The 265,747-nt window shown below is 42.6% G+C and overlaps 2 protein-coding genes across 3 annotated transcripts; both read right to left on the minus strand.

Annotated features, from left to right (window-relative positions):
- Positions 1–15,692: 15,692 nt before the first annotated feature.
- MYOZ2 (myozenin 2) lies at positions 15,693–46,569 on the minus strand. The gene is made up of 6 exons (XM_084757828.1): positions 46,414–46,569; positions 45,808–45,910; positions 37,782–37,951; positions 27,077–27,206; positions 25,819–26,002; positions 15,693–16,094 (listed from the first exon to the last, which is right to left on the minus strand). Exons 2-6 carry the CDS (start codon positions 45,881–45,883, stop codon positions 15,860–15,862), a joined length of 795 nt encoding a protein of 264 aa, XP_084613954.1. The 5' UTR covers positions 45,884–45,910; positions 46,414–46,569; the 3' UTR covers positions 15,693–15,859.
- A 41,899-nt stretch (positions 46,570–88,468) lies between these two features.
- SYNPO2 (synaptopodin 2) lies at positions 88,469–237,281 on the minus strand. 2 transcript variants are annotated; one of them, XM_084757808.1, is made up of 5 exons: positions 237,022–237,274; positions 129,950–130,101; positions 125,695–126,488; positions 121,083–123,325; positions 88,469–92,442 (listed from the first exon to the last, which is right to left on the minus strand). In XM_084757808.1, the coding sequence occupies exons 1-5, from the start codon at positions 237,124–237,126 to the stop codon at positions 91,903–91,905; spliced, it is 3,834 nt and encodes a 1,277-aa protein (XP_084613934.1). In that variant the 5' UTR covers positions 237,127–237,274; the 3' UTR covers positions 88,469–91,902. The 2 variants fall into 2 exon arrangements, with proteins under 2 accessions (XP_084613934.1, XP_084613935.1); XM_084757809.1 differs by lacking the exons at positions 121,083–123,325; positions 125,695–126,488 and having other exon boundaries at positions 92,116–92,442; positions 237,022–237,281.
- Positions 237,282–265,747: the final 28,466 nt, after the last annotated feature.

A 265,747-nucleotide genomic window follows, 5' to 3' on the forward strand; every position in this document is an offset into this window, starting at 1 on the left:
TGGTGTCTATTTGGATTTCTCATGAGTGCCTTAAATGTGTCCTAAAATAGATGTCTTTATCTTATCCTCATTCCCTGTTTCTCCCCATCCATCTGTCCTCTGTTTCCATTCTTTTCTTCATGATTCTATGCATTACTATAGTATATACTATATGCCATTACCATCTGTACTATACCAAGTCATGTGGACTCTTACCTCCCTAGTATCTCTCAGAACCATCTGTTACAATTCTCCGTTCATCCTTCAACTGGCTGTTTCATCTCTTGAATCATTTCCTGTTCCAACCTTCATCGTACTAACAGCTTTTCTAACATAAAAATGACGAGGATAACCCCGTTAAGAACTTTTCCAGAACCTTCCTTCCGATACCACCTGCATCGCCCTTCATGATCTTACTCCACACTGTTAACCTCGCCTGATATTTCCTCATTTTCTCCGTGCTAGCTATTCTAATCCCCACTGTTCTGTCATCCTGCCAGGCTTCCATGATCACTCCAGTGTCAACTTCCTTAGACCTTTAAATTTTTTTCTTTTTTCTTTTTTTTTTCCGAGACAGGGTTTCTCTGTGTAGCCTTGCTGTCCTGGATTCGCTTTGTAGACCAGGCTGGCCTCGAACTCACAGGGATCCACATGCCTCTTTCTCTGGGGTGCTGGGATTAAAGGGGTGGGCCACCACGCCCAGCTTTCTTCTTCTTCTTCTTCTTCTTCTTCTTCTTCTTCTTCTTCTTCTTCTTCTTCTTCTTCTTATTATTATTATTATTATTATTATTATTATTATTTTTTTTTTTTTTTTTTTTCCAATGGCTAAGCAGTTAAGAGCACTGATTGCACTTCCAGAGGTCCTGAGTTCAGTTCCCAGCAATCACATGGTGGCTCACAACCATCTATAATGTGATCTGATGCCCTCTTCTGGCCTGCAGGTGTACATGCAGACAGAGTAATGTATACATAATAATAAATAAATCTAACAAAACAAACAAAATAAAACAAAACCACAGACCGAGCATGGTGGCGCATGCCTTTAATCCCAGCACTCCGGAGGCAGAGGCAGGGGATCACTGAGTTCAAAGCCAGCCTGGTCTACAAAGTGAGTCCAGGACAGCCAAGGGTACACAGAGAGACCCTGTCTCAAAAAAATAAAACAAAAAACAAACAAACAAAAAACAAAAACAGATATTCTCATACCTTCCTGAGACAAAATTGGTCCCTCGTTTGCCTTTTTTTTTTTTTTTTAATTCTCTTAAGTATTAACTGGCAAAACAATTGTGACATTTGCTCGTGGGAAACGGAATATGAGTTGTGGAAAACAAGCAGTCTGCTCCTGCTTCTAATTTAGATATTACACAGAATGCCCTTCAGTTTGCTCTGCTTAAACTTTAGAAAAGTTTTTAGTATACTCAAATGCTGACCTTTAAGTCATAGTGCTGCAGCAGTGCGCCATTTAAGCATCCAGAGAAAAGAGTCTGAGGCAAAAAGACTGGGACGTTGATATTACAACAAGATCATGACTACTTGCTCCCAGGAAAGTCTGTCGTTAGGAATGTCACAGTGTGGGGTACAGGGGTACTGACCCTCAGAATCACTGTTCCAAGTTAGGAGGTATGTGTGGTGGGGATTAGATTCAAATAGCCCCTGTGTGAGCAGCCCTAAATGAAGAAGAACCATCTTCTCCTCATTTTGTTAAAGGTTCATAGAAGGGAGCAGCTTTGGTGTGTCAGAGAACACACTAGATCATTCAGGTGAAGTCCTGGTGAGCTTCACAGCACTTGCATACATACCTCTTTCTGTTAGGATGGGTTGATTATAACTCTGAGGAATGTACTGCCCTGTGGCTAGATTCCTGCCGCTGTTGGCTCGTAGGAGTAGCAACATTCTGTCCCGAGGAGCGGGGATCAGGAGTTCTTGGAAGTAATTAATATCTATTGGTGTGGTAAGTCAAGTCTCAACTGGGTGGAGTAGAGTGAAATGCGGCATGGAGAAATAACAGCTGAATGACTCAAAATTAGACTAGACACAGTCTTTTTTTTTCTTTTCTGTAAATACATTCACAAGGAGGTCTGGCAAATAATTGCATATTTACTAAACCCTAGAGACCACGAACTATATATTTTGATTGTAGCTTTAGGGAATAACTAAGAACCTGGCACCAGGGTCTCACAAATACATATTTAGTGAATGGAATGAAAGTTTTAGTCAATTTTTTTGTTGTTGTTTCTCAGAGTAGAGACAGCTGTCCGGGTGAAAATGAGAACTACTGGGATGTGTGAAGGAAGAGATGTGTCTGTTCAGAAAGCCAAGGTTTAGAAACAAAACCAGGCTAGGGTGGGGTTATGTAATGGGAAGTCCTTGTAAGCTCTTGAGGGGTCTGATTCGTTCGGAGTGTGACCAAGAATTAGAGGGGGAAACTGAAGCTACGTAAGAAGAGCTTTTCAGACCATGAGTCAGGGATGGAATTCCTAGGAACGTCTAGTCAAAACCATTTCCTCCACATAGTGATTATTTTTCTTCCATCTTAGTTTCTGTGGCATAAGCCTTCCATGGCTTTCCTTCTCACTTCAGCGGGCTTTAGAGCAGTTACTGCCATTTATTTGTGTGTGTGTGTGTGTGTGTGTGTGTGTGTGTGTGTGTGTGTATGTGTGTGTGTGTGTGAGTGTGTGTGTGTATGTGTGTGTGCGCATGTGTGCACACGCACATGCTATATCACGTGTGTGGATGTCAGAGGACAGCTTGTCCAAGTTGCCTTTTCTCCTGCCACCGTGTGGATCCCAGGGATGGGACCTGGGTTACCAGGCTTGGCAGCAAGTGTCTTAACCTCCTGAGCGGCACCCTCTCAATCTACTTGACGTGATGATGTGCCTTAGTGCATGACCACAAGGTCTCACTCTCATGGCTTTAAATTCATTTCTCAATAAGCCATCGAAGTAGCCTAGTTAGGGTATATTCATGTCAGTCCCCAACTTAAAACTGCTAAATGGCTTACCATTTATATAATATAAAATTTGACATTTTTCCAATGCCTACAAACCCCTGGGTTATCTCTTTCCTTCCCTAACAGTGTCTCTGTATTTTCTCCTCGCCAATACGGTCCGTTCTTCACTTCCTATGTCCATCTCAACTAGGGTATTTGGCTTTTACTTCCTAAGTACTTCTCTCCCGTGGGACACTCAGAGATGGATGGAGCAGGTTTGCTTGTGATGTCTGGAGACAAGGATGCTACTAAACTACATAGACAAGACAGGTTCTCACAGCAAAGCACCATCTAACGCCAAATAAAATCCCTCTGCCTTTTGTAACAGACTCTTCCCACTCAGTCACAGGATGGACATACTCCTAGGTGGGATATGTTTACCCCTTTCTATTAGGCAATTAGTGTGGGGGTGGTTCTTCTTCTTTTCCAGCAGTTTTCATAGAATTTGACGTAGGAAAAGGCCTTTTCCGTCTTCTTTGGTTAAAGCATTATTGGCTCTGTACCGTACTCCTAAGAGTCTGCTACTGCAAGAACACCTGCCAGTGAGATCCCGGGTGATCTGAACTGGGGCCTCCTTAAGTCTTGCTGACTAGTTAGCCTGTTTCATACTTTCATGTTATTTTACTTTGACACATTCTGATTTTCTTCTCTGTAAAAACTGGGGTGGGAAATAATATATGATGTCATTTGATAATGCTCCAGATAAAAGCAACTCCTCAGCCCTACACCGTGTGATTATGGCCGCCGGTGCAGCTGCTCTGATTACCAACACTGTGTCACCTGATCGTGTGATGCTACAAGGAGCTACGCGCTGTTTTCCTGGAGGAAGCCCTTGGTCCAGACCCTCATTCACGTAGGGATCTTCCCCTCTGCCTGAGGGAAGAAAACCCATTATTTCCTTTTTATCACTTTCTAACTGTTAAGATGTGTCTATCACAATGAATTGAAATCCACCTCCCAGTAATTTGTACCCACTGCCCCTGTTTTCGTCTTTTACGGCCCTGGAAGTTTATCTTCAGTTTCTCTTAAGACACTACTTAATGTTGAAAATGCCTCTTGTGTTCTCAAGCTAAAAATAACCTTTTCTCAGTTTTCGAAGGCCAAGTAAGGATTAAACTAATTCATTTTTTAATCTGTTATATTTCACCTTATTTTACAAAGTCCATGAAGCGCATTCTAGCGTAGCATATAAAATAGTGACTAGATATAAGCAAAGGATAAAAGAAATACTAAGAACGTAAAGGATGAGAACAAAGAAAACAACGACATAATAACAGCGCGCTAGCTGGGACCTTAAACCAGTTTGGGCTTTGATAACCAAAAGCGAATAAGATATTTAAATGATCAGCACTGGGAAACATTTTTCTGTCTCTATCTGAAATGTGCGGCCCACAAGTGGGTCTTCATCTAAGGAGACTGGTGCATTCTGAGGCTCTTATCTGTATTTACTGATAGTCGCCTTATCAACGTGTTCCTGGCAAATGTCCTCCCCCATGGGACTGAATTCATAATGTACTTTTGTTGTCAACTTCTGAAAAGAAAAAAAGTGCCACCCAAAAAATAGAACTAGATTTTGCAGCAAGTCTGATTGCAGTTTGGGACAGGCATTACTTTCATTGTTCCACACAACCAGGGTTGTTTAAAAAATATTTTGTACCTATGGTTTGCTAGGCAATGTAAGTTTCTATTCAAACTAATTTTTATTTCCTTTTTAAATAAAATTATATGAAACTAAGTTTCTCAGATCATTATACCCTCAGGTTCTTTATAGAACGTAGGTGTTTATGAGGCTCCAGAGCACAGTGTCTTATTAGGTTTTTAAGTTTTGTCCCCAAGCCGATAAAAAGGATTCACTATTTTGTCTAGATCAGTTTTAGGGTGTCTTTGTATGTTTATTTGATTTTTTTTTTTTGTTTTGAGACACTGTGGTATGTAGCTTACTGTCTCTGAAGCTATAGAGCTGAGGATGGACCTGAACCCTGATCCTCCTGCCTCCACCTACAAATGCTGGGGCTTCCGGTGAACATCCCTATGGCCAGCTTCTTCCTAGGTTTTTGTATTGCCTAAATTAGTAGTCTCTTCTTTATCTTAAGCAGTGTCCAGGAGGAAGATGCTGAAGAGGGCTGGATTCTGGCACTCCCAATGGCACCTTAAAGGGAGTTAGAAAGCATAGCCCTGTTCAGAAGTAGACTTAATTTTAAATCCTGATTGTTACCATTTATTTGTCTGATACTGACCTTTTTTTGAACTTCTCTGAGTCTCAGTTTCCCTTCTCTGTGTAGCAGTCTACCAGTAACCCTTAATTTGCATTGCAGTTTATAGGATTAGTGGATTACCAGTAGTTTGTGGGGTTTTACAAAAGATTTTGGAGTGTTTTGTTTTGTGCAGTTTATTAGAACTATGGAATGACCCTAAATATTACTATTTAGGTAGTACTTACATACAGTAATTAGCCTATGACCACTCAGTAAACCTGTTGAATAATTTAAACAAACAAGAGAAAGTTTCAGTTAAGCGTTGGTCTGTTTGTAGCCACGGTAATAGAGCATAGTAAATAGAAATGAGCAAAGACACCTTACGCTGAACCAACCAATCTAGAAGCAATGGCTATTACCGTCTGGAGGGGCAGTGGGAAGAACCTCAGATGCCAATCTGTTAAGATCCCTCACTGTTCAGATGAGGATGCTTAAGCTCAGGGAATAAGTTCTCCAGGCTCATGCCACATCCTGGTAGGACTAAACCCTGGGAATGTGCCCATGATGACACACTTGCCTGAAATGGTCTGAAGTCTCAGAAGACATGGGTCTCTTTTGTTCCTTAAAGTGAATTGAAGTGTCTGCTGTGTCCAAATACTGATGGCAAACATACTTGGAACTTTGGTGACACTTTGAAAAGAACATGAGATCGAGGACAATTTTTTTTTGACAAGGTTTCTCTGTGTAGCATTGTCTGTCTGGATTAACTTTGTACATAGACCAGCCTGGCTTTGAACTCACAGAGATCCATCCATCTCTGAGTGCTGAGATTACAGGTGTGCACCATCACACCTGGCTGAAGTCAAGCATTTTTTCAAAAGCTGATATCTTCTTTTTCTGCATTATGGCATCCAAGGTGGTATTCTCACTATAAAAACTACCATGGGGCCTAGAGAGATGGCTCACCAGTTAAAAGCAAGTGGCTGTCCTTGCAGGGGAACCCCCAGGCAATTCACAACCATTCGTAACTCCAGTTCCCAGAACTGCAAAGCCCTCTTTGGACTTGTGTGGGCACCAGGCACACACATGGTACACGTACATGTAGGCAAAATTCTGATACACATAAGAATAAATAAAAATTGGGGGGCTGAAGAGAGGGCTCCGGGGTTAAGAACACTTGTTCCTGCAGAGGACCTGGATTTGGTTTCCCAGGACCCAGATGTTGCTTCACAACCATCCATAGAGGATTTGACACCCTCTTTTAGCTCTGGGGACACCAGGAGTGCACATTGTGTACATCCACACATGAAGGCAAAACACTCATAAAATAAATACACTTTCCCAAAATTTACTAATAGAACTGGTCAGTGTAGTTCCAAAAGACTCCCAAACAATGTAGGCTATTGCTGTCAGGCAAGTCCCTGTTGCTGAAGACAGCATACACATGGACCTCAGAAGATTCAGGCTGGGTCCTACCTGAAGGCCTCCTTTCTGGATTCCAGCTTTCATAGCACCCAAAAATGCTAAGGGAGGGATGCAGTCAGTATTCCTACCTAGCTGACTTCTGTGAACCCCAACATTGCCACCCTGGTGGTGAGATATCGCTAAAAGTGCAGTAGAGACATTCTTATCTTGGCAATAACTAGCAGTGCTCTAATGGAACGTAAGGCCTGCTCGGCCAGGGGAACTCATGCTTGGCACCGGAAACCTCGCCATGTACATGGAGCTAGTGCTGCCGTGAATCGTGGAGGAGAACTTACTGCTGCCGGTTTGCTAGGCCAGCATAGTTCCTAACTGCACGCTAAGTACTTATGCTTACACGCTTAGATAAGTGTAGCTCTCACGCCTCATCAAGAAGCCTCTGTTTTTGCCTGGAGAGATGGCCCAGCAGGTAAGAGCACTGACTGCTCTTCCAGAGGTCCTGAGTTCAATTCCCAGCAACCACATGGTGGCTCATAACTATCTATAATGTGATCTGATACCGTCTTTTGGCCTGCAGGTATACATGCAGGCAGAGCACTGTATACATAATAATGAATAAATCAATCTTAAAAAGAAGAAGAAGAAGAAGAAGAAGAAGAAGAAGAAGAAGAAGAAGAAGAAGAAGAAGAAGCCTCCCTGTACAGCAAACAGTGACCATTACAGAAACCCACAATTTATCAAAATACAGACATCAGCTGGTCACAGGGTGCTCAGCCCATGTTACATCTCCATCACAGCTCCTGCGCCTGGCTTAGAGAACATCAAAGAAGACAGGGCAGGAAAAGTATAAGATCAGGAGGACCAACTCATCTGCTGAGATTGTGTCTCCCAGAAATGACAGGGAAGCCAGGCTCATGACACCTTAACAACATCACTGCCTAAACAAGACCTGAGCAGGAATCCCACCAATCGACCTGCTGACATGAGAGAGGGAACTTTCACAGGACCCAACTGTTAGACAAAGAGCTACAGGCAACTAATGACTGCTGGGGGGGGGGGGGAATCAGTTTTTCCAGGGTAGAGCTCTGTAACTGGTTATTCTTTACAAAGAGGTCATAATTAAAATCAGATACACACAAGCAATATTAAACAGACTTAGCAGGCTGCATTTGCATGTGTGTCTGTGTGTGTGTGTGTGTGTGTGTGTTTAACAACAATAAAAAAAAGAAGCCATTGATATGGGTAGGGCTGGAGAGTGGTAAGAGAAGGGGTAAATGACGTAATTATATTTTAGTTAAATTTTTTAATTTATAAAAATAAGCTTCAAAATTAAAATTTAAAATACTATGACATTTGGAGATTTGCCAAACACTTTCCCACTTCTTGGTAACCTATAAAAAGGCACATAGAAGGTACACATATAGCTACATGCATGTGTATGCATGCGTGTACAAACACACACACACACATATGATGCAAATCTTGAACTGACTTATTTTAAAAGTTCCTGAAGAAATAAAATAGAAAAATAACACAGCGTATTTTGCTCAGAGCACACTGGCTGGAATACCAGCTACAAAGGAAGTTGCCCTGGAGAGTGTAGTTCTTTGTAAAGATGACAAAAATATTCAGGGCGCCGCTGTTTCCAAGTTGAACTTCCTTGTTGAAATTCAAGACACAAGGAGGAAAAAAATTCTTAGTTTTTAGCGAAGTAATAAAATCATTGGAAAATATTCAGTAATAGGTATTTCAGAGAGTTATAAATATGTCTAATGGAAGAAATTTACTAGAGGGCTGAGTTTATCATGATTTATATATATATATGTGTATATATATATATATATATATATATATATATATATATATATATGTACTTATGTATGCATGTATGTATTTATTGAGACACAGTTTATCTCCTGGAACTCACTATATACACTATGGTGGCCTCAAAAACACAGAGACCTGCTTCTTTGTGCTGGGATTAAAGGCATGCACTTTCTCACTCAGCTATCTGTAAATTCTTTCTGTTGTTGTTTGCTTTTCTAGACAGGGTTTCTCTGTGCAGCCTTGACTGTCCCGGAACTAGCTCTGTAGACCAGGCTGGCCTTGAACTCAGAGACCTGCCTGCCTCTGCTCCCCAAGTGCTGGGATCAAAGGCCTGTGCCGCCATTGCCTGGCAACTTTCGGTAATTCTTAATTGCTTATAATTCTTAATTGCTTGTGTTCCTGAATCTCTGGTATTCCTGTGAAACAGCCGGAAACTTGAATTCTAAACCCGAGAAGAAGCATGAACCGGCTGCTCACCCTGCATTCTTCTGTACATTTCAAAATGTATGTTTTCTGATTAAAAAGCTTTCTATAGATTTTTGTTTCCAATTACATTCTGACATTTCTGGGTCAAATTCCCTTATGTTATTAATTATCAAATTAGTATAATGTTAATGAACTAGACACTAAGTTACTAAAAACAAAATTGGCATCCAAAACTCGAAGAGCTTCTTACTAAAAGACTTCAGACATTTTACACTACAACCTAGGATGTACAGACTTCTTCATTTGTCATTCATTATACACAAACATGCTGAAAAATGAGCCCAGAATTTTGTAGATTAATATCTTGACTATTAGAGATTTATCCTAATATTCAACTCCATTTTAAAAAGATGTCATTATAACCAACCAAACTGAGATGCAGACTCCTTTACAAAACATTAATAGTTTGAAAGGCACAGATCAACAGATTTTTATTAACCAAAGCAATGTTACATTTAAAAAATAATATAGAATAGAAATTTATTCCTATCCAGCTTGAAAAATACTCACTGAGGTTCACGTGTTGATCCATCTTCTACATTTGCAGAACAAAATATTTGAGGTTAGGTATTTTATAGGGGGAATGTTTGTTTATCTTATAGTCTTGGAATCCAAAGGTAAACATCAGGCAGCACCCAGTGTTCATGCCCTGGATTCATGGACAATAATTGTGGGAACAGGCTACAGGAGATCACATGGTCGAGGACCATAAAGCTTCAGGCCCCAGGCTTGCTCCTTTCTCTGGAACTAACTGACATCATATGAAAACTACATTAGTCCCATTTCAGGGAGGAACTCCTAAAGTCCTATTCACCCTTCCCTTGGCACCATCTCTTAAAGTTCTGCCACCTTAACACAGACACAGTGGGGACCAAGACTCTAGCATGGTGCCTATGTGGGACACGCTAAAGTCACATGCACACCACAGCAGTTTGATATCATCCTGTTACTGATTTTACTGATAAAACTGAAACTTCCTAGCATTACAATAACGGACTTAACCTTCTGGGTCCATATTTTACTAACATTAAACTTTCGGTTTGGTTTTTCTATGGTTTCCAAGTTTGCTGTGGATAAGCTGATACCTGTTCAATACTCACACATAGTCATTTGCAGCACGTCGGTAGGAGACATGGATTGTAACTGGGTGATGATTGTGTTCACTGGTGAAACAGGAAAGAGAGTATGACAGTGGAAGGACCGTTACTTCCAAAGTCAGAGGCTTCAGGCCTAGTTTGAAACTCATGAGTAGATTCTTAACTTACCTTGTTTCCATCCTAGAAGTAAGATTGCTGTAGACTATTTCAAGGTAGCATCTAATTCTAGACTTCCATGATTCTATTAAACCAGGAATGGTCCAATATTATGGCTACACGTGGCAAAATAATAGCCTAGTTGTGTACGTTACCTTTCTCATCGCTGTGACAAAAGAGCTGACAAAAAGTGATTGATGGAAGGAAGGGTTTCTCTTTGCTCATCGGGGGACATGGTTCCTCCTCATAGTGGCGGGACCATGAGGAGGATGGTCACATGACATCCACAATCAGGAAGCAGAGAGAGTTGAATGTTGGCGCTCAGCTGTCGTTCCCCTTACTTCCTAGATAAGTCTAGGTCCTCAGCCCCTAGAATGGTGCTTCTGAAATCTGGGTAGGTCTTCCGACCCAGCTAAACCAGTGTGGAAAGTTTATCTCAGACATGTCCAGGGGCTTGCCTCCTAGGTGGTTATAGAGCCCATCAAGATGACGACATTAACCCATCAGCATAGTTTTTTTTTTATTTCTGCATTAAATTATTTGTATCCTTTTGCTGTGCTAACAAGAGAGCACTTAAATGTCAGGCTATGACATTGTGCTTACAGCACTGTGTAATAGAGTCTTATTGTGACGGATCAGCATGTAAACTTACCCTAGATATGATGGTTTTAAGCACAACCACGCATGTGTTATTTGTGATAATGAGAACAGGATGATAGTGTCTAATTATGTGGCAGTGCACATCAAGCCAATGTGTGTGTGGAATACAGTTATATCAAAAAGGATGAGGGAAAAGCTCCAGATACTATAAGAGTGCAGGAATTTCTGTTTACAGATAAAATTGTATTTCTTTTCATCATACTTCATTGTGGCTCAACTTTCCACTTCTTTCATGTTTAATTTGCTAGTAAGGTGTGGTTTCTATGCTAATTCTTTAATCAGTAGTTTTAAAATATTGACTGAGGCATCGATATGGCTCAGCGGGGACCGGAGTCATTCATCAGAACTCATATGATGGGAAGAGAGAACTCTCTCTCTCTCTCTCTCTCTCTCTCTCTCTCTCTCTCTCTCTCTCTCTCTCTCTCACACACACACACACACACACACACAGACACATATACTTAGAAATATAGAATGGAATTGAATTGATCTTTTCTTCCCCCTGGTTTTTCCAGTGCTATTTCCTAGAACTTCTGCCAAGTTACTAATGAAATGGTCTTGAATTTCAAACTACAGAATGGTCACTATTCTTATTTGGGTCTGAGCTGTGAACTCACTTGTTTGTTGTTTTGTTTACTGAACGAGGGTCTCCTGTAGCTTAAGCTGGCCTCAAATTCATTGTCGCCAAAGATGACCTTGAACTTCTGATCTTCTTGCCTCAGCCTCTACAGTGCTAGGATTACAGGTGTGAGCCACCTTGACAGCTTTATAAACTCTTAACAATAATTTTCTCATCAACCTTTGTCTCCATGTACTGAATTTTACTTTTAAAGTTATATTGGATTGAGAGGTCAGGATATCTCACTTAACATAAGAATCCAAATAGAAACGCACACTTTAGAAATCTAGGAACATTTCATTTTAGTGAGTGAAAACACTACACCATTTTAAATTTCTAAATCTGTCGCGTAGGTTTTGAAGAAGCTTTATAGTTCTAAAACAGTTCTTTTGAATTCTTGCCAAGTGTTTTGGTCACTTAGATTGGAATGGATTCTTCTTGCTTGTTCTATTGCCAGAAGCCTACATTCCACCTCTCAAGGAAAGCAAACTGTCTTTTTGTCCTGCAGAAGGACAAAGACCAACAAAAGCATTTTTTTTTAAATAAGAAAAGGCTTATTTAACGCTGTGTTTTCCCAGGCGTCAGACACAAGAGTTACAGATGAGGACCTGCGATGATGTCATGCAGTTCCTATCTTACATAAGCAGAGGAGGGGTAGGGGGCGAATCCCAGACTAATACAGCTGTACAGCTGTGCCCTGGCTGAAAAGCCCTCCGCGTCCTTTGCATATTCACGACTGGACCTTCCGCTCCGAGTTAGACTTTTAATTGGCTCCCTGTTTCCAGGCTACCGAAAATATTTCTCAATGGATTTACGTAGAAAAATTAAACCTTAACTAGATCCAATAAATGGTCATTTTGACCAACATATTTAATTGCCGTGTCCTTTCACGTGTTGCATCAGAGACGGAAAGTACTAACTCCGTGAGTGCTGCAGGGAGTGCAAACTGGAGCAACCACTATGGAAATCAGCGTGGAGGTTCCTCAAAGAGAGGGGAAATAGATCTGCAAGGACAAGTTATAGCACTCTGGGTATATAACCAGCGGACCTTACTACAGACTTTGCTCATACATGTTCAGATGCCATCTCGTCACAATTAGCCAGGGAGTAGAAACATCCTCGGTGTCCACCAACTGAAGAGTGGGTAGCGAAGATGTGGTGTTTTCATACAATAGATTATTATTCAGCTTTTAAGAAAAAATGAAATTTGTAGGCAAATGGGTAGAAGTGGAAGCAATCATCCTGAGTATGGTTGCCGTGAGCCAGAAAGACAAGCATCAAATGTTTTCTCTCGTATGTGGATGTTAGCTTTTAAACTTGGTATACCCATAGACCAGTGCATCCTTCAACCCTCATCAGAGAAGCTTCTTCTTGCAGTAGATGGCAATTAGCATAGAGATTGGTCTATGCACGATTGATCATCATGCAGAGGATAAAAGACTTCAGACTGGTGAGCCCTCCTGGGACAACTATTATCGTCGCCCTCCTCTCAAGGCTCAGGGATCATTGTGGATGAGGTGGTAAAAGATTGTAACAGCCAAATGTTAGTGGATGGCTTCAAGGAACCAGTATTTTCCATACACGGCAGGGCAGATGCATATATAAACTCACAGTACTTGTGATAGCTTGTACAAGACCTGAGCAGACCTGTCCTAGACAAAACCCCAGCATGGGAGAGGGGAGATAAGCAGGAAATCCCACTCCTAGCTAAGGAGGTCTTGGCATTTGGATATTAATGAGAAAGAAAAAGTCAGTTTTCTTTAATGGTGTGACATCTGGTCGACCATACTCCTGGGCAAGCCCCACACCCAGGAGTAGTTGGCCAACACAAAACTGGACAAGTGTGTGTGTGTGTGTGTGTGTGTGTGTGTGTGTGTGTGTATGTGTATAAAGTTGTGTGGATAGGAAGGTGAGTGAAGAGGATCTGGGAAGATGAATATAAGCAAAGTACATTGTATGGAATTCTCAAGGAATTAAATACTAACTTAGAGAAATAATTAGCTAAAATTTGGAATTAAAAGCTAAGAATAATCTTTTGATTGACTAGACAGTTATTAGTCAGTTCTGGTTATTGTCTAAGATCAGGTGACCAGCTGATCAGCTCTACCAAGGAAAGGAAATTGACCTAAATAAAACAGGTACCATTTAATAGCACCAAATTCAATTGAACAATGTAATGAAAATTGGAAGAGTTTCATCTAAACATTTCCTTTCGAAAGAATAGTTCCGATGCATCGCTACAATAGATGATTTCTTTTTGGCTGTTTCACATTCCTTTCCTCATTTATTCATCTTTTCCATAGCGTAGGATGAAAAGGGAGATCATGCAGATCCAGAGGGAGTAAAGTGCACTGGCCAGAGAGGAGCAGGTTTAAACTGGTAAACCTCTGTGTTTCTCCTATTTCAAATGTAATATGCATGCTGCATGTTGTAATAGTCCAGCTTCTAACACACTTGGAAAGTTCAACTCCTTATAATATGTCTTTGGACACAAAATTTACTCATTTTATCAGTATAATTGACCAAAATTAAAATAATGGAAGTTAAAAAAGACATCTAAATGGAATGATACAAAATGACCTCAATATCATAGTTGGCTAAATATAATGAAATGATAAAGATGAAATAGTAACGGCTTAACTCTAACAGAACAGTTAATTATTTAAATATAATAAGGTCGTTTGCTCTTTTATCTGAGACAAATGACAAATGTTCTCTTAGAGTGTATCTTTTAGGGCTAGTGTCACCCAGTTCTGTCTCTTATGAGTACGGTTCACTAAGAGGCCATATTAGCTATCCGAGGATGTGTCTTTCATAAAGTTGAGATCATTTATAATATCTGTCATACGGGGTAATTACTAAAACACACAGTTGTTTTTATGAAGCCATGCATATAGCCTGATATTCAATAGTTCATAAAAAATGTTATTTTTGTCTTTTTGTTTTTATTTTGATAGGTTTTTTCTCTATATTTCACATTTATAAATTCTGTGGAAAATACCACAGTCTTTCTGCTCTTCTAAAGAGACTATCATTATTCTCTAGACTCTGAAAGATTCAGCTGTTTTTCTGGTCAGTGAAAAACCCATTCAAAATTCCTTTTGAGTTTTAAATTGCGTAGCAACCAGAGTGAAATTTTGGCATTTCCGAAGGTGTCAGCTGAGCATTAACTCATAGACATTTCCAGGAATGGAAGAGACATAATGGTGAACAGAGGGTTGTTTCTTCATTTTCTACATGATATTAAGAAAAGAAATCATGTAAGATCCTCCTATTTGAAAGATGCTTATAGATTAGGGAATAGCGCTTTATAATTGACACAGCTAATTGCTGTACTTTCAGGGTGGACAGAAAAATGTCTATGATCATATGAATTAGAAAATGGGACATTATTAGAGTAATATGATAATTTCTCAGTTCCATTAAAATCTGACTAAATAATTATAAGAAAACACAAAGTGCTTAAGAGAACATGACTCGATTTTTATGACTAAGCTGAACAAGAATAGGATATGGTAGAAGCCTGATAATTTATCATGGATGCCAATGTAGTTATTTTCAAATGAATAAACATAAAAACTTATAAATAAAATGAGTAAATATAAGATATGACTTAAATTGTTTGTATTCTATGCAATGATTATATGTATAAACATAATAGTTTGGCATTACTTCTGGAGAGTCTATTTTTATTAACATCTAAATTTTTCTCCACTGTCTGTGGTGGTGCACACCTCAAATCCCAGCACTTGGGAGGCAGAGGCAGCTGGATCTCTTGAGTTTAGGGCCAGCTCGGTCTATATGGTAACACAGATTATTTTTCTTTTTCTCTGTGGGTGCAATTGCCAGTTCCTACACTATCTGACCATGGGAGTTTGTAAATATGTGAAGTAACAAATAAAAAAATACATAGGCATTTATAATTCTACTAACAGTTAAGGAGGAGACATAAACAGACGTGCTGTGTTGCCATGATACCAGGCAGTAAGTATCTAGTCTCATTTTCAGCAATAACATATCTAGGTCACCTCACGTAATTCTCATCCCTCAGAATAAAATTCTGAATGACCCTACACATCTTCCTGTAAACTTTGATTCTAGAGTTGATGCAAATATTCTGGAATAACTCACTGAGACAAAGAAAACTTTTGTCAGTTACTTTTCCGTCTGAACCTCACAACGAAAAGGCCAGATTGTTTAGAACTGGAAATTGAATTTGGAAAATAAAGCTATGAATGAATACAAGTTCCTTAAAAGTTTTTTAAAATAAGAATTTAATTGTTCAACTCAAATTAAGTGCCATAAAATTAAATTTACTTAATAGCTATTAAGTGATTACAGTAATGAAGAACCTAAATGGCTTTGCCAGTAAGTAGAATTCCAGCAGCTTCTATATGCAGAGCATTCTATGGCATGCCCAGCTTTCTTTTTACAGGTCATCTGACTCGGGTACAGTGGTGTCTTCTGTAGGTTCAGTTGTTATCACTACAGGAATATTCTCAGATATCCATCCCTTTGGAGTTCTATTAAAGGACCGTCTGCCCGAGAGAGGATTGGTAAAGGCCAGGAACCTGGGATCTGTTAGCAGTAGTAGTTCAAAATCCGGAACTTTGAATTTAACCATTTTTGATGCTTTTTCAAAACCTCCAAATGGAGTGGCAACTCTGTGGAATTCAAAAGAGAGGAAAATAATAATTAACATTCAGTTTTATTTGTCATAAAGTGCAAACAATCTCATAATTTTATGGACCTGTTGTTATGGTCTTCAACTAATGTTTTTCAGTTTGGGGAGTCTCTGAATCGAGCATTTTCATTGAAGGTCCAGGCATTGATAGTAACACAAAGGACGCATTGCTGTAAAGCCACTTAGCGTGTAATTGTATTTTGACAAATCGGATTCATGAATCATTACAAACAAGTCTTGCCTCTGTGCTTTTGCTGTTTTGTTGTGTCTAATGCCTGTGGCATTTCAGTTTTATCTTGTCTCCAACTATGCCAGCCCACATCCTTCATCAAATTCCTGTGGTATGGGTCGTTTCTATTAACCATTTGTATGTAGGATATGGTAATTTTTACTGTTCTTGTCTATTTTTAAGATTATCGTTTATATGAGGTCATCTGTGGATTCCAAACTCTTTGAAGTTAAGAAAGAGTATCTTGTGCATATTTCTATCTGCATCTTAAAATCTTCAAAATTTACTAAAACAACAACAACAAAACAACAACAAGAAAAGACCATGCATCTGAAGGACAGTAGGAAGGAGTATATGGGAGCATTTGAAAAGAGGAAAAGGAAGGAAGAAATTGTAAACAAAACATAATCCCCAAATAAACAATTTTTTTTTCAAAATTTCCCCATTTATTTCTGGATAAAAATCCAACCCCTGCTATTGCATTCAGGATCTCACAGGAATTTCTAGTTTGTTTAATCTTAGCCACCATTTTCTCATTTAGCGTCAGGCACAGTCCTAAAGGAAGGTGGTATACGTTCAGTTCTCATGTAGTAAAAAAAAATGAACACGAGAAAACAGCTAATGGTGATGAGCTCTGCAGTAGATTTAAATAGGATGATATTGTGAGTAACTCAGTGTTTAGTTACTTTAGTTTGAATCATCATGAGTATTTCTCTGGGAGAAAGATGCCATTTAAACTGCCTTCTGAAGGTGAGAGGTTAGCTAGCCATGAGAATTTGGCTAAGGAGCAACAGCATGTTCACTAGAAAGACTAATCAAAGGCAGATAAGATTATGCTGGGCACGGTGGCGCATGCCTTTAATCCCAGCACTTGGGAGGCAGAGGCAGGTGGATCTTTGTGAGTTCGAGGCCAGCCTGGTCTACAAAGGGACTCCAAGACAGCCAAGGCTACAGAGAGAAACCCTGTCTCGAAAAACCAAAAAAAAAAAAAAAAAAAAAAAAAAAAAAAAAAAAAAAAAGGTTTTGGAAAGTTCAGGAAAGGAAGAAGACCTGTTTCTCTAGATCAGCACATAGAGGCAAGAAAGGCTGCAGGCAGATTGTGTGGGGCTTTGTCTAAGGAGAAAGAGAGGCCCCAGTGGTTAAGAGTGCTTACTGTTCCTTCAGAAGACTAGAGTTTAGTTCCTAGCCCCTGTATCCTGTAGCACACAGCCACTTGTAACATCAGGTCCAGGGGATACAAAGGCCTCTTCTGGCTTCTGCATGTCATACACACACACACACACACACACACACACACACACACACACACACACACACACACGCACAGAGAGAGAGAGAGAGAGAGAGAGAGAGAGAGAGAGACAGACAGACAGACAGACAGACAGACAGACAGAGACAGAGACAGAGAGACAGAGACACACACAGAGAGACAGAGACAGAGAGAGAGAGAGAGAGAGAGAGAGAGAGAGAGAGAGAGAGAGAGAGAGAGAGAGAGAAACTTTCTTAAAAGTGGATTTCCTGTGAGAATGAAGGGAAACAATTGGAGGGGAGTGCTGTGACCTGATTAAACTATGTAAAGGGAATTCTAGTTGCCATGTGAACAGACTATAAGAGGTCAAGATAGGTAACTGGCAAAAAATTATGGTTTGGATTCCAGGTGTTGCCTGTGAATATGGAAGACCCAGTGGACTGAAGGTCTGTTGTGGAGGCAGAGTGCTAGTGTTTTCTCACAAATCAGATAAAGATGATGAACAATGGATGATTAGCATGTGTGCAAGGGCGTGGCTGGACATCCTAGTATGAAGACAGTCACGCTGTGTTTGTCCTGTACACCTTCAGGTACATTCTGTTCTTGCCAAGTGGGACACTGCTTGCCCTTCCTGTTTATTCTCAATGTCACGTTGCTTCTACTCAGATCCTTCCGTCTTTCTCTGGAGTTCTCTTGCTCAAACTAGTACATTCTAAAGACTCTTTGAGTTTAAAGTCATAGCTTCTTGAAGATTTCCCTGCCTTGGGAATGTGTTTTCACAGACTGTGCAATCCACCTTATATTTATGTATTGGTTTGTTTGTCTTATGTTACCTTACCGAATTCCAGAAGGGTCGAAGTTCTCTTGATGTGTGTTGTAACCTATTACAATACGCTTGCATAGTTCATCCTGCCGGAAGATCCCCGCAAACATCTGGACAATAGGAGTGAGCAAACCTTTCATGTTTTCCAGTGCAATGGGGGAGCGTTGCTGAAATAGACCTGAATGGGGTTTGTTTTTCTTTGTAGCTCTCTCGCTCTGCTCCCTTCCCTGGGTATTTTAAGTACAGTATGTTTGCCTTCTATTAGTGAAATGACAGAGCAGTAGTATTCCTGTGGACGTTACAAACTTAACTCACTAATTTTGAGTTGTTTCACTAATTGTGGCAGTCTGCTGGAAGGAATGCTACAGCCAGGGTTCTTCCTGTCGTCTCACTGCATGCACTGTAGTGTCCAGGAAGCTGTTTTGTCAGGAGCGGCTGTTGGCCACTTGTCACTCGTCTGACTTCACAGGATCTCGTCTTCTACTACGTTGGCCATTTAGATGGACATTCAACTCAGAAACACTCTGGAAACAGCACTCACCTGCTGGAGGTGGCATGCGACCTGCAGCATTTCACGCTTGGGTCAATGCTAATGCAGCCTCCGAAGTTAGGAAATGAAAGGGTTTCATGGCCACATTTTGGGCTAAAATATCTTTAGTGGTATGAGAAAACTTTTATTTTTTTATTTTTTATTTTTTTCTTGGAGAGGGGTTTAGGTTTTAATCCAAGGTCACACACATGCTTCACAAATACACAGCCACTTAAACATAACCCCAGACTAAGGAATATTTTGTTGTTTTAAATTTTCCCTATACTTATCCTATTCTTTTAAAACTATTATATAGAGTATATAAAATATTTTTAAAATATTTCTTAGTTCAGAAACACTTGAAGTTTTATATATTGATTTGAAAACACTGTGTCAAACTTCTAAAATAAAATCTTGCTCTAAAATATTCACTGGACACTCTGTTCACCATGTTTTGTTAGGTAGTTTGTTTTTTTACCATAAGTTTTGTAAGTCTTCAATATTTGTTGTTTTATAATAATCTAATAACAGTGAGTTCCTAACACTGAGCCTGTATTAATTAAGTAGAGCCCCGATTTATTAATCTGTTATCTTTATTCACATATGTGACTTGGGTTTTTCCTTATGTGTGGATTCAAGATTTTGTGGTTTTTAATTTTGTTGTGTTTAGGGTCAAGCTCAGGATTTTATGTAATCTGACAGATGCCTTGCCTCCAAGCTACATTCCCATCACTGGGTTATTTCCCAACTGCTTAATATGTGTATATTCATAGAGATAATATCAATGTTCCACTTTTAAAGTTCTCTGCTATATTTTTTCTAGTAAAACCAGGTGCCTCCATTATCACATATTATCTTAATCGACCAATAAGAATACCAAATAGCAATTATGAAAAATCTCAGGATGTGCTAGAAGAATGTAAATAGAAACCAATGCCATGATCATTACTCTCAAAGAAGCTGTAATCTCTTCAGAAGTTAGTTAACTTTTTTTCCTTGTAGCAAAGGCATACTATACTGAATTATGTGAGAAGACTCTCCCAGAATGTACAGGATGTAGACAATACATCAGGTAAAATAAATGTGAGTCAGTACTGAGGATATTCAAGCTTCCGGCGGAATAAAACAGCATTGAGATCATTATCAGAGCCAATGACTGATAGACTGTAACCTTCCTGAAGTAAGAAGAGGCTGTAAGCCAAAAAGAGTCACTCCACTGAGGAGGGCTGTAGATGAGTTGGCTTGCATAAGAGGAGGAGGAGGAGGAGGAGGGGAGAGAGGGGAAGAGGGAGAGAGAGAGAGAGAGAGAGAGAGAGAGAGAGAGAGAGAGAGAGAGAGAGAGAGAGAGAGATTTTCTAACATTCTTGTTAGAATTTTAATTTCCTTAAATGTAAAGATCAGTGTAGAAGAGTGAGGGGAGAAGGAGAAAGGAGAGTAAGCTGAATTATTCTAGCTTTAATCTTGTTTTCAAAACACTGGATAACAAGATAGTAAGTGAAACAATGATTATTGAAGAGGAAAAGCTAAGCTAAAACACCAATCATAGACAGCTTGGGATTGGATTAGTGTCTCCTTTCTAAGAGAGTTACTTAAGCACACTCCAGCAAACTAGTGGGTAAATAATCAACCGAAGTTATGCAGTAGCATGGAAAAGCACAGGCTGTAATGATAAAGAGCAATTTAAAATATGATCATGTGGGTTAATGACCAAGAGAAGATACTATTCTTCAAAACAAAACAAAACAAAACAACCTTATCTACCTTAAAATACTAATACTCTAGAGAAGTAAACATTTGATATGGAGGCTAAATTAACCAACATTCCCTGAGAGCAAGTTATAAGCATGAGAAATAAAAAGGGCATATTTTTATCCTCCTGTGTATAGGTGACAGTCAGGACTTATGGTTTTGTTCTGGAACTTAATAATTAATAATAATGTGAATATATGCATGTGACAAAACCAAAAACAAAAGAAAAAAGTTAAAGTAGTATGTCTCCTTCCCAGACCACCACATAAACTAAAAGTAAACACAAAAATTATAGAGCAGCAGACAAGAACTAAAATAGAGCTATGGGATAGGTGCAGTTCTTGAGTTGGACTGGCTAGCGTAAAACTCCATCTTCCTCTGAGACAGTGGTTCTCAACCTTCCTAATTCTGAGACCCTTTAATACAGTTCCTCATGTTGTGGTGACCTCCAACCATAACATTACCTTCATTGTTGCTTCATAACTGTAATTTTGCTACTGTTACAAGTCATAATGTAAATATCTGAGTTTGCCGATGCTCTTTGGCAACCCCTGGCTTGACCCTCCCGAAAGAGTTATGACTCACACACTGAGGCTCATTTCTCCAAGATAAATTACTTAACATTCAAGACTTCCCAAAAATTGATTATATAAGATCAATTCATTATTCAACATAGATGTTTAGTGAATGTCTACTAGGTTCCAGGTACCATTATAAATGCTGAAGTCATGGTGAAAATTAGGAGAAGGTCACATAACTTTGCACTGGTGTCTGCATTATCGAGAGGGAGACTCACAGGAAAAGAATGGACTGACCATAGTGGACATAATGAGAAGAGCCATGAAGAAAATAAAGCACAGTACTTATAGCATTGTAGAACTTAGCTCAGGAGAAGAGCACCATTTAAACACACACATCAAGAAGTCTTGGTATGGAGACAGAGCTCAGCAGTGGTGCCCATGCCTTGTGTGTGCAAGGCTAGGGACACATACACACACACACACACACACACACACACACACACACACACACACACACACACACACAGGGAGAGGGAGAGGGAGAGGGAGAGGGAGAGGGAGAGAGAGAGAGAGAGAGAGAGCACAAACAAGAGAGCTGAATTTGTTCAAGTGATCTCATAATTATTCCAGGAATAAAATTTGCCATTTAAAATGCCTTTTTTATTTCTGAAAAAAAAAAAGTGCTGTTTTCTTTCCTTTTAACCAGTTGCATTTTATTTTTTCCCATGAAACTGTGAGTAGTTTTCTTGCCTTGTAAAGGATAATATCCGTTCTGTTCCTGCATCCATCTCTTAGCTCCCACTGCAGGTCCAGGGGAGGCTGCTGCCTGGAAAACAGTTTTGTTCTCTCTGGCACCTCTGAGACCACATCCTGTTGACTTGGCCTCTATTGCCCTCTTGGCATAAATGAAGGTGGGAAACCTCCTGTGAGGTGTTGTAGGTCCACGGAGATACTTTCAAGCTTTGATCCAAGTTAGTGGAGCAAAAATTTGCAGTGGAAAAACTTGAAGTCTTCTCTTGAATGTAATCAGATCTCTACAATGTCCATAATACTAACTTTGCAGAAATATGTCTGAGTTAAAATGGCTTTCATATTCTGTCACCTCTCTGGTGAATAATAAGCCTGCACCTTTCAGATTCGTGGGTTGGTGCTTTTTTTGTTTACTCTCATGGATTACATTTGTAAAAGTAAATAGCACTGGCTGTATAATATACTCATAATAATTGTTAATTTCTTCTGCAAAGTAAAATCCTTGCATAAGATTAAAGATAAATTATTCTACGAAGTAGAAATCAATGTTCTATGTTTAACTGCCCTCTAATCATAAAATATGTCTTACAGATGAGAAAATTAAGTTAAATGTTGTGCACAAGATCATGCAGCAATTTGAAGTAAAACCAGGAAATTCCTTGCCCTCGGTTTATTTCTCATGTGTTCCTCGGATGTAGCATGAAGTTTGAGTGCATAGCAAAGGAATATAAGAACAAAAGGTTGTGTTCAGATCTTGGTCATTTGGGGATTGTAGTTATCCTTGGGAGTCAAGTTTCCTTCAAGCATTATCAGCACCGAGAGTTATCAGCCTGCGTCTTCCCCTTGTTACTATCTAATGACTATGCTCAAGAACATGGGGTCGCTAAACTGTAGTAGTTTACTTCTTGTGAGAACATGAGATACATGGAAAGAAATCTCTCTCTCTCTCTCTCCCTCTCTGCTCTCTCTTCTCTCTCTCCTTTCTCTCTCTCCCTCTCTCTCTCCCTCCCTCTCTCCTCTCTCTTTTCTCTCTCTCCTCTCTCTTCTCTCTCTCTCTCTCTCTCTCTCTCTCTCCCACCCTCCCTCCCTCTCCCTCACTCTCCATGCGCCTTTCCCATTTGTTTTACAATAATGAGAAAGTTATACCAGAATAACACCTCAATGTAATAACACGTTGAATAATTTAGTAAATGTAAGAGAAAAGCAACACTTACTGCATTTTGCTTTTGAAACATGTGCGCATGATAGTCGAGGAACTAAATTTTTTGTTGAATTATATTCTTAAGATCATTAATAGTTTGAAAAAATAAATTGGGTTGGCCTACAATGGTGAAAGAACCCATTTTATACTTGAAAATTATTTGAACTTCTCTTTTGAATGACTGGACTATATTCTGACTGATTTAATAAAGGGGTTTTGCCCCATTGAATTTATACAGGTAGAGATAATTATTGAGGTTACTTTGTCCATCTGAGAATTTTAAAATAAAAATTAAAAATAAAAATATACACATATACAAAGAAGCACATCCAAACTATAGGTTGCAGGCCATAAATATTATTAGCATTCTTTATTTTTTAGTGTTTTGTTCCTGGTGTCTTTTATGCTGACTTTGTAGTCTGTACTTCTGCCACATTCACTTTTTAATTCTGGTGATCTGTCCTTTTGAATGTTTGTGGGTGCAATCAAACCCTCGGTGAATAATAACAACTCTATTCTTCCTGTCGCATTGTCTAATAGGGGTCAACAAATATCCGTGTCCGGAAAATTGTCTATTTAACTTTGACGTTTAAAGAATAGTCTCAGAGGATGTAGAATTATAGTTCGGTGGTTATACCATGATTTCAGGTGTTCTTTCATGATTTCTATTGTTTCACTTCAGAAATGAGCTTGCTTTTACTTCTTTGAAGGGAATCTTTAATCCTGGGCCTCCAAACCACGCTCCTGTGTTGCTCACTCTTCTCAGCTTGTGCAGTGTTTCTTGAGGCTTCTGCCATGTGTGAAAAGGGCTTGCCCATTAGTCTGTCCATGTGGATTCTCTCTCTGTCCTCCCAGGTCCTGTCCCCATAGACTGGCATGGCTGCTGCACGTGTGTCCTCTGCTTTCTTTGCTATTTGGTTCTTTTCTTTGTCTTCTGTGTTTCAGCTAGAACATTGCCCTGTGTCATATCACAGTGCTCTCTTCAGTTCTACCTAATGTCACTAAGTTCATCTATTAAGCTAAACACATCTCTGTTTCTCAGTATGATACATGTGCAGAAAAACAGGTTAAACTTCCATAACACAGATACAACAAACTACCATGGAATAGCCATGCACATTAGGAATACTTTACAGCACTATGTGTATCGTTGCCCAGTCATAAACCATCTTGCCCCTGGAAGTAGTCAATAATTTGAGTTTTGTAGCAAAATTTAGGCTAGAGGACATTATATTAAGCTGGTCTAAAAAGCCAAAACACTATATGATTTCACTTACAAAAATATTTAGAGTAGTAAAAATTGTAATGACAGAAAGTGCAGTGGAGGTTGTAAGAAACTAGGGAAGAGGAGCAAAAAAAGAAAAAAGAAAAAAATCATTGACTAATATGGATACAAGAATGTTGGTCTTGGAGAAGGTGGGGATTGTTACAGATGCTGTGAATGTAGTTAACACTATTGGCCAGTACCTTAGCATGACTAAATGTGAGGTTGGTAGATGGCTGAACAGGTAAGAGCACGCCCTGCTCTTGCAGGTGACTAGGTTTCCAGCATTGACACGTGGCACACAATCATCTGTAACTCTAGTTCCGGGGGACCTCTTACCCTCTTCTGACCTCTGTGGGTACCATGTACACATGCTGTGCAATACACACATTTGGGTAAAACCACTCATCCACATAAAGTAAAACACATATGCCTTTTAAAAAAATGGTTAAAGTTGTCAATTTATACTGTGTGTTTTATCATCATAAAAAGCTGGCAGAAACTAAACAGTCATAGAGATGATTTGAGTCTAAAATCGTGTCATCTGAAAGGGCTGACTTCTGTCCTGGCAGCTGTGTGGCTGAGAGCAGGTGGCATTTGCCCAGGTTGAACCTGCTGGTTGGAGCCACACGGAGTGTGCTGAAGGCTGGTCTACTGTTTGCTTACTGTTTCTGGCTGGGAGCCTGGAGGAGATACAGGGCTTCCTAATGGAAAATGCTAGTCTGGTCCTTCTCTTTCCATCCTCCAAACTGCTCAGTTTCGCTTAGCCTGGCAACCTTTTATGTTTTCCTAGTGAGCACCGCCCCCAGGAAAGAGGCAACAAATACTGGGTTTAGGTTCTAAAATTTCCTTTTAAAAAATTGAGATTTTGTTCTTCAAGATAGTTGACTATCTTTATAGCTTTTCAACCACTTAAAAAAAACAAAACAAAACAAACTATTGTGCCAGCAAGATGGCACGTCAGGTAAAGGCCATTGCAGTTCTGTGATGTCCTGAGTTTCATCCCTGGGACTTACATGGTAGAAGGCAAGGACAGACCCTGCAGGGACTCCTCTGATCTCTGCATGAGCACATATGTAGCATGTGTGCTGCCCTCCCCACCACACAAACAAAATGGAGAAATACAAATATAGAAATAAATGCTTAAAAAGTCATTTTATAAAATTCTTCATACTGACCCCGATGAATTAACTAGTTAAAACTTTTAGAGTATTAGTAATAGTACAAAAAATTGAATGTCTACTAAGACTTAGCAGTTGGTTAGGTTTCTACTTGGGTTATTTTCTTAGGATCAAAGATAGTTTTCTACAGACGATTTGACTCCCTGCATGGTGGTGAGAACATCTTGGTCTCACATACCCACCGAGTCACCCTGGATAACCGAGTTACCTGTTAAAGCTCCTGTAATCAGGCAGTTCTGTCTTTCCTTCGGGCTGGAAGAGTTTTGGGTACAAAGCCTCCAGGAGCTCAGGATTGCCGCCAATGGCCTGCTCCCAGGGGGACTGGTAGTACTTCGGAACTGCCGTTGTGTTAAATCTTTCAGGAGGAATTTCCTTCAGTGGTCCAGAGTACCCTTTGCAAACAGAGCAAAAGTGAGTGAACAGAGTGCTCTTCAGTTACTGAATGCCAGCTCACACCTTCCTGCGTTCCGTGTTTCTTGCTGGGGTAAGTTTTTGAAGAACCCTTCTAAGGAGTCACCAGAAAGCAACAAACTGATGGTGGAGACATTTAAAATCTCTTTTTGAGATCAAGAAAATTAGAAAAGAAGACACATTATCATCATCATCATCATCATCATCATCATCATCATCATGATGTTTGCTTTAATGACTTTCTTTTCCAAATCATGTTATTTTCCCTTGACTATAATTTACATTTATTTAAGTAAAACTATTATTTTTAAATATGTCTTTTTGTTATTTTATATTAGACTAAAAAAATAATAATTTTTTAAAAAGGAGCTGAGTACCCACTGTAGCCTTATTGCTGTGGAATTCTTCACACATACACTAACTACCTAGCTTAAAATGTTGAAATATTAGTAATTAATTAATGTAAAATTTCATAAAGATATTCTCTCTCATTACGTAATAATGTTTCTAAATAATATTAACTGAATAGGATTTTCTTTTAAAATAAACTAAAGAGCCCTGTGCTTTCGCTTGTGGGTTTTGTTGTTATTGATATTGTCTGTTTCTTTTGAGAAAAGAACTAAGTAGCACAGGTTGGCATGGGACTCCAGAGTGCTAGGATTAAAGTAGTGAGTCACCCACACCTGACCAAATATATGTTTCACAGACTATATATAGAGCCCTTTCAGAGATCAGAAACCAATAAAAATGACTATTAAAGGCTGTGTTCTGACTTCCATATGCACTCTGCAGAAGATACACACGCACACACACACACCTCATATAAATAAGAGGTTTAAAAGGAATACCATGTATTATCTGAAACAACATACAACATTTGTAAATATTTCACATGACTATTTCAAACTTAAACATTACATTTATCATAATCTTATGAAAAATATATTTAATGAGAAAAGCTATATTGTTTAAATACTGTTTAATGAAACTTCAAAGGAGTAGAATCTTTTGAGTACATAGGAATTCTACTGTTCCATTTGAAGGTGATTAGTTACCTGGTGCAATGTTCTCTGGATTTGGGGGGCTTCGTGGATCTGGGGTGTTGGGAGGAGTAGAGGGGGCTTGTTGTGAACCACCTTCCAGGTTGCTTCCATCAATTTTCCCATTCTGCATAGCAATTTTATGCTGTAGTTGTTTAAAAGTAAGTTTAAACTATTAGGCACAGTAATAGCAATGTACGCTGTCATTTGTGTGTTGAGAAAGTAAACATGCCACCATATTGTTTCTCAGGAACTCAGTAACTTACATGGTAATAGAGTTGAGCAGTTCGATGAAAACTTTTGTGTAAGTCAGTCTCTAATTCACTGAACAGCAACAACAACAAATTATTACTTTGTGCAAGGCACTGTAGACCTTCCTCTCAATTTATTTTATTTCTGTTCATAACATCACTGAGAAATATGTTTACTTTAAAAATCTTTACCAACATAATAAAACAAAGCATATTGACCAAGCATTTGACCTAGAGATTTCTTTAATGTTTTTATTAATTCTTTGAGAATTTTATCCTATGTGTCTTGCTCGTATCTAACTCCTTTCCCAAACTCCGCCAAGATCCTTTCCAACTTTATTAGATTTCATGTCCCCCCTTCTCCCATTGAGTCCAGTATGTGCTGGCCAACTACTCCTGAGTGTGGGGCCTGCCCTGGAGTGTGGCTGACCAGGTGTCACACTACTAAAAGAAAACTGACTTGCCCTCTCTCAGCAGCAATCAAATACCAAGAGCTCAAGCTAGGGTGGGGACCTCATGCCCACCTCCCCTCTTCCATGCTGGGGTTTGTCTGCTTGAGCTTGCTCGGGTCTTGTACAAGCTGTCACAACATCTGTGAGTTCGTATGTGCATCTGCCTTGCTGTGCCTGGCAAACACTGTTACTACCCCTGGCTGTTAGACTCTTTCCACCCGCTTGTCCGCAATGGTTCCTGAGCCTTGAGAAGAGGTGTGTGATATAGATGCCCCATGTAGGGCCGAGCTCTCTGAAGTCTTTTATTCTCTGCATGTTGATCAGTTGAAGTCTCTATGTTAATTGCTATCTACTGCAAGAAGAAGCTTCTTTGATGAAAGTTGAGCAGTGCACTGATTTATGGCTATAGCCATATTATAGGAATAATTTTAATGCTATGTCTTTTAGCAGAATATAGTAATAGACTTTCCCCTAGGGCATTTGTAACCACAAGTTCATAACTCTATTGGCAGTATCTTATGTAGGTTCCATCCCTTGAAGTAAGTCTTAAACCCAGTTGAAGAAGTGATTGGTTACTCCCATAAAATTCTGCCTCCAGTGCATCAATGGATATGTCTTGCTAGGCCGGTCATTAATATAATTTGCAAGGTTCACAGCTGGCTGTGATTGATGTTGACTTCTCTCTCTCTCTCTCCAGTGAGCTTGTGTGGCACCTTTCAGCATTATGAAAGCTAGCCAGTAGGAATGAGGCTTCCAGTTGAGTACCAGCTAGGTTTGCCCATGTTCTGTATGGCTCAAGCATATGGCGTCTTCAGCAATAGGATCTTACTGTCAAGTTCTAGAGGGCAACTGATCGCCTGCAATGTTTCAATGGCCCTCTTTGGCTGATAGTTTATTATATTAACATCACATTTTATGACGGTTTGTTATACTAACATTGTGTTTTATAGCTAAGCTTTAGAGTCATTAGAATATAGAAAATTCAAATTATATAACATTTAAACAGCTGTCATACATCACATGTCCACAAACAGAAAACTACACATATTTAGGTACATAGACTTAATATAAAGAATGTTATTTTTTTTAAGAAAATGAAATTCTAAAAAGAGAGACTTTTCCTTTAAGTTTTAAATGAATTTGTTGTAGTCTCATAATTTAGGATTTAATCTATAGCAAAAAAAATTAACACATTTAAAAGATTTTACTTTGTTTCCATTTTCCTAGCTGTTGTGAATAGATCAGAAAGAAAGTACTTGTTGAGTCAGTCCTTTGGGCATAGGACAAGGAGGGGTACAGCTGGGTCATATGGCAGTTCTATTTTTAGCTTGCTGAGAATTCTTCATAATAATGGTCATAGTGGCAGCAATCCACTAACTGTGAATAAGTGTCCCTTTTTCCCACAGCCTCATCATCACGTGTTATCAGTTATTTTCTTGATCTTAGCTATTGGGACTCGGTTAGGATGAAATTTCAAAGTATTTTTAATTTGCATTTCCATGATTTCTAAGACTGTTGAACACTTTCAAAGATGTATCTTAGATGTTTTGATTTGTTCTTTTGAAAACTCTATGTCCAGACCCATTTTTAACTGGGTCTTGACTATTTTGATTTCTTTATATATTCAGGATCTTTATCCTATTTCAGATGGATATCTGGCAAAGATTTCCACTTTGTGGGTTTCCTCCCCACTTGATCAATCGATCAATGCTTTTCAACTGATCTTGGCAGTGCACATATACACAATGACATATTTGGCTGTAAAGAAAAACTAAATCATGATATTTGCAGATAGCTAATGGAATTACAAAACATTATACTGAGCGAGGTAACAACACCGCATGGTGTCTCTTATTGGTGGATCCTAGCTCTGCATCTTTAGATGTGAGCATAAAACCCGGAATAACCTCAGACGCTAGGACAGTTAAAAGGGACCAGGAGGCATGTGGGAGGAAGTCTAGAGGGGGACAATAGAAGGATCTAGGTGTTATTAACAGGTAAACAGGGAAGGCAGAGGAAGGCAGCCTTTAGCTGGGCAATGGAGAGGACCATGGAGAGGGTGAGGAAGAGAGGAGGGACAAATAAAGAATATTTGGAAAGCCACAAGAAATAATATTATTTTATGTTTGCCTGAAATTATAATATGTATTTTACATATATTATATATATAGTTTAAATGAAATTATGCCACCTGAGGTGACAATGCTTCTCCCAAACGTTTTGGATCATTTAACAGAACCTCCAGTGCCAGGTGTGTGACATTTCATTTTGAGTTGTAGGCCAGGAGAGTCCAAAAGAACTGCAAAACAAGCTATTGGTGTTGCTCTTGGTTGTCTCTCACAAAATGCAGAGAAAGTAGTAGCAGGGGTGAAGACACTACACATATCAGACACAAGACTTGGAGGTTTAGGGGTGGATTGACCTGGAAGTATCCTCCCTGAGGACTAGCTCTCGAAGTTCCAGAGAGCTCTTCAACCAGAAAAAGCATTCAATGTCCCGCACACATAGAACCAGAAAAAGCACTCTATGCCGCTCACACATAGAACCAGAAAATGTGCTCTATGTCCCTCACACATATGGCCATCTTTACATGTATACATGCTTGCTCTGAGTCTAATTTGAATACTTGTTTTTTAAAAAGCTTTATATAAATGATGTATTCTATGAGCATTTGCTGAATTTTTAGTGAATAAATCATCAAGTCCAGCTAATTTCTGTTTGCCATAACTATCATCATCATCATCATCATCATCATCATCATCATCATTTGACTGCTCAGTCCACCAAACTTCCTCATTTTTTATCATATAGACATCTGCCTTCTGCTCATTTCCCATCATCTACTTCTTTTTCAGTCAGTTGGAACACTGATGCTTCTAGGTATGACATGACTCCAACCATTAGAATTTCTTCCTTACGTCATGTTGAATACCATTCGAACTCATGTTCAGCCACTAAGATATTGGACTTACCTCTTACATGTACCAGCACATTTCTAAGCTCTAATCGTCCAAGGTCTTTGTTCTTTGCTGTTCATTATTTTACTACTGTTGCGTCATCTACTTGGAATGACTTTCCTCTGTTTATTATCAAGCCAAATCCTAGATTCTCTATGTTTACCTTCAGTTTTCCTCTTCTTTCAAATATAATGTACCCAAAATGCCGCCACATCTGTATCATCTCAACACTTCAACTAACATCTGTGCCATGCTTTTATGACCTTTCTTATTTGTCCTTGTCAAATAGATTTTTTGTTACCACATTGATGCCATTGTGAGTTAAGTCTAGCTAGGCAACATTAATTTTTTTATGTAGTTATACATAAAGACTATTTTTAGCCAGGCATAGTGGCATCCTTAACCTCAGCACTCATGAAGCAGATATAGGTAGATCTATGTGAGCTTGAAGCCAGTCTTCTCTACACAGTGAGTTCCAGGACAGCCAGGACTGCACAGTGAAACTGTCTCAAAAAAAAGTCTTAAAGGCTATTTTCAATAATTGCTAAATATAAAGCTTTTCCATACATGTTTTAAGGTTTTACATTGTGAACTTAATATCTACCTCAAGTATTTTTACTCAATTTACTTTATTAGTATTTATTAACTTCAATTTCAATTATACATTGAAAGGCTGTTGAAATCAATGTGAGAATGTCCAAAGCATAATGGATAAAGGATCGCCTTTTGTTGAGTTTCTGGAAGGTGTCTGTGCAATGAATGTTACCTATGGATTCTACCCACATTCATTTTAGGAATCTTGAGTCCAGCCTGCTGGAAGCATCTCCTGAGGCTTACAGTGAGCAGGAACATCAACTCTTTTGGTTAGTCACTAGCAGGAAGGGCCCAAGACTTCTATTATCATTGCTTAGTGTACACACAAAGCCTTATGATGAGCAGGTGATGACGGACTGTGGCGTAAGCCTTAAATTACAGTGTTCATCTTCTGTACTTCCTGTCAGGCAGAAAAGACAAGTGAAAATATGGTGTCTGGTTTAGTGAGGCTAACTATAAAGAAAATAAAATCAGAATAGTATCTGGTAGGCTAAAAACATGCAAGTTAACAGCTTTAGGAGTTCTCTGGTGGTTTTTTTTTTGGGGGGGTCACTATGTATACTATCATATCATCTGTAAATAGCGATACTTTGACACCTTCCTTTCCAATATGGAACCCCTTGATCTCCTTTTGTTGTCTTATTGCTCTAGCTAGAACTTCATGTATTATGTTGAAGAGATACAGAGAGAGTGGGCAGCTTTGTTTTGTCCCTGATTTTAGTGGAATTGCTTTGAGTTTCTCTCCCCTTAATTTGATGCTGGGTATCGGCTTGCTGTATATAGCCTTTATTATGTTTACGTATGTCCCTTGCATCCCTCATCTCTTCAAGATATTCGTCATGAAGGGATGTTATATTTTGTCAAAGGCTTTTTCTGCGTCTAATGAGATGATCATGTGATTTTTTTCTTTCAGCTTGTTTATGTGGTGGGTCTGGTTTAGTGAGCCTCATTTCCATATATTGAACCATCCCTGCATCCCTGGGATGAAGCCTATCTGATCATGGTGGATGGTTTATTTGATGTGTTCTTAGATTCAGTTTGTGAGTATTTTATTGAGTGTTTTTGCATCAATGTTCATGAGTGAAATTGGTCTGAAATTCTCTTTTTTGTTTGAGTCTTTGTGTTGTTTAGGTATCATGGTGACTGTGGATTCATAGAATGAGTTTGGCCATTTTCCTTCTGTTTCTATTTTGTGGGATAGTTTGAGGAGTATTGATATTAGCTCTTCTTTGAATGTGAGCTAGAATTCTGCACTAAAACCATCTGGCCCTGGGCTGTTTCTGGTGGGAGACTTTTAATGACTACTTCAATTTCATTAAGGGTTATAAGACTCTTTAAACTGTTTACCTGATCTTGATTTAACTTTGGTAAGTGAAACCTATCAAGAAAACTATCTATTTCTTCTAGATTTTCCAATTTTGTGGAATACAGGCTTTTGAAGTAAGACCTAATGATTCTTTATATTTCCTCAGTGTCTGTCATTATGTCCTCCCTTTCATTTCAGATTTGATAATTTGGATTCTCTCCTTCTGCCTTTTAGTTAGAGCATGGGAGGGGGCATGTAGGAAGACAAAAATCCTGTAGAGAAAAGAGAGACTGTGGGTGGATGCATCTCTAGGACCAGCTGGAGACCTAAGTCAGGGCTCCTGGTGGTGGTGGGACATGAGAGGGACTCTAGCAGAGACTCCTAGCATCAGGGGACATAGAGAGTGAAGAGGACACCTCTAAGTAGACCAGTCTCCTAGTAGAAGGAGGGGAACACCAACTGACCCACAAAAATATTGACTCAAAAATCACCCTGCCTTCAAGATGTGTGGGGATAAAGATAGAGCAGATAGAGCAGAGACTGAGGGAATGTCTAACTAATGCCTGGCCCAACCCAAGACACACCCCACGGGAGAGAGCCAACCCCTGACATTAACTCTGCTATGCTTGCAGACAGGAACCTAGCCGACTTGGCCTCTTAGAGGCTCCACCCAGCAGTGCCTCGAAACAGATGCTGAGATTCACAGGCAAACACTGGGCAAAGCATAGGGAATCTAGTGGAAAAGTGGGGAGAAGGAGAAAAGGACGTGGAGGTGACAGGAGCTTCATAAGAAGACCGATAGAGTCAACTGACTGTGGCTCAGAGGTGCCTGCTGAGACTGAGGCACCAGCCAAGGACCTTGCATGGATTGGATATAGGCCCCCTACAAAGATGTAGCTGATGGGCAGCTCAGGCTTTGTGTGGGTCCTCTAGTAAGGGGAGCAGGGGCTGTCTCTGGGATGGACTGTCTTACTAGCTTTTCTATTATTTCTCCCTGGTGGGACTGCCTTGGCCGTCCACAGGGGAAGAGGATGTGGTCAGTCCTGATGCAACTGGATGAGCTGGGGTAAGTGCGTAGGGGTGCTCCCCTTTTCTGAGGAATAGGGGGAATGGGGGAGAGGAAGGGAGGGTAGGATTGGGAGGTGAGGAGGGCTGGGGCTACCACCACAATGTAAAATGAATAAATAAATAAATGCAAACAGATCCATAAAGAAGCTTGCAAGTTAAAAACATGTATGCAGTACACATTACATGATTTCTTACCAAAATGACAAAAAATAAGGTTTGTTGTAAATGTCATAACAAATATGAAGAAATTGCTTTTTAAACGAAAATAATAACTGTGTATTAATATTCCCAATACAGATTGTTTAGTCTTACTTAAGAATTGCTTTTTTTTTTAAATCAAGAGTTTTAATTTTGATATAATAGTGAATGTATTTTGGAGAGTAATAAAATGCGGCATTCTAAAATCATGACAAGCCAGGTGTAGTGGCGCACGCCTTTAATCCCTGCATTTGGGAGGCAGAGACAGGCAAATCGCTGTGAGTTCGAGGCCAGCCTGGTCTCCACTGCAAGACGAGGACATCTAAGGCTACACAGAGAAACCCTATCTCAAAACAACAACAACAACAAAAACCCAAAACAAAATAAAATCATGACAAATTGAACTGTTTTGTGAGGGGAAAAAAATGTCTTGGTACATTTGCAAATGTGTACTTTCTTTTTCTCTTTTAGTTTTAAACTGTTTCTTTTATTTTTGAGATTACAATATAATCACATAATTTCCCCCTTCCCTTTCCTCCCTCCAAAGCCTCTCATGTACCCCACTTTGCTCTTTCAAACTCATGGCTTCTGTTTTCATTAATTGTAGTTACATACATCATATATACATACACATATATTTATATGTATTCTTCAATACATAAACCCAACCTTCTCAGTCTGTATAACGTTATTATATTATATTTTCAGGACTGACCATTTGGTATTAGGTAATCAATTGGTGTACTCTTGACTGGGAGAACTGCCTTTAACAGAACACTTTCCCCTGAAGATTTTAGAAATGCAAACAGCTCAGTATGCACTTACAATGACTTATAGATTTAATTTATCACGAATGTTTACTTCACCAACTCCTTCTTTTTCCCTTCCTTCCTTCCTTCCTTCCTTTCTGTTTTGCCTTTTATTTAAGAAAAATGATTTCATCAACCAGGACTTCAAAACCGGTTCCTATAACAAGCAACCATTCTTTGGAAGAACTCGCCCATTTGTCCTTATTGTCATTTCACACAAAGCACATGTGGCTTGAATTTGCCGGTGCCCTTTAGAAGCAGATTAACCTCAAAGCTACAGTTATTCTTTTATTTCAATGGTGTGTGCCTGTCATCGCAATACTCAGCAACAGAGGCAAGAGAATCAGGAGTTCAAGCCAGCATTGACTGTATAGCCCAGGGAGGGACAGTGTGGGATACACACACACACACACACACACACACACACACACACACACACACACAAAATCCAAACAGACCCCAACCAAGCAAAATAAATAATGATACTTAATAGTTGAGATAATGGCACTGCTTACTGGGGATTGGACTGTTGTTATAATCTGCATGTGATATTAAGAATTATAATAAAAATAGGAACTACACAGATAGCTGAGTAAGTGTCTAAAGCTCAATGGATGTGGAAAAGGAAAAGCTTCCTCTGGAAAATCAGATCAATAATTAGGCTAGGCTCCTGGAGCGCTAAAGGACGCTCTGACCCAGGAACCAGGTGCTAAGGGTTTGATCTTGACTTCCTCTTAGCAACATGAGTAGTTAATTTACAAGTTTCTTTTCCTTTCCTAATTTTTTTCTTATCTGTAAAATATGCAGACTCAGGTCCTCTCTAAGGTGTCATCTGACTGTGCAACCTGTTTGTGACATGAAAATATGCCTGAAGGATATGAAGAAGCCAGCATATAGAGTCATACTCACTTTGGTAAAGGAATGATGACACAGTCACCGCAATTTGGAACATTATGAATAGGACAGGGTTTTTTGTTTGTTTGTTTGTTTGTTTGTTTTGTTTTTAAGACTGCCTATTCCTGTTAGTTAATTTATAGCTTTGGCAAACATTTAGTGATGGCCTATTATATTTCAAACACTATGTTGGAAATTTAGAGGCAAATAAATGCATTTTGTTTTGTTTTGTCTAGAGATGATAAAAGCATGCAACATTAAAAGACAAGTAATTACTGCCTTCACAACCTTTATTGGTATACCCTACTCTGAATTATTTGCCATCATTAAGTTCTTTTGATATGGCTGTCTGGGATTCTATTAATCATTTAATGCTCAGTTTTCTTGGAATAGTATAAAATTCTCAAGTCATATCTCCCTATACTTATATCTGAAAATAGATGTGTAAGATTATGAGAGAATGTGGTGTTTTGGAGGACAGTTTTAATCCCATGTACCAGCGGTTCTCCACCTGTGGTTTGTGACCCCTTAGGGGTCGAGTCACCTTTCTACAAGGTCACCTAAGACCATACTGTATATCAGATATTTACATGATGATTCATAGCAGTAGAAAAATTACAGTTATAAAGTAACAACAAAAAATAATGTTATGGTTGGGGCGGGTCATGACAGCATGAGCAACTATATTAAAGGGTTGTGGCGTTAGGAAGGTTGAGCTTCATAAGCCTTCTTCAGAGCTGTAGCTACACTGTTAGCTTCTGTAGTGTGAGTGGGAGCCGTGCAAACAGGCATTGTTCATTTCCTGAGATGTCTGAACATGCAGACGATTTTGCAAGGCTTTTCCTTAATCCACCTATTTCATTTTACTTCCTACAAGGTCTTCTTTGTCGTTATTCCTTGATGAATGTAATTACGTAACAGGCCAGCAGATAAGTGCGCATTAGTTTCAGCTCATACTGTGCTAGCCACACATATTTTCTGAGAAGAGGGTATTATATATAATAATAGGCTGAAATAACATCTATTTACCCATGCTTGCAAGTGAAAAAAAAAACTATCCTTTACAAATGAAAACACTGTAGTTGAGTGTGTCTAACTAAGTTCCCAATTAAAACCAAGATAAGCCATGGTTATTGATTGATTGGCTGTATTCTCCGAATTGAACTCAGGACTTTGAGATCCCCACATTTCAAAATCTTAATTTAAGCTTGACATGGTGATACAGGCCTTTAATCCCAGTCCTTGAGTAGAAGAGGTAAGCAGATCTCTGAGAGTTCAAGATCAGCTTGGTCACACAGAGAGTTTCAGACCAGCCAGGGCTACATCGTAAGACTCATCTAATTTTATTTAACTGCTAGGAAGCATAATAAGGAAATAAGTAATAAAAATAAATAAACTGAGGTACCTTAACTGGTTATGTGCCTTTAATGAACTAACTTCCTTCTCTACAATTTCTCTCAATGACCATTTAAACAAATACGATGCTAACATATGTAAGATCTAATTTTTTGTTAGTTTGAGACAAGATCTCACTATGTGATCTTGGGTGGCTTGAAACTTACTGCATTGCCCAGCTGGCCTCAAACCTGTGAGTGATCCTTCTAACTCTGCCTTCAGAGTGCTGGGATTACAGGTGTGCAGTACCACACCCAGCTGTCAAACATAATTGAATATGTTAAGATCTTTGATGCATATTGGCCAATGAGCTAGGCGCGTGCTGTTTTTGTCATTACCATGTAGGAGAAGTACTCGGTGATGGTGCTTGCCGTTCTCAGCGTTTGCAGGGCCAGGGTGTACACAACGTTTATGCTTGCTTCCTAGACCTCTGTGTGCTCTGGGAGTGTTTCGACCACAAACACGTAACTGTAGGTGACAGGGCTTGGAAACATCTGGTGCCACTTCTTTCCACTCACGCTTTATCCTCTTAGCCGAGCAGACCATTTAAGTGCTAAATCTACAGTTCACAATGCCCTATTGAACAACAACAACAACAACAAAAAGCATTCTCCTATCATACGTAATGCTTCCTCTATTTAGACACCCAACCTATTCATCATCCTGAATAAAAGGGTCAAATAGAATCAACCTGAAAGAAAAATATGTGGAGCAACTCGTTTGGGAGCCTGGTACCACATAGCCACTTAGGCATGCTGTTAACCCATCTATACACTCACGGTCCGGCTGTACTTACATTTATCTGCGCTTTAGATTCATACTGGAAATTTTCAAAGGTGTATTTGTCAGATCTCCTTTGACGCATCTTAAACAGCCGGGCACCACGGTTACTGAAATGGGACAATTCTTCTATCATGATGTCTCTGGGGACGCTAATTTTTTTGCCCAGGTCCATGCCATCAACATCTGCAAGACAATATTGACATTAATGAAAATCCAAAAGGAAGCATTTTAACTCACTTGGCTAAGTTCCATCATTTGTCTCCCGCCCTACAGTATACTAAGTGATGAACATGTGCCTCAATCAGCTGGCGCTGGGGGACGTCCTGGACTAGCCATCTTGGCACGGCATGATCACATATGTCGCTTATTTTGTCTAAAACCACATGTCCTCGTCTCTAATGTTCAGCTAATAATAATGAGAATGATAACTATACCACTGAGTTGTTACTAAACAAAATTAAATTATGTGTAATTAAGTGAAATATTTCACATAAACCATTCAGCATGCTACCAGGCACATGGAAATAATTAATAAAAGTTAGTTGTCATACTCAGTATAATTTAAGCTTTCCAATTATTGACTTTTCAAACAGGATTGCTTCATATTTACATCAGTACGCTTCACTTTTCTCCCCATATTTCTATTTATCAGCCTGAGTTTTGCCTGTTACTGAAGCACACGTTCTCTCTAACCCCACCAGCTAGTCTCAGATAAACAGCATTCTTCCTGTAGCTAGCACCAAGCAACCTGCATAAAAGGGGGTAGGAGTGGATATCTTTTCTAACCGGCTCAAATGGCATGTCTGTGAATCCCTAAACTAAAATCAACATGTAATCACTAATGTTTCCATTGTATCCTGAAAGCATTGAATCATAGTTATTTTATTTTCGGATTATTTTTGCTTTTAATTTTCTCTATTCCTTATATTGTAATTACAGGAAAAAATGTAGCGAGTGTTATTTTTAGCTGAGAGTGTGGGTCATGCTTGTAACCGTAGAAGCTAGAAGTGAATGCAGAGCAGTTGTGAGTTCAAAGCCAGCTTGGGTTGTGTAGTGAGTTGGATGCCAACCTGTGTTGTATAACTATCATCTGTCTCAAAACAAACAACAAAAGACTCAAGACAAAAGATTTCTACTTTACACTTCTAATAGTACATTGCTTTCTTAGAAGGCAACAGAGATGTACCTCTTCTACTTTTTTCTTCTGTTTTGATTTTACTTGCAGATCTGTTTGTAGCCTAGACTTGCCTCTAACTCACGACACTCCTGTGCTAGTCTTCTCCAGCTCTGAGTTTGTAGGGGATCTGTACCACCACCTTGGAGTGCTTCTTAGAATCAGGAATAGATTTCCATATAATGCACAGAATCTCTTTGCTGCTGAAAGGTCTTATTAAGTACACAAAGAGAAAAACTGGGCTGTTAGGCAAACAAATGTTTGTTTCTACTGCCTGAGACAGAAAGAAGCCATAGATAATGTGACAAATCAACTATGATAATGCAGCTTTGCGGAGTGTGTCCCGGAACACAACAGGCCTTGGTAGAATGGCAGGTGGACCAGGACAGAGGCAGGGGAGTCAATGCAGAGATTATGTCCTGGGTTTATGTTGAAGCCTCCAGATGAGGCCTCACGGGTCACCTCTGAATTTTTCAGATACATAAACCACCAAATTTCCTTTATTGTTTACCTAGCTACTTTCTGTTATATTCAACCAAGCATGTGCTAACTCATATAGCTATTTTCTCCACACACGCTTGTTAACATAAGAACAAAATTTGTGCTAACCATGGAATCACAGCCAAGGGTGAGGGAAGCTGACCTAGAAGACCCATGATGAGGTCCTTGATAAATAAGGCATAGGGGAGTCATTTGGAAAAAGAAAATTAAAAAAAAGAAAAACCAAGCAAGCAAACAAACAAACTCCTTTTTAGCAACTTGCCACAAACTGCCACAAGGAATAAATGTGCGCTCACAGCTACCAGAATTTACCAGCCCTCAATGGCAGGGTACACAAAGAAATTATCAGCGGATACAGTCCAGTGTTGCTTGTAAATTTATGCCTCAGGAGCACAGAAAGAAGAAACAGAGAAGAAAGTGCTTCACCAGCTCTCAACTTATTCATTACATTCCCATCTGTATCTCCCCAATGTTAAGGTTTTTGCCTTTCTGCTTTACAGCGGCCTTCGGCGACTGAACATCTGGATTAAATGGATCAGAAGCATTGCGTAAAAACCAAGTGATGCGCTGTGACTCATCCTGGTTTGCAAACAAGACTAATACATTTTCAGAAATTCTACAAGCTAGGAGTTACACAGTGAACACACCATTATTAAAATTAAGCGATCAGATAGGTGCAGAGGTACATGTCTGTGATCCCAGCTCTTTGGGAGGAGAGGCAAAGGATCAGGGGTTCAAGGTCAACTTAAGTTCAAGACTAATTTTGAACTGTCTAAAAACTTACACGAGCTCATATGCACAGAGGCACACACAGATGAAGAACACATGCACATACACACACAGATGACATGCACATACATGCACACACACAAGTGCATGCATGCATACACATGCAAACACATATACACATGTGCACACATACAGATAAACACACACACACACACACACACACACACACACACACACACACACACAAATAAAAGATATAAGGTTATGGATGTAGCTCAGTGGCAGAGAGCATTCGCCTAGCCTATGTGAGACCTTGTTCCATTCCCAGCAATAAATACAATGAACTCCTGGCTGTGCATAGTGACATATCCCTGCTGCTCTGTAATCATCAGACCAGTGCAGAAGGATCATAAGAAGAGGACCGGCCTCCGCTACAACAGTGAGACCATGGGTAAAAGCCAAAAAAGTTCCATAAATGTAATGTTTAGACAAATCACTGTAAAAATTACAGTAACTATTCAAAAGGTATCACTGTATATGCTGTTGGATACTTTTGCTATTATCTATATGGTCTTGAGGTTATTCATATCTATTATAGCTACACGAGAAAAATCTGAAAATACTATATATTGCTATATACATACATAGGTGGCATTGTACTATTGCGCGTGTCATCCCACACTTCATTTAGAGCCACTATGATGGGAGCTCCAAGTTGGCCATGTTGAGAGTATTTATAACACAAAACATGGCAAATTACCAGCCACAGCGTCACATCCATCAATCTGTCTACCACTATGAGCACAGATTCCAAGTTCAGGTGTCTCCTGTCCTTTAGTGTAACCCCAGCATGGGGTCTTAATGATATTTTTTTAAAATCTCAGTGCCCGATAAATGATACACACTCTCACCCCCCCCCCCCACCATGACTTAGAAGGTATGTCTTTGAGGCATTAGCTCACCCATTGAAAATAAAATTGCTAGGCATAGTTTCCTACTGCTGTCATTTATAGTGATAGAGAACTGCAGTCAGATCTGGGAATCGAATCCACATACAAGCAATTGTAGTACAACCAAAGATCTTTAAAAACTGCCTTCTCGTGATTGTCAGGCAAGCACAGTCTTAATAGATGAATAGCTAAACCATGGTAGGGGAGCTTGCTGAAGCTTATTTTCTTAGGGTGGCCTTACTGATACAAAGAGATGCTTTTCTGCACTTGTAAAAGACTCCATCTACAAGTAGTAGTTCATAAAATCTGTTTTCTATACTGTAAGCTATATATCGCATATAACATAAAACGCTGTAGGCCAGCCCTGTGATCCTGAATAATGCTTGAGAATTCTCTAATTAATAAAACCTTACTGATAGTATTTTCTAAATGACAATGAGTTTGAAATCTATATGAGATCCTTTGGTTTCCTATTTCATAGATCCTTGTATCAATTTGAGGGCATTTTGTTGTTGTTTAGGATTTTTGCTTGTTTGCTTTTAAGACAGGGTCCCACAGTATTGATCTGGCTAGCCTAGAACTTACTAGGTAGACCAAGATGGCCTTGAACTCACAGAGATTCACCTATCTCTGCCACCCCAGTGCTGGGATAAAAGGCATACACCATTACCAAGTGGCTTTCTATTTATAATTTAATACTACTTACAAAGCTTTGTGTTAATATGTGATTAGCTTGAAGATATGTAAGTATTCAGGAAATCATATTATCAGTGAGTGCATCCAGTGCTGCCTGTAGCATGCAAAAGAACCCATTACAGTGAAAAGGCACTGTAGAAACCCAGGGTGGTGATGGTGTGAAACAGTAGTCAGTGTAGTCCTCTGAAAGACCTTAGTAAGGTTAGTTGCTTAGAAACTCTGAATCCTCAGTGGGTGACTTCAGAGTATTTTTCAAAATAAAACACACTATAATTTTTATTGAGATTATGATAGTGCTAATGTGAAAAAAGTTAAAACACCCACACACAGACACACACAGATACACACACACACACACACACACACACACACACACACACACACACACACACTCTGAATTGTTCTCCTTGACCCCACTTTTTAACATATATTAGGTCTTTCTGGTATTATCATCTCTCTTTTTCTCAAGTAGTCAGGCTTGGTAGCACCTTTACCTGCTGAGCCATCTTACCGGCCTCTATCATAGTATTTTTTAAAGTTAATTAATTTATTCACTTTACATCCCAATTGTAGCTCCTCCTTCCTCTCCCCCATCCCCCTCCAACTCTCTTCCCCCTCTTCTTCCTTCCCTACTTCACAGAAAGGGGGAGCCCCTCCCCCAGTCCACCGCAGCACACCTTCTCATCAGGACAGAGCACATCCTCTTTTCTGGAGGTCTCTTCATCCCTGATCTCAACTGTACTACAGAGAAATAGTAATAAAAACTGAATGAAACTGGCATAGAAATAGACTGGCTGATCAACAGAATCAAATCAAAGACTCAGAAATAAACCCACACACTTATGGACACTTGATTTTTGACAAAGGAGCCAAAAACGTACAATGGAAAAAAGAAAGCATCTTCAACAAATGGAGCTGGTCAAACCAGTTCTACATGTAGAAAAATGCAAATAGATCCATATTTATCACCCTGCACAAAACTGAAGTCCAAGTGGATCAAAGACCTCAACATAAACCCAGAAACACTAAATATATTAGAAGAGAAAGCAGGGAAGAGCCTTGGACTCATTGGCACAGGAGACAACTTCCTGAACAGAATACCAACAGTTCAGGGCCTAAGGTCAACAAGTAACAAATGGGACCTCATGAAATTGAAAAGCTTCTGTAAGGCAAAGGACACTGTCAATAGAACAAAACGTCAGCCTGCAGACTGGTGTTATCATTTTGATATTGAAATTTTGGTTGACAGGAAAAGTAGAAATTGCTATTCACATAACCCCTCATCTGAAATTCTAGCCCTGTGCTCTATAATTCTTCAGAGGATCTTTGTGATTTCTGTCAATATGATCGTTCATATGTTATTGATGGAGAAGCAGACACAGCCATTCCTGCCTTCAGTCAGCTCAACAGACGGACTCAAGGAATTTCAGAATTCGATGCACCAGCGAAGCCAAATCCTACAATTCTCCATTCAGAAACAAGGCCTTCTGGCTTCAGACCACAAAGCTAAACTCTCTCTCTGAAATTACAAAATTAATCTGCCTGGTTCTCCTCAGTGTGCCCACTGAAAGCTGTTCACCCAGTTGTAAAGAGAAAAGTGAGAATCCAAAAAGCCTAGGGCAACAAGCTCTTGCTGCAGTGCAGGAGGAGAAGCTGCAGGTGGCAGATGCTGTGGCCCCTTGGCCCCCTTTCCTACTATGCGTCTTAGTCTGAGTTTAGGAACACCTGTGTTTGCCGTTAAGGCCCATCATTCCCAGTTCACCTTGTGGCTGTTTTAGCTCCCAATTCCATTCCCAAGCACACTCTAGACTGCTTGTCCTTCTTCATCCATTCTGGTGGCTCGATCTCTTCCACTGTCACTTAACCCTCCTTGTCTTCCACTCCTACCCCTCTTTGTTTAGTTTTCACATTTGAAATGAGTTTCTGAGTGAACAAGGAGCACAGTTCAGCCTGGAAAACCTGTACCGATTCAAGGTACCTTGCCCAGGGTGTTTGGGGGAAAGGCCTGCTCTGCCCTGTCTTTTCTTGTCCTCACAACTAATGCATGTATAGACAAGGCAAAACCATGTGTGCAGCCTTGCATCACAGCACCTTATTTTTGATGGTTGCAACCGAGGTTGACATGCAGTTGTATGAAGCGCAGAGGTTTTTTGTTACAACAGTGACATAATAAAAGCACTTCCACATTCATTTTTCTAGTACCCATACAGTTCATAATAGTTAAGTTCCATGCAAGCCTCCAGCAGAAGTAAGAGAGAGAAATAAAACATTTGCCCTGCTTCGCAGCACACTATAGCTGTTTTATCACAGAGGAGGCTGATTATCCTGCTTACCTAGGATTGGTCAGCATCACAAAGCTCCTCCTACCTGGGCTGGGCCTTACCTAGTGTTAGAGGGAAGGCCGTCACAGGGCCAAGACTTCCTGGTAGGGAGGCTGTAGTGTTTCCCCATTGATATTTCATTGTATTTTCTTTATATTTTCTAAAAATAAAGCTTTCAATGGTTATGTTTATAAAAAGTAAAGTGGTTCTACTCTCATAGATATAGGCAAGGAAAATATAGAGTAGACTCTAACCCTTAATTTAGAGTGACATTGCATTAAATGGATTTACTTATGATTATGATTATATGGGGATCATTTGTGTTCCGAGTGGTATGGCCTAAGACAAATATGATGATGATGTAATTGGGAAGTGACTCAGCCAAAGCCTTTTGACAGCAAATCATTTATCCTCAAATTTAAGTTACTACCTGATTTTCTGCCACACCGACGGGGAAAGCCACACAAGCCGTTTCAAGTAAATTACCCAAAATACACAAGGATGCATGCAACATTAAAAAAAAAAAGTATGGGGTTCAAAACTTTGGCTTGATACAGTCTGGTAGCTAGGCCAGAATTACTCTCATTTTATTCTAAATAAATTTGGCATGAACGTAAAGCTTGAGAAGCCAGCAGAAGGCAGCCCAATGATTTGATAGCAAAGAGATTAAAGCCGAGCTGTACCCTTTCAACATGGCTATGGTATGCGGCTGGTATGTGAGACACTTTGATTGGTAGTTCAGCTTGCTCTATGGAAAAGATGACATGAAATACTAAACTCATCCTGGTTTCCAGATGCCTCACAAGGTTTCATGCCTTTAGATGTGAATATTTTCACGGCGCAAGGCTCCATTTGCTGTCAGCAGAGCAAACGTGAGGGGACACCCTGCAAACTCCACAAATATGTCTGGAATGGCTCAGATCAGCCGTAAAAAGGGTCTGGATAGTAAATTCAAATTTTAATAATACTTTAATCCTTATTTATGAACAAAATGAATTTCCTTTTTAACAAGAAAGACGTAAGGCCTTCCGGAGTTATTTACTAGGATTTAAAAATAATACAATTATTATTTATTATTGGAATAATATCTTACATCTGTCACATATTAAAAATTAAGTTGTTTTGACATTAAAAGAACCTTATTTTTCAGAAAGTATAAGTAAAAGTAGATTTTGCATGCAATATATGTTAGTAGATCAACTATTAAGTGTGAATACTGGTGTCAGGGTTAAGCAAAGGATACAAATTCCTATGTAATCGGTCATTTGTTTTGAAAAATTTAAAAGACCGATAGAACGTATTTTGAAGTTTTTTAAAGCGACACAAAGCGAAAGAAATCAAGATAGAACAAAAGAGATAGGGCTGAATGAAAGCTCTCTGAAAACAAAAATACCAAGCATCGTGTTCACTGATCATGTGAGGCAAGTGCAGAGAATGCACATCAGCTGTCAGCTTGCTTCATTCCATGCACAGCAGTTGTTCCTCTGAAAATAGCTCTCAAGTGAGTAAAGGATGACTACAAAAGGAGTCAGTCCCGTAAGTTTCTCTACAGTATCCACCAAGAGCCTCTCGTTTGTTACGGTGGACGGGAAGTATCTAAGGGAGCGAACTATACAAGATGCACGTCAGAAGGGACTACATTATGACTATGACGAGTTTTAGTGATACCGTTTCCATGGATTTCCTTCGCGATGGCTGATGCTTGCTGTTTCCTTTGCTTCACCATGGCACTATGTGATAGCATGACTTTTTTTTGTGTTGTTATTGTTCCCTGTTGAAAATAAAGGGACAACATTGAGGTAGTGTGAAGAAATCATCAGGACCATCTTTCCTGAAAGAGAGCATCTTGTTCTTTATTAAGAATTTGCTACTGATTTTTTTTAAACTGAAAAGCCAACATATACTGTTTGTATGGCTACAGAACACATTTTTCCACCAGCAGCCCATGCCCCAGGGAAGAGAGGAAGGTGTAATCTCAGACCCAACCTTTCAGTCCATTGATCACTATGCACTGGGGAGCAATGAAAGAGCCAGCCTCCTTCCTCTCTCTTCCCCAGTTTATTTTTCACCTGCCTCTCTCCTGGCTGTACTCCCACCAGCATCAGAGGACATCACTTCCAGCAAAAGTGAGGAACAGATTCGGTCAGACTCTTTGGCGGTAACAGTTTAAGTCTGCATCCAGAGCTACCCTTTACAAGTATTTATGAGTCACACAACCCTGACCCTCTGGGGACAACTGGCTAATAAAACATTTTTAGGAAACAATGCACTCACCTTGCTGTTAGGCTGCACTTTTTTTCCCAGCAGGGGTGAATCCCAATTGTGGTGGCGACGCTGAAGGTGGAATATGATGGCACTTGGGCCTGATGGGTTTTATCCTTGAACCTGGAACGGCATGGTCCCTAGCTCTGACTCAAACAGGGGACTGAGCCTTTCTGAAGACACTGGCGTCCAGCTGACATCAACTTACTATATATAGCACCAAATACTTTAGCTACTCATATCTTCCTGGCAAAAGGGAGGGACAGGGAGAGATTAGATTCTCTCTATTGTGTTTCTGGCCTCTGAGATAGTTGAATGAAATATTCACTCATTGGGCATGAAGATTGTTTTTATTGAACACTTTCTGTTGGAAAATATCATAGCCAAAGTGGGCTTTAAAACTTTTCAAAGATCTGGTTCTTATTCTATACCTTAAGTGAGGTCACAAGAGACATGTATTAATTAGAGGAAAATGATGGAGTATTCATAATAAAAATGAACGGTAGAGGCCCTGGAGAGATGGCTCAGTGGTTAAGAATGCTTGTTGTCTTGCAGAGAACCTGGGTTCTGGTCCCAATCACCTACGTGGTTGCTCACAACTGCCTATAACTCCATCTTCAGATGATCAGACTCTATTTTCTGGCTTTTGTAGGTACCTGCACGAACATGCACACATGTGCATGAACGTGCACTCGTGCACATGCACACATACACACAGTGGGCAGAGAGGGAGGGAAGACAGAAGGAGGAGGAGGAGGAGGAGAAAGAGAAGAATGAACTAAACCCTTCTTAAAGATGAACATTATGGTCACTCTCTACGGAGCCTTGTCAAGAACCAGAATTGTGATGTTTGTCAACAGAGCCAGCTCATAACCAAAGGTGGGAACTGTAGCTTTTAACAACAGGTAATATTTGAACGGTAATGTGAAGAGAGTATAACACTGGCCATTATGGGCTGAGCCATGGAGCTGAAGGTCACACTGGGTCACACTTTGGAAGACATCCATGGAAATTCTCCCTGCAAAGTTGTCCAGACTCTTCAAAGCCTGGAGGGAAGAATTTCTGTCTCATCGAATTATAACCGGGGAAGTTCTCAGAGTCAATCACCTTGGCTTCCTTGCTGGACTTGGAACACACAATCATGTTCCCTTATCATGCGTGGTGGTTTCCTTTTATTAGTTCCTAGTTCCTGGAACATACTTCCTCACTCACCCAGCTCACTTCCTTACGTGTTCAGGGCTCAGTACTGAGACCCCATGATGCCTTGCTCCAAGCATCCTGCCTACATTGCGCTGCCCTCCTCTGATCCCTTACTCAGTTCTCTTGGTGTCCTGAAATTGGTCAAGGGTGACATTATATGGGAGTGAGTGATAGACTCAAGCCCCACTGAAACAACCAACCAACAATGAGGTGGACTTTTCTTTGTCTCCCAGGAAAACTTAATCCAGAGTGAGGGATGTAGGGTACTTCTGACACCTACTGACCTTGTCTTCCTTCATCTTGCTCCATTACCCCTAAAATGCAGATCTCTGAGGCCTGTCTGGCTGCCTATTCCAGCTTGTAGGTTTCTACTTTAGACAACAGGAAAAAAAAAAAAAAAGAATGGAACATCTCTTCTCCTTCAGAAGGTGTCTGAGTATTGTTTACATCCCCTGTTTATAGCTGTGGGACAAAGGTTAGTCATATGACCACACACAACCGAAAGAGTAGTTTACTGTTTTAAAAACGAGGTAACATATGTAACGGAAGTGCAGCTTGGTCTTCACCTGGGACCCCTAACAACAGGAGCAAGGCTTGTCTCTGACTCTGTAGCCTGCCCTTGGATCCCTTTCCCCCACCTGGGCTGCCTTATCTAACCTCAATAGGAGAAGATGCACCTAGTCCTGCTCCAACTTGATAGGCCAAGGCGGCTTGATATCCATGGGAAACCTCCCTTCTCAGAGGAGAAAGGGAGGGGAAGATGGGGGAGGGGAGAAGGCGGAGGGGGGTGATGGGAGGAGAGGAGGGGAGGGAAGCTGTGATTATGGTGTAAAGTAAATAAGCAAAAAATGTTTTAAAAAGGAGGTAATGGAGGCTGGGCATGGTGGTGCAGGCCTTTAATCCCAAGACTCAGGAGGCAGAGGCAGGTGGATCTCTATGAGTTCGAGGCCAGTCTGGTCTACCAAGGGAGTCCAGGACAGCCAGAGCGAGACAGAGAAGCCTTGTCTCAAAAAAATGAAAAAATGAGAGAGAGGGGGAGAGAGAGAGAGAGAGAGAGAGAGAGAGAGAGAGAGAGAGAGAGATATGGGGTGGGGGGAGGTAATGGTTGGGTTCCAGGTAACAATTCTCAGTATCCACCCCAAGAATGTGCATGGCAAGAATTTTTTTTTTAAATCTGCTTATCACTATCTTATCTAATCACTGATTTATCTGCTATACCTTTTTTTAATTACTAAATTATGAACTCCAAAAGAATTTGGGCCTTGCTGTATGTACCTTTATTACTCAGAACTGCACCTAGAAACCGGAAATGTAGCTCAAGCAGAAGAGGGCCATTGTAGCGTGCATGAAAGTGCTGGCTTTGGTGACTAACACCACATAAATTACACATGTTGGCACACACTTTAATCCTAGCATTTGGGAAGTGGAGGCAGAAGGACGAGGGGCTAGGAGCTCAAGTTCATCGTCAGCTACATAAGAGAATTGGAGGCCAGACTGGCCTACGATAGACCCTGTCTTTTTTTTTTTTTTAAACAAGCCAATTGAAAAACATAATGTTGTAAATAAGTATTTGATATCAATGTGGTGATTAGGGATCTGGGGATTAATTGTGGAATTAACGGTTTGGTGTGGTTCGGTGTTCCCTGGAGGCTGCCAGGCACCAAGCCAGAAGTGTGCTCTTCTCTGCCGGAAGATCCAAGCATCGTTGGTGTCCGGGAAGAAAGGGATGAAGTTCCTGCCCCGAGTTCCAGTTCCCTCAGGAAGGTTGGAAGGAGGTTCCTGCCACAGGATTTCCAGTTCAGCTGGAGATATTGGGGGTGGGGGGGGGAGATTTCTCCAAAGCAAAGTGTTATAGCTTTTTTAGTTGGACTGCTGGCACCAGACGGCAGCAGAAGCCTGACCTTATTCAGGTGAGAAGAACGGCTATATGAGGAATAGGAGAGTTTTGGCTCTTTGGCTAAACAGCCGCTTTAGCTGCAAACTGTGTGGGTGAACATAGTTTACCGGTGCCTGACCAGGTTACAGCTGGAATGTGGGCTCCAGGGCCGAGCCAAGCGGCAGCAGTAAGCCTGACTTCGCTGGGGGGTGAACAGCTTGGCTGTTTTGGGGACCACTGACAGCTGGCTACCACAGATAGTTACTGTGGCACGAAAAAAACTGCATCAAAGATTCGAGCTGAAACAGCAGATGCCTGTGGTGACCAGGCAAGCTTTAAGGGTGGCCACATGGTCCTGTAGCAACAGCCCTAGCCAGCAGTCAGTTCCGGGGTCCTGCAATGAGTTCTTGGGAAGAAGAGAGAACATTCTTTCCCCAGTGTAACAGCTCAGACTATACAACCAGTCTCAGATGATCTTTGGTGAAACAGATGGTGTGCAAGTGCTTTATTTCATGTGAAACAGGACTTATAAAGCTTGGGTAGTGGGGAAGAGCTCTGAGGATGAACGAGTTTCATTGGCTGGAACTAGGATGCTGGCAATGTTGTATTTACATGGAGAAAGGTAATAGGTTAGGAGCTCATGTGACTGACCTCCTGGACCACCTGTAATGTCCTGGAGGTTGTGTCACCTGCTCCCGGGGCAGGCATAAATAGATACAGGAGGGAGCTTTGTCCCACGTCTTCCATTCTCAGGATGAGATTTTAATTCTCAGGTTTGAGATTTCCAGCGTTTGAGCATGCCCCATCCCAATAGTTCCAGGCCAGTCCAGTTTGGCATGAATTTAGACTTCTCTTGTTATGTTGGGCACTGGAAAGAGGCTTGGGCTCTAGCTCAGTGACAGAGTGCTTACAAAGCATGTGTGAAGGAAGTTCTAGGTTTCATCCCCAGAACCACAAATGAATTAATTAAATTAAAAGAGCACATGTCCAACCGAGATGAATAGGACACCAATAGAAATTGGAATAGACTGATAGTCTAGGCATAGTATTAAAATTTAACACTGCAGACTGAAGTTTCTTTCTCAAAGTTGCTTCTAAGCAAACATTTGCCCAGAAGCAATTAACTCAGTGGCAATAAGAGATCATTTAGCTAAAGCCAACAGATTTGCATTTTCTCTCAGGATCCTTCAATTAGCTGGGTGAACGGGGGCACACCCTTGCAATCCCAGCACTCATAAAGTTGAGGATGAGGAGTTCAAGCCATCAGCTACAAAGCTGCCTGTGTGTCAGCCTGGGCCCAAGTAGACATTTGTTTCAAAAAAAAAATGGGTATCAAAACCAAAACAAATCTTCCTATTTTCTTTTATTCCTGGCTTTGCATTAGCTGTCAGAACTTTTAATGTAGTTTTCCTATCTGTAAAATGAGGATTACAATATCTGTTATATATAGTCATGAACAATTTGTATAAAAATTTTAGAAATTCCTTAAACTTAGTGAGAGCTTGATAAATGACTTTCACTACTGTTTTTCACTACAATATAAAAGGATAATGAATTGCATTATTAAGTAAAAATACAGATTGATGAGGAGAGCCTCATTGTTGCTATTTATTCATCTTTTCAGATTTATGTTAGATATAGTTCTAAGGTTGAAATTGATATTTTTGAAAATTTAAGAAGATTTTAGGATCCTAATAGCTTAAGTGTTTCTGTTTAGTTTTCCAAACTATTTTGTTTTCTCAGCAATAGTTTCACTGATGTTTTGGTTACTGAGTTACTTTTGTTCAGGAAGACAGAAAAAAGCAAATCTCTGGCATAGTAGTTTTAAGACAGTATAAGCTGTGCACACATCTGTGCCTTCAAGGGAGAACTTCTCATGGCATTTTAGTGCTATGAAGAAACATTGTCAGATGCTCCATTCTGGAAGGCTCTTAATTTCAAGCAGAGCCACAGTCAACATATTTCTATTTTATCTATAGAGAGATCTGGTGCTAGAACAAATTATGCCATGCCCCAACTTGCCATATTGTGATTACTCTTTGGTGCATAGCCCTCACAATCAGTGCCTGTGTCCCAGGACTTGCCCTGCCCCTGCCCCACCCCCAACACACTAAAAGCTAGAAAAGGATATCTTCACCTCCGAGACACCATTTTGTCCCACTAAGTGCTATCATTAAAAATAAATAGAGTGAGACAGAACAGATCTGTCTGGAGAAATTTATTGTAGAAGTGTGGGGAGAGAAAGAAGAGGGAAGGGGTGCCTCAGGAGACAGAAAAAAAGACAGACAGACAGACAGACAGAGAAAATGTGGCGGAATGGGAGGGGGAGAAAGAGAGTAAGAGAGAGGAAGACAAGGTGGCAGGTTGGCCCGTTTATATCTGCTGCACAGCTGAATTGCATCTAGCACACACCTGGTGGTGGCATAGGTTGCTAAGGAACCCAGAGGCAGGCTAGTGGAGCTACCTATGCTAACATCCTTCGCTTTTTGTATATATATTTTTTTAAATGAGGAACCAGGAGGGGGAGAGGAGGTGGAAATGAGGGAGTTGGACTGCTTCTCATGAAGCTCGGGATTCGGTTCATTGGGAACAGCGTCTGGCTTCCATGCAAGGGGCGGGGGTGGGGGGGCGAGAGAGAGAGAGAGAGGGGGGGGGGGCAATAAAGGGCCCAAAGTGTATGGTGACGGGGAAGGAAGAGCCCCCGCCCTGGAAAGGGCAGGGTAGAGGGCAGGGTATGCCAGCCATGCCCTGTAGCAGATAGGGACCGGGGAGGGCTGGGAGAACCTGGAGCTGTTTGTACGGGTCTGAAGCACACCATCCCAGCCTTTTGTTGATCATAAATGGACAAGGGATGAAGAAATCAATCGTCTTTGACTGCTTCCTGCTGACATTGGGGTGGCGATAGGGGGCCAAAAGGCTGAAATGTCGGCCAAGTCTGGGAAGACCTGGCTGTTGTATTTAGTGTCTAGGATCTGAGAACATGTGTGGCTGGGAAGGACAATGCAGGCCCAGGTGGCACAATCTGTGAGGTAGGACTGGAGCACCTGGGTAGCTGCTTTGGTGCTATCTTGAAAGTAGGGAATCTGGCAGGATAATGGAATATGTATATATGTGTGTATATATATACATATATATATATATATATGTATATACACACACACACACACACACACACACACATACATATATATGACAAAGTTAAGTAGGTTAGGAAGAAATTTTCTGTTTTTATTTTAATTTTATTAATTTATTCAGATTACAACTCAATTGTTATCCCATCACTTGTATCCTCCCATTCCTCCCTCCCTCCCGCTTTCACCCTATTCCTCTCCCCTAGCTCTAAGACTGAGGGGGACCTCCTCTCCCACTATATGGTCGTAGGCATCAAGTCTCACCTTGGAAGCCTGCTTATTCTTTCTTTGAGTGTCATCAGGCCTCCCCACCAAGGGGAGGTGGTCAAATATGGAGCACCAGAGTTCATGTCAGAGTCAGTCCCCGCTCTCCACATAACTGTGGAGAAAATTCCCTTTAGGTGTACATTTGAGACTTTTGGGAGACTGAAGAAGAGACAGAAGTTTTGGAGCATAGAAGAGAAAAGCTTTAACATAGGGAACCTCTTTCCATTTACCCAGTTTCTGGCAGTAATTAAAAAGGTCTCATTTTGGATCAGTTCAAGTTTGGTTGCAGAGGTGTGTGAGCTGAGTAGCCCTTAAAGTGGGCATAGAGATTTGAAATTCTCCAGAAGGCATCTCAGAGGGGAGCCTGGAGGGACAGTAAATGGACTATTCCCATGGAGGGGTGGAGTCAGGACCGGTCAAGATGTCCTAAGAGCGAGATTTGACTCAAAATTTGGTATAATCTGTTCCAGCAACTTGTCAGCGTTGATCAGAGACCAAGAGCATAGCCCAATAGGAACGGGCTTAGCCTGAAAGCCACAGTTTTTCTAGCACTAGAATTTTCATCAGTGGAAAAAAATCTCCCTCAAAGGGAAAGGTTCTAACTGAAGGTCAGTAAGTAGGACCAGTAGCAGTCACGAAGACCATGGCTGGGGTACCTCCAACCCCCCAGTGAGCCTGGGAGGTTCTAGTAGTCTCTCAGACAAAAGGAAGCATTTATGCCAACTAAGAAAGGGGGGCGCAGAATCTACCAATCAGCCAGTGTTGGGTGCAGCGAGTTGGAAATCAGGGGAAGGGGAAGGAATCCCATCCTCTGAGACAGGCAGTAGGTGGGAAACAGGCTGTTGATCGACAGTACTGATCTGGATCCCATTTGATGCGAGAGGTGGATTTTCTCTAGCTTACAAGAATCCTTTTAAGTTTACAAAAGGAGACAAATTTCTGACATTTTAGCATCACTGTTGTTTGTATTTTTCAGTGAAATACACACTGTGGGAAAAGGTGGAAGACAAACATTTTTTTGCATTATAGCATAGTAGAGGATTGGGGGAAAACTCTTGAGTTAAAAGCATGAGTACTCTTTGAGATGAGCTTAGGAAAGGGAGAAGCCTCATGGATCTTTCTGACATCTGTGGATCAGTAACATGGGGAGGACAGAAACCTCCTGTAGGGCAGAGGGATAACAGCTCACTTGATCTTGTTTTTGAGCATCAGTGCACATCAGGAAAGAGGGACTTCTTCCCTCTTGTCCAGAAGACAGGGTGCATATAATTTAAGAACAATATTAAGAGAAATATTTTAAGTCTATACTTAAAATCCAAACCAAAGGAAATTTGAAATCTCGATCTTGGAAATATGATAGTGTACCATATAGTGGAATGTGTTTGGCCATTTGTTTGTTTGTTTTTTATTTGTTTGTTTGTTTTGCCAGAGTTAGATTGATAATTCAGAGCTCCAGTGATCAATGTCAAAGCTCCAGACAGCCTCAATGCAACAGCAGCAGCACAACAACAGGAAGAAATCTGAAGCATCACCTTCTCATAATGACCTAGACTTTTCTTTGTGTTTGTTAACCTTAAAACACCTTCCTGGACCCTAAAATAGTTGTTTCTGTATCCTCAGGCCTTTAAATTTATTATTATTATTATTATTATTATTATTATTATTATTATTATTATTATTATTATTAACAACTGTGAGACATAGGTGAGACTGCTGGGAGCAGTCACTGTCTTTTAGCCAAAAGAATAGTGAAAGGTTGTATCTGAGACTTGCTTTTTGAGTCTGATTATAAGGTAGACTGTATCTACACCTGACAGTAGCAGCTCCAGAAGTGAAGCTGAAGGCCTGGCCACTTGTGTGTGGAGATGACTGAGAAAGCATCTGAAGCCTGTTTATCTTTAAAGTGAGGTCTGTGAGTAAGGCAGACCTGTTTGCCTTTTTAAATAAGGGATCTAGTATCTAGTAGTTTTAACTAACTAATGTATTGGTCCATGAACAAATACGGCAGATTATTTTGGGTTTAGGAACTAATTGCCTGTTCTCTTAGCTGTCAAACTACCATTAGCTTAGCCATCAATGAGATCAGAGACCTGAGAAGTATAAGTTGTAACCTAAAAGAATCTGTGTGCCAATCAAAATGGGAAGATGACTAGTCAGTCCACTACTTAGACAGGTGTCCCGGGTATCCATAGCAACACAGGCAGACAGTCTGGCCATCAGGCACAGAGGACGAGAGGTTCTTTCTGTGGAAAAAGAACATGGAGAGACTGACCTCACCTCTTTTTCACCAATGTGAGACAATAACTCTAAATATTAAATATTAAATAAAGCTTAATCCTGCAATCAATAAAAGATCTAAAGCTTATCTTAACCATTAAAGACCAAGACTTTAGGTTCCATCCCTGTTAAATTGGAGCCTTAAAAATCAGAAACACATCTATAAACAGAGAGCAGAACATTTTCCTGTATGATTTAGCTTATAAACAGTCCATAACTTATGAAAGTTTAAAGCTATATTATAGATTAATAACATTATCATATTCACAAAACAAAGCTAAGCATATTTATAATGCAGTGATTTTAAGCTTTTGAGAATGAAGGTTGGGCATAATAACCAAGTTTTAACATTGTAAACAAATGGCTTTCTCTAGAATTAATATATGACAGTTTCCAGGGCTGACAATATTGTAGAAAAATTTAAATTACATTTGAATTTATTATATCAAACCCATTGGCCAGGAAGCCTGTAGGGGAGCCCAGAATAGCTGCTGGTGGGAGAAACAGCATCCATCCATGCTTCTAAGAACTAGTGAAGGGTTAGGTAGCTAGACATATATTTTAAATTAGCTTGTTTATTTATATGTATAGATCTTCATAACCTTGAAATAAAAAAATAACTTTTTGAACCAGGGTTGTATCATATATACAACATGTCGTAAAAATATAACTTTGAATTTTTATAAAAATCCACAGCAATTTAAATGAGATTTATTGTGTTTTTGTTACCTTTCCTAAAGCATAACCTTGAAAACGTAAAACCAGAGACTAGGTAAAGCTTAATCCTGTAAAGAGCAGCACCATTACAGGCTGAACAGCAGAAGCTTAAAAAACAGAGTTGCATTTGGAGTTCAGCAAGTATATGAAGGGGGCAGGCAGCCCTCAAAACAAAGATGGTGGCTAGTCACATGACTGCCCTCAGTCAAGATAGCAACAAAGCTATAGATCCTCTTACTCCATCCTAAAATCAACATGGCGATCAGCGATGTGTTATGAGCAGCCAGCAGAGGGACAGTGGCGCCCAACCACTAGGGCTAGGGCTCGGAGTGAGGGAGTCATCATCAGAGAGTGGCAAAGGGGTGAGGATAGAGTAGAGAGAAAAGAAATCTGTTGTGGATGGGAAAGACACAGTTAGAGAAAGTGGAGAGAGAGAGAGAGAGAGAGAGAGAGAGAGAGAGAGACAGACTAGGTCGCAGGTTGACCTTTTTATATGTGGTGTACAGCTGAACTACATCTGGCAGCAGGCAATGACGTCATGGGCTGCTAAGCAACCTAGAGGCAGGCTAGTGGAGCTGCCTATATGCTAACACTGTCTTCCTTGGAGAGTCTTCCAAAGTCTATTCAAACAGGGCAGTGTTTTCTTTTTCCCTTAGGTTCTAAACTCTTAAGAAGTATTTTTCAATAGATGATAAAGGCAAAAGAGAAGACTGTTTTTCTTAATGAGCAAAATGATGGTATTTTTGTGGCTAGACTCTGTGTCTTGGGAAGATAGTGAACGGAGCCCCTTTGTTGTACGTGTTGTATAGCTACAACACCCATATAGTACAACTGTTTCCATTGTTGGGCGGGTCACAGCGCATTTTCAATGTTACCATTTGTTGAGAGGGAGAAAAAAAGATTCAATAAGGAAACTCTTCTCCCCACAATACTATGCCAACAAAACCCCACGCCTTCAGACCCATGAAAGGCGAACTTATTCACCTGGGTTGGGGTTGGGTAAACATGAGCACATCGGCCAACTGGTAAACAAGGTCTGCCGTGATCATCCTTAACTGAGAGCTTGTTTTGAAATCCTGTGTTTCTCCTTGTCCTCTTTCTAGTTTATATTAGGTGGTTGAGGGAAATTACAGATTCGGGCAGGATTTGAGCGGCACAGGATGTGGGAGCTCACTGGTAGACGAACAAACATCACATTCCTGTTATTGAGGCTCAGGTTCGGATCTACACACACAAAAATCCAAATAGGTCAGTGGTTGCAGCCCCACTGAGGGATGACTCAGATGGCAAGTTGTCCAGCTTCCTGTAAGGGATGAACAAGTCAAGCCTTAAAATTAGCCAGAGGGGATGGGGGTGGGGTGGGAAGGAGGGGGGAACCGGAAATAAGAAGAATCCAATAACCAGTTTTTCAAAGACAGAGCTAAATGGTCTAGAAACTTGGAGTGAACCTCACAGTTATGTGAGCAAGTCATCTAGGGAGAGGCTGCTCATGAAACACAGACTTTGGTTTGTGCACAATGCTCTATTCCATCTTCCTAGTCTGGAAAAGTCAGAGCAACTGACCTCTTCTCTGGCCATAAAGCACTAACAAGCCACGCCATGTTGTCCATCCTATAAACCAGTGTGGGAAGATAGGTGAGTTTGAAACAACTCTCACTACGTAAATGGCCTGAGAGCAGTGGGGGTGGGTGGCATGTGGCACAATTACAGCTACTACTGAGGTTGTATTTATCATACCTGGACTGTTTCAAAGACACAGAACTGAGGTCTGGACAATTGAGGAAATAGCTACAATGTCATGCTTGTAAGTTACAGAGATCACAAGTTGGTTTTGTCCGATCCAAAGGCTTGGCATTTTTACAATATCATGGAGAGAGCACTATTCTCCTAATCTGTTTTGAGAATCTCTGTAAATAAAGAAACACAATTGGAAATGGTCAGAATAATTATCACACCGTGTTCCTTAAAGGTTCCCTCTGGAACCCCCAAATTCCAGAAGTAGGTTTGTCTTGATTGAGATGTTTTCTATTTATAGCCTATGCAATCCTTTTCCAATTCGTGTTTTTCTGGTTTGCTAACTCCTGGTGATCTCTGTGATGTCTATGCTTGGTACGCTTTCCTTGCCTTCAGCTGTGCAAATATTGAAGTTATTAAAACATGGAACGTAAACAAATGAAAGCAAGAGCACTTTGTCTTTCAGCCCCTTCCTTCTTCCCCTGGGCTGGGTACCACAGTGTCGCAAACACACCACCTTCTGCCGACAGTAAGCATCAAGTTCAGCTCCACCAAAACAACCCACTGAGGGGACGGACACACGCACTTCGCCTGTCTTTCTTTGAGAGTTGTTTTTGTTTTGTTTTGTTTCTTAGACATTTCCTTAAATGCTCCAGTTAAGCCTCAGATGAGGTGAGAAGAGAAAGGAAATGTAAACAATAGCCAGTGGCCGCTTTTCAGCAAATAATAAGGGCTAAAAACTTGGAAATAAAGTTTTGTAGACAGGAATAGTAAGAAACAAGTTGCCAAAATAAACCTGGAAATCACTTCTCCTTTCCTGCTTAATCCCAGCATTTACAGAGCATTGTGACACTTTATTGCACAATTCTAGCTAGGCCACCTTCTATACAGATTCAAAGTACTGAAAAAAATATAGCTTTATCACCTATGCAAGAAAAATAATTCTTCTTACATACAGATCTTAACCAACCTAAAAAAAATTATTTCAGGAGTCAGCCATTGTAACACATACCTAGAATTTTAGCACTCAGGAGGTTTGGGCTGTAGGCTTGTTAATTCAAGGTCAGTCTGGCCTATATAAGTAAGGCTGTCTCAAGAAAAAGAAAAAGAAAAACTAAACTATGAAGCTTGGGAGGCAGGCTAGAGGATATAATTCTTGCCCTGAAAGTGTGGGGCCTAAGTTTGAATCCCCACAACCACATAAAGTTGACCATGGTAGCTTGTGTCTTTAATCCCAGCAGAAACAGAAGAATCCCCAGAAGCCTGCAGGCTGACCAGCCTGGCACACACAGCAGAGAGACAGCAATGGGACCCTTCCTCAAGGCAGAAGGCAAGGAGCTCTGACCTCTACACATGTAGGGGGCACACTTACCCCACCCCCTATAAATCATTAAGGGAAACAGGAAGTTTTGTAACCTCACCATCAGGGGGCATGTGTCAGAGCGTCTGTAGAATGGCTGTAAAATGAGGGTGTAAGAATCTCAGCCATTGTACTAGCAACAAAACACCAGCATCAACACGTGAAAAGATATATCATCTTAAATAAAGTTTAAACCTTTCTGCAGATGAGGTACAGAGAGAGTGATTCCTGTATTAAAGTCTTCACGTAGAGGAAACAGTAGTGTTTCTTTAACTGAGGGGGGAAAATGTACAACTTGAGCTGTGGTATTAATACATGTGGATTGCTAAGAAATGAAGCGCCCAAAGTGAACGATGGAAGGCTGTCATGTTTGATAAACATATATGGGTACAGTTTATCATGGATTAAAAGCCAATGTTACTTTGAGGGGGTGCTCATCAAGATCAGGATGAGCAGGATATAAAGTGTAAGCAAATGAGAATTACACAGATGGCTCAGCCTAATTAAGGTTTGAATTCTTCTCCTTCTCCTTCTCCTTCTCCTTCTCCTTCTCCTTCTCCTTCTCCTTCTCCTTCTCCTTCTCCTTCTTCTTCTTCTTCTTCTTCTTTACTTTAGGATGCTACACAAGGAATACACACTCAGCAGAAATATACCCATGTTTTGAATTTTCCAGGTCCTTCTGTTCTTCCACTTTGCCACAAGACTTCCTATGCTTAGCCCAATGTTCAGCTGTGAGTCTCAGCATCTGTTTCAATCTGCTGTTAGGTGGAGCCTCACAGAGGATAGCTATGCTAGACTCTTGTTTGCAAGCATAGCAGAGTATCATTAATAGAGTCAGGAGTTGCCTGTCTTCCATGAGATGGGTACCAGCTTGGGTCAGGCACTGGATGGACATTCCCTCAATTTCTGCTCTATATTTATCCCTGCGCATCTTGTAGAAAGGATAAATTTTGGATCAAATATTTTGTGGGTGGGTTGGAGTCCTGTTTAATAAGAGGGTATCCTCGTCAGTCTCCATGACCACTGCTGCTAGGAGACTCAGCTAGAGTCACTCCAATATCCTCCAGCTTGTCACAGAGATGTTTCCATCCCTGGTTTCTCTTCTCTCTGCAGGCCCTCTGTCCTCCTGCCCCAATCTCCCCAGGTCTGATCATGACCTTCATTTCTCTCTGCATTCCCTCTCCTACCTTGTTCCCTTTCTTCAATCGCTTCCTTATCTATTCTATTTCCACTTCTTAGTGAGATTTAAGCTTCCTCATTTGGGTCCTCCTTGTTCCTTATCTCCTTTGGATCTGTGAATTGTAGTATTTTTATCCTGTACTCTATGGCTGAAATCCACTTAGAAGTGAGTATATGTCAAGTGTGTCTTTCTGGGTCTGGGTCACCTCACTCAGGATGATATTTTCTAGTTCTATCTATTTGCCTGAAAATTCCACAATTTCCTTGTTTTTAATAGCTGAATAATATTCCATTGTGTAAATGAAATGTGACACAGTTTTTTCATCTATTCTTCGGTTCAGGGACATATAGGTTGTTTCCAGATTGTGGCTATTATGAATAAAGCTGCTATGAACATAGTTGAGCAAATGTCCTTGCAGTATGGTAGAGCTTCTTTTGTGTATATGCCCAGGAGTGGTATAGCTGGGTCTTGTGGTAGAGCTATACCCAATTTTCTGAGAAAGCACCAGATTGAGTTCCAAAGTGGTTGTACAAATTTGCACTCCCACCAGCAGTGAAGGAGTGCTCTCCTTTCTCCACATCATTGCCAGCATGTGCTATCACTTGAATTTTTGATCTTAGCCATTCTGATGGGTGTAAGATGGACTCTCAGAGTAGTTTTGATACTGCATTTCTCTGATGACTAATAATGTTGAGCATCTCTTTAAGTGCTTCTTGGCCATTTGAGATTCCTCTGTTGAGAATTCTCTGTTTAGCTCTGAGTACCCTATTTTTAAATTGGATTAATTGCTTTTTTTGGTATGTAATTTCTTGAGTTCTTTATATATTTTGGGTATTAGCCCTTTGTCAGATGTAGGGTTTGTGAAGATCCTTTCCCAATCTGTAGGCTGCCATGTGGTCAGATATGATATAGCATGTGATTGCAATTGTCCTGTAGTTTTTTAGACTTGCCTTGTGTCCTAATATGTGTTTAATTTTCAAGAAAGTTCCAAGGGCAGCTGAGCAAAAAGTGTATTCTTCTGTATTTAGGTAGAATGTTTATGATTTAGGACATCATTCGACTTCAGAGTTTCTCTGTTTGGTATTTGCTTGGATGACTTTACTGTAGAGAGGGTGGTACTGTAGTCCCCAACTATAATCGTGTTAGGATCAATCTATGATTTTAGATCTAATGGTGTTTCTTTTATGAAACTGAGTACCCCTGTATTTGATGCACCAATGTTTAGAATTTTAATATCCTTCTGGTGACATTTTTTCTTTAATGAATATGAAATGTCTTTCCCTATCTCTTCTGAATAATTTTGGCTCAAAATCTATTTTAAAGTGTAGCTTTAGAATAGCTACACTTGGTTGTTTCTTTATTCCATTTGCTTGGATACATTTTTCCATGCTTTTATACTAATATGATGTCTATTGTTGATTGTGAGGTGGCCCCTTTGAAATCAGAAAAAAAAAAGATACAGTTTGTGGGGAATTGAGATGATTGATGTTGAGAGTCGTGGTTACTATACAATTAATTAGTGCCATTTCTTATGGTGGAGTTGTTTTCTAAGACATCTTTTGGTTAACTGTGCTGGGATTATATATCCTTTTGGTATAATTTTCTCCTTAGATCAAAGTTTTTCTTCTAGTGTCCTCCACAGATCTAGCTTAGTAGACATGAATTTTTTAAGTCTGTTTTTTATTACTGGAAATTTTTCTTTCTCCTTCAATTATAACTAATACTTTTTCTGAGTATAGAAGTCTGGGCTATCATCTGTTGCCTTTTAGAATTTGAAGAACACCAGTCCAGACCCTTTTGGCTTTCAAAATCTCCAGAGAAGAGTCAGATGTTACTTTGATGTGCCTGCCTTCACTTGTGATATCTCTCTTGCCACTTTCAATAGCCTTTCCTTGCTTTGTACACTTAATGCTTTGACTCTTATGTGACATGGAACTGTCTTAATCAGGGCTACTATTGCTATGAGGGAAGGCCATAAGCAATGGAGACATGAGGAGGAAAGGGACTGTTTTGCTTATATATCACAATTAATCATCAAAGGAAGTCAGGGTAGAAACCCAAGCCAGGCAGGAACCTGAGTGCAGAAGCTATGGAGAAGTGTTGCTTACTGACTTGATCCTATGGCTTATTTACCCTGCTTTCTTATAGAATCCAGGACCACCAGCCCAGAGGATATTGGACCTTCCTGTCATGACCCCTCCAGTGGAATTGGTGTGACAAATTATACTGCACAGCCTGAGGCGACGACCCTTACCCAGGGGGAGCCTCCTGGAATAGGTCTGATGTTCCTGCCAGGAGTAACTGATTGCAGCCTCCCTATTTTTTTTCCTTACTCATTTGTTTTGGAACATTCTGCCTTTGTTTTTACTTTCTTATCAGAACTTTCCAAATGTAACTGTGTTGCTAGGAGACGCCCTAACTTGGGACTGCAGCCAAGGGTCATTTAGGCTAGTTTACCACCAAGTTCTGTTCCTCTTGTTAATAAAAACATGGCTAAGAACGAATCACCAGTTAATAGCTTATATTATGACTTACAAATAAAGTGTTGAAGAAAGCTCCAGATAGTGATGAGAAGAGCTAAGAAAAAACCGTCTTGACACACAGATGCTTGGCATAATGAGAGAACACTGACCTTTGATAAAGAGGGCACATGGGTACTGATACCAATCTAATGACTTGGGAATGATGATTCAAGATTGATGGCAACATTATTACTCTGCATCCTGTATTTTGAATTGTAGAAAAAAATGTAACCACAAAAAACAACCCCCTCCCCCGTTTCAAAAAAAAATGTGTATAAAAACCTAGCTTGCTTGCCTGCAAAATGCACTCAGAGAAACTCTCCCCTGGGTTAGTCTGTTTGTCACTTCACCTATCTTTGCCCACCAATGCTTCGAGAACTTTCATTCCCAAGAACCTGTACCCAACTGAGCCGGGCCACAGTACCCTGTCCCATCAATCACTAATTAAGAAAATGCCTTATAGATTTGCCTACTGATACTATGTAGCTTTTTTGTTTATTTGTTTGTTTTTCAAGACTGAGCCGAGACAGGGTTTCTCTGTGTAGCCTTGTCTGTCCTGGACTCACTTTGTAGACCAGGCTGGCCTTGAACTCACAGAGATCCACCTGCCTCTGCCTCCCTGAGTACAGGGATTACAGGCATGTGCCACCTTGTTTGGCTATGTAGGCATATTCTTAATTGATAATCCTTCCTCTCAGATGGAACTAGCTTGTGTCAAGTTAACATAAAAATTACCCTAGATAGGGACTTCTTTTATGAGCCTGCTTTATTTGCTCTTCTTTATGCCTCTTGAGAAAATTTCTTCTATAATTTTGTTAAGACTATTTTCTGTGCCTTTGACTTGAGTTTCTTTTTCTACTTTTTTTACTTAATTTTACTGTAATTTGTAGGTTTGGTCTTTTCACACTGTTTCATATTTCATGGAGGTTTTATTTCTAGGATTTTGTTTTTTGTTCCTGAAATATCATTTTCTTTGACTGGTAATCCATTCCTCTCACTTGTCTTTGAGACCTACTATCCTCTCTCTTAACAGATTTGACAAACAACTATTGGTGAGACTTTCCTCTACACTTTATGTTTGAGCTTTTGTGTTTCTCATATCAAGTTTTATTTTGTTTTTGCTTTTTAAAGAGATTTTATCTCTTTATTACATTTTATTTTCCTATCCTAAATTACTTTTATTTAATCCAACGATTTGTGTTTCTGTGGTCCTCATTCAGGTATTGTGTTAAGTTTAAAAGTAAATATTCATTGCCAGTTTGAAATTTCTCTGGACAAACTTTGCTCTTAGAGTTAATTGTTCTTGAAGAACAAAGGCTTTGACCTTCAGGCAGACTTGAGTCAACCACTGGCATGAAGAATACAGACAGTGTGACCTACTGCCCTCTTGTTCTGAAACAGTTTACACCCACTAGATATTGGCCTAGCATGATGTAATACTTCAGGGCACGCACAGTTGATACTGCCCCTAAAAGGTGCCATTGTTGTCTGCACAGGAGTATGTCTAGAATTCATATCCCATTAAGTGACTGTTGCTTTGTACTGTTTTGGAAATTTGAAATTCATCTTGTAGATGTGTTTATCATCCTTAATTATCAAGTTTAGTTTTCTGTTTCCCATTTCTGTCTATATATTATTATTTCCTGGATAGTAGCTGTCTTTGTCACACTTTTTGATTATATGAGTTGCTTGCACACAGTCAGCCTTGTTGTCTTATACTCTGATATTTTTATGAGACAAGCCAGAGATTGCTCCAGGGAGACTGGAGCAAGAGACCTCTTTATTAGTACTTCCTAGGAGAACAGATATTATAGACTGTCCCATCTTTTCCTTTTGCTCCACAGCCCCTTCCACAGCTCCCATGGATTGACAGTATTGATGATTAAGTAATATTTAAGGCTTTAATTTTTTTTATGTTCTTCTGATGGCATCTACTTTTCGTTCATAGTCTTAGTATAGCTCATTCCAGTACTGTGAACTAGATTGCCATGTGTCCAGGTCACATGAGGTCCCTGAAAGCTGTTATACCATCTAGTTACTATTCTTGGAATGTACTTCCCCCTCCTAAGCTGAATGTTTTACCTCCCGTAAAACTTCTGTGGAATTTATTTCTGAGATGTTCTTGTATGCCCGTATGGCTTACTGAGTTTATTGTCTTCATATAATAAAGAATATAAATTAGAGGGCAAGCATGGACAAAGTCTTAGTCATCACTTTCCATAGGTGACCTGTAGAAGAGACACATACTCCTGGGCATTCACAACAATGCTCACTAATGTAACTTCCTGTTTATTATAACAGAATGATTGCCTGTGTTCTTACTTAGAGTCCAGGCTCACTCTTGTTCACTAGGTCTCATTTGTGCATCTCTACTCAAAATTAATCTTTTATTTCCTCCTTGTTTTTGCTCTATGACTGATGTTTCTTTTTTCTATTAGAGCTTTCTATCAGCATTGAGACATGCTGTTCTATACCTCATATTTAAAAAAACAAACATAAAAGCCTGGGGTACAGCTCAGTGGTAAGTGCTTGCCTCAGGTTCAATATTTAGCAATACCCCCCCAAAAGCTATTTAATTTCTTCTAGGCCTGATGTGATGGTGTATGGCTTTAATCCCAACACTCAGGAGGCAGAAGCAGGTAAATTGTTGAAAGTTCAAGCCTGCCTGGTATACACAAGTATCAGGCTAGAAAAAGACCATATAGCAAGACCCTGTCACAAGTGGATGTTAAAGGCATGGGCTGGGGAATGTATTCAAAGTTCATTCATATGCTTTCATAAAAATGGTCTTATGTGACCAATGTTATTATATTAAAATAAATGAATGCATAAATAAATGAGGACTTTATAAAAATTAAACAGTTTAAAAGAAAAACCTTCTCCCAAGGCAAAGCAATACAAAATAGAAATGACATAAACCAAAATGTAAACACACTGATGTTCACAGACAGAACAAAGAAGGAAAAAAAAAAAAACACCCATCCTCCGATCTCTTATGCCTCTGGAGTCATCATTCCTCAACTTTGTCCTGCAGATAGAATTCCATCGCTGCTTCAGTATTTATCTGCTGCCCCGACACAAACTGGTTCTTGTCATGGTCACTATGGTGTTTAACTCAAAATCTTGCCTGTCGCTCATGATTTTCTTCTGCTTTTTGCATACCATTTAGAAACACCCAGTGAAAACCCTGTCTTCACAATGGAACCTTGCTCTTTGGTTTTCTCTCTTTGTAAAATGTTTATTTTATTTTTGGTAGTGATTGTGGTAGTGAGGGTTCTGACAGGGCCTTGTGTAGCCCGGACTGACATGGGACCTCTCACGCAGCCAAAGGTGACCTTGAACTCTTGATTCCCAACCTCCAAAGTATGGAGATTACAAGCATGCACCTCCCCCACTAGCCACCACTCCCTCACGCCTTGTTCCGTCTGTTTTCATGAAGTTTGCTTAGAATGATGTCATGGGCATTTGTTTGTCTTTCTATAGAAACTTCTGCATTATAGCAGCAGGGCTGGGGGTCATAACATGTATGGCCCACAAAGCCTAAACTATTTACTGTCTGGACTTTTATAGCAAAAGTTGATCTATCCCTACACTAGAACATAGGCACACACAGGAAAGTACTTAGTTTTGTTTCCTTCCATAAAGTCAGTGTCTACAAGAATATCTAATGCCCAACCGAGGCTCTCTCACTACTTATTGAAGGGAATACAAAGAAAGCCTGCACGGATAATCTGAAATCTTCATTTTCTCTCCCTTACTGACTTCACAAGCCACCCTTTGTGAGTGCTGAGAAGCAGATACTGGTTTTCCGCAAGAGCAGTAGCACTCTTAGCCATTGAGCTGTCTCTCCTGCCACCTAGCTTTCTTATTCAGCCCAAGACCACCTGCCTAGGGATGGGGCTGACCACAGTGGGCTGGAATCTCCCAGACAAACATCTCTCCAAACAGACATGCACACAGGCTGGGCTAGGCAATTCTTCAGTTGAAGCCTTCCTTGCCGACCACATAACTAGACTATGTCAGGTTAAGGATACAGCTAAGAATAACTAGGACAAATTTTACGAAAAAAATTCCCATTGTATTTTCTTGTCTAGACACCTTATAAATAATAGAGACTATGCTTACTCCCTCTTCAGCTTTAGTTCCTGGAACTTCATCCTAAAACTAATTTTCACTGGTACAGGCAGTGCTTCTCTGACTGCACAACCAACATTTGAAGGAGAGATGCTTTCCATATCGACTTTGATCTCTTGCAGATGTAACACAAAACCCATAATAAAGAAGTGAACTTTTTATTTTCATAGTTAAAACAAAAGAAAATAAACAAAAAATATCTGCTGGATCTAATTAGTTCTAGGAGACTAAATGGAATGTACTGGCAGCATAGACTTAGAGTTACCTTTCCAGAATCTTGGAAATAGTTTTTTTTGAAATAGAAGACCAATGCTTTAATGTGTCAAAAAGAAAGAATCTTGTTTGGGATATTATTGTTTTTATAAAGAAAAAGTAATGATTGTAAACTATCTGACAAAATATGTCTTGCTGAATAGACATTTGTATTTATCTTGTGAGTGGAAGCATTGTCAAATCTGATCTGCTAGCAATGACCTGACATGGTCAGTCCTTTGATTTGCCTACCACAGCAAAGAGACTGTGGTGGCTCTTTAAGGAGTATGATTAGCTTCAGCTTTGTCATGGTAATGATGATGACATGAGGCTGTTTCCTCTACTGTTAGTTCTGACTTTACTGCATGGAGTTTGGAGGTTTATTCCTACCAAGTCTTTAGTTACTATTGATCCTTCCCTATAGTTGGTAGCTCATTGCATCTTATAATGAGCAGGCAGCAAAGAAGATACCACTGATAAAGATACCAATGTCTAAATGGTGAAATATTTCCAAAACAATAAGATTTTCTCTTTGATAATTATGGAAAGCCTAAATTGTTGGCTCCTTCCCACACTAAATAACTTGGATGTATACTAATTTCCTTTTTATTTCTTTTTTTAAAAACAGGGTCTTATTATGCCTTTAAGTATAGTCTGAAGTCAGTATCTAGCCAGCTGGCCTCCAACTCATCACCCTTCCTTCTCAGCCTCCTAGCTGCTGTGTTTGTAGTCATGTGCCACCATGCCTGGCTGTATACAATTTTCTAGTTAGCAAACCAGAAAGGACACTCAGAGACCAGGCATTAAGAGTAGCCTTCCTTCATATAACGAAAGTCTTTAACTTCTTTCTGTGCACAATAGGTTATTTCTGCTTATTTTTTACAAATTTGCCATTAGACACCCTATATAAGCTACAATGCAAAAATACCATTTATTAAACACATTTACCATTTTCTACTGAACTAGAAATTGTGTGTTACCCAATAGCACGACATAGTTGAAAGAAATTGTTTCCCCAAAATTAGGAGGTCCATTCCTAGGAATGGTTCTATCGTGTGGTGTTGAACAGGTCATGTGGCTGCCATGAGATTGGGTTCCTTGTCAGTTTCAGGTGAGGGTTGCATGGGCTGATCTTTTGACATCATTAATAGCCTTGTCCTCTGAGCACTTCCGTATCTGTGATCATGGAAACAATGCCCAAGCAGGCATATGTACTCCTGTTTCTGGTTGTTTAGTTTCAACAGTCTACAGAAGATGGGTAAAATTAAATTTATTTAGCTTATTTATCTTTTGTTATTCCAAAGCACACCCAACTGTGGGGTCAGTGAGCAAATGTTTAAACACGTGTAAACAATCAGCTTTCCAACTGTGAAACCAACTTGGCATAATAATAAGCAGGGAAATGCAAAGAAAACAGGTTAAGCTGGGCTTGGAATTTGTAAAAGGTCCCAAGATAAGATTCTTCCACAACTCTGCCTTCTTAACCTCTTGTTTTCCATAGCAACACTCTATTGCCTGAAGGAAAAAGAGTAGGGAAGAATAAAGTGGCTGACACATTGATACATGAACCTTAGGATAATGAATTAAGCTCTGTGACTTTGTATTAAGTTGATCATCCATCAAGATGATCCGCAACTTGATGTAGCATCAGATTAAACAAACTGTGAAGGGTGGCCAAACTGAATCTATTGCTAAAACAGATTAATGTTTGGAAAAATATTATATCCACCAGCTGACATACCGCTGCAATGAAGAACAGAAGGAGAAGCCGTAGTGACATGAGCAGAATACCAGAACGCACTTCCGTGTTTTGGTTCTGAGACAAATTCACGCTGTGTAGCAGAAGCTGACCTGGACCTTGTCATTCTTCTCCTCCCAGCTCTCACGTGCTGAGGTGACAGGTGCAGTTCCCAGCATCCTGCCTTAGACTATCTCTATTGAGGGTATTTCTTGACCTGTATGAACCTGAGAATTAATTTGTATGTCTTTTACGAGGGTGGACAAGAAAGCCAAGGATTTTCATAGTGTGAGAAGCTTATTAAGAGGCACACACTCTATAAAGTCAGAATATAAAAGGGTTGTACTGGTAGCTCAAGGGAGAGCCAGAAATAAACTTGCTTGTACTATGTACATTGCCCCTCCCTGGAGATATTATGACCTGCATTTAACCTGGACAATAAAGCCAGGTGTGGTTCACACTTGTAAAATCCCAGATACTCAGGAGGTAAGACTATCACACATTCAAGGCTTGCTCAGGATACAACAGCAACTCAGAGGCCAGCCTGGGCATTTCAGCAAGACTCCACATCAAGAGAGAGAGAGAGAGAGAGAGAGAGAGAGAGAGAGAGAGAGAGAGAGAGAGAGAGAGAGAGAGAGATATGAGCTCCTGTCCAGTATGGTCAAGGCCCTGGATTTGTCAAAAAGAAAGGTCTATAAAAAGTCTCTTTAGAAGTTCTAACTAGAAACCAGCTTCCATATGTGCTTGAAGACTGGCTTCTCACATGCCGTCGAAGCTTGAAGACTCCAAAGCCAACAGGTATATTCAGGTGATTCTAAACCAAAACTGCAAAGGCACTTGAAAGAGTCAAATGGAAACTGCTTGTGTAGAAGCCCACTTTTCCTCAGGCCTTGAAGGTGAGGAAAGGCTCAAGGAAGATGAGCAGTTCATTAAAGTCATCCACGCACTTCAGATTCTACCTTCTTTGTGCAGCAGCTGGAGTCCGTTACAGAAACCCACAACCAGTGAAGATGCGGAGAACAACTGACCCCAGCGGATAGATGCAGTGACACAACCCCTGTATCTGATTTCATCACAGAAGAGGTGTGGAAAGCCAGGGGACCACAATGTCTCTTGAGAGACCATGTCATCTATAAAGAACAGGGAAGCAGCAGTCACAAAATCACAACAATATGGTACCCTAAACAAAACCTGAAAAAAAAAATGATAACACCAACTGACATGTCAGCACGGGGAATGGAAGAGTTCCTAGATGAAGAGCTACAGGTAACCAATGCCTGGAGAGAGAGAGAGAGAGAGAGAGAGAGAGAGAGAGAGAGAGAGAGAGGGAGGGAGGGAGGGAGGGAGGGAGGGGAGGGGGAGGGGGAGGGGGAGAGGGAGAGGGAGAGGGAGAGGGAGAGGGAGAGGGAGAGGGAGAGGGAGAGGGAGAGGGAGAGGGAGAGGGAGAGGGAGAGGGAGAGAATGAATTAGTCTTATCTAGCCCCCTAATTGGTCATCTAATACCAAGTAGTCATTCCTAGAAACATATTTGAGAGCAGCACTAAATGGACTGAGCAGGGTGTGTGTGTGTGTGTGTGTGTGTGTGTGTGTGTGTGTGTGTGTGTGTTTGTGTGTATGTGCATGTGTGTGCGTGTGTGTGTGTGTGTGTGTGTTTGTGTGTATGTGCATGTGTGTGTATGTGCACGTGTGTGTGTGTGGTGTGTAACTATAATAATTAAACAAACAAACCAATACAGATAGTACATGAAGGTAGAAGGAGATACAAAGGAACAGTTGGGGAGGGAAGCATGATGTGGTAACACAGGGCTGAAAATTATCAAAGTATCTTATATGCATGTATGGAATGTCATATTGAACCTATTATTTTGCACAACTAATAAATGCTAATAAAAATTAAAATACATAAAGAAAGACTACATTAAGAGTGAGAGCCAGCAGACAAGGGGAATGTGCTGGCATTTTGGAATTAAAACAACTATGAGTTTTATCCTTTAAGAAATGAAATTTAGCTAGGGGCGGTGGTGGCGGCACATGCCTTTAATTCCGGGACTCAGGAGGCAGAGGCAGAGGATCTCTGAGCTGGAGGCCAATCTGGTCTACGGAGTGAGTTCCAGGACAGCCAAGGCTACACAAAGAAACCCTGTCTCTGAAAAACAAAACCAAACCAAACAGCAGCCACAAGAAAGTAGTGAAGCTTAAATTCATAAGTGGAGAACAGAGTCAACCAAAGCTTACAAAGTTGGAATACTATTTAAATTTGAATGTCAGTGCATGCGGGCTGAGGAGACGGCTCAGTGGAACAAAGTGATCACTACTTAAGCACAAGAGCCAGAGTCTGGACCACAAGCGCCCACGTCAAAGTTGGATGGGCGTGGCCACCCGCCTATAATCCCAGCCTCAGCATGCCAAGGTAGAGGAGCCTCAGGGCAAGCTTGTTAGCTAGACTAGCCAGATTGGTGACCCCAGGGTTCAGCAAGAGATTGAAGTGTGGAGTGAGGATGACACTGAATGTCAACTTCTGTCCCCCACAAGCATGTGCACACACGCGAATGGTCACCCCCACACAGATGCACCAACATGCATATGAACACACAACAGATACGACACGTACAAAGGATTCATCACACGGGTTGAATTGTATACGGATGCAACTCACGAGAAAGTTAATATACCAGGTTTTAAAAAATTGCCCAAAATTGAGTCAGTGAATAATAATAATAACAGAGAAGGAAGGTATTTATGATAATTCAGAGGCATGGGGGCTAGTATTACAAGTCCTAAACATAAATAATTTGTGGGGCAGAGAGAATAGAATGGAGACAGGTTGTTTTGGTTTTATTTTTGTTTAATTGTTTTAAGATAACAAATAAAATACACCAATGTACAAAATTAGGAAGCCCAAAGAAATCCAAATGGTGTGGAATTACCTTACTCAGACACACTTCAGTGAAACTGAGGACTCTTGGACGGGAGCACAGTTCAGCTGGTAGAGGGAGAGTGCTGGCCTAGTGTACGGGAAGCCCTGGGTTCAATCCCTGCAGTGATACATTTTTATGAAAATATTTCTGGGCCCCAAAGAGAATAAACTTTTCCAGATCCTATAGCCAAGTTAATAATCTGCCTGGAGATAATTTAGGACATTGTACTAAGCCTGTGTTCTACTGTGTGCTTAGCCCATATAAGTTTAACCCTCCTTTAAGAGAAGAACGTAACCAATCTTACTAGTCCTTGAATTTCCCAACCCAAGATAATGCATAGTTTGAATCTTAAATTACACTCTCTTCCATGCCCTGTCCCAGAATAATGTGTGTGTGTGTGTGTGTGTGTGTGTGTGTGAGAGAGAGAGAGAGAGAGAGAGAGAGAGAGAGAGAGAGAGAGAGAGAAGAAGAAGAAGAAGAAGAAGAAGAAGAAGAAGAAGAAGAAGAGGAAGAGGAAGAGCAGGAGGAGGAGGAGAGGACAGGAGAGGAGAGGAAGAGTGATATTATTTATATACCCCCAAGCTGGCTTTGAACTCACTGTCTTCCTGCCTCTTCCTCCCAAGTGCTAAGGTTAGAGGCATGTGCCACCATTGCACAGCTAAGACAAGCATTCTTTAAGACCATAAGGTTAAAATAGTGAAATCTGGTTCATTCGTCTGTTTACCTCCAGATATTATGTTTGCTTTGCTTTGTGCTTGAAAAGAACAAGAGAATAAGAGAAGCCAGCGAAATGAAGAATTCATGATGTTATTACCAGCGAGTCTCTCACAGAGGTCCTGGGAAGGAAAGAATATGAAATCTGTTATGGGAAAGGTCCGCTGTGTTTTCAACTTCACTCAAGATTCTCTCCTTCGCCAGGGCCTAAGACTTGGGAAAGCAAGGCCTGGAAGCGCTTGAAACCCAAAGGGCGGTGGTTAAAAACTCAATGTACTTAGCAAAGCTTTTTGCTCTGAATGGTAAGGCTTGTCGGCAGATGAGAGCAACCCGCAGAGCAACTCCTGCATCTCAGCAGGTGCAGAACTGGATCTCCACACCCACCTAGGCTGCATCTCATGGAGTGCGCCTGCCTCCCTGAAGGGCAGGCTAGAGATGGCAAACAGGGTTAAGGCCGAGGGGAGAGGCAAAGCACAGACAAACACAGAGTTGACAGAACCTGAGCTTTCGGAGTAAGGCTGGCATCAGTCGTTGCTGCCCTTGGTGACATGGTAGGAGAGAAGTGGGGACTGTCTGAAGGAAACTGTAAGTGGTTTCAATTTCTCTTACTCTCCGTAAAGTCTCCAGTAAATCCCACATTTCTCAGTAATTTATTTTTGCCAAGGATATTCATTTCCAGGGGGAGGCAGGTATTGGGGAGACCAAACAAAAGAAGAAGGAACAGAAGAAATTGGAGTTATGCTTATTCTTCATTTCTCAGTAAAGAAAGCCCCCGCCCCCATCCCCCCCAAAGGGTGGGAAGGAAACATGACTCTTTTCTGAAAATTAAAATTAGTATTTCCACTACCTCTCAGTATGATTTCAATTCTCCCTCTGAAGTGTCAATTCCAAAGCATGGCACAGACTGGACAATCATTCTTTCTCTCTCTGAGGCCAGCGTCTTCTGAGGCACAGAGGAAATGCTTGTGGGCCTGTGCACTCAGCCTCTTGACCCCTAAGCAGAGACATCCATTCAGGGAGACACACCCGGAGCACGTGGACATCATATTTGTAGCCTGATTTTTAAAGAGAAGGAATTAATTACCAGTGCAAAGAGGCTCGAATAACTACATTGCCCAGAGCCACTAAACCAGGAAATCACAACTGAGTCATGAGTCCAGGCTACCTCATCACAGACTCGGGTGCTTTGCCGCGGAATCAGACAGCCGCCTTAGTCCCATAAGCAAGCGCTGAGTTCTGACCTACTTGGGAAGGGTATTTCCTTTTCATCATTGTATACTCAGTGTCCAGAGTGAGCATTTCCGGAATGAGCATTTCCGGAATCAGTGAAACCGGACGCCATCAGTCCATTTCCGGTGTGTCCTCTGTATAAGTCAGTAGGGTGCGCTAGCCAGAGAAGAAGTGTTTTAAATGGCTTTTGTTTGGAAGAGGGAAGAAAGTGATCACTAAGGGACCCATAGGGTTAAAGGGATATAACACCAACTCCACAGAAGAACGAAACAGGGTGGGAAGGGACTCTCTTGCAGCTACACCATCAGTGAAGAGGAGCACAGGGCAGGATAAACTGGAGGAGGTGAGGGAGACCAGAACTACCTAGTACAAACCCCTAGACCTAGGAAAAATAATCATCCTAACGTCAATATACATATAAATTGTGTACCACTAAAAAAAAAAAAATGAGTGCTTTGCACTATGTAATGAAAGTAGTTGTGGTCCCCCCCTTTTTTTTTCTTCTGTGCTTGGGACCTTGAAAGAACATAATTCTGCCCCAAGTGCAGCCTGGAGATCTGAGAGCCAGTTTAGGCTACAGGGAAATTCTACACTGAGTTTACCAAAGGCAATGATGCGAGGAGGGGAAACATTATTATTTTTATATATATTAATTTATTCATATTACATCTAAATTGTTATTCCATCCCTTGTATCCTCCCAGTTCTCCCTCCCTCCCATTTTTCCCTTCTCCCCTCCCCTATGACTGTGACTGAGGGGGACCTCCTCCCCCTGTATATGCTCATAGGGTATCAAGTCTCTTCTTGGTAGCCTGCTATCCTTCCTCTGAGTGCCACCAGGCCTCACCATCCAGGAGACAGGGTCACATATGGGGCACCAGAGTTTGTGTGAAAGTCAGACCCCACTCAGAGAGGGATCCAAGATGGCGGCGAGCAGCGTGGACCGTGTTTAGAAGCTCCAGTAAACGATTCAGGGAAACCCTATTTCTCTTTCAGGTCCAGGAGGCCACATGTAACCTCACTTTGGATTTTTTGTTTCTAACTTCCCTTTCCCCCTCTTCTGGCTTGTTGGTACTATGCTTCCCCCTGGAATTTCAATAGTGCTAACAGCCTTCATCATGAACCTGCACAAGCCAGTGTGGCATTTTCTGTTGAGAGTGTAGAGCTATGGCTTTCCGGGCCCTCTGGGCTGTTGAGAGTGTAGAGCTATGGCTTTCCGGGCCCTCTGGGCTAATTTGCCCTCTGTGAAGGCTTGTGGGCAGTGGGGAAGCTGGAGACAATCCGTCTAGGTTCCTCAGGAGTGGGAGAGTACAGGCCTCCTCCACTCAACACTCAGCCTCCCCACCTAGGAGGAAGCAGGTGCCAGCCCTCTGCAACCCACCCAGAGCCACTGTTGACTTTTCCTTCGGCTCTGTTTACAGACTGTGGCCACAGATAAATGACCACAGCCAGGAGCCAGGGTGGATGCAGGTTTTTGTTGGACCTGAACTGCATCTAACTTTAGGACTAGAGCTTTAAAAAAAAAGATGTTATAATAAAAGATATAATTTTCAATTTAAAAATATAAAATGAGCACGGAACTGTAGGAGGGAAGTCTCTAAACCGGTCCTGATGTTAGCTGCAGGGAAATCCCACTATAGTTACCTGCGACATAAAGGGCGTGGGAGGAAAACCATTATAGTACCTGTGGTAGAAAAGGCACAAGAGGGCTTTGGCAGCAAAATATTCTACTTTGTGACCATTTTATAATATAGAGGACAAGACATAGTCTTTCTGCCTTTTTAGTATTCAGCTGTTGCGTCTGTGCATGACAGATTATGAGTATTCATCATGTCTGTTGAAGCATGTGATAGACAAGAGCTGGGGCATGTGACACCTTGGTGACACCTTGGTGACACCTGCCTTAGCACCCAGGAGGCCCAAAGAGCAGGACGGAAGAAAGAGGAATCTGCTGGGGAGCATTGCGTTGTACTCACCAGATAACTGTAATGAAAGTGCTAGGGAAATATTTCACCTTAGAAGCAACAGGGGCACACACAGGGTCAAAGGTCAGTTCTATTCGGAGCAGAAGATGAGTGAGCAGAGAAAAGTTTAAGAGAGAAGATGACCTGCAGGCTGAGGCTGAGAGGTGAGAAGAGGTTTGGGGGAGGGGGTAGTGTTGAAAGGTATTTTCAAGTTGCTAACACCCATGGAAGGAGTTTACAGAGTTTAAGCTGTTTGATGTGGAGGAATTAGGTAGAGTTGAGGCAGGTGGGCATGAGGGCTCTGGGAGTCTGAGGTAGGAGAATCAGCACAAATTCTAAGCCAGACTGGCTTATAGAATGAGACTTTTCCCAAACACAACACACCACACACCACACACACACCACACACACACACACACACCACACACCACACACACAACACACAACATACACACACACCACACACACACACCACACCACACACCACACACACACACACACCACACATACACCACACACACACACACACACCACACACACACACACACACACACACACACACACACACACACACACACACACACACACACACCACACACCATACACACACACCACACACACACACACCACACACACCACACACACACACCACATACACCACACACCACACACACACACCACACACACACACACCACACACACACACCACACACACCACACACACACCACACACACACACACCACACACACACACACCACATACACACCACATACACACACCACACACACCACATACACACACCACACACACCACACACACACCACACACACACCACACACACACCACACACACACACCACACACACCACACACCACACACGCATACCACACAACATACACACACACACCACACACACACCACACACACACCACACACACACACACACCACACACACCACACACACACCACACACACACCACACACACCACACACACACACCACACATACCACACACACACACCACACACACCACACATACCACACACACACACCACACACACCACACACACACACCACACACACCACACACACACACCACACATACCACACACACACACCACACACACACACCACACACACCACACACACACACCACATACACACACCACACACACCACACACACACCACATACACACACACACCACACACACACACACCACACACACACCACACACACACCACACACACACACACCACACACACACACCACACACACATACCACACACCACACAGACACGCCACATACACACACCACACACACACACACCACACACACACCACACATACCACACACACATACCACACACACACCACACACACCCACACACCACACACACACACACCACACACACATACCACACACACCACACACACCACACACACACCACACACACACACCACATACACACCACACATACCACACACACACACCACACACACACCACACACACCACACACACACACACCACACACACATACCACACACACACACCACACATACCACACACACACACCACATACACACCACACACACACACACCATACACACACTCATACACACCACACACACACCATACACACACTCATACACACCACACACACCACACACACCACACACACACACCACATACCACACACACACACCACATACACACCACACACACACACACCACACACACACACACCACACACCACACACACACACCACATACACACCACACACACACACACACCACATACACACACCACACACACACACCACACACACACACACACCACACACACACACCACATACACACACACACCACACACACACACCACACACACCACACACACACACACACCACACACACACACCACATACATACCACACACACACACACACACACCACACACACCACACACACACACCATACACACACTCATACACACCACACACACACTCATACACAACACACACACACACTGCACACAAAGGTAATGAAGTTTGCTCCTTCCAAACTTTGGGAGTTTTGGAACTGCATAAACACTGCTGTATCGTTTTTTCAAAATACTCTGGAGGTTTCTTCTGTGCTCTGGGCGTTGAAGTTTGGGCGGCTTCAGGGTTAAGTTCTAGCTGCAGCCACTGAAATATTATGTCCTCCCTAGAGGCTTGTCAAGTGGCCCACGAGACAGTCTGCTGTTGTCCCCAAGAGGGCTCTTGTCTCACACTTCTCCGGGAATGAAGTGGGAAGACAGTGAAGAAGAATACAAACACGGGTTACTTATCATCAGTTCAGCGCTAACAACCTTAAAGTGGGTAAAAACAGCTTAAAAACAGATTGCCACATGGGAATTCAAAGGAACCAGGTTGGACTCCCAGTAGCAGCAGGATACTAACATAGTGCTGAGAAATGCTATGGATCAAAACTCTGAAGGCTGGAAGCTGTCACGAAAACGAATCCCTGTCCCCAGATGAAGTGTCTCTGCAGATGTCACCCCATCCACACTAACATATTCCAATTGGCAGCTATCCCCCACCTACCTCACAGCTGGGTATCAGTGAGACGTGTACTGTAGTCAGCAGCTATAACCCCCGGCTACACACACACACACACACACACACACACACACACACACACACATCTGCTCCGACATCTGGGATGCCAGATGTGTGTGACACTCAGCAGATGTCACCTCACTTACCCTAACAGCTGAATGCCACACACAGCAGTGTGCACTGAAATGAGACAGTGTCACACTACTTATCCTAATGTGCAGTTGTCACAGCTGTGTGTACAATAGTCAGCAAAGGTCACCTCTGCTCCCCTAACAGCTGCCTATCACTGTTGTGTGGACCATCAGCAATCCTGGCTTATTGTAACTTGATGTTTCCATATTTTTTTGGTCTCTATCACTACTTTCAGGGCCCACAAATGGCAGGAGTCTAGGTCCCATGATTTCTCAGCTCCCTATGACAGCCAGCAGTCTCTGAAGTGACACCTGTGGATAAGTATCTGCAGGTGACTGTGTCCAGGCATGAAGGCTGAGTAGTGACCCAGTCAGTTCTTTTGGGAGAAGTCACTGCTCAACACTGCACAGGCACGCAAAAGAGCTTACTGAAATATTTGTTCTTGCTGCCCAGAACATACACTACCTGTATAATTGCATCTGCTATAAGAAAAGTCATCTTAAGCCAGGTGTGCTGCCATGTACCTACATCTCAGTTCTCAAGAGACAGAGGAAGGAGCATTGTCAAAGTTTGAGAACACCCTAGTCTTCAGAGAAAGTTCCAGGCCACATATGGTAGGTGATATAGTGAGACCCTGACTCAAAAAACCAACAACCAACCACCCCCAATAGCAAAACAAGGAAAAAGTAAAAAGAAAAAGTAGCTTTATTTCAGTAACAGAATTGTTGAAATGTATTAAAATCAGCATTTAGTGGGTCCAGTCATGGCAAGGTAGAACATTGTGTCTGATTCCTGTTGGCATTATTTGAAATGAGTAATATTTTAATCCTTTCTCTGGCATCAACATTCTGAGTTTGTTGTGCAGAGATTAAGAGACCAGGCTCTAAAGTTGACAGCTTAGAACTGAGTGCAGTCTGCCAGGTACAAGTTTATCTCTTGGGAAGCTGGCCGACTGTAGCTTTTGGGAAGTCCGCTGACTGTAGCTCTTGGGAAGTCTGCTGACTGTAGCTCTTTGGAAGTCTGCTGACTGTAGCTCTTGGGATGTCCACTGACTGTAGCTCTTGGGATGTCTGCTGACTGTAGCTCTTGGGAAGTCTGCTGACTGTAGCTCTTGGGATGTCCACTGACTGTAGCTCTTGGGATGTCTGCTGACTGTAGCTCTTGGGAAGTCAGCTGACTATAGCTCTTGGGATAACTGCTGACTGTAGCTCTTGGGAAGTCCACTGACTGTAGCTCTTGGGAAGTCCACTGACTGTAGCTCTTGGGAAGTCTGCTGACTATAGCTCTTGGGAAGTCCACTGACTGTAGCTCTTGGGAAGCTTGATGACCAGACTGCCCTTTACCTTATTTTCCTCATAAGGAAAATAAAGGTTACAAAGGCAACTCCTTTGTCCAGTGAATGTGAGGATTAAGTAAGTGAATTTGTAAACAGCCTGACACGGAGTAAGCCCCACCGTTAGCAGCTCTTTTTATTACTCCCTGGTGCTTCTTTTATTTTTTAATAACAGTTTACACAAAGCTCAAAAATGTATATGCTCAATACCATCCTAATACACCCAACATAAGGCTTTCAATTTTTCTATTCAAAATTTATCTCACACTGTAGAGTTTCTCATCTCCATAAGGAAAAAAAACCCATCCATTCAGTGAAGTAAGCCATAAAAATCTAAAAGACAACTATTCCTTTCTATTTACTACCCTTGTCTGAAACACTCCTAAGACCTACCAAATATGTCTTCTGAGTGTGGCTGAAGCCTGTTTGTGCACCTGTCTCTGACAATTCTACTTTTACCATTGACTTTGTGAATTTCAACAGGATTTCCTAATTGGTCCTCCTGCTTTTACCAATCACTTTCTATTTTTACTCAGGGCTTGCACTGGCTTGGAAAAGTGGAGGTTTGAGGTTCTCCTCTAAGAACCATGACCTCACTACCCTTGTGCCATTGGCTAGGTTTCCATGACTGGGCATGATTTCCCTCTTGTTGAAAGGGTCTTAAGTTCAATTAGACAGCTGTTGGTTACCACTAAGATATTCGTGCCACTAGTGCACCCTTGGGACTGTCTTACCGTGCTTGTTCACAGGCACCACAGGCTGGGGAGGGCTTTGGTTGCTTCTTCCCCTTGGCAGCTTTAATAGCACCTTCTGGCACTGTGAAGGTTGTCCTCAGAGAGGAGGCCTCTAGGTCAGACCCAGCTATTTTTTCCAACTTTTCAACACACAGATCAGATTGGCTTACTTTCAACCTTTTTTTAGCAGAGAATTTCATGTCATTACATTATCCTTCTGGAACACAAAGGCATCTTAACAGCATTTTGACTAGCTCTTTCACCCCTTCTTACCAAAATGTGATGCTGGCCACATAGGTCTCTTCTGGGTTTTGGATCATAGTGTCTCTAAGCTTTTTCAAATTGCATTGAAAATCTTCAACTCTCTGCAAAGATGGACATCTTCCTGAGTTCTTAGTTAGAGGTGCCTGGAAAACATTATCCTAACATCTTCTTCTGGAGTGTTTTCCCCTGTTCTTCCCTCTGCTCCTTGTTAGCTCCATAGCACTTGCTTGTTTTAGTCACCAGACTTTCTTGGTAGAAGAGCTCTGTGAGGGCAGAGCCTTCTCTACCCTTTGTCTCCACTGCAGGTCTTGTACCTAGCAAAGTATCTTGTGGAAAGTAGAAATACTATTAATACATGGATGAATTAGAAGAATGGTTTTTTTTATATGAAAAATTGATTTAGTAGTGAAGAAACCACTCCATTCACAGTTTACTTATTGACCCGACAAGTTGGTATTGCCTCTAATGCTGAAATAGCACAGGGGAATGGGCGAGTAACCACTTGGATACTGCAGTGATTAATGAGTGCTATATGAGCCACTCTTAAAGGATGAACCAGCTGGCAAGGCAGACCTAGGCAGGAGCCTGTTGAGGTGCAAGGAAACCTGGACAGCAGGACTTGGGAATGGGCTGGTAACCATCTGGAGGAGTGATGGACACTGGGACAGGGTGCTGATTGGTGCTGATGAAGCAAAGGGCCTTCAGGAAGACAGAAAGGGAAGTGCTGCAAAGAGCTGCAGTAGTTCAATATCACCAAGCCTGAGTGTGAGATGCAACTATAAAGATCTGGAGAGAGAATAACATGGCCTGGGATCACTTTGATAATCCAAGTAGAGTGCTAAGAACATGGAGATGGGTGATAAGGAGAAGGATGAAGTGTCTTTGAAGTGTCTCTGTCCTCCATTGAATGATCATGGACAAATGGACCTTCCTTATTGATGTTACAAAATACTGACAAAAGCTACTCAAGGGAGGAAGGGTTTACAGGGACTGAGTTTTGAGATGGGGTACAGTGTATCACAGTGGGAGGGGAAGGAGTCCAGAGCAGCTCTAGCTATAGTGGCAGGAGCTGGAAGCATTTGGGCTCATCCTACCTAGCCCCACTAGGAAGGAAGGAGAAACAAGTTTATGTTGATGCTTATTTTTTCATTTTTATTTAAAAATTAGTCTGGGACCCCATATGTACTTTATGTTTTTTCTGTTGTAAGTTTATCTGTCTCATTTCTAAATATGGGGAGAGCACATCATCTACATCATCCTTTCCTGTGTATGTAGAGTAGACTGTAGAGCAGGTTCACATTCAGTCCCCTGTTCACCATAGTCTACTTTTAGCATGACACTTTTGTCTGTAAAAGTGGACATAATTGTACCAATCTCCTGATAGAAAGGCTTTAACTGAGATAGAACTGAATTATCTGACATAGAGTTTAGTACATTGTAACTGTAGGCAATGAGTGGCTACCATCATCACCACCACCACCACCACCACTACCACCATCACTGCCATCATCACCACCACTACCATCACCATCACCACCACCATCACTGTCACCACCACCACCACCACCATCACTGTCACCACCACCACCACCACCATCACTGTCACCACCACCACCACCACCACTACCACCACCATTACTGTCACCACCATCACCAAAATCACACCACCACCATCACTGTCACCACCACCATCACTGTCACCACCACCACCACCACCACCACCACCACCACCACCATCACCACCACTACCACCACCACCACCATCACCACTACCACCATCATCATCATCACTACCACCACCTGGGAAAATGCCTCAAATATCCAGGTGTGGTAGCTCACTCATAATCTCATCATTCTGAGAAGCTGAAGAATTACCCTGAGTTAAAGGTCTGACTTGGCTACATAGCGAGTCTGAGGCTAGTCTGGAATATATAAGACGGATCCTGTCCCCCAAATACAAACTAACTCACCAATTAAATAAATAAGAAAGAAAATTCTAGACAACTTCCTGATGACTGATTTGAGGAGTCAGGCAAATTATGCCACACCAATATCTATTTTGATTTTTTTTTTGGTCTGATGATTTTAATAAGATGCTAATTATATGCATACACAGTCTATACTGCATATGTCTCCAGCATGGGTCTTTATCTTGTTTACCTAAGAAGCTGCATTTGTACAGCATAGGTGATAACATGAGAGTGACCCAGAAGAATGTGTGAAGACGTGTTCAATTATTTCCGTCTGTTTAAAAAAATCATAACAGTAAAAGCATTGTGAGTGTCTGTCTGTCAACATGCTGTTGACAGACGTGTGAATCTCTGGAGCATAATCAGTCTGGGTGGGTGTCAGAGGCCAGCAGAGTTGCTCTAGTTAGACACAGTCACTGTGCTGTTGCCTGGCACTGCTTCTTGTACTCTTTTGGAAGCCTGCAGCATACTACATTTCCCACTGTGATGTTCACCTTGGTTTTGAGTTTCTCCACTTGTGGAGGATTCTAGAATGGAGGTAATGATACACTGCCACCTAAAATCAGCCCTCAGTCACCAATGACATCATCTTTGTCTGCCAAAACAGGAAGGGAGGAGAAAAGCTATGTCTGGAGCAACACTGCTGGATCCAGGCTCCAGACATCAAGCATCTTAAGACTGGATGGTGGCCTCGGACACAGGATTATTACTGTGGGAAGGTAGCAATGCACACATGTATATTAAGGCTGTTGTCTTAAATCTAGCATTTGTTCCACTATAAAAGCTCTGAGATCACTTCTCTGTAAGAACACAGCATAGACAGAGAGGCATGCTCCATTCTGGCCGCCTCTGTGTCACTGCTTGGTCCTAAGTTCTCTTCTGTTTTTAATTGTCCACGTTTTGAAATCCTAGCCAAGATGTTATTATTCTCACCTTGGAAAAATAATTTTGTTTGGCATACATAATTTAAAGTACCCTGAAATCGAGGATTCAGGATTCTGCAACAAAGTATAAATACTTAGATTATATTTCAGGAAGGGAATCCTTTCCATTTTTTCTGAAGTCTCATTATTTTAATCTGACAAATGGAATTTTAAAAAAGTATTACTAGATACCTTATGAGCATCTACAGGGGGAGGTAATCCTCCTCAGGAACAGTCATAGGGGAGGGGAATAAAAGGAAAAATGGGAGGGAGGGAAGAATGGGAGGATACAAGGGATGGGATAACCATTGAGATGTAACAAGAATAAATTAATTTAAAAAAAAGTATTACTATCCTGGCCATTCATAAAATAAGCTTTGCTAAGACTAAAGTCACATGTGCTCTGTGTGGGCAGTCGGATGGAAAGGTGGCTATCTGGGGCTTACTAAGTCATAGCAATCAACAAGTGGACTGCTGGGGGTCAGTGAGCACAGCTCCTTGTTGACAGAGATTTAAAGAGACAGCAACTGATAATGACAGTGCGCTGGAGATGGGAGCTAGGTGAGGGGGGGGGACAAAGAAGGAGGGCAATGATGGGGCAGGAAGGGCCCTAGGGGTCATCTAGTTGACCTATTTAGTATATAGCGTTTTGAAGGCACAGAACGGCTGCTCTTTCATCTGGAGAGATTTGTTTTGGTTTTTATGTTTCATGTTTGACTGCCATATGAAGATCACCTGAGTACAAGGGCAGAGAGGAGGCAGCAAGGAGAGAGGCGACACTTTATGGCAAGGATAGAGCAAAGGCACGTGAGTTAAAAGGTAGAAAGGTGCTTCTGAAAACCAAATTCAGAGAATCAGAAGGCTTCCTGCTGCCTTGATGAGCTGAGTGTTTTGTTTGTTTGTTTGTTTTCCGAGACAGGGTTTCTCTATGTAGCCTTGGTTGTCCTGGACTCATTTTGTAGTCCATGCTGGCCTTGAACTTACAAAGATCCGCCTGCTTCTGCCTCTAGAGTGTTGGGATTACAGGCGTGTGCCATTAAGCCCGGCTCAGGCTCAGTGTTTGGAAGTGCGGGATAGAAAGTAAAGATCAGAAAGCCATCAGTGGAGTGAGAGATATCTGTGACCTCCTGCATCCTCCAGGATTCCTCTAGAACCTGTCATGGAAACTAAAAGTCCTCTTCCCTAGGGAGTCATAGCTTAGAGTTCCTCTCTCCCAGGTCAGCTGTAAAATCCAGAAAAAGCTGCTCTTTACTTTCTTGTTCCTTGGAGGTCCTTTCCCATACTTGAGAGAATTATGTGTTCCACAAAGAGGCCAGAAAGAGTTTCTCCTCAGTGCACTACCTTTGGGTCATACCTTTTGCTCCGGTCCGATCACGACATGGCTGTACATTATTAAAATGGGCAATGCTCCCTAGGCCTTTGGATCTGGGTTTGTGAAGGTTTCTGTGTCATCCAGAACTTTTGTTAAATCCATTTTTAATGTGTTTTTTTTTCTTGCTAAGTTCTTTTCTTCTATGGGTCCTGTTGTGATTCTATAGGTAAACGGAAGTACAACACTTGGCAGCCCTACTGTGACAAATGGGGGCACCTATCACTCCTTGATTAGCTAGCTATCTGTGTAATTTTTAAAACTTTTAAAAATGCCCCTTGTATTAGTCCTGCAGAAAGCTGTGGCATGAACAAAATGCTGTTCAAAAAGGAAAACTACCGAGGGCATCTTGAAATGAAACCAATCCCTATGGGACAGATAGCAGCCCTGAGAACTGCAAAACATCTGCAGCCTCCCTCCCTCCCTCCCTCCCTCCCCCCTTCCCCCTCCCTCCCTTCCTCCCTCCCTTCTCCCTCCTTCCCTCTCATCCCCCTCCACCTCTTTCTTCCTCATCCCCCTCCCACTTTCTCCCTTTTGAGACAGGATCTAAGTATGTAGCCCAAGTGTGGTCCCAAATGACCTTGGACATTTATCTTCCTGGCTCTGTTTCCCTGGTGCTGGGGTTATAGACACTGTCTACTATGCCCAGTCTTGCTTGGTTTGTTTTCTATCTTGCTTCAGAAACAGTTTTTGCTTCATCAAACTGAGGGCAGCGGCACACAAAACAGCCCTCTGCTTTCTAGCACATGCTGCTGGCTACTGTGTGCGGAAGAAATATTCCCAGAAAATATGCATAACGCTCAACTGGGTGCATGAGCAATTCTTTCTAGGAAAGGTACTGCTAATGAAAGGCTGTGTCGCATCCCTCCCTCTGTTTTCATAGGGCTATAGACGAGGCCTGTGGCGGTTGGATTTTGGCGTAAGATTATGCTATTCTAATTTATTTGGCAATATCCTGGTGTGGTGTTCATGCTGTACAAAGTCTTTTCATAATTTTTAAGTGAAAAGCCAAAGTACAAATGCTGTGCAGGCTAGCCAAGGCTTCCTCTTGGCAAAATAGGAGCTGGGGGAAAGTTTATGAAAGAGTTTGAGAGGAAAGCTAAGGAGAAGGGCTCAAGAAAGCCAGTCTTCAAGAAGGCTGTAGGGAGAGAAAATATGCCAGATGCAGGGAATTCATTTCATCTTTCAGTGCCCATAATGAAAGTGTCTTTTTTTTTTTTTATGAAGGGGGAAGGGGATTGTGAGATTGTTCTAGAAAGATGAACAGTCACGTTTATAAGCCTGTCAGTACTGACTCATCACTTCATGAAAAGTACTGCCCTACTAACTGAAAAGAATCAGTTAGTGGCGTCCCAAGGTTGCTGGGATATGAGGCATGTACTGAGCTCCCCAACTGCTATTGTGTGCACTGGGGAGGCGCTATAGTCTTGGCTCCATTTTGTTGCCGTCTTCTTGGGAGACTAGGCAAGTGACCCGAGTTTCCTCTGTGTTGGGCTTCCTTTTGAGTCCATATGGAAATGACACTACCATATAGAAATGCCTCAGTGTGTTTGAAGCTTATAGTTTACCAAGCCTCAGAATTCTCAGGGGAAAGGAGCGTTTAGTACAGGAATTGTACCTTAAGGCAGGACAGTTTTCTGCCTCCTTTCCTCCCTCCAATGCTCTCTTCCTAGGCCTGGGACCAAAATATGTCATCTGCTACATCAGCAGTCTATCCCTGAATTATATATCCCTGGGCTTGCTATTTTCCCATAAGTCACATAAACTTTTAAAACATTCCTTATTATTGAAGGATGCTTTCAAACAATGGCTCATTAAAACATTTTTTATTAGGAGGCCCAAAATGGTCATTTTGTTTTATATTTACCAAAAATAAACAAATAAAAATGTGGGAAAACTGTGCTGTGTGATACAGATTGACTGGGAAACTCACATTCTAGTGGTTTAAGATTCTATAGGAAAAGCCAAAGCCATTTCTAAGGAAGACACACACACACACACACACACACACACACACACACACACACACACACACAAACAGTTGAGTTTAACATAGGTGAGATTTGGCCAGCCCAAAATGGGCAATGCGTTAGAAATACTGCGTGCCACACTGGGAAATAGCCCATGGTTTGAGAATTTAGCAGTATCCTTTTTACTCATGTACTGGCTGTGTTTATGCTTGGAATTGATTTCTAATACATCAAGAATAATATCTCAAAAACTGTTTGGATTCTGTATTAGTTACTTTTCATAGGCTGAGAAGTAGTCTCAAAAACAAACAAACAAACAAACAAACAAAACCCAAAACAAAAAACCAAACAAACAAAAGCATATAACCTGAGGGGAAGCGGTTGTTTTGGCTCACAGCCCGAGGCTACAGTCTATCACAAGGAAGTAATGGCAAGGAGGGTACAAGGTAGCTTGTCACAGCGCTTCAGCAGTCAAGAAGCAGAGAGTGACAGGCCCAGAGGGCTCTTCCTTTTGCTGAAGCCCAGGACTCGAGTTTGTGGAGTGGTCCTGTCTGATGTTAGGGTGGGTCTTCCTGTCTCCATCAACCTAGAAAGTCCCTGTTTCAGAGATGTGGACAAAGGCTAACTACACCATCCAGAATCTCTCACTGGAGCACCATGAGGCTCGAATGCTACATGGCTCTAGATCTTGTCAAGAGAACAATGGTAGGCACCCTAGATCCATGCTTCTTTTTGTTTTCCTGGGCCTTTGCTTTGGTTTTTGAGACAGGCCGCTTGCCATGTAAGTGAGAATGGCCTTGAACGTATGACTCACCTGCTTCAGCCTCCAATGTTCTGGGATTACAAGCATATGATACCACTTCTGGCTGAACCCCAACTTCCTAATGTGTGGAATTGACTGTATTTTCAAGTGAGTTTTGAAAGAACTTTTTGAATGTTACAGTAATAGAGATTCTTTGCTTGGCCAAGGGTTAATCAATATGTGAATTATGCATATCTGTATGCCTCCTCAGAAAATGCAGTTTCAGTAAGGAACATGGCAAACTCCGTGTAGGATAAGCCCCCGCTTTGGATATCTAATCAGGCTCCTTATCTTCCAACACTCCCCAGAGTTCGAACATCTTGGCCTGTCAGCAGCAAGCACCCTGTTGGTTTGGCTTATCCGGACTCTTCAATGCCTGAACTGTTCTTAATTATCCCTCACCCAGCCCTTCCCACGTGCCCCTGCTCTGTGAGTCATCTCTACCATGCCGCATGTGGAGTTGAACGCCATCTGATTCCCTGCTGCAGGGCTCCAGTGCTGCCCTTCTCACACTATGGCTTGATTCAGTCTTTAGTAAATGTCACAGAATTGATAACCAACCAACCAAACAACCAACAAAATAAAACAGTTAAAATAGTTCCATGGAGCAGGCAATCATTACATGTCTGGAAGCCGTTGTGGAAAAATGAAATTTACAAACCTATACTAGGCAAGGAATAAATCTCCTTTGCAATGCAAAATAACTCAAAATGATATTTACATGGAAAGAAATGAAAAGGCTCCTGGCTTGATTTTCAAGTTACATTTATTACTAATATCATATGGATTTTCAGCTCAAGTCTTTCAAATATAGCCTTTGGGGACAGAGAGAATTTTAAATGACACTTTAATAGTAAAGTATAAATCGTGCAGCAGTTACTTCTACTTTGCATAGAAACCAAGTGTGATAATCTACTTTTTCTTAAGAAACATTCCTGCAATTACTCTCCTTTATAACTGTCCCTACTTGATATAAATTTTAATCCAAAGTTTTAAGTCATTAACACACCTACCTATCTATGATTAAGCCCCAGCATGCTCTCCAAGGTGCACGATGCTGCCAATCATGAAACACCATCAAAAACAAAGTGACTAGGATCTATGCAGCCAGCACACTCAGAGTTCAAGCTTAACTCATCCACTCCATGCAACGATATGATGTTGGCACTCAATGGGAGGAAATGCCAAATCAATGTCTCTCTGACTGGCATGCTCAACCCTTAGAACAGGTTTAGTAAAACACTATGTAGCTGCAGGTGATTGAATTATGTCTTGCAACAAATGTGGCATACTTTTCAAAGCTCTTCTGTACACGCATTGTTGTTTGGAAAACGAGACCGACTCTTTGTATTCTTGTTAGAACAAGAGTTGTTGAAAAAGTTCCAACCACAACAGCTGGATGTCTCAGGGTAGTTGAATGTCAGCGATGGAACTGTAATCACTGTCCAGTCAACTACGGGAAAACACCACAGCGGACCTGGTGTTGATTTGCAGTGGCATTCTTGCTTTTCAACGTTATCTACAGTTTGACTTGTTGAAGCATCGCTGTCTGATAACGACACTCGTGTCTGTGTGAACAGAGTGTGCAGCCTCTCTGTTGCACAGAATACATTCTGGTAGCTCAGTGCAAGTGCTAGCTTTGGTGTGGTACAAGCCTGAGGACAAGTGCATTTTATAATAATATCTAAAACATCTCTTCTTTTGAGTCTAATGAGTTTTAGCAGAGAGTGTGATGTGAATCAACTGGTGGAACTGCAGCCTAGCACGAACAAAAGAAAGTTCATAGAATGTGGACCCAGTCAATAAGGTCTTTGCTGTTAAATCTTTTCTTAAAGTAGCTTACTATAGAATGACCAAAACACCGATAAAGTTGAACATAATAAGGGTCATGTGCGAATGATTCTTAAGACTCCATGATCCTGACATTATTCTTTTAAGAGTCTACAAAAACAACTCATGAGTTCCAATAATTACATTTTATAATGTAAGGGAATTAACACAATATTAATTTTAGATGAGTGAACAATGAAAGTTTTGCTGACACAGGTCTCATTTGTACCCAGGGTGGCCTGGAATTTTTGGCAGTCCCCTTCCTTCGTCCATCAGTCTTGGGCTGCAGGCAGGAGACACCACACCTAGCTAGCAATCAAATTTTGGAACGTAGCCATCTTTTACTTTGCTGCATAGCTGAACAAATTAGTATCTGGCCACTCCTGCCACCTGTAGAGCTTACTGTAGCGCCTTCAATTTTATTTTTTAACTTTTAAGGTAAGAGACGATTTGCATGCTCAAAGTTCATTTTTATTCTGTGAAAAATACCATCATAATGATAAGATGAAGAGTTGAAAAGGAAAATAAAAAAACAAAATGATCACTTTTTAAAAGCCATGATGATTTAAACACTCAAGATTTTTAAAATTAAAACATTATTCTAGATAGGCTTGATGGTGATCTGAGCTACTTTGAATTCCCTTGTATTTAACACCGTGTGGATTGAGCAGTAAGGAGGAGGTGTTGGTCTGCTTTGTGGCCATGCTTATAAGGCATGGGTTACCGGAGAGGTGAGTCAGCCGCCTAACTTCCTCTCAACAGCCTAGAAGCCGCCCTCATGGACACTTCTTCTGCTTGTTTTCTGTAACCAAGTAAGAGGTCAGGAACAACAGTCGCATAACGAAGGCATGCGTATTCATCTACCACTTCCTTAAATCCATTAATATTTTTGTCTTTACAGCAACCTTCACTCCACATAGCACAAAACCCACCACTTAGAAATTCCTCTTGGGAACTTTAGTGACACATTTCATGACACTAATGACCTCATCCACTCCTAAAGGTAATCTGCTATTTATGTGATGAGCAACAGTAAAAAATGCACCAAAGGTCATTCTACCAAGAGAATCTCTCGACATCAGGATTGTTAAGAACCTAAGCAATTAGACAATCTAAGCTTCTCATCAGACAGATGAGAACAATTGAACTTAAGTCTTGCTGTCTCAAGCTGCTGGCTTTACATAGATTGGAAATAAATCCAATACCTAGATTTGTGCTTCCCACCTACTACAGTTTTCTCCAAAGTCCTTCTGAGTTGTGTAGTTACCCCACTTGGACATATTTCTGACTAAGAACATTCCTATTTCACCCAGGCATGATGGTGCCCACCTGAAATCCCAACACTTGAAAGGTAGGGTGGTTGCAGGAGTTTGAGGATAGCCTGGGCTACAAAGAGGGTACCACACCAGCCAGGGATACATAGCAAAGCATTGTCACAAACAACCAGAAGAAGAAGAAGAAGAGGAAGAAGAAGAAGAAGAAGAAGAAGAAGAAGAAGAAGAAGAAGAAGAAGAAGAAGAAATAGAACATTTCCACTTCTTCCTTTTAAAGCATCTGAACCACATCTAAAATATTTTTAGAGAAATGTTTGAAATAACAGCAAAGGCATTCTTTTCTTTATAATTATTACTTCTTGTCAGGCATGTCTTAGGAGTTTCTCCTAATAGAAAGAATGGGAACTAGCCAGAGGAAAAGCTGGTGGCATGAGGAAGGGCAATGGGGTGACAGATTAGAACAGAGTTTAATGCCATACACATATAAACATGACAAAATGAAATCCCTTCCTTTGTATGCTAAGTTAAAAATTAATAAGAGAATTTTACATGCCTTGCTATTAGAACTGCTGGTAATTAGTACACCATATTCTAATACTTTCTTATTGGACTAAGGCACAGAAAAGGAAATCCTTGGATTCACTGAAATTGAGTGAACTTGAGTTGCACAGGGCTCCTTACAAATGGAATTTTATATACGTGCCAGAATATCAGTGCAAGAAAATAAAATATTTTGAGTCATGGTTTCATGTATTCCAAGAAGACCTCAAACTATGTGCCTGAGGATTATCTTGAATTCCTGGTGTTCTGCCTTGTCTCACAAGCACTGAGATTATGGGTGTGTGTGTGTGTGTGCCACCACACCCTGCTCACTGCTTGCCTTCCAAGCAGTTCCAGTGGCATCAGCAAACAAGGAAGTGCTCCACACTTGTGTGTTTACACACCTGTACGCTAAGGTAAATGACCTGTGAGAGCCACACAGGACTAAAAGTGGATCAAATCTGAGTCTATTTTTAAAAGTAAAGAACCCTACAAAGGATCACGAACATAAATGACAAAACCCACTCGATTGTCACACTAGCTTTCATGGTTGGTGTCTCCACCCCCTTGGGTGTGGGTTATAGTTGCAACCACCCAGAGAAAGACAATATTCAGACCTGGTCTCCATGGGCATCGTTTTCGAATCATTCCTGGACTCCTGCCTATAACACACATATGGCAACTGGGAAGTATATAAGGAGTGGGTAGACACTTGGCTGTTGACTGGCAATGGAGCATTATATTCTTGCCTTTCGTAATAGCTCATGTTGGTCTTCTGAGTTTGAGGGACAAAGGCCAGTCTCTCTTTCCAGTCCTTTTGGGACCCTGGAAACACCTTCCTCCGAGCTGCAGAGAGGACATTCGCCACAATGGATTCCTGGATGTTCCTGGGTCTGAAGGCATCATCCACTAGACCGAGTGGAGACTTGGCAGCTGCTTCCCAAGGTGTTGGTCTCTTGTTAGTTTTCTCCAGCCCGAGGGTCGGTGTGCCAGAGTAACTGCAAGGAGGCTGGTACAGCCAAGGAGATGCAGAAATGATGGGCGGGGCTGATCTTCCAGGGAGAGAAAGGCTGCGTTCGCTCTCCTAAAAAGAAAGAAAATGTTGACGTACCTCGTGGGCATCTATTTGTGCTTATTACTACTGCAAAGCACCCATAGCACCGCGTCCAAGCATTGCACAGATTTAAGTCCTGAAGTGCTCAGGGGCTTGAAGCATGGCCCACTGTCTTACTTAGCTTGTTCCAGCTCTGGTCTGCTGCTTGGTTCCCACCCTCTTTGTTTTTATAGTTCAAACTCTTGCCATATTTTCCCCAGGAGTAACCTCACGGCAGGAACCCTAACGCCCCTGGGATCTGCCCTTCTCTCTGCCACACCCACAGCCCATCTGCTTTATTCCAGACCTGTTTTTCCCGGCACCAAATAAACAAAGCAGGGATAACTGCAGAAATGGGCCACACAATACCTACCATTTTTACTTTTTCTGAGTAGCTTTTAATTGCTTGCCTTATTTTGGTTCGGTGAATGCAACAAAGCATTAAAAGATACTTAGAAGGAGTTGCTTGTGTGAAGGACGGACCGCCGTCTCTCCTCTCAGAATCTGTGTATATGATGGAGGCCACATGACACGGGTCTTCATTCCCCTCCCCCCATGGCTTTAGGGACGTGCTCTCATTCTGCAGTCCAGGCTGGTCTCTGGGCAATCCTACTGACACAGTCTCCTGAGTGCTAGGATTGTCGCCCTGAGCCACTAAGCTCTTGTGTCTTTAGTTCACAAGGGCGAAGTACGGCCCATGGAAGCAATCAAGGAAGTCACTCTGTTAGTCTCACTTGTATTTTGGCTCTGGTTTTACACACACACACACACACACACACACACACACACACACACACACACACACACACACACAGGTACGCTGTGATAGATGACTGATTCTTGATCTGGCTCTGAAGAATAAAGACGTCACTGTAGTGAATGTTGGTTCTCCTTTTGGTCACTAAAACTTGCCTTTGATGTTGAATCCTGGCAAACATTTGTTTCTATTAATGTCCTTATCTTAATCCAGAGCTATGACAACCCTCTTTATAAGGTGGAGCTGGCTAGGGTGGCAGGGGCCTTTGTCACCTTTGACCTACATCTACATTTTAAAATTCCGACAACAAAATTGCACAAATTCTATATTACTCATGCATATATTCACATACTTCTTTAATATCTTTTAGGCCTATCTACTACTACCAAACACTGCTCTGTGAGCGAAAGACAAAAAGGCAGTAAGATCTGTGCTCTGAAGCATGCGCTCTAGCACCGTTTGAGTCCCCATGTTATGTCCAACAATTAATTACCCAGTGAAAAGACACCCTACCTACCTTGGAAGGAAGGCAGGAAGGAAGGAAGGAAGAGGCTTTTATTCTTATCTTTTACCAAAAACAAACAAAACAAAACAAAACAAAACAAAAAAACAAAAAAAAAAACCCATTGTCTGGGAAAGACATATAGCTCCTCTCTTTGCCAGTAGCTATGGAAGGGATGGACAGCTTTGGTCCCCAGATTCCCCAGGGAAAATTCTCAGATTCCCAGTGATACCTGTAGAGGACGCATCTGACCAGGTGCAGCTCTTTCAGCCCATGGCAAGTGCTTACAGCAACACAGTTGAGGGGACAGGAACAGATAAGGGAGTCCAGGATTCTACAGCAACACAGGACAACCTCGGAACACACACACACACACACACACACACACACACACACACACACACACACACACCCCACAATGTGACTGCACACACTGAAGTGATGAGATATCGTAAACACAGGCTGACCGAAATTTATTTTCTGCTCTTTCTCCCAACTCACTTACTTCAAAAATCTTCAGAGGAATCGAAGCTTAGTAGAAATTCAAAGTTTTAAGTATTTTCAGTGATACACTAATATGAAAGATGAGGCTTTTTTTCCTAATTAGAACCTAATTAGAATTTTCTAATTCTAACATACATGTTAATTAGTCAAATATGCACAGAGACAAGCAAACTTTTGAGGTGTGTTAATGAAAGAGAAAGTCAGGGCTTTCAGTGGGGGCAGGGATTTAAAAAACATATTAAAAGATCATATGAAGTTCCATGTGGAAACACAGATGACAAGTATGACGACGCTGTCAGCTGTGAGGATGGAAGCAGAATGACATCAGTGGATAAAGTGAGTCCTGTGCTTTACACGGCCCCGCCTCATGTGCCTTCCCCACCTCATGTGCCTTCATGACCCGTTAGCTGAGAATCATGGGGGGTGGGGTGCGCTTCTAACTTAGCTGCAAATCATGGGGGGGTGCGCTTCTAACTTAGGCTGGAGATATACATAACTTGTCTATAGGTGCATAGTTGGTTTTGTCTGTGCCCAGAACACAAATGTTTCTATCCTCACGGTCACGCCTAGTTTAGTCTTTATGTCTTGTTCATCAGTATCACATCCTTCTGTCTGTCTCTGTCCTGAGGCTCCCGCTGCTCCCTGCTTAGGTGGTGACTGAAGCCATGTGACCCGTCTTGATGACTAAAGGACCTGAAAATACCAGAAGCATTTCTTCTGTTTTGAAGTTTGCATCTGGTGTGGTAGAAGCCTAGCATAACCCCAGGGACTGTGGCCTCTACCGTGTACTTTATTATTACCAAAAGAATAAAAAAATGTGATATTATCGTGTATGTGTGTGTGTGTGTATGTGTGTGTGTGTGTGTGTGTGAGAGAGAGAGAGAGAGAGAGAGAGAGAGATGTGTGTGTGTGTGAGAGAGAGTTGTGTATGTGTGTGAGAGAGAGATGTGTGTGTATGAGAGAGAGATGTGTGTGTGTGTGTGAGAGAGAGAGAGAGGGAGAGAGAGAGGTGTGTATGTGTGAGAGAGATGTGTGTGTATGAGAGAGATGTGTGTGTATGAGAGAGAGATGTGTGTGTGTGTGAGAGAGATGTGTGTATGAGAGAGATGTGTGTGTGAGAGAGAGAGAGGGAGAGAGAGAGGTGTGTATGTGTGTGTGAGAGAGATGTGTGTGTATGAGAGAGGTGTGTGTGTGAGAGAGAGATGTGTGTGTGTGTATGTGTGTGTGTGTGTGTGTGTGTGTGTGTGTGTGTGTGTGAAAGAGAGAGGGGGGAGGGAAGGAGGGAGAGAGAGAGTATGGAGGTCAGAGGACAATTTTCAGGAGTGGGTTCTTTCCCACGGTGGTATCAAGGGCTACACTCATGGCAGGCTTGCATGGTTAGTGTTTCTACCCACTGAGTTATCCTGACAGGCCCGAATTAAAGTGTTTTGATCAGAGAGCACTTAGCATTTATTAGTAGCTGATATCTCAAGCTCTCTTTCCTGGTGACATAATCAAATTGTTTCTCTCTGCTCCATTACCTTTGAGGTTTTGTTTAACAAAAGGAAAGAAGTTTTTCCTGCTGCCAAAACCAAGCAGGTCCTGGCATCCTGGTTACTTTTAGGGAAAGTCTGTCGCCACTCGAGTTACCCAAACCAGTCTTATTTTGAATTAGAAGGCTCCGCCCCCGTCTAAACTCTAATTTTAACTGACAGTGAAGGCGCCTGCCCTTTCTCCAGTCTTGAGGCTCACCTGCTGTAGGGAAGGGTGCTCTCTCTCCTCTCTCTCTCTCTCTCTCTCTCTCTCTCTCTCTCTCTCTCTCTCTCTCTCTCTCCTCCTTAAGCTTGCTAACTCTGCCTAGCTGGGATGAAGGGCAAGGACTAAAGAAAAGCAAAGAGAAAGGGGATATTTTTTTTCTGTAGCACTATCTTTGGGTTTTTAGCTCTTGAGGACAGACAGTTGGAGAGGGGAAGCTTCATAGGATAGATGCAAAGATTGCTCCCAGAGGCCTAACGCCATGGTTCTCGATTCTTACTTGACTGTGTGTGTGTGTGTGTGTGTGTGTGTGTGTGTGACAAATAGAGCTATCTGGAAAGAAGTACCTCAGTTAAGAAGGTACCTCCACCAAATTGCACGAAGGCTTTTTTTTTTTTTTTTGATGAATGACGATGGCTAAGGAAGGAGCCAGCCCATTGTGGGTGGCGCCATTCCTGGCATGGCCCCTGGGGTGTGTAAGAAAGTAGGCTAAGCAAGCCAGAGGGAGCAACTCAGTAAGCAGCACTCCTCTACAGCCTCTGTTTCCGTTCTGCCTGCAGGTTCCTGCCCTGATTTGCTTGGTGATGGAACGTGACCTAGGAGCTTTAAGATGAAATGAACCTCCCCCTGGCCCCACCCCCTGCCACCCTCAAGTTGCTTTTGGTCTCTGTACTTCATTTTAGCAACAACTAAGACACTGTCATTTCTCGCCATTCTAGGAAGTTATTTGTCACTCGTTCGTATTCGCTTAGGAAGCTTTCTACCTTAGCTTGCGGCTGCTAGGCTCCATTTGTCCCCCTGGGGAGGGGAGGCCTGGGGACTAGGCTGCTTGCTCGAGTGTTCCCTTGCTCCTGACCTGTCTTGGTCCATGAGGAAACAAGTATTTGTGGGCACGAGGCAGCAAATTTCCTGGTTCTTTGCCAAAACCGTTTGCCAACCTCTCTCTTCCTTTCCAGACTTCCCGAGAGTGTGAGGTCACACAGGCCTCTCTGACCCCTCAGCTGTCCTCACGCTGCCTGTCCTGTCAGCTCGTCTCACATGCCCCTTGAAGAGTCTTCTCCCACAGGATGAAGGGTTCCCGAGCTGCAGGCCCCCCGCTGCCCTGACTCATGTTCTCATCCGCTTAGTTACGTACACCTGGCTGAGGAGTGCAAGCCCTGCAGACGTGATTTGTGATTATTAATCTTTGTAAAGCCTATTATTCTGTTCCAAACTCTCACGTTAGTTTGCAGCAGCTCCTCTCTGGGGTTTCTTGGCTAAGACACGAGGTTTATTTTCATTCTGCCCGCACACACCATTTCCTGCCAGCCACGCATAAAGCTCTCCATCATAGTTTTTTTTAAAACATGGCCTTAAAGTGGAATAGAAGTTTAGTCTACAAATTGATTTCAAGAAAACTGTCTAGGAACTTCCAATGGTCTTAAGAGGAGCGACTTCAAGGCTTACTCGGGGCCTGCCTTGCAGAAGAGGGCCTATTTGCTTCCAGGGCATCCTGAATCTCGGCTTGGGGACTTCCCTTTCCATGGCTTTTCCTGATGATCGATCCCGATGTCTTTGAACTACTTCCTCACAGCGTTCTCCTCCTCCTCCTTCTCCCCAGTGGTTGGCTGCTTGGCTCAAAGCAGGGTCTCACTCTGTAGCGCAGGCTGACCCTCCCAGCGACCCTTCTGCCTCGACCTTCAACGTGCTGGGCTTACGGACATGATCTAGCACAGCCGGCTCACTTCTCTTTCTTTACAAGCATCCTTACATAGATTCTGGGATGATTCAACACCCTCCCCTCAACACACATATTGTCACTCTCGCCATCCTGCTATTGTCTTTCACTTCCGTTTGTTAAGTCATAACATTTGAATTCATGAAACTAAATGGAATGCAATCTTAGGAATTTTGGAAAAGGCCATTTAAATTCTAACTAAATCTGTGACCAGCGTATAGGAACTATGCACAGATCACATGTAGATGCTTTTCTGTTGCTTGCTGGTGGGCTGCTCCTGGCCTCTGCCCTCAGTTAAGAAGCACAAAGGAGCCAAGGGGCATTCTCCACTTTTAAACAACCATCTTTTCAGGTCAACTAATTACTGTTTATCCACATAGCTGGTTAGCAAAACTGTTTAGTTGGTTTCTTATTCAACTGTCTGGTGATGGCTTTAGCAGAGAAATGCCATCTGACGTTTACTTCAAAGGCAGTTCTAAAGCAACGTGAACTATCCTAGCAGCCAGAGGAGACGAATATGATACAGGCTTTCAGACTCAAAATATTTTATCACATAAACTCTGAAAGCTAAAACAATTTTCTTGGCTGAAATCTTGCTTACCCATGCACTACGGAGAAAGCATTTCCACTTGACAAATATTATTTCAACTCCTCTGGTGCCTTTCTCTTTGAAACACATAATCAGAAAATGCTTTTTGCAAACAGTCGCTTTATCACAAGCAGCTCTGGAGAGGTCCAAAGCAAGAAAACAGGAGCAGATTGTTATTTCCTTGGCCTTTTAAGCCATTGATTAGAATTTCTGAGAACCGGAAGCCCTAGGAGAGGTGAGCAAGTGGAAGCAAGCAGGCAAGAAGCCCGAGGAACAGCCCAGCTCTCCCTTTGCTAAGGCGAAGTCCTTGCAGTCGGCAGCCATTACTCCCCATTGCGTACAGGTAGACACTGATTGGTCAGGAATTTCTACAGCGCTGACCTCGTAACCCTTTTAGTACCTTGTGGTTTGTCCCTACTTCCACTGCTGCCGTGGTGCTGGGCTCAGCCACCCTAGCTGGGTCAGCACTGTGTGTCCCTAGTCCCACCCTTGCTTCTTCTGGCCGGTTTTTGGTGTCCTAGCCTTACTGAGGGTTAGATTATGACCTGCAGCTCTCTGATTAAAACTGCCCTGTGGCTTCTTGCTTCACAAAAGGAAAAGCCAACAGTCTTTCCGTTGGCCTATGCATAGCCCCACACAATCTGCTGAGTCCTCGCTGCGTCTCTGTTTGCAATTCCTGAGACACTAGGCATTCTCATACCAGGGGCGCTTGCTGATGCTTCTGTTCGGAACACAGTGCTCCAGACACCAGCGTGACTCCCCTCTCTTTCATCAGGCCTTGTTCAAATGTCACACAGTCTGTTGTGAATTCCACCTCTCTCAAAGTCCCCATCTCTCTTTCCTGCCCCTTTCTCTGTCTCTCTGTCTCTCTGTCTGTTTCTCCCCGACACCGCTAGGTGCATACTCAATCTAACATGAGAAATGTTTTACTTAATTGTTTTATTTTTCTCCTGGAGAGAGAAATTAAAGGTCTGAAGTCTGCCTTAGGACAAAGGCTTTTGTTTCGTTGAGACAGTCCTAGAGCCTGGGCTTGGCAGCTACGCCAACAGTCCCAGCATTCAGAAAGCCGAGGCAAGGGGGATCAAGAATTTAGGCTACAAGGGGAGATCTTTTCTCAAAAATGCCAAAGAAGGGTCAGGTGTGGTGGCACACGCCTTTAGTCTCAGCACCTGGGAGTTCGAGGCCAGCCTGGTCTACAAAGCAAGTCTAGAACAGCCAAGGCTACACAGGGAAACCCTGTCTCAAAAACCAAAAACCAAACCAAAACAAAAATGCCAAAAAAGGGCCCAAAAGAAAAGAACGTGGGGAGAGAATAGTCTTAAAACAAAAGAAAATCTCTTTAGGAAATATTTGTTAAATGAATTTTGATTTCCATATCATACTACTATAAGTAGGATATTTTCTTACCATCACTAAAATATTTGGTCAACTTACAAAATATAGTCCATTTCACATGTCACGTACATGTGGCCAGGGATTCAGGACCAGCACATTCCCTCACCTCTGACCTAGGCACTTTTCCCCCCTTTTTCCTTTTTTGTCATGCTGGGGATGGAACTCTGGACCTTGCTCATCTGAGACAAGATCTCTGCCACTGAGCTGCATCCCAATCCTCCCCTCATGTATTTATCAACCTTTTTTTTCTAAATAAATGGGTGATGGCCATTCAAGGTAATAGAAATGTGGGAGTTTCAAACTACATCTTTGTTTATTTTCTTTGAGGCAGGTCTAAAGTAGTATTTAATTCATCTTCTTCCTGTCCCCTGAGGGCTGGGACTGCAGGAATCAATCAAAGTTTTCCAGCTGCTTTGATATGACAAATGAGAAATCATAAAAATTATACCCAGGTCATAAAGGAAGCCTGAAATATATTTCTTAAAAATAAGACCAAACAAGGAAAACAACAGTTAGTATTAGCAGCTGTTTTGGTTAGGTTTCTATTCTGTGATAAAGACCATGGCCAAAAACAACTTGGAAAGGAACAGGTCTATTTGGCTATACATTCTAGGTCACAGTCCATTGGGGGAGGGGGAGCCAAGGCAGGAACTGGAAAGCAAGAACTGAGGCAGAGGCTATGGAGAATCATTGTCTGCTAGCTTGCCACCCCCTCGCCCCCCATGGCTTGCTCAGCCTGCTTTCTTACACAGCCCAGAACCCAGGAGTGGAACTGACCACAGTGCTCTGGGACCTCCCACATCAATCATCAATCGAGAAAATGCCCCCACATATTTGCCTCCAGGTCACCTGATGGAGATATTTTTCTCAATTGAGTTTCCTCTTTCCAAAGAACTCTAGCTTGTGTCAAGCTGACCAAAAAAGTAAGCAGGGCAGGGCTGGAATAAGAACAAGCCAAGTTGGTTTGTCAATTATGTGCCTAGAAACCGTATCTCCTCCCCGCCAGATCTGTAGGATCATCCGTAGCTGCAGCTAGGATTTACCCAATGAGGAGAGGCAGTTTAACACTGGAAAATTATTCTACCTTAAGATAGAGATTCACTTTACCTTGCCATACTTTGTTTTTTGAGGCATGGTTTTATATAGCCCACAACTGCCTCAAAAACGGCCAAAGATGGCTTTGAACTTCTGATCCTCCTGCTTCTGGCTCCTGAGTTCTAGAATTACAGGCATCCACTTCTACACCTTGTTTGTGCAGTGCTGGGGGATGAACCCAGGGCCTTGTGCACGAGAGCCGAGCATTCCACCCAACTGAGCTGCATGCCCGTTCCTATCTACAGGTATTTAAGTATAGGGCAAATATTTTCTCAAGGTGATTTAAGGATAGTCGGGCTTGATGTAAGGAGGATAAGGAGACCTCTCATACATTTTTCCTTCTACTGTTTAGTCTCTTCAAAATACTCCCAAGTTAAAAATTTGAAAATGCAACTATTGCAGTTTTTCACTGGGGAAATGGAGAAGAGAAGTCTTCACGAGTTTTCATTACTATTCTGCTTGCAGCAGACAAAAGACCTAATGAATATGCTGTACACACACACACACACACACACACACACACACACACACACACACACGACAGTGTCTATCTATCTCTGTGTGTTTCTATCTATCTGTTTTATCAGAAAAGTAGCCAAAGAACCAAACAGTTTAAAGACAGTTTGATGAATGCAATGAACATACAGCAAAACGCTTCCTGTTTCCAGGTTTCTTCCTGGCTTTCCCTGGTGAGAGACTATAAGCTATAAGATAAAATAAACTCCTTCCTCCTCCTTCCTCTCCCAAGCTGCTTTCAAACATAGTGTTTGCCACAGCAATAGAAAGCAAACTAAGACAAGCATGGAAACAGCAGGCTGCTGGGCTCGATCTCACATTTAAGGGTAGCCCTTTGGGAGACAGAGGTTGTGAGGGGCAGCAATGTTGAAATAACGGGAATTTGGAGATCACACAGATGTGGACCCGCTGTCTGTCTCTGTTTCCTCATTAGGACTCTACTTTTCTTGTAGTTCTAAAATAAGAAAAAAAAGTCTGACTACCAGCTCAAGGTTCTGGGTAGACGAGGGCTGAGTTTATAAAGTGGATGCCATGTAGCACCGCAAATCATGACTATTTTTATTATTGTGTGAAGAGACTGTGTGGCTCTAAAGGTGTCAGAGACCTGGCAGAACCTTTTGTTCAAGAGGCAACTGCATGGGCGAGCTGCCGGACCCCAGATAAAAATAGAAGCAAGCCTTGACTTTGAAGTGGGGTTAGCAACGCAGGCCTCAGATAGTGCCAAGCCAGCCCTGCCTCCCCGCGCTGCCAGAACACAGGCTGTTGTGCTGGCCAGAAACGCCACCCCTGACCTCAGCTCCCTGCTACATCAGACTAGGCCAGAATGCAGACTAGTGTTTTGTTTCTAACGCTCCACTTTTTAAAAGATGAAACAGTAGCACTCAACTGAAGGTCAGAAAGACCCACGCTAAGGAGAAATCCGTGTGTATTCTTTTTTTTTCGATCTCTTCATTTTAGAGGCAGTGAAAATATGGCTAAGATGCTCAGACTGACCACACTCACCTGAAGGCTGAGCACTCTGTCTGCTACTACCTGCCATCCTTCTCAAAGCCCTGACATCCTGGCCCGGAAAATAAGGAGCACAACTGCAAAAAGTACTTTACCCTGCGCCACAGATGTATTAGATGCATTTGCATAAGGAAAATGGAGAATTGAAGACATAGGCAATACAATTTCATTTGAATAATGGGTTTTAAGGCATGAAGGAAGTTACTAAGGCAATCTTACCCAACTTCAGAAAAGAAGTCAGTGTGTAAATTACAGCTTATTAAAACTATTTCTATTTATATAAGCTACACTCTATTGAAATAGTTGAAACCGCCGTATTAAAATTTCATGATGTGTAGCATTATTTAATTACATTTAAATAAGAGTCTAGATTGGCTAAAGCTGCCCAGGGAAGAGCAGCGGAAGGTGCAGAGGAAGCTTGCAGTGTATGTTGCTCCGCATGCGCAGGAGGGCTGCAGAACCGGAAGAGGTTGCAGCGCATGTTGGGGGATCTGCGAGAACTACCGGGGAAAGGCTCACAACCTCCTTTACCTCACAGGCCAGGACTGCAGGGGACCAGAAGGCTGCATAGACCGGTGCCTCCAGCTCTTCCCTTCCTGCACACGACAGCACACGGAGCCTGTGAGAGGCTGTAAGAGCGGCTGTGCCATCCTATTATGTACTCCGTAAGCATCCTGTTTTTTTCCTCTCTGCTACTAGATCTCTGCTCCTGCGTATATAATCTCACAGTGGCTTTGCTTTTGTTTTTACAGTGCTCAGTTAGGCTTACGTTCCCGCACAGTTTGCTATAAGGCCTTCTTTAGTCTTTGGCCACAGCTCATACACTCCCCTTCTCCTCATCTCCTCCTTTAAGGTTTATTTATTTATTTTGTGTAGGTGAGAGCCCTATCTGCATGGACACCTGCACACCAGAAGAGAGCATCAGATCTCAGGATAGATGGTTGTTGTGAGGCACCACGTGATTGCTGGGAATTGTAGTCAGGCCCTCTGGAGGGGCAGACAGTGTTCCTGACCTCCGGGCCATCTCTCCTCTAAGTCCATGGACATGGACAGTCTCCCAGCTTCCCTCTTCCTGCTACTGTGCCCATCTCATTCTGCTGCCTACTCAGTGCCACTTGAATGCTTCTCCTTCCCTCTTCTGCAACCCTTCTAACTCCAATCGAATTTTCTAGTGGCTGTGTTTTAGGTTACATAACATTTTCTTGTATTTTTTTTTTCTCTTGAAAATAATTTTTCTCCAGTACAGGTCTGATTGTACCTTCTCCTCCCCAAACTCTTCCCAGATTCTCCCCACCTCTCCACCCATCAAACTGCACACTTGTTCCCCCCCCCCCCCCCCCCGCCCCCGTCTCCATTTAGAAAACAAACATGTGAACTAAAATCCAAGTACGCTTCATACTATCTTTGGCTGTTTATCATCCAAAAGTTACTGTAGTCAAAGGAGCCAGTGTTATGAGCTGGTTAGGAAAAGACCTGAAGAGTGGTGGCTTCGGCAGCTGTGGTTGCTCTTGCAGTTAGTATTCTACTCGGGGAATGATTTGGGGTTCACACCAGGCATCCGGGGCTCCCTGAGTGAGGACATATTTTTTTTTGAACTGTGACCCACTTAGCTCTAACACATTCAGTCTTTGTAAAAATTGCAAATGCTTCAGCTAGAGGAAAGCAGCAGACTTTGCAGCAGATTTAAGCCAAGTTTAAAATACACACACACACACACACACACACACACACACACATACACACACACACCAGATACACTAATCCCAGCATAGTAACATTAAAAAACAAAACAAAACAAAACAAAGACAAAAAAAACCCAGAGATATCTAACTCTTCCAAAATGTGGTAGCCTTACAGTAATGGCGCCTAGAGAGAGCGAGTTAGATGGAACCCCACAAAGAACTCAAACCAGTGACTATAAGGATGATCAAAGTCACAAGAAGCTGAATGAAATGGGAAAGTGATGCATAAAATAAGCAGGGGAATCCAACAAAGACACGGATGCTGAAGAAACACCAATCCAGAGTACTAGAAATTAAGGGGGCAGGAGTAATAGAGTGGATCAAGCAAAGGACAAAATAAGTGGGTTTGAATACAAGGTTCAGGAGTTGGAACAGTTCAACAGGGACAACGGTAAATGTAGTACTTCGAAGGAGAATAACCTCCATAGGCTCATATATTTAAATGTTTGGTTCGCAGTTGGTGAACTGTTTAGGAAGGATAAGCTGTGGCCTTATTGGAGGAGGTGCGCCACTGGGGGTGGACTTTTAGGTTTCGAAAGCCCATGCTATACCCAGTCTCTTCTCTTGCTGTCTGCCTCCTATTGTAAGCTCTCAACTGCTGATCCAGCACAATGCCTCCCTGCTGCCGTGCTTCCCTATATGAAGGTCATAAACTCACCCTCTAAGACTATAAACAAGCCCCCAATTAAATGCTTTCTTTTACAAGTTGCCTTAGTTACACTGTTTCTTCACAGCAATAGAAAAATAACCAAGGAATAAGTTAATAAAAAAAAGATATCAGTGAGAATTCCAGGATATATGTGACACGCTGAAAATACAGAATATTCAGGTTACACAATAGGAGGAGAAGAATCTCATTCCAAAGGCATAGAAAACATTTTCAAAAGAATCATAACAGAGAACCTCCCACAGTCAGGAAAAGATATCCAAACACAGGAGACATTTAGGGCACAAAACGGGCAAGACCAGAAAAGAACTTCAGTTGGCATGTTAAAACTAAAACATTAAATATACAGAACAAAGAAACTATACTGAAAACAATAATAAATAAACATCAGGCCCCATGCAAAGGCAGGCCTCTAAGAGTAACAGCAAACGATTCAGATGAAACTTTAAAAGCTAGAAGTGTTTGGAATGATGCATTTCAAGTTTTAAAGGACAGTATCTACCAACCCAGACTAACCAGCAAAGCTACTTGTCATAATTGAAGGAAAATAAAACCTCCTGATGATAAAAATAGACTAAATTAATTTATGATCACTAAGCCAGTTCTATGTAAAATATTTAAAGGAATCCTTAATATTGAAGAGAAAACAAACTAATATACAAAGCCACAGGAGAAAATAAAACCATACTGGAATAATAGTTAAACAAGAGAGGAATAGGGAAAAATCCATACAATATCAACCAAATGACAGGAACCAATACACATTTTAAAACAATAATATAGAATAATGATGGTCTCAATTCCCCAGAGAAAAGGCACAGACTGGTAGGTGGGATCAAAAAGCAGGATCAATATGTTTGTCACCTCCAAGGAATGTATCTCACTACAAAACACGGACACTGCCCAGTGAAAGGATAGAATGCAATCCAAGAAAACAGATGTAGGAACCTAGCAGGTGTCACTGTTCTAATAACTGACAAAACAGACTTCAAAGCCCAGCCAGTGAGAGCAGATAAAGATGGCCACTTCATGCTGACTAGGGGAACAATCGATCAAGAAGACACTGCAACTACAAACGTAACATCCACATTTCATAGAACACTACTGAATATGAATTCAGAGATTAAACTCAGTTCAATAGAAGTGGGCAACATACATAACCTATTCTCTCCAGTTGACAGGCCATCCAAATAAAAGCAGAGAAATCTATGAGCTAAGTGACATTATATATTATATGGACTTAACAGACACCTACAGCACCCCCATACAAACAATAAAGAGTATACATTTTTCTTGAGAGTCTATGGAAATTCCTCTAAAACATATCATATACTAGGGCCAAGATTAATTCTTAACAAATATAGGAAATAACTTCTTATATTCTATCTTATCATAATGGACTAAGGCCATAAATCAACAGCAAGGGAAACTCATGGAGATTAAGCAATGAACTATCAAGCAACAAATGGCCCATACCCGTTCTAAAAAGCTTTCAACATCTATACAAATTAAAACTATTTGAAGATTCCAGTTGTGCTGGCTAGTGTTTAGCCAACTTTATGTAAACTAGAGTTATATAAGAGGTAGAAACCTCATTTGAGAAAATGCCTCCATATGATTACCCTGGAGGCAAGTCTGTGGGGGGTATTTTCTTGATTAATAACTAATGTGAGAGTGCTCATCTCATTGTGGGTTGTACCATCCTTGGGCAGGTGGTCTTGGGATATACAAGAAAGCTGGCTGAACAAAGTCATGGACAGCAAGCCAGTAAGCAGTATTACTCCGTGGCCTCTGCTTCAGTTCCTGCCTCTGGTTCATGCCTTGAATTCCTGTCCTGAGTTCTTCCAGTGATGAACTCTGACCTAGGAGTTATAAGAAGAAATAAACTCTTTCCAGCCCAAGATGCTATTCTTGATAATAATATGTTGATGATAATACAAGGTCATCATGTATTATGACATCAGTAGAAGCCATAAGATACAATATTACCCCAATATATCATTGGAAAATCAAATGAAAACAAGTACTGATGAAGATCTAGTGAAAGGGGAACACTTGTCCACTGTTTGTGGGAGTGAAAGCTGGTGAAGCTACTATGGGAATCAGCACAGAGGTTTCTCAAAAAGCTAAAAATAGAACTATCATATGACCCACCTATAGCCACTCCTGAAAATATACCCAAGGACTCCATTGGCTACTACAGAGATGCTGGTTCATCCATGTTCATTGACGTAGTATTGAGAATAGCCAGGAAATGGAATTAGCTTAGGTGGCCACCAGCTGACAAATGGAAGCAAAGATGTGGTACATATACCCCCGTAGAATTTTGTTCAACTGGAAAGAAAAAAGGAAATGGTGAAATTTTCAGGAAAATTGATGGAACTGGAAAATATTATACTAAGTGATCTAATCTGGGCTCAGAAAGTGAAATGCCACATGCTCTCTTTCACTGCTTTGAACATTTTGATTTGTGTGTTTAACTTGGAGTTACTGCAAAGGCCACAAAGTCAGAGGAGGGAGAAACGAGACCTTAAAGGATGTAGGGGAGAGTAGACTACATGTGATATTAAAGTAGAATGGGCAATACCTGGGGCTAGAGGCTTAATCATGAATGGGCACATGTGGACTGGAGAGGGGAGAAGGTGGACGTGGATTAACTAGAACAAAGCATGTGTGAAAAATGTTTACAGAAATCTTCTACTTCACAAGCCAATATAAAATGATGTAATTGTTTTAAAAGGAGGCTTAAGCAAAATACCCTGCATGAGTAGACTATGTTGATGCCAGAAGACAGGGGCTATTATTCAGAAATCTCAGTGGTAGGGATAAGATAATTCCCTATGAATGATTGATCAAGGAGGTCCCAGAGACCTCTGAAACGATGCTGCCAAATATTGACAGTGATCTTGGTTACCCACCATATCTAGACAGTTGGGCCCTACTGCTGAGGGCACCACACTCTTGATTGAATTTCAGAATATAAAGAAAACAATCTGGAGTTGACCAGGAAACTTCTTCCCTGATGGCTATTTTTATCATGTCAGAAGTTGCTGTAGGCTGTGTATAGGCTATGTAGGCTGCTGGGAAGATAAGACATCACTGGTCTTACCCTGGGCTGAACCCTGCATGCTACAGTGCTGATATAGCAGGCAGAGCATGTCCAGCGGTTCAGTACTAGCATAACTGTTATGGGGGTAACCAACTACTTTCTGGTTGGATTTGGGTACTTCTCCCCAGGAGGGATTCATGCCTGATATTGTAAAGCTGGTTAATAATTCAAGGTTAGGGAGTTCATAGGGTCTAGGGAGGAACCTAATACTGGTTTTTTGGTTTTTTTTGCTAAGTGTTCATGATGTCAAACTGCCTTCCAAATATTTAATTTTATACCTATAGATGAGTGTTGCTTTTCACCTTAGTCCAAGAGCTTCTTTTTTTGTAGTAGGCAGGGGTTAATGCAACGGCTCATAACTTGTCAACACGCTAAGATTAAGTTACTGTCGGGTGCTCATCCACATCAACCTCTCCTTGACCAAGACTCAGGGAGTATCTTGGAAGTAGGGCCAGAAAGAATGTAAGAGCCACAGGATAGGAAAGAGGGCTGTGAAATTCAGTCTTCCGGACATGACAGGGCCATTTGCACCTACAAGCAAAAAGTGTGGCTAATTCACTTTACATGTTTCTCTCATCCATGCGGTTTTATTTAATGATATATTTCTGTGGTGGTCTGAAAGAGAGTGGTCCCCATAGACTCACATTTGAATGCTTGTTCCACAGTAGACGGAATAGTTTGGGAAGGAGTAGGAGGTGTGGCCTTGTTGGAGGAGGCCTGTCAATGGTGGTGGGCTTTGACCCAAAGTTCTGAGGTTCTCAGTCAGCTCTCTCATTCTCTGCCTACGCCTGTGGATGTAAGCTCTCAGCTACTGTTCCGGTGCCATGCCTGCCTGTTGCCATGTGCCCTGCCATGGTGGTGATGGACTCTATCCCTCTTGAACCGTGGGCCTCCAGATGAAATGCTTTTTTTTACAAGTTGCTTTAGCCATGATGTTTCATCATGGCCATAGAAAAGTAACCAAGACACTTTGTTATTTAAGAGAATTTGCAGCCTGACGGTGGTGGTGCACACCTTTGATCCCAGCACTTGGAAGACAGAGAGGCAGGTGGATCTCTGAATTAGAGGCCAGCCTGGTCTACAGAGTGAGTTCCAGTCCAGCTAGGGCTACACAGAGAGACCCTGTACAAAAAAAAAAAAACTAAATCCAAACAAAGTAAATAAATAGAAGAAAAGAAAAATTACAAAAGAATTTAATTTTAGAGAAAAAGGGATTCTATAAAGTACTTGGGGATTTTCCAGTGAATATAGAAATAGATAAATGTAGATAAAAATAGATAAAGGATAGGTAATTTTAGCCTATGACGACAACTTCTAAAGATAATACAATATCTACACCTTTATGGGCATGGCGGCAGGGGAGGGGAGGAAGAAGAAAACTGAAAACCTCCATAATGTGCATGCCTGAAATACTTATGCACCTATCCATTTAAAAATAGCACTGGAGAAGGAGTGGAAAAGAAGGCTTTGACAAATAATCAAAATATTCCTCTCTAATTTGGTTTTATTTGTGGCTTGGGGGTCATTTTACCTGGCTCTGGTGGCTCGCTACATTTAATCCCAGCACTCAGGAGGCTGAGACTAGAAAAGAAAGAAATCACTGTATACCTGAGAGATGGAATATTATTAGTCTGCCATACTTTATTTTCATCTATCTATGTATCTATCTATCTATCTATCTATCTCTCTATCTACCCATCCATCTATCATCTATCAGAAGAGAAAGTGGGAGTAGCTCTTACTTTATAGTCTAGGCCGGGAGTGGGGGTGAGGGTGGGGGGAAAGGAAAGAAAAAATGAAAAAAAGAAGGAAGGAGAGAAAGTACAGCTAATTAGCATTCAGAATTCTTCGATTTAGATCGATAAGAACCTTTGGTCACTGACAGGGGGTTTCGGCTAGTCATTAGTAAGAACACTTTGGATTGGAGTTAGCAGGTTTAGGTCCCCAAACCTAGGGAGTTTTCCTGGACAATCCTTTTCCAAGATATGCAAAGAGAGAGGAGAACGCTAAAGACCTCAGGACAATGATTCAGTTTCTAAAAAGATTTATGTTCATCCTTGATGAGCAGTAAAGGATCTGATAAAATCAGATCGCGAGGCTTCTCCTTTCCTTCAATAAAACAGCAGCAACAACAACAACAACAACAACAACAACAACAACAACAACAACAACAACGCTGGAAGTCAGTTGCTGAGAGCCACAAACTTCGGAATGGCGGCTTGGGAAGCTCTACGCGTGGGGAAGCGTCTGCTGCCACCTGGTGGACATTAGGCGTCACGTTTGCTTTTGCGCTTCTCCGCAGCTTTAGAGCCCTCCCGGGAGTGGTCTGGCTCGCCTCGAGGAGCTGAGGAAGTTTGACAGAAGTTAGAAATGGGTTTTATAAAATGTGGCTCACACGCAGTTAGTATGAAAATCACCCGTCGGTGCCTTAGGTGACAATGTCCCATCTCCCACCCAGATCTCGTAATTATGTACCCAAGGTGTGGCCGTGCCAGTCTTATTCCTCTGGGAGTGAAAATCGGAGAAGCCAAAAGACAGCCAGACATGGTGGCTTATCCTGTAACCTCACACCTAGATTGCAGAACCAGCAGCGTTTCTGAGAGTTCCCTGCCAGGCTGGGCCAAAGAGTGAATCCCTGTCTCCAAAACACAAAACACTTCCCATCAAAATACTCCAGAAAAGTAAAAACACCGAAAAGGTCATACTAGTTAACTCAAACACATGTGCTGTGTTCGCGCGCGCGCGTGCGCGCACACACACACACACACACACACACACACACACACACACATGAATTAACTTTGCTGAGCTGATGATGTGCCAAGTTCAAGTTAAAATCAAATGTTTGGAGTGCTATGTTAACTCTTTGCTCGACCCCGCGCTGCTTCGGCACGGAGTCCCTGGTTTGGTTTGAGATGGGCTCTCACGAAGCCCAGGCTAGTTTCCAGACTCCTCCGTAGGTGACGGTGACCCTGAACTCTTAATGTTACTGCCTCCACCTACCACAGACTGGATTATCAGTTTGCACCATAACGGTGCCTTCAGCAGGCGTTGCCTAACTCAGATTCTGTGGAGCTCATATTAGGTGACTGTGAAAAATTCCAGTTAGCCATATCTGACAACGTTACCAAGCAGGCCAGGTGGCCAGGCCACCATCCACTGGTGATTAAGAGTAAAGTAAAGAACGGAACAGAACACGTTAAACCCGAGTGTGAAGGGACAGATTCACTCCTCAAACTGCCACCTGGTCTACCTTGCCAGTCTAATTCTGTGTTGAATCTTAAGCTGGAGTGGGTGGCATTTATACATTTGAGATACACTAGAAGAAAAAAATGACTAAAGGCACACTAATTCAAGACCCAGCTGTGGCTTTTTGGGTTTTGTTGTTGCTGCTTGGGGCTCATATGTGTTCTGTTTTGTTTTGAACTATAATTAGATGTCACACAAGGGAAATGAAATTATATTTGTGTCACTTTAATTATATTTGAAACAAAAAGTAGTCTGGACCCGAATAAAAATTCCAAATCGAAGCCTCTTTTGATTGGGGATTATTTTAGAGACTAAGTCGTCTTAGCTCTGACTTCTGCTTCTGACTCCGAAACATTCTAGAAGTACCAGGAAACCCACAAAAATCCCCTGGCCTTGACAGGCAGGCAGCCTAGAAGTTAGGGCCCTCCCCGCATGTCTTCTGAGGCTTGCTTTCAAGCCTTCAGGGGAGTTGAGGTGCTGGGGGCTGGATACTTGTGCTTCGGAGACCTAAGTTTTACTGGTTTTTTTTTGGAAGGTAACCATACCTCTCAGACAAGGAGAACAAGTAGTGCAGAACGGGTTGGTCTGTTAACCCTCGTCCTCTGAGGGAGTGGCAGCAGGGCCTAGGGACAGTGAGCTGCAGAGGCTGAATGACTCAGTGGGTGCTGTGCTGTCAGGCTTGGGACAGCTTTGGGGAAGGAGCGCTGGCATGCTGGGTGCTCCACTTTCTATATGATGGGCCTATTTAAGCTTCAGTGATGCCATTGGAACCTTATTCCGCCCATTCTACTTTGAGAGTGTATCTGGCTTACAAATGTCCCTCCTCAAAGAGCACTGCCCCCGTTGTTCAATGCACCACAACTGCTCTATTTTCTCTTGAGTTGTGTCTCAAAACATTATAGCAGGTTTTGCTCATCACGGTGCCGCCTCTGTACTCACCGAGCTGTGCCGGCGCACCTGATGACCGCAAAACAGGAAAGTGAAAAACAGGCTGAGCGAAGAGAAGAGGAAACACGCCGCCTGGAAGTGGGAGTTGGAGAGGGCGTGGCAAACACCCGTAGGCGAAGCACCGGGTGAAGTCAGAGCGCTGTGAGTTCCAGGATATCCTGGGCTACATCACAGGAACATACCTAAAACTTAGAACTCTTCCTCTTCCAGCCTCACCCTCTCGAGTGCAGGCATCGCAAGCATGCGCGACCACACCCAGTTTTATACAGTGCTGGGGACTGACTCCCGGGGGCCTGTGCATGTGGGCGAGCATTCAAGTAACTGAGCTACGTACATCCCACTCTGTTTCTGCCTTTTCTCATTTAGTTGCAGCCGCTCCCCTAAAACTGGGATCCCTACTCACAAAGACACACAAATCTTATCTGGGACACACAAATCTTATCTGGTGACTTTTCCCAGTGACGTTCTTGAAACAGCAGCTCTTGTTTATGGTGAGCGTGTAATTAACAGAAATAATGCTAGCATTCTCTAAGCGCTTTCTGTATGCCGGGGGTAGCTCTGTACATATACGGCACACTCACTTGTGTTGTCTTCATTTTACAGCTGAGATACGGAGGCATGGACAGGCAGAATCAATTGCTTAAAGCCTGGAAACATATAAGGCACAGGGCTAGATTCAGATGAAGGCAGTTTGGCTTGAAGGCCACACTCTTTGCCCCCTCCACTTTAAAATTACTTATTTTTATGTATATGTATATGTATATGTATATGTATATGTATCTCTCTCTCTCTCTCTCTCTCTCTCTCTCTCTCTCTCTCTCTCTCTCTCTCTCTCTGTGTGTGTGTGTGTGTGTACTACATGTGTGCAGAAGCATCAGAGACCAGAGTAGTCCCCTGGAACTGGAGTTACAATGAGCCGTACCACATGGGTGTGGGGATTCAAACCCTGGTTTCCTGGAAAAGCAATCTGTGCTCTTAATCTCTAAGCCATCTCTCAAGCCCTGAAGGACACACTCTGAGCCACTATAAAATGGGCCTCTGATCTGATCTGGGAACGGCGGTGGCCTACACTTACCAGCTTAGCACTCAGGAGGCTGAAGCTAAAGCAGGGGGCAGGGGAAGTTAACTGCAAGTTTTCAGGGTTGCCTGGACTTTGAAGTGAACCCGAGTCAGTCAAGAATACCATGAGACTTTCTCAAAAAAAAAAAAAAAAGTGGGGGGTGGGTCTGTGTGGTCATTGTGTATATGCAATATCTCGTGTGATCTCACACGGAATTTACTTAAGAAGTGATCGCCGTTTGATCATCTCAAATCAAATCATGTCCCTGTCCCTTCCCCAACAAAGGGGAGGGAACCCAGAACCTCATACTTGTTAGGCAAGCACTGTATTAATGAGTTATTCCCCACCCCAAATCACAGCTTCTTTTCAATTCACAAGTTGGAGGAATTTTTGTTACTTAGTGTTATTGTCACCAAGACTTGAGTTTGTTTTTGTTTGTTTGTTTGTTTAATCACTGCTTTCTCTTGGGCCTTGATTGTCCTGCTACCAATATGCTAGACCACAACCCTGGTAACATGTGAAGGGGGGGGGGGGTGGGAGTTTTGAAGGATTCCTTCTGGCTCATTTCCCTGAGACGTAAGGCATAGACGATGGTTGCTGCAAGTATTTGACGGGGACTGTGCTGGCTAATTTTATGTGAACTTGACACAGTCATTTGAGACAAGGGAGCCTCAGTAGGAAACAAGTGAACAAACAAAAAAACCTAAATTGCCTCCATAAGACCGAGCTGTTGGCAAGGCTGTAGAGCATTTTCTTAATTAGCGATTGAAGTGAGAGGGCCCCGCCCCCTGTGGGTGGCACCATCCTTGGGCTGGTGCTCCTGGATTTGATAGGAAAGGAGGCTGAACAAGCCATGGGGAGCAAGCCAGTAAGCAGCACCCCTCCATGGCCTCTGCATCAGCTCCTGCCTCCAGGTTCCTGGCCTGCTTGAGTTCCTGTCCTGCCTTCCTTCAGTGATGAACTGCAATGAGTTAAGTGTGAGCCAAATAAACCCTTTCCTCCCCGACTTGCTTTTGATCACGGTGTTTCATTACAGCAATAGTGACCCTAACTAGGACAGGGATAGTTGTGTGTAGTGAGGGATCTTCCAAGAGGCCTTCGTAGCAGGAAGGGATTAATCTCCCCATATATGGTCAAGGTGGTTGTGGCTCAACCGGAAGTGTCATTCTCACTATCCTAGTAACAATTATTGGTATTCTTTGAAACACTGAAAACTGGTGATTCCCTCTTTTTTATTCTGCTTAGAGTTACTGTTGAAATGCCCAAAGCTACGGGCTTCAAAGGAACCCAAGTTTGGTGACTACTTAATAGGAAAAATTTTTTGAATTACCTATGGTCAGAGTGGCATAAAACTGAGGGATGTTTTCTTTTGTGTAGTCTGCATTTCCACTTGTGCTCTCCTTTCCCCACACCACCATGCCCCTTTCTAAGGTTTTGTTGTGCTTTTATTTTAGTTTCCTTTTTCATTGAACCTAGGGCCCTCACACATGCTTGGCAGGGGGTTGACTGCTGAGCTACACCTCCAACCCTGACTCTATTTTCTAAATCTCATCCCTTGCCTAGTGAGTGAATGCAACCTAGTCACACAAACTCACTGTCAGGGCAATTTTTTTTTCAACCTATAAAATAGATAACGTCTTTCTCAGAGACTTACTTTCATACACTGTCATAGGATATAAATTTGCGTGCTGTCTTATGATGAAAGTAGGGTCCTGTGTAAGGTCGCTCATTGTATCCAAAGCCACTTATGCAGCATGGGGGAACTGTATGGTGAATTCGCTTGCCCAAAAGACAACTAGGAAGTCTTATGGAGTGAGAGCCCAGGGTGGAAGCCATATGGTCTTGTGTGGAGAGCACAGGCTTGGCTGGCGGGCGTGTATCTAAGCCTCATCCAGCAGCCAAAGCTCAGACCTTGCACAAGAGCTGCATGAACTCCCCTGAAGCCAAAAAAGAACTGAAATGTCTTAGTTCGGTTGGTAGCTCTAAATGCTAGACACTGGTGAACTGAGTAAGCAAAGAGGGGGAAAGATTTTCAATTTTATTTCCCTTGTTTAACTTTCTATTCGACTGTTAGCCATGTTGTTAACTATGAGTTTTAGGTACTTCAGAAAGCAGAAGAATCACCTTCCTTCTCAGGGTAACTCCAACGAGTAAATGCAGTGTGGCTGGTTAAGGAGGCAGAGTGCTCAGTCAAAGAGGAGGCACTTAGTCTTGATGTGACTTGATGTGCCAGGGTGGGTTGGTATGGGGTGGAGGCGTATGGGGGAAGTGGGTGGGAGGGAAAGACTCGGGGGAGAGGAGGGAGTGGGGTTGCAATTAGGATGTAAAGTGAACACATAAATAAATGAATAATTTTTTTTAAAAGGCAGGCTGCACACTGAGTTATCTAGGGTGTGCTAGCTCAGTGTATGACCTAGGGCGTGGTTACCCTTTGTGCCTTAGAATCCCATCTACAGTGCATAAAACAGGCATCAAAGGTGATACCTCCCTATCTGGACCACTGGTCAAAAGGCTGTTGTATGAAAGATGCTTGGATGACTCAGGGATGAAGGTTTTGAAAAGTCAGTATTATCATTACAGTTTGTATAAAATATTTCCCGGACTGCCTGCCATATATAGCAGGTGATTACTGTTAAGGGCCTCTCCTGCCTTCTGCCTTCACTCCAGTCCCCAGAAGCTGTGAAACCAGGTGAATGGCTGCCCCAGCTTCCATCCCTAACCATTGTCCTGACACAGACTGCAAGTCCTCATTCAGGATTGCCAGCATGTGAAACACACTCCCCCATAAAGTGTAACAAAGCACAACACTACACTCTTTGATGTCAACTTCCAAGAAGAACAGTTTTCTGTTTATTCCTACAAGGCACATTTCTGTTTCATGCAGGGCCAACTATAGTCCTTTGGAATTAAACTGTTTCTCATGAACACGGAGCAGAGGAGGCGGGAACTGTGGGACGGGATCTCTGCAGTGTGCTTTGAACATTTCTGAGTGTCCCCATCGGCAGATGAGGAAAGAGGGAGAATGTGCTTAGGAACTCTAAATTAACAGTTTGGCAGCGATAAAGCACACTGGATGTACATAAAAAGGTCAAGAATGAGATAAACAAAGACCACGACAAGGATCTTTGCATGTTAAAAAAATGAAAAATAAAAGCAAAAGCTAATGTGTGCCAATAATAATAATAATAATAATAATAATAATAATAATAATAATAATAATAAATCACTTGTAGGGTCCAGTGGAAGCCTAACAATTTACTCTTAAATTGTGCTCTGTTTACTGCCAAACTTCTGACAGAATCAGTAATCTGATAAATGTCTGACAGAATTTGACTTTTTTCCTCACAGTGGTCTGAGGGACTGACCCTGGGAATCTGCATCTGTGTGCACGAGAGATACCCTTGACAACAGATTTGACATTGTTAAAATTAAAATTCTCTTCATTCAGTCACCTCTGAGAGGTTGTTTGTTATCTGAATATGAACTGGTAGGTTACCATGCATGTACCATACGGATGGACACACACTAAAAATTTCGAAAACTGACTTCACATGTCAAGGGAGCATCTGCATCTCAGTGCTCCTATGGGGGATGGGCGCTCACAGGGTGATATGTAGGATCTGGTCCTTCAGGACTTCGCCTGGTGTTTGGGTCCTATGGGAACATACTGGCCTGCTCTGTGGCTGGAGGCCAACTCTGGTAGGAAGTCAAGGGAAGAATTTCAGCTTGGCATTTTCCCAGAATACTTGTTGACTCTGCCAGCAGCTTTGAAGTGTTAACAAAAATTTTTGTGTTCCCCCAGAGTCCAAAGATATGGGACATAAGACCACTGAGGGTCAGTGTTTCTGAGAATATTGCTTGTTGGAATTTGCAGGCTTTTCTCATGAATATATGTGTGTGTGTGTGTGTGTGTGTGTATGTGTGTGTGTGTGCACATACATATAAATACACATATATAAATATATAAATATAATTTAAAAAGCAAGCTCAACACTCTGGCTTCAGGCTTCAGGAGAGTTGAGCGTGTTCTCCACACTTCTCTCTGAAAACATGCCAAGGATTAAGCCTTTCAGAAAACAGTCATTTCTAAATGACTCTGATTCCAACTACCCTTCCTGCCTGCTTGGCACTGCTGACACCGAGGAACTCACCTTAAGGTGTGGGTGCTTGTGGGCTTGCCCTGAAAGACTGAAATGACCCTCGATGAGCACCGACGACCATACGTCTGGTGCTCTACGTGGACTTTATTGGCAGCGAGCTTTGTGCTTTCAGGGCTAACAAGGGATGGTTAGTGGTCCCTGCCCCAGTGACTGCAAACAGAAGCACAGCCTCGCATGTTAGCTCACCCCTTTAAAAGGGGATTGTTTTCAACGCTGTGGATGTGATGAGCGCGGGGGGTGGGGGGGGGTGGGGGGGGTGGGGAGTACAGACACACTAACTATAACAGCAGTTCTCAACCTGACGGTCAATAACCCTTTCACGGGGGTAGCATATCAGATCTCATGCATATCAGCTAGTTCCATTACAATTCCTAACAGTGGCAAATTTACAGTTATGAAGTAGTAATGGAATAATTTTATGGCCGGGGCTCACCACAACCTGAACTGTATTAAAGGGCCACAGCATGAGGAAGCCTGGGAACCGCTGATCTAGAATAGAAGACATCAGCTCATGTTAAGTAACTATTTGTAACTTAGGCATGTTTTCTGTGCTTAAAATTAGTTGCTTCTTGTGAATGTTAAATGGGATTGTTGATGACTGTTCTTGTCAAGAATCACTGTAGGAAGTACCATTTTGCATGTTCTAGAATGATCACCCAAATGCGCGTTATAAGACTCAGTTCTGAAAATGCAACAGTGGATAGTCTAAATGTGTGTCTTGTCCTCTCTCAAAACAGAACACGTTTATCATCGAAGTATTAGAGACAGGCTAGTGAGTGCTCCTAGTTTCAGGTGTCTATGCAGTTTGTCCGTAAAACAGGGTTAAATGCTGGCCTTGTATTTCCATAGTACCTGCCTTCCTCCTGGAATCTTCCGTGTTGTGTGTGCTTCCCACAGCACCGTGTTCCTGCAGGGAAGAGAGGCTTGAGGCATTGTAAAGGGGGAAACTTCCAGAAGGAGAAGAGGTTAGCATAGTCCTTCAGGCAGTCAGTGGCAGAGGCTATCTCAGTGACAAAAGCACTGTCCCTCTGTGCGCAGTTCCTCAGACACTCCATACAAAGCACACCCAGGGATTCCCTACCTCTGTTGTCAACAGCGAAAATAGATTTCATAAATTAACAAGGAAGAGGGAAGCGTCAAGGAGCAAGCAAAAGCAACCAACAGAAAACAAAAAGGAAAGAAAAAAAGAGGAACTGCCTTTCCAGATCCCCACTCAACCAACCAACGACCCCAACAATCTCCACCTAAGCAAAGCCAGAGGACTCAGGCTTGAAAAGTAGGAGGGCTCCTACCTGCCATACTGCCATCCCTGCCGTAATGCCAACCGAGGGGTGGCACATGCAGCTCCTTAGAGGAAGGGAAGAGGAGGAAAGCCCATCTTCCTCAGGGAGTTGGCTTGGTCTTTGCTTTCTCACACTTTAGTCCCTTTGGACAGTTCAATCTAGTTTGCAACCATGGACCCTGTGGTCCCGGATGAGGCCTCTGATACCTTTTGGTAAAAACTGTAGATACTGTGTCTGTATGCCTAGCATGTCTCTTAGAGATTTTCTTAGACCTACTATCAGTCCCTAGATAGTAGGACGACATAGTCACGTTAGCTGTGCCTTTAGTTATGAACTGCAAATAGTGGTGCTGTTAAGGCTGCCCGTCAGACCAAGGCACTTCCCATTACTGCGCACCACAAACCACGGCATGACTGCGAACGCTACTGGGTCACTGCTAGCGAGGGTGCTTTTGAGCCCGAGTTCAAATGAGCTACCTGTCAGCTGGAGGCAGAGCACCCATGAGTTTTGTGTCTTTTTTTTAATTAATGCCACACAATGGCGGCTTGAACCCTTAATCCCAGCACTACCCAGACAGAAATAGGCGGATCTCTGAGTCAAAGGCCAGCCTGCTCTATGGAGTGAGTTCTCGAACAGTTGAGGCTACACAGAAAAGAAAAAAAAAAGTGTCTCAAACAAAACAAAACCCAACAAACAAACAAATAAGCAAAGTTATAAAAATGACCCTTTTCCTTGTTTCATATGAAGAAAAAAATTTTGGTTGTTCTATAAGGAAAAAAGCCCCCCACATAATTTAACAGACTGCCTATGCAGGCAGTGAGTGGCACAGATATTGCTGTGTAAGAGACTGCTTTGCCCCCTGTATTCCTCAAGAATCTTCCTAATTGATTTCCATAAGAGCAAATAGAGACCAAACCACTCCCTGTAGCTGTATCATCCCCATATGCAGTGAGAGGTTTTATAGAGAGAAGAGCAGGCGTCTCAGAGCCATCGCTCTGTAGCTGGCCCGCTGCTCCTCAGGTTTGGGGAATACCTAAAACTGACAGTTTCACAATGGATGTTCTCCAAAGGGAAATCCAGATGCTATAAGAGAAATGTTAGAGGAACGATTAGAATCAGAGCAAAGTCATACACGAAGCCTCCAAACGATACAATGAGCAGATAAAGAAGGTGATGTTTTAATAGGAGAGTGGGATACAGCAGAATGGCGGTGACAGCAGAGGACAGGAACACAGAGATCTTGAGACTGAAGTGGCACTGTGTGCCCTCAGACCAGGGACGTCTTTCCATGAAGTCTCCAGACACGTCCCCTGCACAGAGCACAGGGTTTCCCCCCTGGAGCTGTCATAATTGCTTTGCACTCCTCTACATGAACTCACATCGAGTATTTTCCATGGTTGGTTACACCCAGACTTAAAATAGATACCAGAAATCAGTAACATTATTAGCCTCATGGCCAGCTGGGTGACAACATGGTGTATCACCAATCCAACTTTACAAGGTAACCTTGTTCAGACTAGGCTGGTTCATCAGATAGAAATAAGAAAACAAAGGAGCAAGAGTAGAATTGCAAGGGACAGTGGAGAAAGCAGTTGTCAAAGAGCAAATTGAGCACGGGAAGAAAAAAAAATCTGTGAGGTCACCCAGACAGGCTCTCAGCGGTTTGTCTCCACGCACCAGCTCCTGTGGCTTTGCAGAGCAAAACAAAAGCCAGGTGTGACTCGGCGTCCATTCTCCTGTTGCTGTTATTTCATTCTCCTGTGCCACCCTTTGCCTTAGCCGAGGAAAACAAACAAGTGCTTTCATGAGCAGTAGGAGTTGTTCTCGCTAGTTCCTTAAAGAAACTGGGAGGGGCCACGGGGAATCCATTTCTAAAGATAACGAGATTTCTCACCCTATCCTAATCACTTTAAACCCGTCACTTTAGGTGAGGACGGCTAGGAAAGGATCCAATACACAGTAAGCACTCTGAGTCTAGGCTCCTCCTTGCAGCCTATTGCTAAACTACAGAAATCCCAGCACTTCTCGGTGTACCTTCTCCGTGGCAGCAGACAGAGATAGATGACGCTCAGGCAGCAGTGTCTGAGGTGACTAAGCAGAGCAGAGACTTCCTGCTTCCTTAATACCAGAAACAGAGATAAAGAATGACTTGGAGGGGATCTCAGTCACTCAAGTCAGATTTTTTCGCTGCATTTGAGCCTTTTCTCTCTGGGAGCGCAGCTGTTGTGTTATGTAAAGGCTGTGCCCCCAAGCTTGGCTATACTGTTCACTGCCTTGTGGCTAACGCATAACTTCTAAGAATCCTGCTTACTTATGGTAATGTCACATGCCTATTTGGGGATATTGCTGATAGTTTTAAGTGTGCAAAGAAAATAAATATATTTTAAGCCAAACTGAGTTGGTTTTCTTTTGACCTGAAAACATATTATTATGCTTCTTGGACCCAGATCGGGAGGTAACATATCTGAAATTAAGTAAGTTGAGGATCTGCTAAGCATTCCTGGGGGACTCAACACGGCAAACAATTCATTTCAAGCAAAATGGACACCCAGCTTCAGCTACAAGATCACTCTTCCACAACAGACGGTTTCCACACCTGAACTGTGACACCACTTTTCTTGGCTGAGAACTTCGGCCTTGGAGCTATAAAATAGGACGAGGAGGCGGCCGATTCTTGCTTCGGAGAGGTGGGAGCACTCGCAGGCACTGGGGATGCGCTGACTGGCGAAGTGGCCTCGGCAAAGAAGGCAGGTTGAGAGGGGTAGGCCGGGACGGAGTACACAGATGAAGCCTGGTTGGTTGTGGGCGAGCCAACATTGACCTGCCGGGGGGGAAGGGCTTGCTTCACAGCGGCTGGGGTTGAACTGACCTTGACGGTTGACTTTTGAGGGAGGCCATCCTTTGAATCAGGGGGTTGAAAGGTAAACAAAGACGCGTTGAGCTGATATGGTTGGTGCTTCATGACATCCAAAGTGTTAAGGGGTTTCTTGCCCTTCTTCTTGCTCGTCTTGGAAGCCTGGGCAGCCTGTGGCTGGTTCTTGATAGCAGCCAGTGGGTATGAGGGGGAATGGATAGGGTTGTAGGCCACAGGAGGGGGTGCTCTGACGTTGGAGGAGTACTTCCAACTCGCTGGCAAGGATGGAGTGGGAGACTGGGCCCGAGCTGCGTGGGCCTGCACTGTGTCGGAATCCACCACGTACTTCTCCATCCTAGACTGCCTTTTAGCAAAGAGTTGGGCTCCTTTCCCACTCATTCCAGGAAGCTCACTGGGCGGTCCCCCTGTACCAGCCTGGGCAGCATTTACTAGTGGTGTGGGTGCTGATGGCTTGGGTGTGTAATTATGACTGACTACTACTGCTTGGGGTCCTTTGAAGGGACCAGCCAGGTTCATTACGCTCGCGGGTCGAGCGGGAGGGCAGGAAGGCTGAGCTATTTTGATGGAGGACACAGCAGTGACTTGTGGTGGGTTCAGTGGGTTCGGTGGGTTCAGTGGGCTCGGTGGGTTCGGTGGATTCGGTGGATTTGATGTGGAGAAGGCAGGACGCTGGGCTGGAGCCACTCCAGGAGACCAGACTGGAGAAACTGCGGTGACTGGTTGGGAGGAGGAGGACTTGACTGCAGGCTTTGGAGCAACAGGAGGTGGGGTCTTTTGTTTGGCAGAATTTTGCATGAAGTTACAAGCCTCTGCACCCAAACTGAGGTAGTCTTCTTCCGGTCCAGAATCCCCTCCAGCACCAGTACCTCTCTTGCCTTCTGCATTTTGAAGAAGTGACAGAAGTTCCGGGTTGGGGTTCACTTTGGTTTCTTTGAAAGTAAACATAGGTTTTGATGTGCCTCGTCTTTTGGCTTCCTGCAGTATTCCGGTTCTTTTCGCCGGCACAGAGATCCTCTCATCGCGGGAAGCTATTTGCTCAGATGAATCGTAGAAGGCTGGTTGTGACCACGGAGCTGGCTGAGGCCATGGAGGGGGCTGTGCTGGGCCGGTGACTGGGCTTGATACTCCCCTAGAGAAGGCTTCCGGTGGTGGAGGCGAGACGGCAGAGTAAGGTGGAGGAGCAGGGAAGTCAGAGGTGGTGGGACTTGTCACGCTCCGCGTTGGGGAGAAGGGGGCTGCTGGCTGATTCATAGTTCCCAGGAAGGGCTTGGCGGTTCTGTTCATAGGGATCATCCTCTGGGCGCCGGCTGTCTCAGACATTGCGCTAAAGCCATTCTGTTGTGGCATGCTGCCAAGACTGCGGCTCATCTGGAAGGAGCTTTCGCTCACAGAGCTCTGCATTCTCACAGCTTCTTCTTTTCTTTGATAGGAAGTTATGGTTCTCAGACCGTCCGTCTGCAGCGCATCTGGTCCTCTGCCTGCTATGGAACCCGTCTTCTCCTCTTCATTTTGGGCTGCGAACTGTTCCATCCTCTCTCTCCTCTTAGCAAACATGAGCGCTCCCTTTCCGGTGGTGTCTGGCAACATCTCCATCTTGTCCCCTCGGTTTAGTTTCTTTTCAATGTCCACCAGTCCAGAATCCCAATCAAAGTTCACAACTTGAGTGTTGTCGTCAATGTCAGACAGTAACTCTTCATCCACTTCAGACTCGCTCGTTCCGAGAAATGCAACTTCACTTATCTCGTCCTTGTCACCTTCTTCCTGGTCTTCCTCCTCACGTTCAAGCTCACCAGTACCGTAGCTGACTAGGGTATACTTCCGGGCCCTTCGCCTCCGCTTCTTAAACATCAACACTCCCTTGGAGTTTGGGTTGGGAGCATCCGTTAGAAGGAGAGCAATGCTTTTGCATTTAGACTTTGCTTCTTTCACTTGCTTTTCAGACAGACTTTCACTCCTCCTGAGCCCTAGGGAAAGTATACACATTGTGTTGAATTGATGAATGAAAAGAATAGTGCACAAAAATTAACTCCCAATGGGTGAAATGAATATATAAAGAAATTTTATAATTGGGTACAGAAAGTTGAGGAGCTCTAACTTACTTATTTTTTTTTTTCATTCATTCTCTGCCCCCCCCCCCCCGTGTGTTCTGGGAATGCACATGATCTAGCACTGACCTATACCCCTTTTCTTATTTTCAAATTTGCACCAACATAATAGTAATGTATGGCACAGTGGAGCATCTTGTTCCATTTACTCACATAAACACAGCTTTGTATGTGATGCTGACTTAGAACATGAATCACACCTCAGCTGTGCCCTCCCCCTCCCCCGGGATTATTAAGCTTTAATAAAAAATAGGCTTCGAAGTGCCAGTTAATAGGATATGATTGTATTAAAAAGAATATACTTTAGGAACGTTATATGCTTTGAAAACAAGGTGTATTTTGTACTGCCATATTTAAAATTAAAATGTTAAAACTGAATGTTTTGGTGTGATATATTTAAATATTTAAGTTTCTTCTTTTCTGCTTGGACAACCACTGCAGATGTTTCCATTGAGCTCCTGAATTAAAATAGACTCACAACACTGAATTAATAATTGACAGTACTGAATTAATAATTAGTTGTATTTCATAGTACTAGAGTATTATGAAGGTCTACTAAACTCTAGGTTCAATACTATCTATACAATCTGTAAATGTAACACAGTGCTGCTTAAGTTGCAGAGAGAGAATATATGTAGACCCTGAGGAAGTTTAAAGATTATATTACTTGAGATCCTTTAAATTAACATTGAAACTGATGTAGCAATTATGCCATTAAAAATAATATCCTGGCAGTTTATAAGTGGCAAAAGTTTTCATTTTCATTTTATTATAAAAACCAATTAATGGCAGTTAACTTTTAGCATCAATTAATTATAATCACTTGTAATGAGTATGATCCACAAGTAAATATTTACAATATGTTGAGTTAAAGGAAGATATCAGAAAAAATTAGATATTTCATAATTGAAATATCTTTTTTGTTAAAAGCCAGACTCGGTTAGTTAAACAACAACAACAACAAAATAAAATAAAATGAGAGAAAATAATTTTAGAGTAACTATACAGATATTTTTTTCTGGCGATCAAATTTTGTACAGACAAAATAGTCCAAAATCTGGCCACTGTTAAACGTGATTCTTTTTTGACTGGTGACATTACAGCTTGTTGTTAAACTGACAGTACCAACTGCACATTTGTCTGCTCACTGCCAACATGTGAAATATGCACATGCTGTCATAACACTCAGGTTTAATATGCTACATATGTGAGGGTGCCTACAGTATAAGGAGTGGCTACCGGCACTTGCTACAAATGGCCGTGCTAAAAATATGCACCCAAAGGAACAACAAGAGCTAGGAGGCTGGTGTGCAGCTTTGAGTACCTGAGTTCACTGCTGTTGTGTACCAGCCAGCCTTTGTATCCTCAGCGCCAACGCTGAAGTTTGTGAACCCGAAGGAAAAGAACTGGGCCCACGAGAGATAAATAGTAATGACACTTCTCTGCACTTCTTGACCTCATTCTGTTTGTGACCTTAGTACTCCAGATAAAACAGAATGCCAGCACAGGCCTTGCACCGAGCACCTTTCCTAAGGGAGGGCACAAAGATGTCTGCACAGGGGCCCGGAGACTTGAGTCTGGAAGGTGGTGGAGTGCGCTGCCACCTAGTGAGGCTTACACAACAGCGAGGGTCATGTAACTGCCTGGGCATCACACATGCCGTTGTCCGTCAAACTCTTCTGCAAGCGTCATCAAGGCACAGAGTGCTCTCTCTCTCTCTCTCTCTCTCTCTCTCTCTCTCTCTCTCTCCTTTCCAAAATGAAGCTCTGCTTTTAACGTCAGTGTGGAGCCTGTGTTAAAGGCATCTCAGAAGGCTGAACTGTTTTTTGTCACTTAAACTGAGCCCACATCACTTCCGATACTTTTCAGAGTGTTTTAACTCAAAATGTCATAACATTCTTCAACAAATAAAAGAGGCATGTTTCATATTTCGTTAACTGTCCCTGCGTCTTTGGGAATAAAATGAAGTTTGTGAAAACATTTAGGCATTCCATAACATTTCATAAAGTTTATGAAAAACATTTAATATGAAGTTCAGATGTACTGCTTCCAATTCAGAAACTGGGTATCCTCCACACTATTTATATTTGCTATTCTGTGCATTAATTAAAACATTAAAGATAGTAAAAGGCATAAGAAAAAAAATTTTAATTCAAGCAGCTTATCCAACAAAATGCACTAAAGTCCCAGCTCCACCGACACCCGCCCCAAGCCATGGCAGGACTTACGAGCGTGACGTGCTCTGTGCTTGTGTGGTCTGCTGTGATCCCTTCCCGAGCGTTGATCTTCTCCCTGCTCGGTGCCTTCTGATGAGAAGGCAAAGGAGACCAGAGAAGGAGGCGCTTCTGACCGCCCCCCTTCCACCGGAGAAGCCACACACCCCCTTCCTGCCTGCAGTCTGCACTCTTCCGCCTTCTGCCTGTCAGAGCAATCTAGAATCACTTCCACCTGGGGCAGCCCTGCGCCTCCAGTGTCTCTTCTCTGGCTCGCTCTCAACTCTCCGCCACTGGAGGTCTGGCCGGTTGTGCTGGACGTCAGCGAAGTGTCTGCTTTCTCAGGAGCAGGGATCGAATTTATGTGGACAATCCTCTCATGTTGTGAGCTCCAGTCTGGGTCAGGGGACTTGAAGTTTTCGTTTCCCTGGAGAGCCACTATAGGGCCACTGGTGGGTTGGTGTCTTTCCTTTGAGAGGGACAGTTGTAGCTCAACCACACAGCCTGGCTGGCCTGCTTCTGTCTTTTCCCTTAAGATGACCTCTTCTACTAAGTGTCCTTCTTGGGAGCCAAGCATCTGGGGAACTTTTTCTCCTGTCGAGCACTCTGCATAACCCCAGTCATTTCCTTGGTTCTCAGTTAGGGGAACTCTAGTTCGGACGGGATCAAGGGAGAAGGCTTTGGGCTGGGTCGCTGTGGCTGGAAGAATCTGCAGGGTGGTACTTTCCACGGGCCCCTCATGGGTAGGATGCTGCTGGCCTGTGCTTTCTGTTTCAGACTCCAAAGTCTCACTTGCTTCACTAGACGGTCTGCGTACAAAAAATAATTCCAAACAGTTAAGGCGCTGTGTGTCCCACCAGCCAAAGAACTTTCCAGCATTGATGACGTCTCATGCAAGATGCAATAAAGACAGAATCTGACAGAACATCCGCAGGGCTGCTAAAGAGCTTCTAGATAAGATTGTCCTTCAAGGACAAGAGAAATGCTTCCAAAAAGCTTGGGCATCTAAACCCATCTTCAATCCAGCCTTTTGTAGTTAAAAAAAAAAACAAAAAAAAAACAAAAAAAAAAAAACAAAAAAAAAAAACAAAAAACAAAAAAACCACAGGGTGTAGCTAAGTGTGACCCTTATTTGAAACCAGCTTTCCCCAGCAGTCCGTGTTTGCTGGTGAGTGGGAACTTGAGAGTCCTGTGTAGTAAGTTTGGGTCTAGACATTATCTGATCTCATAGACACACTCAGAGTTTCAGATTGGCCTTAAACCGCAAAATACTTTTTTAGACATGAAATATTCTTGAAAGGATGCAAAGGATGCCTGTTTCTAAGCTCTAGTGAGCACAGTGAACCCCAGCCCTGATCTCCTGTGCTAAGAGCATGCCTCCCTGTGCTCAAAGAACTGCTAAGTCATGGGGGAAACGGATAATATGAGATGACTTCCCTTCTACTTGCACTTGTCACCAGCAGCATGTTCCCTGCACAATCTGCACATTCTCTCTTGCTAAGGAGGCCAGAGCTGTTCCACAGTCTCCTCTGATGGAAACCTATCCATTCACTGTCGGGTGTGCATCTTTCAGTTTGTGAGACTCAATGACAGTTCAGAAGTCACACAACTTCTTTCTAGGCCTCCGAGCTCTAAGCCCATCTATAAGAGAAGTGTCCTTCACAGAACAGCTGCGGGATGTGCCCTCATCTCTCATACTTGTAAGGTTTTTAAAGCAGCTGTAGCTCTTTCTCCCCTTCTCGCTTCCTTGGGATGGATCTTAACTAGCGCAGGGGGCATCCACACAAGGGGGAGCTCCTACTCTTCTATGCAGAGAAATTTACCCTAGAATTAGGTGGAAGAGGAATTTCAGGCTAATGTGCAAAATGTGTGTACTTCTAACTGTGATTTTGACTGCATTTGGGGAAAACCCGACAAAAGTCAAACCAATTGCTGGGGTTTTTTTCCTATGCAAATGACCTCAAAAGCTTCATAATCACATGCTGTTTAAAAATGATACTTTTTGAAACATGATATTAGCAGATTAGGCTGTTCTTCCTTTCCTTTTTTTGAGAGAGGCTTCAAATCATGAGGCTCTTCCTGTCTCAGCTTCTCCAGTTTTGGATTTATATGCACCGGGTAGCAGATCTGGCTAGTTCATTCTTACCTAGGAATCGAGGAATACCTCTATTTAACCAAACCTGAGTGGGCCAAAAGCCACAGATGTTTAATCTAGCAGGCATGGGGGCAGAGGTGGCTGAAGTAACTTTGAATTATTTTATTCCCCAATTATGCTTCTGAGAAGAGAGGGATTTCAAGTCACTCTAGCCTTATGGACTGGGGTACAGGCAAACAGGCCAGTGCTAATATTTCTTGGTAGCTGAGATGAAATATAAGCACATAGGTAAAAGTCCTAAAGACATGAGAGGGGTTTACATACACAGTCACCCAGCCTATGTATGTTTATACAGTTAGAAATTCATTTGCTTATGGCGTCTTGTGACTTTAATAAAATCTAAGGTGACGGAGGTTTTGTTTTGTTTTTAAATGGTGTTACTCAGACTCTGGTCCTCTGAAGATAGACAGCAATGATATGACTGGGGACTGTTCAGTTTCACAGACATGTTCAGATGTCCATATTGCTGTTGTTCGGGGGCTCGTAGACGTGATATTTCATTTGAATCCCATCAACTATTTCTTATATAAAATGTTGATTGATTTATTTTTACTACTTTATGTGTGTGAGTGTTTTGCTTCCCCCCCCTCTCTATTTGTGTGTGTGTGTGTGTGTGTGTGTGTGTGTGTGTGTGTGTGTGTGTGTGTGTGTGTACACCAGATTTATTCCTGGCGACCTTGACAGTCAGAAGAGGGCATCAGACCCCCTAGGACAGTCCTGAGGCTTGAATTGATGTCTATGCCAGAGCAGCATGTGCTCTTAACCACTGCTCCAACTCTCTAGCCCAAGTCACTATGTCTTAGAAACTCACAACACTTAAAAGAAAAACAAAACAAAACAGAAGAGTCTAGATGTTCAGAACAGTAGAGAACGGGTGCATGTATTTCTAAAAGGAGATTGGTTCCTACGCTTGAGCTCGGAACCAAACGTTTTCTCCGATGATAACATCAGAGTGGAATCAGGAATCAGGAGAACATGTCCCAGACAAGTGTGTTCCAGAGAGTCTGGTCTCCTTAAGTCAGTAAAGACATGAACAGGGAATAAGGTAGAAAAGATTGATTCCCTATGTCTATGTAGATTTCACGGTGGGAAGCGGGAACTCTTCAGATGTTTAATAGACTTACACAGAATAGGGGCAAATGCTGGAACCGTGCCCTTCTGTTTTGTTTGTTTGTTTTGTTGAAACAGGGTTTCTTTGCGTAGCCTTGGCTGTCCTGCACTGGCTTTGTACACTAGGCTGGCCTCAAACTTACAAAGGTCTGCCTGATTCTGCTTCCCTGAGTGCTGGGATTAGAGGTGTACACCACCATATCCAGCTGGAACCATGCTCTCTTGGCAACATCCCTGAAACTTTTTTGGAGGGGAGGGGTTTGTTTGTTTGTTTCTTTTGTGTGTGTGTGTGTGTGTGTGTGTGTGTGTGTGTGTGTGTGTGTGTTTTAAATAGTTACTTTTTTACTGGTTAAAAGCAAATAATGACATTATAAGTAAGTGGGATCCTAGGAGCCTGATGAAAGGATATTTATATTCAATGTGCATGCACTCACACATACACTGCACACATGTGTCCTCACATACCACAGCCTGGTTTCTTCCATTCTGTAAACAATACTTTCATAGCACCAAATCTCTATCTAGCCTGCCTCTCCGTACTCAAATGTAGTTTTATTGGACGTCCTGGCAAGTAAAAAATCTACTTTTAAGCTTTCTGTCTCCCATCCCTGAGGCATCATCTTTGTATGAAAATTTACTGTGTCAGTCAATGGCCTAATATTAAATTATTCTCAATTCTCCTTTGAATCTAAGAATTAGAATCCTAAACTTAGAGACACTTCTCACCTTGGAAAAGGTATTGTTATGGTTAATACACTGATCTTCCTGAAAATGTGGTCTAAAATACTTAAGTTTTTCATCAAAGATTTTGAAATTGATTCTCAAGCAGCCAGAAGGTCCCACTGCATGGAATCACTTGCTTTCACACACTGTGCTGATCTGGTGAAGTGTCCTGACTGTCTATGCAGCACCAGCAGTTCCCTCATAAAAACCTATCTATAGACCCTACAGTCATCCCCACTTTGCATCAAGAAAACAGCAACTCTTCCAGCCGATTTGCTTTACCTTTTAATAAGCAAGTGAAGAGAGTCTGTTATGCTTTCCATGAGCTTGATGACTTCAGCATAAGTAAGGTCCGCACAAGGGTTGCCGTTGATGGACACCACTTCATCCCCCTCACACAGCCCAGAGCCTGATGCCTTGCTCTGGCTTCGAATCTGAGAGGAGTTAAAAAAGGAAAAAGAAAAAAAAAAGGCAATAGTTAGAATCACGTAATTGGTGGACGCTAGCTATGCCACCTTCTCTAAGAGAGAAGTAAACAGGCAAGCCTGGGGGTCTGGAAGTTACAAATCCAGCCGTGATTTTCACTTCATCTGCTAACCTGTAAGTCTATCTTAAACAGTTCTTGCCTCCTCCCAAACACACACACACACACACACACACACACACACACACACACACACACACACACCTTATGATTTACCATAACAACAGCATTTTTAAAATATGTATTTTATTAATTTATTCATATTACATCTCAATTGTTATCCCATCCCTTGTATCCTCTCATTCCTCCCTCCCTCCCGCTTTCACCCTATTCCTCTCCCCTATGACTGTGACTGCTGGGGACTTCCTCCCCCTGTATATGCTCATTAATCTGAAGTCCAGGTGCTTGTGAGCTGCCAAGCATGGGTACTGGGAACTGGAATGTGCTTCTCTGCAAGAGCATCAGTCTGCTTAGCCGCTGACCCAAAACTCCAGCCCTGAAGCTGTCATTTTTAAGACAAAAAAATCATAATATTGTAAGGAAATAGAAAACAGGCAAGCCAAACCAACCTGAAGGAACCAGAATAAAAAAAAAAAAACAAAAGAGAGAGAGAGAGAATAAGGAAGAATGGGGAAAGAAACTGGATGTCTCTATAGATACAGAAAGTGACCACAGAAGCTTGGAGCACATCTACAAGAAGTGGATGTTGGTGATGGCAACACAGGCAGATGGAATGCTGAAAACTACCTCAGTACCTGAGGAAAACATGTGACCAGGATATTAAAGAGTAAGTCCAAGGAAGAAGTCTTTGATTAAAAAGATATATTCAGCCAAGCACGGTGGCAAATGTGCTTCAACCAGTTTGGTTCTATACAGATTGTTCCAGGCCAGCTAGGGCTACCTAGACAGATCCTGTTTCAAAACAAAAACCAACCAAATGAACAGACAAACAAGCAAACAAACAAACAACTAGTCAGGATGTGGAATTAAGGACAAATTTTATCTGAAAGACACAATGATGATAATTAAAGATAATAAAAAGTAGAAAACAACAGCCCTGTATATAAATAAGGCCTGCACCAAATTGTACCACCAAACATGATAGAAAAACAACCGGCTACAAACGTAGACGGGACTCTGGAACACTAGGACGATGGTAGAGGAAGTCGCATTAGCTCCACAGTGAGCCGAGGCTGGGGCTAGTATCCCACGAAACCTACTGAAAGGCTGTCTTGCTAACCTCAGCCTCCCCTTCCAGGCCCATTTTCTACTCCCTTGTGCAGTGGCCTCTGGAGACCCATAGGCTGGACTCCCTTGCATTCTGGTTCTTGGTGGTTGGACTTGGTCAACTTCAGAAAGCACTAGAAAGAGTTCAAAGAGCGTGGGGAACAAGGAATAAGGGCGTGTGGCCTCTCCCTGGGTCTGCTGTGCTTTGATTTAGCAATGGCTCTGCTCTTTGGTCTGGATAGCTCTAATTCCTGTCAGTCCGTCCCATGGCCTTAACTTCTGCTGTGCTCCAAGAGCACGTGAGCTGTCAACATGAGTCTCTGGGCCTAAGGCTGTCCAAGTCACAGAGTGTGGGGAGAGATTCTGAATTCTTTACCCTTCACAGCCCAATCTCAGTCAGGTTCTCTTTCTCAACAATAAAATATTAGTATTTCAAGCAGCTTTATGAGCTTGCAGAGCAAGATGAAAAACTGATTCTTGGACGACAAGTCAGTCCCCTACAAAACAGAGTTGTCTATCATGCAAGCATGTGTGGCTTGTCAGGAAACGTGCACTTCATCACGGTGCTTACGCTTGTCAAGTGGAGCTTTTAACAGTGTCTGAGTAAGTCAGTGCATCGGTGTTGGAGTCATCGGCATTCCTTCAGCATGTACGTGCTACATTCCCAACCAACTATGTGGCCTCCACACATAGCAGACCTCTTATGCCTCAAGAACGACACCTGTAGTCCCGGAACTCTGGAGTCTGAGGCAGCAGGATTCCCGGGAGTCTCAAAAAGAATGGTAATGGTGTCCTTGCCATGTTGCTTTCCTAAAAGACTTATTTTATTTTGTTTTTAAAAAATTGGTCTTGTATGAAAAAGAAAGGATACCAAAGAGCAGGCTAGACCGGAGTAAAAAATTAACCAAGTAAGATCTTCCACTGAAGAGGCAAATCACATTCTAGACAGCATAGAAAATAATGAAGTAAATTAATTATGAGTGCAGATGCCTGGCAAAGGGATGAGACTGTCCCACTCCTGCCCTTGCTTTCTCATGTGCTGTGTGTGTGACAGAGACTGACTAGAAAAAGTCAGTTTTTTTCAGTCACTCCTCAAGCAAGGAGCGCCAGCACAACAGGTACTTGTAAGAAACCTCTCTCTCTCTCTCTCTCTCTCTCTCTCTCTCTCTCTCTCTCTCTCTCTCTCTCTCTCTCTCTGCCAACAGGGTCTCTTCTGTCCAAGGCTGGCCTTGAACTCTTGATCTCCCGGCATCCGAATTCTCCTCTGTGCTGAGATTTTTAAGCCTGTGACTCCACACCAGGCTGAAACTTTGACTTGGAAACTGAGCTAAGAAGAGAGGCACTCACTGGAATGCCAGATGGGCTTTCTCTGGCTCCCTCGTTCTGTGGCTGCATTACTGAAGACTGGACCAGCTGAGATCCCAGGAGCACCCCAGCACCTCACTTTCCTTATTAAGCCAAGTGCTACTGATCCCTGGGGCAGCCAGTTCCCTGAGCTCATTACTGCAGGCCCTTCCCAAACTCTGCCCTTCCAGACCTGTCCACAATTCTATGCGATATTTATTGAATAATAATAATTTTAAAAAAACTTCTTTTCCTTTTGGATGGTAGGTCTAAACGTTAGGAGCAAGTCACCATAAAAGTAAAACGCATTCGTGGTAGCAACTTTGGAAGCATTCCTAGAACAGTAACTGTGTTAGGACTGAGGGCTCTAAACTAGGGGCCCGCGTGTATAAGACACTGCTTACCAAGGTCATTCCACAGGCAGGAGCCACGCAGCACTGCGGCTGCTATGCAGGGTGGCAAAGCCACTGCCACAACGTTAGGAACCCACAGCTACAAACATGGAATGGTATTCCTCTCTCCTCCTCCCCCTCACTCTTTCCTGAGAATGTAAACATCTTAGCTCTTTCAGAAAACACTGCTAGACTAGAGCCCCTGGGTCTGTTTTTTAAATTGGGTTAAATGATGAAAGATTGTACAGAGGGTTTAAACTGTGTGTATATATATATATGTGTGTGTGTGTGTGTGTGTGTGTGTGTGTGTGTAAGTATATATACACGCATATACACACATATATGTATACATATATATGTGTGTATATATGTATATGTTTGTATGTATATATATATTTATTTATATATAAGCGATCATACAGAATGTGAAAAAATGAAAAAAATCCTTTAAAAAGAGAGCATTTAAAACGCACATATTAAGAAAAGAGTGCACGTGTGCTCCAGGGATGTGTCTCAGTGGTAGAGAGCCTGTATGTGGGGGTGGACTCTATCCACAGATAAGGTGGGGAAGCAGGAATAAAACTCGTAAAAGATTAAGTTAAAGTCTGTTTAACTGAAGTTGATAAGGAAAGGTGGAAGCAGAGCTCATTATTTCAGTCTCCCAAACCCCAGTTTGTATTTGCCCACTGGGCACACAACCCATTACGAAATAAGTCTTCATAGTGTGTGCCTTTCTTTATTTTTTTTTTATTGAGAATAGATTTTTCATTACAGCATATTGTGATTACAGTTTCTCCTCCCCGACCCAGCTCTTCCCAGATCTCCCCACCTCCCCAAGTCTGTACCCTTTCTTTCTCTCCTCCAGTAGAAAACAAACATGCATCTTAAAAAATAAAATAAAATAAAATAAATTAAAGAGCAACGCAGACTAGGATAAAATGCACAAGCAAATAAAACAAATGGTGGGCAGAGTTAAAGAAAAAGCATAAGAAACACATACAGACACTGAGACACACATTTGCACATACAGACACCCACAAATAAAAATTTAAAAAGACAAAATCTGGAACTATAAAAGGCTTGTAAGATTAAAGAAAAGCCAAACAAAGAGACAAAAAAATACCCCAAAAAATCATTGAGTTTGTTTATGTGTTGACCAAGTACTGATGGGCATGAGGCCTGCCCTTTTTATTAATTAATTAGCTAATTAATTATTTTCCGAGACAGGGTTAGCTGTCCTAGACTCGCTTTGTAGACCAGGCTAGCCTTGAGCTCACAGCGATCTGCCTGCTCTGCCTCCCAAGTGCTGGGATTAAAGACGTGTGTGACCACGCCCAGCTGAGGCCTGCCCTTAAATGTGGCTTGTATACTCCGTGAGAGGACAGTAGAAAAAATAATAATTTTTCCTTTGTGAGCAGCTATCAGTTGGAGTTGTGTCTATGTTAGGGATGGGGGCTGGTGTCTGCTTCCCTCTCGGCCTTGGGACCCATCTGGTTTAGACCTTCACGGGCCCTGTGCACGCTGCTGCAGTCTCTGTATTTTGAGAGATCAGTTATCCGGGCAGCCATGCTGTTGTTACTGTGCCAATATGGATGGGGGGAAATCTCGCAAGGCCTCACTGGTAAATGAAGAGCTACACGCAATCAATAGCTGCGGAGAGAGAATTAGTCTTGCCCCAGGATGAGCCCCTTAGCTGGTCATCCAATACTAAGCTGTCAGATGCAGGCATAAGGTTATTGTGTAATTCAAATGCTGATTTCTGTCCTTGTGTTGTGAAGCTTGTTATTAAACAAATAGAAAAGATTATCAGTTATTTGTGTGATAGCAAGGTTAAGAGAGAAACTGAGAAACAAACACAGTTTTATAAAAATAACTTTAACAGCCAGCTCTAAACACATACATATATAGATACATACATGCATATATACCTATAAGCAATATAAAATGGACATGTGTTTTGTGTGTGTGTGTGTGTGTGTGTGTGTGTGTGTGTGTGTGTATACTAGAGTGCGTACTAATAATGAAAGAAAAAGAGTTTATGAATTTGGAGGGAGATAAAATTACGTAAATATAATACACATATATGAAATTCTCAGAAAGTTAAAAGTTAAAAAAAAATAGTTTTTTGAAGAACCTATAGGTATAAGCTCCCAAATGTTTTTTATGCACATGTATTTGTATATGGTGCGTTTGTGCATGGTTGTTCATGTCGATGACTGCATGTGTATGTGTGTATAGTGTAAATGTGTGCATATAACTGTTTATGTATCTGGATATATGTGTATGTGTGCAGCATATTGTTCATGTGTACAGATGCACGTGTATGTATATATGGCCTAGTGTTCTGAACCTTTTCTAGCATTTTTGCTGTTAAGATTCCATGTGTTTTTAGACATCAGCTTTTGTCCTGTGGCTTTGCCATTATTATCAACTACACAAAGTTATATAAAGGTGCATATTTGTCTACCACTTCCAGTTTCCTGTAAAACAAACAGCAATGGTTACTAGAATTCTACAAAGTTAAGTCAAATAAAATAAATAGTGACTCTAAGTCATTGAAGCTGTTTAACTCATTTTTGGTGGCTCTCTGAGATTCAGAAACGCGTGGGCTCTTTCAGAAAGAACTCATTCCAGATGGAAGAAGTTGAACAACCTGAAAGGGTGACTAGATTGTTGGCAGTCACATTTATGAGAAAGGGAACCAGGAAATTGAGAAGGAATGCATAGACCCTTTCCTGAAGTCGGGAACAGGGTTAGAAAGAGCAGCAGTAACTCCATCACAAAACGGAGAGGACGTCACTGCCCAGCCACTGGACACACTGGACGGCGGGTGCCAAGCACAGGAACAAGACCAGAGCAGGGGTGAGGGGAGTTGAATTGTGTCAGGAAGACTGAACTCTTTACTGGGAGGGCTGGTCACACATTCACAGCCAACATATTAGTAAGTTAGACTTTAATTTAAGCCATCATCAACATTATGAAGCCTAAAGTGGCAATTCTCAAACATAAATCTTAGGAGTCGTCTGCACTTTTCAAGATGGAAGAGAACTTCAAAGATACTCTGTTTTGTAGGCTCTAGCCACTGGCATTTGTAATATTAAAAATAAAAGTGAGAAATTTAAGTTTTATTAATTTGCTTTAAAGTAACAGTAACATTTAGCATAAAATGCATTTTATGAGCACCTATAAGCATCTTCTCTAAACAGATTATTTAGTAAGAATAGTGGCATTGCTTTTCTTTTCTTTTCATTTTTTATTAATTTATTCAGATTACATCTAAATTGTTATCCTTTTTTCAGGTGTGGTTTTGGTATTTTGGTCATTTGGGATGTATTCACTTATTACAAGTTTTATTAATAATGTAAATGCTAATGCATTTCCTTGTATAAGAACAGGACAACAACTCTTACTAATGTCATCAAGGATAAGTTGCTCCCAGTGAGGAAGCAGCTAAATTCTCGATGGCTTATGAGACTGTCTCAGAATCCTATTTTTCCTTTGAAAGATCAAATATTGTCAACTTGAGTGTTGGGCTTGGTTTCCTTGTTTTCTAGAGAACACCTACAAAATACTCAAATACAGACAATCATGACTTGTCAATAAATATCAAAATGGATAGCTCAGCTTCATTTTTCATTTTTCTTTATTTTCCTTTTTAGTTTTTCAAAACAGGGTTTCTCTGTGTAGCCTTGGCTGTCCTGGACTCACTTTGCAGACCAGGCTGGCCTCGAACTCACAAAGATCCACCTGGCTCTGCCTCCCGATTGCTGGGATTAAAGGTGTGCGCCACCACGCCCGGCCTGATATTTCAGCCTTTAACTAACTCAAACAAATATACACATTCCTCAAGGAAAATGTTCTGTGGCTCAGTATTCGTGCCACGTGCTTTGCCAACACGTTTTTTTTTTTTATCTTGCCACACGGAATACTAAAAAAGATGTATACTCATAATAAAATGCAAACAGCTAAAGGCATGGCACTGAGGATGGGAATGATGCCTGGTAAAGTCAGCTACCATTGCTTTGAATGATAAAAAGGCAAGTGGATTTATTTAAACTTGCTTTTATACCACCACAACACACATTCCAAAGTGAGTAGAAGAGACCAAAAAAAAAATTTTTTTTAGTCTTATCAAACTCATTCTCTTCTAAAGCATCTCATATTTTATCAGAAGCCCATGGATCATGCTTTGAAAGGCATAAAGCATCCTTGGCCTCTTGGGTAACAGAGCTACATCGGAAGATGCTCCACCAAAGGCAATCCAAGAGCAAGCAAAACCCAGCATTACCTGAGGAAGCAAGGTTGACAGAAATCAGCAAAGGATGGGTGCCTTGAAGAACTCTGTGCTGGAGATGGTGGGAGCACTTGCCCAGCCTGTGTGTTGAGAGAGCATGCCTAAAACCAACCATACGTTTAGTCCTAGAGGGCACCCTGCCAATCTAGGGGATCAGAGTCTTTTGTAAAAAGGAGGAAAGGGGAGCTCTTCACTGTCCTAAAATGTCAAGTTTGCTTTGGAAAAAGTTCTCGTCCAGTTTCCAAAGATGCCTAGTGAAAATTCTGTGAGAGCTGACCTTGAAACTCAAAAGCCATTGCATCTTCTTCAGCCTGGAGGAGGTCTTGGACACAATAGGTCTGCAACAAATACACCCTGAACAAATGGCCAATAGGATCACTGAACTGAGTACAAAAGTCTGGCCTGTCCCCAGGCCCTGGGCTAGCAGGCAATCTCAAACCTACTTCTTTTTATTTTTTCATTGTCTTTCCTGGGAATGTATGGTGTTTATTATTAAAGCATTATGAGATCAGTAGGAAATCTCAGTGCATTCAGGGAAAGGAAGGGCTTCTGTTGAACACCAGACAGCAAAAGTAAGTGAATTTTTCCCGGTAAAAGCATCAGTCATATCTTAATTAAAAAAACAAAACAAAACAAAACAAAAAAACAAAACAAAACAAAAAACACAAAAAACACAGTGGCCTAATTTACACCATTGTTTGTCTGGCTCAGTGAGGAGAAAAGTCACAAGGCAGTCAGTAAAACCTAAAAACATCCACTCCGTATAATCTGGCTGCAATTTGTGGAAATGAGCACATACGCCGAAACGGAGTGCCGCGTTGGGTCAAAGGCACCATAGCAGTTGCCAACGGGTTTGGCACGCCTGCTCGTCTTGGCAGGTCCAAGTGAGCAAGGCTGGATGTGGAAAGAGGCACTTCAACAAGAGAATCTAAGATCCTGCCAGCTGACCTCTTGCTCATGAGACGGCCCTGGTGATGAAGGATGGGACCGGCCATGTTCCTTGTTGTGACTGGCCACAAGGTTTCCTATTTAGTCCTGACCAAGGGAGGCCTGTGTGGATGTCATCATCTTGCCTAAAGGATCCTGGGCCACTGCCAGTCAAGGAAAGCGTTGCAAAGGCAGACAAGAACCCTGGGCTAATCTGATCGGCCAGTCACAAATCTGCAAGGAATTTATAAGGGAAATGCAGTCAGAGCACAGCCTTTGCGAACATTACTTTATTTGACTACTTTATTTGCTATTTTCTGGATAAACTGTTTGTCACAACACAATGATACCTGTTACCAGTGTTTGGAAGAATGCTCAGAATAGTTGCTATGTAGGTGAGCTAACAGATAACAATTTTATAAATGACCAGGGGAAAATCCACATTGACTACTCAGTAAGGGTTGCACACCGGCGTGCTGGAGGCAGCCTGCTAGAGTTAACCTCTGCTAACAAGCTCTGCAGGCAACTACTACCCACATTAGGGGTTAAATCTGTACTGGACTCAAAGCATAGCCTTCTAGGACAGTGGCTTAGAACCTTTACTGAACATTATAATCTCCTGAGGTAGAGTCTCTCAACATGCAGAAGACCGAATCTATTCCATTATCTTCCACAGGAGCTGTATCCTGGAAGCAGGAATTAGTGAGCTTTCTTATTTAGTTTGTGGGTTCATTATTTGATACAATAAAATATTTTTTTAGAGAAAACACTTAAAAAACATGTTAGGAGCCAATGTGTGTGTGTGTGTGTGTGTGTGTGTGTGTGTGTGTGTGTGTGTGTTTTAATACATGATTTTTTCCCAAGAAACTATATTATAAACTTTATTCAGTTGATTCTACTTTTCAAAGAACTAGAAGATGAATATATGATTTTTGGAATGGCTCTTTAATTATATGACTTCTATTGTTCTAAAAACAAAGATAGTCCAACACCAAGACTCTGTGGGTGAGACGTGGCAAACAGTGTAAGGTGGCACACTGCTCAGGTCCAGCCCCCACCTGGAGAAAACTAAAGCCCTGTTTTTGGGCATAAGCAGACGATGCGTGCAAAGAGTGACCCTTCAAAGCTGCTATGTACAGCTTCCACCCACACAAAAAGCCCACATACCATGTGATTATACTTGTGCCAGAAACAAAATGGAAAATACCACCACATACAAATTCAAACTTACTGTAACAAACAGAAAACATGTTGAGTTCAATGTGTGCATACGTGTGAGTGCACACATGTATATGGGGATGCCCACAGAGACCAAAAGTGTCACGTGCCTTGAGTGGGAGTTCTAGAAATTTGTGAGACACCAGATATAGGAACTAGAATCCAAACTCTGGTCTTTTGATAGAGAAGTAAAATTTCCTAACACCTAAGCCATCGCTCCAGCCTGCAACTAAAGCTTTCATTCGCAAGCTGTGCCATGCTGAAAACAAAAGATTTCCATTGTTAAGACAATACTTTATTAACAGAGGTGAGGACAGGACCTCAAGGAACAACGGAAAGATGTGGAAACAAGAGCTGAGAGTCTGAAAGCTGTCACCATGCTAGCCCGGAGATGGCACTGTGGCAGGTTCATGGATGTGCAGGCTGCTGACAAATGTGGACCAGAGGCAGCCTGGGTGTTGCAGCCACGGGTGAGCACCATAGGCAGGTGGCTGTACTTTGAGGTCATGAGCTTCTGGCTCCAGCCTGGTCTGGGCAGTGTGGAGATGGCTACAGCATGGATCAAGGTAGAAGACCAGTGAAACCAGCCTTTTTGTAAAGCACTTTGGCCTCCAAAGGAAACCACCAATGGCACAATTAAAAAAATTTCCCCCTCTCACTACTTTCTTCCACAGTTAGAAGATCTCAGGTAGAGCCCATCTTCCGGTCCTCAGCCACTTCAGAGCCTAATTAGCCTTCTTCCCAGGTATTAAAAGGTCCAATTTAATCTGAAACAAGATGTCTCGTTCTCAGGCATCTTGAACGTTCTCCCTAACTCAGCCTTCCTTAAGTGCTGGTGCTGTGTGGGGCACCCAGGCACTTCTTACTGAGCTCCACCCTCTGACCCACAGCTGGCTTTGGTACCAGGGCCTGAGGGTGTGAGGGAGCTCTGGCTAAGGTCTTTTGGTGTACCTGGTATACCTCCCTTGGCTACTGACGATCTTCTGTGAGCTGCAAGGCCCAACACTGCCGCTCCTGTAGGATATACTGTTAGATTCTGAGACACCATGAAGACATTGTGTCCCTTTATTTCCTAGTGCAGATGGGTCATCCTCTGCAGTCTTCGTGGTTCTTCACCATCTCTGTCCTTTGTGGTACACAAGCTCCTCTTTGTAACCTGAGCAGAGCCTCTCCACCCTATAATATTCACGGTCCTGGGGAAACCCCGTAGCCCTGAATCCCACACATTTGGGAGCAGATTGTCCCGCTGTCTCCTTTCTAGTCTTCCTTTCACAGGCTTTCACAGGCAAGTGGAGCTCAGGCTACCATCTACCTCATCAACTTGGGGGAAAAAAAATCCTTTCCTGCCCCACAGTAATTCCCTTAGAATTTCTGGCTTCCTCACACAGGCTGCTGAAGGTCACACTTGCTGACTGGCATGTGCCATCTTTAGAACAGAGTGGCAGGGCCAGGACTCTGTGAAACATCTGAGACTTTGGCTTTGGGAGTCCCTGTACTCAGGAGTGAAGAGAAGGGAGATTTCAGTGCAACAAAATGAAACCAAAATTAAAGCCCAACATTTTCAATGAGCGGAACTTAAGAGTTTTAAAAGACAAGACCCTGTGACAGGGCTTTCCACTTAGTTGCAGCCCCAGCCTGCCTCAGGAAGGCAGGATTCCGGATCCTGGCTTTTTTTTTTTTTTTACAGTTTTAATATTTTGTGCACCATATTTTAGTATTTACTTTATTTTTCAAATATTGAATTCTATGTTTGTTAATTCCTTGAAGTGTGTCCACTGTACAAGGCACAAAGTCTACATGCTTATACATAGCAATAGAAAAAAAAAAACAAAAAAATTAGATACACAGGATTTCCTTTTCAATGGAAGAGATGTGCATACCTGTTTTCATCCAGAAGGCTGGGAATGGATGTTAATAATCTGGTAATTTGTGCTATTCTGTAAGGCCAGCATCACCGTAATCTCATATGTGTGTGTGTGTGTGTGTGTGTGTGTGTGTGTGTGTGTAAAAGATTCACATACTTTGCAAAAGAGTTCGCTATTGTGCTTGTTACTGTTACCCCCAGCATTGATTGCTTCCCAGTCAGTAGAGGCCAAGTCGCAGGTGCTTTGCAAAAGACAAGGGGGTTTGTTGTGATACTTGTCGCAGGAAAACTTTCACCCAAAATTTTACTGTTTATATATAAAAAAGATAAACCGCCTGGGGCCTGGGGATCAGACTCCATGCTTTTGATTTTGTTTTCTTTGTATGTACCTCTGTTTGTTTGTTTTGTTTTTAAGGGGGAGAAAGAATAGAAGTGTGGTAGGTAAGACACAGATCTGGAAGAGTTGTCCCGGGTGGTGGGGGCGGGTGGGTATGGCCAAAATATTTTGCATAAAAGTTTGGTTTTTGTTTTTGTTTGTTTGTTTGTTGTTGTTGTTTTTAGGATCTCATTCGTGCACTCTCCCGGTTTCTCCTTTTCCCCTACTGCCACTTTCCACCTCCCAGTTTCATGTGCTCTTTTCTTAAAGTTTAGTCTAGTCCACTTAGTGCTGACACTGTGTGCATGGATTGAGGCCCATCCTCTGGAACATGGGGCGCTCTGCAAGGGCCATATTCCTGAAAACTCATTTGCCCTCCCCTAGCAGCCATCAATTTCCTCCTCCTCCTCCCTCCCTCCTCCTCGTCTTCTTCCTTCCCCTCCTCCTCTTTCTCCTCTTCTTCTTCTTCCTCCTTCTCCTCTTACTCTTGCTCCTCTTCCTCCTCTTCTTCCTCCTCTTTCTCATCTTTCTCTTCTTTTTATAAATGACAGGGTCTGAAGTAGCTCATTTGACCTTAATCTCTCCTTCTCCATGTATCCAATGAATTTCTGATTGCCCCAATTCTACCTCCAAAGTGCTGGGAATGTAGGCATGTGCCACCTCAACCAACTTCCACTTGTTCTTGACTCTCTTTATACAGCAAATATGATTTCCTCCTTATTATTAGATACATTCAAAACAAATAGTTATCATCCGGTGCTTGCTATACCAAAAATCTTCATGTTAATTAATTGTAAATAATATGGCATATTGTGATAGTTGAATGTGGTGACTACATAAATATATTCCAGTATATTAGTAACCATTAAAGGTTAGAATAAAAACATTTGATGAATTCAAGCAACCTACACAGCAGTCTATAACAATTATATTTTTAATGGGAAAACCATATTGTAATTTTTTAGACAAGAGTCTTAATTTTAAAAAGTGTTCATTAAATAAAATTTAGTAACGTTGAGACCCTTCTCTTGCTGTGAAACAATGTGGATTTGAATGAATCATTCATTCTTTATTTTCAAAAGGATAATTTGGCAGTGACCTTTCACAACAATGTAATCTCTGTAACTAATTAATCTCATTTATACTAGCCAAGACATTTCAAAGTTTGCATGGGAGACAAATAAGAATCAAAATGAGGTTCCACATATAAGAGGGAACATGCGATACTTGTATAGCTTACTTATCTTAAATAGCCTGCAATAACACTTTCAAACTATTTGAAGTAAACCTTATATTATAATTGAGTTATATGGGTACAATACCTCATATTAGAGGTAAAGTGTTGATCTTAATGGCTACGCTGCCAAGGTTCTACTCAGGAAGTCCTTCCCACAGCTTTTCTTTTTATTTAAATAATTTATTCAGATTACATCTTGATTGTTGTATCTCCTCACTTGTATCTTCCCATTCCCTCCTCTCTCCATCTTTTACCCTATTCTTACTTTCTCTCTAACAGATTGAGGCACTATGTCTTAACATTTAGGCCCTTAATACATTTGGGGTTGACTTTTTTACAGGGTGAGAGATGAGGATCTAATTCTGTTCCTCTTCACATGGCTAGCCACTTTGATCAGCACCATTTGTGGAAGATTCTATCTTTTCTACAGTGTATATTTTTGGCATCCTTGTAAAACAAAGGAGGTGGCTAGGGGTGTGTGGTCTCATGCCTGGCTCCTCCATTCTACTCCTCTGATCAGTGTGTCTGTTTTTATGCCAGGACACACTGTCTTGATTGCTGTAGCCCAGAGGTGTTATTTGAAATCAGGGATGGTGATATCCCTGGCAGTGCTTTTATTGTTCTGGCTATCCTGTGACTTTTGTACTTCTGTATAAGTTTCAGATTGCTTTTTCAATTTTTTTGTGAAGAGTTACATTTGAATTGTGATGGAAATTTGCTTGACTCTGTAGATTGCTTTTGGTAAGTGGGCCACTGACACAATAAGCATTTGGGATCCCACAGCCATGTACACACAGTTAGCAATATGCCTCCACATGAGAACTGTCAACTTATCTTATGACCCTTTTCAAAAACAATATAAACTTAAAATTATTTTCAGGCTGCTACATTAAGACAGAAATTGAGACTGGGGAGATGAGAGTCTGGGTATAAATTCTGAACACCTATACAAAAACTGGTGGGCCTGAGGCTGTGATATTTTCATTCCCAAAGAGCGCTCCTCTCTTTTCTCCTTAAGGCAGCTGTAGTTTGTAAGTCCCGAGAACTTGACAGTCCAGTCGTATGATTTGCTTAGGAAATCCCCAGGCATTCCTGGGCTTGGGGCCAAGCAAGTGACTGCTGGGGATTCACATTTTAAAACTTCACCATGTCCAGAAGAGACTTTGGTGCTCAGCTTATTGAACACAAATTCCTTGGATAATCTGTGTTCTACCAAAGATGGATGCAGTTCCTTTTGGGCCCTAGGTATGACATTTGTCTCTGTCTCTCTGTCTTTCTCTGTCTCTCTCTGTCTCTCTGTCTCTCCTTGTCTCTCTGTCTCTCTGTCTCTGTCTCTGTCTCTGTCTCTGTCTCTGTCTCTCTCTGTTTCATTTAGCACTCTGATTCTACAAAATAGATTTTCTCTCTCTCTGTCTCTCTGTGTCTCTCTCTCTCTCTGTCTCTCTCTCTCTCTGTCTCTCTCTCTCTCTCTCTGTGTGTTTTATTTAGCACTCTGATTCTTCAAAACAAAGAAAACAGCAAAAGAAAAAAAAAACCCAGTAAAGTAAGAAATAAAGAGACACTGTTCTTGGAATACACCAAGAAACATTGTTACCCTCTCTAGAGTGATGTCAAATGTGAGTCAGAGGAAGAAGTGAAATATTAAAAATTGCAACAAATATTTCTGGCATTTAAAACCATCTCAGTAGAAATGAGTAGCTTACTAGAAAACTGGAAGACAATGTTGAGGGAGCCTTTCCAGATTCTTCTGTAACACAACACATTCCAACAACAAATAAAATAGAAGAAGCTATAAAAATTAGGGGATGCATACAAATAGTTCAACACCCAAGAGACGGAAGCTCAGAACAAGAAAACAAATGACTCAAACAGCAAGTAATTTTAAGCATTCCTTAGTACAGAATAAAAGGAGTTTATGAACAAAAAAGGCTCACATACCTAAGCCAAGACACATAGCTATGAAAATTCACGAATGTATATTTCTAAGAGAAAAACAAGGGAACAAGACTCCCAAAGGCCGTGGACTTCTCATCAGCAATACTGGGAGCTAAGACAGAGTTTGGCATCTTGAGAATTCTGAGTCAATCCACCCTCAGCCTAGAATGTTAGGTAGCTGAGTGATCAATTAATAGTGAGGGCAAAGATGCCTCATTATGAAGCAAATGGAGAAATGGCACCCTGAAAACGAGAACGGAATACAAGAAAAAGACTGGAGTGTGGACTATAAGAAATAAGCACTCTGACTCAAGAAAAGAAAGAGGAAGCCCAAGGTTATTGTGAAGGAATATTCCAGAAAGATAGCTGTGCATTAGGCAAAGGGAGTGACCCCAATCCAAAGTATAGAGGGTGAACTAGAAAAAGAAAGGGCTCTAAAACCAATGATATCAACTAGGAAGACTCCTGATATAGTTTTAAATCCCAGGAGGCTATTTACACTGAAGAAAGAGCATTTTGGGATTAAAAAGACAATGGCAAGATTAAAAACTGAGAAGAGGAGAATTGCTGATCTTTTTTTTTTTTTTAAATCGTTTTTGTAGGCAGAGTTTGCCCTGGCTGCCACAGAACTCGATGCTTTTCTTTGCCTCAGACCCTGAAGTCTTGGCATTGCAGGTGTGCAATAGCGTGCCCAGCCTGACAGCAAAGGGAAAAGGACCATATGCGGAAGGGAAAGAAGTCAGAGTGCTAATGCTTCGCCTAAGAATCCAAATGCATCAGAGGGTTTGCATAGTGAAATAAAAGGGTGCTGGTGGGAAGAGCAATATGGGATGAACAAAACAGAACAAAAATTTACAGTGGGGTGTGCACTCAGAGCTCCACCCCATCACCACGTCTTTAAACTCTATAAACATGACAGCCTTGAGTCTTGGAGAATATGTTAGCTGCTTAAAGATTTTTCTAGACGTATGTCTCAGTAGAACTCTCTCTCTCTCTCTCTCTCTCTCTCTCTCTCTCTCTCTCTCTCTCTCTCTCTCTCTCTCTCTGTGTGTGTGTGTGTGTGTGTGTGTGTGTGTGTGGGTGGGTGTGTGTGTGTGTGTGTAACAGGGAGAGAGATCAGGGGAGGGAGGGGGAACAGCAAGACAATAATCCTCTTTGTAAATTGTGAAATTGAATTCTAAATAGACACATACACGTTTTAATTCTTTGAACTTGCTGTTCTTCGCTGCCTCTTGCCTCTCCACCTCCCCCACTCCCCCTTCGCCTGGTATCCTGCCCTGGCAACACAGATAGCGATGAGGTCATGGGCTCTTTATGGGCATGGCATGAAGGTGGCAGCAGGAAGCTTCACACAGCTTTCAGCAGCACCCCATGTTGCTGAGAAGTGAGAAGTGAGAGTGTACATCCTGCGCAATCCTGAGCAATGCTATGTCATTAATCCAGGACCCGTGTGTGTGAGTGTGTGTGTGTGTGTGTGTGTGTGTGTGTGTGTGTGTGCATGTGTGTTTGTACACATGTGTACACCATAGTCTCCTACTTTCCTAGACAGTCATCAAGAAGTCTTCCTCAACTAAACATGCTGGAAGAGATTGGTGTGATGTCTGCCTATGGTTTTCACCTGCTTGCGAGGGCAGAGGCAAGTAGAGCACTGTGAGTTCGAGGCCAGCCTGGTCTACAGAGTGAGTCTGGGACAGCCAAGGCTACACAGAGAGACCCTGTCTCAAATCCCCCTTCCTCCCCCCACAAAAGAAAGAAAGATTGACCTTAGGAGGACACCCCTCTGATCCAGCCCAGACATCCACTCAATGGGGTCCAGGTAGCCCTGCTTCCTTAGAACCTTCTCCTCATCCTCAGTCAGCATCCTTACTGCCTATGTAACCAGCTTGCTGCCCAATATGAGTGGCTGGCAAAGGGTGAAATACCCTGGACTCTGCTCCTGCTTGCTTCCTATATGCCCTGCTTCCCAGGCATGAGAGCTTTTCTATTGCCAGGGTCTCTCTACAAAGCTCTTTCACTTCTCCCTTGTCAGTTTCATCAGAGAAAATAAGAGGCTGCTTAGGCCAAAACATCAACATGGTGGTATTTAACATCTCTGTCTCAAGGGCTTTAAAGATTTGGAGTGTGTGGGGGTTCATATCTGACATGGACTCTGCTACCTGCTTTTCGATCACTTTCCCCTAGCTGCCCTGCCCTAGCTGGCCTCAGTGGAAGAGGACGTGCTGTGCTTAATCCTGACTTGAGCTGATGTCCTGGGGTGGGTTTTCAAGAGGGGAGCTCCCAACTCGGGAGGCAGAGGCAGGCGGATCACTGTAAGTTCGAGGCCAGCCTGGTCTACAAAGCAAGTCCAGGATAGTCAAGGCTACACAAAGACACCCTCTCTCGAAAAACCCAAAAATTAAAATTAAAATTAAAAATTAAAAAAAGAGGGGAGTTCCCTTTTTCTGAGGAGAAGGAGGGGTTAAAGGGGAAGAGAAGAGAGTGGGAGGATGGGGCTGTGAGGAAAGGAGGGAGGGGGCTGTGATCAGGATGTAAAATGAATAAATTTAACAATTTTTTTTTTAATTGCCAGCAGGGGCAACTAAGCAAAGCTCTGAACCAGCAGCAGCGATCTCCATCTGTGCTTGGAGCCTCTCTTATGCTCCCCAAAGCATCCACCCCACCTTCTGAGCTGCTTCATTGGTCCCCAGATGCTCTCCAGACAGAGGCCTGGTGGTCCATGGACTCAGCATGAATTACTCACAACATCTCTTCAGGTTCTTTTTATTTCATCATTAAAGTCCTAGCTATGCTCCCAAACTATCTCACAAGATGAGGACTCTGTTCTGATCTCCCCACGCCGTCTGATGGCAGCTAGGCAGGATGTTTTCCCAACTGCTGGCCACCTTTCTCAGCAGCCTGAGGAAGGACTGCTAAGCCCTTTTGGGGGAAGGCAAGCCTGAGTGTCTGAAATGTTCTGTGGGGTGCCTCTAAGTGACCAGAGAGATTAGTATTCCAGCAAAAGACTGCACCTCTTGGTAGCCTGCTATCCTTCCTCTGAGAAGAGACTTGATACCCTATGAGCATATACAGGGGGAGGAAGTCCCCCTCAGTCAAAGCCATAGGGGAGGGGAGTAAGAGGAAAATGGGAGGGAGGGAGGAATGGGAGGATACAAGGGATGGGATAACAGTTGAGATGTAATATGAATAAATTAATAAAATATATATTAAAAAAAAGAAAACTGGTATTGATGTACTGAACTAGGTTGACTTCTCTTTGGAAATAAAGATTTATTAGAACAAAACCATAAAAAAAAAAAAGACTGTGCCTCTTTCTTTAAGGGCTTTGCTGTAAACTGGAAAGAAAGGGGGGGGGGGAGAGAGGGAGAGAAAAGGGGAGAAAGAGAAAGAGAAAGGAAAGAAAGCTTTAAAATTCAGGCCTTGATCCATAGATTGGCATAATGATTCACAGCCTTAGAGACTTGCAGGGTTTTGAGAGATTGGAGAAATTAACACACACAACACTGTCTTTTCCAGGGAGAACTTCGGCTCAGAGAAGTTAAGATCCTTGTTCAAGGCTGCACAGTCTGAATCCAGTTCAGACCCCAAGGAACTTAATCCCATCAAATGCCTTTTCTCAACAAGAAGTAAAATCTGCACCAGGCTCTGAAACATCAACCAAAGCACATTTAAAAAGAGGATTCAACTTGTTTGTTCAAACATCTGATTAAATTTCTGTGGCTCCTAAGGAGCAAATTCCATCCACATTCTCTTAATACTGCGCCCCCACCCCCACCCTCCACGCAGAACAGCCTAAAGTAGAAAGAGGTGCCCTGGTGTCACTAGAGCAGCCTGTGTGCTCCACTAGGCTCATAGGCTAGAGCCCAAGGAAGGTACCAGGTCAGTTAGGGATATTCAGTAAATGGGACATCAGCTTAGGGACTAGAGATTTCCCTTAGAACACAACATGCACTTTCACAAAAGTGGGATCAACTGAGCAGGCCTGTAAGCAAGTCCTATGTGAAGGAAACCTAAAGAGCCCTGCTATGGCTCTGTATCATGACCTCCCCTCCCCCACCTGTCAGGAGAAGGAGGTGGGGTTCTGACCCTGCCTCATCCAGGAAGCCTGCCTTCTCTTCCTGGCCTCCACAGGGCAAGTGCAGGGTGGTGGTAGGGATCAGGCATAGCCAAGACCTTGGCAGTGATGGGAAGGGCTTGCCTTCTGCGGTTCACCTCGGATACCAAGTAACACGAGAAGAGTAATACTCAGAGTTACCTCATAGAAATGGACTGGGCTGAGGCTAGGGCAGCCCAAATGAAGGTATTAACGTATCTAAGGAAAGAATGTGTCTTTCTGAATGGGCTGGCCAGAAATAGAAATTAGGAAAGTTCCCAGAGACAAACAGTGCCCATAAAAGCACTGGCCGGAGAGAAACCTTCTCCTAAGGAAGGACAGGCTGGCCTAGTTCCAGGGCAGGTGGGAGACACCTGAGGTGGGCAGTCAGTGGTGACCCAGCTTACCCTCACTCTAGGGTCATACCAATGGAAGATGCAGCAGCCCCAGAAATTGCAAGTATTTAGTCTGGTCCACATGCTTTTTTTTTTCTTTTTTCTTTTTTCTCTTCCCTGAAGAAATCAGATTTGTAGTTAATTTGCCTTCTCTGCGTCCCCCCCCCCCCGACTCCCCCCCCCCATCCCAGGCAGCAGCTACTGTTACTATTGCTAGTAACTACTGCTAGTATGCTTTCTTTTGAATGTTCTTGACTGTCAGACCCCGGCTATGCTCAGATCACAAAGGCAAGCACTCCCGGAAGACCTTCCGCAGCCAGGTAATTACTCTTGCCTCGTGCTGCTATGTTTCCCCCTAATTTTTAGTCAAAATTAACTGACGATGTCTGTGTGGAGCCAAGACCATAGCTGGCAAGCATCTCGGACCTTGGCATAATGCATCGAGTGGACCTGGGGCAGGCTGTCTTGTGACCTCTTTCCCTCCTTGCCTCAGGGTACATTCCAGAAGGCTGCCTTGAAGCCTCTTCCCCTCCCTCAAGGTACTCTCCAGCTGTTCTCAGTATTCCCGGAATTACAGAGGCCTTCAGAGGACGAGTGAAACAAAGTCTATAGATAATACCTTGTGGTTCCAGATGCCTAACAATTCCACCCAGCCCCAGAACCACAGGGGCCCTCGCCCTGCCAAACTTCCTGAGTTCCTGATATCTTGCGAAAACCACCCACCCAAATCACTTCACTCAGCCTCCTGCTTCAATGGTATATAATTGCCTGTGAGGAAATAAAATTTTGCCAGCTTGATCAGACTCCTGGACTTGCTGTCCGTTCTTCGTGTCTCTTGTCCCCCATTCTCTCCCTAGGGGTCCGAGGGTCCCAGTTGATTGTCATCCAGCGGGTCTGGACAGACGTCTCAGCCTGAAGCTAGATGCCTCCTTCCCATGGCCATCTCTGTCTCATCTCCTAACATGCCTTATGCTTAGTGCTTTGTTCATTTTTTTGTTTTTATAAAAGTGTGTCTCCGTCTTTAAGAACAAGTATTATTTTCACATTTTTACTGAATCCCAGGAGGAGGGTTGAGCGTCATTTCCGTATATGGATAAGATACATTCATGTTCTCTGTCACTTAGGCACTGGCCTAAGCGGGACATGCAGTTGGGACATGTGGCGAGGCGATCATCAAAGTAAATAAAATAACACAGCTATTGAGAAATAGAGAATTGCCTTGTTGGGAAGCCTTTATGGAGGAGCTGGAGTCTGAGCTCGGTTTTGACAGAGAACCAAAACTTCTTCAGCATGAGCAGAAAGAGGAAGAGCATTCAAAGTAATGGGGTTGATGTATACAAACTCTAAAACGTGTGAAATGACTCTTTACGCTGGTCTGAGATCTAATACCAGTAAATAAAATGACTCATCAGTCAGGAATCCATGGTAGTTTTCTGAAAGTCCAAGAAAATTGAGTTATGGGCTCTAAGTTTAACACATCTTCTGTACGGAATAACACATCTTCTGTAAGGTCGTCTCCTTCTTACATAGGCTTGCAAAGGCTTTGACTTCAAAAGCCAAACTTTTAAAAATTTGAACAACCAAATCCTTAAGAGAAGGACACACTTCTCTAGGGCTTTACATTGAGGTTTCCCGGAGTGAACGTTAATTATGTGCCATTTTCTGACCAGGTGCCGAGATCTGTTTCGCTGTCCTTGAGGCTGCAATTCACCACACTCTTTCCCTCCCTAGATGATGAGCTGCTGGGGGCAAAGCATTTGAAGCAACCGGTTATCCCTCCCAGCTCAGCTGTGTGACTCATCAGTACTCGTGTGGTCCAAAATCCACCAAAACAACTTTGCTTCCACCCTCCCCTCTTCACATTCCATCTCGGAGCCAGGCGGCCTCCTTCTCTCAGGATGCCCTAAAGAATACTCTCTGTCTGGATGCACAGCTCTATGGCTCTTCCTGTCTGAAGTTCTACAGGAGACCCGCCTAGGAAGCTGCTCCTCTGCAGCAGGTTCCCGTGGCCACATGCCTGCCTTGCCCACAGGCCCAGCGGATGAGTAAGATTCGTGTTTGTGGAGCTTAGGCTGCCCCAGCTGTCACAGATGTCAAGCGTACTTCTGGCAGCCTGCCCCATCCGCTGGGCAGTTAAAACATGCCAGAGAAGGACATTAGCTTCTCTATGAAACCGTCAAGGAGGAGGCTAAAAGAAGCCTAATATGGGCGTCAAGGCTGCCTCCGAGGCCTCCCTGGAGAACCAAACACTTAATAAAAACGAAGGGGACCTCACATCAGTTCTCAGGGGCTGTGCACAGGGCTGATCATGAGTGAAGCGTTGAATCACACCACGCTACTACCACTGTGAGCCCAGGGGTTACATTGTTAATTGGGTATATTTTCGCCATCGGAACATAGCCTAACATTCTTTATTTGAATCATCTGGTACACCTTTAGAATTAGAAAAAAAAGTAATTCAAATGAAAAAAAACAAATAAAAACCTGTGAGGAAGAAAAGTGGGGATAGAGAAAAGCTCCCGAAACCAGTGAGCAGATCTCCAGACCTCTGAACATTTCCTGGATTAGAAGTTACACAGAGACACGAGTGTGAGGAGAAGTGCGTGCGTTGGAAGAGCAAAACGAAGCAGGAGGGAAGGAAGCTGCTGTGGCCCTGAGTATATATATGGATGCCAGACTCAGCTGTCAAAGGCCACGCAGGCGTGCAGCAAGCTGCCCTTGACAATAACAGGTCCAATGGAGGATGCTTTTACTCCCCAGTTTGAAACCATCCAAAATCAAGAAGCCCCAAGAATGAGATAGACATGTTTAAAGTAAAGATTCTAAATAAAATTCAATCCATTCAAATTAGACATCTTTACAATGGCCAGTCCTACATCCCTATTTCATTTACTATCGGATGTGTTGTTGTTGTTGTTGTTTGAGACAGGGTTTCTCTGTGTAGCCTTGGCTGTCCTGGACTCGCTTTGTAGACCAGGCTGGCCTCGAACTCACAGCGATCCACCTGCCTCTGCTTTCCAAGTGCTGGGATTAAAGGCGTGCGCCACCACTTTTGCATATGGTATTCACTAGGGAATGAGTTGTTCTGAATTCTTCCGTGTTGATCTTTATTAAATGTGGCCCTGTCCCTTTTCCACTCTGTTCCAGTTTCTCGTTTGCTCAGCCAGGCTCTCCCTGTTTCAGGATAATTGTGTTATTTCTGCCTACAGCTCCTTTCCCAGTTTGTCTTGCTTCTTTTCACTGATGAGTTTCTGTCTGATGTCAGCAAGATACCTCTTTCCCTATAGTCACGGTTGCCAGACTCATAGAACCTCACATTCGCATCCATCTAGGTACCATTCGGGCATCTCTTTAAAAATTTCAAAGGTTAGTCGGGCAGGTAAGATGGTTCAGCCAGTAACAGCACTTACTGCCAAGTCTGATGACATGAATTTGGTCCCTGGGTTCCACATGGTGGAAGGAGAAAAGTGACTCTGATAGTTTGCCTTCTGAATATAGTGCACTGTGGCACATGTTTCCCAGTTCACATAAACAAGCAGATAGCTACCTACATAAATAAATAAATAAATAAATAAATAAATAAATAAATAAATGTAATTTAAAATTTTTCATCACTGGTTAAGGAGACTCAATAGTCAATGCATGCCTGTTTCTCTTTTGTTTTCTTCATTTTGCTGTTTTGTCTCTGTTCCTTCTCAAGTCTATTTATTTCAGTCTTAAGGCTACCATATTATGAAGAAATTCAACTTGATGATAATTCTGGTGGAACATTCAACACACACACACACACACACACACACACACACACACACACACACACACTGAGCAGCAAACTGTTCTTTTCCTAGTTAAAAACAACCAAACAAGGAGGTCATACACAAAAAGTCATCGAGTGAGCAAGAGTCACACTCCTATAATGCCAGAATTCAGGATGCTGAGGAATAATGTCAACGTAGGGGCCAGCCAATGCGACACTGATACTGTCTCAGAAAGACAAAGTCAGGGCCAGTGAGATGGCTCAGCAGGAAAAAGGGTCTGCTGCCATGCCTGGCAACCTGAGTTCAAACCCTGAGCTCCTGGTTAAGAGAGAGAGAGAGAACCAACTTCAGCAAGTTGTCTTCTGAACACACATATGTGTGGATCACACATCAAACATGTCACATGTGTCATGGCACCTGTACAGGCTCCATTCCCTCTACAAGCACACAAAATAAAAATGTTAAGTGTAAACAAATAAATACACCGAGAAAGCAAAACAAAAGAGTGGTTGAATTAGGCCAGGACTCTGCTTTGAAAATCCAATTTAAGGTCCTGAAAGTGATTTCTTGCCTATGCAATTTTAGGTTTAAACACAGGGAGGTTGCCTTGGGAAGGCTGGATCTTGGAAGTCTCTGGGTACATTTGAGAGTGCTATCTCCCCACACTGGCCTTCCAGCTCTACGTCCATTTCCTTGGATTTGGTTTGTGTCTCCCACTGGAAGCGTGCCACGGCTGTGTCTCTCATATTCCATCCCCTCACCCCTGACATCTGGCACAGTATCTGATAGTGCTTTTTAAATATCTTATGAACAAATGATTAAACAAGGAAACCATTTCATTCTTTACGATCAAACAAGAGCCTTACCTACTGGGTGAAGTCTGTCTTTGCTTTTACAGGTGCTTGTCAATGAACACATAGCCCCCAGGGAAAGGAACCGCAGAGACACACCATGTGCACTGTGTGCATCGTTCTTAAGGTCTCTCACTCTATTCCTTCAGCAATCCCTCAACAAAGGCATCATTACAGACAGATGAGGAAAAAAGCTCAAGCCATAATAGCAACAATAGATGACCACATCTGCATTTAAAACCAACTTTTTTTCCTTTTTTCTTAAAAAAAAATCCCTTTTCATTAAACTACACTGTCAATACACTTGGTATCAAACTGAAATACACACAGTACTGTATTTGATATATTATTTTATCTGCTTCAGCTTTGAAGGCAGAGATCATATATATTATTCAGGTTTTTTTTTATTTGTAGCATTGAGCATTGGTACCTGTCATACCATATTTAACATCTGAGTTAGAGAATACATGAATGGATAGTGAATGAGTTAATGATTAAATGGATGGTTGTAGGTCTCCAAACAGACAGGGAACTCTGCATCCCTACAGTTCTTTCCAAGGGACTCTGTTAGTAATGAGCAGATGGGGACTATCTATTTATGTTCTTAGCTCAATACACTTTGGGCTCCCTCCACAAGGTCTCTGACGCTTTGTGAGTCAGAGCTCTTGTCTCTGCTACAAGACCCTCAAGTACTGAGAGGATGTGACTTGTATCTGTCTCAGAGGGTGTTTCTGTCTTGGGCCATCAGTGAGATGCCAGGATACACGCTTCTGTGGCTTCTCCTTCATGACTTTGAACATGACATATTTCCCTTTCTCTGCAGCTGAGGTCACAGCCAGCAGTGGCTGTCAATCCACAAGGTGAGACCAGATTCTTTGGGGAAATAAAAACTGGCATACCTTCTGTTTTTAGAAGTTTGGGGGCTTGCCGTGGAGATATGGTTACCTGTAAAATGATGTAAGAACGGTGCAAACAAAGTTAGAATTCTAGGCTAATTTTGTTGTTGGGTTTTGAGATAGTCTCTATAAAAATAGCCCTGGCTATCTTGAAATTTGCTGTGGAGACCAAGCTGGTCTCAAGCTCACAGAGATCTATCTGACTCTACCTCCCAAGTGTTGGGATTAAAGGTGTTCACTACCATGCCTGCTTCATCAGCCAATTTGAGTCCCAGATTGATTCCCTGCCTCCCAGCTTGCAAAAAGCTCAGCTAGACTCAGTTGTTCTCCAGAACACTCTGCACATGAATGGTCCCCCAGAGACCCGCACTCCACTCTCTCAAACCATGGGGTCATGACCTCAGGCACAGTGATGACGCAGAGCCCTTTACCCTCTGATGCAACCCTACATTTTTTGTCAAAGTCATCAAGCTAAAGTATCCTAAGCTGTATATCTCTTGAATATAAACATTAAATAATGCAGGTAAAAGCATTAGTCCGGGGACTTTCTATTTAATTTTCAAAAGCCAATGTAATGGCAAATTCAGTGGCCATTTTGTGTAGGATCCCATTCATTCATTCATTCATTCATTCATTCATTCATTTTTCTCTCTTGAGGAAACTAAAAAGATAACTTTCTGGTGTTCATTCTAAAAATGAGTGGGATCCTTTTCTGACAAAATTTTCATCAAGTTCACCATCCTGCCAACGGCAGAGTGAAGACCTTGAGGATTCAAATAGCTGGATGACTTTGGTGGGAGGAAGAAGAAGCCATGATGACCCTCTTAGGAACGGATTGGTGCAGAGATGCTGAGAAGTGTGTGGGCGGGGCCAATAGGATGCCCCATGGGATGGCTCTAAACACGCTACTTAGGGGGCAGGGCACTCAGAAAACCTGCACTCAACACTCTTCATCACCATCTAAACAGAAATCCTGCCTTCTCCTTAAATGAAAGAATGACCATTTACTCATTTGCAAATAAATGTTTAAATTCTTCCGGGTGTGTTTATTTATTTATAATGTAAGTGATTGGCAAGGAAAATGTCCTTGGAGTGTTTCTACATTAGGGAATGCTGAATGCACGTTCTCAAACTTCAGTCAAAAAAAAAAAAAAACCAGAATCCAAATGTGCGGTCCAAAGCAAGTCCCATTTTTAGACTAAGCTTTTATGCCTGCTGTATAAGGCTATGCTGGGAGCCTCTGCTTTTAGGGAAGTTTTCTGTTCTTCCCTGGGGCAGGGCTGCTCCACTTCAAATTTAATTCCCTTGCTGTTAACACCTTCTCGACCACAGAACAAGAAAAGTGAACTCTTAGCCTAGAGACTTTCTTAAAAACATGACAGTGTACAATGTGGAAATCTAAAATAAAAAAAAAATCATCAAGTAAACAAGCAAAACATAAGAAATGAAACAGTGCTATACACAGATGAACATAGATAAAAATAAGTCTCAAATGTTAGAGCTGAGGTAGCCCACTACTCAGATAATTCTGTTGTGTTTGATTTTGAACTCAAAATCTCTCATTTAGTAAGCTGCTCTTAGGAAAACAAATGTTCATTTTAGTGACTAGTTATTGAAAAACTGTTGCTAGGCACCGAGCTAAATACTTCAAATGTTCTATAACTTTCCTGAATTTTATCCTTTTCTTGGGGCTATGAGAATAATATGCAGCTTTTATGTTATGGAAAACACAGAAGTGACATAAAAGACCCACACATCCATGACAGCGATCCTAGCACTGATGATATTCTGCCATATTTGCAGATAGGAGCCTAGCGTAAATGTCATCAGAAAGGCTTCACCCCCAGCAGCTGATGAAAACTGATGCTGAGACCCCCCCCCCAGGAAAAAAATTAAGTGGAGTTTGGGGACTCCTGTGGAAGATGGGGAGGAAGAATTGAAGGAGCCAGAGCGGTCAAGGACATCACAAGAAAACCCACAGTATCAACTAGCCTGAGCCCATACGGGCTCGCAGAGACTGAACTGCCAACCAGAGATCCTGCATGGGACATCCCTAAGCCCTCAGCACAGATGTAACAGTTGTGCAGCTGAGTCTCCATGTGGGACTCCCAAAGTGGGGGCAAGAGCTGTCTCTGACTCCATTGCCTGCCTTGGGTCCCTTTCCCCTAAGTGGGCTGCCTTGTCTAGCCTCAGTAGAAGATGCACCTAATCATACTAAAAAGAAAATCCACACAAAGTTAGTGGTCGTAAAAATGGCCTAGGTATCAAACGTCACATTGATGACACCAGAAGTTTTGAGCGATGATGGAGGCCACATGTGGTCATCCCCATCCATAGCAGCTGTACGTGGTTAGATGGTAATCTATCTAAACAGTCACAGAAACCCTGTTCTCTTCAAGTGAATCACTTCTAAATAAAGACACGATCTAGGGCTGGGAAGATGGCTCAGTAGGTGAAACTCTTTCCATTCGAGAGGACCTGAATTTAATCTCCAGATCCCACATAAAATGCCAGATGCAGTGACACACTTACACAATACCAGAATTCCTAGCAATGGGATGGGAGGTAGAGACAGGAGGATTGACCAGAAGCTCATAAGCCAGCTAGCCTAGAGTGTAACACAGCAACAGAAACAAGAGACAACTCATTCTTGAAAGTTGCACACGCACACACTCACACTCACACATGCTCACACACATACACACACACACACACACACACACACACACACACACACACACACACTGAATGACTAAATAAATATTTTTAAATGGATCTGGAAGCACCAATCCTGGTCCATTTTAACAACTGAAGGAAGTACAATTAAAAAACAGCATTCATAGCTTTCTCACACCATAGCAAATTCTAAAGAACAAAAAAAAATCAAATCCTACCTACCATTATTTGGACATTTAATTCTATGGCATGAGAAAAAAAATAATAAACTTTATCCCTCACCCAGAAGAAATCATGAGATCTTAGCTCATCTTTTATTCTACACGTATTAACTTGTTCCATGAACATGATTTAGTTAATAAACTTCCAATAACTATCCACATAACTCCTTAGAGATTATATTTGTTTGCAGTTTTACCTAGAGCAGTGACAAGAACAACTAGAAGTCTAAATGACCTTGGCTTGGCATCATAACTCAGCGCAGCTGTGCTAATTTTATGAGTGAATCCTGGAACCCATTTGCTACGCTCAGAAATGGTCAGCAGCAAACCCATTGCTGCTTCCTGGCCCTTACAGAGGTCTTAGTGGGAGAAGCTGTTGGAAGCAGTAGGGAGCAATACTATTATCATATGGACAAAAAAAAAATCTTCCCTTGTCCCCGCCCCCCCCACCCAGCTAGTGCATTTGTTTAATGGTGAGGTGGGGGAAAAAGAGAAGGCACACACACCACCTGGCCAGAAATGGAGTCTGGAGCAAACAACTGTCAAAGCTTGGAGCCAGGTCTCCTCAGAGAAATGCTTTGCTCTGCACCATGCATGGCTGCATACATTAATACTAAATGCACCTCAGAAATCTATCATTGATGAAACCATCAACCACTACTATTATTAGAAATAATCACATATGATTGTTACTGTGACTCAAACAGTCACAGTAGGAGGAGTCAGCGACATTTCCTATAGAAAATTTTGGTACCGTAGATGTGCAATTGTTAGTAGGGTCACATTTTGGCCCAATTTTGAATACTTATGCACTCTAAGGGGGAAAGGGGGGCCTAAAATGCTCAGACCTTATCTGGTTTGTTCGTGTGCCTAGCCCTTGATAGCAAGCTGCAATGTTAAGAGCACTCTGGGTGACCTAGAAGGACGTGTACTGCTCCACATGACACTCTTGGCACGGAAATTCTAGTTTGAGTTGACATTTAAAGAGACAATTGTTATTTTACATGCCTTGACTCATAAAACATCAATAATCTGACAGAGATCTTAAGTGGCTTTCTATGTTGTGTGTTTGTGACTACACTACACTGTGTGGTTGTTGGAGAGAATAAAGGGAAAGATGTGTGTTTGGACTCGCACTCCATGTGCATACCTTCTACGGCTGAGTGCTTTCAGAAGGGCATTGTGGATGGAAGGAAGTTAGAAATCCAACCTTTTGACTTCGGGGTCTGCAAGTGTGTTGGTCCACATTCATAGCTGTCCTGGGATGCATGCTGCCCATGGGCTGCAGGTTGTATGTACCTCATTTAAATAATAACCCTAATCTGTAAGAGGACTCCAAACTCTAAAGACACAATGTCTTTTGTGATGAAAAATTGGGGCTTTGGGCATACACAGATTGATAGGGAAGAGGAAGATTTCTTTCCTAAGGTTACACGCTCATTTGGAGAATTTCTAATTTTTAAAGGCGATTTATTTATTTGATGTGTATGAGCGCTTTGCTTCCATGTTTGTTTGTGCACCATATCCATGTCTGGGAAATTTGGAGACTGGAATATGGCATCGTATCCCCTGGACCTGGAACTGCTGATGGTTTGAGCAGCCATGTGGGTGCTGGGAACTGAACCCGGGTCCTCTGCAAGAACAGCAGTACTTTTATCTGTTGAGCCATCTCGCTTGCCACTCGACTTTCTAATTTTAATTCAATGAACAGTGCGAGAAAGCCTAGTAGACTCGGTGACTGATGCAAGGCCTGTCACTTTGCAGGATTAAACATCTGACCTACCCCTTCTCTTCACGTTATTACGGGCTACAGAATTATGCGGTAAACAATGATGTTCGTGTAAAATATAGCTCAGCAACCTGGGATGACCATGAAGGCAGCCAGCTGTGGACGACATGATACAGAATTAGATCCTAGATCAGGGATAATGTAAGGACACTGAACCGAGCTCTGCACAGGGCCCAGGGCAGCCAGCAGATGATAAATAAGACACTTCTGAACGTCTAACTGGCATTCAGTAAATTCCTGATGATTAATTGATTGACTTACTGATTGACATAATGGTCCCTGGGAGTGCCAGGTTGGATGACAGGACTTTTGAAATTAACTCTATTAATATGCCAGTGGCTCATTCAAGTCTCAACATTTCCCTGCTATAGGATTCCCATGTCTGCAGCACAGGGGATAAGCACTTGCTTGTAGCAGTTACCGGGAAGAAGGGGGAGATTAAAAGAGGACGAAGTTATTGTTGAAGTCCGAGGCACTCTCTCCAATCTAGGGTGTGGGTAGTGCCAGGCCCTGCAGGGAGTCAGAGTCTGACAACTCAGCTGCCAGTGTCCTGAAAGGGGAGACAGGACAAACTGTGTGCCAGGAGCATGAGGCAAGACAGGCACAGGGACAAAGCTGGGCATCAGGAGTGAAGGACACTGAGTGGACATTGGCCTGAGACTCCTTAGGGATTTTCTGCCTCTCTACCCAACCCCTGTGCTTGAAGAGACCTATCCGATCAGGGCCTAGCAAACTCCAGTGAGCACAGATTACTTTGGGATATTTGCTTCAGTTACACAGGGCTAGATCCTTCCCTGGAGACTCTGGATCAGTAGAACTCAGCTTAAGGGCAGAGAAATGTGGAATGGCAAGGCATCTGCATGGTCTCGTAACACGCTGGTGGTCTGCAGCCCTGGTGTAGAGAGTCCGGCAAGCTTCCTGTTTCTTTTTTCTTTTTTTTTCTTTAATTAGTTTATTCAAAGTACATCTCAATTGTTATCCCATCACTTGTATCCTCCCATTCCTCTCTCCCTCCCGCTTTCACCCTATTTCCCTCCCCTACGTCTGTGACCGAGGGGGATCTCCTCTCCCACTATATGATCATAGGCTATCAAATCTCATCTTGGTAGCTTGCTTATCTTTCCTCTGAATGCCACCAGGCCTCCCCACCAAGGGGATGTGGTCAAATATAGGGCACCAGAGTTTGTGTCAGAGTCAGTCCTCACTCTCCACTCAACTGTGGAGAATGTGCTGTCCATTGGCTAGGTCTGAGTAAACTTCACTTACCAGGAGATTGAGATAGTTGTGAGAACATCCTATTGGGACTCTAGGTAAGAGAAGCATGGGAGAATGGGGAAATAGAAGGATGCAGAGGGTCCTATAAATGTATAAGAAGAACATCATAACGGGTGAATCTGGGCTCAGGGGTTCTGCTCAAACTACTGCACCAACCAAGGACAATTCCTGCAGTAAGCATCAAACTCCTACCCAGATCTTGCTTCGTGCTTCTTAATGACCATGATGAACAGTGAAGATGACACACAAATTCCGCTGGGCTCGCACCCACCCAGTCCTACGCTTGGATTTCTTGGTATCTCAAAGATGTATGACACTCAGAAACCACTTACCAAGATTTCATCATGTGAAAAGCTTCAAATTAGGAGGTGTGTACGGTGGTTGGTTTTACCGTCAGCCTGCCTAGACACACCTGGGAAGAAGGAACCTCAATTGGAGAATTACCTCCCTCGAACTGGCCACATACAAAATGGCGCCTTTTCTTGATAGACCCCAGCCCACCATGACTGGGAGTATCCCTAGGCAGGTAATCCTGGTCTATAGAAGAAAGGTAGCTGGATGGAAGCCATGAGAACAAGAAATAAACAGCATCATCCCATGGCTTCCACATTGAGTATATGCCTTACTGCCCCTCCCCCAATTAATCATCTTTGTTAAGATGGGCAGCATCATCAGGTACCAAGAAACAATAAAGGGAAGGTGTGACTCTTAGGATGGGGCCTGGGAAAGTGCTTTGGAATCACAAAGGAAGGGCTCCACGGACAGAAGGACTAGTTTAAAATGGAGTATGAGAACCAGAGAGCGAGCCCTGCAGGGAGAAATGGAGTACTGCTGCTCTGTCCTTGAAAACTCTCACCTGTAGAGCTCTTCCTCACAGGCAGCCCATTCAGCTGTGAACTCCTTCCCCCAACCTGTTGTGAATGTCTTTGACAGTTCCCACGGGCTAATGAGCAAATCAGTTGGAACATCCCAGAGTGACAAAGATAGCTAAACTCTTCCCCAAATGTTAGGGCAGTGGGGAGGTTTCAGATCAATGCATCTATCATGGTTATGGGGTGTGATTTGTTGGGGGGCGGGGGAGGCTGGCCCCTGAGGGTGAAGGGCCACTGAAGAAGCTGCTGTTCAAGTAGGGGGGACAGAACATCCCGAGGGCAAGATGAAAGGAGGAAAAGGTAAAGAGATGGGTTCTTTGAGAAGTCTGGTATGAATGAAGGCGGAAAAAACACGAGAGGCAGGAGAGAGGAATCTGGTCCTCCTTCTTCAAGTGCAAAGAAATATTTGATGAGACAACAGCCTGGGGCGTGTCTGGTAAGAGATCCTGGATGGGCTGGGCTGGGCTGCATGGAGTTTTAGATGAAGAGGTATCTGGACTTCAGTCCTAATCACCTTGGCTGTGGGCAAAGTAGGGGTACTGGTCTATGCTGGGGGGAGTGAGTCTACACCTGGGGGTTTGCAAGAAAACAGAGGGAGAGATTTGACAGATGTCAATTTAGGGTGGAAAAGGAGATCTTTCTGGACACACCAAGGCCTAGGCTTAAATAAAGCTACTCAAGTTAGGGTGGGCTTGCTCTCTGATCTTGTGCCTCTGTCACACCTCAGTCTCTAAAGGACTTTACGGTAAAGGTAACTCTTTGACCTCTTTGGAAAATCTAGAAGATGAGGAGAAAAAGAAGAAGGTCCATGAAGAGAAATAGAAGGAAGGGATCTGTAATGACTTCCAGGCAGGCTTCTGTCGCTGAGGTAACATAAGCAGTGACATTTGGAAAAAGAACTTAGACACTTGTCACTGGAGGCTGCTCGGTCCTGCCTGTGCACTGGTGTCCTGTAAAAGCTATAAAAGGCCTTCACAGAGATCTGGAAGTGGCCAGGGCCCTGCCGCTGGTGGAGACCTCTGCTGGTGGGTTTTCAAGCACTGAATAGCATGGTTCGTTGCTCCCTTCCCCCTACCCTCCCACCTGCCTCAGGCCTACACTAAATTTATCTCAAAATATGAGGGAAGAGGAGCAGGAGGAGGAACGGGAGGAGGAGGAGGAGGAGGAATGTAGGTGAAACATCCTTCCTGCCTGACTGTAGTGGGGATCTGCCTGTAAAGAACTGTGTATTCTGAATCTCTGTGAGTTTGAAGCCTGCCTGGTTGGCAGAATGAGTTCCAGGATATCTAAGGCTACACACAGAAACCCTGTCTTGAAACAAAACAAAACAAAAAAACCAACCAACCAACCAACCAACCAAGAACTATGTGTCCCAAGAGGTGCATAAGGACGTGTAAATTCACTCCTGGTGTCTCAGGCTTAATTGTGGGATATATTTTAATTTAGTGCTTTTTTAATATCTTGTATACTAGACCTGTTTTTGAAACTAACACTCCAATTCACAGAGTAAATCTGTGGCTATACAAATGATTCACCTCGTGTTTGTCTTGAGCAACTGTGTCTTATGTAAAGTCTATGGGTCACACTTCAAGTTGAAACCTCCATGTCTAAATTAGAGCCGAAACCTCCGTGTCTAAATTAGAGCTGATATCTCGGAAGTGTTTTCTAATCTCTTTCAGTTTAGTACCAAAATTACAGTAGCTTGAACCTGCCCTGGAGAGTTCCTTCTCTGGTCACGTCATGTGTTCCTAAGACTATGCTGCCCTCAAGTGGTCACATGTAAGAACAACCCACATTTTTGCAGACAGGCAAACTAGGTTTCCAGCTTGTGAGGTGGGCAACGAAAAAAATCATATTGTGCCAAGTCAAGGCACTGACTTGCTCATGAGGTCCAAAAAGGTACCAACACAGCTCCAAGAAGGATGGGGGTAAAATGGCCAATGGCAGTGACTGCAGCTTGGTTTTCATTCCAGAGCCTACCCTCCTGTTACATGGCTACAAGGTCCAGGATTTGGGATACAGCTGATCCTGGCTCCTTTACGCTGTTAGGAATAAATCTCCTCAGGGGACTCTCATGAGAGCTCATGACGAGATGCTCTGTAATTGTGAATTCAGGGAACATAATGGATTCTCCCAAGTGGCAAAAAAAAAAAAAAAAAAAAAAAAAAAAAAGCTCAGAAGCTCTGGCCAGTAATCCACAGGGTTGCTCTTGGAGAAGGGTCACCAAGGACTCGCCCTATAATGGAGCTCTGTGGGATACTTTTGTAACTGGCCACAGTCAAGACCTTCTAATGCCTGTAATTAGCTTCCCCTAGGGCCCTCTGTTTCTCCTAGTTGAGGAAGCGGACCATGCAATCAGCGGAACAGTAGACCAAGGGGTTGGCTGGGTTCTTGTGTTCATAGAAGGTGAGATAGGTCATTTGAATAGCCTTGTAGCCCATGGTGGCACAGATGGGCCAGGAAAACAATGAACAAAACTCCTTCTCATGTTATCAAGTACGTATCAAAGACTATGAAGAGATTGAATTAGCTATTATTAAATGTATCGTTGATCCTGATCAGAAGCAGTCAAGCTTCTGGGCGCTTGGCTGGCATGCAAGGGAGTACAGTCTCTGGGAACTGTCTTGACAAAATACCTTTTTTTCCTGTGCTGGGGTATAGCTCAGTGACAGAGCATTTACCTTACAAGACCTTGGGTTTGACCCTTGGCCTCAGAGGAACAAAATGCTGGTACTAAATCGAGGACACCGTGCAGGAGATGTGGCTCACTCACCAATGTGTCCATGGCTGGTGCACGGAAAGCATGTGATATGTAGCTGTTAAAAGAATAAATCTGATATAGGAGAATGGGGAAATAGAAGGATCCAGAGGGTACTAGAAACCTACAAGAAGAACATCATGACAGGTGGATCTGGGCCCAGGGGGGTCTGTTCAAACTACTGTACCAACCAAGGACAATACAAGCAGTAAGCATCAAAGCCCTACTCTGACCTAGCCAATGGACAGGACATTTTCCACAGTTATGTGGAGAGCAGGGACTGACTCTGACATGAACTCTGGTGCCCCATATTTGACCACTTCCCCATGGTGGGGAGGCCTGGTGGCACTCAGAGAAAGAATAAGCAGGCTACCAAGATGAGACTTGATAGCCTATGACCATATAGTGGGGGAGGAGGTCCCCCTTGGTCATAGACCTAGGGGAGGGGAATAGGGTGAAAGCAGGAGGGAGGAAGGAATGGGAGGATACAAGTGATGGGATAACAATTGAGATGTAATCTGAATAAATTAATAAAATAAAATTTAAAAATAAATTTAAAAAGAATAAATCTTGTAATATGTATAATTCTGGCACAAGATGCATCCCAAGCAAAGCCTTTGCCGAGTGTATGTGTACAAACCATAAGTGGGCCACTTGGGTGGCCACTAAATTTTGCTGTCATTATTAAACACAAATGCCTAGAGCAGCAGCGGTTCCCAACCTTTGGGGTCCCGTATCACATATGTATATTATGATTCATAACCATAGCAAAATTGCAGTTATGAAGTAGCAGCAAAATGACTTTATGGTTGGGGGTCACGGCAACATGAGGAGCTGCATCGAACAGTCGCAGCGTTTGGAAGGCTGAGAACCACTGCCCTAGAGAATACACAGAAATGGTTCCTAATGCTCTTGATGACAATTCAAGAAATTTAATAGGTCATGGGAGCACTCAGCCTTCTCTTTACAGTGAACACACAGAAAAACAATACAACCTTCCTAACAAGGCAATCTATTTGATCCCAATCTAATTTTTATGTTTTTAAAATTATTACGTTTATTCACTTATTTTGTGTTCCCGGAAGTCAAGGAACAGCTCTGAGTTGGTTCTCTCCTCCCAGTATGTGGTCTCTCGGGATTGAGCTCAGGCCATCAGCTTTGACAACAGGTGCCTTTACCCACCAAGCCATCACACACACACACACACACACACACACACACAAACGGTTCTCACCTAACGTCATTTTTATTGCCGTCTATACCTTTTCATGTTTCAAAAATTGCTGATTTTTAAAATCCTCATAGTCAGGTTTTAAGTCAACAGCCATGCTCACATACCAAGGACCTTGAGAGAAGACACCCTACGCTTAATGTCCAAGATTGAGGAAAAGCTAGATTCACAAGTTCACAGTGTTTATTTGTCTTCAGACCCTGGCTACTTCATTGTGAGGATTCCTCCACCAGACAGTATAATCTTTGCAATGCTCTAATAATAACAGTAATATCCACAAATAAAGAGGTGACCTTCCCTAGTTAGTGTAAAAGACTCACTTTCAGTGTACTAGTCTGGCCAGCAGGGGGCAGTGAAGGCATTGTCAGTTCACGAGGTAAGCGCTCATTAGAAAGAAAGAAATTTATTTTCTTGCAAACTATGTTTTCCATTTTAAACCAACACTATACATGTAAAAGATCAGAAATGCATTTCCTTTTTCATCTTAGAATCATTGGGGGAGCCTTATAGATCTTTCACAAACTACATAGCATGTCAGAGATTTATATTCAAATATAAATTAAAAAAATAAACACTTAAGAGAAAAAAAAACACTGCATTGGAGCTTGGTCTAAATATTCCTATAGAGTTCAAGGAGTGTTAGAATGGTAATCTACCAGGGACACGTATTACATTCCTGTGAGTAAAGAACTTAAGTGCTGAAGGGGCTAGCTAACGCTAACAAATCCATGTCCCTATTTAACTGACCTGGAAAGGTCACTGGGCTCAGTAACCTGCAGAGGCCAAGGTGTCTCAGCACCCTGACAACCTCACTCTTCTCATCCTACAGGGACTTCGGTGTGTATATATGTACGTGTGTACTTTGTCACAACATACTTCAAACACCTAAGAGTTTGATTTATGATTCTAGTGTTTTGTCATGGTTGAATCGTTAAGGAATTCTCTTTTACCTGGAAGATCCAGGAAATGTTCAAACTTGTCTGACCTTGCCTCTGCAAATGTTCATATTCAACTTAGAAAAAGGAGGTCTGCTATGTGGGTCGCACATGAGCACGACCATCCCTCGGCATACATGCAGAGGTCAGAGGGCACCTTTCAGGAGTTGGATTTCCCCTCCTGCCATCACAGAGATTGAACTTTGGTGGCCAGCTTTGCACTGCGTGCTTTTACCCACTGGACCATCTTACTCGCCCACATCTCACAATTTTTAAATTTTTCTATTAGTGTCAGGTCAGGATAAGCCAGGTTCTTCGAAAGTGAGACCCCAAGAGCTAAGTGTGGGATTATGTTCCTACCACACAGCAGCCAAGGAAGGAGCCTCAGATGTCTGAGGCTAGCCTGGGCTACATGGTGTGTTTGATGCCAGCATGAATTATATAGTGAGACTATGACTCAAAAAAGCAAACACAAGAAAGCAGTTAACAACAGCAAAACAAAAACCACCCCAACGATGTCTGTCACCCCCTTTTTTTCTCCCATTCAGATCCCCAAACAAAGAAAGGGACCCTGCTCCCTACAATGTTTGCAAACTCACACAAATTCAGATCCTCTCCTTCCCAGAAGGTCTCAGGACATTTTGTCGGGGACTGAAAATACATTTGGACTTTTGCAAAGCATGGAGAATATGTCACTCCCTTTCCCCACTGAATTAGAGGTGTCCATACATCCTTGTAGACTGGAAACCCTGTCAGGGGCTTCTGCTTTGAGAGTGAGAAGATAGGAGAAGTCCCTTCTGGGAGAGGTTAGGAGTCTGGGAAATCAGCACTGGTAGCGTAGCAACGCAGAGACCTTGCCTCTGGCCTTGCTCATCTGTCCGGTACCCAGCAGGTCTGACGGGCATTAGCAACTTCAAGGGCTCCCATGACAATCTCCTGACCCCAGAGCAAATTCTTCCCCCTTTAAAGAACACACATTACCCACCCACCCCGATGCTTTCATTTTCTGTAGCTTTGTTCTGGCTTCTTTTAGCAAGCCTAGGGCCAGGCTGAAATCCCAGAGAGAATTCCTCCAAGCCCAAACAAGGGAATGCTCGACGATCTGAAGCCAACACCAGGAACATGGTGTTATCTTATTTACAAGTTAATGCATTGGCTGCTACTCTTTTCCCACCAGAGCAGGAGAGCAAGAGGGAAAGAGAGTGAGGGTTATTGATTGGCCACTTATCTTCTTAGTTCAATGCATTTTCTTTCCTAGGAGGCTAGGGATGCACAGATACACCAAGGCTTTAAGTCAACTGGACTTTTTAACACTGCGGTTTAAGACTTGTTTAAACTCAATCCAAGGGGATAACAGCTGCACAGGCCGTGGTATTATAAACTTGAAATAAAATGCTATGTGTTTTATGGTGTCTTAGGGACATGATTACTAGCTAAGGAAATTTTCCAGAGAAGTGCCAAAGCCATGAAGGAAAACATAGAGCCTTTCTGCACAGCAAATGATCAGATGCTGTTTTACAGCCCTTTTCCCCAGAAGCAAATGGCTCTTTACAAATAGCCATAGATGGACTGGTTGGCCAGAGAAGCTATCGAACCTCAACCCCAGGGTTTGTGAAGGAACCCAAGCAAGGAAGGACTAGGCTCTGAGCATAACCTATTGACTGGGGAACGTGAAATCAGGATGTTCAGATTCTAGGCCCTCGTACGCAGTCAAGGGAAGGAAACCCAGGCAGGTATGGAAAACCCGGGCTAAGGGACTGCATATCTGGAAGTCAACATCAAGAGTGTAGGGAATCTCAGTGAATACCACTCCTCAGGGCTGTCCCTCCTAGAGCAGAGGGCAAAGAGCGACAAGAGATGCAAAGAATAAGAGGAGTCGATTAACAAGCCATATAGAATGGGATATGTAAGTACACTCTATGGTGAAGCTCAGCTTAGCATTTGAGTTTGACCATCTATGCCATTGTTCTGTGAAATATTAAATATGATACTATCCACCTATGTTAAGTGTATGACGTCACCGGCTGAGCTGACCTCAGTCAGGTTGGTTATTACTATCATTGTTGGAGTAACTGGGTGAGAAAGGATGAGTTGTCTCTGTCGTGAAGAACGGTTCCTTAAACACTGGCATTTTCATGACAAATAGTTACAAGTGTTGTATGAAGGGATCTCCTACTGGGTTCAAGAACAGAGACAGTCTCATCAATCTATTCAACCTACGTTTTTATAGGCTCCACACCAGGGGCACCCCAGGCTGGCTCCACACCAGGGGCACCCCAGGCTGGCTCCACACCAGGGGCACCCCAGGCTGGCTCCACACCAGGGGCACACCAGGCTGGCTCCACACCAGGGGCACCCCAGGCAGGCTCTTGTTCAATTTGCACTCTTTCTAAGGGAACTCATGGAGGGAGAGCTGCACTCATAGAGCTCTGCATCTAGCTTTGTGATGTATATGTATCACTTAAGAACACACACACACATATGTAATATATGTGCTTATATAGAAAGGAAGCCCCTCACTCCCAAACCATGGCCATAAAACAGGCCCAGGGTTTCAAGAGCCCTAAGACCAATGGAATTCTATAAAGCTCCAACCCTCTTCTGGAGAACCAGGAGGTCACAGAAACAAATAATCTGGCTTCTTTCTCACCCTGAAGCCAAAAGGTCACAAAAACAAGCAAGCTGACTTATCTCCCACCTGCAGTTTATCAAAAAAAAAGAAAAAGAAAAAGAAAAAAGAAAGAAAGAAAGAAAGAAAAAGAGAAAAAAGAAAGAAAGAAAAGAAAGAAAGAAAAAAGCAGTTTCTAGGCCTGGCTTCTCCAGGTCTTCCTCCTCTTCCTCCTCCCGACACACCACGATAAAACCCACCACTTTCCTGCATGGGGAATAGAGAACAGGTCCTGAGATGTGAAAGGCATCTTTGCTGAGCCCCAGGATGGACTAATGTCAAAACAAAATGCATCTGAACTTGACTTTGGAGCAGTCACGATACGGGACACCCTAGCAAGCAAGACCAGCATAGAGTTGGGGCCTGGGAGAAAGCGGAAGGCCACTCCAGAACTAAGGCGTGAGCTGACAGCGAGGGACAGGGGAGAAGATGGGCAGCGGCTTGCACACTTCGTGAGTAAAGCGAACGGTGAGAAGGCCCTGCAGTGGTGAGATCACGTCGGCCCATCACGTGAGTGTGCACTGTGCACTGTGCACTGTGCCTTCTGAGGTTTTTATTGCTGTGCTCTCCCATGACCCCAAAGGCTTGCAGGCCACGTATTTGCAGGAAGACCGACGTTATCAGCCTTGTTTTCATGACTGCTTTCTGTGGGAGGGGGAGGGGTAGATAGGAAGTGTGGGAGAGACTAGAAAAGAACTTGTGTCCTAAACAGAGATAAAAGAAACAGCCACACGATGTAGAGTGCCTCCAGAAAACAGGAAACCAAGGCTAGAGCTGAGGACAAATCCATCAGGGACTTGGGTGCAGTCTTGGCCTTCAAGAGGATGGCCAGAACTCAGGAGGCAAGGAGGCCCAAGCCAGCCCCTGCGAGACATGCATTCCTGGTAAAGGTTAATTTTCTTGGGTGAGACCTTCGGTCTGTAAATTCCCTTGAAAGTATGTGTTTTCTTGCCTGTAAGAATTTTATGTCTCTAAACTGTATATAACTACAGTTATATTTTGTGGGCGAGTACATTTACTGTAGACCCCTTTCCTTTAGAACTGCTTTGGATGAGTGAGGGAGAGTCAAGTAGAGAGTGTGAGGGAGGAAGAAGGAGAACAAGAGGCACAGCAGGAGGAGGAAGAGGAGCAGCAGGAGGGGGGAGGGGAGGAAGGAGGGAGGAAGCAAGAGTGAGAGCAGCAGACTCTGGTATGGAGCACTAAGGTGTCAAACCGAAAACCTTTTGCAGCTAATATTTCTCTCTATCTATTTTTCTCCATCATTCTCTTGTCCTGCAAGTTCTCCCTTGGCATCTGCAATATCCAGTAGCGTTAGGCTGAGTGTCCTCAGAAGCCTGGTAGATTTGCTGATGGGAGGGCCCCCTCACCTTCTGATGTCATGTACACCCTCCTAGGCTCCATGCCTTCTCGGTGAGAGCTTGACACCACCTGGCCAGCTTTGAGGGTAAAAGCATTCACATTTCAAGGACAGAGCAGTTCTGGCCTGCATGCTATTTGACTTTGCCTAGAGGCAGGGGCCTGCATGAGGGAGAGAGATTTCTTAGGAATCTTTGAAAAAAAAAAAAAAAAGCTTAATTTCAAGCTCTTAGGTCAGAGGATCTGCAGGCCGTATCCCAGAAATGAAAGTTTTACAGACTATGGACGCCAGTCACAGCATTTAAAATCCTAATAAACATGTCAGCTGAGGCTGGGCAGGGCAGGACATGTCCATGGTCCAAGCACTTGGGAGGTGGAGACAAAGAGGGTTTGCAGGAGTTTGAGGCTGGGCTACACTGAAGCCAGTAATCCTCATTGCCCTGTGCACTTAATCAAAGGATGTAAGGAAAAAGTAAGAGCCGATGTTTAAAAATATGTTAAAGATGGAAACCCCAAACACTGGGCCATGTCCAAAATGCATAAAAATCTGGTATGAAATTATTATTGCTGCTACAGATTTAGTCAGCATGTCAGGATATAAGGTTACATACTCTTGTGGCTTGTATAAATATGCTGTTTGTTTCGTTCGCATTCTCTCTTTTCCTTTTCCTTTGTCTTTGTTTGTTTGTTTTTACAGGAATTCAGTAGGTAGCCCAAGGTGGTTTCGAGCTCATGATCCTCTTGTTTTAGCCTCTAGAACCCTGAGATTGTAAACCTTGAGTGGGGCTGAGACCACTGGTCTGTGTCCTCCCCTGATGACCTGAGAGGACACTGCCTGCCCAGCCTGCTGGGGGGAGGTACATGGTTTTCACACGTTACCCTCCTACTGACGGAGCTAAAGAAGGGCCTCCTTTGAGGCAAAAGTAATGACCCAGTTCCGTCCTGGACATGCCTAACTCTGACTTTTTTTTTTCTCCTTTCAAAAATGGTCCCGGCCTGCCTCATGTCTGCATATCGTGGGACAACATACAGGCTCACGGTCAAGCTGGCTAGCCCGTGGGTGCACTGTAGGTCTTTGACAATAGTTTTCCCCACGGTGTGACTAAGTTATCCGCTTACTCACCCTCCAATTCTAGACGCTGCAGCGTGCTCCCAGACTCCGGAGGCCAGATTCGTGCCTAATGGGCAGTGAGGAGAAGTGTGCGTGCATGTCACTCTCCAGAGATGTGACCTGCCGAGGCACGGGGGATGTGCTCAAGGCACCCAAACATGGGCACAGTGCTGGAGCAGCTTATGACAGATGGCAGCTTCTGCCAGATCTTATTGTTGCCATTCTCCAGAGCAGATTTCTCAGACACTCAAACACAGGACGAACTGACACACACACAAAAAAGGACTTCTATTTCTAACACTTGGAGGCACGACAAATGTTCAAAGTTTTCCCAGGAAACTGAAGCAATACAAGAGAACCAGGGGTCGGAGGACTATTCTGAAACTGTTCGCAATTACGAACCTTTCATAGCAGCATTAAAGATTCTTACAAAATAAGACAGAAATGTTTTCATTATCTTAATCCAGCTGTGCCTCCTAACTGTGCTCACTTTCTTCTTGAGAAACCTATAGATACATTAACTTACCATGTTGCGAGAAATTTCCAATAGTTCCTCGATGAGTGACAGGAACATTAACGTATTGAGCTACTGAACAATAGCACAGAATATCTAAGATCCCCCAACACTCTCTTGACAGGGCGGCTATCTTCCCTCTGTCGTCAAACTGGGACATCAACCTTTGCCACACCATGTTTTCTAAACATTTTTATATTTTCTTTGATGATGATTCTTGTTTATTCTCTAACTCCTATCAATATATTCTCCAGGGTAAACTTGCAGTTTTACTCCCTAAAAAGTTTCTCGGGGACTGGATAGATGGCTCAGTGATGAAGATTCATAATGTTCTTGCAGAAGACCCGAATCTGATTTCCAACTCTCATAGCAGGTGGCTCAGAACCACCTGTAAACTCCAGCCCCAGGGATCTGATGCTTCCTTCTGACTCCCCTAGGAAGCTGGACTCGTGCACCCTCCCTCCCCTCAGACAACAGCTCACCTTGTCAGCAGAGACAGTGCTCAGATGGAGGTCACATCCAAAGAGCCAGACACTGGAAACGGACAAAGGAACAAATACTCCTGCTTTTTTTTTTTTTTTTGATGTTACACCATAACTTTTGATGCCAAATACTTGTGTCCTCTATTATTTTATGTCTGGAAAGTCTATTGAACTCTGACTCTATGTCTGGTATCGGTCCAGATGAAGGCAGTTTGAGGGAAGAAGGAGCTAGCAGCAAACCCATGACCTACAAGATGACATCAATAATGAACCATGGAGCAGATGGAAGAGCAACTGGAAGTCAGAGGTAGAGGCTGTCTTTGTCAAGCACTTGGGTCGCACCTCTTTGAAGGGATCGTATTTATGTTGACATTTCTCTATGTGTAGGAGAGAGCCCCTCCTGGTAGCTACTGTTACAGTTAAAAAAAAGCAATATGGATGCGATTATGAGTTTGAGACAATATTGAAACATGTTAGGCATGGTGATAGCATTGGAATGATATTCTAGTAAATTCCCAAAGATAGTTTCTGTGGAGACAGGAAGGGTGGAGAACAGGAAGCCCACCAGAAGCCTGTGGTGGTAGTGATGGATTAATGTGAAACCCGAGAGGACTCATGTAGAAATTAAGAAAAGAATTAAGCGTGAAGTCCAGATTACCTCCTGGCACCATGAAGCTGGTAGAGATGGTGGTGAGGACCTGGGAGGAGGTTGGCAAGTGTGGCAGGGAAAGATCAATAATTCTGTCAGCCAAACTAAGGCTGATGAGTCCAGTAGGCAGCCCAGGAGAGAGGTCAGGTAGGTGACACTCTGAATAGGCGGGGTTGGAGATGTGAGTCAGCTATGCGTTTCTTTGGTGGAATTAGGCAAATATATGAGGGTTCTAGAAAGAAGTCCAAATTAAAGAGTTAGTGGGACTGTGTTCCTTTTGAGGATTTGAGGGAGAAAATTCATTCCTTGTAGCCTTTATGTTCTGAGGGCTTTATGCAATTTCCCACTGTGGTCTTACAGACACACTCCTTTCCACTCAACCTCGCTGGTCACATTCTTCTTCCTCTTGTGTTTATAGAAAACTCAGTATCTTCCAAGGACAACTTGTCACTAGATTTATGACCCACTTGAACAATACAGAGGCTCTTCATCTTCAATTACTTAATTAAATCTTGCAAAGATCTCTTTCCCCAAATAACATTCACAGACTCTTGAAATTAAAATAATCATATCGGTGGGTCCCCATTCAACTCACTAGGGGCAGAGAGGTATCTAGTCAAAGCAAAAGAACCAACAACAGTGCCAGAGATTGGCGGAGAGAAACTGGGTGCAGGAATGGAGCTGGGACAGTATAGCTGGGCAGTGCAGGGCTCAGAGGTGACCAGAGAAGGAGCCTGGCATTCATGTTTCCTTTGTATCTGTTGAATTTCTTTTATACTGGAGTTGCCTCTGACTGAGTATAACAAATATTCTTTAAACTGAAGTTTCTGATGATCTTGAGAGGCCTATTGCCCTGTCCTGTACCTGCCTTGGGGTTAGTGGAACATTTTGGTCTAATCACTCACACATTTTTTTTTCTCTAGGTGAACACATGGAAAGAGCAAGGGGAAAAATAACTTGTTTTATTTTGTGCCAAGTTTTTTTAACATAATAGCAACCATCTCTTCTCCTCCTCCTTCATTCTCGAGTCCACAAAAGGGCAAACATTTGAAACCTATTTAGCAATTTTTTCTGGAACTTACAACAACCTTCCAGAGTTATAGTTGGGGTTCATGATTTGTCAGTGAAGTGAAAGGGGTGAAGGGGAGTAATGCTTCCTGGTTCTGTTCTGATAGAGAGACAGAAAGTTTGTCTTGGTGCTGTTGACCCATCATGCCTGGGGAAAGGAAACTGATGGTTATCTGAACCCATTCTCTTAGTTATGGCTTCTACTGCTGAAATGAAACACCATGACCAAAGGAACTTGAGGAGGAAAGGGCTTGTTTGGCTCCCACTTCCACATCACTGTGCCTCATCAATGGAAGTCAGGACAAGATCTCAAGTAGGGCAAGAACCTGGAGGCAGCAGGAGCTGATGCAAAGGCCTTGGGAGAGTGCCACTTACTGGCTTGCTCAGCCTGCTTTCTTACAGAACCCCGAGCCACCAGCCAAGGGTATCCTCTTCCACAATGGGCTGTTTAGAAAATGTCCTACAGGCTTGCCTGCAGCACAGTCTTAATGAAGGCATTTTCTTAATTGAGGTTCCTTCCTCCTAGATGACTTTAGCTTGTGTCAAGCTGAAACAAAACAATTCAACATGCTTATGGGCAACAGATAGGATTCACTTAATGATATATTAATAACATAACTAAAAAAATTAATAGGAATACATTAAGTAGGGCAAAAATGTCATTTGATAATGTAAAGCCCACTACCTTGAAAACATGTTTTAAATCAAAGTAAACGTGAATATATGACCTCAGGATACAGCAACACCCATTTTTCTCCACTGTTGACAAGTCAGATCATCTTAATGGTCAGTCAGGCCTGGTAGGATTCATGCTTAAAAATATGTAGGAGACTGGAGACAGGCAGATCCCCAGAGCTTGCTGATCAGCCAGTCTGGGTGAATTGGTGAGACCCAGGTTCAGTGAGAGACTGTCTTATAAAAGAAGGTGGAGAGCAATCAAGGAAGAACTCTGGCACTGACTGACATCCGAACTCCATGTACACACACACACACACACACACACACACACACACACACACACACACACACACGGTGCAGGGAGAATGGGGGAGAAATAGCCATACAGCGAGCACTCTAGGAGAGCCATTTGAGGAGACTGGTGGTTTGAATACAAATGGCCTCTGTTAGGCTCGTATAGGTTTGGTCTTGTTGGAGTAGGTGTGGTCTTCTTGGAAGATGTGTCACTGGAGGTGGGCTCTGAGGTTTCCAAAAAGGCCTATGGCAGCATCCTTGTCCTCTGCGTGTGCTTTCTATCATTGTTTTGTAAGAATTGCCTTGGTCGTGTCTCTTCACAGCTACTGAACAGTGACCAAGACAAGGAGAAATTTCAAGGTTTCCTCTTGTAAACCAGTCATCTGACTTCCAGAAGGAAGAAGACAACCAACTCATGGTATTTCTGGGATGGATGGAGATTGCACGGAAAGCTTAGAGAATCTTCTGCATTTCTCTTTGCTTACACAGTGTGGACGGGTTCTAGGCAGAGTAAGTCTGGATCACAGTCACTGCAGGTGGACTCAGAAACTGCAGGCTTGGACTTTTGCCCCTCCCCCCTCACTTCCCTTTCCCTCTTTCATGCCTACCAGCCTGACCCAAGCCCTAAAGGGCAAAGAAATCTATTGTGACTGACTAGGTCCTTAAGCCTCCCAAGCAAGCACGCAGCTTCTTCAGTAAAGGTTTTTTTCAGTTAGTTAACTTTGTTCACAAGGATAAAGAAAGGTGTGCTTTGTACTTAAAGTCAGATGATTTAAACTAATACAACTTATCTCAGGTTATTTTTAAGGTACTGGGGAATCAAAGCGTGCACACGCTAAGTAAGCCGACTACCATTGAGCTATATCCCTGGACCTCACAATATCTGATATTAAAATTTCCAAGTCAACCTCCCCCACCAACCTGCACAGACTATAGGTATCAATACCAAAACAATATTGTGGTCTGGACAAATGGATAGATGGAGCAATGGAAATAACAAGCAACATGGCTTTAAAGATGCGAAAAGGATGGAAACAATGCCCATCACTCAAGAGGGCTACGAGCGCAGCAGCCTGAAAACAGTTAACACAGATGCATCGGGGACTGTCAAAGCCAAGAAATGATCTGCAACTTGTGAACCTCTGCATGGCCAACAAGCAGCTCCTTTCTGTGAGTCCAGGGCTAGCTCATTGCTACTTCCTGCTCTCTGCAGAAGAGTGGGGTGTTTAGGGGAAGAAACAACATAGCACGCTCTTGGCTTTTCCCAGATGCAGCCACTGTGACCTCCCCACTTTGAGATGGGAACAAGTCCTTGTCCCTTTTGAGATCCTTGCCATCCAACTGCAGATCAGAAGTAACCACACATGCTCAGTCCCCTACAGATTGGTGGGAGGACGTGACAGCCAATGCAGAAGGGGTCTGAAAGAGCTTGACGACGGTGTGAAGCATTCCATAAAATGGGAAAAGAAATCAGGGTTGAGATCTGGCATGAGTTATAGCCTTGTGATCATCAACAGGGATAATTGGCATCCATCAGACTCTTAAATGTAATTGCGTTTAGTGTGTTGCCCAGGTAGAGTGTTTAACATCAGTCTTTGATGCAGAAGGATAGCTTTTGTTTTTACAGATTAAGAAAATAAAGTCACAATTTGGGTAAATGGAGCAGAGACTCAAGCCCAGATCTGAGGCCCAAGGTTCACACGTGAGCTCATACTGAAGAGCGGAGGGATGGGACCGCTGGAGGGTATGATGGCACAGTCTAGCCAGCTTTCTCTGCACTGATTCTCCAGAGCCTTGGCCCATCAGAAGCATCCAGGCAGAGTTCTGGAAGATCACTTGACCTTCCCCTGGGAGAAATTGCCTGAGTTTGTGGGGACTTGTTACACAGAAGGCCTGCTATGTGGAGGAGATTTCTCCAGGCTACCCTGGGGACTTATGATGTAAGCCCATAGTTTCTTGTCACCACGTTGCCTTCTTACATCTACTTTCCACATGCTAAAGAAAGGGAAGTTAGGCCTTAGGTATTTATTGTCTGTACTATATATTCTTTATTTTAAAACTATTATTGTATATTAATGTGTGTGTGCACGAGCATGCCTGTATGCACACATGCAAGCACATGCCATGGTATGTGTGCGTGTGCAGTCATAAGGCAACTCTTAGGAGTGCTTCTCGCCTTCCTCCTTACTGAGGCACAGTCTCTCTTGGTTTTTCTGCTGTACTGTGTGCTGTGAGCTAGCTGACCCATGCGCTTCTGATGGACCCTCTCATCGCTGCCTCTCATCCCATTGTAGAGGTGCTGAGATTCAGATGTGTGCCACCGCAGCCAGATTCTTTTCCTGGTGTGTGTGTGTGTGTGTGTGTGTGTGTGTGTGTGTGTGTGTGTGTGTGTGTGCGTGTGTGTGTGCCTGTGTATGTAGATGGGATTTCTTTGTGTAGACAAGGTTGGCCTTGAGCTCACATAGATCTGCCCGTGTCTGCTTCTTAAGTGCTGGGATTCAAGGTGTGCGCCACAGCGCTGGGCTCAGTACCCAGCTTTTTTATGTGAGTTCAAGAGACTGATCTCAGATCATTGGGCTTGAGTGGTTAAAGCGTCTGCACAGTGAGCCAACTGCCTGCCCTCCTTAATTAGTTAGTTAACTGTCTTATGAGATAGACTCTTTTTTTGGTTGTGGTTTCGAATATCTTTTATTTACCTCTTGACAATTCTATACATGCAAATACACATTTTGAGTGTGTGAACCACTCCCTGTCACTCACCTCAGAATGCCCGACTCTTTTTTCCCCACTCTTCTCAGAAGCCCCCAGTTCCTCTCTCCCACTTTGACAGAGCACCCCCAACACATCTGCCTCCCCAACTATGCTCTTTCTTTTCTTGTTGTTGTAATTGGACCCATCAAGCCTGATCAGTGTTGCCCTTTGAAATGATGCCTGATACTGCGGTCTTGACTTTACACAGGTGCCCATAGCACTCAGAGGAAGAATAGCAGGCTACCAAGAAGAGACTTGATACCCTATGAGCATATACAGGGGGAGGAGGTCCCCCTCAGTCACAGTCATAGGGGAGGGAAATAAGGGGGAAATGGGAGGGAGGGAGGAATGGGAGGATGCAAGGGATGGGATAACAATTTAGATGTAATATGAATAAATTATATTGGTATATATATACCATTTCTCATAGCCCAGGCATGCCAGCTTCAACTTATTATATAACTGAGGCTGACTTCAACTCCCGATCCTTTTGTTCCCAGGTCTAGAATTACTGCTCTGCACCTGGTTTGTATTATTTATTGGTTTATTTGGGAGGGGGTCCATGGGTGTTTTGATAGAGGGTCTTGATTTGTTGCCCAGGCTGGCCTCAAATTTGTGATAATCCCCCTGCCTCAGCTTCCTAAATTCTGGGGATTACAGGGGGTGTACCGTTATCCTCTGCTTTATTTTCTGCGTTCGTATTTTCTTGTGCCTGGTAACTCACTGTGGCTGCCTTCCCAGGGTTAGCAAATGCCTGGCAAGAGTAAAGGGCGCGCATAACAGCCTGCCTCTCCTTAGCTACGGCAGACTCCGTGCTAAATTCATGTCACTGAATGTGTACTGCTATCTTACGGAGTGGTGGAAACTTTCAGATGTAGGTGGGGCCTAGCTTAAAGACACAGATGGATATGGATGCCTCTGGAGGTTACCTGTGCCCCGCTCTGTCCATTTCACTTTAAAGTACTCCCCATCCTCTCCCATTGCCAGAGAGTTCAGTTCAACAGCACAAGGGACAAACAATCACGAACTGAAGCCTCAGAAATGGGAACAAACTAAGTTTTGCCTTCACTGAATTGTTGCTGTCAGACATTTGGTCACTGTGACAAGGAAAGTGGCTAATACAGGAGCCAACCCTGAGCTCATAGCTTCACTATCTCTTGTAGCTGGAGAGGCATCCAAGAGGCAGTAAGCCTTCCCGACGTCCCCTCCCCCAACACAATGATGTGCCTACTGGATAGCCAGGGAGTGCTGGACACCCCAGCCTGCCAGAAGTACTCTGATGTCCCTCTCAGCTGCTCACCTGCTCTGCCCACTCCTTCCCACAACGACAAAGCCTCTCCTCCTTCCTTGCCCTCTCCCCTTGACAGGCCTGGGCTTCCTCATGGGTCCTGCGTGATAGCACGTGCCCCTCCTGTGGATACCTGAGGAAGAAACCCGTCTTTTCAATGGCAGCTGTCTCCTCATCTGTTGACCTCCTCAATACCATAGCTTGGGGAGAGGGTGGGGGCACACAACAGATATAATTTAAAGCAGCCTTATCCTTTGCAAGTAGCAAAAGATTACATGCAGTCATTGATATTTTACTGTACTTGCCTTTTTTTTTTTTTTGGATGGGTATTGTACTCTAAAACTGTTTTTTGTTTGGTTTTGTTTCTGTTTTCCATGCGGTGCAGGCTGTGGCAATCGGGGGTTTCCCACAGGTGAGGCAAATGCTTTTAGGATTGAGATACACCTCATGCCTTCCTAAACTATTTTTTTTACAAATTAATGGGATTATAATCCACTAAAATTCCTTGCAAAAGCAGTATTGTCGAGAACAGAACTGTTTCCTTCAAAGTTGGTTAAATGTATCTGATAAGTGCCTGGCTTGAAAAAAAATTACAAATGGTTGGGTTGCTTTACAGCTTCAAATGAACATTTTGTTAGCCTCATCAAGACAGGAATTTTCATTATAAAATGGGATGAATAAATTTGAGGCCAGAGCCAAATAAAAATCTAAACTATATCCTCCTGGACTGGAGTTAGAAATGCAGGGGCAGCAGCCCGACAAGCCTCGCATGGGTGAGTTGGCCACACTCCTAAACTGAGGCTCTGTGGTGAGCCCAGGTCGGTGCAGCATCCTTCCCAGTTGCATTTCCTCATACAGAAAGTCAGCTGCGGATTTTCCACAGACTTCTGCCTTATTGGTCCTTCCTTCTGTTCTCCTGAGCCAAGATACTAACATCCTGTGTCTTGTTAGTGTAATCTGCAAGCTTTAAAGCTCCAGTCCTATTAACCGCCATCAGAATTCTCACTTGAGACCATCCACACCACACTTACCAACCTCTTCTTACACAAATTCTATAGGAAGAGACTTCCCTCTTTGTTTGCAGAGTTAATGAACTAAAGAAACTTCCCATAGAGTCATTACAAGCAATTAAAAGTATACATCTTTTGAGCATTAATCAAAAGCCTTAAACTCTCAAGACATGGGACCACAAGGGTCATTTGGACAATAGTATTGATAAGAGTCCACTTGCTATTCTAATTCCTGCATTACACTGTCCTTTCAAACCACACACACACACACACACACACACACACACACACAGTGCCCTGAAAGCACTTCCTGTCAAGACCCGAAACACATCCCACACACACATCCCACACTCCAGAATTAAACTAATCAACTGCCTTAAGTTGTTTTCATCATCATTTTAATGTTCCACATGGTTCAAAAATTGCCTTTTAGCATGGGGGAAAATTTACAGAGTATGATGCTTACTGTGAGTGGGACTTTATTAATGTAATTTAGGTCCTGCTCTTATGAGAGAGGAGGGCCTGAAGACAACAAGGATAAAGATCAGAGTTTGTGGCAATAAACGTCCCTCAGGTGGCTTTAATCAGATGTAAGAAGGCTGGAGCCAAAGGTCCTCCCTCCACTCTCTTGCCCTTCAAGAGAAAAGGCTCTTTTCAGCAAGGCTCGTGCTGCAGACACAAGCATGTATAGAAGAGAATTCTGCACTGGAATCCAGACACAGAAACAAGGCGCCATGTCCCATCATCCATGTGGCCGGAAGAGGAAAGCAGCACCAGGCTACATGGCTCCCTGCCCATACAAGGCAACACAATTCTGCCAGTGACCTTAGTGTTCAAACACACACTGTGCCTGATGTAAACCATTCCCCTCATCGGGCTATCAAAAAGTAATACAGAGATGACATAAGTTTATCGCCAGACACTCCTCGGTATATTTAGATGAGTTCCACATATCAGATGGCAAGTAGCCATGTAACTGAAAAACTCCGAACACCAACAAAATACCCTTCAGGACAAAAAAAGAGACATGAAGGCATGTATTTGTTTCCAAAAGTGTTAGCTGACCTCACAGAAACAACCCAATTGACCAGATCAAAGACACAATTGATCAATCCAAGTGCTTAGTCCCAACACTGACTGAGTTTTATAGCTAAGTGGAAAACTTTTAAAACATCTATCTACCCACCTATGTATTATCTATCTATCTATCTATCTATCTATCTATCTATCTATCTATCATCGATTGTGTTGTGTGTGTTTGTGTGTAGTGTGTATGTGCTTGTGTGTATGTGTGAGCACGCACATGTGTTTAACTTTTGTGAGCTGATTCTCTCCTTCCACTATCTGGGGATTAAATTTGGGTCATCAGCTTTGACGTCAATAATTACTATTCTCTGAGCCATCTCAGTGGACCTTGAAAACTTTTAATTTCACTCTTAAAATACTCAATACACTCTCTCAAGGATTTTTACATGAGATACCAGGAAAGAGAAAAGAGAGCATGCTACATTCTCTTATATGGTGGATTTGAAATGCAAGGAAAAAAAGTCATGCAGAAGATTAACAGGCCTTAATGTGAATTCCCAGGATTTTATAGTCTCTAGCAAATTGATGAAGATAAAAAGTAAATTAGTTCTCTAAGTCAAGTCCGAAGAGTATAAAAGGATGGGAGATGTGGCTTTAACAATGGGGGTTTGTGGGAGTGCACAGCATGCTGGTCAGCAGGGAAGCAGAAACCAACACAACTTTGCCATAATGTGACCTCTCTCTCTCTTTCTCTCTGTCTCTCTCTGTCTCTGTCTCTCTGTCTCTGTCTCTGTCTCTCTCTGTCTCTCTCTTTCTCTCTGTCTCTCTCTGTCTCTGTCTCTGTCTCTGTCTCTGTCTCTCTGTCTCTGTCTCTGTCTCTCTCTCTCTCTCTCTCTCTCTCTCTCTCTCTCTCTCTCTCTCATGTTCTACGACTGGGCCACAGACCAAGAAAGTCACTGGCTGCTCCCTCTCATCTGTCAGCTGAATTAAAAATAATGTCTGTGCTCAGAAAGCAGCACATACTGAGCCCTTATTCTGGCAGGAAAGCATTAGTTTTGTTTGAAGTCTTACCTTTCTTCTTAAACCCTCAAAGTCAGACCTCAAGCACATAAAACCATAATCACTGTGGTGGAAGAACACATATTTTTTATTTTAAGGCATCTGGACCTACTTAGACATTTTTACGTGGGAAACTTTCTAGATGGAGGCCCCATTCTCCTTGCTCTTTTACCTTCAACCTGCCAATCTCCCACTGGCTGACCATTGATGCAGACCCACATTTGTCTCTATTGCCTGTGAATGGGAGCATCTGGCCTTTTTTGAGTATTTTCTTAACTGTGTTCAGTAAAGTATTGATAACAGAGAAACAGCAGCACTACCCCCTCTTTCCTGTCCAGGTATACACAATATCTAACAAGGCATTATGGTGAGTTTAGCAAATATATATATATATCTTTGGGAGACTGGGTATCACAGTCAAATAGAGCACACAAAGTAAATGGTCATTGTTTTCTTGTGCAAATTCATTAGTTGTTAGAATCAAAAGAAATATAAGTAAAATTATTAAACTTCAAATTTAAAATTATATCTGGGCTACTCTTGTTATGAATTTCTGGGATCACTGGTAGGAATATGGCCTGATCCACCATGCAGAAATAGGTCTGACTCTAGCTTGAGTGAGCACAGACTGGTAAGTTGTTCAGTAGAGTTCCGGCTAGTGAAGCTGCCCTGTGCTCTCGCTGTGGGCGTGTCTGCGTCTTTACTATGTGAAGCCGTTGCTTTCGGCCTGGGTAAACACCAAACTCTGGAGGACGAGCTAAGAAACTGAGTTAAATAAGTGTCTCCATTGCCCAGAGCTCAAGCATCATTTCTCAAGATGGAGGATTTTCCAGTTTTAAAGCCAGGACAATTCTGGGAAGACTACATATAGCAAATTTGGTAGGTTTTTAAAGAGCAAACTGTAGCTTGATTCTCATTAACTCAGCTGTTGTAACGCCAACTTGTAGTAATTATACTGACCAAGTAGTTGATTTGACACACAAAAAGCCGTCCTAAATTTAGGGCTAAATGGCCGAAAATAAAGCTGGCACCTGGTCAAAGACACCGAAGAGTAACATAACTCCTGGTCTAATTTAGGAATGATTTTTGAATTTGTGACATCATGGCTTAAAAATTAAACATTAACCTTTTTTTCTCTTCTAGCAGTGGTGCCTAGGAGCACTCAGAATGCCCTTCGTTTGACGTGCTGTTGTAAACTTCCCTGCATTTCAGTCTAAAACCAGGCCAGACCTGTTCCACAGCCCTGGAAATAGAATTGCCTGCCTCCCTACCAAGGAAAGTCAGGAAAACACCGACACTGTATTGGTTTGTTCCCAGACAGACGTTTAAGAGTCGGTGCTGAGAGATCTAAAGTTCCTCAGGAGAAGGCCTAAAACAAGACAAAGCTTGCCAGCAGGGCTACAGTGCTTCCATGTGGCCAAAATAGGTCCAAGTGTCCTTCCCCCACTTAGGAGGGGGAAGATGTTGTGAAAATGTTGAAGGTACAAGCCCAGAGTCAGAAACCTAAAGAAGCTAAAAAGTAAAAATAAAAAAAAAATCTGAGTCTTGTTCTATGCAAAAGGATAGAAAAACTACTAAACATCAAGGCCGGAGGGATGGTTCAGGGAGACTGGCAACCGGAATTCAGTCCACGGAACCCACTCCACAAAGTTATCATCTGGTGCACACATGCCATGGCACATACATCTCCCCTACCGTGCACACAGCAATAAATAAATAATAAACTTAAAAAAATTAAGTGTGAAAAAGGGCACAATGAGATCTGAAATATTATCTCTGCAACAGAAGTTTGGTTTTAAACAAGCTCCAGATTCTTTCCAGATATGCACACAACACTGAAAGCCATGTGCTGTCAAGCAATTATTATTATTATTTTTATTTGCAAATGCATCCCAGTGTTTCATTTCTCCTAAAAAAACAGTCACCTTGAGAGACTGCACATTTAGTCTATGATAGCAAGAGGCACGAGCAGGTCTAAAACGCTTCAAGTTGCCCCTAGCGTACCACTAGCTCTACTTTTAGTCTGTTCTTGGTCTTAATGAAGATATGTCAAGAGCACAGGTCACTTTCCCTACTCCCCTAGTGTAAGTCCACACAACTTAAAATTTTTTTTCCTTCCTAAAACAAACTTCCTACCTCAGAAGACAGCATTTGCCGGCACTGGAGAGGGTAAAAGAACACAAGCACTGAGGCCAGTCCCAAAAGCTGGTAAGAATTGCTTTGAGGAATGGTGGCCTATATACACACACATGAAAACTTCAGTGTTGTCAGTTAGGGGGTTAGAGAGATGCCCCCGGGGTTAAGAGTACGCGGTGCACTTACAGAGGACCTGGGTTCAATTCCTAACACCTGCAGCTGGCGGCTCACACTTTCCTCTAACTCCTTCTCCAGGGGATCTGATGTCCTCTTCTGGCCTCTATGGGCACCTGCACTCATGAACAGAGATACAGATACAGACACAGACACAGACACACACACACACACACACAGACACACACACACACACACACACACACACACACACACACACACACACACATACAATAAATATTTAAAAGGAAACTTCAGTTTTGAGCATAGCCATTTTGCAGTTTATAAATTCTTCCATAGTTGCTGCCACCTCCACAACATTCACATTAGCTAAACACAAACTTTTTAACTGTCAGGAAAAGCATTGCCAAGCTGGGTCCCAGTCCACTTAGATTTCCTTTCATGGCATTTGCTCAAACAATGAGCTCATTTACAGCTTATAGCTTGTGTTCTCTTGACTTCACTCTTCCTCGGGGCTTCTGTCTTTACTTCTAAGACGCCGACCAGTTAGCTCCTAATTGCTTTGTGGAGGAGCCTGGAGATATAGCTATGTGAGGTCTATTAATTAAGCTCCTCAAATACACCATCCTCTAACAAAAGGTTTTCCAACATAAGCTCAGTTGATCTTTTAGATTGGCTAAGTCCTGGTTTGAGGGTGGCCCTGACGTTTCTGCTAGAAGGTGTTCAACAGCATCCCCAGCCTGGTCCAGTAGATGTGAGTTGTGACAACCGAAACCATTTCCAGGCATTGACGAATGTTCACTGTAGGGATAAGAGACCCCAGAAAAGAACCATGGGTTGTTACAAGAGGAGAACTGTAGTCTTTCTTCATGGCCTTTGAAGCAGTAGACATTATGCTGAGTCAGGCTAAATCAACTCAGGGCACCCAGGGATAGCTCCTTTGTTGGTTAGTATAAACAAGAAAACAAAGCCCTCACTCTTTAAACAAAGGGGAATATAAATTATCTTGTTGATATAGCAAATCTATATTTAAAAAATGCTGTGCTCGCCATTTCCTGGTAGAACAGTAAGGCATATATGTCAGGGAGAAAGGCACCTACTGTTTAACCCAACCAATGTGCACTGAACATGTGTTAAGTAATGAACATTATGGAACAGCTCTGGCTGTGGTGAACAAGACAGACAAAATGTCTGTTGTCAAGAGACCTTTAATTTGCAAGTCCAGGACATATAAACAATGCAAGAAGATATGTATTCCATCAGGGTACTGTAGCAATCATATTTTTAAAAATTCTTTATTTTATGGCATTTTTTGACACCTTGGGAACATCTTTCAGGCTGGGGAGAGGGTGGCTTCTTTCCCACAAAGCTCATTCTTAAGATTTATAAAGAGTTTGTCACCAAGCACTCCTAACTGACCTTGAGTCTGTAACCACCAGCCATTGATTCCCAGCCACTTAACTATCAGAAGCCAGGCTGATATTTTCCCTCCCCTACATCAATTCAAGGCAAGTAGTCAGGCCCTATGTACTAGAATGACTCAAATTAATTAGTCCTAAGCTGTTTCTTCCACTTTGCCTTTTCTACGGAAAGCGCAATAAAGGCTTAGCCTTGTGTGGCCCCTTGCTCTTTCGTGCTTTCCCCTGTGGCCCTGCATAGTTAGGGCATGCCGGCAGGGAACACAAGTAATAAAAACCTTCCTTGGTGGCATTAGCTTCCCCCTGTTCTCCTAGTCACCCCCATAAATCACAACCCTGTCACTCTCATTGTAAGGCAGAGAACATGTGGAAAGGGGGAGGGGGGTGGCGAAAACTTTGCTGACCAAGAATTAGTCAGTAAAATGCATACACGGGAAACAAATCCCATCTACAGAGAAGAGACCACATGAAGGCCCAGGTGCAGGCAGCTTGGGGTGGGAGAACAGAAGCTCCGCCTCGCCCCCTGCTTGTCTTGAAGGCTATTACTAGCTACTGAGCATGTGAGTTGGTGTTTTATTGGCGGCACCTTCCTGGTTGCTGAGTTGGGGGTGGCTGGTCTTAGTGGAGAAAGGACTACAGAGGAGGCAGGTCGTGGGCTGTGGACATGATGAGAGGAAAGGTTGACAGCACCTGGAATGCACTGATAAAGGGGGGGAATACATTGACATTAATATATTGAAAATTTTTTTTCAAAGGGAATTGAGCAGAACGAAGGAACTGACAGAGGGAAAAAGGAAGAGGCCACAGTTGGGAGCGTAAGCCAGTGGGGCAATGTGCCAGCTGTGTTTCTGCTGAGATAAAGCAACTATGAGGAGAAGAGAGTTGAGGGGAGGCCATGATGGTCTAGAGCAGGGAAGGGCACTTTAAAAATCACATCAGCGCCATTGATGAGTAACGGTATCAGTAGCCACAAGATGACCCTGGGGGAGAGAGATGAATGGCATGGATCCATGTGAAAAAGCCGGAAGAACATGAACACTGATCACCAAGAGGAGACGGGCTCTGAAAGGAGCCTGAGACTGGGGACGATGGACAGAGGAAGCAGGAAAACCGTCTCCTGGAATCCCTGCTCTCCCTCCCTCCCTCCCTCCCTCCCTCCCTCCCTCCCCTCCCTCCCTCCTTCCCTCCCATAGCCTTTCTGTATCATGGCTCCCTTCATCTGAAGCCCCATTCGGTTGACTGACTCTCTTCCCTGAAGACTCCACCTCCAGCGCTGCCTCCTTCAAGGCACTTCCCTGACCACCCCCAGGCTATGGTGAGGGTCCTTCCTCAGTCACAGCATGTGCATATGTCAGGCACATGTCTCCCTCAATGGCACGCACCACTGACAGCACCGTCTTGTCTCTCGTTCAATAAGGAACACATAGTAAGCAATAACATCCTGTTTTGTTGAATAAATGGTAGTGGTGTGGAGGTCATGGCGGGGAGGCTATTACACTTGAGTCATTGGAAAATCTTTCAGGTAACCATTGAAGCCAATTTACGTTTAAAAATAATGTTTTCCAGATTATAATATGATTACAACATTTACCTTTCTGTCTCCTCTCTAGCCTCCCATATCTCTCTTTCAAATTCAAGGAATTTGTATTTTAGGAATACTTCAAATGCATCTTGAGCACCTGAGATGGAATTGAAAGGAAGAGGGGTTGAATTTGAAGGGTGCATATGAGGCCCACAAATGCAATAAATACTTAAAGATAAAAGGAAAAGCCCTGGGGCTTTAATACTGAGCTCTAGTGTTTTTCAGTGCAAGCCTCAGCATGTTCACACAGTGCATCACAACATGCTTCAGAAAGTGAAGGTCACTGGACAAATTGAGTCTACGAAGGGCCCTACCATGACAGGGAAAGCCGAAGCGAGTCAAAGGAACATGTGAAAATTTTAATAAGGCTTCTATTACAAAGGCCATTATTTTCAGATTTTTAGTTTTAAAAACACTGATTATATACATTTTAGTGTGCTTCAAATACACAGCGATTACACATTTTAGTGTAGTATCCAGCTCTCTAGGACGCGCATCTTGTGATCTTGTTGGTAGAATGACAACTGGAATGCCACAATAAAACGCATTGCCACATGTGCTGGTACAACTCGGAGTTCTGAAAAGGAATTTACCATGTATAAACCCTGAAGGCAAAGTTTCTCTACAAATCATACACAATTTAACCTGCAGTTTCCCTCGCCCTTGCCTTCCGAGTAAGAGCATAGAAGGGTTTCCTACTAATGGGAGCCCTCTTGGGCTTCCTGGACTCTTGCATAAATATACACCGTGCCTTCGGCAGTCAGTCTGAGCCACCAACCTATGACTGTGTTCTTGGATGTTAAAATAGTGCTCCCTCAAAAAATATTCCTAAATAGGGCACAGTGGTTAAACTGGCAGTGCTATAAATATCGCGGGACCAAAGTATATTTTTGTCTTTATTTCTCTGTGCCAGATGTTGTTAAAGCAACTGCTAATACACGAACTTTTCTGGGGCAGTCATCAAGGACAGTGAGCTGCTGCTTTGGGACTATTTTAAATTGTGTCCTTCATTTCACATAAATATTTACCCGAAGAAGGTATCTGACAGGAGGAATCTATACACCATCATAACTGCTTTACACAGAGCTGTGATTTTTTTATTGTCTAGAGCCTGGTGTGTGCCTAAAGGCTCCCTGTGCAAATCTTCTCATGAAAAAAAAATGACTATGGCGACGTTGGAGGAGGAGGGGGTCACTGGTTCCAGAGTCTGTCTTAAAGCTCGTCTCAAGCTGACCTGTGAAGAGGAGACTCAGCTATAATAGTGAGTCTAACTTGACAAAAGATAAAAGAAAAAAGAAAGGAAGGAAGAAAAGTAGGAAGGAAGGAAGGAAGGAAGGAACGAAGGAAGGAAGGAAAAATCCTTAGTGAAAACACAATGGAGCTGATGTTTAAAACACATTTCTAGAGTACTATTGTAACATGTAAAGCAAGTGTTCTGGAGTTTAGCTTATTAAACTGTGGGTCATAACCCCATGTGTGGATCACAAACCTGCAGATGGTGGTTGTAAAGAACTGGCACAGGACAGGATTTCTGAACACGCAACAACAAAATGTAGCGAGAAATCAAACACATAGTGAATCTGAGGTGTTCCTCGCTGTGTTCACCAATGGAGCATCATGCAGCTTCGCAGACAGAGGCCGTGGTTGCCACGGAGCATGCTCACTGTGTATGGGGCATCCCATCCTATCACACCCAGCTCCAAGTCAAGACTCCTGTCTGCTCTGAACTGCAGCATCTTTACTGTACATATGAAGAGCTCTGTTTTTAAAGAAACATGATGATTTAATTGCTAATGCCACTCCCCAGCATATATCAAATTAATATATCTTTGGAGTTTGTTGTGTTAGAATGTTTGATCTGGAGATCTGTTCTTTGAGTTTGGAAAACGTCACAACATGAATTTTGGCCTGGGAACAGAACAAAGCTTCCAACTTCTGACTTGCCCTAAACATATTTCTGCTATTTTTTTTTTTACTACATTTTAAAATGAAGTCATGCCCTCAGCACTGATGAACATAAAACCAAAATCTCCTTCAGTTCTGTGCCCTCCAGCATCAAATAGTCAACCATGACCGAATTCTTCATGCACATCCATTGGATTAACATGCAAATTTGCTTTCATCTTTAATAAATGGTAAAAGCACATGTATACCAGAGAATTGTTTTAAAGAACTTCTCTGTGGTTTATTACCTGTAAGTAGATGATTTATATACCTATGTGCCCAGGGTTATATAAAAATTTCTCTGATGAAAAAGTATTTTACGTAGAAGAAGTTCAAGAAACTGACGGCCAGCACTCGGGAGGCAGAGGCAGGCGGATCGCTGTGAGTTCGAGGCCAGCCTGGTCTACAAAGCGAGTCCAGGACAGCCAAGGCTAACACAGAGAGACCCTGTCTCGAAAAACCAAAACCAAAACCAAAAACAAAAACAAAAACAAAAAATCAAGAAACTGATGGCATTTGCCCACAATGAATGAAAACTTTGAAACCGCTAATGTTTCAATGTATGTGGTGGTCTGGCTGAGAACAACCCCACAGGCTAATACAGGTGTCTGGCTCCTGGTGGGTAGACTGTTTAGGAAGGATTGGGAGCTATGGCCTTGTTGGATAAAGTATGTCTCACTTGGTGGCCCATGCCAGGCCCAGGTTCACTCTCGATCTGCCTGTGTCCACTGCCAGATGCAACTCTCAGCTACTACTCCAGCACTATGTCTGCCTCTGGCCTGCCGTCACCCACACTCCTCACTATATTTTTATAGGGTACCCTTCTGAAACTGTAAGTGATCCCCAGTTAACTGCTTTCTTCTAGAAGCTTCCTTGGTCATGCAGTTGCTTCACAGTGATAGACCACTAACTAAGACGCTCTAGTAATGGCTGGTAGAGATTTGAATGCCCAACATACACCGCATCCACTTAACATCTTACGTAAATTTTCTTATTGATGCTGCAGTGGTTCTATTTTGAAAATGACATTGCTTCCTCTACTGTCAGGAAACTGAGGCTAGGGATTAGGAGTTTCAAAGCTCCAAGTGAGAGCTGAAGGACTCCAACCCAGGCAGTGAGACTGTACCCTAAGGGCTAATAGTGAAGCCATGACACATTTAAGCACTACACACGTGTCCTTGGAAGACTTGCAAAAATATAACACAGGGACCTATACTGAGGACCAAGGTAAAAGCCCCAAGACAGGAAAGGGATTCTAGTAATGAAAACAGTAAAAGGAAGCAAGTGTGTGTACAATGTATTGAGCAACAGAAAATGGAGAGGCTTGTGCCTACATACACAGGTAAGCTTGCAAATCTCTGAGGGGCGGGGGGGGGCGGGCTTCACTGCATTGACAGAGAAAAACAGTGGAGCACTTCGCAGGGAGTCAGGCATTCTCCTACTGCATGCTAAACCTGGTTATTGTTCAGAAACAGACTGGGGATGGCGGTGGGGGTGGGAAGAGTCCAGTCTGCAGAAGTCTCAACAGGCTCACAACAAAGCCCATGCGACCACAACAGTCAAGTTGGGAGAAGACAGGTTGCTGGTGACTGAGGTATACCATACAAGAATACTGGAACCCTAAGACTTGGTAATAGACAAGAGGGAAACAGTCCTTCCGGACATCTTTCTCTCTCCACTCTTTCTTCCAATCCTCAGTGGGGCCAGCTTCAGGGTAAATAGTCCATGAAAAAGAAGAAAGTGACATCACAGACTTAATTCTTGGGAGTAATGATATGTTTTAAGTCTAGGTTTCCTTGGGATTTGCTGGTGGGTAGAGATGGGATTGTACAGCAGGTGAAAAAATGCTGCTCCCTAACACACACACACACACACACACACACACACACACACACACACACACACCTGCTGGGAGGAAATGTTTGTCAGAGTTCCTTTATAGGATGCTTTAGATTTCAATCCTGAGGGTTGTCAAGGATACATTCACAGTGAAGAGAGAGTTGTGGACTCAGATTACAGATTGGATATGAACACAGTCATCTTTGTGATGAAAGGGGTTATACATATAGAAATAAAATCAGTTCTATATATATAATTTGACACTTCCAAATTAAAATACTAGTTACTTTGAATCTCAAAACTTAAAAATTAAGAATCCAATGACAATAATCTTATCTGAAGGGCTAGAGAGGTTTAACACTTCAGAACACATATCATGCACGCATATTGTGGCAGCAGATATTTTAAGTATCTGTGTCTGGCCTCTTCTGTAGATGTTACTCTACACAGCGTGTAGAGTGCTGTTTTACACAATGCTTAGCCTCCTCTTCCTCAACCCTCTACTCAACTTGTGAGACAATTAACACCAACCAAGGGCAACATCACGAGGCTCTGCATGTCAGCATCATTCATCGTGTGTCTGAGTTTAGAATCGGTTATCCAGACTTCATAGAGTGGAAGACATCTTAACATTAGGGACAGATGAGAGATGGCAGATGCTGAGGCTAGAAAAAAGAAAGGGTTTACTACCTACTAGAAAATGTAGATGGATTGGATTTCCTTAGTGTGGTTAAATATATAAGACAGATAAGCTGCTGAAGAAAAATGGAAGCCTCGCCATAAGGAATATCTCTCTAAATAGAATGACTCATAAATCCAGAGGGTTGTGTCAGAAAATGGCTGGCTTACTGTTCTATGTTTTACCTGCAGAGAATCAGTGACCACTTTGAATTAGCATTTTGTAAGTTAAATCAGTCACAGAGGCATTTAGCTGAGGACTTAAAAGACTCACCCTCAGGTTGGTGTTCACTTGGACAGCAGCAATTGTCCTCTGATGATCTGTGTAGTTCCCTGACCTTGTGTTGGGATCAGCGGCTGTAAAGCTAGGCTAAGCATTCACCGCAGGATGCCATTCAAATTGAGAGCAGATAGTATATACGGCAGTGGTCCCGTAGAGGGCTTGCTGTTGTCTTGGCTTGGGTAAGTCAACTGAGCTTCACTATGGTGTTCAGGCAACAAAATTACCTAATGGCACATATCTGAGAATATTTTCCACCATTTTGCAACATGTGACCATATTTGGTGCATTCCATTTGCCTATAACAGTAACTGGATCAGGGGTGAGAAAGTAACTTAGCCCACATCTGATGTCTAGAGAACTGCAAGACAAATATGCTTTCTTCCCACCAGATGAAGACAGGAAAAACCCATAGATTCTACAATGACTGACTTTCATCTCAGGACATAAGGAGAAAGTGTGCCTAGGTTGGTGTTACCAGCAAGGAAACTAAGAAACTGAACAGAAAAAGCCCAGGCCCCAACTTATCACTCTCCCCCAAAATATGATCCCCTAAACAAGACCTGAACAATGACAATACTAGCTGAAAGGAATTGGGTAAATATCACAAGGCTCCATCCTTAGATGGAGAGCTACAAGCAATTAATAGCTGCTGTTAGAGGAAGAGTTAGTCTTTGGTTGGCATCAGACCCCTAATTGATCATCCAATACAAAGTAGTCTGTCCTAAAAGTATATACATATGAGCAGCATTAAATGGACTCAGAAGGTTGAACACACACACACACACACACACACACACACACACACACACACACACACACCCCTAAAAAACCTACTGTAAAATAAACCATTTCACATCAGGAAAAATGTGGTTACTATAACATAGCAGGGTTATAATCTAGTGAGTGCATAAAGTAAAAGCACCAGTCACTACCCAGGGCGTCTGAATCTCCTTTATATCTCTGCATTTGTTTATGATTCACCATAGTGGTTATATAGAAGAGTGTAACTATATAACGCAGTCAAGCATTGCTTCATAGTATCTTGAGATAACTAGGTTTAAGCCCTCAACGTGCAATCTTACTCTAGGAAATAGTTTAATCTCCATTGGAAGACATTTAGTTTAAAGGGAACAAATAAAAGAGGGGTAAAGAAAATGCATATTTTATATCTATGTGAGTCTGGCTTACTATGAGATGTCTCATCCTTCTTAAAGAATGTCATAGTAAGAAAAGCATCTGATGCTATTGGAACTGGTGTAGAGTTTCAAGTATTTAAGTAGCAGCCTAAGAAGTTCTTGGTCATCTGTTTTCTTCTTGCTTAGAGGGTTTTTGTTTCAGTTGTTTAGTAGTATCTATTTGAAATGTACCTTTTCCCACACAAAATTAAATGCATGTTGGCAAGCTTTCTCAGAGATCAATACTTCTGACTTTATTAAAAGGCTTTTTTTTTTCACTAAGTGTAATCGCAGGTGATGGCTTCCCCAATTTTTTTTTTAAGTTTGGCTATGACTAATTAGTGCACAAATCCCTTCATGTGATAACTAGTTCTGTCCAAACAAACCTCTGGCCATAAAATATCAACACTTCTTGAAGGTTAACACATCAGCCACTACTGTCCAATTCATTGTACCTAATTGCCTTCTTAGGGAATGTCAGCCAAGCAGGCAGGAACATCCAGGCTTGTTTGCAAGCACGCTCCAGGTTGCCTAGTCAACCTGCTGTCATGGGAGCAGGCTGGCCTCTACAAATCCTGGACACTTTGCAAGACAAACCTCCTCCTCCTCCTCCTCCTCCCAGGATAAACTCAAAGAGGTATTCTTACCATAGCACATTAAAAGGTGAAGATGGGGGAAGGGCTTTCATATTTCTAGGTCAGCACAGTCGAAAGAACACATAAAAGTCCCTCTCCCAAGTCAGTAGCAAAGCTGAATTTAAAAAGAATTCAATCTATGTCTAAGCTATTATTGTCATCTATAAGACATAGACATTTCCCTTTTCCAAATGTCTGTTATGGCTGTAACTTTTCAATACTTTTTTTTTTTTAACAAAACATAAGCTCTAGAACACCATGGTGCACCATGCCCATCACTCTACACAGCATGTTTGTCGAGCAAGCTCTGTTGAGGAAGAAACAATTGTAGCAGGAACTTCCCTTTGCTTCTCTGCCCAATACTTGCTGACCTCCTGGGAATGCTTTGTGCATGCTGTACCAACTAGTAAAACAGACTGAGGGAATTCATTTGCTGAGAAAAGAGAAGGAAAGTTCCAGAAGGAGACTTGAGAGAGGATAGCCTTGGTTTCCACCTCCCAAGTCCCTGGCCTACCTCAGAAACTCAAATAAAGGAGCCAAAAGGGTAACTTGATGATGCTTTGTGGTTGAGATGGTGAAGCAGGATCCACTGTCTGCAAAGGCATTTTTGCTCCCTGTGGATAAACGCTCTGGAGGAGTGGAGCTGTCCATGTACTACGGTATCTTGGCTGTATCTTGCCTCTGCAAAGGCAAAGTCTCCTGGACTATGTAAATCATAATTTACAGCTTTTATATTTTATAGCAGCCTCTTAGAATGTTTCATTTTATTGCATCATTTATTGACGTGCCTCTTCTAGCCTTTGCTTTAAGTGCTAGAAAATTTGAAGGGCAAACTACTCATGGTTTAACTCCCATGTGCTTTTCTCCTCAGCCCACTGTAGCCACCACCGTTCACAATCTCACTGTGTTCTGTGACTGCAGGAGGTTTGTCAGCAACTCCAGACACCAACCCAATGCAAAAGGTCATTTCCAACTATGGTGGTTTGAATAGGAATGGCCCTCATAGGCTCATAGATTTGAATGGCACCATTAGGAAGTATGTCCTTGTCGAGGTAGATGTGGCTTTGTGGGAGAAAGTATGTCACTGGGGTCTGGGGTTTCAAAAGCTCAAGTCACCCCACCTTAGCCCCAACTTCCCTTCCCCTCCTCATCACCATATCCCAGGCTTTAACAATGGCAAAGGCCCCCTGCTTGCCCATGGGCCACCGGGGCATGAGAAGGCCATGTAGGCCACCTGCCAGTGGACATGCCCCGATCTCTGGGTGCCTGCCCACCCTATTCCTAGTAGCCACTCCCCTTTTTGTTACTGTGCCCCAACTGCAGACTCAGGGAAAGAGCCTCTGCTGAATCAGAGGCCACCGGAACTCCAGGTAGTCTACTTCCTGGTAATTCCTCTCACTTTCTTGGTTTCCCCAACACATCCTATCCCCAGCTCTCCCACCCATCCTCGTTGCTGTGGTCCAACCCCTAACTCAGGAGGAGAACCCTTGCTCAACCAGAGGCTACCCTGGCCATAGGAAGTGGGGTGGAGGCCCTCTGCACAAACACAGGCCACTCTGGCTAGAAGACAAGTAAAGGAAGCAGAAACCAAGGAACAAAATACCTATTAAATAAAGACGAATTCAGAAATCAGAACCTAGACCCCCATGCTTAGATGTTACTTTAAGAACACAATCAACAACAACCAAGAGAAAATGTTACTCCCAGAGCCCAACTATCCTACTACAACAAGTCTTGAATATTCTGACACAGCTGAAGCACAAGAAAAAGACCTTAAAACCAATTTTATGAAGATGATAGGGTCCTTAAAGAAGAAATGAATAGATTCTTTAAAGAAATCAAGGAAAAAAACAGAACAAACAAAAAGACAAAGGGAAATTAATTTATCCCTTAGAGAAAGCCAAGAAGGAAAAAAAAAACAGTTGAAAGAAACAAATAAAACTGTTCAATACCTTAAAATGGAAATAGAAGCAATAAAGAAAACACAAGCTGAGGGGATTCTGAAAGTGGAAAATCTAGGTAAGTGAACAGGAACTGCAGATGCAAGCATCACCAACAGAATACAAGAGATGGAAGAGAGAACCTCGGGCACAGAAGAAATAGATACATCAGTGAAAGAAAAATGTTAAATCTGAAAAATTCCTGACACAAAGCATCCAGGAAATCTGGGACACTATGAAAAGACCAAACTTAAGAATAATAGGAATAAAGGACAGAGAAGAATCACAGCTCAAAGGCCCAGAAAATATTTTCATCCAATGCTCAGGTCAGGCCCAGTGTCTCTCTCTCTCTCTCTTTCTGTTGCCTGCTGAGACGTAGAACTCTCGGCTCCATCTCCAGCACCACGTGTGCCTGCATTGGACCATGCTTCCCCATTATGGTGAGAATTGACTAAATCGCTAAATGCAAGCCAGGCCCAATTAAACAAATTCTTTTGTAGGAGCTACATGGTAATGGTGTTTTTTTTTTTCACAGCAGTACAAGCTCTGACTAAGACATGTCCCCATCCACGAAGTTCAAGAATTATGCATTAGTTGCCATTGCGCCCTCCCTATAACATACTTATGGGGACAAGTCCGGAGTTGTATCTGAAGTCTCATGCCCACTCTAGCTCACCTCCTATGTCAGCCAGCTTTCCACAACTGAAATAGCAACTTTTAAAGAAAAAGTTCAGCTGGGCGTGGTGACACAAGCCTGCGATCCCAGAACTCAGGGAGACAGAGGCAGGCAGATCTCTGCGAGTCTGAGATCTGCAAATCAAGTTCAGGATACCCAAGGCAACACAGAGAAATCCTGTCTTGAGAAAACAAAACAAAAAAAGTCATTGGTCCATAGTTTTAAAGGACCCAGTGAAAAGCAAGCAAATCACAGTGAATGTTTGTGTCCCGGCACAATTATCCACCAGAAAGCAAAAAAGGACAGAATGGAAAAGGCCAGGATCGCAATGTCCTCTTCAAGGTCACATCTGCAGTTAACTACAACTTTCCACCAATGTACAACCTCTTCAAGGTCACACCCTCAGCCACCTAAAAAACTCCCACTTCTGCTCTGCTTCTTCAAGATCACATCCATACTTATCTAAAAATTCCCACTGTGCTCCACTTCTTTAAGGCCACACCACCTTAAACATCCACCTACATCCACCTAAAAACAACACCCACCATGCCCCACTTCTTTTAAAGTTCCATCAGCTCCCAGTAGCACCATGCTAGGGAGCTAGCTGTTAACCCTCGAGTCTGTAGAGGACATTTTATTCCCAAACCACAGCATTCCCCTATAAGTCCCAGCTTCATTCTCCATCCACATTTCCACTAACAAGCTGTGCTGCAGAGAAAATCTTTATGTTCCTTCTGCTATGACTGCATTTGCTCAACTCCATCTCTATGAGTCCACATCTCTTGCTCATCTCCCAGCTGAGCAATGACAGCCTTCTCTATGAGTCTATACCTGTGGAATCAGAAGCCGTGGGTTGTTTTCTCAGAACACAACAAAACGGACATTCTTCTTAAGCATTTTTATTTTGTTTCATGTTACTTTTGTTCGTTTGTTGTTATTTGAGACGGGGGTCTCACTATGTAGCCCTAGGAGTACATTTCTGAAATACCATTCAAAATCTAGTAACAGGAAGTCAGCTCAAATGCATAAGATTTGGCTTTTCAAAGTAAGAAAAGCATTCAACTTGGAGGCCGGTGAGATGGCTCCGAGGTTAAAAGCACTATCTGCTCTTCCAGAGGACCTGGGTTCAATTCCCGGCACCTGCATAGCAGCTCACATCTCTTTGTAACTCCAGTTGTACGGGACCTGACACTCTCACACAGGCATAACACCAAAACACATAAAATAAAAATACATCACTAAAATGAAAGAAAACCATTCAATAACTGGATTTGGGGAATGGAAAAAAACCCAACATGTTATTTTCAAGTAAGCTGAGCTTTTAATGTCGGTAGCCCAGCAATTTGAAGCTGATGTGCGGCCAGCTGGTAAGTCTCGAAATCCAGATAATAAAATTATTATTTTGTTGTTGTTTTCTTCCTGTGTCAGAAACATTTTCCTACCTAGCACACACTTCTGAATTATAATGATACAGAAATTATCGCATTCTTTAAAATGTAGTGCCCTTTCTCCAAACAATTAACCAACAGACACAAAATCTAACCATGTGTTACTTTGGGCAGTACAGAGAAATCAAGTGCATTTGTGTGTATATTCTAAATAAGAAACAAGAGAGGGATCCCCCTCACTTCAAGAGTTCAGCTGTGGGAATACTATACCCAGAGAGATGGCATATTGGGTTTTATGTATCTAGGATTAAAACTTTAAATAGTTTTCCAAATCTAGTAATAGGAAGTCAGATAAAATGCATAATATTTGGCTTTTCAAAGTAAGAGACTGACACCCCAGTGGGTTGGAGACATGTTTTATGACCTGTAGAGTGGCCTATTCACAAATATCCCTTTGAAACACCAGGAAGGCTGGGGGTGTAACTAAGGAGTAGAGTACACACTTAGCATGTGAAAGGCCCTGGGTTTGATGCCAGGCATCAAATTAATAAACAAATAAACAAAAGAAATGCCAGCAAGAAAGATTGCTCAGTTGCCAAGTACTGAGCTTTACATGGCCACAGAAGGATGGCCGCAAAGAAAATCCCTCTATATTTGTTGAGGATTCTTGAGCTCGTTTCCTGAACATGGTGTAGTGTACATCTCAGACCCTTTGCAAGTGCCTAACGTGGAGGGCAAAGATGAGTACAGTGGGAGGATGCCCTTATGTGTGACTCATCCAACCAAACTGGCCAGTGTCATGGTCTTCTTTGCTCTGAATCCCACTGTTTTTTATGTTGTCCATGCAAAGGGTATATATTTGGAGGAGATAATTCCTCTCCGTTAAGAGCCACATTATGGAAAAAATAAGCCTATGATACTCAAGGATTTATTTTATGTCAGATGACAACATATATGGGTGATGGAAAATTGAGCTTTTATATTTCTCATTAGAGGTTTACTGCATGAGCATCTTCTGCCAAGTATACATGCTCTGCCCAGGAAACATGGGCAAACGTTTCTTACAGACGTGTGCAATCCTGGAATAAAGTATATCTGTCACAAAAGAGTTGCTTTCTGATACATTCATCGCTCCGCAGTGAGTCTGGGCTTAGCCCATTCAGGAATGTTCCACACCCACACTTAGCACCTGGGTACCACCTCTCTCAGTTAAATTTCAATCCACTGACAGATGTGTAAAGTACAGTGCTTCTAGATAGCTCCTGTCAACTGCACATGTGTCAAAATGCAAATTACTCAGAAGTGCGCATTCTTCAAGCTGACATCAGCATGAGTTGAAATTTGGAATAACAATCCCCCCTAGACTTTCTTAAAGCACATGCTGCCACATGACTCGGCTTTTGTGGATGCAGCCTGTTGAGATGTCTGTCCTTTCCCTAAGGGCTAGCCCAGAAGAAGGTTCTGGAAAACATGCAGAAGGAACTGTCTGGACAGAGCACAAAAGTCACTATTAATTACCAGCTCCTCTGCCCAATGGGACTGTGTTGAAACCCTTCCCACATCCCAGTAAAGGCGATGCAGCTCAGCCAGAGCTAGAATGCAAACTCAGAAGTGAGTATTTGGGTTTTTTAGACTGTGGTGTGTGTCTAAAACACCCACTTTCTGAGCATCAGCCATTCTGTACATACAGCAGAGAGGGGTACCCCTTCAATACAGGCAGAGTGCGGAGGGTCTGCAGCTGCTTCTTACAAAGAATTTATTGCTATTTCACCTAGAAGATTCATCTTAGTCAGACCTGTAATGAAAGGTATAATCACAGATTGGGCCAATCACTCAAAATATGACTAAACTGTACCATGTGAATGACACTTTCAAAAAAGGGGTTTTATTTCTTTTTGACAGACTGACCCTATTAACTGTCTGGGTTCTCTGGATATAAAATACAGAACACATTTCCTGTGAGTTTAAAATATAAGATATCTTTCTCTTTCTCTGTCTTATCATCATAGCCTTATATTCACAACTACAAGCAATTAGAAAAAAAATTGTTGGAAATCATTGCCAATGTAAAAGCCACTGACTTCACAGTTTTGACTTATTTTTATTTATTTATTTTTTTTTATAGAACTTAGGACAACTTTCAGGAATTGGTTCTTTCCTTCTACCATATGGCTCTCGGGAACTGAACACTGCTATGAGATTTGGAAGCACATGTCTTTTCTCAGTAAGTCATCTCTCCCATCCCCCTGCCCCAGTTTAATAATCAAAGATCATATGTGACTTCATAGGTACAAACCATCACTATGTATGTAGAAGAGGGAAGGTATGTGCATGCATGTGGTGTGTGTGTGTGTGTGTGTGTGTGTGTGTGTGTGTGTGTGTGTAAAGTATTTAAAGATTCATGTTAAGAGGAATCAGCATCTTAACCACTCCATCAAACTTAAAGCAGACAAACTGATTTTTGCTCCAGGAGCTGTTTGTTGGGATTCAGTAAGGACAACTACAAACTCCTTTGTCTAATGGTGGTCCCCTATGACATTTCCCCTTCCATGTTAGCATGTCTATCAGTATGGTCATTGTTTGTTTCTTGTTTAGTTTTAATTATGAATGTGGCACAGGGAGATACGTACTTAGATAAGTCAGACAGCTCTCAAACAAAGGATAGATCTGGGGGAGGGGCAAGATCTGGGCTAAAAATACAGATGTGGTCATCCATCCTGAACATGAAAATGCAGTAGTACTTTTGAGAGTAACATCATCTCCTGGACAGTGTGTTCAGTAAGAAGACAGTAAGACCCAGAATTGAGAAGCTAGTTTAAGGCCTTGGGTGGGTGTTGACGCAACCTTCCCAGGCTAGCAGGGCTGCTACTCACATCTGCCTGGAGATCATAGTGTCCCAATTCATATGTGAATTGTAGAAGATGCTGATTTGCTTATTTTCTTTAAGATTAATTTGCTCTAGCATGTTCTAATATGTTTCGTGTTGCTGTTAGAGGTAGGATCTCACAAAGCAGCCCAAGCTGGTTTGGACTTCACCGTGCAACCCAGGCTAGTCCCAAGCACCAACCACACCTGGCTCTAGTAAGTAATTTTTAATCCGAGTATGAAATACACTGTTTTTTTTCTTTTGTAACAATGCAACTACAAAAGGGATTTTATTCAGTGCTGAAAACTGAATCCAGGGCTGTGGGCAGAGGCAAGCCACCACGGAGCTACATCCCACCCCATCACAGAGAGATTTTCTTCTTCCCTTGATGACTGCATTACTTTCTAGCTTCGACAAGTTAAGACAACCCTTTTCTTTGTTCTGCATTAAACTAATTCCTAGAGCTCACCGCCTGGAACAGAGCAAGCACTTCCTGATATGCCCACAGGAAGTCTTCGCGATCAGTTCACCACCAGCTGCACAGACACATTCCAAGTGCTTCCCTCCCCTGATCTGTGTCCTTATAGAAAATGACCTACAAGGCACTCTGCGTCCCCCAAGACACTCACATGTCAAACACACATCTTTCTCACACCCTGCTGTTTCTCTGGCAGCTGTTATCTTAAAATCAAAAAACAAACAAACAACAACAACAACAACAACAACAACAACAACAACAAGATTCTAGCTGAGCATAGGGTTAAACCTCTGTAACCCCAGCACTCAGAAGGCTGAGACTGGAGGACCTCAAGTTTGAGGGGAGACTGGGTTACATAGTAAGAGCCTATCTTTATTTTTTTTTTTTTTTTTTTTTTTTTTTTTTTTTTTTTTTTTTTTTTTTTTTTTTTTTTTAAATTAATTTATTCGTATTACATCTTGATTGTTAGCCCTTCCCCTGTTTCCTCCCATTCCTCCCTCCCTCCCACTTCCCCCCTTCTCCCCTCCCCTATGTCTGTGATTGAGGGAGACTTCTTCCCCCTATGTATGCTCTAAGATTATTGAGTCTCTTCTTGGTAACTTGCTATCCTTCTTCTGAGTGCCACCAGGCCTCCCCATCCAGGGGACATGGTCAGAAAAGGGGCACCAGAGTTCATGTGAGAATCAGATCTCACTCTCCACTCAACAGTGGAGAATATCGTGTTCGTCGGCTAGGTCTTGGTAGGGGTTCGAAGTTTACTGCCTATTTCACCTTGGCTGGTGCCTTAGTTTGAGGAGAACCCCAGGACCCAGATCTGCCTGTCATAAAGTTCTTCTTGTAGGTTTCCAGGACCCTGTGGGTCCTGTTATTTCCCCATTCTTCCATGCTACTCTCGCCTAAAGTCTCAATAGGATGTCCTCTCCTCTGACCCACTTTCTTGGTAAGTAAGGTTTTTCATGGGACGTATCCCTTGGACTAGTGTTTTGATATAAGTGAGTATATACCGTTTGTCTCTTTTTGCTTCTGGGTGAACTCACTCATTATGATAATTTCTAGGTCAATCCATTTGTCCACAAATTTCGGGAATTCCTCGTTTTTAATAGCTGAGTAATACTCCATAGTGTAAATGTACCATAGTTTCACTTTGGAAAGCTATCTGGCGTTTTCTCAGAAAAATGGGAATAGGGCTTCCTCAAGACCCAGCTATCCCACTCCTTGGAATATACCCAGAAAATGCTCGAACACACAACAGGGACATATGCTCAACCATGTTCATAGCTGCTTTATACACAATAGCCAGAACATGGAAACAGCCTAAGTGTCCCTCAGTAGAAGAAGAGCCTATCTTTAAAAACAGAGATCTAAAACTCAGCTCAATTAACCAGGACATCCCGAGTCTTCATTCTCCTTGGCTGCTTCCTGGATGCCTCTAACCATTTTATCTGAAGGATCTAGCTATTCTGTCCTGATTTTTCTCTCATCTCGTCACCATGCTCTTACAGTTACTTGTCCTGTTTTTTTCGGTTGCTCGCCCTCCCTATGCAAGTTCATTGCATTCTCCCCATGATAAAACAGAAGTGGGGGCGTGCAACACAGCAGAATGCTTGCCACACGTGCACAAACCACTGGGTTCAGTCCTGAGCATCACATAGCACATGAGTAGAGGAATAGCCCTCTAATCTCAGTACTTGAGAAGCCGAACTTGGAGAGCCAGAAATTCAAGGACACTCTCAAGTTTCCAGGCTAGCTTTGGGTCATGAGTGTCTATTCTCTGAGTCAAGCAACCACCCTCTTGGGAAGTTCAGCTGTGTCCCTCTTGCAAAGATTATCCCATCTGGCTGACTGACAGCTTGAGCACACACATGTGCACATGCACGCGCACACGCACACACACACACACACAGGGGCAGGGGATGGAGTAGGGTCAGGACTCTCTTCTGAGTATCTAGCTCCCCCTACCACCTGACACCACTGCACATGGCCAGTGGGAGGGGGAAGCCAGACTATATAGAGACTAGGAAAGGCTACGCAGGGCCCCATCTATGTGTCCACTGGGGAATCCTCACCCCATCCCTTGTTGGATAAAGCTTTCCAGACAGAGCAAGACGGAGAAGTGCCCACACCCCTCTAAGCAACTCTTCCAATGGGCTCCATAAGAAAGCCCTATAAACTCATTTTTTTCCCCATAGAGTAAAATTTGGTGGAATCTAGCCTTTGTTTGTTGTTGGGACCTTGGAGGGACCAAACAGACATTGCTTTATTTTACATCTCCCTCAGGGTAGAGATTTGAACAAAACCTTGGATACACGGGACTCTGTCTTAAAAACAAAAAAAACCAAAAAACAAAAAACAAAAAACCAAAGAATGTTTGTGACTGGATGTCTGTTGCCTTTCGATTTTTTGTTTTTGTTTTTGTTTTTGGCTTTTTTTCGAGGCAGGGTTTCTCTGTGTAGCCTTGGCTGTCCTAGACTCGCTTTGTAGGCCAGATTGGCCTCAAACTCACAATGCCTGTTGCCTTTATTACACTCCAACCTCTTGGCAGGGCTCAGTGAGTCCTTCTGTGATGTGGTTCCCAACTCTGTCTTTTCCTGTGACTCTAATGTGGAACCCCTACAAGCTGAACCTCTGTTCTGTGACAAAAGCCCACCCTCTAGACTCTTAGCTGACCTGGCGCTTAGTACTTTAAAGTGGTTGCCTAGAACACTTATAGTGACCTCCTCATCCATCCTATTGGATACCTTCCCAATTTCAAACCCCAGGACCATTCCTCCTAGAGAACCTTTAGATCGCCCTTTGCAATCTTCCCTTCTGTATCCTCTGCCTCATGTTTCATGCTTAGACTTACAGAATCTTTTTATGCTCCAATGGGGCACAAGTCTGCCTGCCTCTGCAACAGTGTGAGCACTTTTAAAAATCATATTTCCTTGATTTAATTATTGTGTGTGCACAGGTGTGTATGTGTTTGACCAAGCACATGTCACAGTATGCACGTAGAGGTTAAAGGACAACTTACAGGAACTGGTTCCCTCTTCCCACCATGCAGAGGCTGGGAAACTTGGGTCATCAGCCTTGGGGACAGGAGCCTTTACCTGCTGCCCCATCTTTCTGGCTCAATTGTGAACCTCTTGAGTCGAAGAATTCTGTAATATTCACCTCTACATCTCTTGGGTCCTACTTTAACTTATAATAAGCCCTTACTTGATGTTTACTGATGCCAAACATTTTAAAAAATTAATACTCCTATGAACAAACTTTCTCATTCAAATGGCTGGCAATGGCACACGTCTGGGAGCTGGGAAGCTCTGTCCAAGATTGCCTGAGTGAATGCAATATGCTACCGCTTTGTGTTGTGTCTGTGCTTGTATTTACTCTCACTTAAAGTAAGCATCCATAGTCAAGTCCTGTTGAGTAAGTATTTGATGTGTGTTTTTTGAAGATGTCACCAAGAGTGAGCCAACGTCTGCATTCAAAGACTGTCACTACTGGAAACAACGTGCTGAATGTGGAGGAGGAAATTTCTGTTAGTGGCCACTATGCCATGGTAGACTTTTTAAACCTATATTTACCTTTATGATAGTCTGAGCATTAGCCTGGGAAGTCTCAGTGGTACAAAAATATATCTCTCTGTGTTTACACATGCTCATGAGTGTGTACATGTTGTGAGAACAGTGTGTGGACGCATGTGAGTACGTGCATGTGCACAGATATGTGTGCACAGATGCGGATGCCAGAGGCCAACACCAGGCATCTTCCTGATTCCTTGAAACGCACACTTTCACTAAATCAGTTGGGTCTGGCCAGGGAATTGTAAGAACTAAGCCACCACTCTCTAACATACTCTACCCATCATAACTGTTGATAAGTATAAAAATTAGATGTACTGAGTGAATAGAAACTTTATCCTAATATTCTTAAAGGGGCAACTTATTTTATCTACAAAATAGAGTTAAGAAACTGCAATCCATGACGTTTTCTTTTAAAGATTACTCTTGTTCCGCATGGTCTAATTGAGGTCCATTTCTTTATCATTTTATCTGAAACTCTATAGATGCAGCAGCACTCTGCACATGAGTCACAGGATAGCTATTCCCAGTTTGTAGCCAATTCTCCAGAGAAGCAAAGGAAAAAAGAAACAATTGCCTTTTAAGGAAATCAAGCCTGTTCCTAGTGATAAGCCTATTTTCCTTTCAAGTTCAGCTTAGTCTCAACAACCAAAGGGGGAAATTCTGGACAATACATTACCTACAAAATGATCCACTCTTCAAAACACATCTGCAGGTCTGTTTAAAGTTTCTCTATACCATAAACTATCATATGTAAGCACACTGTATAAATAATACACACACTCAGGCTCATGTGAAATGTTAGGCTCAAAGCACAGGAGTTTTGCAAATATTAAGACATCTAAGCGCAGTTTGGAGTTATAGGTTGGCTATTTTGTTAAAGACGTTAACTTGCAAAAGTTAAAAAAAGAACATTCACTATCAAGAAACTTTGCACAGCATAGGATTTATATTGTAAAGTATTTATATAAGCAATTAAATGAGCCAAGCCTGTCTGTAGACCTGCAATCCCAGCCACTCTGAAAATTAAGGTACAAGAACAACAAATTCAAGGCCTGCCTGACCTACAGAGTGAGTTCAGGGTCAGTTTGAACATTAGTGAAAACCTGTCTCAGAATATAACACGAAAAGTGAGTGGAGGATATGGCTCAAAGGCAGACTGCTTCTTGTGTGAAGCCCTGATACCATACATGCAAAAAAAAATGTTGAATATCTACTCAAATGTGGAAAGCTAATGGTTTCCATTCTCTGAACTGTTATTCTTCACATATTTTGTAACTGTTTTATTCTCCCTACATTATAGCAAAAACATTTCTACAGGTAAACTGTCTATCAGGATGGACTATAGAAATGACCCCTGACACAGTGAGATTCACCCTGTCAAAGCATGCCAAACACATGTCCCCAGTTTTACCAAATCATCTGGGCAGTTTGAGTGACGTAGTGTTCTCTGGACACTGTACATATAAGGGCACACAGAGTGTACATTTACATCCACTTAGTGTAAAACTTGATTTAGTTTCTACTAAATAGTCCCTATTTCTCTTATCCAAGGATGTAAGTAACCACTGAAAAATTCATATATTCAAACAATAAATACTCTTTTATTAAGGAGAAGAACCTCAATACCATGATTTCAGCAGGAAATTACAGTGTTAGTTAATGTCTCTGAATCTGAAGAGCTTTTGTTACTATAGTTGTTTTATTTCAATAAAATGCTGTAGGGTTAATAACAGCCCTATGTCAGAGAGCTAAACATTTATTGTTAAAATGTATGTGGAAAAACACTGAAAAATCTTTAGTTAATAATATTAAAACACAAAAATGTTATAGTAAGTGTTTCTTGAGCATTCACGTAGGTAAAACCTTTCTCTGACAAGGCTCCTAAATACAAGCTTAAACACCCCAAGTGCAGTAAGTATGACTATACTCAAGTTATTTTTCACCAAAAGAAACTTTAAACAATATGAAAACATAGGCTACAGAGCCGAGGTCATTTGACACATAGTCTAAAATGAAGAATGGCAGCCTGGTTAATCAAACATGAACTGACAACGCTCCATATGATGAATAAAGCATTTGTGCTAACCAGCAAGATCACAAATAGGAGTGCAAGAGAGTGAAGACCCACTCCCCAGAAACCACAGACATCCAATAACAAGAGGCAGGACTCTTCCATTTATCTAGTGGTCATAGAGATACAAACCAAGACCACAGTGAAGACAGCTAGGTACATGGCAGAATGATATAAATACACTCATGATAATATCCAATGTCAGGAGACATGATTCTCTAGTACATTACTGGAAGAATACCAAAATCATACATCAATTTCCCCCTAGACCTAGGCTTCAAGCGCATAACCCACCCCCACACTCCATTTCTAGGTGTACAACTAACTTAAGTCCTTGTCCGTTTACAACAGTAATTGTGTTCAAGCATCACTGTTTCCAAGAACAAAACCTAGAGCAAACCAAATGCCCATCAAGAGGAGAGTAAGTTAACTGCAGACTATACATGCGATGCTATACACCAATATTAGATGTATACAGATAATGCATTGGACAAACCCCAGTGTTATATCTTAAGGAAAAAGCTTAAGGTCTCCAGAGACTAGAGACAACAAGAAACTTTTTTTTAATAAAGATAAAATCACTAAATTAGCACTTCTTCTTTGTACTGCATAAATCTTCAACAAAAACTATGTAACAAGAAATAGCAAGCAAAAATCCAGGGTCATATTAGTGCAAGTGAGAAAGGCAGGGTGGCATAAGTGGGTGGGGCATTATAATGAGAGACACAGGGTGCTCTCTGAGTTCTGGTTAGTGGACTCAGTTTTCATGTGTTGGGCATAATATGAGAATAACAAGAAATATGAGATGAAACAAGGATCATTATTTAATTCTATACTCTGTTGTCTAAAGTAAAATAATATTTTGATACTATTACTATTCTACTAGTAATAGTAATAATAACAATTTAGACAACTTAAAAATCCATATCTATCATTAAAATGCCTTTAAGAAAACTTTCAGATACTAAAACTATTCCTTCATTTTTCTCTTCTTTGTAGAAAGTAATACATGGAATATCTTGTTTTCTCCATCTATAGTTATTGAAAGTTTCGCTGGGTGTAGTAGTCTTGCCTGGCATCTGTGGTCTCTTAGAGTTTGCAGGACCTCTGCCCAGGCCATTCTGGCTTTTATGGTCTCTGCTGAGAAGTCGTGTGCAATTCTGATAAGTTTGCCATTGTATGGGGTTACTTGACCCCTTTCCCTTGCAGCTTTTAATATTTTCTTCTTCTATACATTTTGTGTTTTGATTATTGGTGGTGAGAGGATTTTCTTTTCTGGTCTGTTCTATTTGGTGTTTTGTAGGCCTCTTGTATGCTCATATGCATCTCTTTCTTTAAATTAGGGACATTTTCTTCTACGATTTTGTTGAAAATATTTTCTGGGCCTTGGAGCTGGGCATCTTCTCGTTCCTCGATTCCTATTATCCTTAGGTTTCATCTTTTCACGGTGTCCTTGATTTCTTGGGTGTTTTGTGTCAGAAATTTTTCAAATCTAACATTTTCTTTGATGGTTGCATCAAATTCCTCTACTGTATCTTCTACACCCGAGAAGTATACAATATTCTTAACATGTAAAGAATATCTCAAGATGTCAAGTTCTCACCCCCTGTCTGTGCCTCACCTTTACGTTCTTCAGCTACTGTCTCTACTGCTAAGCATTCTGTTGAGCATGCACAGATGATCTTAACTTGCTATTAAATAGCTCCTCCCCTATTCCCCATAGACAACTCTGATTTGATTTTATTTAAAGTTGCATTCATTTTCCTCTTCCAGGAGCTGTTCCTATGTCATAATGGCTCAGTAAGTGCAGCATCCACCCCTTTGTTACCCAGGGGAAATTCCCCAAACTACTGCCCTCTCTGCTCCTAACTGTGCTGTCTACCCCTGATGTCCTTCTGGGTCACCTGTGCCTCTTCCTTCTGGTAAAAAGGGGCACACCCTTGGCCCTGGGGGATTCACCTAGAGTCTTTAGATTTGTCACATGGAGTGCTTAAATACCTTCCTTCAAGTTCTGATTCTCAATACATCACCATGTCATCATCGAGTGTCTTCAGCACAGGTCAATCAATGCCACATCCCTCCTTAAAAATCTTTTAATAACTTTGGAGATGGAGTTCTTAATGAGAAGAGAGGAAGAGGCAGTGACTTTTAAACCTTGGCTCTTCAGGACTTCTGAGACACTCCTAAAATCCAGTACTCTGAACCTATCCATGGCAGTGGGGTGGTAGCAAGAGAGTCACCCCAGTGATGAGATACACATGTACACACAAAAAAACTAGCATATTTGTTGATTTCATTGGTTTGGCTTTTCTGAGACAAGGTGCCCTGTAGTCTAGGCTAGCCTCAAACTCCTTACATAGCTGAAGCTAGACTTAACGGCCTGCTCCTCCTGTCCTCTACCTCCGAGTGCTGGGATTACTGGTGTGAGCCCCCACACTTGGCCTTTCAAATTCCCACGCTGTTTATGCTTCCCATATTTTTTAATTACTGCCACTCGGCAACTGGTCTTATTTTGCACCTAGGCGTAATCCTGTCTGGTGGCTTAACCTGTTCGTTCATGTCTGTGCCTGAAGGGCAATTTGTCTACTAAGAGTGCTCATTGTGATAGATCTAGATCCATTAGGTAGAAGAAAAAGGTCCTCGGGTAAAATGAGACTTGCAAACAAGGTAGCATTTATTTCATAGTACATCTTGGCTCCAATAACTGATGATATCAAAACCCCTAAGTACCAATATCTTGTAACCCTTTCTACCATGGAAAAAAGAAAGACCTTCATGTACAGCTTTGCTTTTGTTCCAAACACAGAGATGCCATGAAGACTGCACAGAAAGTATTGAGGTTTCTTATGTTATCTTATAAAGATGCTATAAAACTTTTAGGTATATACTAATAAAAAAATAAAAGAAAGAGTGGATGGAAACTGATGCTTGTGCATAGAGAAGGAAATGGGGAGGAGAAAAAAAAAGGTTGCATTAATCTCAGACATGCATCATAGGAGCAGAGATGTGTTTCTGACTGGTCCATACTAACCAGTTCTACTGCTGGCCGCCCCCAGTTTCAATGACAATAGGATTAGGAAGGGAATGAAGTGACTGCACCCAAAGATAACACAAGTGTTAGCTTGCTTCAAAATCGTATCACATATTCATTAGGTTAGGGTTTTATTTGGGGGAAGGTGATTGTTCATTTGTTTTGTTTTTTATTTGGTTTGGTTGGTTTGGTTTTTGCTATTTTCTCTTCATCCATACTTTACTCAAACTGGCACAAAGCATAGGAAGGCATTTAATAAGCCAGGCATAGTGGTGCACTACTGTAATCACAGTACTCAGGAGGGGCAGAGGCAGGTGGATCTCTGAGAGTTTGAGGCCAGCCTGGTCTACAAAGTGATTCCAGGACAGCCAAGGCTACACACACACACACACACACACACACACACACACACACACACACACACAGGCTCTGTCTAAACAACAACAAAAAAGCAACAAATAAAAGAGATGTAAAGCATCCCTAACATTAGGGATCTGATAATTTTCTTTGAGAAAAAAGTTATTTTTTAAAAAATATCAAATTAACACTGTAAGATCCAGCATCAGATGCAAAAGCCTTGACAAGTAGGTTGTGAACAACTATAGAATATAAGCACTTACTTTTTACATTTTTAAATTTTCTTATAAATACATTTTATATGTTAAGTATAGTCTCCCTGCCTCCTCTATACATTCTCTCCCCTCTTCTCCCACTCCCATTAGTCTTCTAGACAATTTACTTCTACTCTTACTTAATATGTGCATGCATGATTCTTTGTGACTAAAGTCTAGGTACCACATGCGGGAGAAAACATATTTGTCTTCCTGAGAAAGGCTTAATTCATCAATGCGATCCCCTCAGCTACATCCATTTCTGTAAACAACATGACTTCATTCTTCTTTATGTCTGAATAAAAGCTTCCATTGAGTATTTACACGTTTTGCTTGTCCACTCCTTTATTAGTTAGGGTCTTGTTGCTATGAATAGCAGCTGTAACCATGGCAACTATTATAAGGGAGAACATTTCATTGGGGGCTGGTTCAGAGGTTTAGTCCATTGTTGTGATGGAGGGAAATATGGCAGCATGAGAGCAGACGTGATGCTGAAGAAGCAGATGAGAGTTCTGTATCTGGATCCAAAGGCAGCAGGAAGAAAGAATAAGCCACTAGGCTTGCCTTGAGCATCTGAAACCTCAAAGCCCAGTGACACACCTACTCTAACAAGGGCACACCTACAATAGTGCCACTCCCTATGTGTGTGTGGGGGCCATCTTCACTCAGACCACTGGACACCTACACTGGTTCCGTAACTTACAAGGCACTTACGTTTTGCTGTTGTTGTTATGTTGTTTGCTTTTTAAGGCACTTATGTTTACTGAGAGAAGGATTCATGAAAACTAATAGGATTGAACTACATTTTAAAGGACAACAGGAAAGAAGATTTTTATGAAGGACAGAAAATGATTATTCGGACACTCCACTCCATATGTGCCTTTAACCTAACTAAAAAGGAATGAGTGGATTAGGTTACATATACATTTATATAAGTGCAAACACCGATCCACCCACATACTAAGATTTCAGTTCCTTGTCAAATGCCTATCTATGGTAGTTGCCTAAAAGTCACCTTTAGCCACTAGTTCTTGAAAATTTCTTCTTGTTGATTTGGAGAACAGCACTCTAGTTTTCCTTGCTCTTTGTGTCAATTGACAGAAAATGTCAATACTGTATATATTTGAATTATATTTCCCATAAATGCATACTCACAATGAAAGAAGGAATTTCCGAGCATTCGAGATCACGAAGAAAGGAATGTTATGAAACAAAACAAATGAAACTGTCTGGTGCAACGTTCCTCTTTTGGAGATGTGCATAGGTGTGTTACAAGAGCTAAGGAGCAAATTCAGGAAGAGACAAAAGAGAAAAGCTGAGGGGAACGTATCTGTGCGCTTCAGACATAGCTCTTCCTGATGCCATCTTCTCAAGAGGACTTGATTTTTTTTAAAATGGCCCATATTGCAGTGTTGGGGTGCAGGGAGGTAGTGAGCCACACAGCCCCTGGACAAAGTCCAGCATGCAGAGAAAATGGGAAAAGTAACATGTGGTTCTGCACCGTGTCTGGGGTGAGTTACAGCACCTCAAAACAGACAGGAAACTTCCAACACTGGAGGGGAATTAATGATTTGTGGGTCAGGGTAGAATAAATTTTGTAAATGAAAAACTAAATATGGGGGTTAAAAAGAAAAAGAAATTATGTTCACGCCTCTCTGTCTTAAAGGAAGGGGTCAAGAACAACGTGAGTGAGCAGTCAGGGCCCCTATGCGACTGCCATGCTGTCATTATTTTAGTTCACATCAGGGCATGGTCACCTGTAACTGTCACATGTGGGAGGCTGGGACAGTGGAATCACAAGTGTGCGGCCACACTGGGTTACAGAGTAAGACTTTGTCTCCAAACTCCATTAATGGTAATGAGGACAGTTTCAGGTGGCCTTTGGTATATGGGCTCCAACTTCTGCTAAATGTCAGAAGTGATGATCTGCCTCATGTTCTATGACTTCCAGAGATGACAAAAGTATGATCATTGTGTCCCAAGGGCACAAATGCCCCATTCCTCTGCCATACTCAGAAACAGATCTACTAATGTCTGGCAACCTTCCTAAGGCTGGATAACAACAGGTATGGCCCAAAATCTACCCTGCATCTGCTATGACCATTGTTGATCTGTGTGTGAGAAGAAACATGGGGAAAATTCCTCTGGTGATGCTGACAATCGAAGCATCACAAAAACCAAGTCTTACAATCTCCATTGCTCCCCCCACCATGCCTTTTGAGCTATCCTTAAGCAAGATATAGAAAGAGGCATCTTCACATCCCCTTTCCCCACATCCCATACATAGCAACTCCTATGGGTCCAAATCCTAGACATGCTTTGAAAACCACAGTTCTCTCGGGGTCTGAGGGAGATGTAAAGTAAAGCAATGTCTGTTTGGTCCCCCCAAGGTCCCAACAACAAACAAAGGCTAGATTCCACCAAATTTCACTCTATGGAAAAAAAATGAGTTCATAGGGCTTCCCTAGGGAGCCCATTGGAAGGGTTGCTTAGAGGGGTGTGGCCACTTCTTCCCCATCTTGCTCTGTCTGGAAAGCTTTATCCAACAGAGGATGGGGTAAGGCTTCCCCAGTGGACACATAGATGGCCCCACTACTCTAATCAACTGCCATGGCAATAGGCAGATGTCTACACCTGTATCAGTGCCTATCCTCTGAGTAGTTACATCCCTAAAAGGACTCTCTCTCTCTCTCTCTCTCTCTCTCTCTCTCTCTCTCTCTCTCTCTCTCTCTCTCTCTCTCTCTCTTTCTGTGTGTGTGTGTGTGTGTGTGTGTGTGTGTGTGTGTGTGTGTCTGTCGGTCTCTGTTTGTTTGTCTCTCTCTCTGACTCTCTCTCTCTGTCTACCTCTCTGTCTCTCTCTCTGTGTGTCTCTGTCTTTCTGTCTCTGTCTCTCTCTCTCTCTCTCTCTCTCTCTCTCTCTCTCTCTCTCTCTCTGCCTGTCTTTGCTATATTAGATGCCTTCAGGCTGAATTTATACTCATGGCTATTTCTTCTTTATTTCTTGTGGATGATGCACATGAGCCTTGCACGTCAGCATGGATGGTCCTAGGGAGTTGGCCTTTGGGGTGCTAGGTGTGTCTAGGACCCTCTTCCATACCAGCAGTGAAACCATGCACCTGAATGTTGCTTGTCCCTCACCGCTTTCAGATTCCTCAGTTCCCTTGCCTTGGGTTCAGTCTTTAAGCAGTGAGAAAGGGAAAAATACTGTTAAGACATTTTAACAGGATGTGGTGATGAGCACCTATTAGTGCCCCCCTCCCCCCTGCCTCCACATACACATTTAGGAGGCTGAGGTTCAAGATTAAAAGCTCAAGGCCATGCTGGACTACAGTCAAAATCCCAGTCTCAAAAAAACAAAAAGTCCTTAAGTGCAATCCTGTTGACATGAAATGTGACCTAAAAGGACATTACCCTACTGTGCTGGTGTGATTTTCATTTCATTTTTTTGGCCTTTTCTGTGCAGTTTGAATTATTTTTAAAAAGACAGTGTTGTTTTATTATAATCCAAAATTGAAAGACATTTTCAAATCTGGCTATTTTAAACATTAAAAAAAAAAAAGATCCCTTTGTGGGAGAGAGGCACAGTTTGATTTAAAGACCACATCTGAAAGGTAGAAGAGAATGACTCCCACTGGCTCTGCTTTCTCTTTTTGCACATAGCTTGCACGAGTCTTCTGAATTCCTTTTAAGTAAAGCTAAGGGGCTAAAATATAGGTGAGCAGGATCAAATATGCTCTTCCCTTTCCTGCACATTAAAGTGCTTCACAGACTTGAACAGCCAGGTCACTTTTATTGCCGCAAGTTTTTAAGATTAAACTGCATAATTACATTTATTTTATTTTATTTTTTTTTTTACATGTGTGGCTGTGTCCTCTCCATGGAGCATATGTGAAGGCCAGAGGACGGCTTCTGGGAGTCATTTCTTTCCCTGTACCAAGTAGTTTCCCAGGGATCAAATTAAAAATTAGACTTTCTTTCTTTTCTTTTTTAAAGGTCTTTTTTTTTAAGTTAGGAAAAATGTTGCCATTCATGGGCATTGTTTTCCACCTGTACTGACTGTCATAACTGCATGCCTAAAGGATTTTGTGCATCAGTTCTCAGCCCCATGTCTGCGGCAGACAGGACAATGGTAACCCGGTCAACATGATGCTATGGGGTCACGCTGTCAAGGGGAGGGGTGCCAGAGTAACAAGCTCACAGAAGGATGAGCCCTTCTTCCTGGACTGCCACTCTGCCAAGCCCTGCTCCATTCTGCCTGGGGTAAAACTGCTCAGATTTGCAATTCTTCATCTGGTAGACAGGCAGCCTACAGATTAGAACTGAAAACTCATCACAGTGTTTCTGCTTCCTGTGGCAGCCAAAAGTGCACCATTGTGTTTACAGCCTACGGAAGTCACGCCGAGCACAATCTAGGGGAGCAAGGTTACCCTTCTATGGAACAAAAAATAATAATGATGCTGTTCTTTGGTGTTCATCACTCACAGGTTTGGGGTTCATTTTAGTTTGCTCTAGACTGATGAAAATAAATGGGCGTTCTTTGAAAAGCTAAAATCACCGGAGAATGTAAGATATTATCATCACTTAGGAAAAGCAACCTTATATAGTAATAGCATCTAATGTCCGAGACAGGAAGGAGAAGAGGGAGGGGGAAGGAAGGGTGTTCAGCAGCCTCTGCCAAGGGCGGGGCGCAGCCTTCTGACGTCAGTTACCAGGGACAACTTATTTGTTTCCTTTTAGAGTTCCTAAGAACGTGAAATGCATTTATCTCTCCATGATGGTTTCCACGTGCTGTTTCCAGCTAAATGGTGATAGGGTGTGGCGGTTTGACTAGGAATGGCCCCGTAGACTCATGTGTTTGAACGCTTGGCCCATAAGGAAGTGCGTCACTGTGGAGGTGGCCTTTGTGGTCTCAGAAGCTCACGTCAGTTCTTTTCCTGCTATCTGCCAATCATGATGTAGATCTCCAAGTTCCTTCTCCAGCACTATGTCAGCCCACATGCCGCCATGCTTCCCGCCATGACAATACTGGAGTAAACCTCTGCACTGCAAGCCAGCGTCAATGAAATATTTTTCTTTATACTCTTGCCGTGATCCTGGTGTCTCATCACAGCAATAAAAGTCGAACAAAGACGTGGAGTATTCCATAAGAAAGAATCTAGAGCCATTAATTACCATCGCCCAGAAAAAGGGAGCAAGGAGTGTAGCAGGCTTCCCAGTGGCCCCCAGATCACAAAGCCTTGACTTCACAAAGTTGGCTTAAAAAAAGAAAAAAATCAGGATAGGGCTGGAGAGATGGCTCAGAGGTTAAGAGCACTGACAGCTCTTCCAGAGGTCCTGAGTTCAATTCTCAGCAACCACATGGTGGCTCATGATCATCTGTAATGTGATCGGATGCCCTCTTCTGGTGTGCACTATCATACACATTAAATAAATCTTTTTTTAAAAAATCAGGATAACCACAAAGGTGGTTATAACAGCTTCTTAAAATCTTGACTGTTTCTTCAAGTAATTGTCACATTTATTTTTTTTCTTTTTCAAACCTATTTTATTTGGTTTTTAATCATATTTCTTTTTTAACATATACATTCATATTCTTACATATAAATAAAATAAACTACATACAGCAGAAAGAACACGAAAGAATCAGGAATTGTATAAATGTTGATACAATAGTGATCTGCCTATTTGTACTTGGTAAACTTGAAGCAAACATGATTCCTATCTTGTTGAGTATAAAATTCTGAATGAAATTCAGTATCTATCATATCTCATTTCTATTAACTTAAAACATCTATCTTAACCTCTAACCAACTAAGCTTAATAGTAAGACTAAACTAGTCTTCAACCCCTCAGAGACTTGAAAAAGAATAAAATTAATTACCTGAGTGAACCAGAAGTGCAGATTAGCAGCTTCCAAAATGAAAAATGAAAGAGACCATTTACTGCCTGAACAGTCACCCAAAACTCTCTATAATGTTGAAGCATCATCTTCAGCCTCCTGGCCCAATATATCTGACAGACATATTTGTGAGGCAGGAACTATTGAGGACTTGCTTACTCTGTCTTGGCAGAGTTTGGCCCTCAACTCTGTCTGCATCCAAGCTTGCCCACTTTTAGGCAGAATTCTGTCTGTGGCAGAACTGAGAACATTTTGCTCAATGGCTGGTTTGCCATGTTTGAAGCCATCTTCATAAGGAGGTTCTTTGATGCTCATCATATTCTTTGAGGTAGGCTGGGTGTTGCCAGGAGTTAATCTGTCTTGTTGTCAAAAGATCTTTAGAATAATAAAAACATCTTTAAATGCCATATTCTGTAGGTCTCTGAGGCTTTTGAAGATGTTATCTAACATAGCTATAGAATCATATCTATCTGTTAGACCAAGGATATATATTCTGATTAAAAAAAAATAGGCTAGTAGTTGACATGATCATGATTTGATCAACTAGCAATCAGCTTGTATTACTTAATTATTCTAAATAGCCTGCAATACCACTTTCAAAGTATTGGAAGTAAACCTTGTCTTATAATTGAGTTGGATGGGTACAATACCTCATATTAGAGTAGAAATATATATAATGTGTGAAGAATAATCTTACACTTGAATTCTATAGCAATGTACCAAAATTAAATTTATACCAATGAATTAAAAAATAACCTTATTTGTGAGTAACAATTAAGGCCTTAAGTTGAGTAGATTCAATAATGTACTTTTTGTTCTGTCATCTCTGTACATATCCCCATTTCTTTCTTTTCAGCTCCTATCTCCTTACCTATGAAAGAAAGACAAAGGAAAAGAGAGATGTCCCTGACTCCAACTTAGTTTTCTCTCTGTATAAGACTAATAATAACTTATAACCAACACCTGGTAAAAATTAGCATCTATAGCCCAAGAAAGCAAACAGAAACCTACTCAACTCCCTTTAGGAGAAATGGGGTGTCATTCTCTTAAGGTTTCTTCAGGCTGATTTGGGACAAATAATATCTTTCAAAGGGCTCATATAAAACTGGGGCAAGAAATGCATGGCATATATTCACTCATAAGCAGATGTTAGCCACTTAATTCTGGATAACCACATTACAATACAGAGACTGATGTGCCAACCAAGGTCATGTAGGGTGTTGACCTAGACCTTCTGCTCAGATGTAGTAGATAGGCAGCACAGTCTCCTTGTGGGTCCCACAATATGGGGGGGGGGTAGGGACTACTTCTGATATGGACTTGGGCCTCCTAATGTTGATCACTTCCCCCCTGGCAGAGTAGCCTTGCCAGGCCACAGAGGAAGAGGATACAGGTACAGAGGACACTGATAAGCTGAGGTCAGATGTTAGTGGAAGAGGGCTGCCCTTTCTGAGGACTAGGAGAGGAGGGATGGAGAGGGGATGAGGGAAGGGGTGGGATTGGGAGGTGATGAGGGAGGGAGCTATAATTGGGATGTAAAAAATTCAAACTGCATAACAAGCAGATAACTTACATTGCTAATGCCACTACATGGGAATAGCTCTGAGACTGGCTGAGATATGAATGTCTATGCATAGACAAGGCTTCTTGTTGGTCATAGAATCCCTGTGACTTATTATCAGATACTATTCTTTGTATGGCACGAAGGAAGATTTGCAGATGTCTTACTTCTGCTCATACAGAGAGAAGAGAACCAGCCTTAATTGGTCTATGCACCCCACACACCTCATACAATTATAATTTTAGAACTATATAATGCTTGTGAGAAATTATGTTTTCAGAAGAAAAGAACCAGGCACTGACACTGGATCAGACCTGACAAGATTCATTCCTCTTGGCGGGGTGACATACTGCATCCTTCATGTTCCAGCCCCAGGCACATCAGTTGCTGTTACCCATCAGAACAGGATAGCTTCCAGGACAGCTTCGTAGAAAGCTTGTGATCCCAATTGGTCCAACATTTCAGACTGTCTCACACAGCACTACTATTAAACCTGGAATTTCTCAACATTTAGAAACTGGACCACAAATACAATCCCTGGCTTGTTTAACCATTTTCCCCAGTTTTATGTGTCACATATAATTTTTAATCCTACAAACAATTCTTGAGAATACAGCTGTCACTATAGCTATCTCACAAGTGAGGAAATGAAGTCACACAGATAAAGTCCACTCTCTCTAAGTTCAGCTTAACAGCTATGGGCAGTCATTTATTAATGCAAGAAAAAAATATTTTTATTTTGGTACCTTTCTTAAAATCCATACCTGTTTTAAATGGGTCGGTCATTTAACCTTATGTTGCCTTTAAAACATGTAATTTCAGCCATGTGTGGAAGCATACACCTTTAATCCCAGTACTAGAGAGGCCAAGGCAGGGGGATCTCTCTCAGTTCAAGCCAAGCCTAGTCTACATACTGAGTTCCAATCAAGCCAGGGCTAGACTGTTTAATTGTGAGGGCTGGCAAGATGGTTCTGTAGAAAAAAACCAATTGTTCAAGTGTCAAGTCTTGAGTGTGGATCACTAGAACCCATAAAAAGTTCAACAAAGGCATGTGCATGTGTAATCCGGAAATTACTACCTGGGGATGGGGTGGGGGTGCAGGGTAGAGGCAGGAGAATTCCCAGAAGCTTGTGGTCTAACTAACCTGGCTTACACAGTGGAGAAAAACAAGAGACATAAACTTGAAGTTGTCCTCTGACCTCCACACATGTGTTGCAGCACACATCTATCCATATATATATATACATATACACATATATACTATATATATTATATTGTGTATATGTGTATGTATGTATGTATGTATGTATGTATGTATGTATGTATAATCAGCACCTATTGCCTTAAGTTGATAGAAAACTGCTTAGCAAAGGAATCCTAATTATTAATTGATACTGCAAACATATAATGGAATATGTTTATCAAAAGTGAAAAACTGGTCCTGGGGCTTGTGGCTCAGCTGGTAGAGTGCTTGTCATTCAAACATGAGGACTCAGGTTCACTCCCTAACACCCACATGAAAAGCCAAGCACTGTGGCTTTTTGTAATCCGTGACTCCAGCCTAGTCAGTGGGCTGCAGAGTCCACTGAGAGACTGAATGACTCCTAAGGAACAACACCTGAGATTGCTCTCTGGCCTCTGTGCACATACACACACAGGTGCACACAGACACCACACAATACATATACACACTAGAATACATATGTGCACATGTGAGCATACACAAAAATGAAGGAAAAACTGCATCATGTGAAATAATTACCCCAATCTATTCTCTATGGATTTTTTTTTTTTGCTCTTGATTCTTGTTTGCAATCTGAATTTGAATTGGTTAAAGTAAAACTTACCTATAAGGCAATCCCTTCCATCTTTAACTAAGGAAATAGTAACAGGAAGGCAAACAGACCCTCTCCTGTTAATACTAGCACTTGGGAGGTAGAGGTAGGGTGATCAGAGTCCCCAAACCATCCTTGACTACACTGTAAGTTTGACATCAGCTTGAAATATGTGAGGCTCTGTCTCAAAAGTAATAATGACGATAATGACAAGCCCCTTGCCACATGACTTACATGTGCCAGGCAAGCATCTGAGTACAAGGCCCTTACACAGTCTTGTAAGGCATATGACAAACTGGTTATTTGGGCTTTGGATTGTTCACCCATATAACTGAGCAATAGTCCAATACTTTTACCTACAAAATAACAACAACAACAAAACCCAAAAAAACAAAAAACTCCAGCAAACTCATACAAAAATCCTACTCTATAGAGGAAACAGAGGATCAGAAAAATGTTTTTCAAAGCTATACAGTCTAAGTGGGGCACAGCACTGAAATGTCCCTTTAAAGGATCAGTCCTCCAAACAACAGCTAAGATCATCTCCATTTCAAAGGAGCACTGGGACTGACACACTAGAGGATAAAATTCTTCTTTGTTCTACATCTGGCATTGGGCAAAACGAACCTGGATCATGAAATTCTTCCACCCTCATCTTTCAGTGGGGACACTCAACTGCAGAGGGAGAGGAAAGGCTAGCCATAGAGTCAAGCCAACTTCCACATAAGAAGCTGTGATCATTCGTTTGAAGAGAGCCATCTAGATGCTGTTCAGTAGGCTGCTACATTAGGAAAAGACAAAATGGATGAAGAGGGAATATGGAAACCACTATCTAAATTTGTTCAACCTGGGACAGGTATATTAATATTTTAAGGATGGAAAAATAATCACATGGCCAGAGTTTCCAGATGAGAGCTTATCACCACCACCACCACCACCACCACCATCATCATCTATTTTTTAATCATCAGTACAGATTGCATTTCTTACAGCTATTTCTGACAGAAGCCACACCACTCCTTGAAGACTTGCACTTATAGCTTTTGCCTGATGGCTCTTTGCAAGAACGGCTGCCAAAACAGCTAGACCCTTACACACATGCAGTTTTATTTACAAAATGACACAGATATGGTCTTCAGCTAAGAGTTTGCTATATTTTAATACAATCTCTGAGAGGGGTGCTGTGGTCCAGGATGATCCGTAGGGCAGACTCATGTACTTCAGACAGTCCCTGAAGTAACTTGTGCTGGTTTGAATGAAAACATCCCCCGCCCCTTGGGCTCACAGGGAGTGGAACTATTAAATGGTGACTATTTGAAAGGATTAGGCCTTGTAGCCTTGTTGGAGAAGGTGTGGCCTTGTTGGAGGAAGTGTGACACCAGGGGGTGGGCTTTGGAGTTTCAAATGCTCAAGGCAGGGCCAGAGTGTCTCTCTTCCTGCTGCCTGTGGATGCAGATGGAGAACTGTCACACACCTGCTGCCTGTGGATGCAGATGTGGAAATGTCAGATACCTGCTGCCTGTGGATGCAGATGGAGAACTGTCACACACCTGCTGCCTGTGGATGCAGATGGACACTCCAATCTCAGTGACCTATTGGGGTTACAGGGTTGGAAGTCCTTGCACCACGTTGCAACGACATACACTGATGCAAACAGAGACCTATGCCTCAATAGACATTTGTAGCTCTCCAAAGTTTGATGCTTTTTTTTTTTCAAACCCTTAATAGAAGTGCAGAACCTCAGGGTACCTTGGTTTTATGTGACAGATATTCTAACCCTCCTATCTTTTCTAGGCTAAGATAGTTCTTAGTCCCTGGTCACCTAACACACAATTCAGTGCAATAAATGCACTGTGTCCTCAACAGTGAGCTGTTGAAAGCAGCCTTTAGCAAAGAAAAGATGAAGCAGAAAAATGTTTTTAGAACGAATGCTGAACATGTTCCCATAAGAGATACTTTTACTGAAAGTATATTAGTGTGTTATCCTTTGAAATGCCCTTTCTGCATGCCTAACTAGAAAACATTTCAAATGTGGTCTGTTGTCTTCCAAATGTAAAGCACAGTGAGATATATCTCATACCCATATAATTAGCTGTAAGAACAAAGGGCAGTCACCTGAAAGAAAGGAATCAACTGATAACAAAAGACTCTGTACTGCTGCCTGATAGACTGGAAATGGCAATCAGATAAAGATTCATTTTGTCAACACGTGTTTATATACTCTCTAAGATTATCTTTGTCAGCTTTGATAACATTTAAACTCAAGTACCAAAGTAAATAAAATCCCAGATAAATCTTTAGATAAATAAATTTTAATTCACAGGGCCATATTAAGATTTTTTAAAATTATAAATTCCATAAATGACCATTTTTACTAGAAAAAAAAGAGACTGTTCTCACTAAAATAAAAACTTTTTCCCCACTTTCTGCAAGAACGAGGAGATGGCTCAGTGGTTAAGAGCACTTGTTGCTGTTGCAGAGGACCTGGGTTGCGTTCCCAGCATCCACAAGATGGCTCACACCCATCTGTAATGAAGTTCCAGGGCACCTGACATCCTGTGAGCAAAGCTCTAGGCAGAAGCACATGGAACACATAGCAAACCCTATGTGACAATAGTACATAGAAGCCAAGTTCAATTCTCAGCACACGCCTGAGCAAAACCATCTGTAATTTCAGGAAATCTGATACCTTCTTCTTGGGCCCTGCAGACCCCAGGCATACAAGTAGTGCAATGACATTAATTATATGCAGGCAAAAACACCCAAACACAGAAATTTAAAATTTTTTAAATGTAAGAAATACACAGTGTCCTAGGGCCTGGGGGTGAATGCCTATAATCCCAGCATCTTGTGAAGTGGAGTCAGGGGATTGGGAATTTAAGTTCTATATTGTGGACATAGCAAATTTGAAGCCAGCTTAGTCTATCTGAAATCTTTCCCCAAAACTATTGTACTTCCATCCCCATTCCCCCATAAAACAGTTTCAAATATTTGTAAAGGCCAGGTGTGGTAGCTCATGCCTGAAATCCAAGTACTCGGATTGTTTTGGAGTAGGTTGAGATCAGCCTGGTTTACACAGCCAGGACCAAAAGCTCACCTAGAGTACATAGTGAGAGCTTGTCTAGGAAGGAAGGAAGGAAGGATGGAGGGAAGGAAGGAAGGGTGCCATTTCCAAATGGCCAAATGCACTGCTGGGAGAGACAAATGCTATGGCTTCACATTTTGGAGGACTCTGCGTGCCCCTACGGAGATGTCAGTCTGCAAAAGGAACCACACATATATACACTACAAGCTACGCCCTGTTTTCATCTTGCCCCTGAAAAACCGCATGACCTTAAGATATTGACTAAAATTCCTTATAACCAAAATTGCTCATCCATTAAAAAAATGATTAAAGAAACACTGTAAATTCAGTAACTCACAAGAGGTCTGTACCAGTTTGGTTTCTGAAACTGTGAGAAACAATATGATAAAGAGTAACTTGAGGGAGGTCGGGACTAATTTCATCTTGTACAGTACGCCCATCACTAGGGGAAGCGAGAGCAGGACCTTTGGATGGGAGCTGAAGAGGAGATCACGGAGGAACACTGCTTACTGGCTTGCTCTCTATAATCTGTTCATGCCATTAAAACCAGTGGTATTTGGTAGAACCTTATATACTCCCAGTTCAGCTGCAAGTTAGAGATGAAACCTTAGTCCCCTGTGGACCACAGTTTCTGTGTGCTCACTCGAAAGAAATGCTTCCAAGAATATTTTGCCTCAGTGATACTGGTCCTCTCCTAATCACAGGAAATTCTTTAGCCCCAACTGACCAGCATCAATTTTCCTAGTAAATCAAAGGCTTCACATCAGTGGTGCTGGTCTCTAGTCAGCACAGCTGACAAGCAGTCACAGATTCTTAATTCAAAATAGCACACAGACAGCTCTGGCATGATGCTTGAGAGATTCTAAAACTTTCCTGTTAAACTTCACAAGCCAGGTCTCCATCATCTGTATTTCTTTCAATGATCTTATCTCCTAACCTTCCAAAGAACAGTCCATTAGGTTCTGAACACATGGTGTTTTCAAACCAAAAGCTCTCAAAGCAACATGTCACAGCAATTACCCATGAATCTGGTACAATTTTCTAATATTGGTTTGCTTTCTCTTGCTGTGATAAAACACTTACAAAAAAAAAAAAAAGCAAGCCAGACTATTTCCAAGGCTCTTTCTTGGTTGCTGCTTTCCACAAACTGATGGTAAGGTCTATTGCTTATGACAATACCTACATAACTCACTGAACATGGAGAAGTTACAGTGGCGCCCACATAAAGCCTTCACCCCCTACTGACTAATATTCATGGCACTGGAAGGTATTGTGCACACTACCAAAGGAGAAAGGTAAACACCAAGCCTTTGGGATAGACAACAGGACCTGCTTCAAGACACCAGGGTATGCAATGGTGGCACAAAGCTTGTGGGAGTAACCAACCACTAACTGATTGGAATTCAGGCCCACTCCATGAGATGCAACCCATGCCTGACACTGCCCAGGTAGCCAAGAGTCTGAGACTAGAAAGGCCATAGACCTAGAAGAAAACTAAACACCATCGTCTGCTAAAGGAACATAGCAATAAAATAACTCCTCACAGCATTCTGTTATACGTCTAAATCAAGGTGCTTCCTCCTGCAGTAGATAGGAACAAACACAGAGACCCACACCTGGGATGAAAGAATGAAAGACTTGGACACACGCAGTCCTAAATGAGATGTCTCCGCCAAATCCCTTCCTGCAGTGCTCAGCAAACTCTGAGAAAGAGGAGGCAGAAGGATTTTAACAGCCAGTAGGGATGGAAGACACACCAAGGAAACAAGGCCTTGTAGACACAACAGGACTGACACACATATGAAATCACAGAGACTGCAGCGGCACGCACAGGGCCTGTGAAGGTCTAAGCCAGATGGGTCCCAAGGCTGAGAGGGGAGCAGACACCAGCCCCCATCCCTAACCCAGAAGCTATCTCCAACTGATAGCTGCCCACAAAGGAAAAACTAATTTTCTCCACTGGAGCTTTCACTAAGTATTCAAAGCCCACTGAAGGGCAGGCATGATGCCCAGCAATAAGTGGCCAACACAGAATGATCTCAGTAGTATTTTTGGAGTCTCATAATAGATTGCAAGACAAACAAAATAAAACAAAGACAAACCCTCTTGGGCTTTGTGTGGCTCTTTTTGTTTGTTTGTCTTGCTCTATTATGGTTTGTTCATTTTTACTTTATCTTTTGTTGTTAATAATAATTATTATTGTTATATTATTATTAAAGCTTGTTTGTATTCTAATGAAGGAGAAAGAAAGGGGATGAATTTTGGTGGATGAGGAAGTAGAGAGAATCTGGGAGGAGTTAAAAGAGGAGAAGCCATAAATCAGAGTATATTATATGAAAGAAAATCTATTTTCAATTTTAAAAAGAAAAAAAATCCACATATGTAAACATAGAAATATAAGATATTTAAAATATTGATGGTTAAAAAAAAAGAATAACAAGGAACCTAACATCATGTTTCCAGTAAAAGAAAACTAAAAAAAAAAAAAAAAAAAAGACATATTCAAGTGCTTTCCAAGCTAAAAAAAAGAAAAGAAAAGAAAAAAGAAAAAAAGATCAATGCCAATTAGTAACAAAATCCAAAAACAAAATAAAACACTTGGGAGACTCCAAGATGATGGTGTCCAGCATGCATGGTATCTAAGTATCAGGAGACCAGAGACTGAGGAGTAAGCAAATGACCTGGCTGCCGACTACAAAACACCAACATCTGATTCCCAGATGAGAGGAAGCATCTGGGGAGCTAAGGACTCACAGTTTCAGGCCCCAGTGGATGGCTCCTAGGTCCAAGGGACATACACAGTCCTAGGCTTCCAACACCTGGAGCCTTCTACCAATCCAAACATGACTCCTGAGTTCCAGAATTGCACAGCTCCAGCATCCAGACCCCAGGCTCCTCCCACCTCCTCAAGGACAAATCCCTGATACCAGGGACATGGTCTCAACCTCTGGTCCACAGTTCTACCCATCCCCCTGTGGATACTGGCCAGACTATAGGAGCATAAAGAGTCCTGTTCCAAGATAAAGATGCCCAGTGGGGTCTGAATACCAGAAGCACATCAACTGTTGAGGGAGCAAGTGGCCCCTATGCCAGACACTCACAGTGCCATCCTCAGACCTCCCAGCTACCCACACAATCCAGAGGACAACTCTGGATTCCAGTCTAAGGTTCATACCTCTACAGGATATAAAGAAAACCTCAACCAATATAAGGAAATTGAAATCCAGGTGTGATGGTGCATGCCTTTAGTCCTAGCACTTGGGAGGCAGAGGCAGGTGGTTCTCCATGAGTTTGAGGCCAGCCTGGACTACAGCATGAGTTCCAGGACAGCCAAGGATACATAGAAAAATCCTGTTTTGAAAAAAAGAAAAGAAAAGAAAAGAAAGAAAATTGAATTAACCCATTGTGCTTTATCAGACCATCATGAGTTAAAGCTGGACTTCAACAAAAACAGAAATAACAAAAAGCCTACACAACTCCCTATTCAATGACCACTGGGTCAGGGAAAAAGTAAAGAAAGAATTTAAAGACTTCCTAAAATTCAATGAATTCAATGAAAATGAAGGCACAACATACCCAAACTTATGGGACGCCATGAAGGCAGGGCTAAGAGGAAAGTTCATAATACTAAGAACCTTCTTAAAGAAATTAGAGAGAGTTCATACTAACAACTTAGCAGTTCATCTGAAAGCTCTAGGAAAAAAAAACCCAAACATATCCAAGAGGAGAAGATGGCTGGAAATAATTAAACTCAGGGCTGAAATCATTAAATTAGAAACAAAGATAACAATTCAAAGATTCACCCAAGAGCGTGTGTTCTTTGAGAAAAATAACAAGATAGACAAACCCTTAGCCAAACTAACTAAAAGGCAGAGGAAGAGTACTCTAATCAACAAAATCACAAATGAAAAGTGGGATATAACAACAGACACTGAGGAAATCCAAAGAATCATTAGGTCTTACTTAACAAACCTGTTCCCAACAAAATTGGAACATCTAAATGAAATGGACACCTTTCTTGATAGATTCCACTTACCAAAGTTAACTCAAGATCAGGTAAACAAGTTAAATATTCTGATAACCCATAAGGAAATAAAGTCAAAAGTCTCTCAACCATGAAAAGCACAGGACCAGATAGTCTCAGAGAATAATTTTACCAGACTTTCAAAAAAGAGCTAAAAACCAATACTCCTCAAACTATTCCACAAAACAGAAACAAAAGGAACATTGTCAAGCTCATTCGATGAGGCCACAGTCACCCTGATACCTAAACCACACAAAGTCAAAGGGAGAGAATTTCAGACCAAATTCCCTTATGAATATTGATGTAAATAATACTCAAAAAATCTTGCAAACCAAATCCATGAATGCATCAAAAATATCAAGAAGGATTAATCCCAGGCTTGCAGAGATGGTTCAGTGTACGAAAATCTATCAATGTAATCCATCATATAAACAAACTGAAATAAAAAGGCCACATGTTCATCTCATTAGATGCAGAAAAAGCATTCAACAAAATCCAACATCCCTTCATGTTAAAAGTCTTGAAAAGATCAGGGAGACAGGCATGTATCTAAACACAATAAAGACAATATACAGCAAGCCTATAGCCAACATAAAATTAAGAAGAGAGAATCTTAAAGCAATCTCACTGAAATCAGGGACAAGACAAGGCTTCCCACTCTTTCTGTATCTCTCCAATATAATACTTGAAGTCCTAGCTAGGTAGAGCAATAAGACAACTAAAGGAGATCAAGGGATACAAATTGGATTGGAAGAAGTCAAAGTATTGCTATTCACAGATGATATGAGAGTATACACAAGTGACCCCAAAATTTCTACCAGAGAACTCCTGTAGCTGATAAACACCTGCAGCAAAGTAGCTGGATACAATATTAACTCAAAAAAAATACATAGCCCTCCTGTATATATATATGACAAACAGGTAGATAAAGAAATTAGGGAAACTACACCCTACACAATAGCCACAAATAATAAAATGTATCTTGGTACAACTGTAACCAAGCACATCAAAGACCTACATGACAATAACTTCAAGTCTCTGAAGAAAGAAATTTAAGAAGATATGAGAAGATGGAAAGATGTCCCATGTGCATGGATTGGTAGCATTAATAACTAAATGTGGCCATATTACCAGAAGCAATCTACAGATTCAATGCAATTCTCATCAAAATACCAACACAATTCTTTACAGAACATGAAATAACAATTCTAAACTTCATATGGAACAACAACAACAAAACCCCACAAAATAGCTAAAACAATTCTTTACAATAAGTGAACTTTTGGAGGGATCACTATCCTTGACTTCAAGCTATACTACAGAGCAATAGTAATAAAAACTGCATTGAATTGGCATAGGAATAGACTGGTTGATCAATAGAATCAAATCAAAGACTCAGAAAGAAAAGTTATATAGACATTTGATTTTTGACAAAGGAGCTAAAACCATACAATGGGGGGGGGGGCAGGGAAGACAGCATCTTCAACAAATGGTGCTGTTCTAACTGGATGTCTACATACAGAAAAATGCAAATAGATCCATATCTATCACCCTGCATAAAACTCAAGTCCAAGTATATCAAGACTTCAACATACACCCAGCAACACTAAATCTATCAGAACAGAAAGTGGGGAAGAATCTTGAACTCACTGGCACTGGAGACAATTTCCTGAACAGAGCACCAAGAGCTCAGGCTCTAAGATCAATGACTAATAAATGGGACCTCATGAAACTGAAAAGCTTCTGTAAGGCAAAAGACACTGTCAATAGAACAAAGTGGCAATCTACAGATTGAGATAAAATCTTCACCAAACTTACATATGACAAAGGCCTAGTATCTAATATATATAAAGAACCGAAGAAATTAAACACCAACAAACAAAATAATCCAATTAAAAAATGAGATACAGAGCTGAACAGAGAATTCTCAACATAGGAATTTTGAATGGCCAAGAAACACTTAAATGATTGATGTCTTCGTCATCAGGGGAACACAAATCAAAACCACTCTGAGATTCCTCAGATAAAAGGCTTTGATAAAAGAAAAAACTCAAGTAACAGCACATGCTGGTGAGGATGTGGAGAAAGAGGAACACACCTCCATTGCTGGTGGGAGTGCAAACCTGTAGAACCACTTAGGAAATCAATTTGGTGCTTTCTTAGAAAATTGGCAAGAGTGATACCTCAAGACCCAGCTATACCACTCCTGGCCATACACCCTAAAGATGCTCCACCATACAATATGGATATTTATTCAACTATGTTCATAGCAGTTTTATTCACAGTAGCCAGAAACTGGAAGCAACCCAGATGTCCCTCAACAGAAGAATGGATAAAGAAACTGTGTACATTTGCAGAATGGAATACTGCTCAGCTATTAAAAACAAGGAAATCATGAAATTTGCAGGCAAAAGAATGGAACTAGAAAATATCACCCTGAGTGAGATAGCCCAGCCCCCAAAGACACACATGGTATGCTCTCACTTATAAGTGAATTTTAGCCACTTAGTACAGGATAAACATACAGGCCTAGTGAAGGAGAGATAAACTTGTTTTTTAGGATGCCAAGTGTGGGATCGGAATAGTCTTGTGAGAGAACAGGTGAGGTTAATCCACTAGAAGGCCAACCACCTCTTGCGGGAGCTTGAGTGTTGTCAGCTGAAAAGATCCCGTGAACAGACTCTGGGAGGAGATATATAAATGAGCCCAGAGCTGGAGGCGGGGGCTTTGGAGACTTGGGATAGTTTTTGGCTGTTCATCGCTGCACTTTGAGACGCTCCTAGAGAGAACCACTCGAGGGAAGGCTTGGGGCTCCAGCTCCTGCTGAGGTTTCAGGTTCCAGCAGACGAAATCTCGCTGATTACTCCAGGAGAATCACTCCTTGGAACTGATATCCTTAGGGTTTTGTTCCTCAATCCTCTTTTCCTACTCGTTTGGCTAGTCGGGTTATAAGTGACATACGCTCAGTTAATAAGTTGTAATAAAATATATTGATTAAGAAAATTGAGCCTACAGCCTAGGGAGAGCAGTATGTGTGTGGTGGGGAAGGGGAGAGATAGAGAGCCTGCAGAGAGAAGATTAAACTATGGGCAGGGCATCTCTGTGACAAGCTGGAGACCTGTGACAGGGTAGGCTTTTGGGAGGATGTGGAGGTGACTCTAGCTGAGATTCCTAGTAGCGGGGGTTATGGAGACTGAAGTGGACACTCTCTAACTAGATAGGGCTCTTAGTGGAAAGAGGGGAACACCAATCCACCCACAAAACACCTCAACCCAAAATCTACCCTGCCTACAAGATGTACAGGGATAAAAATAAAGCAAAGATTGAGGGAATACCCAGCCAATGCCTTGCCCAACCTCAAACCTACACCGTGAGAGAAAGCCAACCCTTGACACTATTAACAATACAGTGCTATGCGGGCAGATGGGAGCCTAGCATAGGTGACCTTTGAGAGGCTCCACCCAGCAGCGGACCAAAACATATGCTGAGACTCACAGTCAAACTTTGTACGAAGCATAGGGAGTCTTGTGGAAAACTGGGGAGGGGGGGTGGGTGGATAGAAGGACCTGGAGGGGACAGAAGCTCCACAAGAAGACCAACAGAGCCAACTAACAAGGGCCCAAAGGGGCTTGCAGAGACTGAAGCACCAACCAAGGGCCATGTCAATGGTCAGCTCAGGCTTCATATGGGTCCTCCAGTAAGGGGGGAGGGGACGCGGGGCAGGCTGTCTCTGATATGGACTCTATTACCTGCTTTTTGGTCACTTTCTTCTGGCAGGGCTGCCTCACCAGGCCACAGGGGAAGAGGATGTGCTCAGTCCTGATACAATTTGATGTTCTGGGGTGGTTTGGTGGGAGCCCTCCCCTTTTTCTGAGGAGTAGGGGAAGGGGGATGGGGTGGAAGAGAGCAGGGAGGGGGCTACAATCAGCATGCAAAGTGAATTTAAAAGAACTTCAAAATATAAGTCTCGCTTGGTACAACGCAAGCACAGTCAAGTTATGAACACTCTATCAGAGTGGTGGTGACTTACCAGTCACTTCTATTTTTACTGTAAAGGTTAAATGATAAAACTAATCAGGGACTGGAGGCATGAGTCAGTAGTTAAGAGAACACACTTCTTCCAAAGGCCCTGAGTTCTGTTCTCAGTACCCATATCAGATGGCTCACAATCACCTGTCACTCCAGCTCCAGGTGAGCCAATCCCTCCTCTGGTCTTCATGGGAACTTGCATTCATATCCACATTAACACACACACACACACACACACACACACACACACACACACACACACACACACATACACAGAGCTAAAAATAAAACAAATCTTTAAAAAATTATTAGAACTATAAGCACAAAGTTTTCATGGAAATGTAATATAAGAATGTTATATTATGTTATATATAACATAATAAATGAATGTTATAATATTCAACAAAAACTCAAAATCAGAGAACGTAGAATTAAAGGACACATTTTTGCTTCTTTTGGTTTTTCTTCTCTTTTTGCAATCAAACTTCTTATCACATTAACATAACCATTTATAATTATGGTATGTTCTTTGTAAGTTTCATGATAACTACAAATGAAAAATCTATGGGAAGCCAAGCTTAGCGGCATGAGCCTTTAATCACAGCACTTGGGAGGCAGAGGCGGCTGATGTCTGTGAGTTCTAGGCCAGCCTGGTCTACAGAGCAAGTTCTAGGACAGCCGCATTTACGCAGAGAAGCCTTGTCTTGAAAAAACAAAAGAAAAAAGAAAAGTGGGCTGGCGGTGCTTGTCAATGATTGGATGCAGGAGGCTCAAAGTTTAATGTTGTACATGGAAGACAAGGAAGGAAGGAAGGGAGGGAGGGAGGGAGGGAGGAAAGAAAGAAAAAGGGAAGGGAATCTTCCACTCAAAGTTAGTGGAAGGAAATAGTAAATAGTAGAAATAAATGAAAAGAGAACAGGAAAACAGTATAAAATATCAATAAAACAAAGGGCTGTGACGCCGGGCGTGGTGGCGCACGCCTTTAATCCTAGCACTCGGGAGGCAGAGGCAGGCGGATCGCTGTGAGTTCGAGGCCAGCCTGGACTACAAAGCGAGTCTAGGACAGCCAAGGCTACACAGAGAAACCCTGTCTCGAAAAAACCAAAAAAAAAAAAAAACCAAAAAAAAAAAAAAAACAAAGGGCTGTGTTTTGAAATAACAAACAGAAATGATAAATCTTCAGGTGCAGAGAAGAATGAAATAAAACCAGAGACAAAAATACTGCTTCCTTGTAACCACTCGTGGAAGCAGATGCAGAGACCCACAGCCAAACAATAGGCAGAGCTGGAGGAGTCCTGTGGAAGAGTGGGAGGATTGAGGGATTTGGACGGGTCAAGGACACCCCAAGAAGACCTACAGAATAAACTAACCTGGGCCTATAGGGGTTCGCAGAGACTGAACCACCAATTGAAAAGTACGCATGGGCAGAACCTAGACCCTCCCCCCCCCCCACATGTAGTAGATGTGCAGTTTGGTCACCATGTGGGTCCCCTAGCAATGGGATTAGAGGCCATTTCTGATTCTGTTGTTTGGGTTAGACCTCCTTTTCCTTAGCTGGGCTGCCTTGTTTGGCCTCAATGGGAGATGATAAAATTAGTCTTCCTGCAGCTTGAGGTACTAGGGTGGGTTAGTAGCCCTTGGGGACCTCTCCTTCTCTGTAAAGAAGGAGAAAGGGCTGTGAACGGAGGGGGGCATAAGGGTGGAACTGGGAGACTAGGAAAGGGGGCTAAGAGCAGGCTGCAAATTGATTAAATAAATAAATACATAAATGAGAAAAGGAAGGAAGGAAGAGGTCTTGGTGCCAGGGCAAACCTCAGACTCACTCACCCAGGACTTGACCCAGGCCAGGAGGGTTTTTTTTTTTAATTAATTAATTTATTCTTATTACATCTCAATGGTCATCCCATCCCTTGTATCCTCCCATTCCTCCCTCCCTCCCTCCCATTTAGGAGGTTTTGTTTTGTTTTTAACAAACATTTGTGATAGACTACCTGAATTTACATCTAGTCTAACCCTTTATTTGCTCACTACTTTCAAAATGTAAGTCTTTTTTTTTTTTAATTGTAAGATTTGTTTGTAAAAGAAAGCTTTCTCTGAGTCTTTATAGGAAGATTTCTCCGAGTGATTTGCCAAGAGACCCCCAGGGAAATGGCCATGTAGGCAGGCATCCCCAAAGAGGCCTTTATAAAGAGAAGCCACCAGCATCCTTTTGTGAGGAAATGTGCAAACACACATACAATGGGGCTTTCTGTCTAGATAAACTTGCTCCTGGGATGAATGGAGAATCTGCTTTGCTGAGACTTGGCCTGTATGTTTGTGTATGTGTGTTGGGGGGGGGGGCATGTTGCAAAGGTTTGTTTCATATTACAGACATGTAGAGTGCTAATGCTTTTAAGTTTTTCAGTTGACGATCTTAAATGCCAATGAAAACTTTCACTAAAATTCTTCTTTTTGATCTTTAAATTTTAGGGTTTGTACTCAGTGCAGTGCACCAGGCAAATGCTCAAAATACTCATGCATCTCTCATGAGTAACTAAATTGTTAATAGAAATATATCTCCCAAGGATTAAAAGGCCAATAAATTTCTGATCTTAATAATACTAGGCTAAATTTTATTATACAATTACAGCCTGTTAGAATTTCTACATACAATTATAGAAAATATAGATGTTTAAATATTATAAGCCAAAGGGCAGGGTACAAGTACTTGGTTTAATTAAATTATCTATTTTTTTTAGAAATGCTTATACCTTTTAACTCTAAAATTAAGAACTTGTGTCGACATTTGTGTTGAAGAAGAGTTGATGTAGCCCAGGCTAGCTGTAGATAACTGACTTGGTACTCTAGCCTCTACCTTCCAAGTGTCTCATTTGCATATTCTTTATTTACCTTTCCAGCCATCTTCCTCCACTTCTCCTTTCAGCTTCGTTGCTTCCTCCTTCCTACTTGAAGGTCACTCAGCCAGACCAACTATAGGCAACTGACAGTGACTTCACCTTAAACTCAGTGAAAAACCTTTACTCACTGAGGTTTGCTCACTGAGTTGAGTCAGTGCCTCAAAGAGTTTTCTAAAACAAGCATGATAATATTAAAAAAAAATCAAATATAATAAACTTGAACCAGTGATAAACATGGACTCAGGAAAGACATAGTCACGGTTGTCTGAAGCTTATACATCCTTTAACCCTTTTTCCAACTCATTAACATATAAGGAAAAGGCGGACTGTAAAGTGTGGAATGCCCACAAAGCCACAAACTAAGCAAACATTCAAAGCTTTTATTCTAACATTTAAAAATTGACTCTAAATAGACTAGAATACTATACAATGTGGTATGGGGAGTTTTAGGGGTCAGCCCAGAGCTTCTTCCTGCTCTACAGTTGACCAACATCCCCAGCCTCTGACAAATTAGGTCATTAATGTGAATACCGAGGCGCGTTCACAGCAGTCTTTCAAAAGCCGTCGACATATTGCCTGGATATTTTAGGAAAGATGGTGTAGGCAGAGTGTAGGACCAGTGTTCTTGACCCTCATCCAGCCCGGCAGTTGAGATACTGGTGGAAAACAGGGCCGTTCTCAACAACTGGCTTCCCAAAGCCGCCACAAACTCAAGTCAGCGCCTAAGAGAACTCAGAAGAAATGTTCCATCCACTGTGTCTTGCAGGCTTGGACGGAAAGGCCTGTGCAGGATAACAGCTGTCAACCACCTCTGTTCCCACAATTCACTCAGCAGGCGAGGGACTCTAAATTACATACTGTTTGGATCAGTGACTTTTTTTGAGCAAGATAGAACTCATGAAGCGTGTAGGTCCAATTTCTTCTTGATTTTTTTTTTCCCTCCCCTTTCCCAGCCACCACCTCCCCTTCCACGCAACCCAGTCAAGGCCAGTGACTGATGGGCCTCAAGCCAAACTCCAAGTTAAATCAATTAGAACCTAAATCTCAGCTACCAGAGCCAGCCAACCAGCCGCTCCTGAACAAATCTGCCTTAGTCTCCTGAGCCGTAGAATCTGCTGAATCCGGCATTCACATTTTATCTGCTGCTGGTTCCTGACTCCTAAAGAATTCGAGCGGAGAGCCCTTCCAACCGTTTCATCATGCTGCTCCTCCGAACGGGAGCCCAGAGATGAAGACGCAGCATCTATGCTGAGCTTTTTTTTTTTTTTTTTTTTTTTTTCCTCACCCAAAAGAACTAACAGAACCCGGACCTCTGAGGAACTCTCCAGATAAAAACTGTTTCATCTTCCAGTTCTGTGCTCACACTCGCTTCCGGCACTACCCACTAGGTGGCAGAACTCAACCACCGAAGAAAGGATTTTTCTGATGTCTGAAAAGAGAAAAATTTCAAAGAAACTTCTGCCTTTCACAGGGAACATTTTAAAAGTTAAAAAGAATAGCTACGAACGCGGTGGCCCACATGCTTCACAGAGGTCTAGATTCACTGTAAATGTAAGTATTCAAAAAGAAAGTGACCTTTTATGCCTTCGTATACTGTCATAGAACTCTACAGTTCAAAGTTAACATCTGATTGAAAGTTTTTCACTCCCTTGGTTTTTTTTTTTTTAACTTCATTTTTAGCTGAATGCCAACTAGAAACTAGAGTTCTCTGTGAGATTATGGGTGTTGTGCTAAACTGAAAATCAACCTAACGTGACAAAGATGGAAAAACATTTTAAATAGCCGTTAGGTGCTAGTTATAATTAGTGCATAGGTAAAGTATTGGAGCATACACTAAACATACTAAGTAGGCTATATTTATATGTTTTGCCTATATATACATCATACGTACATACATACATACATACGTACAATTTAACCATTAAAGAAGAGGCCAGAAAACTCTGGGAGGAAGACATGGGAAGAGTTGGAGGAAGGAAAGGAAATGGAAGGAAATAATGTAATTGTATCTTAGTAAAATTAAAACAATAATAAAGTTTCTATGATTTCCTTGAGCTCTTAGCCAGATAAGTATAGTTGATGGAGTATAGTACGTGGGCTTTCTTTTTTCTTCTCTTAAACAGGTATCACACCAAGTCTTTATAATATAAAGATTATTGCCCCAAACTAGCCTTTTTATGTCTGCTACACATTAAATGTCACTACTGACTATTTGTTAGAGTGCACCAAATGCCCATACCCAGCAGGGAGCTGAGGCCTTTTCTCCTCTCTGGGTCGTCCAGCAAAGCGTCAGCAACAGAAGGCATCAAATCCGTCTAAGGCTGGCTGGCTGTCAGATGATAACCAGCCTTTATCTACACCTGATACATAAACCATTCCTCCCCCCGCCCCCCCATTAATTGATAGCTAGGTACATGGCATATGGTGTACATTTCTCCACAAAATTCTTTAAAAAAAAAAGTCACATCCTAGATAAATTCATCGACAGCACAGAAAGACTACCAACAGGTTGTTTTTCCGTCCACTCCTTCCTGGCATCCAACAGCCCAGAATGTCTCCCTAGGTCCTCCTACCTTTGCCACTTGCAAGGGCTGCTTCTGCTCCTTGCCTCCTTGGAGTCTGAACCCCCAGGGCGCCCCTCCAGACATGGAAATGCAAATAAAATCTCCCGTGCCCATTTTCTCCTTTCAGTTGGGCAGCATCAAGAGCCTGGAAAAAGACAGGCAGGCGAGACTCGGGGTGCAGTGAAGGGTGCGCCTTAAGCAGGGTTGGTGCAGAAGGTGCAGGACACAGAGCTGCCCCGCTGCCGGCTGCGAGGAAAGTGCGCGGAGGCGAGCCTCCCCACCGCCGCCCTCCCAGCACCTGTACCGCCCTCTCTTGCGTCACACCCTTTGCTCAGCCCACTTTCAGCAAACAGGACAGAGCCTCACACTAAGAGAGAGAGAGAAAAAAAGTCCCTCCTTGGGACCAAGCGAGTTGAGTGTACAAGCAGGAGGAAGAACAACATCGCTCTTGCTTTAACAGATTTAGTGCAAGCACTTGAACGGGAAATTTAATAATTCTATAAATAGTAGCCAGCTTATGGGGGTTTTAACCTCCACGAGTAACGGCTAAAACATAAGCTCTCAGAACCCAATTACTAGACAGTTTGGCTCTATCAAAGAAATACTGTATTTACCACTTGATGAATGAAAAGGAAGCGCATAGCAAGTTTCATTACTTTTCTACCTGCTGCCTGAGGAGAGCAACCCTTTAAAGGGGCTAAATTAAACACAAGCATTTAAAAAAATAATCTTTTCTGAGACTGTACTTTCCTGAACTAACAAGTGTTTAGAGGAGGAAGGCGGGAAGAAAAAAAAGGATAGGGCATTACACCGGAAACTATCTTCTAATAACTTTTTCTGCTGCAAGGTTTGAGATAGTTTACAGTTTTGCTGATATTGTTTGAGAATTTCATACATGCATATAATGTGTGTAGATCAAATCCATGTCCTATTCTCTTCCTCCCAACTCGTTCCTTACACCACTGCTATTCAGTCCCAATTTCATGTGCTCATTTTTTAAACTGATGGAGTCTCCTAGCGCTACCAGTATGTGTGTGGGTGAAGGATTGTCGACTGAGGGGTATAGGTAGCCTTCGTGCCAATTCTGACAAAAACTGACCCTCTCTGTTCCAGTAGCCGTCAACTGCCAAAAAGCTCCAAACTGCATTCAGAGATAACCAACAACGATAGCTGCCCATTTGCGAGGTCACCGTCAACGAGTGCTACAATATTTCTGTCAGAGGATTCATCCTCACCTGCTGACCCACTAAGGCCTGCTGGGAATATTTATGCCTTCCCGTGGAAGGCATGTTATCAAAAGGCCATCTGAGCAGGTGCAGAGTGAGCTCTGCAGTTCAAGCGGCAGAGAGAGTGAGCCCTGAGAGAGAATGCCCTTAGGCCCTCCCTGAGGCATTTCACTCTGTCTACACGACCTCCCAGGGTACAAGTGGTATGTGGGGGAACTGCTGCTCCTGGGGGGGGGGCTTGCATTTTACCGCAAGGGTCACGGAACCCCGGGGGACATGCTCGCCAGCAACAAATGCTTCCTCATAGAGCTCGGAGCTGCTGCCTTTCTCAATCTTGGAGCTTTATGGCGTGAATCTCTGCTGGGGGCTGCCAACATGAGGCAAAGACCACAGCCGGCCCCATTTACACAGCAAAAGCATTTCGCCCTTCTGGAGGTGCCATGGTTTGTGTGTCATGTGACTGCACACCTGGTCTCTGGATGGTGGCACCACTTTCAGAGACCGTGGAATCTTTGTGACTGTGGCCTACCCTAGCAAAGGTGGCTCACCAAGGGTAGGCCATGAAAGGCATGCCCTCTTCCGCCTCTGGCCAAAGCTTCCTGCTTCGTATCTGCTTCAGAAGAGCCGAAGCCATAACTCTCCTGCTGCCACGCTGGACTGTATCCCCAAACCCTCAACCAGAATAAACCCTTCCTCCCTTAAGTTGCCTCTGCCAAGTGTTTTGTCATGGCAAAGTAAAAGTACCTGGTGCCAGAGGGTTCTGAGATCAGGGTGCCTGAGGAGATGGTTCTTAGTGTTTTTCCTGGCTTGTATATGGCTTTCCACCCTGTTTTCACAGTGTGGGTTAGTAACTTTTCATATCGATAAGACCAAATACTCGACAATAATCAGTGTAAGGAAGGAAGGGTTCATTGTGTGTTCCAGCTTAGGAAGGGATATGACTCCCACAGTGAGGAAGACAACGCAATAGGATCATGAGGCAACTGGTCATACTGTTCCCACTCAGGGGTCTGTGGGCTTCTAAAGAAAGCAGTGTCCAATGTGCTGGTATGGAGGTAAGAGACAGGCCCCAGAGAGAAATAGCTGCTGGGTCTTAGGACGGATACTCGACACCAACCCCTGCTGAGGCTGGGTAAGTGACTGCTGCCACCCAATACCACGGCTATTTCAGTGACTTCAGTGAGAGCAAGTGACAGGCAACCTAGGACTCTGTAGAACCCCAAGAGCTTTGCAAACCCTGTCTCCATCAGTAAGGGGTGTTATAGAAGAATAACATAGACTGGGTGATTTTAACACCGATATTCAGTTCCCAAAGTTCAAGAAGCTCGGATGTCCAAGGTCAAAATGCCAGGAGATTCAGAGCCTGCTGAGGCATCGCCTCCTGGTTTGTAAATGGCTGCCTCCTCCACACATTTTCACACGGGGAGCCGAAGTTCATCTCTGTTATGTCTGTCTTCTACAAGGGCACTAATCTTGTTCATGGGGGCCCCATCTTCAAGAGCTGATTATCTCTCCAAAGCCCTACCACTAAGAACCATCACGGCATATGAATCTGAAGGAGGCACAAGAATTCATTTCCATCCGGGGAAGAAAGAGCCTCACCCGAATCGTCTCCCCACCAAGCTAGTAGGGTGGAGGAGGAGAGTTAGAGAGTTAAAAGATAAAGTAAAATTGTTGAGCTGGTTAAAAGGGTATCTTCGTTTATAGTGTGTCCATTCATTGAAAAGTTTGTTTGAAGACGTGACTATCGGATATGCTTTAGAGGATGTATCAGCAAGGCACACAGAAATGATGTCAACTCTCCTCGGAAGAGATCTTATTGGGGAAAGCTAAAAAAAAAATAAATGAAATCATCCTGAGAGAAGTGAGAGCTAACAAGGAAATAAAGCAGGGTAAAGCAAGGTTATGTGATTGGAGTGATAGGAATAAGGCACAAGAGCATCACGTAAAGCCTCTGTGGGCTGAGCTGAATGACAGGAAGATGGTTATCTGGCAAGCAGTAGGAGTGGAAGGAGGCAGGGTCTACACGGTGACTAAGTGGGGCCTGGTGCAGCTGAAGGAAGCACTCCAGTTCAATCCTTCCGCCAGGGAATAATTCAACAGGAAGCTGACAAAGTTGAAGGCCCACAGACCTTACTCCCAGGATACCTCCTAAGGCCTAGGAAGAAAGACCAACGTGTGTGCGCAGGTTTCTATGCCCTTCTGAAATTGCCGAAGTAAAGACACTTAAATGGCTTTGTTAAATGGCTTCGGTTGTAGCTAGCTCTAATTTCTCCTCTAATGTGGTACTGAAGTGGCAGGGATATTACTGGAACTTAGCTAAGAGAAATATCATGGGAATTATTTATGTGGCTGACAATCACAGACATGTAAAGTTATTGTCAGCTGTCGAGGGAAGGAGTGATGGCTTCTAGGCACAACCTTCCCATGCATTGTGCCAACTCACTTGATGTGGCAACACTACAGGCAAAGGCAGAGGAAAGTGTGCATAGCCCATTTGACACTGAGTGCTTGAGCTGTGGAAAGGAGAAGAGAACATTGATATGTGTTGTGCCAGAAGGTGCTCTGTGGAAAATTCCTCCAATTTCCAAACAAAAAAAATCACCTTGGAAAGGCTTGGGGTTTGTTGCTGTTCTGTTCTGTTCTGTTTTGTTTTGTTTTTCTGAGCCAGGGTTTCTCTGTGTAGCCTTGGCTGTCCTGGACTCACTTTGTAGACCAGGCTAGCCTCAAAGTCCTCCTCTGCCTCCCAAGTGCTGGTATTACAGGCATGTGCCACCTCACCCGGATGGAAAGATTTGGTTTTTAATGAGGACTTTACAGACAGAAAGTTCTTATGACTTTATGGGCACAATCCTTCAGGCTTGTTACAGTGACTATTCCTACACAGGAATTCACATTTTGTGTACAATGCAATTACCAGTGGTGAATGACTGATTTCCATTGATCATGCTTAAAGTTAATAAGCGTACTACAAAACCAAGGGATTAGGAGTTAGACAAATTCTCAGATGGGCAGATAGCTAGGAAAAGGTGTCATGAGTAAGAAATAAAGATGGCAGTCTTTCAAGATGGCAGTCTTCCCCACCCTCCTGGCCTGAGACAAAAACCTGGAAACTTAAAGCAAAGGCTTGGCAGGTTTTTTTTCTCTACCAAGAAAGCCCTCCTTATCTACCCCCGCCCCCCACCTCAAATGACAGACTGGTTCCTCAAGTTCAAGGCAAGCTCAGAACATGTTTATTCCAACATTGTGGGTCTATCAGACACCCTGTCATTGATCAAACTGTCTAACCTAAATTAGGGAGATCCACTCAAAGACTCTTAAAAACTGCATCCGTAGAGGAGAGACTGGATTTTAGGGTTCCCTAGTCTCCCTGTCTACTTTCTAGAGGGTCTTTCTCCATGTGTGCCTGCTGCGTTTGTCCACTCCTTGGGGAAAATATATAAAAGCGAGACTCTGTGCATGAGGAGGATTCTCTTCATGGCCTGTAGATGACTGCTTTCCTCATACATTTTGTATGTTTTTGTAGTATGGTATACATTTGTGGTGTTGTTCGTCTTTTTAAAAAAAACTTACAATGTTCTTTTCTCATTGTAAACATTCACTTCCATCTCTAAGTTTATAATCTGTATACTTTTGTTTAATGCTTTTGGTCTGTACCACTGAAAAAGCAAGCAGACCACCAATAACAACTACAACAAACTGGCCACAAAAACCTCAATTTTGCTACAGGAAGAGCCACAGTTAAGTCAAAGAGTTTGTTTTAGGATGTATCAGATGAAAACTGCCACATAGTATCTGGTTCATTGTCTTATGCACTGCTCAGGGGCCATGATGTAGAAGGAAACGTCATCAAACTCCAGGTCAGAATTATGAACCGAGCATGGTGAAATGGCTCAGCTTTCAGGCTCTGGCTGGGAAAACTGTAAGGTACTTTAAAATATTTGCCACTACAAACACTGCCCTTTTATTATTACATTAGGCCAACATTGACTTTAATTTTAGATCTTAAGTATTACCGGCCAGCAACTAAAGAGAAAAAGAATTCTCTCTTTGACAATTGTGCCTTTCCAGTCCTGATGGGCTTTTAAGAATTTTAAGTTTTAAGTGTTTGTGTTCAGCACCTAAAGCAGATCTGGGTGTGGGAGGTTCTCTTTTCTGCCTTTCACACAGGAGGATGGGGTAGAAGTCAGCCATCTTAGAAGACCACCATCTTTATTTCTTACTCACGGCACCTTCCCTAACTACCTGCCCATCTAAGAATTTGTATAATTCCTAATCCCTTAGTTTTGTAGTAGTGTTAGGCCCAGGATGTGAGTGTCTTCATCAAAAGATGCTCCAGTAAACACACGTGGAGTGAAATTACACACAGACAACTGAATTAAGTAGAAACACAGTAAAAGCAGATATACATTAACACATTAGACCAATGTTGACTTTATTTTTAGATTTCAAATTGTACTGGCCAGCAACTAATGAGAAAAATAACATTTATCTCTTTGAAAGTTTTCTCTTTCCAGTCCTAAAGGCCTTCTGAGAATTACTCCTCTTCAAGTGAGTATCATTGCTAAGCCCTCCAGGGAGAGGGTTTAGAAAGAGGAAAACAGCCAGGCCAAACATGTTCTCTGAAGACACAGTGGAGCCAGTGAGAAAGCAAGGCAGACTTTAGAGCCCTGTGACTGTCAGCTAAACAAAAAGTTACACCGAGGTCAGCTAGGCCATGTCCCTGGCAACACATTCGGGGGATTTTCCTGCAGTTTGTTTTCCAGCACTTGGCTAGGTCTAGCTTTAAGTATCCGGAAGTATACTGTTTCTTTTCATCTTTCTTTCTAACTTGAATAACCACAGCATCATTTAAGATCTCTGAGCCCCAGACAAAACTTATCTGTCAAAGTATAACTTCCTGAGCCCATTCTCAAACTAGACGCCCTATTGCAAAGTTTTTATTCCTTTTTGTACAATGATCTCAGACATGACTGAGGCTACTGGGCTGGCCAGGACCGGCCAATATAAAAATTCCTTCTCTATATTCATTTAAATTATCTTTCAAATGTCCTGCCATTTTAGCTAAAAAAAAAAAAGGTTTGTTTTCAAAACATTGAAGCAATATTTGAAAAAAATCATTTGTCTGGCAAATTATCTGTAGCATTTTTTTTTAATGTGTTCACTTTACTTCCAGCACATGCCTGTAATCCAAACACTCAGGAGACAGAGGAAACAGGATTGCAAAACCCAGCCTGAGATATATACAGATATTCTGTCTTTCAAAAGCCAGACGGGAAGGGATCGATGGAGATGTTTTCTTGAAAGGCATACGTTAACACACTTAAACTTTTGTACAAGTTGGTAAACAATGAAGTATAATGTTAGCATCACAGGTAAATGCTAATCAGTTGTGAAAGATTGGTTCTGATATCCAACATAGGAATACATTTCTAAAGATTCAACCATCATCAAATTTAGATAAACAAATTGAAAAGTTATAGCATCAAGACCTAGAGTATTATATTTTTTGAAGTACAATATTTTTTTTGAAGTACAATATTTTAACAACTGTATGCAATTTGGAATCTTAAGACCATCAATCACTGCAGAGAAATTTCAACCAAGATTATGTCTCCTTTTATTCCAGCATTGTCCCCTATGTGGGTGAATTTGCTTTTGTCTTGATTTGATTTGATTTGATTTGTTGTCAGAGGGAAGGAAGGAGTAGATTATGTCCCTGTAACTTATTCCCAATGAAATGCGCTCTTCCCTTACAAGACAAGCATGGTAGAGCCTGACTTAAACAGAGAAGGTAATTCTCAGTCTAAAAATAAGATCAGCTGGAGAGATGGCTCAGAGGTTAAGAGCACTGACTGCTCTTCCAAAGGTCCTGAGTTCAATTCCCAGCAACCACATGGTGGCTCACAACCATCTATAATGAGACCTGCTGCCCTCTTCTGGCCTGCAGGTGTGCAGGCAGAGCAATGTATACATAATAATAAATAAATCTTTTAAAAAATAAATAAATAAAAATAAGATCAGATAATGGTCATGAAAACCGATTTCAGCTCATGCCCCCACGCCGCTGCCCCCGCCCACCCACCCCCCCTTCACCAGCCCATTGTATCCTGCTTTAGTAATAAATGAAATCCAGATGTTAGGAAAACATGAAATGCTTTGCTTCACATTCAGCAAGGCAGAGCATGCTGTCTTGTGAATACAGTCATTTGTTTGAAACAGAAACCTTTGGTTTCTTTACAGAATTGCTGTGCTTAAGGAATCCCCAGGCTGTTAATCATTAGAGATTATCAATCACTTTCAAGAGGCAAGTAAATATCTAACAGATAGCCCCAGGTTAAGTGGAAGCTCAAGACCACAAAACAACATGTTTTCGGAGTTCCAAAGAGTTCAAAGACAGTTAAGACTTACAGCATGATAAGGTACTTTCTTTCATCACAGAATTAACAGAATGGCAACTACACACAGTAATATTCAGGAAATAAAATGGGCTCAGGATAGTATCTGAGTAACAAGGTTTTTTGCTGAAGATGGCTAGAGCTCATCATGAATAGATGCTTTAATGTGGGAGCATTCAAATGGTAACTGTAACAATAGGTAGGACAGACAAACACTGATGTAATTTAAGGACAATTAATCTTAATGATGTTGGGCTGGAAAATTCCTCATGAGCTATTTAGTTAAACAACAACAACAACAACAACAACAACAACAACAAAAAGGCCAGGGTTAGGTGGCAGCACACTTTAAAAATCCCACCTCTAGGGAGACAAAGATAAGAAGATTCCTTTTTTTTCAGTTTACACTAGACACTTTGGTGAGCTCCACAGTCCACCACCACCACCAACACCACCACCACCACCAACACCACCACCACCACCAACAACAAAACAATTAAATGAAAGGAGACCATGAATTTGAAAGAGAACACAAGGCACAGGGTTGGAAGAAGGATTTGAAGGTAGGAAATAAAGTGGGGAAATAATTTATTATACTATAATCTCAAAAATAAAAAATACTTTTAAATTATTTTAAAGAATAAATGCCATATTCTGTAGGTCTCTGAGGCTTTTGAAGACCGTATCTAACTCTTTTACATTATCTATCTATAGAGTCATATCTATCTTTTACACCTAGGATGTATATTCTTATGATGAAAATAGACTAGTAATTGACATGACCATGATTTGATCAACTAACAGTTAACTTGTGTTATGTAATTATCCTAAGCAGCCTGAAATAGCACTTTCAAAGTATTGCAAGTAAACCTTGTGTTATAATTGAGTTGTATGGGTATAATACTTCATATCAGAGTAGAAATACATATATACATATATATAATTTGTGTGAAGAATAATCTTAAATGTGAATTCTATACCAATGCATCAAAGTTAAACTTATTTTTCATCAATATACAAAATTCTGTACCAATGAATTAAAAATAACCTTGTGAGTAACAAGTAAGGCATTAAGTTGAGGGGTAGATTCAATAATCTACTTTTTGTCCTATCATCCCTATATATTTCTATATTCCTCCTTCTTTCTTTTCAACCCCTATCTCCAAACCTAAGAAAGAAAGATAAAGGAAAAGAGAGACAGCCTAGAGTCCAACCTTGTTTTCTTTCTGAATAAGACCAATACTAACTTATAACCAACTCCCTATGAGAATAAACATTTATATCCCAAGAAAGCAACCAAAAATCTACCGAAACCCCCTTAAGGGAAACGGGGCATCATTCTCTTAATTCTTCCAGCTGATTTGGGACAAATAATACTTTTGTGGGGGCCCAAATAAAATTGGGTAAAGGGGATAAACAAGCTAGGAATAGCAGACAGATTAACGCCTGGCCACTGGGGGCGGGGGGGACGTCCTCATTTCTGTCATAGACAGAATTTTGCCTAAAAATGGGCAAGCTTGGATGCAGGCAGAGTTGATGGCCATACTCTGCCAAGACAGGGTAAGCAAGCTCCTCCCTCACAAACATGTCTGTCAGATATATTGGGCTAGAAAACTGAAGATGATGCTCCAACATTATAAGAGTTTTGGGTGACTATTCAGGCAGCAAACTGTCTCTGTCATTTTCTCATTTGGAAGCTGCTAACCTGCACTCACTGTGTACTCAGGTAATTAGTCCATGTAACGATAACTAGTCCACCGACCAGTCCAGCTGGTCAGTTATTGGGGGGCCGAGGGGGGTCGCAACCTGTATTTAAAGAAATGGGCGAGAGAGACGTAGAGCTCAAGCGAACAGTTGCTTGTCAAGAGCCATTTATTGAAGGTAATGGCAGGCTTTTTAAAACCTGCTTTAGTGAGGGCGGGGGTACGCAAGGAGAGTAGTGGAAAAGTACAAAATCTTCTGGGTTGAGCCCCGGGAACATTTGCAAGGGGAGGGGTCTTCCAGGTGAGACAAAGCAGGATGTCTCTGTGGTTATCTTAGGATCAGATCGCTGTCTTCTCAGGACTAAGCCGGATGCCTTGCATACCTAATGAGTGGCCCAGCAGGATGTTTGCTGCAAATACTGAATGGGTGGGGGTCGGCCTCAGGCCTTTTGGTCCCTGGCATCTTCACCCCTTTTGTTTATTTTGGCCTGAGGGAGACCTTACAGCCCAGCGAATGACTTTTAGGAGGTCACCAGTCATTGTTACAGGATGGCGGTATATTTAAGAATCACTATTGTCCAAGTGTTTCAGGACAACAGTTATTCTGGACCGGCCAAATTCCCAAGGAAAGGGGGCCTCGCGATGGCCTGAGCCTGCTAGAGGATCGATGCTCAATCTTACCACGCCTATGGTCTGTCCTCCCACCAAGGACCGACCGACGTCTGATAACCGAGACTTATTCGATCGCTCCGTCTCTGACTTACCAGGCACTATCGCGGGTCAGGTCAAGGTGGGCTCAGGCCAAAAGATATAGGGGAGGGCTTGCACAGGTTTACCAAAGGCACCGAGGGCACAACCAGGCTCACCATCCAGCATTCTGCATCCTCGGGAACTGCAAAGGCCGCCCATAGGAACTGCAAAGGCCGCCCATAGTTAACCGACTGAGGCGTAGGTGAAATCTCCTGGATGGAAATAGAAGTCTCATTTGAGTCCTCAGTCTCCAGGCTGCGGTAGTGAACCTGGATATTCTTGGTGGCAGCTTCAACCTGACTTTTTAACAAACCCTGTAAGACGGTTTAAAGTCCATGGGCCAAAGGATAATAGAAGGAGAACACCAACGAGGGGCCCGAGCAGGGTGAGGAGAAGGGTAGTAAGCCAGGGGGAGGCAAGGTTAGGGTTGGGGAAATTCCCCCTTTCAGAAAATTTAAAAATGAGTCGGGGTCATGAGTAGTAAAATGGGGAAGAAGAATAACAAGGACACACCAGTCTTTGGAGGAAAGGAAGGTAGGGGCATAGACGATCGAGGTTAAACCAGAGGAACAAGCAAAATGGGTGTTATTTGGCGCGGGAATGTAGGGGAGGGAGAGGTAGGGAATGACAGTCTGGGCGCGAACGCCGCTGAGGGGAAGAGGAGGGAGCATATGGGGACCCAGGAGGCAAGTACCTATGTCGGAAACGGACTGGAGGGTAATGCGATTGTCGGGAGCTAAGCCGGTGAGGGTGGGGTAACATTAGTAAAGAGCAAGGTGGAAAGAAGAGCAATACCCTCGTAAAAGGGCGGGGAGGGGGAGAAACACATCCAACATTCAGGAAATGACAAGGAGGAGTCATTTTTAAAGGCCCATATGGAGGCATTTGTCAACTGGAGAATGACATCAGCCGAACTGGGGGGGCCCACGGGGAGGGTAGGTCGGAAGGGAGGGGGTGAAATGGACCGAAGGAGGACGTCCGAGGGGGTGGGCGGGGAGGGAGGCATGGGGGTGGCGGGTTTAGGCGGGGGGCCAGGAGCAGGAACGGGAACAGGATGATGGAAAATATGATTAGGCCCAACCACTGCAGTGCCCTTATTGGGTACCTTTTTTAGGAGGTGTAACCTGAACGTAAGTCCAAAATCGTACTCTGATTTATAAACACGGAGGCCCCATTTAAATCCACGACCCGTCCAAATGGCACGTTTACCGGGCTCAGTGAAGAGAATGGTCAGGGGGTTGTACCAGCCATTGGTGACTGAACGAGCTGCATTGCAAAGGTCTTTAACGGCCTCACCATAGGGCTGAGGATGAACCCAGGAATCAACAATGATGTAGTCCCAAGAAGAGGATGGCTTCCAGTACGTGTCGCCAGTGGTCTCACACCCCCAAGAGGCACAGTAAAAATCTTGGGCCCCACCACAGCGGTGGTTATCAGGACGGGGCCGATGAGAGGGTCCCGGGCAAACATAGAGTCCTCCGGCCCAAGCAATCCCATCCTGGTGTAAGGTTTTGTGGAGCATGATGTGCTCCAGGTCATTACGGCAGCCGGGGCTGGGACCACCAACCGAGCGAGAGAAAGGGGGGCGTCTCCTCGGGAGCCTTAGGCCAAAAAATGTCTTTCACGCCCCAAGAAGAGGGGCCTCCCAGGGCCAGGGCACAGAGGTCAACCTGTAAATCGGGCCACTGGGGGTTAATGCCCTGAGAGGAGGAGGAATTAACAATATCTCCCGCTTGGTTAATAATGACCCAGGTAAAATTATAGATTGTATAAGGCTGAGGTTGGCGCAGGAATGCGGCGAGAATCACTTCAGGAAGGCAGAGGCAAAGGAGCGACGCGGTGAGTAGCAACATGATGAATCGGCGGTATCTTTTTTATCCTAAAAAAGAGCACAATTACATCTTTTCCTCAGGGGAGTTCCCTGGGAGAGGGGGGTTAAAAGGTTTGATTAGGCGCTCAGGTAACCAGCGCGCATTTTGTTCTTTCTGATCATAAATGCAGGCATGACCTTTGCCCCAAATAAGGACTGGGTCGGGTCCATGCCATTGGTGGGTCAGTGGATCCTTCCACAGAGCCTTGGCATAGGTGGAGGAGGTGGAAGAGTGCCAAAGGCGATCAGCCGCCGAATGGCCAAGATCATCCTTTTGTAGAAAATTTAGGACGAACAATGCATGATTGAGAAGCAGGCGAGGCCCTGCTGTAGAGGGATATAGGATTCCTTTGGAAAACTGTAATTTATTAAGCATTGTTTTAAGTGTCTGGTGGGCCCTCTCGACAATTCCTTGTCCTTGGGGATTGTAAGGTATCCCCGTAACATGTTTAATCTGCAGTTGGGCACAAAAGGACTTGAAGGCAGAGCTTGTATACCCAGGGCCGTTATCAGTCTTTAATGTAAAGGGTTTGGGGGCAACAGTAAGGCAATACAAAACATGATCAATAACATCTCTAGTAGCCTCTCCAGCGTGCGGAGAGGCGCAAATAAATCCACTAAAAGTATCTATAGACACATGAATATACTTAAGTTTCTTAAAAGAGGAGAAATGAGTAACATCCATTTGCCAGACCTGTCCAGGCATGAGGCCACGAGGGTTGACTCCCGTATGTGGCTCGGGAAGAAAGGTGACACATGCCTGGCATTCTTTAACAATAGCCCGGGCTTGTTCCCGAGTGATGGAGAACATGTGGCGGAGGCTTTGGGAATTAAGGTGGTGGAGGGCGTGAGCCTCCCTGGCCATAGCAACGGGGTCGCTGGCGGATGGAACGGCCAGCCCTGAAAGCAGGGGGCGCGTGGCTGAGTCCACCTGGGCATTAAGTGTAGTCAGAGGCCCTGGCAGGGTAGAGTGAGCGCGAATATGACCAACGAAAAAAGGCTGAGAGCGCAAAAGAATAAGCTGTTGGATACGGGAGAAGAGAGGGGAGGCATTAGTAGCAGGCTTAATACGAGGAACCGTCTCGAGGAGTGGAACAGAGGACGCGACATAGGCACTATCAGTATATAGATTAAAGGGAGTATGGGGAAGCAATGTAAAGGCGTGTGCGACAGCTTCCAGCTCAACAAGCTGAGCAGAGGTATGGGGGGTTTGTTTTTGCAGGATAGCTCCGTCCACAGAGAGGGCAGCAACCCCGGAAGAGGAGCCATCAGTAAAAACCAGGGAAGCTTGGGGGAGGGGTCTGGAGCGGGTGACTCTCGGGAAGATGACAGGTTGTCGCTGCAGGAATTGAATTAGTTTATCTGGGGGATAATGATTATCTAATAGGCCGCAAAAAGAAATACAGGAGACCGCCCAATCATCTGAATTTTGAAAAAGCCACCTTATTTGTGTGGCCGAGTAAGGCGTGATAATAGAGTGAGGGTCCCTTCCGAAGAGCCTGGTGGCCGCTTCCCGCCCCTGCCGAATGAGAGACGCAACCAGAGTAGGATAAGTAGGAAGGACCTTAGTGGAGGAGGAGGGGAGATGAAGCCAAAAAAGAGGGGCCCGTTGCCAGAGCAGTCCTGTGGGGGCAAAGAGGGAAGGAAAAATTATGAGCGCGAAAGGCTGGGTAGGGTCATAATAGGAGATGGACTGGTGGAAGATGGCGTCTTCGACCTTTTGTAGGGCCACAGAAGCTTCAGCAGTGAGACTGCGTGGTGAAGAAGGGTCAGAGTTGCCTTTTAAAATATCAAAAAGGGGTTTAAGCTCTCCAGTAGTGAGCTTAAGGTAGGGGCGCAGCCAGTTAATGTCCCCCAAAAGCTTCTGAAAGTCATGAAGTGTTCTAAGGGTGTCTCGGCGGAGCTGGACCTTTTGGGTCCTAACCGAAGAGGTCCCAAGTTCATAGCCCAGAAAAAGAAAAGGGGGGTGTTGTTGTATTTTGTCTGGGGCAATTTTAAGTCCCAGGTGACCCAAACTCTTAACAAGTTCCTGGGTGACTAGAGAGAGCTCAGCCGTGTTAGGGCCAGCAAGTAAGATGTCATCCATGTAATGAATAATATATAAATGTGGGTACCTAAGGCGTAGCGGGTCGATGGCCTGGGCTACATATTTTTGACAAAGAGTGGGACTGTTGGCCATGCCCTGAGGAAGTACCCGCCATTGAAATCTGGGTGAGGGCCCCACATGATTAACGACAGGGAGGCTAAAGGCAAAACGTTTGGAATCGTCAGGGTGTAGGGGAATGCAAAAGAAGCAATCTTTAAGGTCGAGAACAAGTTTATGAAATCCTTTAGGGATAGTTACAGGAGAGGGGAGACCAGGCTGCAGAGCTCCCATGGGCATCATGGTCTTGTTAATTTCCCTGAGGTCCTGGAGGAGTCGCCAGGCACCACTCTTTTTTTGGATGACAAAAATGGGGGTGTTCCAGGGGGAGGTAGAGGGCTTAACATGGCCTGCATCAAGTTGCTCCTGCACCAGCCTTGAGGCTGCGGCCAGTTTACGGGAAGGAAGGGGCCACTGATCGATCCAGACAGGAGAATCAGTTCTCCAAGTAATTTTATCGGCCTGGAGTGCAGGGGGAGAAGTGGCCCTTATAAAAAATTTTGTTTATATCCCAGCCCTTGGCGACTAATCCTAGGCATAGGGACAATGGGCTCGAGACGCCCCTGTCCCAGCTTGCCGAGGCCCTGGCCTGGCAAATAGCCTTGATCTAAAAGCTGATGCGTGACAGGAGAGGAGGGGCTATAGATAAAGACCCCCATCTGAGAGAGTATGTCCCGGCCTCACAGATTAACGGGTAACCCGGGGACAATGAACGGTTGTACTGTCCCCGTCTGGCCATCAGGGTCAGTCCAGCGAAGGACCTTAGAACTTTGAAGGGTGTTGGTAGATATTCCGATGCCCTGAAGGTGAGTAAGGGAGGGCTGACAGGGCCAAGACGAGGGCCAAGAAGATTGGGACAGGACCGTCGAATCTGCCCCGGAATCAATGATGCCTTCAAAGGGGCGGCCATCAAGCCTTAGTGTAAGATGGGGTCTATCAGAAGTTAAGCGTTGGACCCAAAAAGCGGAGGGGGGCAGGGAGGGAGTCGGGGCGGTGGGAGGAGAGACAACAGAGTCAGCCAGGGTTAACGGAAGGGCCCAGGCCAAAATCTGACCAGGAGAGATGGAGAGAGGGCCCTGGGTAGCGGCGGCAAGGAGGAGCGTAGAAGGGAGCGGGTGTTTTAGAACGAGGGGATAGATGAGTAGCCCGATAAGGGCAGAAGAGGCACGGCCGAGGACCAGGAGGGGAAGAGGGGGAGGGTTTCCATAGAGGGAGACAGGCAAGGACAAGGTTCCATCCTCGGGCGTCAGTATTGTAGAGGTGGTGGCACGGAAGTCCAATCCTGTGGGGGAGGGCAAGGGACCGCCGCTGGAATGGGAGGAGGTTGGGTTTGGGAGGTGGGGTAGGAGGTCTGTGGATGGAAGCGGGTCTGTAAATTGGAGGGAGCCTGTGACACCGGTCCCGACACAGGCTGGAATTGGATAGGGTGAGGGGCCCGGGACTGGCCCCCAGAGGAGTTTCCCGAACGCGGGGGGAGAGGGTTACCCATGGCATCAACAGTGGAACGACAGGTGTTGGCCCAATGATGACCTCTACGGCAACGAGGGCAGAGCGTAGTAGGGGGGGGCCGGGCCACAGGTCCCCGGAATCCAGTGGGTGGCAGAACGACCGGTGGCTGTCCAGCCTGTGAGGGTGGGCGATTACGCTCATTTGGGCAGGCGCGGGCAAAATGTCCCGATTGGCCGCACCGGAAACAGGAGGCCCCGCTAGGGAGGGCTCCGACGGCCATAATGGCCTTGGTAAACTTATCAGTTAGGGGACCAACCTCTCGGCAAAGCTGAATCATCTCATCAAGATCCCTGCCCTTATATTTGTGTCTAAGAACTGCCTTACAGGCTGAGTTGGCATTTTCAAAGGCCAATTGTGTAAGAAATTTACTGTCGGTCTGGCCAGGACCAAGGGATCTTTCTGAAGCCTCCAGGAGGCACGCAGCGAAGTTGCTGAAGGGCTCCTGAGGTCCCTGAAGAATCTTGGTAATAGGGGACAGGGCGGAGCCCGTGGAAGCAATAGTTCTCCAAGCAGCGAGGGCGGCAGAACTAGAATGGGAAAGTAAGGAAAAGGGGAGTGCACGCTGTTTTTCGTCAGTGGCATATTTGCCCTGGCCAAGGAGTTTGTCAAGAGACCATTCACGGGTCTCGTGATGTCCCTGCTGTACGTTTTTTCGGATAAGGTCACGGCAACGATCAGCCCAGTCCGCCCTCCAAGAAAGGAACTGTCCTCGAGTGAGGACAGTCTGTGCAGTGGTGATCCACTCGTTGGGCGTTAGATGGCCTCCATCTGCCAAATCATCAAGGAGGGAGAGTGTGAACGGCGCATTAGGTCCGTAACTACGGACAGCCGTGTTAAGTTTTTCTAGCTTTTTAAATTTGAGTTTATGATAAGCAGTGGGGGTAGGGTCAGGAGCCGTTCCACCACCTTTCTGTTCTCCCTCCGAACCTGAGGAATTATGCTCACTATCAGAATCTACAAGGGCCGCGGACGACTGGGAGGGTGTAGGGGCAGGTGGCTCTCCCGAAGCAGCGCCTGAATCAGTGGCCTCAGTTTTTGCCCCGCTCAGGGTGGGCTGGCTCTGGGAACGGGTGACAGGGAAAATAAACGGGGCTGTGGAGGAAATGCGCGTTGTTAAAAGTGAAAGCCGTTGTTGAAGTTGAAGAATCTTCGTCGCATGGGAGATCTGGTGTTGGAGATGGGCCTCCGTCTGGCAAAAGCAGTTTGGGAGGGAACAAGGTGGCGGGAGCCGGGAGGCAGGGTAGGGCTTAGTAAGGGGAGGGGGAAGAGTGAGCAAGGTAGAGGAGGGAAAGGTTGGCGCTGCGCGGAGGAGGCCATCATCGGAATGATATCGAGCAGCCTCCTCCTCAAGGGTGGCAGCAGCATCCGGATCCAAGGGCTCATCTGGGGCCTGAGAAAGGAAAATGGCGGAATGGCGAGAGGCGCGTGAAGGGCCGACCGACGGAGGGGGAACAGGAGAGGCTGGCGGACCGGACCGGACAGAGGGTGTCCTTTTTGGGGGAAAAACAGGGGCACAAAGTGGTGAACACCCGCGTTCCATAGCGGAAATGGGGTCCTCATAGGTGGGAGGAAGCGACGGATAAAGACGGCGGGGGGAAGGGGAAGGCTTGGACGCAGGCGCAGGGGAAAGATTTTTTAAGGGCTCCGAGGATGTAGGAGGAACAGAATCGGGGGGCATGTCAATGAACGTAAGAGAGGAACCCTGTAGAGAGGAACAGGAAGGAACACGAGAAGGAGGGAGAGATTTGCGCAGGCAGAGTTCAGCCACGGAGAGGAGCTGCCTCTGTCCGCTTTCGTTTTCGCTGGACTCAATTATGTCCCGTATAAGGCCCCAATAAGAAAAAATACTGTTCGACACCGCTGTATTACCATCTTTTTTAATAAGTGCATTAAGCTCACGCCCCATCTTTTGCCACTTTTCAGAATGAATAGTAGGTCCATCAATCATGAACCAGGGACAGGTCTGGTCAATAAAAACAAAAAACTCAATCAAATGTTTCTTTTTTACCCTAATACCCCTCTCTCTGAGTACGTCCTTTAAGCCTCTTATGAACTTTGCTTCCTTGGACAGCGAATGGCCCATTCTTGAGATATGCGAACGGATGACTCACCTAATGACGAAGCCGGCCGGGCGAACTCGGCTGGTCATGAAAACTCCTGTGGACCGGTCCCTTAATCCGTTCGGGAAGAAACCCGCACCTCGAGTCCCACGTCGGGCGCCAGATAATTAGTCCATGTAACGATAACTAGTCCACCGACCAGTCCAGCTGGTCAGTTATTGGGGGGCCGAGGGGGGTCGCAACCTGTATTTAAAGAAATGGGCGAGAGAGACGTAGAGCTCAAGCGAACAGTTGCTTGTCAAGAGCCATTTATTGAAGGTAATGGCAGGCTTTTTAAAACCTGCTTTAGTGAGGGCGGGGGTACGCAAGGAGAGTAGTGGAAAAGTACAAAATCTTCTGGGTTGAGCCCCGGGAACATTTGCAAGGGGAGGGGTCTTCCAGGTGAGACAAAGCAGGATGTCTCTGTGGTTATCTTAGGATCAGATCGCTGTCTTCTCAGGACTAAGCCGGATGCCTTGCATACCTAATGAGTGGCCCAGCAGGATGTTTGCTGCAAATACTGAATGGGTGGGGGTCGGCCTCAGGCCTTTTGGTCCCTGGCACTCAGGTAATTAATTTTATTCCTTCTCAAGTCGCTAATGGTATTGAAGACCACATAGTTTAGTTTTACAATTAAGCTTAGTTGTTTAGGGGTTAAGATGTTTTTAGGTCTAGATAGAGTTTTTAAGTTGATAAAGATGAGATATGATAGATATTGATTTACATTCATAATTTTAGACACACCAAGATAGGAAAGATGTTTTTTTTCAAGGCTGCCAAATACAAATAGCTGAAGCACTATGAATATAACATTTCTATAACTCCTGATTGTTTCATGGTTCTTCTTACTGTAGGTAGTTTATTGTATATATGTGTAATAACATAAACGTATATGTAAAAAAAGAAAAAAGTAATAAAAATGTAAAACAAAACTACACAAAAAGGAATAAATGGAAGAGGAAGGAGAAATCCAACATCCTTAACCACCAGGGAAGTACAGTTTAAAGCTATTTTGAGATTTCATTTTAATCCTGCCAGAATACTTAAGATCAAAAGACAGTGGATGCTGGTATGGATGTGGGAAAAGGAAAACACTTGCTCACTGTAGGTGGGAGTGCAAATTGGTGCAGCCACTATGGAAACTGGTGCGGAGTTTTTTTTTTAAAGATGAGAAGAAGATGCGGTGGAGCAGGTCTACCCCATGACCCACCTGTACCTTTTTTGGGTATACTCAGGATACTTTATATCCAACTTCAGCAATCATTCCTGGTCATTGCTGCTCTATTTACAGTAGCCCAGGATATAGAAGTATCCCAGATGTACATTATCCAATAAATGGAGAATTAAAATGTGATATATTCACACAACAGAATATTATTCATGTATTAAGAAAAATAAAACTATAAAATTCATGGTTGAATGGATGGAGATAGGAGCATTCATTCTCAGATAACCCAGACACAGAAAGAAAATATGGCATGGTTTTTTTTCTCACTTGTAGATGCTAGCTTTGAATGTCTATGCATGTGTGTTTTATTTGGAGTACCCATAAAGGTCAGGAAATTAGTAAGTGGTCATGGGGGACATTCAAAATAGAGAAGATAGAATACAGTGGTATAAATGGCTAAAGGGGGACATGGAAGATAAAATAATGGTGGGGCATAAGAGGACAAGGTAGAGGAAGACTATGGAGACGGTTAACTGATGCCAGAATCCTTTTGGAAAAAGCAATATGGAAATCTACTACTATAGAAGTTTCCTAAAAGTATAAACATATATAAAACCCTTTAATAAAATTACCCTATAATAAGTGAGGGGACAATATCTCAGTTATGCACACGTTATCAATAAATATCCCAGTATTAGGACTAGATTACCTCTTTTTGAGTTGCTGACCAATGAGTGCTCATAAACCCCCGAGCATTACAGGCTAGTAGTATCAATGCTCTTGCACTGTGAGTTCATACAGTCTTCAGAACTTGATGGTGGGTAAGGCTCTGATGCTGAAGTCACTGTATATGGAGAAAGCACACTAGTACCAACCTGGAAGCTTCATCATTTCTGGCTTGCTTTCATAGTGCTGGGAGGTGCTGTGTATGCTACCAGAAGAGAAAAGTAATCACCAGTCTTACCTAGCTGAGAATCCTATGAGCTACAGTAACAACTGTTCTTCAAAGATATGCCCACTGGGGTAATAGTGTCATGAATGTTATGGGAGTGACCAACCACATTTTGATCAGCTTGGAGGGTTACTCTAGAGCTACTCTATGAAATGGGGCCAATACCAAGTACTCTTAATGGGGTCAATAACCTGTAGCTAGATAGGTTATGGGCCCTAGGGGATAACGCACTCTTATTATTGTGATAAATGAGCAAAGAAATAAAATAATTTCTAATGATGCATTGCTATACCCAAAGATAAATACATCTCTCTACTCTCATAAGAGAAGCTTTTCCTTGCAGTAAATTATAATTAACACAGAGACTCACAATAGAGACTACAGAGTCCTAAGCCCTAAATGGAATGTTCTACTCCCAAGTCTTAGGAACCTTCATTGGTGAAGGAACAGGAAGATTGTAAGAACCAGAGTGGTAGGTAACTCCAAGGAACGCAGTGCTTTCTGGACTCAATAAAGTGCTTGAGCATAAGAACTCACAACAATTTAATAGATGAATTTGTAGGAGTTTATCAGAGCGTGCACAAGACCCATGCAAGCTCAAGCCAGACAAACGTCCAGCATAGGACGCTGACATGACCATTACATGCTACTACTGCCTGAGAAGCTATTAGCATTTGATAGATTCTGGGAGCGGGAAGATCAGTGTTCTTTGATGACATCGCCCTTAGTGTGTCAGGTCAGTCACATTCCAGGACAGGTTCCGTTCCCATGAGAAGCTGGGCCACATAAGCTGGACACGCTGAGGTGGACGTGGGAGCGCATAATCAAAGTTGTGTATATGAGGAGGTGAAAGTAGTGATGGTGGATCTGGGGAGAGTTGAGGGAGGGCCCGGAATATGACAAAAACGCATTGTATGAAAATCTCAACGAATTAATGAGCATTGTTTTTTAAAAAGAAAATATTTCCTTTTTTTTTTTTTTAATCAAGAAACCCCTTGTTTGTTTTTCCTTCCTTTATTAAATAAAACACCCTTTCTTAAATCTGGCATCTTTCCTGGGTCATTTTTAAAAACTTTTGTGGCAAAAGTTTTGAGAGTTGTCAACATATACCACATCTACTTGTTTGATCTGGAATTTGTTTAGGATATTTTCTTAAAACATCTACTTAGACCATTCTTAACCATGAAACAAAAGGCCTTCTTTCTTTAACCACAATATTTGACATTGTTTGAAAATTTTGTCTCCTGATGACACTGTGATGGTTAAGTTTAATTGTTCACTTTATACAATATAGAACCACTGAGAAAGAGAGTCTCCACCTGGGCTTGTTTAGATCCTGTTGAACTGTAGAGATATCTGTGGGGTCTGTTTTATTTATTTATTTATTTATTTATTTATTTATTTATTTATTTGAGACAGAGTTTCTCTGTGTAGCCTTGGCTGTCCTGGACTCACATTGTAGACCAAGCTGGCCTCGAACTCACAGGGATCCGCCTGCCTCTGCTTCCTGAATGCTGGGATTAAAGGTGTGCGCCACCACCACCGCCTGGCACTGTGGGCCTTATCTTGATTATACTCACTGAGTGGGAAAGACTGTTGACTGAGGGTGGCACCACTTCCTAGGCAGGGGGATCCTGAAAAGGTGGTGCAAGTGCAATGCGCACGAGGCTGCGCACATGATTTCATCGCTCTCTGCTCTCGGCTGTGACTGTGTCTTGAGTAGCTACCTCAAGCTCCTGCAGCCTTGTCCTCTCTATCGTGCTGCACTGTTTCCTATCATTGTGGCCTGAAATAAGCCCTTTCTCCCAGAAGTTGCCCTTGTCAGGTATTTCATCACAGTCACAGAAATGAAACACAGACAGATTCTAACTTGAATCTGTCCCCTCATCACCTTGCCACTGCTCCACCTGCTAAATCTGCTGTCACAGGAGTCCTAGGTGTGATGTATCAATTTTGAAACTGTTTCTCAGTTTCCCACCTTTGCTTTCATGATGCTGCTGACATATTCTCGAGCCATCTTCCTTTTGTGCCAGCCGTTCCATGTTCATTCTGTTAATACAGAGCATTGCAAGGAGACTGTGGGGCCCGACTGTGGGGGGGAATTTGTTCCTGTCTGCTTCCAAATCCCATTGCAGTTCATTCAAGAGATGGATGTGGACTTTAGCCAGCAGCTCCCATACTTTCAGAAACTATCCATCACAGCTCTCAGCATCCTTAGAAGTTTGTCCTGGTCCCAGGGAAAGCCCACCTTTAGATACCTATGCTGTGGTAATTACACTCCTTATTCTGTTCCCATAGACCACCGCGAAAGGGCCATACCTGTTTTCTGAGCTTGCTACCCCATGATGCCTAATATTCTTCTTTGCCTTTTCAATTTTTAATAATAGTGCCAATATTAAACAGCATGTATATTGCTATAGTCATCATCATCATGCTTATTCAGCAGGGGGCTAATATAACCTGCTTTTATCTTAAATCACATGATGAGGCTTACTTCCTGCCCAGCTAACGTAAAGAACTAAATGCAATGTAGGCTCAATTTTCTTAACAAATATAGTTTATTACAAGCTTATTAACTGGGCGTACGTCACTTATAATCCAACTAACCTAAACAATAGGAAAAGAGGATTAAAGACTACAATAACAAAACCGTAAGGATATCAGTTCCGAGGAACAATTCTCCTGGTGTAGTCAGCAGAATTTCTTCTGCTGGAACCTCGAATGAGAACCCAGAACCTCAGCAGGAGCCCAGAGCCCCGAAGCCTTCCCTCGAGCAGTTCTCTCTAGGAGCATCTTGAAGTGGAGCGATGAACAGCCAAAACTATCTCAAGTCTCCAAAGGCCCCGCCTCCAATTTTGGGCTCACTTATTTATCTCCTCCTAGAGTTTGTTCACAGGATCTTTTCAGCTGGCAACAACCAAGCTCCCACACGAGTTGGTTTGTCTCCTAGTGGATTAGCATCACCTGTTCTCTCAAAAGACCGTTCCCCATCCCACACTTGGGACCATAACAAAAACAGGCTTATCTCTCCTTCAATGGAAACTGGATGTTCATTTTGTATAATGGTAGTGTAGATAAAGATGCTACCTTTGACAACTCCTTTGTCAAGATGTCAATAAAGAAAACTAGAACCATCTAAAACCTTATTAACTCCATGGGTATATCCATGCATCATTAGGAAGCCAACATTTCTAGAAGCATATTACATCTTGGCCTCTACAGCTTGAACTAGGTAGGGTTCGTTCTCTTACATCTTCACTGCTTTTCATAGGGCTGTGGGTGCTAGGAACCTGGATCCTGATCCTCTTTAATAGCTAGTGTTCTTCATCGCTGAAGCACCTCTCCAGCCCTCTTCTGTTTCCTTAATGGTTGGAGAAAAGTTACAGTATTTGTAGATGGCAGTTAGTATGCAGGTTGTCTAATCTTAGTACCCTATAATCAGAAAGAAACTTGATTATATGTTTACTAATTATTTTGAAGAGATTTTATAAGTTATTAAACAGTCTTGAGTTTTTTTTATTTATAAGGAAAACATGTATAAAAATAGTTTATTTTTTTTTCTTATGTGGCTTTTATGAACTGCACCAGCCTCACTGGTGAGTGTCTTTTAGAAATTTTCACTCAAATCAAAGAGATTTTTATAAAGTTTTAAGAACAAAACAAATCCATATTCTTTATTTGAAACACAATAAAATAAAATAAAATTAAGTTAAAAGGAAATGCTCACATTCTGTATCAGTTGAAGGCTCTGGGCATATTCTTCCTCACTTCCCTTCCAACTACAGAAAAAGAGAAAGCTAATTTTTCAAACATATAGTATTAAAAATACTCAAAAGTCCAGCTATGTACTCAAACAGAGGCAAGTTTGCTACGTAACAATACCACAGAAAGGAAAAAAGACCAGTGCTGTGAGTGTTAAAGAGGAGGCTCTGCAGGGAATATGGCTGAGAGAAGTCATAGCTGAGTTAGATTGTGTAAATAGGAAAGAAAGAGGGAGGTTGCAGGAGGGAGAGAGAAGACCTAATTGATGTTGGCATAAGAATATATTATGCAAGAAACAGTGAGATGATATGGACATGATAATTATTCTCATTGCAGCTTCACATACTTGTATCAGTTTCATAAGCACACATAATCTCTATGTATGTCTTCCCTATCGTCCTTTGGTTTTCCTTACTAAGTCATGATTTTGTATGAGTATTCCACAATTGCTTATACTATTTAAGTGTTTACATGTTAATGTGTTTGAAATTGCATAGTTTTAATTGATCTTTATCTTGCAGATATAATAGTCTAATGCAAAAAACATTCTCTCCACAGTTACAAGATACAAATAATTCAACTCCATATTGAGAATATTCACAGCTATAACTGCTTGGCATTGAAGTCTACTGATGTCTTATTAAAAAAAAAAAAAGAACACTTTCTTGGGAGTTTTAGTTTTTTGATACAGGGCTTCTCTGTGTAGTATTGAGTGTCCTAGACTTGCTTTGTAGACCAGGCTGGCTTCGAACTCATAGCACTCTTGCTGGCTCTGCCTCACTGAGTGTTGGGGTTAAAGGCATGTGTTACCACAGCACTCTCTCTGTCTCTCTGTCTCTCCGTCTCTCTGTCTTTCTCTGTGTCTCTGTCTCTGTCTCTGTCTCTCTGTCTCTGTCTCTCTCTCTCTGTTTAACCTTTGCCTTTTTTTCCCCAAAAGAGTCTTCAATAAATATTTTTATTAGGCAGAATTTAGCAAAAAATTGTCTTTGTTTTTTAAATTATTAATCAAATTTAAATACCTTTGTATTTTATTCTACTCTGACACAGAAGATATTTTTTTTTTCACATAGAAAATGGCAGATCCACATTTGAAGCCAACTCCATAAGGAGGTTCTTTGATGCACATCTTCTTCTTTGAGGCAGTCTGCGTGTTGCCAGGAATTAACTTGTCTTGTTGTCAAAGAATTTTTTAAATAATAAAAACCATCTTTAAATGCCATGTTCTGTTGGTCTCTGAAGTTTTTGAAGACCTTATTTAACTATTTTACCTCATATATCTATAGGATCATATCTCTCTATTAGCCCTAGAATATATATTCTTGTGATAGAATTAGACTAGTTTTTGACATGAGCATGATTTGTATCAACATACAAAATTCAATACCATTGAATTAAAAAAAATAACTTTATTTGTGAGTAACAATTAAGGCCTTGAAATGAGAAGTAGATTCAATAATCTACCTTTTGATCTATCCTCCCTCTATATTTCTATATCCCCCTTTCTTTCTTTCTTTCTTTCTTTCTTTTCAGCTCCTATCTTCTTACCTACAAAAGAAAGATAAAGAAAGGCTGTGTCCAACCTAGCTTCCTCTCTGTAAAAGACCAATAATACTTATAAGCAACTCCCAATGAAAATAAGCATCTGTAGACCAAGAGAGTCAACAGAAACCTATCCAACCCCCCTAAGAGGAAAATGGAACGTTGTTCTCTTTAGGTTTCTTCAGGGTGATTTAGGGATTGGGCCGGAAGGCTGAAGATGATGCTCCAACATTATAGAGAGTGCTGGGTGACTGTTCAGGCAGTAAACTGTCTCAGTCATTTTTTCATTTTGGAAGCTGCTAACCTGCACTCCGGGTTCACTCAGATATTTAAGTTTTACCCCTTCTCAAGTCTCTGATGGGTTTGAAGACCAGATAGTTTAGTCTTTCAATCAAGCTTAGTAGGTTAGGGATTAAGATGTTTTTAGATCAAGATAGATGTTTTAAGTTAATAGAGATGCAATATGATAGATATTAATCTCCATTCGGAAATTTAGACCCAACAAGATAGGAAAGTTGTTTACTTCAAGTTTGCCAAATACAAATAGCAAAGTCACTATGAATGTAACGTTTATATAATTCCTGATTGTCTTGTGGTTCTTCCTGCTATATGTAGTTTATTTTACTCATGTGTAATAATGTAAATTTATATGTCAAAAAAGAAACAGAATAAAATATATTTAATAAAAAACATTTTAGAATGCCCCCCCCAAAGAAAGAAAGAAAATGGCAGATCCATACGGAGAGTGGTCGTGCACACCATTAATCCCAGCACTCCAGGAGGCAGAGGCAAGTCAATCTCTGTGAGCTTGAGGCCACCCTGGTCTACAAAGTGAGTCCAGGACAACCAAGGCCACACAGAGAAACACTGTCTGAAAAAGAAAAAAGGAAAGAAAAAAAAAAAAGAAAAGAAAAAAGGGAAAAGAAAAATGAAAGAGAAAATGACAGATCCTTCAAAAGGACCACGTCACATGTCAAAATACTGCAAAGATCTGTCACCAAATTTAAGATTCAGACCTCAAGCGTCACTTGAGCATTTGCAGAACATGTCAACTCTTCCTTTGCTTTAGTAAAAACTAACTAAGACACTAACCTAATTGTCAATGTGCACTGCAACTTGGTAAACGCTCCAAGAGCTGAGGCATTCTATTTACTTCTCACTTGATATGTTCAAAAAATTTGAAGACATAAATAAGTTTTATATTATTGTCTTGTTCTTAGCTCCATCTACAAAGAGGTTGTTTAAAAACTTATACCTTTCCAAATTTGACTAATATTAATAGCAGAGGAAGTACCTGATTTTGTGCTGAACCTAAATTATTTTAATATAATACCAAATTATGTAAATTATATAGTCCAAATCCTCTGTGTGAATATATGTACACACTATGTATATATACTATATGTATATACATATGCTGTATTTGTAGAATATATGTATATTGTCCCCTGTGTACAACTATGTACACAATTTAACAACTGTGGCATTTTCTTTGGTTGTGAGATTAGACTGTTTCCTGTTTGTGGCATCCGATGTGTAGCTATGACATCAACCATCTGTTTGCAAAGCAGGAGGGAGGGAGGAATGAGAGGATACAAGGGATGGGATAACAATTGAGATGTAATATGAATAAACTAATAAAATATATAAAAATACATCCAATAAAAAATACAGGATTTTTTGTGTATTTTTTTGGGGGGGGGAGGGAGATTTCTTTTTGTATAATCATGATAAAACTTGGCATGCAAATGAGAAAAATTTTAAATGTAAAGTCACACTCTCTAAGCCAAAATTTGAGAGCAACAGGTTACTATTTTCCCCAGTCACACACATCCAGGCATGAACTTAGTACAACTATCTTAAAATAGCATTAATGTTTGAAAGGGATGGTTTCCATGTAGTTGGCAATTAAAGCTCATTGTTAGAAATTTTCACACGTTACCAAGTGACACTTCCAACATTAGCTTTTTCAAAGTACCAGACACTCAGTACTAATTTATCGCCGATCATTCTTGGCCCATGTTCTGACCACCCTGTGGACTCACTATGGTAGGACTATCCAGATGCTATTTTGGGCACATATTCCATGGATTAATTGCAGTTACCCACATATCTCAGTGCCCTTGCTGATTAGCAGCCTGGGACCTTGCTACATACTGAGAGCTAGAACTCAGGCCAAGGCATAATTGGCTGGAATACCAAATACACTGACAAGGAAAGATTAGGCTGAGGTGAGAATTCTGTCATTGCAAATATTAACTAAAAGAAATCATGTGTTATGTGAGACTTTAGCGGAAATTAGAATAAAGCACAGACACAAACTGACCCCAGCAGCTTTACGCAGGTGGTCGTACAACCTAGTTGTTATACCTAGGGAATACACATCCATAGGGATTATTTTAGGCAAACCGAGACGTGGTGAAACTCCAGAGCTTGAGGAAAATCTCTTTAAAAACAGCAGAAAGCCAAGTCCCGGGGGGGGGGGGGCGGGGGGAGAAATTGATGCAGGCTTGGCTAATCACAGGATATAGTCGCATCGTGTGAAGCCGAGAAAACGCATAGCAACCTCCTGGTGTTTTAGTCAGAGTTCTCTAAAGGAACAGAACCTATGAATTGGATGTATACTAAAAGGGGGTTACAAGGGCGCCTTATAGCTTATGTGGCTTACTGTAGGAGGAAACGGGAGATTGGAGGGCACCGAGTCACGGGTAAGATGTGGAAATCCCACTACTTACTCCAGAGACAGACTAGACTGTATTAGCTGCTCCCCGTGACACACTGTGCTCTCCCATTCAGGGACACTAGAGAATGAGGGTGGTGAAAGGGCAACCCCAACCCATTTTTATTTCTCTTTCCTCCTTCATCTCATCGCGGATGGGACAAACTGATTCCAAGATACCTCCAAAGTCACCGCCCAGCCGGCTGCCTTCCTTCTCAAACACTGCGCAGAGTGAGACAAAGAAACAAGCATATCCACTGGGAAGGTTCCGCGGGGCAGGAATTTTGACCCAGCTATACTCAAAGAACCTTCTCATTAGCCAAATCTAAAGATAACAGACATTACTACGGGCCTCCAAGCAGCTCACCCCGAGTCTAGCCAGGCCCTGGGATAGACATTGGTAAAGACAGATGGTTCCGCTGGTTGAACGCTGTAAGCAGGCCTTGTGGGACATTCTAGCAGGGTTTGGAAGACAGTAGTGCTGAGAGCAATGCGGACAGTGGAGGCCCAGATCAAGAGGTTTGTGAGAAGAACAATATTAGTAACTGGGCCAGAGACCCATTCTTGTGATAATTTGGCAAATGATATGGCTGCCTTTGGTCTCGGTCCTAAGGTTCTGCCTCTGAGGCAAAGCTGAAAAATAGTGGACTAATACATTTGCAGAAGAGATTTCAAGACAGCCAAGTATCAATTCTGTCACACGGTTGTAAATAATCCCTCTTGTGCGTGTTTACAGTGAAAAAGAACAATCAGGCCAAAGAGCAAACGTACAGAGGAGGGAAAAGGCATCAGGGAGTTTACTGTTGGGGCCACTTTGTGTGTGTGTGTGTGTGTGTGTGTGTGTGTGTGTGTGTGTGTGTGTGTGTGTTGAAAGAGATTAGGAAAGGTCTGAGTTGA

Source organism: Acomys minous, assembly GCF_964271855.1.
Source record: "Acomys minous genome assembly, chromosome: 14".
Taxonomy (NCBI): domain Eukaryota; kingdom Metazoa; phylum Chordata; class Mammalia; order Rodentia; family Muridae; genus Acomys; species Acomys minous.

What these genes read in the sequence shown, in the direction of transcription:
- SYNPO2 (XM_084757808.1), bottom strand. Translation starts at nt 237,126, where the DNA reads ATGGGCACGGGAGATTTTATTTGCATTTCCATGTCTGGAGGGGCGCCC. An exon ending in CTTCACTTGCTTATTAAAAG is followed by an intron (nt 126,489 to 129,949) that starts GTAAAGCAAATC and finishes TTTTGTACGCAG; the next exon opens with ACCGTCTAGTGAAGCAAGTG. An exon ending in GCACAGAGCACGTCACGCTC is followed by an intron (nt 123,326 to 125,694) that starts GTAAGTCCTGCC and finishes TACTTTCCCTAG; the next exon opens with GGCTCAGGAGGAGTGAAAGT.
- MYOZ2 (XM_084757828.1), bottom strand. Translation starts at nt 45,883, where the DNA reads ATGCTATCACATAGTGCCATGGTGAAGCAAAGGAAACAGCAAGCATCA. An exon ending in GAAGGAAATCCATGGAAACG is followed by an intron (nt 37,952 to 45,807) that starts GTATCACTAAAA and finishes ATTGTCTTGCAG; the next exon opens with ATGTTGATGGCATGGACCTG. An exon ending in AATCTAAAGCGCAGATAAAT is followed by an intron (nt 27,207 to 37,781) that starts GTAAGTACAGCC and finishes AAACAACTACAG; the next exon opens with CATAAAATTGCTATGCAGAA.